Below are 261,236 nucleotides of genomic sequence, written 5' to 3'. Positions count from 1 at the left end.
TGACCTACAAGGGGAGGTGTTTGTGCTCAGCCAGCCCAGGAGCCAGAGCATCATAACTCTTCCCAAGTGCCCTGCCCCGGTCAGACACCCAAGAAGCTTGGTCCTGGGAAGGCTCCTCCCTGGAGCTCCTGTGGCTCCTTTTGTCCCTAAGACACTGTGTCCTGCCAGGTGTCCCCACGCTGTCCGCCCCCCTCAATCTGGCCACATGTTCTTGCAGTCCCACGGGACACCGCGAACAGCCGGCTGCCTGGAGATGGCAGCCCCAGAAGTGGTGACCAGCCCCCCTGGCCCACCAGCCACCCTTGGGGCCTTATAGGGGTGTCCCCTGGAAATGCTGTGACATGGGCCTCAGGCATCTTCAGCTGCATACTCAGGACACTGGTCTGCTGGAAGCCTCTGTGGGATGGGACCACACTGGAGGTCACTGTGGGTGCTACTCTGTGACTGACCAGGCTGGGAGGGGTTGGGGCCCGCATCCTGCCCTGGAGGTCAGAAGAGCCCACCATCAGGGAGGGCCAAGAACGGGGCTACGGGCTGCTGTCCCCGCCGGTGAGCAGAGAGGAGCTGCTGATTCTGGGCAGGAGAGCAGTGGGGGCTGGAGCTCAGGAGGGTCACTGGATAGAAACTCTGCGCCCGCCTCGTGGGGACACCAGCTTCAGGGGGTGTGACATGACACAGGCCGTCATTGGGTCGGGGGGGTTGTGATTGTTTTTGCTTTGGCTGAGAACAGAAGATCGGGCTCAGAAAACCAGCACCAAGCAGACTGAACAGAAGGCATGGGGGGGGGGGGCGTGTGGGTGGGAGCGGGGCGGGAGTGGCACGTTCCTACCCAGCCTCTCCAGGAGGAGCGGGATGGAGAGGGAAAGCCCAGGAGGCTGCCTCTCCATCACGGCTCTGGCAGGTCCCAGCCTTCAGCCTCTGCGACGTCAGCTTCCTCCAGGACCACGCTGCAGCTGCCACCCCCATCGTCCACCCCAGGAGCCCCCACCTCCCTCCCCACCTGCCGCCTTGAGGACCCGGCTTCCTGCAGGAAAGAGGCAGCGGCCACGGCGGAGGGGCCCTCCCTGGGAAGCCCGTCACCGCCTCAGATGAAGCGGTCCCCGCTGAGTGCTTTGCCAGGGTCTACGAGGCAATTCAAGATGAGAAATGGCACGGTGGCTTCGGGAAGGCAAATCATTCCAACAGCACCTTAAAAACATCGACAGCATCAAGCTCTTTGTGTGTGTGTGAAAATGGGGAATATATTGTTTTTCACTGTTTGGAAGACTGTTTTCTCATCTTGAAATCACAAGCTGTTTTCTTCCAGAGAGACTTATAAATACATCCAATTATCGACATTCAATATAGGAAATAAAGTTCTGAAATGGTTTTCTTCCGCACATGCGGAGTGGGCCGGCCGGGTTGCGCAGGTGATAATGACTTTTATTTCTTGCAAGTCGAAGCCGTGCCGAGTGGCTGGTCCCGCCACCTTTTATTGCTTTCACCTTTATTGCATTTCCCGTGTTGTGCTGGGCTATTCATTGGTGTAACTTGATTACCACTTTCAAGATCTTGATAAAAATGAATGAGAGTCCTGATTCCGAAAGTGTGAGTGCCCAGTCCCAGAGCAGGGGGGTTTGGTTGTGTGGCTTGTGTCCTGGGGGCGTCTGGAGTCTCCCTGGCGGGGTGGCTCTCCCTCTGCCAGTTCCAAGTTCCTGGACATCGGCCATTCCTGGGGACACTCACAACTGCCCTTCTCCCCGGTTCCAGTCAGGATGGCTGGTTTTTGTTTTTTTTTTTGTTTTGTTTTTTTTTTAAGATTTTATTTATTTATCTGAGAGAGAAAGCATGAGCAGGCGGAGGGGCAGAGGGAGAAGCAGACTCCCCACGGAGCAGGGAGCCCGACGTGGGGCTCGATCCCAGCACTCTGGGATCACGACCTGAGCGGTAGGCAGACGCTTCACCCACTGAGTCACCCACTCGGTGGCCCGCGTCACCCACAGACCCACTGAGCCACCCAGGCACCTGTCAAGGGTGGCATTTTAAGGAGGACACTTTGGCCCTTCATGAAATCACCCACAGACTGTGTCCCCAGTGGCCACGTAACCTATCCATGCCACCATTAAGACTGGGGTCACCTGTGACTCTGCCTTCTATTGACCTCACACCTGCCAACCCTTCCTCTTTGGGGTCCTGTCCCTCTCCTGCCTCTTCCTCCCAAAGGGCCTTTGTCACCACTCCCCCATGTGACTTCCAAGCCTCCCTGGCTGCCTGCCTGCCTTCAGTCTGTCCCCATTCAAAGTCCCCGTGCTCATCAGGATTCTTTGCAGCAAACAGCCCCAAGTCTATCTCAAACAGAAGAGAGATGTGTTGGAAGGATGTCAGGCAGCACATTTAAAGGAGAGGCAGTTCCAGAAAACAGGCGGATTGGTGGCCCGAAGCACAACCGGGCCACACCACACCATGCTGCCCGGAACCCTCGCCGCTACCTCTGCCCTTGGACGTAACCTTGGACTGACACAGCATCCTGGCCTCACATCCCCCATGGCCAAAACCCTTGGTGGGCAGTGCAGCCCACTGCAAAGTCCAGGCCTCATGCCCACCCTCTGGCTATCTCACCCCTCTGGGCTGTGGGGCAGGGGCAGGAGAGGAGGGTTGGCTACCTGGCATGGCACGGAGTCCCATTCTCCAAACAGGCAAGGGTTAAGATGCTGGTGCATATACACAAAGCCCCATGACACGCGGTGATGGATCAGCTTGGGGTGCTAGCGACTCCCCCCTCCCGTAAATCCTTGAAACACCCAACTTGGACCAACTCGTCCTGAATATTGCGAGCAAAAAGTCGAGAACGCAATTATTTCCATTTCAACACAAGTGTGAGTTTCTTGCTTCGTGGTTTTTATTTTCAGTTTACATGGGAAGCTATATAATTTCCATTTCCTCGGCTCTAAAGATCTTGCCTGGCCCTGCCTGCATTTCACTGACAAATAAATATCCCCAAGCACGAAGTGGCCCATTAGAAATCATGTCATGGGGAAAGAGGCGCGTGGCCGTCCGAGTCACAAGCCCGGTCCTCTGACTTCTCTGGTCCTCACTTCGCCCATTTGGAGAGGGAGACGAGATGCCTCTAACCTCTTTACGGGGCAGCTCCGAGGGTGAAAATGAGGTCTTGGGAGACAGTTTACACGGACGTGGCAATAGTCCGTTTTGTTCTTATCATACTTCTCATTAGAGAACATTTACATGGTGGTGAGGGATGTGGATGTAGGAAACTAGGTCCCATTCCTGGCTTTGCTATTTATTCACTGTGTGGCCCTGGAAAGCTACTCAACCCCTCTAGGCCTCAGCCTCCTTGTTGGTAAAGTGGGGGTGATGGATCTGAGTTTGGAGGATTGTTGTGGAGATGACACAGGGCGGTCCTATGAGGCTCAGCACAGCCCCTGACTCACGGTGGCCACCATCCTCATTTCAAGGGTCCGGCGAGAAGTAGGGACATCAGAAAAGGACCAGGACCCTTGCCCCATGCCCTGTGAAGTCACTCTCATCCCTGTCTACCTGCAGAGCAATTTTGACACGAAGAAGTGAGTCCATAACCCCAAGGCCAGGTGGCCCGTGCTCATACCCTTTGAGAGGACTGGCTGGGTCCTAGGGCTGCCTGGCCACCCTGAACCAGCCCTGGGCTCCCTGCATGTGGGCTGGCCGTGCAGCCAGACACAGGGACGTGACAGGGCACCTTGCTGAGTGAGTGGGGATAGCTGCAGGGAGGGTGTTCCCGCTGCACCCAGGGCCCCTGGGCCAGCCTAGAGCTTTCAGGCTGCAGGGCTCCGCACGTAGGCCTGGATTTGCATGGAGAGAAGAGGGTGGGCCAGGAGGTTCATGAGAGGGGCCAAGGACGTATAATTGAATGCAAAATTGGCCTCCTATTCTTCTTGCTGCGTCCACACTCTTGCTTAGGGACGCTGCAGCCCACCCAGTTTCTGCAGCCCTGGGATCCAGGGGTGACCATGCAACTTACCCCGGATAATAGGACATTAGCAAAAGCAGAGGCCTTGGAAGGCGCTCACTGGCTGGGGCCTACCCTCTCGCCACTCTTGGTCCTGCCACCGTGTGAAGATGCCCTGGCCAGTCCGCTGGAGTGTTAGATGCCTGTTGGACAGCCCGCCAACCAAACCGGCAGACACAGAGGCTACGCTGGCCTGATTATCAGCCTCCGGCCAACCTGATAGCTGAGTGCAGACCCGAGAATGCATCGTCCAGCAGAGACCAGCCGAGCCGGCCCCCGGAATCCGGAGCTTTCTAAATGATTGCTTGGAACCATTACATCGAGTGAGTCACTCGTTATCCCAGTCTATCAGAACTGGAGGAGAGCCTGGGGCTCTGCCCCAGAGCTGAGGCCGAGGGCAGGTGCTGTAGGGGCTGTTTTCATTAGGAACTCCGGGAGATGCAGGGTCCGAGGGACGCTGCCGTGGGGCCCTGGGGAAAAGTGTGACCTTCACCTCACCCCAGCCTGGAGCACAGCTTCAGCCCGGAGAAGGTTGCAGGGACACTGGTTCTGACACAGCACCGTGAGGTTGCACTACTGGGGGGGTGCCCAAGAGGCAGCATCACCCCACAGCTAGGAGGCTGCGTGAGCTGGGCAGCGGTGGTGCAGAGAACCGGTACCATCAGTGGGGCTCCCTGGGCAGCAGCTTTGAGACATAGGAGGTGGGGGGATTCTGTGAGCGTCTATAAACATCCTTCTGGGGACCCCCAGGGATACCTGGAAGAGATTTTCAAGGAGACCGGAGGGCCCGTGTAATAGAGACAGGCTGGAGCCAAGTAAATGGAAATGACTCTGCCGCTGGGACAATGCATGCACCAAAAGCCGGTGACCTTGGCCTGGGGCCTGGCCCACACTGTCACATCCCAAAGCAAGGCTGGCATGGGGTACACACAACACGGGACTGTACCCAGGTGGCCTGGATGGGTAACCGAGACGGTCAGCAGGGAGTTCACCCCGGGTTAGCCTTGCTCGCTCAGACTCAGACCTCACGGGAAGCCAAACATGGGCAAGAGGAAAGAACTGCTCTCCTCAAACCAAAACACTCTCTCACCTACTCAAAGACTGGGGTTCTGCTGCAGAGACACCTGCCCAAGTCCAAGGTTGGGACTGTCCAAGCTGAGCGCTGGCCGTTATCCTCGGAGCATCTTTTACAAAGATCAGTAGACATTCCAGAAGTCCCCACTGCTGTGCTCATTCTCCAGACAGTAGCGTGGTCTCTGCGTCGGATGTCAGGCTCACCAGTGGTGTGAGGAGCCAGCTGGGGTCTCGCTCCTCTCCCCATGTTTTCTGAACGTTCCGTGCAAACCATCTTTGGGAAAATCACAGTTTTATTTCCTAATCTCAGAGATCAATATTGAGGGCTTGAGGGAGAATTTACTAGAAATATCATCTCGCAGTGGAAAGAGACCACAAATTCACCTGCAGGACCAGCTGTCGGCCGAGCACTAGGTGTCTCTGGGCCTCTCTGTGGGGTCCAAGTCCTCTGGGGAAGGTCCACTCAGCTTGGACAAGCTCTAAGCTCCTTCTGTGTGTTTTTTTTGGCGGGGGGCGGGGGGGCGTTGCAGAGAGAAGGTAACATGTAGACCAGCCCTCAGAGATCCTGATTTGCTGGGCTGAGGTGGGGCCCTGCCAGCTGCCTCTCCAGGGAGGAGGCGTAGACACTGGCCATCAGTCCTGAGCTCATCGACCTCCACCACCCGCTGTTCCCTTCCTTCCCCACGGGGAGGACCCTCCATGCCCAAGGCTCTCTGGTCTCTCAACTCTGGCTTCCCTGTGAGGCCCACTCCCACCCTTCCTGCGGCCTAGTGAAGAAAGCTCCCTGGGTGGCCAGGGCACCCATGGTTCCTGTGGGGCCCCGGCCTCCTGGCCAGAGAGCCCGCTCGCCCATCAGTCCCACTCCAAGCCTGACATAGAGTCAAGCTTGCTCAGACAAATGTTAGGAGGCTCTGGGGAAATAAATGGGAACGGCTACTTTGGAGAGCCCTTTAGAAATATCTATTAAAACCAAAAAAATTAAAACTAAGCCTTCTGACCCATAATTGCAACTCTTCATGATCTACCCTGAGGCTCCCCCTCTGCAGGAGCACAAGGAGATAGAAACCAGCGCTCTCACTGCAGGATTATTTGTGATAGTGAAAAATTGAAAGCAATCCATGAGTTCATAACTCTCATCTGCTCGCGTGCTGCGAGAGCAGTTAGGAGGAATGTCCTAGATCTACAGGTATCCGCGCGGCGAAGTCTCAACAGCACTTTGCTGAGTGAAAAGTAGAAGCAGGGCACGTACCGCGTCATGTCATTAATGTTTACAAACCCATAAAACCATAGACTGCACCATGAATTCTCTGTGGGCACATGTTTCTGTTGTAAAAGCACTTACAAGGTCTGGAAAAAGACAAACCGAAGGTTGTCTTCAGGGAGTGGGGGGAGGGTGCTGCGGGGGGAATCAAGAAGGAATGGAACCTTCTTTGGTGGTCTAATTCCTTGGAAAGGAGGAAGGTGAACAGCCATCCGCGTCACCAAAAATAAATAAAACCGCTTTAAAAAAAGAAAATCTCAAAAAAAAAAAAAAAAGGAAAAGAAAATCTCTATCTCAGGAACGTGCCTCAGCCCATTGGGGGTCCCTTGCCAACAGGGGTGGGGGGGCTGGTTTTAATCCAGAATCTGTTGGAGCCTCCTCTCAGGTGTTCCCTGCACCCTCACCCCCCCTCACCCCCACTCTGGTCTGTCTCCACCACTCTGCTTTCCCCAAAACCGGCTCCGGAGTCATAGTCAGACCCAGTCAGGGTTGGTTGGTTTGTGTTTGGAAAGAAAAGGCCTGGTTATGAGTTACAAGGATCTGGGGCAGAGCGTTCCAGGGCAGTGCCAGGATATGAATAAATGTGATGCAGGCAGGCTGGGCCTGAGAACCCAGGGGAGGGTCCCACGAGACCAGCCACAGGACCTTGGCTTCACGCAGAATAGAAATCAAACGTGAGCCAGAGAAAGTCAAAGCAGAGTTTATGGCCTAAGTGTCAGTGACAGGTGGAGAAAGGCAGACGGAGCGTCCGGGAGACCCAGAAAGCAAAGGGAAGGAGAATGATTCTCATCATGATCTTGGGGCTGGGGGTTTATTTTAGAAAAGGGTCTAGGGTGGGGCGCCTGGGTGGCTCAGTTGGTTGAGCGACCAACTCTTAGTCTCCGCTCAGGACGTGGTCTCGGGGTCATGAGATGGAGCCTGGCATCCGGCCCCGGGCCTGTCTCCAGGCTCCGTGCTTGGTGGGGAGTCTGCTTGAGACTCTCTGCCCCTCCCCCTGTTCATGCACCAGGTGCATGTGCTCTCTCTTTCTCTCTCTCTCAAGTAAATAAATAAAATCATTAAGAAAATAAAATAAATAAAATAATAAATAAAATAAAATAATAAATAAAATAAAATAATAAATAAAATAAAATAAAATAATAAAATATAAAATAAAATAAAATAATAAATAAAATAAAATAATAAAATAAAATAAAGTAAAATAAAATAAAATAAAATAAAATAAAATAAAATAAAATAAAATAAAATAAAATAAAATAAATAAAAGGGTCTAGGGTACCTGTTCCTCCAGGGTAGGGTCTGATCGAAGGCAAGTGTCAGGTGAACAGCAGGTGTTAGTGCGTAAAGCAGCGAAGGTAGGAGTGTTGATGCCAGCAGCAGCTGAAGTTTGTTTGAAGCCAACGTCCTGGAACATGTTCAGGATCTGACTCTTCTTAGGTGTTATCAGGTGCGTGGGGCTGAGGACAAAACTCAGAATATGACTGCTTGCTTCCTGCCCCCCCCCCATCCCCTCCCAAAGTGGGAACAGAGCTTCGTTGGCTTATTCAGAGGCAAAATATGGAACGTGAGTAAATGGGGCCTAACAGAGAAAGAGCAGAGACGGAGCCCTCCTAAAATGGAAAGCTCCAGCTTCCCTACTTGGGTTGGGTAGTTGGGGCTGCTGGGGGGTGGGGACTACCCTGGCTCGCAGGAGCCCAGGCCCCAGTGGCCAACCCCACCTTGCCACCCCTGCCCCACCGTGACAGCCCACCTGACTTGCCAAAGTCTGCTCTTCCTAAGGCCGCCATCCCCCAGCCTCCACCTCCACCCAGAGCCTGCCCACCTCCACCACACCGACCACTACCGGAGCCTCAGTCCCCCAACTCCTGTTCCCCATCTCCTCTCCCCACCCCAGGGCCTGCTAGCTCCTCCCGAGGAAAGAATCCTTCTGCTCCTGCTCCTCCAGCCCCTCAGGGAAACAGGGGGTCCATCCGATGGTGGACTTGCTGCCAGTGAAAGAGCCACTGCGGAGCCTTCGGCATTTACCCATCAGGGAAGTGACTCTCCCTCCTCCCCTCCCCAAGATGTGCAAGAGGAGCTCAGCCCCCTCCACCCTTCAGAGTTCCAGCTTCCTCTGTGGTTTCCATGGATTCCGAGATGGCTCCCAGCACCTGAGCCCAGAGAGAGGGGGAAGGGAGGGAGGGAGTGGCCCAGGCGCTGGCCCAGGGCTGGGGAAGCTGCTCCACTGCGGTCCCCCCCAGGCCCTCCTGCCTGACCCCTCCTCCCAGAGATGGGGGTGGCACCTGGGCTCCTGGAGTGGGGGGCCTTGACATGTCTCATCCTCCTTCTGGAAAGCCCAGGGGGCTCCAGGGAACGTGCTCTACCTTGAACTATGACCTCAAAGTCGGCTCCCTGAGGGGCTGTGACCCCCCCACCCAGAAAATGCCGACTGTGACCATAGCCAGAGGGGACAGTGTCCAAAGTAGGCAGGTAAGGATCGCACTATTGGTGAGAAGAGCCGGGCAGCTTAGGGAAGTGGCCAAGGACACCAATGGGTCAGTCTCTGTTCTGCGGGACCAGGGGGACCATGTGTCTGGGGGCTCTAGGCACTAGTTGCCGCATCCGGACCACCAGAGAGAAGGCAAGAAAGTTCTGTGATGGATGGGCACTGACCATCGTCCCCTTGGGAGTGTCCATCCTGCCTGGTGTAGCCCTCCCAGAACAGGCTCAGGACATTCTCCATCCTACTTCCACTCTCCCAGGTCCACTGTCGCTGCGGCACCCCAACAACACCCCAACACCCTTTCTCTCTTGAGGGCTGCTGGGTGTGCAGGCCCGAGGCATGGCCAGGCCACTGTCCTGCCCGGCGTCTGGGGCTTAGCTTCAGCGGGCTACAGGAGCACGGCAGTCCGAGTCAGGGCAGGCGGCCGAGCAGGCTACGGAAGGAGCCAGTACCGGCGGGACCCCCTAGGCAGAGGCTGTCCTCCCTGGGTCCTTCCCCTGGCCTGGTCTCAGCAAATCCTGAGAGCTGCCTCCCACTCTTCCAGCGAGGTCATCTTCACACACGTTTGCTCAAGTCCACTTTGGGGAGCCTGCCTGACACGTTTGCCCCTGGGCGGGTGGTCTTCCCCGGGCAGTTAGACTCTAGGGAATCAGTTGTGATCTCAGGGACCACCCACTACAAGAGGCCTCTGGGTGCTCTGCCTCGACTTCCAGTAGAATCCCCTTCCCCGTGGTGAGTTTTTAAAAGCTAGTGCCTAGCTTCACCCCAGACCAACTGAATCAGAATTCCCAGGAATGGGGACTCCCTGGGTGGCTCAGGGGTTGAGCCCTTGACCCAGGGCGTGATCCTGGAGACCTGGGATCGAGTTCCGCGTCAGGGTCCCTGCATGGAGCCTGCTTCTCCCTCTATGTCTCTGCCTTTGTCTCACTGTGTCTCATGAATAAATAAATAAAATCTTAAAAAAAACAAAAAAAAAAGGAATTCCCAGGAATGGAGCCAGGGCACTGGGATTTTTGAAAACTCCCTGATTGATGCCTACTGAAAGTCAGGACCCAAAGCGCTTTGAGACAGAGTCCTCCCCACATCTGTTGGTGGGGACTGTGGGGTAAGGGTCCCACAGGAGGGATGGCAGGGGTGGTGACCCAGCAGGGTCCCCTCTCTTTTGGCGAGCTAGCTCCCCCCTGGGCCCACATCCCTCCACTCCGCTCCCACCTCCTGAAGGCCACCCACGGGCCCTGCTCCCTCACCACCACCCCAGCCCTTTCCCCCTTACCCCAAATCCTGCCTCCATCTTCACGTTCAGCCTGACCCACGCAACCTGCAAAGGAAGCCATCTCTCTGCAACCTTAAAGCACACGGGCACACGGCTGGCCTGCGCCCCCGGGGGTAGTAAGTGTGAGCGTGTGTCCACCAGCAGACGCAGGCCAGGCTGCTCACCACCGCGCTGCTCAGGGGAGCAGCCGCAGCCTGGAACTACCCAGATGCCTGCCAACGATGGATCGGATAAATAAAGCCGTGTTCTCATACGGTGGAATCCATGCCAGCAAGAGGAAGAGTCTCAGAAGCACAGTGAGGAGTGAGATTTCAGCCAGACCCAGAAGAGCACACCCTGGATGGTTCCACGGCTGCCTTCACGCTCGGAAGAACTGAGCAGTTGCAACAGAGACGGCCGGGCCCGTGGGCCTAAAATATTCACTCCTTGGCCCTTTATTAGAAACATTTGCCAGGGATCCCTGGGTGGCGCAGCAGTTTGGTGCCTGCCTTTGGCCCAGGGCGCGATCCTGGAGACCCGGGATCGAGTCCCACGTCGGGCTCCTGGTGCATGGAGCCTGCTTCTCCCTCTGCCTATGTCTCTGCCTCTCTCTCTCTGTGACTATCATAAAAAAAAAAAAAAAAAGAAAGAAACATTTGCCAACTCCTGACCTATAGGGTGCAGGCGGGGGGCGGAAAGCAAGATTGTTTGATGTGCACCCTCTTTTGTATCACTTTGGCTTTTTGGACTCATGAATGAATGGATGCTCTGTTTATTAAAAAAAAATAGAATAAAAACCAAATCAATGAAAAAAAATTTTTAAAAACCCCATCGAAACTGTTGGAAGCGAGAATAATGGCTCCCCATGGCTGGGAGGGCCTAGAAGGGGGCGCAGGAGGGTCTTTGAGCCCAGGGTTTAGTGAAAGCACAGGGGCTGCATACTCGGGTGTAATCACCTTACCATGTGCGCGCTAAACTTCAGTGAGAGGTCGCGGTGATGGATGGGGCTGCCCTCCAGGAGAAGGATGAGGAAGAGGAGGGAGGCATCTGCAGGCCCTCTTACTAAAGCAGGAAAGGAGAAGAAACCTAAAGTGTCGGGTTCATTTTAAAGTCAATTGGAAAAAAAATAAAGTCAGCTGAATACTTGCATCCTGCTGGGGACCTGTCCGTCTGCGCCTCCCAAGGCACCTTGTACTCCAACACCCAGGTGTTGAGAGGTGCGGACGAGAGGCCAGCCCAGCCCAGCCCAGGCTCCTCGTCCGCCCCACAGACCTGCCAGGTGCCTTCCAGCCTTGTCCTATGTGGCCTGGGCTGGGCTGGACTGAGTCCTGGGGCCCTGGGGCCCCCCTCCCTCCTTCCAGAAACTCTCCCTTGCTTTGTCTCCCACTGCCCCCCCACACCAGGGCCCCCCACGGCTCTGCGGAGGGCCTCCCCGTCCTACCTCGGCCCACGCGCTGGTCACGCAGCAGCTTAATCTCCAGGCTCGAGTCTTCCCTTGGCTGCACTCCCTTCGCCCAAAGGAATCATCAAGCCTCCCAGGAACCAGCGGGCAAGACAAACAGCCTCAAACAGTCCCTCCTCGACCCTGATCGTCACCCTCCATCTCCGTGACCCCGCGGCCAGCTGCACACTCGGAAATCTGGAGTCACCTCACCTGCCTGGACATGTCCCATCTGTCACCAAACGCTGCCAGCTTTCGCCCTAAATATTTCTGGAATCCCTGCCCCTCCCACACGCACTGGCTTGGACCCAGCTCTTCGTCTCTCTCCCCAGGGTTATCGCCAGCAAGGCTCTCCCAGCTTCTGCCCGGTGACCCCCTAAATCAAAGAGGGTCTCATCTTGGCCGTCGCGGCCCGCAGCGCCCCGGGGATGGCGTGTTACCCTTAGGCTGAGCAGGAGGTGCAGGCAGGGCTGCATTTTAGAATCGCCTGGAGAGCTGTTAACAAGGTCCCATGGACTGAGCTGGGCCTCTGGGCCACGGGGCCCCAAACATCGGTACAAGGCCCCCTGCCTCCTGTTGCCAGCTCCAGCCCCATCCTTCTCTGTGCTCCCCCACCCCAGGCCCCCCTTCCCGGTTCTACCACATCCCTGGCACCCTGGCTCTTCGGCTTGCAACCCTCCCACACCGAGTAGTGAGCACACTGTTCCTCCGGCCTCGACACTTGTCCTCCCTGCCTCCGCCACCCTCAGGGACAAGCTGGGCTTTTTCCCTCCCTCTCTCCCTCCCCTGCCTCCTGTGGGCTGGGGTGTCCTGCACCCCCCGTACCCCCTGCCCCTGCCTTTTCCTCCTCCTCCCACGCTGGCCGTGTCCCTGGTAGAATTGCGCCAGGAGGGCACAGCACGCGTCTGCCTCTGTCCTCTTGACACCGATGCCCCAGCCCCGGCCTGTAGGGACCGCAGGCTCAGCACAGACAAGGTCACGGACGCCCTGCCCTTAGAGACTGGAGTGACTCTGCTGGGTTTTTTTTTTTTTTAATTTTTATTTATTTATTTATTTACATTTTTTAAATTTAAATTCAATTTGCCAACATACAGTATAACACCCAGTGGTCATCCCATCACGTTGCCCTCTTCAGTGCCCGTCCCCTAGTCACCCCTCACCCTCCTCCCCTTCTGCAGCCCTTTGTTTCCCAGAGTTAGGGGGCTCTCATGGTCTGTCTCCCTCTCTAATTTTTCCCCACTCAGTTTCCCTTCCTTTCCCTTATAACCCCCTTCACTATTTCTTTTATCTGGGGGGGGTTTCTAACAGCTCGAGGCCTATCCCCACACAGGCCAGCCTCCCTCCGCCTCCCGCCTGGGAAAGCTGGGGGCTGCTCTAGAGCCGTGCCCTTTGTTCCTGCCGATACCCGAGGGTAGGACTCCCACCACCCCGCTGCCCCCCCCAAATCCCAGTTTCTGGAGGAGGATGAGGCCTATTTCCATAAGCTCCAGTTAGCACCCCCCACCTACTTTTTGGCAATTTTCACTTTCCTGACTGCCCCAGCCCTGGTTGGGGGCCCTCCCATGCCCTCCCCGCCCCCCAAACACACCCAGTTACCTCCACATGGAGGAGTCGACCCCCATCATACTCCGACTTCAGCGGCTACTAAGCTCTGTCTTTACTGCCTCTTCCTAGCCTCTGGCTCCTCTGCTCTGGAGCAGCCACTGCTACTTGTTCTTGAGGGAAAGGCAGGCAGGATGATCCCACCTGTCGGATGAGGATCTGAGGCCCCAGGCGCTGCCCTTGGCCCAGCCCGCTGGGGGGGGGGGGGAGTGCCCCTGCCCCCAAGTGGGTGCCCTGGTGCATTGACTTCCTAGGGCTGCTGTAACACATGGCTGCACGCTGGGGGGCTCGCAACTACAGAGTTTATTCTCTTGTGGGTTTTGGAGGCCAGAAGCACCAAATCCAGCTATCTGGAGGGTTCGTTCCTTCCGGAGGCTGCGCTGGAGAATTGTCCCGTGCCTCTTCCCTAGCTTCTTCTGGTGGCTACCGGAAGACCTCGGCCTCCTTGGTTTGGGGGGGCGTGACTCAAGTCTCCTCCCCTGGGCTGTGTCCTCTCCCTTTCTGCCCCTTGCTAAGGACACTCCTCATTGGATTTAGGGCTCACCTGAATCCAGGACGATCTCATTCTGAGACCCTCAACAACAGGGACACTTATTCCAAATCTGGTCACATTCTGAGCTTCCAGGTGGACCATTCCACTTACTCTACCTGGGCTTCGGTGGGCACCCACCCTTCTTGCGGTACCCACACTGGCATCACCAGAGTGATAAGACAGGTCCGTGGGGAAGAGGCCCAGGCATGGAAGATCTCAGGAGTATGGAATGGCCTGGGATGGAGACTCTGAGACCCCCCCCCAACCCCCAACATTCCAGTAGACACAGCCTGTGTCAAATCTTCCCCACAGATGAGCACTTGGCTCAGAGTCAGGAGATCCGGAGGCTGGCTCTGCCCCTCTGCTCACCGAGTAATCTCTGATGAGCAGGTCCCCTCTCTAGGCAAAGAGAAGTCCCCACGCTCCTTGCAGCCCTCGCTCGAGGACTGAGTGCGAACTACACTACCTTCTGCTCACGTCCAAGAGAGCCTGGTGTCCCCAGCACATCCCAGCCTATGACGGGGGAGAAAGAGTGGCTGGGTGTGCCCAGGATAGGATATGCTTGAACTGGGCACGTGGTGTGATTTGGGAGGCCCCTGAACTTCCCAGATGGTCATGTCCCCACCTGGCTTATGCAGCGTCAGTTGAGTCCCCTGCAGCCAGTGGAGGGTGACACATGATGACCAGGCACAGAGCAGGATGTTCTAAGCCAGATACCATGGGGAGTCCTCGGGTAGCAAGGATGGGGGTGTGAGCCCACTCAGCAAGGCCTCCCTGAAAGCCACACATGGGGCGTGATGACCACACCAGGACATCAGGGGACTCGCCCATAGCGGAGCCCAGGGGGGCAGGGAGGACCCAGATGGAGACAAGACATTCATTCCTAAGACACTTGCAGGGACCCCAGACCCATCCTGAGGTGTACAGAGAGAGAGAGAGAGAGAGCGTGCACCTGTCCACCCTCCTCCTAACACCGAGACACGTGACCTTTCCTATGTGGAGTGATGCCCCTCCTAACACTCAGGACTGGGCTCAGACTTGGGCCATCCACATTCTCCTGCTGGAAGACACACGCCATGGACTGCAGCCAGGACCAGGGCTGTGTGGCCATGAGGTGGCTAAGGGAGGGCGACAAGGGGAGGACCAGTACTCGCTCGCTTCCATTTCATTTCGGTCTCACAACGCACTGATGAAATAGGTTCCGTTAGGATTCCCACTTTATAGACGGAGCCACCGAGGCTCAGAGAGGCTAAACAACTAGCCCAGATCACACAGCTCTTCCCCGAGTAGGGTAGGCCTCCAACCTGGTTGGCCTGACTTCAGACTTGCTCTTTACCACCTGAGCCAAGGCCCAGGGCGAGCCAGGGACGCAATAATGAACACATCACGTGGGCTTGTCAACCAGCACCAAAGACTCCGGCACGATGGTCCCCAAATAATATTTTCAACAATGATTATACTAGGGTTGTGGGATCATTAGGGATATTCTCCGTTTTCCAAACGTTTGTTAATGTGCTGATATTATCTTTATCGTTAAAAAGCTCAACAGTGAAAAATCATCTCCCAGGTTCCTTTCGTCAAGAGTGCAGCCGAGATAATTAGCATTGCCAGGAGGCTGCCCAGGGGGACAAGCCAAGAATTCACAGACGGGGACCTGCAAGCCCTGTTCCCCCCGGGGCAGTTCAGATCGCCGGAAGGTCACACGCCAGCAGGGCACTTCTGCACCTTCAGACAGGCCGCTTATCACCGTGCCCTCAGTTCCGCGGAGGATCAATAGACACGAGGCAAACGGTGTAGACGGCCTCTGCATCTTCCATAAAACTGCTCTCACAGACCCCATCTGCTGTGTTGCTCACATCCCTTGCAAAGATCCGATTGGCGAACTCCCGTGAGCGTCCTGGCGGGGAGACACACTCTCTTGATCAACCCCGTGGGCTCCTGAAGCGCTCAACCACGTCTGCGGCGCTCACGTTGTTGCCACACGGCCCGCTGCTGTGCTGGGCACTTACTAACTGCTCAAGTATCAGTTTGAGAATGAAAGAAAAAAAGAACTTCATTGACTCCCACAACTGAGAAGTCCAAAGGTGTGTCTTGCACCAGGTGCAGCTGGATCCGGGAGTCTAAATGATACCGGCAGGAGTCTGGCCTCCCACCCTTGGCTCTGCTCTCTTGTGCTATGTTGCCTTCCTTCTCAGGCAGGCTGATGCCCTGGGACAGCCAAGGCAGCCACGGAAATTTCCAAAGTTACTTCCACATGCCAGCCTGTGATCCCTATAGAGAGTAGCATTTCATTCTGCAAAGTCCTAGGGAGGACTCTGGCCAGCTGACGGCACCCATCCCGGAACCAACTCGGGTGGCTAAAGCAATGAGGTCCTCTCATTGGCCAGCTCTGGGTCACATCCCACCCCTGGAGCAAGGGGGAGAAGCCGGCGGCAGCCAGCTCCCGGGACATGGAGCCTCTTCTGCCCAGGAAGACAAGGCCTGGTACTAGAAGAGGATGTGGAGGGAAACAGGCAGAACCAAGGCCGTCCTGGTGTCTACAATGCCCCAACCCAAACTCCAGATTTTTCCCCTTCTGTCCTGCACTTTCCCATCCTAAAAAATGGTACAACCACCAACTATTCTGTTCCTGGAGCCAGAAAGTTGCAGATTATTCTTTGTTCTTTCTTTCCCTTCCCTTTGGGCTCATGGCACGGGAGCCACGTAGGCCCAGCCACCTGGCAGTCCAGGCTTAGCCTAGCAGTTGCTTGATGCCCAGGCCCTTCACAGGCCTCACTGTATCTCTGAAAACCCAGGAGCCGGGGCGCCTGGGTGGTTCAGTTGGTTAAGCGTCTGCCTTCGGCTCAGGTCATGGTCTTGAAATCCTAGGATCAAGCCCCACATCAGTCTCCCTGCACAGTGGAAAGTCTGCTTCTCCCTCTCCCTCTGCTCCTCCTCCCTGCTTGGTGCTCTCTCTCTCTCTCAAATAAATAAAATCGAAAGAAAGAAAAAAAAGAAAGAAAGAAAGAAAGAAAGAAAGAAAGAAAGAAAGAAAGAAGAGAAAAGAAGAGAAAGAAAAGAAAAGAAAGAAAAGAAAAGAAAAGAAAAGAAAAGAAAAAAAAGAAAAAGAAAAGAAAATCCAGGAGCAGAGAAGGCATTATGCCCATTTATGAATAAGTACACCAAGGTCGGGCCGGGCTAATGATGCCCCTCCTAAGGCTATGCAGGAAGCTGGTGTCAGAACCAGGGCACAGTCCAGGCCTCCTGAGACTTGGTTGAGAAAGACACCCCCTGCTGCACCACACCTTGGCCCGTGACCCCGTCCATAACTGACCACCAGTGCCAACAAGCCTGACGCCTTCATCCAACGGGCCTCTCCAGGCAGCTAGGGCCCAAGGTGTCTGGCTTGGGAGCCCTGGGGTCCCTCAGTGTTGGACAGGACGAGGCAAGGCTCCCATGTGGACAGGGACCGGTGGCCAGGGCTGGGGAGCACTGAGAACATCTTTCCTTGGGAGCTCCTGGGCTTGGGTTCCGAGGCTAGCCGTCCCCGTGACCGGCTGCTGCACACCCAGGCAGCTTCCAGGTGCATTCTGCACACGGGCTGTGCTCCCAGTAAGGCAGGACCCTTCATTGTTGAGGCTCAGGAGGCCTCCAGACAGGGCCAGCTGCTACTGGGGACAAACATGCCTTTGCTCATGGGCTCCTCGGCTTTGGGACATTTTAGTCTCCGATACAGAAGAAAGGATGTGCTTCGATTCAGAGAATCTAACTCAGCTCGCATCACCTGAGCCCCACGGGTGTCTGGCAGGTGCAAGGTGCAGCTCTGGGCAGCGCCGTCCGCTCCATTCCTGTGCACGGTGCCCCCACGAGCTGTGCATCCCAGCCCGACATTCTCCTTTACGTTACCCCATTCCTCCCGCCTGGAGGCTCCGGTTAGCCTTGCCATCTGGGCCACTTGGGTCTCCCAGGAAGTGGATGCTGCAATGCAGTTAGGGGCGCAACAGGTTTCCTGGGGGCAATGTCTGCAAGGGAAGATAGGGGAGGGAGTGATTGGGGGGGAGCACCTCAGATCCCAGTGGAGATGTGACAAGATCTCAGCCATCCTAGCAGGGAGCTCCAGGGCGAAACCTGCCCGCTACAGGAGGCCCATGTGGCCCCAAACAGCCGGGTCCTAGCGCCCCTGCTAAGGGATGCCCAGAGGGGCCTGGTTGTGTCTTGCAAGCTCTTTGCTGCTCGATGGCGATTCCCAGAGGGAACGGGGGGACCTTCGTGGCAGCCATGTGACCATTTCACAGATGCAGACGCCAGTGCCAAGAGGGGTCAGACTCCCAGAGGCACACGGCTGGCATGTGGCAGGCATGTGGCAGAGACAGGCCAGGGAGGGGCAGCCTGGCCCAGACCCCGTGCTCATCAAGGGTGGGCAGTGCCTGGCCCTTGGCTGCTGAGATGCCATCTCCCACCTCAGACGACCAGGACAATGGCCTGCCGGACTGCTGGACCTCGGCCAGAGCTCCTGTCCTCGGGAAATGTGAGTGGGGACAAGGGCAGCAATTCGGTCCTCGTGAATGTCACGAAAGTCTTGCTGTGTAGTGAGAAGCCCCTTGGACGTGGTGGCTCCGGTTCTAATGGGATTCATCAGAAAGCTGGGGCGCTCCCCTACTCCTCCCAGGGCCACTCGGGACCATCTACCTGTCGGCGAAGAGGTGCCTTCCCGTTGCCACCTGCCTGGGACCCTGTGACACAACACGACAGGCGATTCGATGGCTGCTTGTCCTCCCTTCCTCATTGTCAGCTCCCTGATTGTCCAGAAACGCCTCCGGTCTGGGTTTTAAGAACTGGGGAAGGCAAACTTTCGGTCCCAATGTGTCCCTCAAATGGAAAACTGACCCCTCTAGAGAGAAGCTCAGACTCCAGGTGACTTCATTCCCCAGCCCCAGAATTTCTCCCCCCCCCACACCCCCTCTCGTCCCTTGCCCTGTTCAGCAAATGGCTCCATCCTCGGCCCCACGGCTCCATCCGAAACTTCAGAAGTCGGGGCACCTGGGTGGCCCAGTGGTTGAACATCTGCCTTCCTGACCCTGGGATCGGGGATCGAGTCCGGCATCAGGGTCCCTGCATGGAGCCTGCTTCTCCCTCTGCCTATGTCTCTGCCTCTCTCTGTGTGTCTCTCATGAATAAGTAAATAAAATCTTTAAAAAGAAAAAAAAAAAAACCTTCAGAAGTCAGTGCTGCTCCCTCTCTTCAGCTTTCCCTCCCCTGATCCCCAGGAACAAGCCAGCAGTCCCTGCAGTCCTGGGTACCCTGGGCACCCCTCTCTCAGTGCCCCCCCGCCCCCCGCTGGTCTGCCTGCTTCTGCTTCAACACCTGTCTGGGCTGCTCTCTACCCCGAAACTGGCGGGGACGGATCACACCTCTCATCAGAGCGGCCTCCCCCGGTGGCTTTCCCAGCACTCACGGGGACAGCAGACTGGCCCCACGGTCCTCAACCCCGGCTGCACATTTAAAAATTGCGATGCCAGGGTCTCACTCCTGAGGTTGGTCTGGAGTGGGGCCTAGACCTTGAAATCTGTGATGCCAGCCCTCCCGGAAGGGCTTGGGGGGTAATCTCTGAGGCTGATCGTCTTGAAATTCTTAATAGCTTTTTTTTTGAAGATTTTATTTATTTATTCATAAGACACACACACACACACACAGAGAGACAGACAGAGAGAGAGAGAGAGAGAGGCAGAGACACAGGCAGAGGGAGAAGCAGGCTCCATGCAGGAAGCCCGATGTGGGACTCGATCCCGGGTCTCCAGGATCACACCCTGGGCCAAAGGCACGTGCTCGCCCACTGAGCCACCCGGGCTGCCCAAATTCTTAATAGCTTTTATCTTTGAACCTGTGCTTTCCAAGTGAAGTCCAAAGTAGCCATGGAATGTGTACTGAGGGCTTGCAGTCCCCGACCCTATCACGTCCCCACACCCCAGGATGGGTTCCCAGATGCCTATTCCCCACCCCAACCCTGCAATTGCTGTCACCAGGGCTGACTCCCTGGGGGCCTGAGCAAAGGCAAGGGGGCAGGGGGCAGGGCTGGGCACTGAGCTGCAGGATGGGGGCCTGGGGCCCATGGGGTCTGCATTCGCCCCACAAGTATCCCTACACCCAAGGGAGGGAGGCATTAAATAGCAAAACCAACAAAACAAAACAAAACAAAACAAAAAACCCCCACAGAGACAAGTAAAGGCTGGAAGAAAGGAGGAAGGAAGGAGGAAGCTTTTCCTGCTCTTTGAGCCAGAGGCCCTGTGTTTCCTTCCGTGTTTCCTTTTTCTCTTTCTTTCTTTTCTTTTCTTTCTTTTCTTTCTTTTCTTTTCTTTTCTTTCTTTTTTTTTCTTTCTTTCTTTCTTTCTTTCTTTCTTTCTTTCTTTCTTTCTTCTTTCTTTCTTTCTTCTTCTTTCTTTTTCTTTCTTCTTTCTTTCTTCTTTCTCTTTCTCCTTTCCTGTTTGCTTGCTTGCTTACTTGCTTGCTGGGACTGCTCCTTCCAGCCTCTTCCCTGGCTGGCTCCCGGGGCTCCCACTCCTACTGCCATCACCACCACCATCACCCCCCACACCCCATTGCATCTCCTCCACAGCTCATCACTACCTCTAAACTTCAATCTGGATACGTGTCTGTGGGGTCACTGCCTGTCTGCTTCCCCTCCTTACCTCCCGAGGGCAGGACTCTTTCTGTTTCGTTCACCCACATGTTCCCAAAACACCACCAGACACACGGCCAGAGCCCAGTAAACGCTTGGTGAGGGTGCAAGCGAGCAGAGGGCTCACTTGGCATTGCGGGTCTCAGTCTCAGGAATGACTTCGGGGTGCGGGGCCACGACCCAGCTGGACAGACCCTGCTGGGCTGGTCCCCGCAGGCTGCCGTGTGGGGCGGGCCGGACTCACTGCAAAATGCTCAGCCGGTGCCAAAACCCACTGTCGGCGAGGTGGCGGGAACACCAGTGGCCCGGAGGAAATGAATGACGAGGGAGGAGGTGAGGTGTTGGACACACTCAATTATTACCCCAAACTCTATCATCGGTCATAATCTGCCGGAGATAAATCACAGGCAGGTAATTATTATGTCAGGCCAGGTAGCAGAGAGAAGTTTTAAAATAGCAATCAAAGAACTTCCTGGTTAATTCAAATCTAGCCTGACTCCCTCCGGGGGATAAAAGTGCTTTGGCTGTAGAACTGGCCAGGCGTAGAGAAATGCAATTGCTCAATGCAAAATGGAGACTCCTGGACTTAATGTTTCTCTCTGTCAGGTTTTAGAATAGCACACCTGTCAGGAGTCCTAAATCAATGACCACCCATCCAGAGTAAATCATATTGCAGTGACGTTCTGTTTTTTGGGTGGCAAACCCAGACTCCCCAGCCTGCTTGCCAGGCGGCACCTGCCTCGGCTCCAGCCAGGCCTCAGGCCCCAGGCTTCTCCCCTTAGTCCTGCCTTGGGCCTTTGGTCCCCAGGTTTCCCAAACCAGCATCCCTTCCCCCATCCAAACCCCTCCAAGGCTCAGTTCAAGCCACCGAGTCCCTGGGCATCCTGTGTCCCAAGCCCTCCTGAGGCCCGTCCTTGGGATCCATCTCAGGAGCTCCCCACTGCTGTCCCTCCCCTCAAAGGACAAGTGCCAGGTTATCTGTGGTTATCGTGGTCAGAGCCCTGGGCTTTCCTAGAGCTGGGTCTTCCCATTCTTGCTCAGTTGGACAACGTGGCCCTCCAGGCCCAGCTCCACCCAACAGCAGAAACCACTCTGGGTTAACTCAAGCCAGAGACGTGGGGTGGGTTTGCTGGAAGGACGCTGGGCAAGAGGAGGTCTCTTGGGGTGGCAGGACAGGGTCCAAGCGGGCTCTGTCCAGGGCAGGCTGACCTCAGGGCTCTGGTTGACTTTGTTGGTGACATTCCTGGGTTCCGCAGGATGGCACCAGCAAGCGGGAGGTGGGGCCACGTTTCTACAGCTGGGCCCCAGAGCCTGCTGGTCCTTGTTAAGAAATGTCCAGAAAGGTCTTTAAGTCAGGAAACGGGTTCTTCCTCGTGACCAGTGCTGTGGGTTCCCTCAAGAGGAAGCACATGGGGAATTTGGGAGAAAAGCCAGGAGAATCTCCCTCAGACCCTCCCCTGGCACGAGGACCTCTCCATCCTGAGCAGATTGGACAACAGGGGCCCTCAACCCCCCGCTCCCCACCCAGGAAACAGAACAGAAGCAGTGGTGCCGTCGGCGGCCCTGCGGCAAGTCTTGATGGGTGCGCACTCTCTGGGGGTCTCGGGGTCCCCCTCCCTGGGGCCGCACTGAGAAGCTGGAGGTGACCTCTCGACCCACAGGTTTTAAACAAGGGTTCCTGGCCACCCTAAAAAGCCTACAGATAAAGGGAAAGGAAAGCAGCACAGAGATTAGGAAGGGAGAGACAGGAGACAGTATTCCCACTCTTGGCAGAGAGTAGGTTTATGTTTACGGAGAAAATCCAAGCGAGTTAACTGCACCACAATTAGAGCGGGCGAGAGAGCCCGGAAAAGTGGTCCTGACGGCAGAGGCAGGGAGGCAGATCCACGGCTGCCCGCGTCCCCGTGACCCGCTGACAAACACGAAGCGACAAAGGGCCTCCCTCACCCCATCGGCAAAGCCACGCGTTACACACCCGGGTGACCCGGGCAGGACCCAGGTGAAGAGGAGCACTAACAAGCACGCAGGACGCGGCTCGGTCTGCCAGGAGGGAGACTCAGCTCTCTGCAAGCTGATCAGTGTTTTTATTGCAATTCCACTTAAAAAAAAAAAATCCCCAGACTCACTGGAGGTTGAGAGGAAAAGGCACGAACTCATCAGAAAGACCACGAGAGGCCAGGCTGGGGGGCTCTGCTGTCCCCACACACCAGATGTCCAGAGGCCTGCCATCACCACCCCCACCCCAGCCCCGCAGGGACACCGAGACCCGCCCTCCTCGCCCGGCCACGTGTCACCACGGCCACCGGGATACGCTGGCTCTGCGACGATCTCGGGCCTTGGTGCCATCTGTCCCCTGAGCGGTGGCCGGGGACACACGGGGCCACCCACAGGGTGTTCTGAGTCTGCGGTGGGAAGGTGAGAGTCTCCTGAGGGAGAGGGTGGGGGGCCCAGGGGAGGGGGCCCCAGGCGGAGTCTGGACCAGGGAGGCTGGCTGCGTGGTGACGTGTCCCTGGGCTCTCCGGGGTCTCAGCGTCCTGCAGACACCCAGGGAGGACGCAGGCAGGTCAGGGAGCAGAGAAGCGTAAGGGCCTGGCTCCGCCTCTGTGCTGACGCCTCCCGGGGCTTCCTGAGACCGGGACACAGAGCCTCGGATCCCTCGGTCTGCCACTCCTCTCGTTGTGTGTCCCTGGACCACTCTGCCTGGATGTTCCTCAGTTTCCCCTTCTGTCACACGGGGACTGGTCTTTCCAACAGGGCTGCCTTTCTGGGTGGGTGGAAACCGCCCTCTGAGAAAGGGGAACTCCGATGTCCAGCTGGCTTGGGGGGGACTTGGGGGGCCAGACTAGAGCCGAAAGCCCAGGATGGTCCGGGAGAGAAGTCCAGAGCAGGGCCTGGGGATCTCAAGCCGCTCACCCTGCTACAGAGGGACTGACGGACAAACAGGTTGCAGAGAGGGGGCATGGACCAGTGAGTGGGTCCGTGTCCTCAACCCTACATCCGGCCTTCCTGGGACCTGGACACTCCCTCTTCCCAACGGGCCTGGGCCCTGCAGTTGGGAGTTGAGGCCTTGCTTGGGTGACCCAGGGAGCGTCCCTTCTTGCTCCCCCAACCCCAGCCTGCTGCCTCCACCCTGGAATTGGGGACACTTTGCCATGGGATTCCTGATGGGGCTGGGTGGGAGCTGCCTTACAGCTGAGGTTACGCTCAGATTCATGGGAGCCATAAACCCGCGCCCTATTTCTGCTCTAATTGAGGCTATTTGTATTGTGACTAAAATAATCAGAGACAATTTTATTGGTAGATTTAAAAAAATAATTACGTCCCATACATTTTAAGTTGTGTAACCACGGTGACAACCTGACTGGGGACCCCAGGGCCCCAGCTTGGAGGGCCTGTGCTAGAGGAGCCCTGGCCCGGCTCCAGCACCCTGCACCTCCCCAGAATCGAGAGCAGAGGTGACGCCGACAGAAGGGCAGCCCCAAGGCCTGAGGCACAGTCAGGGGCGCCCCGGAAGACAGACGGTAGAGACGAGGATGGGCATGCCAGCCCGGTGACCCCGGGGCGCTGCGGTAAAGCAGAAGGAGGGGTCCTCTGCGTCCTGCCCAGGTCTCGGCTCACATCTGGCCTTCATGGTGGACATCTGTGCTTGGCCACTCAGCAAGGACTCATCTGCCTTCTGGTCACCCCATTTCTCTTTGGGGACCCCCTCTTTGTCGTCCAGCTTCTGCAGCAGCTGGCTGCCCCCCCCCCCCAGCTCTGGGGCAGCCCAATCAGAGCATTCCCCAACCACGGCGACCAGTTCAAGGTTAACTGAGCGCCTTCCCCACTGGGTCGGAAACCCGGAGCCAGGGCTATCCCTGGATTTTCCACATACATGAGCCAGTGCATCCCATGTGGGGCTAAGTCTGTTTGAGCTGGGCTTTGGTCCCTGTGATCAAAAGAGTGGTGGCTGTCACAACCTCCACAAGGGAGAGGACAATAGCTCCTGCCTGGTGGGTTTGGACGAGGACGAGGACCAGGCCGCATGGAGAGGTGCGGCGACAAGCATAGCCCCCACCCCCCCACCCCCCACCGGTGACTGTGGCTGTTGTCAGGGGCATAAGGGAACACTTGTCACCGGTACAAGGAGACAGGGAGAGGCCAGCCCAGGGGGGCCTGGGTCTGGTTGGGAGGCTCTGGGCCCCACGGTCAAGGGAGGAGGGAACACTCCTCCTGCTGGCTTGGCTGTGTCCCCTTGCCCTCACCATCGGGGGCTCCTTCGTGGGCCGAGCACCGCAGATTGTGCTCCGCCCAGGGCCCTGGGTCACTGGAGACCCTCCACGTGGCTCCTTCTCCCCTTGCACCCTCCAATCTGGGCTCTCAGCAGAGCTGTGTACTGGCGGATGCCTCCACCTTCTCGCTGGGCTGTGAAGCCCCCTGGGCCCTGCCTTTGGGGCAGAGCAGGGTCTGGCCTGTGTGCCTGCCAGCCTCACGCCACCGGAAGGGAATCTAAACTCCCAGCTGCTGGGAGCAGGTTCTCTCTCCCACAGCAGCCACCCCCTCGCCCACCCGGGATGGCACGTCTGTGGAAGCTGCTAACGGACTGCGGGGGCCTTGCCACCCTGCCCCAGAAAGCCTCCTCTCTGCTGGGCTCAAGCCATCGTGGTCTTACAGGGATGCAGAGAGAAAGCCCACGGTCTACCTGGTGGGGGCAACACCTTCCACCCCGGGCTTTCTCTGGTGAATCCACTGGCTGGAGGGTGGGGGGCAGGAGAAGTATCAGGGCAGGAACACCCCTTGGGACTCCCAGCCCTCCCACTATTGGTTCAGTGGAGAGGCTCAGGGAGGACCGGGCCCTCGGGGCCTCTGGGAGCCCAGCAGGAGCCTGGGCAGGTGCAGGGTCCCCTCTGCCTCACCACTCAGCCCCGGATCTTTTTTTTTTTTTTTTTAATTAGCTCCTATTTCTCTTTTAAGGTTTTTATTTATTTATGAGAGACACGGGCAGAGGGAGGAGGAGGCTCCCTGCAGGGAGCCCAACGTGGGACTCGATCCCGGGACCCCAGGATCACGCCCTGGGCCGAAGGCAGGCGCTACACCGCTGACCCATTCGGGGATCTCAAATTAGCTCCTATTTCCAACAGCACAGAAAATACAAGGTGGAAGCTGGGAGCGCCTCCCACCCGGGTCTGTCTCCAGGAGGCGCCAGGTGGTGTGCGCAAAGCCGAGCAAACCCTTCTCCAGCTCTCTGAGCCCTTCTGCCTCCTGCGGAATCCAGGAGGACAGTCTGGAGGGGGTGAGCCGGAGACAACCCCCAGGCCCAAGGCCGGCGATCCCACACCCGAGCCAGCCCCTGCCCGCCTGCGCCCGCTCCCCGCGCCGGCCCCTGCGTGCGCCCAGGGACAGGCGCTCATTATCCCATCCTGTCGCCCCGGATGCTGCGAGTGACAGCTGCTCCGCGTTTAATTACTGATGGGCCACGGCTTTGCCAACCCATGAATAACATTACAGTTGTTCTGCAATGCAAATACCCCCGCGCGGAGTCGGGAGGGTCTGCGAGGTGCTCGTTTTGATTGGCTGGCCTTTTTTAATGAGAAAAGTTTCATTACACCTTAAAGAACATTAGTAATGATGAAACTCACGCACCTCAAGATTTATATAGCGCCGCAAACAAGCAGCAAGGAGGAGGGAAGTTATTTATAACTTCAAATATGCTCCTGCTCATCTGATTGCATTGTTTTAGGGAGCAGAGCATTTTGAGCTGATAATTGCTTTAATGATAAATGTGGAAACTGGAGACCAAAATATCCAAAGTGTCTTTAAAAGGCAAAACCTGCAGCTACCATCCGGATGGACGAGCCGACCTAATTTAGGGGAGGGGGCTGGAGAACCGGAGTGTGACCTCAGCAGGGCCCAGGGGAGGGCACGGAGGGGGCGGGGGCGGGGGTGTAAGCATAAATTCCCCGCAGTCTACGCGGTGGAGGCCAGCCGGCTGCAGGTGCACACCCCCTCCCGGCCCCCCCACCCGGTTCAGCCTCTGGAACCGAACCCCCGGATGTGCGCGCCTCTTGGTGAAGCCGCCCCTGCTGGATGGACTGCGGGACACTTTCTCCTCTGTTGTCATTGGGCGTTTCCCTTCTGAGTGATGTCCCCTTGCGTGACCAGAGATTTCATCCGGATGACAATTCAAAGTTGGCAGGCGTGATCTAAAATCCTATAGGTTTGAGGGGCCCCCGGGTGGCTCAGCGGGTTAAGGGTCTGCCTTTGGCTCAGGTCATGATCTCGGGGAGATCGCGGGAGCCCCACTTTGAGTTCCCCACCGAGCAGGGAATCTGCTTCTCCTTCTCCGTCTGCGCCTCCCCCTGCTCCTGCTCTCTCTCCCTCTCTCTCAAATAAATGAATAAAAACTTTAAAAAATAAAATCCATGCAGATCTGAATACAGAACATGTGCTTCGACTTCCCCTTTCACCGAGAACATTGGAGCTTCCCCGGGGAAGGTGGGATTAGTTTGCTGATTAATGGGCCCAGGAGCTGGCATTTCCCCTCCCTCTGGGGACACAGCTGAGCCCAAGAACAGCGACAGGTGAGAGGCTGGCCTGGGTCCGAATCTCCAAGCTGAATAGAGCTGACCAAGTCAGCTCCTTTGGTGCATTTCATTTGTTCCCTCATTCTGACAGCACGTATTTAGGGAGGGTTCACCACGAGCCAGGCTCCGGCCCCTGCAGACCACGAGGACAGGGCCCGGGCCTCCCAAAGTGGCTGAATGGGTGTGGCAGTGACAACCAAGCCCCGTTAAGTGACAGGGTGACAAGGACAGTAGCGGACGTGTGGATTCTCAGCTCAGGGACAGCACGGGGTAAGGACCCAGCTCTGCCTGGCGGGACGAGGAGGGGTCCCCGGGGGAGGGGGTCGTCCACACCCGCCTGAGAGTTCACAGCCGGCACCTGCCACCCCTTTGCGGGCGAGAATGCAGGGTGGTGCCTAGGAGGGGGGCTCTTGGGCCGAGGTGGAGCTCAGGTCAGCCCCCAGGGCTTGCTGCTGAGAGCACCTCTGCAGCTCAGAGCTGGGGTGGGGGGGGCCCTGGGGGCAGCTCCCGTGTTTCCTGCTTCCTTTCTCCGAGGCGGCAGCCAAGCAGGTGTCTCCCTGCCAAGGGCCCCGTGCTGGAGCGGGCGACAGGGAAAACGATGGCAGCAACCCCAAGCCAGCCTTGGCAGGTGTGGCGCGCAGTCTTGCTTCTGGGCTTGTGTTTACCCGTGTGCGTGCCTCTGTGTGTACTCCGTGTGGGCCCCCGTGTGTGTGCGTGACTGCACGTGCTTACGCGTGTCTGTGCAGTGTGTGTGTCTGCGAAGATGTGTGTGGGTGCTCACGTCCGTGTGTCGCATGTGTGAGCGTGCCTGCTGTGTGAGTGTGTGCTCGTGCGTGCATTTGAGGCCGTGTGTGTGTGTGCACACTCGCCAGAGGATCCATGTCTAGACCAGACACTGGTTTGGTTTTTTTTTTTAATACAGTCTGCACCTGGGAATCCACACAGTCGGACACGGCCCTGGAGCTTCTCGAAGGAATCGGGTGCAGCTGGGTGCACAGCTTGTGCCCGAGGGCAGCTGGGTCGCTGGAGTCTCACAGGGGAGGGGAAGCAAATGGAAACTAAACTAATAATGACCAGAGCTGCCTCCTGGGAAGGCCCAGGCCAGGCTCGGGGAATGCGTGGATGTGTGGGGTGAGAGGGCCGCAAAGGACAGCCGGAGGGGTCCCCTCACCTGGGCCCCTGAGGACAGAAAGGTGGCCCCATTGCCTGAGTGTCTGGGTACGTGCACGTGGGGGGGACGGGTGTAACCGCACGTATCTGTGCAGGTGTGTGTGTGAGTGTGTGCATGTGCTCAGATAGGCACATTGGTGCCTGTACATGTGTGTTCACATGACCTGCATTTCCCTGTGATCCAGGGACAATCATCTGTTGACCACAGAGTCGCCCAGCGTCACACCCAAGGACAGCGGGGCTGGGGCATTGCTCTCTGATCCACCCAGTCAGAGCCCCCCGGGGAACAGACCGTGCTAAGGGCTAGAGGGGTTGCCCCCCGGGTGCAGGCAAGCCCCAGGTACCCTGCACCGTGCCACGGGGAAGGGGTGGCGGGAACTCACTGCCTGCACTGGAGGCCTGGTCCCTTCCGACAGGCTTGTTGGGGGTAGGCTGACGGCACAGCCTGCAGTGACCGGGTCATTATTGGCTTTGGGGAATCTTTCTGGGGCAGCCGAGGCACTAGAGCTCTGCTTCCCCTTCCCTCCCCAAGACGGGGACAGACAAGGCTGGAACCCGGGGTGTGGCCAAGGGATTCAGATGGCGATTGAGTGAGAGGAACGTGCTGGTTTTGGTGACGGCAGCGGGCTACAGTTGTGACACAGCACTCTGAGTGGCTGTTTGGGATGCAGTAGACAGAGACGCCAGTGTAGACAGCTTGCCAGGCCGCTGGGCCAGGGGCAGAGGGGAGGAACTGGGTGGGCAGGACAGAGGACAGAGTTGAGCCATCTATGGACTACTTCTCACCCGGGAGCAGTGTCGTGAGCCCATTTCACAGGTGGGAAACCAGAGTTCACAGAGGTTGTGCAGGAGCCTGTGGCTACTCAGCAGGCCTGGTCAGAGCCGTGGCCTGCACCGGGCTCACCGGAGCCCACGGTGCCACCTCCTCCACGCAGCCCTCCTCTCTTGTCACTCCAGCCAGGCAGTAGGGCCAGCAGGGCCTCGAGATGCCAAGACCTCTGCTCTGAGGCTGGAGATGGGGGAACTTCCCCGTGCAGACACTGGGCAGCTGTGATGCCGGAAAATATACAAAGTTGTCCTTTTACCCCAGCCTCAGGCCACAGATCCCCATTTGCTGAATTATCTGCATCTGCTAGTTGTGCTCTGAGAGAGGAGGGAAAAATCCCTTATTTTGAATTTCAGGGAAAGGCACTAGTGAGGTGATGGGTAGAGATCCAGGCTGTGAGGCTGCATTTCAGAGGCCCTGCAGGAAGAAGAGGCTGACTCTGGGTCCTGAAGACGAGCCCAAATTACACTCAATGTTGTAAAGGGATAAAATATTAGGTGTTCATTAGTCCCTCTAAAGTCACTACTCGGGGCACCCAAGTGGCTCAGTGGTTGAGCGTCCGCCTTTGGTTCAGGGAGTGATCCTGGGGTCCCCGGATCGAGTCCCGCATCAGGCTCCCCACAGGGACCCTGCTTCTCCCTCTGCCTGTGTCTCTGCCTCTCTCTGTGTGTCTCTCATGAATCAATAAATAAAATCTTTAAAAAATGAATAAAGTCACTACTCGGTGTGTTTGTCACGTGCATATAATGACGTGTGTATATTTGTGTATGTATATGTGCATACGTGTGTGCATATACATGTATATATAGAAGCTTTTATTGCTAAGTGAGTTTGGGGCAAGATTAGTTCTACAGGATAAACCTAAATAGCACAATGGTGTTTCTTCCCCTTGGAAGTAGTGTGCTTATCCACCAACGCACTTGAGTAAAGGCTCGACTTGGAGGTAAGAGGATAATCCCAACCTCAGGCTTTCTGTATTTTAGACCCTTGCTGCCCGTATCACTGTAAATACAGAAACAGGGAATGTGATTTCACCATAACATAGGCTGGAACCAAGGATGTCGTGTTGCAACAGGAGTAAGAGTGACGACTTTTACTCTGATAAGGAAAGCCTGAGCATCGTTCAGGGATCTCCTCCACGTACCAGGCACCATGGAAGGGCTCTGCAGATATTCACGGGCTTAATGAATCGAAACCGTAGAATTTGAAGTAGGTGCTGTTATTTTGCCCGTCTTTTAAAAATATTTTATTTATTTATTTGAGAGAGAGAAAGTGCGCACAAGCAGAGGGAAAGGCAGAGGCAGGGGGAGAAGCAGACTCCCTGCTGAGCAGGGGTCCCGATGACGACGTGGGACTCAATCCCAGGACCCTGGGATCATGACCTGAGCCGAAGGCAGATGCTTAACCGACTGAGCCTCCCAGGTGCCCCAGGAAAGATATCTTTGCCCCTTGTTGAAGTTTCTCTGGGGGAGCTTACTCCTCAAACTCAAGCCATTGGCATGTGTGGTGAGAAAGTAGTCAGAGGGTTGTAACTGATGGAGCACGTCATCTGACAGGCATGAGCGGTGGGAGTGGAGGTGGACTTGTAAGGAGAAGTCCTCCGATCCCTCCCTGAAACGACAAAAATGCAAAAATGAAACCTGGACGGCCCTGCAGACGTACAAGGAAAGCCACAGCCACTTTGCAGTCTCCCCGAGAGTCTCTTCCAGGTGCTGGGCCGCTGAGCCAGAGGGCAGTGGTTGCTTGCCTGGGTGTGGAAAGAAGTGGGAAAAAAGGGTGGTGTCAGGAAAAGTAAGTCAAGGAGAGGCCGGTGGACATGACACGTGTCTTCCCCCCTCCAGGATGAGGCTTGTGGCGGGTGCAGTGGTGGGAAATGAGCACATCGCTTGCTGCACCAGGAAGCAGCCCTGGGTGCCGGGAGGTTTCTCTGACCGGGCATTAACTGCTATGGAAGAACTCCTTCTAGAATGCTCTAACTTGGAGAGCTGGGCTAGAGAAGGTCACACAGGAGCCCCTTTTGTCCCCAGGGCCACGAGCCATGAGGCAGCTTTGCTGTGCCTGGATAGAGTGTCCACACCATGCAGAATTTTGAGGCTGGGTTCTTGTCCAGCTGTCCCTTCCCCTCTGCAGTGGGCGCAGTCTGCCCTCAGGAACCCCATCCCGGAACAGGAGGGACGCACCTGGCTCACACCTTGGGATGGAGCATGCCCCGAGTTGGAGGCAGAGACCCGGGAGTGAGGGTGAACTCAGCCACCAACAGCTGACGAAAAGGTGGATGGGACAGCCAACCATATCGTGATAGTATCAAGGAAGGAGGAAAACCCAAATCTGGAGAATATTTATTCCAGTGACAGTGGACGATTGACTCAGTGACACAGAGAGTGAGTTCGAGAGGATTTTTCAGAATGCGGCAAAAAAGACCAGGCGATGTAAAGGTAATCGGAGAGGGGATGGCACCTTTGAAGACAATATATTGGAAATCCAATAAGGGTGAGGGGTGTTAATGAAGAATAGAACACAATTAGCAGGAAAGAAAAACATTCAGAAATACAGAAGAGGAAAACTCACTGAATTGAGACAGATCTGACCTCTAAGTCGGAAGGGTTCGCTGTACAGAAACAAGTAAAACAGGCAAAACAAGTAAACATCAAAGAAGAGCTGATGGGATGATCTTATCTCTTGGATTAGTGAATAATAAAGGGCTACAAAGACAAACATGCCAGCTGGCCTTGGTTTGTCTCCCCGCACCCCTCCTGTCCTCCCCTCCCTGGAGTGAGCCTTGCTCTGACCTTTCAGCTTCTCCTTCTCCGTCCTCTTGCTTAGCCTTCTCTGCTCCTGCGCTCAGCCCAGCATCATCAATCCCAATGCAATATACTTGCACTTCCGGCCCTGCCCCTGGGCTGTCCAGATGGCCCAGGTGGTAGGAGAGTCCTCAGGGAGCCAAAGCTGGCAGGGCCCACAGGCGGAGTCTCAGTCGGTCAGGCTCTCCCAGACCAGGACCCCTATCTGCAAGTGGAATCTAGATAGTCTGAGCGGAGAGACCCCTCCTTCTTTAAATCCAGATCAAGCAGTGGATGAGCCCTGAACAGCAGAAGCCACATAACTACTGTACCACATTGGAGACCAAACGAGTGACCTGCTGTCCTAAGTCCGTGGGCCCACTGGGAGTGTGCCCAGGCTAAGCCAGATGCCACCTGGGAGAGCTGCCAAGTCCCTGACCACCCACCTACCCTGTGACCCAGGGAGGGAAATGGCCTGCCAGCCAGTCTCTTCCGCAGCAACTGTCGCCCGGAAGGACGAGAAACATAATTAAAATCTCAGGTGCCTTTTCCCAAGGGTCATTCCAGCTGGAGAGCCTAAATATCATAGAGAGTATGAATGTGCTACATTTATTATTTTCACCATGGAGACGTCCGAGGAAACTGACCTTTTCAGCTTCAATAAAAACGGATTTTCCTGTAGGTTCTTTGACAGCAGCTGTGATCATGAGCCAGGCTGAAACTCAATATTAAACACCAAAGAACAGAGAAAGGAGGTGCCTTCCCTGGGCCTGTGGGGGTTATTGACACCCGTCTGTAGTTACACATGGGAAAGCATGTGGGGGGCCTGGGACCCACTCTGAGGAAAGACTTACCACTGTCCTTGGACCCTGGTGGCTTGGACACCCCTCAGCATCAAAAGTGCCTATTATTCGTGAATTGAGTTCAAAGTGGGTTGCACTTAGAACAGAGTTGTAGTAGCAGACTGCTTTGGAATTCAGAAGGGCCGAGTCAGGCATGCTCAGGACTCAGTGTCCTTGCTTATAACATGCCCAAGAGCCCCCACTTTGACTCATCTTCCCCTAAAATGCAGCCCAGGACTGGCCATCTTGCTGTTGCTTGGCCACACAGGTGGGACAAACCTTGCAGACTTTCTGCCCCACCATGATAGCCAATACATACACAGACGAACAAAATAGCAGTCAAATGGCAATAATGCTGCCCTGCACTGAAACAAGATGTTGAACAGTAGCAAAACCTGGAGTTCCTGTGAAAAACCAGTGGCTTGGTGGGGGATGGCTGGAAGTTCCAGAGTTTCCACAATATAATACTCAAAATGTCTAGATCTCCACAAAAAAGGGGAAGTGGGTGATGCCTGGGTGGCTCCGTGGTTGAGCGTCTGCCTTCAGCTCAGGTCATGATCCCAGAGTCCTGGGATAGAGTCCCACATCAGGCTCCCTGCAGGGAGCCTGCTTCTCCCTCTGCCTGTGTCTCTGCCTCTCTCTCTGTCTTTCATGAATAAATAAATAAAACCTTTAAAAAAAAGGTGAAGGGGGTTAAGAGGTACAACCTTGCAGTTATGAAATAAATAAGACATGGGGATATAAATAAAGTACAGCCTAAGGAATATAGCCAATAATATCATAACAACTTTGTGTGGTGATGGATGGTAACTAGACTTATTGTGGGGACCATTTCACAGTGTATATAAATATCTAATCAATATGTTGTGCACCTGAAAGTAATAAAAAATTGTATGTCAATTGTTCTTCAATTAAAAAAACCAAAACAGTGGCTGGACATCAGGCATTTCCTCCTCCCCCTCCCAACCCTGCCACAATAAAAGTGAAGCAATTTTAAAAGGTAAAAACCAACAAGAACAAAAATAGATTAGGAAGTAAGAGCATTTAAAAAAAAAAAAAGGAAGTAAGAGCAGTGAGGGATTGCAATGAATTCTGGAAGGGAGAAAGAAGAGGAAGAGTGGAATCTGAGAGAGCAGAGCAGAGAAAGTAACATCAGAGGTGCCTTGGAAGGGACACTCATGAGCACAGCTCCAGGAACAGAATTCCCAAGCTCAGTAGTGGGTGAGCTGGGTTCCTGCAATGAGAAATAGGGGACTTAGTGGGGGATTAAAAAGAGGGTGACTGAGTGACATCACAGAGGATGGCAGGATAGGAAGCTATAGGAATCTGTCCCTCCATCCAAGTAACTACTGAGCTGCCAGGAGCTGTCTTAACTGGTAACTTTGGAACTCTGGAATCTAGTTGAAAACTTACAGCGTCCAGGGTAGAGACTGATGAAGAACTTGGTAAATTTTTGTAAATTTTCACATTTCATGGTGGCTACCATTCCCTAGCCACCAGCCCCTTAGCAGGCAGTCATGAGGACAGCAGCCCATGTTCATGTTCCTGGTGTGGCTTACAAGTGCCAGGGTGGGCGATAAGGAACTGGTCCCCCAAACACCAGGGTTGTGGGTTAAGATTGCTGATCGCTGCTGTAGATCATTGAGGGGCTGTCACAGAGGCCACTCATTATTTGAAACCCATGGGCTGAAGCAGCGTTGCCATAATGAGGGATTCTAAAGAGATAGTACTCCAACCCAGACATTTAAGGGAATGACCACAGAGGCAATGGAATAGAAACCTTAGTGACCACACACAATAAGGAATACACACTTTGCAGAAATAGCTTGGGAAAGTCACGAAGAGATGCTTCCAGCCCTCAACAAGCAAACATCAGCAATCTCTGGGGAATTGGGAGAATTAAAATTCCAGAGTTACCACAGCCTAATATTCAAAATTTCCAGTTCTCTACAACAACAACAAACTACAAAACATACAAAGAAACAGGAAAGTATGGCCTATTTACAGGGAAAAAAGGAATATAACAGAAACCATATCCAGAAAGACCTGATATAGGAATTATTAGTCAAAGGCATTAAATTGGCTGTCTTTAATATAGTCAATGAGCTGAAGGAAACATGGAAAAGAACGAAAGGAAACCAGGAAAGATGACATGGAAACCATGAGATTATCAATAAAGAAAAATTATAAAAAGGAACCAAACTGACAGCTCAGAGCTGAAAAATACCATAATTGACATGAAAACTCCCAGGAGGGTTCAGACAGCACATTTGAGTAGGTAGAAGAAGGGATCAGTGAACTTAGACATAATATCATTGAAATTATCCATCCTGGAAGTGGAAAGAAAAAAGAATGAAGGTAAATGAGCAGAGCCTGAGGAATCTGTGGGACACCACCAATATAACAACATATACATCACAGAAATCACAGAAGAGAAAGGGGCAGAAGAGATATTTGAAAAAATAATATTGTAAACTTCCCAAATCTGATGATAGGCCTGATATAAACAATCAAGAAGTTCAACTAACTCCAAGCAAAATAAACTCAAAGAGATCCACACCAAGACATATTACATTCAAACTGCTGAAGCCAAAACCAAGGAAGAAAATGAAAGTGACCATGAGAGAAGCAACTGGTCATGTACAAATGTTGTCCAATAAAGCTAACAGATCATTTAGCAACAGAAATTATGGAGGCCACAGGTCAGTGGGATGATATAGTCAAAGTCCTGAAAGAAAAAAAAAAACTCAATCAAGAATTCTACATCCTTGAAGAATGAGGTAGCTAAGTGACTCAGTCAGTTAAGTGTCCAACTCTTGATTTCAACTCAAGTCATGATCTCAGGGTCATGAGATCGAGCCCTGAATGAAGCTCTGTCTGCACTGGGTGTAGAGCCTGTTTAAGATTCTTGTTCTCCTGTCTCTCTGCCCCTCCCCACCACTCATGTGCATTTGTGCTCTCTCTCTCTAGAAAAAAATAATAATGAGGGATAAATTAAGATACTTATAGATAGATAAAATCTGAGAGAAAATCATTACCAACAGACCTACTTTACAAGACATGCTAAAGGGAGCCCTTCTGACTGAAATAAAAATATATTAGATAGTAACTAGAAGCTATAAGAAGAAATAACACCAGAAATTCATAGGTAAACATAAAATCCAGTATTATTATAGTTTTGATTTGGTTCATAACTTTTCCCTTTTTCCTATATGATTAAAAGGGCAAATGTATAAAATAATAATAGTAAATCTATGTTAATGAACTTTAAATGTATAAAAATATACTCTGTGACAATAATAATGTAAAAGAGAAGGATGGAGATGTATAGGAACAGTGCCCACTTACTATTGAAACTAAGTTGGTATTATTTAGATTCTTATAAATTTAAGATATTAATTATATCCCCAAGGTAACCACAAGGAGAATAACTTAAAAATATACAAAAAAGGAATTAAAATGGGACACTCCAAAAAAATCAACTAAATTTAAAGAAAAAAGACAGTAATGAGAGAATTGAGGAACAAAAACCAGAAAACAAATAGATACAAATTTGTTTCTATGTAAGGAAATGGAAACAATACAGAAAACAGCAGAAGTAAATTCTTCTCTATCATTAAATATAAATGGATTAAACTCTCCCGCCTAAAAACAGAGATAGGCAGACTGAATAAGTAAAACAAGATCCATTTTGTATGGTCTATAAGAACTCACTGTAAATTCAGAGACACAAGAAATTTAAAGTAAAAGGATGGAAAAAGATATTCTAGCAAATAGTAACTAAAAGAGAGCTGAGGTGGCTATATTATTGCAGACAAAATAGATTGGAAATTTAAAAAAAGATTAAAAGAGACAAGGACTAGAGAGAAGATGGATGGATGGATAGATGGATGGGTGATGGATAAATAGATAAAAGGTCTAACACAATAATAAAATATAACAATTATAAACATATATGCACTTAACAACAAAGCACCGCTGTCTCTGAAGCAAACATGGACAGAATCAAAGGGAGAAATAATTCTATAATAATAGTTGGGGACTTCAATACTCCACTTTCAATAATGGATAGGAGAACAAGACAGAAGGTCAATAAGGAAATAGAGGCCTTGAGTGACACTATAAAGCAATTGGGCTCAATAGCCATATACAGAACATTCCATTCAACAGCCGCAGAATACACATTCTTCTGAAATGCACATGGGCTATTCCCTAGGATAAGTCATATGTTAGGCCACAAAACAACTCTTAATAAACTTTAAAAAGTTGAAATCATATAGGGGCATCTGGGTGCCTCAGTCGGTTAAATGTCTGCCTTCAGCTCAGGTTATGATCCTGGGGTCCTGGGATCCAGCCCTGCACAGGGCTCCCTGCTCAGTGGGGAGTCTGCTTCTCTCTCTCCCTCTGCCTGCTGTACCCCCTGCTTGTGCTTTCTCTCTCCCTCTATCAAATAAATAAATAAAATCTTTTAAAAAATTTAAATCATACAAAGTATCTTGTTTTTCTTTTGAGAGAGAGAGAGAGCAGGGGAGGGGCAGCAAAGGGGGAGACAGAATTTCAAGCAGTTTCCATGCTTAGCAGAGACTGATACTGGACTCAATCTCATGACCCTGAGATCATGACCTGAACTGAAATCAAGAGGCAGATGCTCAACAACTGAGCTACCCAGGTGACCCTCACATAAAGTATCTTCTGATCATAGTGGAATGAAACTAGAAATCAATAACAGAAGGAAGAGTGGAAAATTCATGAGTATCTACAAATTAACACCTTATACTCTTCAATTGCCAATGGGTCAAAGAAGAAACTAGAAGGGAAATTAAGAAATACCTCGACGCTGATGCAAACAAAGCCAAACATCTAAAAAACACAGGATACACAAGGAAATGTGAAATTTATATACGTAAACAATACATTGAAAAATAAGAAAGACTCTTGGGAATACAAATTTGTGCAGTCACCATGGAAGACAGTATGGAAGTTCTTCAAAAAAAATAAAAATGGAACTACCCTATGATCCAGCAATTGCACTATTAAGCATTTCTGTAAATAATACGAGAAACACTAATTCAAAGGGATACATGCACCCTTATGTTTATTGCATTATTTACAATAGTCAAACAATGGAAGCAGCCCAAGTGTCCATTGATAGAGGGATAAATAAAGAAGATGTGGTTTATATACACAATGAAATACTATTCAGCTATAAAAAAGAATGAAATCTTGCCATTTGCAACAACATGGATGGAGCCAGAGAGTATAATGCTAAATAGTCAGGGAAAGACAAATACCATATGAGCTCATTCATATGTGGAATTTAAGAAACAAAACAAAGGGAGCAAAGGGGAGGGAGAAAGTGGGGGAGAGAGAGATGCATACCAAGAAACAAACTCTTAATGATAGAAAACAAACTGAGGGTTACCAGGGGAGGTGGAAATGGGTCAAATATATAATGGGGATTAAGAAGGACACTCATCATGATGATAAATAAATAATAAATAATAAATAAATAAATAAATCATCTCAAGCCAATAACCTAACTGCATACCTTAAGTAACTAGAACAAGAGAAGCAACCTGAACCCAAAGCAAGTAGGAGAAATAAAATAGTAAAGGTTACAGGGGAGATAAATAAAATAGAGAATACACAACCAACATCAGTAAAACCAAAAGTTGGTTCTTTGAAAAGACTGACAATTTTGACAAACCTTTAACTAAACTAAGAAAAAAAGTGAGAAGCCTCAAGTTTCTAAAATCAGAACTTAAAGTGGACACATTGCCATAGATTTTACAGAGGTAAAAAAAAATAGTATAAAAGAATACCAACAAATTGGAAAACCTGGATGAAATGGACAAAATCCTAGAGGCACACAGGCTGCCAAAACAGACTCAAAAAGAAATAGAAAATCTCAATAGACCCATAACAGTAAAATTGGATCAGTAATCAAAAATCTCCTAACAAAGAAAAGCCCAGGACCAGATGTCTTCCCTGTTGAGTTCTATCAAACACTTACAGAATTAACACCAATTTTCCCTAAGAAAATTTCTTCTAAGAAATCAAAGGGGAGGGAACACTTCCTAACTCGCTCTAGGAGGCCACATTATACTTACACCAAAGCCAGAAAAGAGACTGTAAGAAAACTGCAGACCGATAGCCCTGATAAATATCATGCCAAATTCTCAATAAAATAGTAGTAAACTAAATGCAGCAGCATATCAAAAGGCTTATACATCATGACTAAGTACAATTTATTCCCAGAATGTAAGGACGGCTCAATACATAAGAAAAAATCAATCAATAGAATACACCATACTAATAGAATGAAGGGAAAAACATATGATCATCTCAATTGATGCAGAAAAAGCATTTTGCAAAATTGAGCACCTTTTCTTGAAAAGACACTCAATAAAACAGGAATAGAAGAGACCTTCCCCCAAATGAGAAAGGCTATGTAAGAAAAACCCACAACTAATGTTATATTCAATGGTGAAATACTGAATGCTTTTCCACTGAGACCAAGAAGAAGCCAAGGATGCCTGCTTTTACCATTTCTATTGAACTGCTACTCACAACTTCTATTCAGTCGTATTGGAGGTTCTAGCCAGAGAAATTATGCAAGAAAAATAAACAAAAGCCATTCAGATTGGAAAGGAAGAAGTAAAATGATTTCTGTACATAGATGACAGGATCTTACAGGTAGAAAACTCTGAAGAATACACACACACACACACACACACACACACACAGAGTAGAGTTAATCCACAAATTTAGAAAAGCTGCAAAATATAAAATCAGCATGCAAAAATCAGTCGTATTTCTGTATCCTTGTAACAAACTATTCAAAAATTAAATTAAGAAAACAATTCCATTTACAATACTAAAAAGAATACAGTGTTTAGAAATAAGATTTGTACACTGAAAACTATAAAACATTGCTGAAAGAAATTAAAGGAGACTGTAATAAATAGAAAGACATCATATGTTCATGGGTTGGAAGACTTCATATTATTAAAATGGCACTACCCAAAGTGAACCACAGATTGAATGAAATCCCTATGAAAAATCCCAATAGTATGTTTTTATTTTTATTTTTTTTATTATTTATTTATTCATGTGCAACAGAGAGAGAGAGAGAGAGAGAGAGGCAGAGACACAGGCAGAGAGAGAAGCAGGCGCCATGCAGGGAGCCCTATGTGGGACTCGATCCTGGGTCTCCAGGATCACACCCTGGGCTGCAGGCGGTGCTAAACTGCTGCGCCACCGGGGCTGCCCTCAATAGTATGTTTTTATAGAAATAGAGAAACCCATACTTCCTCATTTCCAAACTTACTGCAAAGCTACAAGAGTGAAAACAGTGTGGTACCTACATAAGAAAAGACATTGAGTGGGGGGTTGCCTGGGTGGCTCAATCGGTTGAGTCAACTCTTGACCTAAGCTCAGGTCTTGACCTCAGGACTGAGTTCAAACCACGCCCAGCTGGAGCCTACTTTAAAAAAAAAAGAAAGAAAAGACAAGAGGGACGCCTGGGTGGCTCAGCGGTTAAGTGTCTGCCTTTGGCACAGGGTATGATCCTGGAGTCCCAAAATGGAGTCCCAAAATAAAGTCCCGCATCAGGCTCCCTGCATGGAGCCTGCTTCTCCCTCTGCCTGTGTCTCTGCCTCTCTCTCTTTCTGTGTCTCTCATGAACAAATAAATAAAATCTTAAAAAAAGGACAAGATATTGAGATCAATGGAATAGAATAGAGAACCCAGAAATAAACTTATGAATGTATCGTTAATTGATTTTCAGCAAGGGTACCAAGGTGATTCAATGGGGGAATGGACAATGTTTCCAACGATGTCTGCAACAGATGTCACACAAGGAACCGGAAGTGAGAATGGCATCAGACTCATAAAAGAATAAAGAATAGAAAACAAACAAAGAATAAAGAATACAATGGAGCAATGTTTTTAAAATTTTGAGGAAAGATTCCTTTCAGTCTAAGATTCAATACCCAGCCGCACTATCAATCAGGAATGAAAGTGGAATAAAGACATTTTCAGACCTTTGGATAGTAAAAATATTTTCCAAATACTCTTTCTCCGGAAGCTAAAGAACATGGCATTGAGAAACATGCTCTAGCAAAACAAAAGAAAGAACAGAAACAACATCACAGGGTCCAGGACATGGTGGATCGAAGGGAAAAGACTAAGGCCGCTCCTAGTCACAGCTTCACAGTTTGCAGCAAGACACAGAAAGTTCCAGAACAGAAGTTCTCAGGAATAAGACAGAATGAATGTGTTAGAGCAGAGGTTCCCAGATTTTCTTGGTTCGATGGTGCCCTTGTCTTGGTAATTTTTCTTGGTGCCCTTAGGCTAAAAGAAATATCTAATAATTCTGTTTATTAAATATTTAGGTCCACACAACTCAGTTAATATTTATGTCCTAACAACTAAGTAGACGTTTGAAAAACTAATGCACATTTGATTGAAAGAAAAATATTTGAATTCCATTCTTTAATAACCACAATTACTTCCTGGTGAGATGTGTGTGCCTGTTGGATGTTGCACAGCTTCTTGACCCTTTAAATCAGATATATACCTTCACCCTCGTTTTTTTGTTTCACATCGATCTTTGCCTGGTTTTTATTTTCTATTAGAGTAACTGCTAAAAACCCAGCTTGGCAAAAGCATGGCATGACCGTAAGGAATGTAGTTTACACTATCACTGAAACAGTGAACTACGTCGGGCGAGTAGTTTGTGATATCTAACAAATATCAAGTATCACTATGCTGCCCTCAAAAATTTAAACTACCCCACAGTGCTTCTGTGTGTTGACTACAACATCCTGGGGTGTCTTGATGAAATTTGGGAATTGTGATATTAGAATGTATGAAAAATTTTTTTAGGATTTAATTTATTTATTTGAGAGAGAGAGAGAGAGCATGAGCAGGGGGAGGGGCAGAGGGAGATGCTCCATTGAGTGTGGAGCATAGATGCCAGGATCCTGGGATCATGACCTGAGCTGAAGTCAGCCATTTAACTGACTGGGCCACCCAGGTGCCTCCCAAAACTATTTTTAATAGGCATGTGGCAGAGGTTTCAAAATATGGGGGAAAAAAATTAATGATGGTGGTGTTAACACCAGGCAAATAAAAAAAGTGAAGCGATCACTAACTCTAGAGGGAAAGCAAAGGTTGGACAAGAAAGGAGATGGGATGATGTTGTACTTCCTGACTCAGTAATAAATGATATTTGCAAAATCGTCATCACGGTAACACTGACTCTAGTCTTAATCAAAAAGTATGACCAGAAAAAAAATAAAAAATAAATACATATAAATAAAAATAAAAAATAAAGTATGACCAGAGATGGCGGAGGAGAAGAGGGAGAAGGGCCCTAGGGATGCTAGAAACCCATTCCCATGGTGGGATATGAATAGAGAATGATGGACCCCATGCTTGAAGACAGGGCTGGGCTGGTGACCTCGGGTTGGAAACACGGAGGTGAACACTGGGGGGAGTAATAGGTAAAAGCGTTGTCTCTGGGAACAAGATTGGGACGTAGGCAAGCAGAATGCTGTTCCTTATTAGAAATCTTTCAGTAATATTTGACTTTTGAACTATGCGCATGCATTGCTTTGATAACAACACTTAAAAATTAAACAAAACAACATTAAAACCTAACACATGTAACCCAGACGCCCCTTATAATCTAGATAATATTTCACATGCAACGGAAAGTCTAAGAGGCCTCCTGAGATTTGTGCAGATCTGAGCCTGAGAGTTGGGGGGGGGGGCGTGTGTATTATATTCTCACGGTGCTTCGGGCTCTGCTGCTGCCTCTGCTCAGGGTCCCCTGTTGCCATCACGCCTCTGAGGTTTACTCACCACGGCCGCCCTCCCCAGCGTCCCTAGCCTCTCTGAGCCAACAAGGCCAAAGGCTGTGAATGTTTGGACCTCTGAAGAGGGGGTGCTTACTACACTCCCCTTTGTCCACATCGGGGCCCCACCACCACCACTCCGCTCCTGTTGGCCCTCTGACCCCTGCCCCTGTCCCAGCAACAGGCGCCCCAGCTCTCACTCCCACCACTCCAGGCCCACCGAGCTGGGCCACACACACGCACTCGCGCCCGCACCCACGCGCACACGCACGCATGAGGGTGTGCTCAGAGAATAGAACTCCTCAGAAGAACCTAGAACCATCATCTTTCCCTCACCAGGCTCCAACCTCCCAGAAGACAGTGGTGGTTTTAAGCAGCAAAATTTTCCTCCACGACACGTCACTCCCCCGACACTGCCAAGCACAAGAATAACAGTGACTGTGTGCTGTGACTCACAGTGGTCCGACGACGTGGTGATAACCAAGCTCTCCCCCGGCAGCTGGCGGTCCCCCTGCTCGGCGTGTGTGCACGCAGGGAGCCCCGCGGTGCGGCCTGGCCTCCGTCCACCTTCGCCCAACACGAAGATTAATGCTTCATGCGCTGATGCGCCGACTTACATTTCAAGAATCCAGAGATCCGGAATAACTCACCTGCTGGGCTCCTGATAGGAAGCAGGTGGTCGGCTCACCCAGGATAGCCGAGACAGGACTCTGGATCCCCTTGTAGCCCCTGGAGAGAGTCTCCCCCACTCCCGTGGGGGCCAAGGACTCAGTTCTGTGTCTGCAGCATCACCCGAGCTCCTGGGTGCTCCTGCAGCAGCACTCTGCATTTCTCTCCCGCCTCCCCAGCAGCATTAGCGCGGGGCCAGGGGGCATCCCGCGTCGGATCCCTCTTCACGGGGTGCCCAGGGCCCACCTCGGTCCTCCTGGCCTTCCTGAGGACACTGTCCACACCGATGTTCCGGAGACGTGCTGCACTGTTGAAGCTGCAAGTGTCCCCGTGGACCGGGCAGCCTGTGGGAAAGGACTCACTGCCCCCCCGCCCCCCGCTGACCCTCACATCTTCGGGCTCTGCTCTTCCTTGTGACCCATACTGAAGTGATCCTCTCCACTCTGCCCCCTGGGGCCGCAAGGAGAGGGCCGTGGAGGGCTCCAGGGAAACGCTCAGCCTCGACGGTAAAGCCAAACCTGCAGCGTTGGCAATGACGTGAAATCCCGGGCAGAGCGCTGTCCAGGGGCTCCGACCAGCGACCACCGGCCTGGCCACACCAGCCTCCAGTTCAACCCGAGTGTGGACGTGTGGCCTTTCCCTTAGGACTCCAGAGGACAAAGCCCAGGACCATAAAAGAGGACAAAGGCCAGCATGGGCAGGCAGCTTGGACTCCTTGGGCCTGGGGGGCTGCTTTCCTACCAGCTCCTGGCCCAACCCATGGCATCATGGTCTTGAGTCTGTCCTCGGGATGCCACATCTCAGGGCCTTTGCCTTCTTTGGAATCTGCTCCATCCTCCCTCCCCACGCCCTCCTGCCTCCTACCTGGGCAGACACAACCCTCTCTCTCTTGTCCAAGACTCCCTGAATGAGGCCCCGAAGGTCACTGGATACAGGCTTCTCTTCGGCCTGAACCCCCATACTCCCATCTACCCCCACCTTACCGGGAGCCCCTTTCGGAAAAACACTCAGGTGGCCACGAGTCAGAGGAAGGGGAGCCAGGCGTCCCTGAGGATGGAATGCCCGAGTCCCATCTCATCCACCTCTCAAATGTTCTCCCTGGAGCAGGTCGGGCTTGCAGCCATCACTGGAACCCCCGGGGCACGTGGGCTGCTGCGGTGGCCTCCCAGTCCTCCCACTGAGGCAGGCCCCGTGTGACGCGCAGGCCCTGGGCTGGGTCACTAGCTGTCCTGAGCTGGATACAATAGGGTTGTTCCCTCCCTTTCCGGGAACCTCCTGTCCCCATCCCCAAGTCTTCCATGGAACTCCTTTTGCTGGGAGGCAGGCCTTGAACCTCAAACACACCAGCTGTGACTTCCTGAATAGCCACCCCTGTGCCGGGGCTGAAGCACAGGGTCAGGGGGTTGGGGGGAGCCCATCCCTCCATCCTGAGATGTTGTGCGTCTATGGAAACGTTGAGTGCCTGTGAAGCAGGAAACGCTCCCTCCTTCTGCCAGGCGCCTGGTCGTCCCCCTCTCTGTGCCACCAGGGCCAGGATCAATACGGTGGGAGCAGAGCTGCGTCCTGAGTCATTAGTTGTCCTTCTCGGTTTGGAGCATGATCCATACTGCTCGGCTCCCTGCACCGGGCTCCCCACGGGCCCTGGGGGTGCTGAGGAGTGGGGCACCCAACGGGGAGCAGGGGGCTGAGCTGGCTGCCAGTGTCTCCAGCCAGGAGCCTGGCTGCCCCTCCTCTGGGGGGCCCACGTACCCCCGCCCCGCAGCCCTAGGTGGGACCCCTCCCCCGGACCCCCTCATGCAGCTGAGCTGCCCACACGGCCCCGTGTGCCCGATTTGCGAGGTTCCTTAAGAACCGTCTGCTCAGTGCAGTGAGCCTCACCCCCGCTCCGGCCCTGGTTGGGGGTGTTCCAGGGAAACGGGCTCTCCTGGATGCTTAGGCATGGCCGTGCCGTATCCTGGCAACCAGACCCCAAGCCGAGTCCCCCTGAGACCCTGGCTCCAGCCCAGCGCTGGGCAGAGGGGCCCTGGCGGGAGCGGGGCGCACCCGGGCCCAGCACCCACACCCCGCCTGGACCGGCTGGCTTTCCCACCTCCGCCTCCGGGCTCCCAGGGCTGTCCTGGGGGTGACCTCGGTGCAGGGGGCTGGGAAGGCCACCCACGGGCCCTCGGCTCCCTCGCTGCCCACACCCTCTGCCACTCTTCATTCTCTGGACAATTTGCTTAAAAGCCACAGCAGCTGGGGCAACGGGATCAGGGCGCGATGCCCGCGGGTCAGAGACGGGCCCTCCCCGGGCGCAGCCGACCTCCTCTCCGAGCCCGGCCAGGCCGTGGGTCCGGCTCCTGTCCCTGCCCTTTGCACCCGGGAGCCGGGAAGGGAAGCAGCACGCTTGGAGTCACCGACCCTCCCATCATCGGGGGAAGGCGTCCTCGGGCGGGTGACACTACCCACAGCCTGGGTGGGAGCCCAGGGAGGGGCGCCCCAGCCAACCACCTGCCCTCCGGCAACGAAGCTTCGAAGCTTCGGGAAGACAAGGGCCCCGGCTGGAGCCCAACCTTCACTCCAGGGCTTCACCTTTGACCTCTAGGGCTCCCCTTCACCAAGTTCCTGGGCACATGTCCCATCTCTCTGCCCTGGACAGCTCTGCCAAGGAACACAAGCCCCAGAGCCCCGGGGGCCCACCCACCCCACCTCCTCAGGGCTCCAGGGAGGGGAACTCCTTGTGGGGTGGGCTCACCTCACGGCCTCAGATCTGTCGCTCCCTGGGGTCCCCCCACCCAGGCCTTCCCCCTGGACAGTCACAGCAGCCAGGAGCTTTCAGGAGAGAAGATTGCTCCATCCCCCTTGGAGGGGGCACCGTGGGTCTCCACCCAGGCCCCTCTCCTGGGCTGATGCTGCCCACCTCGGCCGTGTACTTCCCCTGGAATCACCCGGCGGCCAGCAAGCACCTGTCCCATGGTGACGCCCCTCAGCCAGGGGCGATCCCACATTCTGGCTGATGTGGAGGTTCAAAGGCCTGTTCCTTGCCTCAATGTTGGGGGGCAACTCTTAAGGGCAGCTCTGGAGCTTTCTATGGGGGCTGGCTGGGGCCTCAGCTGGGACCCCACTTCTCTGCCCACTCCTGCCCTCCTCACACCCTACGGGGGTCCCTCCTGAGAGCCCTAAACTCTCCACCTTTGATCTACTTCTGGGAAACTCAGCCTAAGATGACCCTGGGCTCTGGCGCCAGTGGGCTGTGGGGATGAAGGCCTTGGGCTTCCAACCTGCTGGCATCTCCACCACAAGCTCCAGGTCTTGACCTCCAGCTGACTGAGGCATGGGTCTCACCCCACACACACCATAGGCCTCCCCCTCACCCCCATGGGCCTCCCCTGGCCCACCGCCTCTGCGATGGGCTCCCTCGGTGATGGACACGATTAGCGCTCCTCTCAGACCCTCTGGGAGCCCCTTTGCCACGTCTGGGCGCCTGTGAGCTACACTAACAACTTCTCAAAGGCCTGCCCTAGGGGATGCCCACAGGCCCAGGGCGTTCGCGTCCCTTGGGGAGCCCTTAGGGGTTTGCTGTTGTTGTTGTTCTACAAACACAAGAACAAAAAGCTTTTAATATCTTGTAGCTAAAACATTCCAGAAGGGAAATGAGCTCTGAGTAGCGCCCTAACTGCCGACCTAGAACTGTTAGCCTCAGCCTCACCCAACAGGTGACTTATGATCTGCAGGGGGCAGCCACCCACCCGCCCTTCTGTCATCAGCTGGGGGCTCAGGGAGGTGACGGGAGGAAGGCCCACCAAGGCCCACAGTGACTGGGGCAGGAGTGTGAAAGCCCCGCTTCTTACTCCAAGGTGGGAATGGCTGGGATCTTGCCCAAGACGGCAACCTCGTCTGGCCTCTTCCCTGCCCTGCACCCTTCCCTTCTTGCTCGCCCCTGGGAGCACCCGGGTGCTCATCTGGGGTCTGCTCCTGAGAAGAGGAGAGGTCTACTTCTTCTCTTATGGGAGAGAAAGTAGAGTCTAGAGAGGACCAACACACACACACACACACACACACACACATGCACGCACGCTCAAGCCTGTGGGCCTTGGATTTCCATGTTTATGTCAGGTCAGGAAGACTTTTCTCCCACTCAAGGATCCACCCATGTAAAGATTGCTCACCCACGTTTTCTCCCATTACTTTTGAGAGCTGCAGTTGTTATAATTAAATCTTTAATCCACTCTTTGGAATTTATTTTGGTGCACGGTGTAGGGAAGGAAACCAATTTAATATTTTTCATAAACAGTTAACTAATTATCGCAGCGCCACTTATTTATTTATGTGGCTTTTAAATTAAAAATGAATTAGTACATGAAATGATTGCCAAGATATTAATAAGTAAAAAAACAACAAAAAAAATAAGAAAGCAAAATGCAGAACAGTGCGTATAATAAGCTCTTATTTGTTTAGCAGACTAAATGCAAGTGCTTCTCGATGCAGGGCAGCTCCTGAGAAGGTTTGCAGAGACTGTTTCTAAAAACTGTTTGTGGTGGTTGCCTCCAGAGAGAGGGACAGGGTTCTGGAAGGGAGACCTAACTTTTTCATTGAATACCCTTTGACTTATTTGAATTTTTTATCGTGTTTGGCTATGACCTTTTTCGTAAAAAATAAATTAATTTTAAAAATTCAAGAGTCTGTAAGTTGCAAGTAAGAAAACGCAGCTGAGCTAACTTAACCATAAGGGGACAGATATATTAAAGGATGTAGTGAGGGATCCCTGGATGGCGCAGCGGTTTAGCACCTGCCTTTGGCCCAGGGCGCGATCCTGGAGACCCTGGATCGAATCCCACGTCGGGCTCCCGGTGCATGGAGCCTGCTTCTCCCTCTGCCTGTGTCTCTGCCCCCCTCTCTCTCTCTCTGTGACTATCATAAATAAAAATAAATAAAAAAAGAAAAAACGAAAAAAAAAAAAAAGGATGTAGTGATCACCCACAGAGCCCACGGCCTGGAGGGCCACCAGTGTTGAATCAGGATTGCAAGGCTAATTAGGCAGCCCCTCCTGCCTGTCCCACTGCCCCCCTTCTGGATCAGAGGTTGTCCCTCCCAATGGAAAGTGCCTAAAACCCACCTGTCCTGCCCTCCCTTGTTTTCTGCACACAGGTGGTCACGAGGCTCCTCTTCTCACTCAGAGCGCATCTTCTTTTCATAGGGCACAAGTCATTGGACTCCTCCAAGTGATAGCACATCCCATGGACAGTAGTAAGTCTCATTTAGAAAAGGCGACATGTTAAGAATCTTCTAGAACAGAACTGCACCCCACTCAGTTGCCAGTGTAAAGCAGACGCCATTTCTTCCTGCCCAGGAGGCCTAGGGGAATGACAGGATCAACGGATTCTTGATGATGGCTTGCTTTCCTGGCCAGAAGCCACCCCGTTGGTCATGGGGGGGTGGGGAATTCTCAACCCAGTGCCCTTTGGGCTCATTCCAGAGCACTGGGGAAGATCCCCCTGAGGGGGCTGACTGCCTTGATAGTTCAGTCCCAGCTAGACCCCAAGCTCAGGACTGTGGACTTCCTGAGGGGCTGAGAAGCAGTCACAAACTCCTGTTGGCCAGGCTTTCTCTTCCCTAGCAACACATCTCTTGTGAGATTCTGAGCCATGAAACTGCAAGGGTCGTCTGTGGCTTTACTCTCTGCTGGCCCGTGGCCCTAGACCCCATGGCCAACAAGCATCGCGATGCTTCTCTACCGTATAACCCAGCTGAGGGGCTTCTCAGTGTTAGGTGTGAAGTCCTCACTGTTGACTTCCTCACTCCCGTCCTGCCTCAGTCCAGTCATTGTCTTCCTAGGACATTGTCTTTCTAGACTTATGTGGACTCTATGACTGTCCACAGTGTGGACTGTGACTCTATGTCCGGCACCAAGGTGGATATCGGTCCCTCTTCCTCTGATAACACCAGCCAGCTAGGACAGGCTTAAACAAAAATATGTTTTCTTTAAAAACTGTAGAACTAAAATAATAATAATAATAATAATAATAATAATAATAATAATAGATAAATAAAAACTGTAGAACTGGTGAACAGAGACTCGGCCTTGGGAAGATCCAACCACTCACTTGGAGTCTAGACTCCCATTGCCACATGGTTAAAAACATGGTGCCAACCTTTCCTGGCTGTGTGGGTGACAGGTCTAGCCACAAGAGGGACTTTCTCTCAGCCTGATTCCAAATTCCTAGCCGAAAGTTCTAGCCTGGCCCAGCTTGGGTTAGTGCCCACTCTTGGTTCAACCCCTCAGGACAAGATGGCAGTAAGGTTGAGGGTTGAGGAGGAGATGAGCCCCATTGTACAGATGGCTGCTAGACACCCACCAAATTTGTACAAAATAAGGGGCTAGGACTGGAGACTATTTTGAGCGGAGAAGGTACCTCTTCAAGGCAGACAAAAATCTAACTGTGTGGAAGATGACTTCTTCACTTTGAGAGAAATACACGTAAATTACAGAAAAAGCTTTAAATCCAGGAAACTAGAAACATCCTTGATCTCGTTTACTGAAACAATTATTATTAAGGGCTTAGTGTTCGTCCCCCTCCTCCACTTCATCCTTGGGTGCACATCCTTCCAGTCTTTTTTCTCTATATTTATAATAAATTTTGCATTTATGTGGCAGGGGAATGGGACCGCTCAGCCTGCTGTAGTAGAGAATCCTAAAGTCTTTGATCTTTCCTCTTTTGTCTGTTGCATTAGAGAGACAGAATGCAAATATTTCATTTCTCCTCCAGGAAGGTTTGCATATTAAGCCCTTCCTGCCCTTGAGAAAGGAAAGGGTAACCAGGTTTTTGGCTGCTAAATGATGGGCTTAATGGCTCATCAAATCAGGCCTATTGTGAAAGAATGAGAGAAGATGAGGGGTTTGTTGGCATTTGAGGGGAACAATAAACAATATCCTTCTCTCCCCATCAAGTTTTGAACCAACTGAACAATAAAATTCCGTAATCAGGCAGATGGAGACGAAATTGTCAGCTTCAGTTCTGATGAGGCTGCCGTGAAGTCCCGAGGATCTGCAGCCCCTGTTGGGTTTCCTAATATTACACCCGCCACCAATCCCCTCCCCTCCAGCTGGGACAGCGGTTAGTGACCGGGCCTCACTCCTTGCATATGAGTCTATAAAAATGAATCATACTATATCCACTTTGCTCTGAAATCTGCTTTGACCTTTATCGATACCCTTTGCTTTACAAATCTCCTTTAATTGACATCCGAGTTGTTTTAACACGGGGACTGTTATGAACATCCCTATTTTTATTTTTTTTTTTGACCTGTTTGATGATTTCCTTATGATAAATTCCAAGAAGTGGGTCACATTATGATAAATTCCAAGAAGTGGGATGCATATTGCTACTTTGGTCTCAGAAAGATGATAACAACTCAGTATGCTTAACAGGATATGAAAGTTCCCGCTTTTTCCCATGGGCTCATCAGCATTGGTAACTACCCTTTTTTGTTCTTTACAATATGAAAGACCAGAAACATATTGTTTAAAACATATTAATGATGATCACTAAAGTCGAATGTCTTTTAATGTTTATTGTACATTTGCATTTCTTCTGGAAGGCTGCATTTGTCATTTTTTCTTATTGATTTTTAAGAGCTCTTTATATGTTGAGGGCAACAGCCTTTTACTCATTGTAATGTATTGCAAATCACTTCCCATATACACTCCCTGTCAAGTTTTGTTTTCTGGCTTTTTGGAAATTTTTCTCTATACACATGCTAGGTACATTTACAAAATATTTGCTATGTACCAGGCACTGTTCTAATTGCTTCACATGCATTGAATTATTTAATCCATACAACAATAAATCCGTGACGTATGTACTATTATTGTACTAATATTGTAGATGTGGAGATAGGCACAGGAGGTTAAGTAACTCGCCGAAGGGCACGTGACCAGTAAATAGGACTCAAGCCCATTGCCTGGCTATGAAGTCCTTCCTCTAACCATAAACTAACACTGCATATATTTACTCTAAACCCTAGAGAATCTGAAATGTTTCCTTGGGTTGTGGCTGGCATATGTGTGTTGAAAAGCTCCGCAGGCAGTGTTGTCATACCCCAAGGATGAGCACCAGTGATTAGTGGGGTTTTATTTGTATTTTGCCCTACAGATTATTAAATTTTTATGTAGTCGAATTTGTCCTATTTCTATTTTTCTTTAATGCTACATTACGAAAAAGCCTTCCTCAGCCCAAATGTGTCAGTGGCCTATTGCCGCACAACACTCCACTCCAAAGTATAACGGGTTAAAACAATAAATATCTGTTAATTTTTATAATTCTCCAGATGGCATTTGGGCAAAGCTCTGCAGGATGGTTTCTCACCTCGGATCACTCATGTGGTTAAAACTGGCATTTGGTTCTGGGTCTTGGCTGGGATGCCTTGGTTCTCTGGCAGAGAACCTCTCTTCCTCCAAGAACCCAGGCTGGCCTCCATCATGGCCCCGTGCTCTTCCAGCTATGAGAAGGTTGAGGAGAAGCTGCAAACATCTCTTCAGGCAGGGCCCCCAGACCTGGCCCAGTGTCACTTCCCTGCACTATATTGGCCAAAGCAAGTTATGAGGCTCACCTAGATTCAAGGGGTAGAGAGACAGATGCCACATATCGATGGAAAGAACACCAGAGCCACTTGCAAAGGGCCCCAGACACAGGAAGGTAGATTCACTGGAGGACATTATTGCAACAATAGACCACAAGATGTTAAAATCACTCTTCTGCAGCGTCTTCTGGTACTTTTTTTTTTTTTGAGATCATATTCATATAACATAAAATTAACCATTCACCCTTTCAAAATATACAAGTCATTGAGTATATTTATAGCATTGGGAAACCAACATCTCTATCTAGTTCCAAGGCATCTTCATCACCCCAGAAGGAAAACCTGGACCCATTGATTGAATAGTCGTTCTCGAATCTCCTCCTACTCAGCCCCTGGAAACCACTGCTTCCTATCTCTATAGATTTACCTATTCTGGATATTTCCTATAAACAGCATCATCCAACGTGTGGCCTTTTGCATCTGGCTTCTTTCACTCAGTATCACATTTTCAAGGTTCCTCCATGCTGTGGCCCATCACCAGGGCATCATTCCCTTTTATAGCTGAATAATATTCCGTGGTATGGACCTGCCACACTTCGTGTATTTATTCATCAGTTGATGGACATTTGGGGTGTTTCCAACCTTTTGGCTTTTATGACTAGTGCTGCTATGAGCATCTAGGACACTTGGTTCTTCTTACATTGAAATTTTGCCCACATCTGGGATTCAATTTTATACCATTCGAGGCAGAAAAGAGAACTCCACATTCTTCCTTTTATCCCAATACGTGTGTTTATAGACCATCCTTCTTACACCAACATTATCTGCCACTGTCATCGAGCAATGGCGTGTGCCCTTGGGCAAGTTATGTAACTGCTGTTGTGCTTTAGTTCCCTAATCTATCAGTAATAGTAACCAACCTCACAGGGCTGTTGTCCACATTAAATGAATTCACAGATGTCAAGTGCTTAGAACAAGACCCGACACATGGGAAATATCTGTACCCATTATTATTCTTGGTAACCCCAAAGTTCTATATATACAAGAATCCACTTTGGACTCTTTCCTGTTGTGTTGGTCTCTTTGTCTGTTTCTATTTGTAATGAGCATTGCTTTATATTTTGTTTTAATTTCCTATAAGCCAAGTCTACCTTCATTGTTCTTTTTTTTTTTTTTTAAAGTTCTTAGTTCATATTGGCCATTTGGAATTCTTCCAATTGAATTTTATCAGGTGCTTCTCCCTAAATCCTGCTGGGATTTTTTATTAGAGTTACATTTATAGATTAATTTAGGGAAAATTGAAATATTTTTATTACCAAGTCTTCCCATGCCATAACATGGGTCTTCATTTATTAGACTCTTATTTTATATCTCACAGTACAGTTTTGTAGATTTTTTTTCATGTAAGTATTATAGATTTCATTCGGTTTATCCCTGGATATTTTATATTTTTGTTTCTATGGTAAATGGGATTTTTTTCCATTATATTTAAGTAGTTCCTATTTGTATTTAGGGAAACTATGGATCTCAGTTCTTGTTTTGATGTTGATGTCCTAGTGGTTTTTCATTTTTTTTGAAAAAGCATACCTTCAAATAATTACCTTCTTTTCTCTTTTTTTTTCGCCATTGTACCTATTTTTTTTTCTTGACTTATTGCAGAGACTAAGACTCTCAGAACACTGTCAGATAATGGGCTTTGCGGGCATAAGAGAGTATGGAGGAGTGGCAGTGGGTGGCAGGGGAAGTGTTCCAGTGAAACAACACGAACAGAAGTTTGCAGGAGGAAAGTGGTGATGTGTCTAGAGAATGGTGCAAAGAAGGAGAAGTTGGTATCAAATACCAGGGTGAAGATTGTGGATTTGGCTTGGCTGTGGTGGGCATGAGACTGGTGTGGTCAGGTTGTATTTTGGAAGCTTGGCTCAGACTGTGGTGGAGGGTACACCACTGGGAAGTGAGACCCAGTCAGGAATCATCAGATGAGTGGTAGTAAGACAGGGAGCTGGGTAAGCATGTCTGCAGGTGTCTTTGTGATGAGGGACACCAGGTTGGATTAGATCCTAAAACCCTGGAGCCCTGTATAGTCTGGGGAGCACACCCAGGATGAAGGTTCCTGCTTCTCTGAAAGAGAGTCATTTGTGGTAGAACCAAGCTAATGGCCCCACAGCCCCTCTAGTCTCACCCTCCCGAAGCGTGTCTACACTCTCAGTTGTACATCCAAGAGGCGGTGAGGGTTTGTGGGGTTTGTTTTTATTTCTGTCATTGATTGTTGAATGTAACATAACTAGCAACCATAAAAACTCAAGATTCCAGGCCTCAAAGGGATATGGCTCCAGGCTTTAGGGTAAACTCATCTCACATGTCAATGGTGGTGACTTGTTCCTTTTGTGGTCAAGGCTCAGGTCCCTTCCTCCATTTTCTGACTTTGGTTGGCTCAGCCCCACAAAGGCCTAGGGTCACAGCGGTCATCTCCAGCTTGGGGGGATGGCTGGGGAGCAGGCCTGGGAGACAGTGACCAGGGTGATAGCATCACTTCCCCAGTCCCTCCCCTCCACCCAGGACCCCCAGGGCAGCCCTTCAGACTTCTTCCCTACCCTCCCTATCCAGCCATCATAGAAGAGGAAGAGGTGGCCAGAGGAGGATCCCCCATCTGGAGACTAGAGAGGAGAAGCCAGCTCAACACCCACAGCCGAGGGGTGGGGTGGGGTGGGGTGGGGGCGACCAGGAGCAGCTAATGGGCAGGCAGCTCAAAAGAGAGGAAAGAGAAGGGAGAGTCCTGGGGCAGAAAGGGGAGCACTTTGATGGGGGATGGTGGGGACCTATCAGGTTTGGGCAGTGGGGCATGTGCTTAAAGGTTTGGGCAGTGGGGCATGCGCTTAAAACTGGGGGTTTGAGTCTGGAAAGAGGATCACCTCAAAGTCTTCGAGGGCAATCAATGTGGCAGGCGGCGGACAAGCCCTGGCGGAGGGCCCTTTGCTCCCCTGGCCCCAAACTCCACTGGGGAACCCAAGCCCTGAGGGTGAGGAGCCTACCTGGACTCCATTCCCAAGCCTTGCCTGATTCTGCTGCCTTTGAGTCCTCTTGATTCAATAAGCATGACAGCAATGCAAGTGTCCCTGGCTTCTGGGACACCAAGGCCCAAGAATAACGGTGGGCAAGGGATGCCCTGATTCTCTGTCCCTGCCCAGCCCTGGATTCCCGGTTGGGACTTTGATTTCGTAGTTGGCAAAGGGTGTTTGGTGGTGACGCGGGTGATGGGCGCCGGGATGGGCAGGACTGCTCCACTCACCACTGCCAGTGCTCAACCGCCCCACCTGGTGGTGCCCGGGCCTCACCTGGGCAGGCCAGAAACCCCCCAGGTCTACCCCTGGCAAGAGATAGAAGGGGCAGAGATTTCCGAGTCACCGCAAACACACCCCAGGCTCCAAACAAGGTGGGAGACCACTCAGCCTGCAAGCTGCTCCTCCTGCTTGCAGGGGGGACCCCACGCCCTCCCTCCAGGAGGTCACCAAACTTGCAGCTCCCTCTTTCCATGACACACCCTGGCCGGAGGGCGGTGGCCCCCACCCCACCCCTGCTTGGCTGATCGCTCACCGGTGGACGTGGGGAGCCAATCCAGGCCTGGTGTTGGCTTTATTTTTGCGTGTTCACGTCTGCCGGGAGGAGAGCCTATGGGAAACCAGCACGGACGGAGCATTTTAATTAACAGAGCTGCTCTGAAACCTTAGGCTGACGCAAGTTTGCTCAGTGCTGAGGACGATCACAGTTTAACATCGGGAGAGAAAAGGCAATGAAGGAAATAGATCAGACGAGGCAATATTGGGAGTTTATGAATCCTGTGCATTTTCTTGTGGCTTCACAGCGATGGCTTTGAAACTGGCTGTCACCCAGGCGTGAATTATCGCCTCAGCCTGCGAGGACGGGGAGGCCGACAAGACATACGCCCGCACACAGGACATGGGCACTCGCCTGGCTCATAATTCTTTCTTATGCTGCAAAAGTGGAGAGCACCGTGATAGCAAAGAGAGATGTGACCCTTGTGATGTCTTTGGGGAAAAAAAAGAAAAAGAAAGAAAGAAAGAAAAAAAAAAAACCCAAGCCTGGGGGCAGGGGAGGAAAGAGGAGAGCTAAGAAATAAATAACAAAGCCGGATGCCATTTACATACCCAGGGAAGGCCTCTGAGACTGCGCTCAGTGCTTTGGACGTCAGTAATAACCCGGTGATGGAAATAAAGAGACTCTGCAAACCCACATCGCCGGAGACGGTATCATCACCGTCTTCCCCTTTGTTTCCAGGCAAATTCCAGCACAGCGGGGGGCCAGCGGGGCCTGTCACAGGGAACAGTGGGGTGGGGGTGGGGGTGAGTCCAGTGGTCCCCACGAAGACTCAATTATGTTGGCTGCGAAGAGATTAATTAGAATTGAATTTCCTATTGATGTAAAACTGCCTCTTGCACCTGCCGCTGGCATCCTCATTACTGGTTTTCTATTACGGGGGATTAGATGATGCAGTGAAATAAACTTTATGCTTCCTGAGCGGTACTCTCAAAATGGGTTTACTGTACTTAAACTGACGAAGAAGAGGGTTACCTGAAAGAAATGTGCTTTAACCCATTCTCTTCCTCTAATTTTGTGTTTTTTTTTTGTTTTTGTTTTTGTTTTTTTTACACAAGGAACCTCCATCCACTTGTGGAAATTGTGAAGGCGCAGAGGTTTCAGGGTCCGCTGGCCAGGTGATAAGCTTCCTGAGGGGAGGTCTGGGCTTGTCGTGCTCCCTCTGAGCCCTGAGCTTACTAGGATGCTGCAGTGGAAGGCCCTGCCCTGGGAGGAGTCGCAGGGAGCGATTCTCTGGAAGAGATGGCCCAGAGATCCGACGGTCTGGAATTGGAGTCTCTGAGATTTTTCACACTTGCCCCTTGGAGAGGGGGTGGGGGTGTACGTGGAGGGGTGGGCAGCATCTGGGGTCTGGGGAGCGCTAGCAAACAAACACCAGGTGGCCAAAAACTGCCACCTGTCCCATGAACTACATGCGCCTCCCTTCCAAAGTCAAGTTTGGGAGGCACTGGGCGGGACTGGGACCACCCCTGCCCAGGGCAGGCCCAGTCATTGTCACTCTCAGGAGCCCTTAACCCTCTCCCCCGTGGGATAATAACTAACATTTTGGCCTTGGCTCTCCCAGCTGTTAAATGGCTAGAAACCAGAGAGGAGGAGGCTCCGGGAGGCAAATAATTCTCAGCAATTTTGTGTATAAATCTAAATTTCATCCAAATCCCCCCCAATGATGCTACCTTCCAAACATGCCCTGAATTCGGGTCTCTGAGGATGAAGATGGCACCTCCTGTTCTTACGTGGGTGTCCCTGCCATCCGGTTTTCTTGGGGGCCCCCAGGAGCCTAGATGGGAAGCAGACGCAGCAGAGGGCCTGCAGACACCAGTATGGGGCCCGTGTCGTCTTCCCCTGCTAGTTCTGGGATGAACTCGAGCCCCAGAGCCCGCAGAAGTCCTCGCTTCTGAGCCGCCACCACCACGGTGAATGCTGCTGAGTCATAGTCCTTGCTTCTCTGAAGCATCGCCAAACTGGCTCAAAATTAAGGCGAAATCCGCTCCCTCCCCTGGCCAGGCCAGTCCCTGTCTGGTCTTCTCTGGAAGCACCAAGGCCTCCTTCATAAACGTGGTTCACCATGTCCAAGCAGCGAGAGGGCTGGTATCCAAAGAGGTCGGGCGGTGACCTCAGAGATAAAAATATGAGGGACTCAGAAATAGGGAGAATCCAGACCTTTGTGGGGCAGGATGGTGTGTGGGGGGGATCTCAGGGTCTTTTATATGGCCAATGATACTCTACGTGTTACCCCGACAAAGTGGAACCTCCACCACGCATTCATTCAGGAAGTATTTACTGAGCACCTAGTGTGTGCCCTGCGGGGCTGGGAATACAACGGGGAGCATGGGAGACACAATCTCTGACGTCCCCTTCTATCCTGCTGGGTCGGTGGGTCTCTCTAATTAGACACTCCTTCCTTCCTCTGGAGCTCGAGCCCTAAGGGAAATTAGTCACAGCCACAACCACCGCCTCTGGGCGTGTGGAGCATGAAGAAGAAGCTGGGGGATGAGGACATGCTTTAAAGAAATATCTCTGTTGTAAAATAAAAAACAGGGGAAAAAAATAAGCCAAATAAACGGACAGCTTGAGGAGGGATCCTAAGGACCAGCACCAGATCCAGGATTAGACCTTCCCCACCGTCCCCAGAAGTCCCTCGTGTGCCTCCCATCAATCTCAACTGCCTCCCCCACCCCCACCCCTCCGCCGCAGAAGTGACCCCTCCACTAACTCTGAGTCATCTGTTCTCTGGCTTGCTTTATAGTGTCCCACTCCAGTGCGCCTTCCCAGACATAAGAGGTCGTCTTGCCTGGTTTTTTTTTTTTTTTTTTTTTTTTTAAAGCAGATCTATCTTCTGAGTTTCTTTTCATCTAGAGGTTCCCCCCCTCCAACCCTTTTTTTTCCGTTCATTGATCTGTTGAAGACCCGGAGCCCTTGGACCCAGAGTTTCCCACGGCCGGCTGGCCATAAAGAGATGCCCCCCCCCCCCAGTCTACCGTGCGGCTCCCCCAGTGGTAGAGTTCACGTGGTCAAGGCAGGACAAATGTTCGATTCTTTCCTTTTATTTATCCGATTTTGAGAAAATAAATTTGTTTATTGTCCCCGGAAGGCGGTGATGTTTTAAGAAGCATATGAATGAAAGGCCTACACATATTTGATGGGTTTTCATTCCGTTACAATTATCACCTTCCTTGACGCTCTCACGGTTTCCATATCTTGGCCACTGGGAGCCTCTCGCAGATGGGCTCCCAAGTCCTCCTGACACAATCTTTTATTCTCTGCAATCCTCCTTACTACCTGGTGTGACAAGATGTGCCCGGCTCATCTCAACACATTTCTTCCTCCAGACCTGGGGTGCAATCAGCCGTGGAGAAAGCAGACCTGGAGAAATCAGCCGTTTCTCCAAGAAGTCCTGGTGTCTGTTAGCGGAGAATCGCTTTTAAGACAAAACGAACGAAAAGAAAACAAACGTGGAATGTCAAGGAAAGGAGAGGACCAGCCACAGACTGGGAGGAAATACGGTAAAGACATATCTGTCATCCCAAATACGCAGGCACGTCCCGTGATGCCAAAGATACAATAAATAAAAAAGACACGGAGCCACGGAGCCACCAAAGACATAAAGAAACTTAGATGTATATCGCCAAGTGAAGGAAGCCTATTCGAAAAGGCTAAGTCCCTCTGATTCCAACTATATGACATTCTGGAAAAGGCAGAAATGTGGAGGCAGTAAAAAAAGATCAGTGGCTGCCTGGGGTTAATGCGGAGAGGGTGTAAGGAGGAGGGATGAATAAGTGGAGCACCTATTCTTTTTTCTCACCCAAGACTCACCGTACAGGGGATGACGGCATCAGCGTATCTGGCAATGACTCTGACCTCATCCCGTCTCACACACACAACAGCCTCCGTGTAAAACACTAATACCTCCTCAGTCACCATCATCGTTGAAAACAGGTGACATTTCCCCTCCTATTTATTTATTTTTTATTTTTTTATTTTTTCCCCTCCTATTTATAAATAGCTGTGGTATATCTATACCATCAGAGCATCTGGCCATTACACGCTCTACTCTTTCCTCTTCAATCCTCATTTATTCTTTTTTTTTTTAAAGATTTTTATTTATTTATTCATGAGAGACACAGAGAGAGAGAGGCAGAGACCCAGGCAGAGGGAGAAGCAGGCTCCATGCAAGGAGCCCCATGTGGGACTCGATCCCAGGACTCCAGGATCACACCCTGGGCCAAAGGCAGGTGCTCAACCGCAGAGCCACCCAGGTGTCCCCTCATTTATTCTTAATTCCATAGACAATTTATATTTAATGTTCACCTCCTCACGGCCATGTCCCTCTGGTCACTTTGGCTCTCTACGGCTCATTTTCTAGTAGATTCCTCAAGAAGTTCCCATGGGGACAACATTTCTCGAATTCTTGCCTGTTGGTGTGAATTGGGACCCTCTACACTTGACAGTCAGTTTCCCAGGATATAGAACCCTTGGTTCACATTTTATTTTCTTGAGTGTCTTAAATATAGTACTCTACTTGCTCGTGGCACGTGTTGCCGTCAAGAAGTTGACGATGATCCAATTTTCTGAATCCTGTGCTATTTTCGCTTAGCTACTCAGAGGGCTTTTCTTTTCCTCTAAAGCCTCACATTAAACTAAAACTATGGCTTGGTTTTTGTCACTCTGGGTCAATATTTTCAGGTACCTGATGTGACCTTTCAACATGTAGTTTTGACCCTTCCTTATTTCTGAAAGTTTTTCTTGAAATACGGCTTTTGTGATTCTCTCTGTTCTCTGGTTTCTTCTTCTTCTTCTTCTTCTTCTTCTTCTTCTTCTTCTTCTTCTTCTTCTTCTTTTAAATTCGGGGACTCCTATTCTCTGTGTGTTGGGTGGCTTTTACCTCACTCCAAGATTGGTCACTTTTTCTTACATCCTTTGTATCGTGTTCATTTCTCTTTGATTTCTAAAAACTTCCATGTTTTCCCGTCCTTTATTTCTTCCAAGGCTTTCTCTGTTGTGTTTACCCATCCTTGTATCCTTTCTAATTTTATTTCTCAAAATTATGTCCTTGGACCCAATCCTTTCTTCAGTTTGTCATTTCACTTCTGAGCTTTTCTATCTCTGATTTATGTTGTTTGTTCGTATATCATTTTCTTAATTTATTTTAGCTCTCTTTGAAATAGCAGGCTATAGGTTTTTATTTGTTTGGTTGGCATGTCTTTCTGGTGTGTTTTTCGTTGTCTGTAGAGATGGTGTTCTACTGCTTATTTTCTTTTTCTCTTAAAACAACTTTGTGTGGGATCTGACCTTGATCCCTTTCTGCCGCTCATTTTTGTAAGGGAGAAATTAATTTCCCTGGGCTTTTAAAAGGAGGTTTCGTTGAGATAGCTTTTCTAACTCCCAGCTTTCTAACTTCACAAAGCTCCCTGTTCCGTTTCATGCAGTTAAAAGGTACGTCTCCCCTTTCATGTGGATCTTCTGTTTGCTTCCTCTCTATTCCTGCTCTGTTCAATTTTGATCCCTCTTTCAGCAGTTTCTCCTGGGTGTGGGGCCCTGTCCTGGAAGGAAGACCTGGCTGGTCAGCCTCAGGAGTTCCCAGGGCCTAGGCTGTTCCATCTCCTTTACCTGTTCTTACCTGATGACCTTTGCACTTACACACTATTGGAGTGGGCAAAATGCCTCCCACTTTCATTTTTTTTTTTAAGATTTTATTTGTTTATTCATGAGAGACACAGGTAGAGGGAGAAGCAGGCTCCCTGCAGGGAGCCGGATGCAGAACTCGATCCCAGGAACCCGAGATCACGACCTAAACCGAAGGCAGTCGCTCAACCGCTGAGCCGCCCAGGCATTCCCATGCCTCCCGCTTTCAGCTACTGTTGTAAAATAAAAGCGAGCTCTGTGCTTTCCAGTGAACATCTATTGGCTATGTTGGGGTGCTTCTGTTCTCAAGCATGACAAGCACCCCATTTCTTCCCTTTGCCACCATTTTGATGTTTGGGGGGATTCATTGCCCACTAGTTTTGTTGGGAAGGTTCCCCACAGGTGTTTGGTCTTCCTATCTAGTTGGGCTGTTTTTATTAGGAGATTCGAGAATATTCAAGATTCTACCGTGACACTACCACCATCTTCTGAAAAATGCCCCAGGGAGAACTTTCAACACCTCTAAGGCATGCTCTATTGCAATCAGACCAGAAGAGAGAAACCTGCGTGAACGGTGATTTGCGTGGAGTGTCTGGTGCTGCTGATGACATTGTAGGGGACCCTGTTGATCCCCTCAGCGCATCTGAGCTCAACCCAGGAGGCACTTCCAACCTCTCTCCTCTTCTCTCTCTAGAGCTTTCCCTGGAACCACCAAAGCACATTGGCTTGCCCTGTGCTGCCTGAGATCCCTCCCACGTAAACTACCAGAGCCTGGATGCTTGTCTTGGGTCTGCTTTGGGGCGAACACAACCCAGGACAGATGCAAAGCCTGCGTTCCAGGCTGTTTCAACACCTCTCACATAGTACAACCTGCTCATGATTTTCAAAAACGAGGTGATGTTAGCTTAATATGTTTAATAGTCTTTGGTGAGACACGTTTTTATTCCACACAAATGAAACGCTTGTCTTTCCTTGTCTCTGCACCCCTTTATTCCCTCAAAGGGCCCTGGTTGATTAGCTGTTTCCCCTAAACATTGTGTTTCCTAAATGCTAGTTTTGTTTTCCCAAATTCAGCAATCCTATTTTCTAAATGTAGAGTCTATCCTTTCTCTGGGCATGAAAATGAGAGTCCTTTACCTGTAGGTGCCAGAGTACCCTTGGTGTTTAACCACATATATATTGACTTCTCATCCCTGGCTCCTTGTGACTGGAAGTCTTATGAAAGAGTACAGGGCAGGTGAGATAGGTCAAGTCAAATGCCACCTCTTCCACAAAGCCCCCCATTGATGCCCCAGGGAGGACCACTCAGCTACCTCTCTCATGGCTCCACCATAATCTGTCTTGCATTCTAGTCTGTCTATCTGCCTTATTTCTTGACTGTGAGCTGATCTCCCCCAGGGCTCCCCCCGCAAATCCTGGCCCAAGGAGACCCCCAACAAAAGCTTTACCGGACAGTCTGCCTAAAGGCAGGTGGTCTAGACACCTATAAAAGAGGCTGGGAATTCACCCTGGAGCCTGCCTCTGACTGGTGCATCCTCTCGGCGCACCTCTAACCAGGGCAGAGAGGGGCCCCCGCCCCCCACCGAATCCTAGGACGCGGCACCGAGCCTGGAATAGGCACAAAGGGTGGACTCATTTGAGCCCAAGCCATCACCGCTGAGAGCAAGCAGACAGGAAGCTCTGTCTGAGGACGGGTTTGGGGAACAGAGTGTGACAGGCTCCGTGCTGGGACCTGCGGGGCTGCCTTCATGCCACGCGGCCCTTCGTGTGGTGTCAAAAGAGGAGATTTGGGTTGTCTTGTTTTTTTTTTTTTTTAAACCTAACTTTAAACACTATTGACAGCAAGATGTCTCGGGCACACACGCCACGCCGACAGCGGCTCCGTGTTGCCATAGCTACCGACAGGACGCCACTGGGCCGTGCTCTGAACTCCGGAGCATCTCCGCCTGCAGGATGAAGTTTCCTGGGCTCCGGGGGAACTCAGCAACGCGGTGGCAGTGGCTTAGCTCCGGGTCTGCGGCAGCTGCCTGCTGCTTTCCGTGACAGGGATCCGAGGGTGGCCACTCGGGACACCCCTGCATCCGGAATTCCTGGGACGCTGGAGTTGCCCCTTGCCCCCATGAACCTTCCGCGGGTCGTGACATCGGCTCCCGAAGCCTGGTGACCTGGTGGGGGGGGGGGGATGGCTCGGCGCAGCTGGGAGGGCGGTTGGCTCTCAGGGACAGGTTGGCCGCGGGATGGGAACTGCTGCCAGGACACTCTAGCACTACCTGCCTCCAGTCTGGGAACCCCTCAGGGGGGCTGCAGAACCAAACTGTCACAGGCTTTCACAGTTCCTCCTTCAGAAGGAACCTGCAGGACCAGGGCCCGGGTGCTTCCCTTCAAGGATGACCCACCTGGGTGCATCCTGTGGTGGGGTCTTCCCACCGAGGAGCGGGGGGCTTGGCTGCCAGACGGGGAGAGGCACCCCCGAACCGCTGCCCTCGCGTGCTCCCCCCCGCCCCAGGGACATGCCGCCTGTCTGCCTGATGGGCTCCTCCCGGTCTCGTCTCCTTGGCTGCATCAGCCACCAGCCTTTTGTTTTCAGCCCCGGTGGAGAGATGCCTGCCGCCAGGCGTTGTGTGGGCTCCTGGCACCGCGTGAAAATACCACTTGCTCGGGGCGCCTGGAGAAGCAGGGCGGTACCTGCCGCTGCCTCCCGTCTCTGCTCAGGCCGCCCGCGTGGCGTGGATGGGGGTGCAGCTTGCCCACGCTACAGGGGCCTGGGAAAGCCTGGAAAATAACCGACTGCCTTGGGGGAGATTTTGAGAATGCCTGTCCTGGGGGCAAAGAGCAGTCACTACTGACCTTAGCGACCCCTTTGCTTCCTGGCTCTGGGGACACAGACCTGCGGCTCCTCCAGAATGAGACCCAGGGCCTGGCTGTGACATTGTCACATGCATGACCTCCGTCTCTGTGTCACTTCCGGAGTTCATCCCACTGTGAACCTCCCAGATCGGGGAAGCCTCAGGGTGCACATGCTCACCCAGTGGCGTGCTCCTGGGAACATCTGATAAATGTTTCTGGAGTGTTCCTGTTCAGAGCAGTTTTGCTCTGTTCCAAACAAGCCTTTCTTTCTTTTCGAAATCTTCAAACCCAATTCTTAATACTAAGCATTAGATGTAGAATAGCATTCGCATTTGCATTTAAAAAAATGCTTTTAGCTGGCTCAGGAACTCCGAAGACACTTAAGCCCCACTCTCCTACCGCAGGATGGGAAGGTAGGAATGGATTTATAACCCTTGGTCAGGGCGGAGGAGTTTTGGAAATGCGCTCTGGGCTGAGGATGCTGGAGAGGTGATCCTGCCCTGAGAGGCCCCACTGCCCCTCTCAGACCCCACAGAGCCCTCGGTGACACGGAGAAAGCTGTCCCCGCTGTGCTCTGGGATGCGGCTGGCAGGCCCATGAAAGCAGGCTGACTGGTGCCAATCCCGGCCAAGCCAGCGGGGGTCCTAGAGAATCAGCAAGCTTTCCCAATTAGGCAGCATTTTAAACAGAAGTGCCATTAATTGATTTCATGTAGTGATTTCCTCATTTTAATAGTGACCCCGGTTAATAATGGACAACACAGAGCCAAAAAAGGAGGCTCGGCCATGCCCACTTGATGGACTCGAGAGAATTATGTCCAACGGGCTTGTTTGCATCCGGGGGCAGGAGGATACACAGAAGCACCACAGTGGCAAGAGGAGTCGAACCCTTTACCACCCGAGGCAGAGGGGACTGCGCCCTGCAAGCCTGTTCCCACCACCTTGGACTGACCGTGAAAAAGTCAACTTCAGCCCCGACCTGCATGACATGAATGCTGAGTTGGTTTGGGCCGAATGAAAGAGCATTTACTGACTTGTGACATAAAAATATTCTAGAATTTTTTAAAATTTTTATTTATTATTTATGATAGTTACACACACAGAGAGAGAGAGAGAGAGAGAGAGAGAGAGAGAGAGAGAGGCAGAGACACAGGCAGAGGGAGAAGCAGGTTCCATGCACTGGGAGCCCGATGTGGGATTCGATCCCGGGTCTCCAAGATCGCGCCCTGGGCCAAAGGCAGGCGCTAAACTGCTGCGCCACCCAGGGATCCCAATATTCTAGAATTTTAAATGTTTTACCCCAAAGTCAAAAAAAGAGAAATCTCTACCGCTCATGCTCAGGGTCCATTGGACCCCTTCCTATAGTGACTCCGCCCAACTTAGTGTCCCCCCACTCATTGTGGGGGGGGGCTGCTGGGGGAGGGCAGGGCTCCAGATGTGTGAGAACTGACCACACAATGGGCAGCAGACCATCCCAGTGGTGTTTTGTTTGTATTTTGTATTTTTTTTTTTTTTTAATTAAGAAGCACCAAAATGAACTTGAGCTTGGCAGGACCTCAAGAGCGAAGCCAGGCTGGCTCTGAGCCCAGTTTGCATGGACCGGCTGGACTTGGACTTGGGCCTGGCTCCCTATTGGGCTCTGGGGTCGACGGGGGCGTGTTGGCAGACGCGCTCATCATAGACTGGAGGAGGAGGACATCCCTTCCTGGAGGCCCCAGAGGTCTTCTAGCCTCCTGTCCTGGGGGCCACTGTCCTCCCTCCTGGATACTCGGCTCCTTCTCTCTGCTCTGGGAGATCCCTCCAGTGTCCTTTCCAGAAGCCCTCCCTTTGTGCTCAAGACAGCTACAGGGGTTATTCCATGCTACTCGGAAAACCCTACCTGTTCACCAACTCTCGCTCTTGGGAAGGATGGACGCTGGTGTCACCTTAGCCTGTTTCAGAAACTATGAACTATTTTTAGGATGTGGAAGTTCAGAATTCCCAACATGCTTGGGGGTTGGTGTGGGGTAGCCTGGAACCCCTGGCAGCATGGCTAAAGTAGAGCAGACTCTCACACGGGCATCAGGAGATTTCAGGTGACCCGACAAAGAAGGAAACAAAGAGAACCTTTCCCTCCAGCTTCTCCAAAACCCAAGAAGCAACAGAAAAGAAGAAGGGTCATGGGGGGTGGGAGAAAGGGGGCAGGGAAGGGACAGTCATCCAGTATGGTCTCAGGCAGCCAAGGGAACCTCTCCAGGCCACCTCTCCGGGCCTCCTCTCCGAGTGAGGAGTTTTTAGGAATTGTGGCATCATAGCACAAGCCCGGAGGGGTCTCAAGAGCCTGGGCTACACTCCCCTTACCGCTCAAGTGGGGAGGAAAGACTTGGCCAGAGTCCTGCACGGAGGCCACAGCAGAGGCAGTGGGAGAAGGCAGGTATGTTAGGTATGTTCTTGGGGGGGGAGGGGGAAGGGGCTCCCATCCGGATGACACTGTGCTCAGCATGTCACTGTGTGGGGAGCTCTGGGAAACCCTGTGGTCACAATATTTCAGAGGCCAGTACGGGGCCAGATGCCTGCCACCCAGTTCCCGAGGTGGCTTAGCTGAGTGACCCAGAGCCGGCCAGCCTCGCCACTCCACTTTCCAAAATGTTTTCACACCCTTCACTCACCTGATCTGCAGATCCCTGCTGACAGGAGCAGGCTGGAGTCTACTTTGCAGATAAGGAACCGGGCTGGGACTGCTAGGGACCATGCCTCGGGGAGCTGAAACAGACCCCCTGGTCTACACCATCCTGCTCTTCTTTCTCCCATGGGATGCAGGGAGAGAGGTGTCCCTGGACCTGCCACTCCAGATGGCTCCCTTCCCTTCTCCAGAAAACTGCTCTGGTTCTTCTCACAGAATGGAAAGTTTGAGACTCAGGGCGCAGTCTTGCCACGGGGATGGCGCCCCGTTCTGGAACACGAGGTGCTTCGCCCCTGCGCGGCCTTCAGCTCCCCACCCACAGGTAGGCGAGAATCCGCACTCCACGGGATGGTCCCGGGGCCCAGAGCCGAGGCGAGGGTGGGCGGGTTGCCTGGCACCCCCCTTCCAAACCTGGCCGGGCCCCCTCCTCCTGCCTCCTTGGCAGCAAACAGAGCGGCTTCTGAACTGCTCCGTGACCTCTTCTGGGGCTTGGGTTGCGGACTCACGGGGTGATCTAATGCAAATGTCTTTTTGCCTTCGTTGGGATGCAAAGGGAGAAGTTTGCCACTAATCTTTCAGCAGAGACACACATATCAAAACCTGCAAGCGAGCACACAGGGCTTCATGCCGGGAATTTGCAGCGTTTCTCCGCCTCTCTCGCTGCAGAGGCCCAGCCTGACTTTCAAAAAAGGGCACGCAGCCCTTGGCAAATCCCGAGGAGGAAAACACAGTGCCTCTTGGTGCCACGGGCCTCGAGCCTGCTTTGGGGATTTCCCCGAGGGCCTCTCAAAACAAGAAGGAAGTCTGAGTGAAAAATTGAAAATGTAGCGTATGTCAGAGGAATGCAGCATTGTTGATTCCTAGCACTGTCTGCCTGAATATTAGATGCAAATAAGTGCTAATAAGTACAGTTGGAAACGCTAATGGAAAACCGTCCTTCCCAGGAGGGCCACTGCACACAGATGCACGGGGTACCTGGGAGGGCCAGATCGGCCCCACTCGCTGCTAGCCTGGGTAGACTCGTCCCATGGAACTAGAGCTTGTGTGGACTCATCCAGGGAAGGCACCTGTGGTTCGGATCCTCCTCCTGGCTATGAGGCTGGGCCCAGGGGATGGGAACTCCCCTCTCTCTCCCCACTGCCTCCCCCCTGCCCCGTGAGTGTGTATTCTCCTGCAGGGGTGTGGCTGGTACTGAAGAGGTTCCCTGGACCACCAGGTTTCTTTGGCAGGTGCCCAGCCAAGTAGTGGCCGGGACCCTGGGTGGTGGGAGACGGCTGGAAGTGTGGGGACAAGGGGGTGCAGGGAAGGGGGGGCACAGGCAAGTAGCTTTTCTTTCAGTTCACCCCCTCTCCTCCCCTCTGTTCACCATCTTTCCTCCTGCTTTGCTCCGGTAGCTTTTGGTCATGGGTTGGATAAGGACACCACTGCCCTGTCCCTCCTGGCACTGGAGTCCTGTCCCCAGTATCTGTTCATCCGATCTGCACCTGACTGAGGAGGAGTAGGGCGATTTCAGCCACCCACACGCCCCTCCATATGCAAACACAAGTACCACGAAGCCGGTGGAGCACGGCTAGGCCTAGCACCCTGAGTCTGGAACCGTCTCGGAACTGAGGATCCTAGAGAGGGAGCCCCACTGAACCTACTCTGCTTTGGAATCAGCAGCCCAAGCCTGGCCCTGCTACCCTCGGGATGCGTGGACTCCAGCAACCTGGTGCCATCCTTGTTCCTTGGTTTCCTCACCTGGAAAATGGAAATAACTCTGCCCACTTTGTGGTCGTGAGAATTAAGGAGGAATTAACCAAGATCATGACCGTGCTGGTCTGCTGATTTGTCTTCTCACCTGTCACTTTTGAGAGTGCTCAGCTCAGGTGGGGCTGCCCTGGGCAGTCTGGGTGCCCCCAGGCCTTCTGGAGCCCTCCTGCTGGGGGCTCCGCCAGCCTTCCTCAGGAGCCATTGTGCTCCCTGCCAGGGCGGCAAAGGCCATGAGTCCTCGTCACTTGGAGATCCACCTCACAACCTGAGTGACCAGGGTGGAGCCCTCAGGCCAACCAAAGGCAGATACAATGAGAGGAGGGCGGACAGCCTTTATTTTACTAAAGCTTTTTCCGCAGGCGTTTGAAAATACTGGGGTCCCCTCAAGACGAAGAGGTGACTCATTTACAGCTTCACCAAGTTCCTGTGAGAAGCCAGGCTGCCTGCCCCCCTGCAGGTGGGGGCTGCCTCTTTTCAGGACAAAAACAGGGGACTGGAGTCCGAGGTCCCCCCACCCCCTCTTGCACCCGGCTCGGTCCTGGTGCTCCACCGGGGGTGAGCGCAGGGAGGAGTCTGCTCACCCAGCTGGACCCGGCTCACGAACCCTCTCCGCCAAGGTCTCAGGAGCCCGCCGCCCCCCAACAAGGGCTTCAGGAGGTGGCTCCAGGAAGAGCCCGGGTCAGGGGTCCTTGCAGCAGAATCCAGAGCCCCAGGAACGTGGGAGCGGGTGCAGACACCTGCCCAAGACCTTGAGCAAAGTCCGCCGAGGCCGCAGCCCCGGGACCCCCCCCCCCCGCCCCCAGGGCGCTCCTAGGGATCCATCCCCGCGTCTCACCCGCCCGCGCCCCGCCCCCGCCCCGCCCCGCCGCGTCGGGTCCTGAGCGCGCCCCTGCCCGGCCGCGCTCACCGCCCGCTCCGGGGACGCCCGCGGGTCGGCGCCGGCGTGCGCCCCCCGAGCGGGGGAGCCGGGAGCCGGAGCCGGGAGCCGGGAGCCGGAGCCGGGAGCCGCGCGCTCCGGGAGGCCGCCCCCCGCCCCGCCCCCGCGGCCGCGGACCGCGCCCAGCGGCGGCTCCCCCGGAGCGCGCGGTCCCTGGGGAGGGCCGCCCGGGCCGCAGAGCGCGCGTGGGGGCGGCGCCCGCGAGCTCCCGGGAGGGCCCGAGGATCGCGGGAGTGACCCCCGGGCCCGCCGCCGCCGCCCGCCCCCACCCCCACCCCCACCGCGGGGCGGGGCCCAGGCCGGGGGCGGGGCGCCGGGCGGGCGCGGCGTTATTTGCAGCCTCGCCCGAGGCTCCGCTCGCACTTCGCTGGGAGCCTTCCCGGCGCGCTCGCGGGCTCCGGAGGTGCGGCGCGGAGAGGAGGGCGGCGGGGCGCGGCGCGGGCGGGGGCGGGGGCGGGGGCGGGGGCCGGGCCGGGCCGGGCGGGCCCGCGGAGGCAGCGCCGCCGCACCCTCTCCGCGCCCTCTGCTGCGCGCTCCGGCCGCCGGCCCGCGCCGCCCGCCTCGCCCACCGCACCCGCTGCGCTCGGAGCGGGAGGAGGCCCCGGGCCGGGCCGCCGGGCTCCCGGCAGCGGACGCCTCGCCGTGGAGGACCGAGCCCGGGCTGGAGGCGCCCGCGGCCCCGCGCGCGCCGGCGGCGCCAGGTAAGTGCGCTGCGCCCCCGCCCGCCCCGGCCCCGGCCCCGGCCCGCCCCGCCCGCCCCGCCCCGCCCCCGCCCGGTGCGGGCTCCGGGCCGCGAAGGGCGCCCGAGGGTCCCGGGGGACCCGCGCTGCACTGCGTCCCGGCGCCGAGCTCCTCCCCGCTCGGGCGTCCGAAGCCGCGGCGGAGGGAGGGCGCGCGGGGTTCCGCTGCGGCCGCGCTTTGGGGACCGGCCCCGGGAGCGGGAACTTCAATTAGACTTTGGCTCCTTGGCTCCCCCTCGCCGCCGCGCGTCTGTGCGCCGCCACCCCTCGGGCTCCCCGTCCCCGCGGTGCTCTGCTCCGCGTCCCGGCGGCGGGGGCGGGGGCCGGGCCGGGGGGGAGGAGGCCCGGGGCTCCCCGCCGAGCGCCCCAGGTGCCCCGCGCTCCGGCCGCGTCCCCGCCCCGCGACCCCCCGGGGCACCGGCCTGCTCTGCGCTCGAGGCGAGCCTGCGGGCGTCCGGGAGCGCGGGAGGCGGCGGGGGGGGGGACGGGGACGGAGGGAGGGGGGGCCCCGCCGCGCCTGCCGCGGGCTTGCAGCTGTGCGGGCCAGCGGTGACCCCGCGGAGGCCGGCCCGGCCGGGAGAGGCTGCGTGGCGGCTTTGGGGAGCGCGGTGCTGGCCCCGGGGCGCACGGGGCCCTCTCCCTCCCAGGCGCCGGCCTCCCGCCGCCCTAACGTGCGCGGTGCCTCTGGTCCCCGGCCCCGACCCGGCCCCGACCCGGACCCCGACCCCGACCCCGACCCGGAGCGGCGGCCGCACGACGCCCTCGGCTGGCAACACTCGCTGCCCGGCTGCTGCAACCGAGAAGTAGGGGCCGGTCCCGGGGCTCCCGGCCTTCCGCGGTCTGGGGTGTGGGGTGGGTCCCGGGTCCTCGGGGCGCCTCCGAGTCGGCCCCTGCGCAGTGACGGGCTGGGCTGGGGAGATGCGCGCGGGCGGCGCCGAGCCCGAGCGGGAGGCGGTGGAGTGGAGGGCACCGTGGGAGAGGCGGCGGCAGGGGGCAGGGGGCAGGGGGCACGGGGCACCCCGGCCCTTCCTCATCTCTGGGAGGCTCACCAGCTGCACCACCAAGCCCACTTTCTTTGGGGAACCTCTCACATCCGACTTCACCCTGACCCTGGCCAATGGGTGCAGAACTTTTCTCAGTCCCGCCCTAGAGGAGGCCTCTGGGTGGCTCAGCGGTTGATGGTCTGCCTTCAGCTCCTGGGGCCCAGGATCGAGTCCCGCATCAGCCTCCCCGCATGGAGCCCGCTTCTCCCTCTGCCTGTGTCTCTGCCTCTCTCTCTCTCTCTCTCTCTCTCTCTCTGTGTGTGTCTGTTAGGAATGAATAAAATCTTAAAAAATAAAAATTTCCCATCTGTCATGGTCTCTCCTGCCTGCCCTCTGTCCCTGTCCCAAAAGCAAGGTAGACAGGCTGCAGGAAGAGGTGACATTCTGCTCCCTGTAGGAGACCCTTTTAAAAAATCCAGACAGGCCACCGCATGTGGCAGGACAGGGGGGCTGGGGACCCCTCGCGGGGAGTGGAAACAACACTTCAGAGCCTTCATCTGCCTTGCCTCTGTGAAATGACCCACAGGAGGAACAAAACGCAGACCCTGAGGTTGAGTCTCTTAGGATGATCAATAATTTAATAGCGCTTGAACACAGCCGCCGAGTCAGGCCCCATCCCGTTGCCCAGCCCATTCACCCTGAGACATACCGATGACACAGCTTATTTATTTATTTACTCGGAATCAGACGCCACAGAGTGAATTATGTTCCCCTGGTATTGATTTTTTAAAAAGACCCCAAATTAAAAAGTCAGGGCTTTCTTAAAACAAGGTCAAGGATTAATTATTTATAGAGAGACATCAATCAGCTGATGTGGGGGCTCATTTAGAAGATGCCACGACAGCGGCCCAAAGGAGCACAGGCTGATTTTCACTGGCTCCGGCTGCGCGAGGAGCAGGCTTGTCTGACCTCCTGGGCTTGGCACAGCTTTCCCGGATTGTGACCGGAGGAGGATGCTTTGTAACTCAGCCTGCCGTTGGAGATGCCTTTTTAATCTTGTAGCCAGAATACCACTTGGGAAATTTCATGCATATTTGCTGTGTTTCCATAATGAACATTTACTGATTACAGGGTATCAAGGGAATTTCATTTTTTAAACATTTATTCAAATGTCTGTTTATGTAAGCTAATAAGTCTGGGAAAGTTCGGTAGCTACTTTTTTTTTTCCATATGGTCGTTGGGAAAGCGTGCTGGTGGGCTCCTTGCAGGATTTGCCTTGGATCCACTTAGAAGGTGGACCGGCAGAGTCTCCGGATTGGAAACGCCCTGCAGACTGCGCCTCTGTTCTTCACTCAAGAGTTTGTGCCAGCGGCGACCTGATAGGCTTTTTTGTGGTTTTGCTGATCGAAGTGATGGGCGCTCAAAGCTTTTACGGTGATTTGCTGATGCATCTGGTTGGAGGCACCTGTGGGGGGGGGGGTCGCTGGAGTCTTGTGAAGGTGTGGCCCCCTTCTCGGCCTGCTGCCTGGCTTGGAGTGGGGGATGTCTGCAGTCACCCACCCCTGCTGCATCTCCCTGATTCTCCTGGGTGTGGCAGCCACGTGGGAGACTTGTGGGGCAGGGAGGGAGCGTGTGGGCAGGAAAGTGGACCCAGCATGTGGCCGCGCCTTCGTGAACAACTGTGGCTGTCAGAGCCAGTAAACACTGTGAAACGAGGGCCCGGCCTTCCAGCTAATCAGAAGGTAATGAGTTAGCAACGGAAGATCTATGTCGTGCTGGCCCAGCGAGATCAATGTGGCCCTGCCGTGGGACGGTGAGAAATAAAAAAAAAAAAAAAAAAAAAATCAAGGCTGCTGGTCTGGATGTGAGTGCGGGCGATGGTGTCCTGGAGCTCAGGAAGTTTGCTGGGGGCGGCCAGCCTGTGTGGTGACAGCAGGGGGACATAGGCTCCGTGGCACTATCTGTGGAGTCATGGCCAGGACTGGCCTGACTCCAGAGCGGCTGTGGTCCCTCCCTCCTGGGCAAAGGCTGGCCACGGGCAGAGGGAACCCCTGGGTTCAACCAACCAGGGGACAGGGCTGCGTTAACTCAGGTGGCGGAGCACACGGGAGATGCCATGTCATTTCTTTTATTTTATTTTTTTTTCTTTTTCCATGTCATTTCTTCCCAGCTAGAAGGTGTGTGACTCCGTGGTGGGTGAATCACCGGGGCAGAGGATGAGACTTAACAGATCGGTTGTGGGAAAAACTTGTGGCTTTTACCCTGTACAAAACGACCGGTCATTGGTGATCGGGGGCGGCAGCGTGCACCTGCTGGCCCAGATGCAGCCTCGGCCACGGGCAGAACGGGGAAGCCTGGGTCCAGGTGGGCCGACAGCAAGAAGCAACCCTGATTCCATCTCGAAAGCCACCTTCCGGGAAGTCGGAGGGAAGTCGGAGAGCGTCTGGGTGCCGGCAGGGGCCTGGGTCTCCCCACTGCTGCTCCCCACCTTGGAGGTGGGCCTTGGGTTTCTGGGAAATCAGTGCTTTTTTGCTGCTGGGGACCGCGGACAAGGCTCCCCGTCTCTGCCAGGCCATGGCTGGAGGTGGCCCTGGTGAGCAACACTTATTTGAACTAAATGAAGGTTGTCAACATTGAAACCTGGAGCCAGACGACTCCAGGCCACGTTCCGGTGATCAGACGCGCTGCGGCTGTCCCGCATTCTGCTGTGTGCGTGGATGTTCACGCAGCAGGCACTAGGTGTCTGTCTCTGTGCTGGGCGCTGGGGACAGAAAGTCAACACAACTCAGAATGGCCCCTGCTCCTCGTAGGGAGCAGTTCTCCCGTCACTGCTTTCGCTCTCCCCGATTCCTGCTGTGCCACATGACACCGTCACCAGATACCCAGTGCTGCGCTTTCCTGGGCTGTGATGAGCCCACTAAGGAGAGAGACATCCGGGTGGTTCTGAGATGGATCGCGGAGTCCCCCCGCCTGGACTGAGAGTCAGGAGGGCCTCCCTGAGAAGGTCTGAAGGAAGAGCCCAGGAACCAAGAAGCAAGGAGGGGGGCGGACAGAGGGAGGGGTCGAGCTTGCCTGGCACGGCGTGCCAACGGGTGAGGGAGCGCGGAGGGCCCGTGTGGCCGGCAGAGTGGAGGGACTGCTGCAGTGGAGACACTGCCAGAGCCCGGCCATATAGGGCCTCGAGGGAACACGAGGAGAAGCTTAGGACTTGACCCCACCAGCTGCTGCAGAGGAGGGAGCCCAGTGAGGAGGGGGCTGCGGGAATCCTGCAGGAAGGAGGAGGGGATCCCAAGGAGGGACAGGCCGCTCGGATGCCCACTCTCCTCTGGGGCGGGTTGCTCGCAGGGCTGCTGGCCAGATGTGGCCTTGGCCTGGGTGTCCTCCGCTCAGCTTCCTGGGGCCCTGGGAGGTCCTTCACCTGCCACCACTTTTACCCGACCTGGCAGCTGGCCCGGGCCAGAAAGAACAACTCTCCTATGGCCTTCCCTCACTCCAGCCCCCCGCCCTCCCCCCGTCTGCACCTGCTCCTGCCCTCTGCTGGGGGCTCTGCCCCCCATGCCCCCACCAGCCTCACAGCTCCCCAGTTCCCCGGGATGTCAGTGAGTTCCCTGTGGCCGGCTGCAGCTCAGCTCGGCATCCCCACAGACGTCAACTTGTCTTGCAGAGCTGGGGTGGGGGGGAGCGGGTCTGTGAGTCACCCCGCTTCCCGTTGTGCCCACGCTCCTGGCTGTGGGCCCTGAGCTGAGCGGCCGCTGAGCTGCAAGCAACAGCCCAGGTCGCTGTCACCTTGTCCTCACTCTGCCTGGGCCTGAGCCAGCTGCTTCCTGGCCGGGCCAGACTCGGGGACAGGAGGGATGAGAGCCAAGGAGAGGATGCTTGGAGGTACAGATGACTCCTCTGGCTCCGGGTGTTTCGGGAGCTGATTCCTGCAGCACTTGGACCCTCTGCTTGGAGGGCGGCCTCACCAGACTGGCCCCCCTTTTGTACTCTGGCTGCTGCCTCACCGCCACAGGCCACCAGCCGTGCCCAGGTGCTCACCGGTGGGGAGTTGACACAGGAGAGCCCTCTGCCAGCAGCCCCTAGTCCAGGTTGACTCACACTTGGCAGGCTAGTCATCCCCCCACCGTCAAGGATGCTTCTTTTTGGGGGCTGACTCATCTCCCTGGACAAGACCCATCTGCCCAAGCCTGTGAGCGCCGAGACCCTCCTCCAGGCCTGAGTTGTGGGGGCTTTGCTTCCTGTGCTCCTGAGGGGAGCACCCCAGGCGCCCAGCAATACTGGCTGCCGTCCTTCCGTGCGTGCGCCGCCTGCCAGGCCCAGAGGAGGCCGAGCGAACGTGCAGGCAGATTTCAGTGCTCATGCAGGTAGTGCTCTCTCTCTCTGGCAGTCTGGGTCGTGATGAGCTCGGGAGAAGGACTCCGTGATTGCTGCTGGCAGGCAGGGTGAGCCGAACTTTGCGGTCTGTCTACACTGCTGGAGCCAGTGGGTGATGCAGGCACTCTCCCTACACTAGCTGAGCCAGTGCATGCTGCAGGTGGTCTGTCTATCCTGGCTGAGTCAAGGGTGTGAGCCCTGGACTTCCCATTTAGTCGGGGCCGGCCCCACTCCCCGCGGGACTTGGTACCAGGTTCAGAGCCCTCCAAGTGAACCGGAGGCTTCGGACACCTCTGCTGTGCCTGGGCTCTCCCAAGCCCTGCCCCACGGACCCTGGCCCCCACGGACCCTGGCCCCGGCTCCCAGAGCTGAGGGGGGTGAGCCCGGCGTGCAGTGCCGTCCGTCTGTACCCGCTGAGCTCAGCTGGGGATGCAGGCAGCTTGTTTATCCTGGCTGAGCTCTGCACCCCATTCAGGCAGTCTGTCTACACTGGTCAAGCTTTTGCATTATGCAAACCGCCTGTGTGGTGTGTTGGAGCCAGTGCTCAAAGCAGGTCCTCCGTCTACACTGGTGGAGCAGGAGGGTGATGCAGCCAGCCTGTCTGGGCCCCTTCTCCTTCACCAGGAGCACTGTCTTCAACCCCTTCCCTTGGTATCCTTCTGGGTCCAATCAGAATGCTGCTTCCGAGACCAGTGTCCCTTCCAAGCTCCCTCGGCTTTCCCACACCGCATTCCAACGTCTCCCGCAGAGGCTGGGGCCGGCTCCCTGGGAGCCCTGTGGATGTGGGTGTCCCCTCCCCCGTTGTCACTGCCACCTCGCCGCCCCGCACAGCGCCCGCCTCCTTGCCCCCCGGTGTTATCTCATTTCTTGAGGGTTGGCATTGTCTGCACGTGTAATGTCCATTCATCCCTGTGAAAGCACGGTCTGGGCCTCTTATTTATCTCTTAGCTCCTCGGCCGTGAGTTCAAGTGTCCACGGGCAGCCGTGGCGACCACCTCCGCCCCTCGACCCACCCCACGCAGCTGAATGAAGCCGGCACCTGCGGTCCGACCGCGTGGGTTCAAATCCCAGTGTCACCACTTGGTCACCATGTGGGCCAGAGGCTCAGTTTCCTCATCTGTAAAATGGGGACAAGAGAATCTACGTCACAGTGGCCAGCGGAAGCTTAGCGAGTCCTTTTGTATCTTGGGTGCGAGGAAGCACGTTGATCGGGGCCTTGCCTGGTCATGTGACAAAGGCTTAGGGGGCATGTGGCCCCACTGGCTTGTGCCCCCTTGAGTCTCGCCCTTTCCAGTCAGGTTCCCGTCCATGCCCTTTCCCCATCCTGCGTTCAGTATGTTCGAGAACTTTCTATTCCAAGTACAGTATGCACACCAAGACTGTGTGCGCCGTGCCGTGAAAATCCGCAAGCTGCACACACCTCTGTGCTGGCACCAGACCCGGAATCCGCGCATGACCAGAGTCCCAGAGGACCCTGGGTCCCCTCCCAGGCCCTTCCCCTCCACCACGGGTACCTGCTGCCCTCACTTGGAATGGCACTGATTGGTTGTCCTTATTTTAAGACTTGATGGAACTGGAAGCAAAAGTCTGTACACTTTGGGGTCTGGCTTGCTGTCACATTTGTGAGATTCATCTGTGTCGTTTGTTCATTTTTGCACCTGTGTGGGATTCCACTGTGTGAATATACCCCAAATTATTCACCCATTCTCCAGTTGATCGACATTGGGGGTTGCTCAGAGTTTTGGGTCGTTATGAACAGTGCTGCTGTGATTGTTCCTGCACGTATCTCATGGGCACTGTTTTTAATTTCATTTTTTAAAAAAATTTTGATAGCGATAGCCAACATTTATTGAGTCTCAGTATGTAAGAGCTTTAAGTCTCTTTGACCTAACCCTTATATTAATACCTGTGGTTGGTGTAGGTACGTACTATTGTTATCACCATTATGAGGATGCTGAGCTTTATTTTTCATTTTTATTATTTTTATTATTTTTACAAGTATGTTTGTTTTTATTTAAGTTCGATTTGCCAACATATAGTCTAACACCCAGTGCTCATCTCATCAAGTGTCCTGGACACTTTTTAATGAACATATTCCCCGAAGAGGATTGCTGGGCCTTGGGAGGTGTGCAGAGGGTCACCCTGTGGAGGTGCTGGCCGTTGTCTATTTATTAAGTCCCCCGCACCGACACCAGTTAAACGTGAGTTCCCGTTGCTCTGCATCCGTGTTGATACTTCACGTGGTCGGTGGTTTTCACTTTAGCCCTTCCGGGAGCGTGTAGAGGTAACGCTGTAGTTTTAATTTCATTTCCCAGATGACTAATACAGTTTATTTTATTTTATTTTATTTTTTTGCTGAGGATATGTTGAAGTTGACAACAGTATTCAACAAATTTGAAGATTCACTTCCCACTTCCTGTCTCTGAATTGTGGGTATCTTAAATGTCTGGGAGTGCTGGCGATTCCCTCTACGGCGTGGATTTGAATCTGCCCGTTGGAGTGCCATGGGTGGAGTGGACAGGTGTTTCTCTCGATGAGACTGGGGTCCCAGGCACTGGCCTCAGAATCACCCTGGGAGCTGTCGGAGACGTGGACACGGGGCCCCTGCCCCAGCCGCCAGTCACCGAATGAATCCTTGCCATGCGTCCGTCTCTCTGTGGCTCATCTTTCTTTCCCGTCACACATTCCATGAGCGTGACCGCCCTGTCCATTCTGTTCACTGCTGTGCCCCGGTATCTACGACAGTCCTGGCACAGAGCGGGGCCCCGTGAGTGCCCACCGAACGGAGGAGCAGAAGACCAACCTTCCCCTTTGAGCTCTGCCCTCCCAGCCCAGCTGTCTGGATGGGGATTTGTCAGCAGCCTGGTCTGCTATGGGGAAGGCTCTGGAAGCCGGGCTCTCGGGCCTTGGAGGGTGTCCTGTCCTGGTGCTCTGTCCCTCTGAATGACTTCCTCATCTTTAAAACCAGCTTCTGACCAAGGCCTTTGGGTCCTAGGCCCTAGGCTCCGGGGCTGGTGCCCCCAGAACCATGTTCACCCCCAGAGCTCCAGGCCTTTTAGGAACAATTCCTGGGTGACCTTCTCTCTGATGGGCTTCTCTGTCATCGGGTCCCTCTGGAGAAGCCTGAAGCCCCCCCCGAATGCACTCCATCCCTGCGCTGGGCAGTGTCCTCTGCTTTTCTGTGCCACCGTTTCACGGACGACACGCCCCTGAGTCAAGCGAAGGCAGGAGGGCCATGTCTGGGACGACCTCACCCACTCCTCCCCATCACAGGAGTGGTTCCCATCAGAATGGGATAGGGCCTCCTTTCTTTGGTGTGGCTCTGTTCCCTTTCTCCTCAAATCTGACATATTCTGTGGAAAGCAGCATGGCCCCGGGGGATGAGAGCTCTGGGTCAGACCCTGGGGGTTCAAATCAAGGTTCTGTTCTCAGTGTGGCTTTGAGACCCAGCCATTGCCCCCAGAGAGGCAGATTCACACACAAATCAGGTGCCACCAGCAGAGGATGGCTAGGGTGGCCGAGATCTCTGAGGTTGAAGGGTAAGAACAAGGGATTCTGGCTGGGGCATCTGCCGGGGGGCTGTGTGAAGGGGCTGGCCCTCGAAGATGGGGAGGGAAAGATGACACCTCATGGGCTGTCAGGGTGAGCCCCCCACCCCTGAGGGTCTCAGGGAAGGAAGTTCTCGGGGAAGGAAGTGCGCTGAGCCCCCACTAGAACGTAGTCTAGTTGACCCAACACACAGAGGCACAGAGGGGCGATCAGAGTTCATTGGCGAGTTATGGAAGGCTTCCTGGAGGAGGTGAACTGGGGACTACACCTCAAAGGCCACGAGTGAGAACTTTATCCTGGTGCCAGTAGAAATTCTCTCCAAACAGTGGGCTCACCGGCCACCACGGACCCTGTGGGCCAGCGTAACCATTCGCTTTAAATAGGGCAACAAAGAATCCATGACACACGCACATTGTTTATGTGGTGTGGAGGCGGATGTGCAGAATGGAAGAGCTAAAAGCAGTTTGGGGAAAAAACAACATCTTTTTTTTTTTCCTTTGGTGGAAAGACAGATTAGAAAGGTTTATGCTCTTCTGTGATAACTAATATGAAAGGTTTATCAAAGTTTCCAAAAAAAAAAAAAAAAAAAAAACCCAAACCAGAAACCCTTGACGCTTTCTCCAAAATTGATTTGAAGACTTGGCAGATTTGAAGAATCATTCAGTAGCGTTTTATGGGTCGATGCTAATTTGATGCAGCAGACCCGTGCCTCGCGCCAATTTACTGCCAAACCAACATTAGGCACGGACCTTTGGCGCGAGGCTTATAGGCGGACAGCTCATAAAGATGCGTGCTTGACAAGTGTGCTGCTTCTCGTAGGACGTGCGGTATGAAGTGTTTATCAGAGACTAACTAAATCGCCTTCGCCTTTTACTCATAAACAATCTCCGGGGACTTCAGGCCCGGATCGCAGGCAATAATTCCCAGGCAGTATTTCACCATTGCGGGGACCAGTAGGTGGGGAGCCTTTGTCTCCAAAAGCCACGGGGAGCGAGGGGAGCAAGGGGAGCAAGGGGAGAGATCCCCGAGGAGGAGCCCTTTGGGGTGGAGGCTGCCCTTAGGGATGACTTTGGAAATAACCTGTAACCCAGGCCTTGGGAAGGCTGATGACGTTACGTTCCTCCTCCTGGCGTCTCCTGATGAATCGAAGGTTGCACCTAAATGAGATCTGTGGCCCCAAGGAAATGCATCTCCTGTTTTCATTTTTGTTTCCCGGGGCCGGTGCCGCCCGGCTCTCCTGGTCCACATACGTGTCAGAGCCTCGTCAATAAGGAGATCAGCGAGCTCGGTTTTGCTCGTTGCAAAGTGCTTAACAATACAAAAATTGCCGAAACTCCTGTCTTTCACCCCTGAGAACCACCGCTCGGGTTTTCCACAAAGGAGAAGTGGACGTGGCGGCGTGTGTGTGTGTGGGTGTGTGTGTGTGTGTGTTGGGGGGGGTCCTTGGCCACTGTGCACCCCAGGGCCTCCCAGCCCGGCGCTGATTGCCGGGACTCAGGTTGCGGGGAGGAGGGGGCTGCGTGGTGCGCGCGCCGTCAGCGCAGGGCCTCGTGGGTTTTCGCAAGGGGAAATTTGATCTTGGGCAAATGTCAAGACGTTTTTGAAATCTGTGTTATGATATCAGCTCATTGCCAGTGTAGGGCTTCATCTGGATTTCATAAATATTGTATGGACCTCGGCCAGCTGGAGAGCACAACAGCTACCCCCCAGCACCCGCGCGCGCGCATGCACACGCACACGCACACCCATCGCAACTGCAATCTATTGCTGAGTTGTCGTGAAAAGCCAATTGGTGATATTTCAATCACAATGTTCTTGTAACAAATTCCATTCAAATTCCTTCGGAAAGGGAGCTGAGCCTTCCTCCTGCTGCTGCGAGAATGATATGCTAAATGTAGCTTCCTGGGGCCCTGGCAGCCATCCAGGCTTTGTAATTTATAGTTCTCCTTCGTGGTTCTCCAGGTGACCTTGGAACCTCCACGCTGGTGGATTCCTTAGGTTCCCACATCGCGGTCCACACCCCCCCCCCTCGTGAGACCCGTCCCCAGGGCGCTCCCAGCACCCAGCAGCCTGGAGCTGGAGAGAAAGGATGTGAGCGGGGAGCCCGTGGCAGGTGATTGGAAGATCCCTTGTTTGCTCGTGACCTTTCCTCCGAGATTGATGTCAGCCACCAAACAGGCCAATATTGTGTTTAAAGGCAGCCTGCAGGTGCCAGGAGCCGCTCTCCAGCCCCCGCCCCCAGCAGGTAATCCCGGAAAGGCAGGGGAGGGCCACTCTGCCTCTACAGTCATCAGCTATTTTTGGTTGGGGAATAAACAAAATGGCCCAAAGTGCTGCTGTTACAGATTCTAGCAGAGGAGTGACGTGTAGGAAAGATTAATGCACAATTAAAACCCGTGTACGGGTAAATTACAGGGTGACAGCTATCTAATGCAAACACCGCAGACGTGTAATTAAGAGGAGTTACGGCTCCGGAGGACGGGTGTGCTGGGGAAGGTGCTGGCGAGCTGTCTGGGGAGCCTGCAGGCCCGGGGCAGGAGCTGGGCAGGGAGGGGGCGAGGGGGAGCCCCACTGCCTGGGCCCCCCCGGGCGGCGGATGTGGTGGGCGGCAGCCCCAGCTCCTTCCCAGGCTGCAACCTGCGCAGGCTTGTTCCGAGCTTCCAGCCCTTTCTGGGGCCACCCTGCCCTCCCCGTCCTCACCTTTGGCTCTGTGGCAATGAGCACCCGTGGTTGGTTCTTTTTTTTTTTTTTTTACGTTTTTAATTTCTCCTGCTTTGTCAGCTTTTTAAGGAATATGTTACATTATGTGGAAATTGGATGCTAACAAGATTTGTATGAATAAATTAGACTCTTAACTTTTTATGTTATTACAGAATTGAAATGGACTCTAATGACAGTCAGAATTAATGTTCTGTTTCAAATAAATGCCGGGGATGTGACTGAATTTTCAGTGCACTCTCCTGTCTCGAGTCTCTGGCCCTGTCCTGCGAGGCCTTTGGGGAGAGAGCGGGCCCGTGGGAGACCTCCTGGCCTTTCCTGTGGGGGCAGCCTTCTGCCCTGCCTGACCACCCTGGGGGGTGCTGGGAAAATCTGTCTCTCCCAGCCCTACCCTGGGGGTGGGGGTGGGGGGCTCCTGCCCAGGGTTACATCCCGCACTGTGTCCCCCCAGCTCCAGAGCACCCTGCAGGACCCCTGAGGCCTCGCTGTGCTTCCCTTTGCCCCCTCCTGCCCCCTCACTTCCTCACAGGGGTCTCCCAAGAAGCCCCCCCCCCCCCCCGGGACTCACCACACTGGGCTCTTTGGGATTTCGGATTTCCCACACCAAGTGTCTGCTGGGTGAGTCTCTTCTGCTGGCATCAGAGTCCCCAGGGACCAGGATCGTTCTTTCTGCCCTGTGGCCCCTTCTTGAACCCAGGACTGCATGAGGCGCTGACTGGGCCTTGGTCCTGGTCTTGGTCCCCTGGGGAGGGTTTGAGCAGCAGCCAAAAGGCTCCCCGGGATCTGACTCCCCCAAACCACCTGACTCTGAGCAGGGGGCAGACTTGGAGGGATTTTCCTTGATGTGAAAATCCCATGTCCCAAAAGCGCAGGGTAGTACGGGGGAGGCTGAGGACATGGGTTCCCCCACTCGGTGGGAGGGAGGAGGGGCCTGGTAAGGTGGGCAGAGAGGGGAGGCAGCCCAGACCTGGAGCAGCCCGGATGGAAGATTCAGCCCCCGCTGCGGCCAGGACCCAGGGCAACAAGGAAAAGTGGTCTGGGACACAGGGAGCCTTACCCCTTGTAAGGGAGCCGCAGGACTCAGAACTCGACTCCAGCTGCCCCAGCTGGGAAGGATGGGGGCCCAAGGTGGCCAGATAGTCGAATACTCAAGAACAGGCAAATTTTTGCGTGAAATGTATTCCTTTAGAGTATGGAGGCGAATTCAGAATTTAAAATCAAAGTCTCACACCGACCACATAATCTGCCTGTGAAGTGCATCTGGCCTCTGGGCTGAAATAATCGGGAGCCCAGAGCTTATGGGCGAGGAGGACAGTTTCCTGGCTGGAGGGTGAGGCCGGAGCCCAGGAGAGGGAAGTAACTGCCAAGAGCACAGGCCATGGCTGTAGAGTTGGGCTCTGATCAACGATGGCCTGCCCAAGTGTGACCTCTGACCTGCCCCCACCTGCTGGGTAGGGGGTCCTCCCTGGTGGGGCTTGGGTACCCAGCTGCTGGCCGGGCCCTGAGTAAGCTTGGACCTGCCTGGTCGGGCCACTCGGCTTGGAGCTCTGGATGAGAGGGGAGCACAGGAGACCATGTGGACGCCACCCTACATCTGATGGACCTCACCTCAGCATTCCTGTCTCCACCTTCACAAGTCCTAGAAAACCCCTGCAAAAATGCTTTAGCAGGGGAACAAATAAGGTTTTTTTTTAAAGATTTTATTTATTTATTCGTGAGAGACACACAGAGGCAGAGACAAAGGCAGAGGGAGAAGCAGGCTCCATGCAGGGAGCCTGACATGGGACTCGATCCCAGGACCCCAGGATCAGGCCCTGGGCCGAAGGCAGACGCTCAACCACTGAGCTACCCGGGCTGCCCCTAAAAATAAGATTTTTTTCATTAAAATAAGAAAATAAAAGCCTTACCACCTACTCAGCGCATTTTCTGGGTCTGGGGTTCCTATACATTGTTACAGAGAGGGAATATCTTATATTTATATCTCTTTATATACATAAACTCGTAAGTCATATTCATTTTATAAAAATGCAATAATTTTTATGCCTACTGCACACAACCTGTTTAATCACTTTATATATCATGGAAGCCTTTCCAGGGTAATGGATCTATTTCCATCCTGCTTTTGACACCTGCACAGCATTGCTTCGTATGAATTTATCATAATTTATATAAACAGTTCCCTGTTGGACATTTTGGTGGTTTTCATTTTTGTTTTCCAATTTTAAAGAATGTTGAAGCGAACATTCTTGCTGTATTCCTTTGTGTCACTTCAGGATAAATTTCTAGAAGTGGATTTGTTGGCTCAAAGGGTATGCGTGGTTTTAAGACTTTTAATATTTCTCGACAAATCACCTTCCAGAAAGACCCAGCGGTGCATGAGTGTGCCTTTTTCACACCAGCGAATCTTCATTTTTTAAATCTTTGTCAACTTGATAGGTTAAAGAGAGGCATGCTTATTGCTTTTTTAAAATAACTTGAATTTTCATCAAAGTAATACATATATGTAGTTTAAAAGGCATAGGTAATAAAAGGCTTAGAATAAACCCAGCACTTCCCTGCTTCATCCCTCACCGTTGTCTCCCAGTCCTGCTCCCCGGAGGCAACCACCTAAGACTTTTCGAGCAACTTCGCAGGCGTGTGTTACTACCTCTATATTTCTGCGTAGCATGTATAGTGCAGGTGTAAAATGGCCAACCAACTATCACAGCACCATTTATGGAGCGCTCACCCTTTGCTGACTGCTTTTCAAATGCCATCATCATCATTTGCTTAATTTTTCTATTTACTGGGGCCATTCCTAGACTCTTCTGGTTTAGCCTGCCTGTTCTAGGACCAGAATCCACCATTTTAATTAGTGTATCATATGACCACACTTTTAATATCATAGAGGGCAAGTGTTTTCCCATTATTCGTGTGTGATATCACATTTTTAAAAATTCTTTTAGGTGCCCTAAAGGAACACTGGGTCAAGTTTCCAATAATATCCCATAGAGATTTGTGTTGGGATTGTGTTTCATTTATGGATAAGTTGAGGACAAATTTGTAGACGAGTTAACCTTTTAATGTATGTATTATGTTTTGCTGTATTGGGTCTTGTGATCCATTTATTCAACAAATATTTTTTGAGCGCCAACCGTGTGCCAGACGCTGTTCTAGGCATTGAGGTTATACCAGGAAACAAAGCAGAGGAATATCCCAGCTTACATGAAGCCAATGTGATAGTTACTTGGAAGAGCCAAGCAGGGTTGGGGGATTAGAAGTGTGGGATGAAGTGGGGTAGATGGAAGAATTGAGTAGGGTGGTCAGGGTGAGCACCACTGAGAAGGTGAGACATGAGCAAACATGAGATTTGAGGGGAGTATTGGCATGGGCCCTGCAGATGATCCAGACCAGTGGTTCTCAATCTGGGGCGGTTGTGCCCCAGGGGAACCTGGGGGGTGCTACCGGCATCTGGTGGGAATAGGCCAGGGCTGCTGCTGAACATCCTACAATCACAAGGCAGTCCCCATAACAAAGAATTGTCTGGCCCCAAATGGTGATAGTGCCAAGGTTGAGCAATCTTGATCCAGGTGAACGTCTGCCAGGCAGGGGGATACTTAGTAGAAGATCTTAAGGCAGGAGTAAGGACCAGCAAAGAAGTGAAGAGAGGGAGGGCAAGGTGGCTGGGAATGAGGCCACAGAGGTGGGGTTGGGAGAGAATGGGGAGAGGGCCAATGGTTTGGGCCTTGTAGGGCAGGGTAAGGAATTTGGCTTCACTGCCAGTGAGGTGGGGAACAACTGCGAGGTGTTGAACACAGGAGTGCTATGATTGAATTATGTTCTGAGAGGATCACCCTTCTTGCTACCATGCCGAGGGGCAAAGAACTGAGAGATTCTTACATCATCAGAGATGATGGTCCGAGCCAAGATGGCGGCAGTAACGTGGGTCAGATTCCAGATCAGTTTTGAAGGGCAGAGCCAGTAGGATTTCCTCATGGATTAGATGGGGTGTGAGGAAAGGAAAGCTTTAGTCTGAGCACCTGGAAGGATGGAGTTAGCCCCAACCCAGTTGGGAAAGACAGTGGGCAGAGCAGGTGGTGGAGGGGTTTAGACCAGAAGTTCAGTTAGGGACGTACTGTATATGAGATGTCCAACACGCACACAACTGCAGATGTTGGATATTTGGTTGGATATCCAAGTGTGGAGTTAGGGAGAGAGGTTAGAGCTGGAGATAGAAATTTTGAGAGTCATCAGCACATGGTTTTTGAAGCCGTAAGAAAGTCTGAAGTCAGTAAAAGAGTTGAGTGTAGAAAGAGAGGAAAAGAAGACCAATAGCGGACACCTAGAATATTCCAGCAGGAAGAAGTCAGGGAGATGAGGAGGGACCAAGAACAGAGGCCGAGAGTGACCAGTGAGATAGGAAGAAACCAAGAGAGTCTGGCATCCTCGAGGCTAAGTGAAGAAAGTGCCTCATGGAGTCCATTGGTCACCTGTGTCAGTGCTGGTGGCGACCAGTGATTGACCAGTGGATTCAGCAGTGTGCCCTAGGACGCATGGCTTCGGTAGAGTGGAGGGAACAGTGTTTGATTTAAGTGGGGCTGTGAGACCATGGGAAGAGTTGAGAAAATGGGTAACAAGATGCTTTGCTACAAAGCAGAGCAGAGAAATGCGAAGGCTGGTGCTGAGGGAAGAAGGGTTGAGGGGGTTTCTGTTTCAGCTTTTAGGATGGGAGAAATGGGATGTTTTTATGTTGATGGGAATGATCCAATGGATGGTGGGAAATTCTGTAGGGAGAAGAGGGAATTGCTGGAACGAAGTCCTGGAGGAGGTAAGAGAGAGCACTGAAGTTGGTGGAAGTAGAGGGATTGGCTAAGAAAGCAGAATAGCAGGTGCAAATACGGGGACTGGGATCTGGATGTTCTTTCTATCTCTTTCTCTCTCTCTCTCTCCCCCCCATACCCTGCCCCTCGCCCCCCTTCAGCTTTATTGAGATATAGTCACATACCATTCACCCATTTAAAGTGAATAATTCAGTAGTTTTCACTATGTTCACAGAGTTGTGCAACCATCACCACAAGAAGAAACCCTGTCCATGCTAGCAGTCACTCCCTATTTACCCCCCCCCCAGTCCTAGGCAACCCCTAATCTACGTTGTGTCTCTATAAACGTGTCTATTCTGAACATTTCACGTAGATAAGTCATGTAATAGGTGGTCCTTTTGTTCTGTCTTGTTTTTCACTTACCATAATGGTTTCCGGGTTCTTCATCCCTGTTGCAATAGTTCGTCATTCCTTTTTTAGGGCTGAATAATATTCCGTTGTATGGATATACCATACTTCTTGCATCCCGTCACCCATCGATAGACATTTGGGTTGTTTGTGATTTTTGGCTTTTATTAATAAAGCTGCCAGGTACACATTTGTGTACAGGGTTTTTGTGAACGTATGTTTTCGTTTCTCTTGGATATAAACAGAGGGTCGGAAACCCTGGGTCATATGATGACTCTGGGCTTAACCTTTTGAAGAATTGCCAGATTGTTTTCCAGAACGGCTGCACCATTTTACATGCCCACCAGCAGTGTATGGGTGCTCTAATTTCTTCATCTCTCAGCGATACTCGTTACTGTCTGTTCTTTGGTTCATCGCCATCGTAGAAAGCGCGAAGTAGTCTGTGATTTGCATTTAGTATTTGATTTCATTATAGTTTTGATTTGCATTTTTCTAATGACTCGTGATGTAGAGTGTCTTTTCATGTGCTTATTGGTCATTTGTACATCTTTGGAAAATGCCGATTCAGATCTTTTGCGTGTAAATTAATTTTGTTTTTTAAATTATGGCGTTGTAAGAGTTCTTTATTACATATTCTGGGTATAAGTTCCTGATCAGATACATGATTTGCATGTATTTTATCCTATTTTGCGTATTTTCACTTTCTTGATGGTATCATTTGCAAGGGAAAAGTTTTTAATTCTGATGAAGTCCAACTTACCCTTTTTTTTTCTTTTGTTGTTTGTGTCTTTGGTATTGTGTCCCGAAAAGGCCCTGCCTAACCTAAAAGGTCATGAAGATTTATTCCTTCCTTCCCTTTTTTATTTTAAAAAGATTTATTTATTTTAGAGAGAGAGACAGAGAGAGTGCTCACATGCTTGTGCCCCTGTGAGGAGGGTGAGAGGCAGAGGGAGAGAGAGAATCTCAAACAGACTCCCCCCCCCTCCTCCAGCACAGAGCCCAAAGGGAGGCTTGATCTCAACAACCCTGAGATCCTGACCTGCACTGAAATCAAGAGTCAGACGCTTTACCAACAGAGCCACCCGGGGGCCCCAAGATTTACTCCTTTTTGCTTTTTTATTTATTCATATTTTTTATTCAATTTTCCTTTCTACTTGAATTGGCAAGTGTTCCCAGGATAATATTAAATACCAGCGGGCTTTCCTTGTTCTATTCCTGATATTAATGTTTCACCATTAATCATGATGCTGTCTATGAGATAAGATTTTTAGAACTTAAAAAAACAAAGTATCCCATATACGTTTGTGTTTATAAATAATCAAGGACTTCTTCTCTCCCAATTTAATTAATGAGCAGTTCTGTAATACATTTCTGGATGAATCTTAATTTGTTGGGGGTACATAATTATTTTATTATACTGCTGTTTATAGCTAGAAGTTTTATAATTTCCTTTGTGATTTTTTGATTCATGAATTATTGAGGCTCTTAGACATTTCCAGAGCGTTTCTTTCTTTTCTACTTCTCAGTTTTATTGCACTGTAGTCAGAAATTGTGGTTTGCATGCTATTGATTCTTTAATTTTAACTGAGAACTGCTTTGTGTCCTGGTTGGTATATGGTCTTTTTTCCTCCGTTATATTTGAAATGATATATAAACTCTAATCGTTGGGTGCAGAATTCTATCTATATCATCTATATCTAAAATCTATATACAGTCTTTTTATTTTATTTTTTAAATTTTTTAATTTTTTAAAGATTTTATTTATTTATTCATGAGAGACAGAGAGAGGGAGAGAGAGAGAGAGAGAGAGAGAGAGAGAGAGAGAGAGAGAAGCAGGCTCCATGCAGGGAGCCCGATGTGGGATTTGATCCTGGGACTCCAGGATTACTACCTGGGAGGAAGGCAGGCGCCAAACCGCTAAGCCACCCAAGGATCCCCTATACAGTCTTTTTAGCTCAGTCTTGTTACTTATATTGTTGGTGTATCTTTTATATTCTTAATTTTTTTGGATGCTTAATTTATGAATATCAGAGCCAGATGTGTTAAAGTCTCCCTATATGATTACGAATTTGCTAATTTTTCTTTGTAATCTTATCAACATTTACACTCTATTTTTTTAAAAGGTATATTATTTTGCCTTATACTACTATTATAAAAACAATCTTTGCCTTGTTATTTACGTAATAAAACCTTTTTAGTATCTCTTGACTTACAGCATTTCTGCATCATGCTATGGAAGGGCCTCTTATAGCAAGTTCATCTTTTTTTTGTGGTTATTGGTGTATTTGCATTCTTTCATTTTATTTTGTGTTTTCTACTTTTTTAAATCATTTTTTCTTTTTTATCAAAAAATATTTTTTGAGTAATATTCCACTGTGTATACACATATATATACTACATCATATTTATCCATTCATCAGTCGATGCACATAATATTACTCAGCCGTCTAAAAGAATGAAATCTTGCCATTTGCAATGACGTAGATGGAGCTAGAGAGTTTATGCTAAATGAAATTAAGTCAGAGAAAGACAAATACCATATGATGTCACTCATATGTGGAAGTTAAGAAACAAACAAGCAGGGGATCCCTGGGTGGCTCACCGGTTTGGCGCCTGCCTTTGGCCCAGGGCGCAATCCTGGAGACCCAGGATCGAATCCCACGTCGGGCCCCCGGTGCATGGAGCCTGCTTCTCCCTCTGCCTGTGTCTTTGCCTCTCTCTCTCTCTCTCTCTCTCTCTCTCTGTGTGACTATCATAAATAAAATAAAAATAAAAAAAAATAGAAACAAACAAGCATAGGGAGAAAAAGGCAAACCAAGAAATAGACTCAATTATAGAGAATGAACTGATAGTTTCCAGGGGGGAGACAGGTGGAGGGATGGGTGAAATAGGTGATGGGGATTAAGATGCACCCCGTGATGAGCATCGAGTGATGTTGTATTTAAGTGTTGGATCCTGTACACCTGAAATTACTATTACACTGTATGTTAACTAACTGGAATTCAAATAAAATCTTTAAAAATATTTTCTGCTTGAAAATATGGATTGTGTTTTCTTTTTTTCTTATTTTGCTCCCTCTACTGATTTGGGAGGATTGATTGTTATTTTCTTTTTTTTCCTGTTTTGCTCCCTCTTCTGATTTGGAGGTTCCGCATTTTGTGTTTTATTCTTTCCGAGATTACTTTCACATTTTTAATATTCATAGTTGGCTTAATACAGTATGAATGAAACCAAGATTTCTGCCTTCCTCCAAAACAAACAGTGATGACGGAACACCTGTTCTGATCATATTCCCATCGTGTATATTTTGTTTAATTTTAGCACTAGATTGTTAATAAGCTCCCCAATTTTTTTTATCAGTATTACTGTCAGTATTGTTTACAATTCATGGTTATTTGGATTGATGGCTGTTTGCCAAGTCCTTTGCTCACTCTTGCTTGTTGCATCCTTCTCTCTGGGTCCCATTTCCGACTGCTGCACATACCTACTTTTCTTAGTTCTTTCAGGGAAAGCTTGTGGAAACTCTCCTGGACTTTGTTCATTTACATATGATTTTGCCCTGAATGGTCGATGTAGGTCTAGAACTCCGGGGTGATACGTGTTTTCTTTAGTCCTTTGAAGACCTAGTTCATGGTTTTCTGGTCTCTACTGCTCATCAGAGGAGCCTGGAGTTAGTCTTTCAGTCCTTTGTGGACAGTATCTTTCTCTCTTAGTTGTTTTTGTGATTTTCTCTTTGCTTTGCTATTCCTCAGCTTCACTCGGGTGTGTCTAGGTATATAACTTTATTTTCCCTGCTTGGAGGTCGGACGCTTATGCATTGAATCTTATAGCTGTCTCAAGTTCTGAAAAGTTTTCAGTTATCATATCTTCAAATAGGTCTTTTCCTTATCAGCCTTTGAAATGCCAGCCCCATGTGTGAAGGGCAGTCTGGCACGGGGGTAAGACACGGACTCTGCAGGTAGCTACGTGGATTTGACTGTCCTTCAGTGCTTAATAGTGGAGGACAAGCGATTAAACTCTGTTTCTCAGTTTTTTCATCCATAAATTGGGCATAAATACCTTACCAAACTCGTAGGTTGTTGTGATCATTAAATGAGTTAACATATGTAAAGTGATTAAAATAGCTCCTGGCATATGGTCAGCGCCGTGTGAGTCTTAGTTACCAGTGTTCCCTGAAATGCTCCAGAGACCCTACATGGACACGAACAGGACTGTAAGTTTTTAGATGGATCTGACTTTGTTTCAGTCCCTGGGGATGCATTGCTGCCAGTTTCCATGATTATTAGTATCATTTTGGACCTTCTTATTTTATTCTCTCAGTCTCCTGTTCTCCATGGGTACATGCTGGGTGATTATGTCCAATTTCTGTCCTGGTCACTGCATCTCCCCATTTAACTAATCCGTTATTAAACTCTTGTATTGCATTTTGAATTTCAATCACTCTGTGTTTTACTTCTAGAAATCCTATAGCAATTTTTGAGATCTGTGGGCTTTGCGGTTTAGTAGTTTCCTGTTCTTTCATTGGTTTTAGTCCTTTTACTCACTTAATAATTTAGAACGTAATCATATGATCATTTTCAGGGTTTTCTTTATTGCAGGTTCATAGAGTGCTGGTCCTTCTGTTTGTTTATCAGTTGATTGTTTCCTTCTGGTGAATCATTTCCTTGAGCAGATTATAATTTTTTTTTTTAAGATTTTGTTGATTTATCTGAGGCAGGGGAGGGGCAGAGGCAGAAGCGAATCTTAAGCGGACTCCATGCTGAGTGCAGAGGTGGACACCGGGCTCAATCCCGGGACCCTGAGATCATAACTTGGGCCGAAACCAAGAGTCAGATGCTTAATCGACTGCACCATCCAAGCACCCCTTGATTGTAATTTCTATATGATATTCTAGGGAAGCAAAAATTATCCAAACTGATTTAAGATTGGTGATATATTAAGAAAGGATTTTACGGTAGCTCTGTGCTTCGTGCATTGTAAAAGTGTTGTGTCAGAACATTTCAAAAATTGTTTCTGCTGACAATCCCATGGATGCATCAGTTGGGACCCGTTTTTCCCATTATTTCTGTATGTGGGGAGTCTACACAACGTAACTATTATAAATTTGGACTTGCATGGCCATGGTGCAAGCTTGACTTCCTTTCTTTCTGGAAACTGCCTCCCACAATTCTTTGTATTTTCCCAGATGGGGTGAGTGTTCCAGCCCCCATTTCACTGAGTGGGATGCTTTCTCCAGCCTGAGTTTTGTGCAGGACCTCAGCTCCAGCTCCTTGTCCCAGGAGGGATGAGGGCCCAGGCTGGTTCCCTGCCTCTTGCTGACACCGGCGCCCCTGTCCTGGCCTCTGGGGTCTGCCATCTGTCGCTCAGGGTCTCTGGAGTTACTGGTTGACAGTTTCTGGCTCCAGCTCTCACATCTCTTCATTTTTTGCACCTGAGGATTTCCTTTTCTCTCCTTCAAGCTCAATTATGTATTTAATTATTTTATATTGTGTTCTATCCAACATATTCATGCATTTGGAGCTGGGGGTGGTTGTAGGGGGAGGATGCTGTGCATGTCGGCCATAATCTTTTATTTAGGATTTTACATCTAGAGTGACAAGGAAGATTAGTCTGTGATTTTATTTTGGTTTCATCTTTGGCAGGTTTTGGTACCAAGGTTATGCGTTATTCAGAAAATTAATTAGGAAGTTTTCCTCCTTTCTTTATCCTCTGAAACGTTTTAAATAGCACAGAAAAATTTCTGTTCCTTGAAGGTTTGAAATTTTCCAGTGAAATCTGTCTGAGGACGACACCTCTGGGGGTGGGGATGATTGTTTTCCACACTTATTTTCTGGTCGGCTTTTCTACTTCTTAAATCAGTTTGTATAGCTTCTGCATCCCTAGACTATCATACATTTAATCAAGATTTGAAAATTTATTAGCATAAAGATTCCACGTGGTATTCTTATATTTTAATAATTTTTTTGCATCTCTGGCTACATCTCTTTTTCCTCAATGCTGTTTTTCCTTTTTCTCTTTTTTTTTCTCCATTGGACTTTGCCAGAGACTTATATATTTTATTGACCCTTTCTGAGAAACAGCTGTTGAGTTTATTTATTCACCCTACTATTGAATTCTTAAAAATCTGTACTTCCTCCTGTCATCTTTAATCTCTTTTTAAGGTTTCTTATCCTGCTCTTTTTCTAATTTTTTAAGTTGAATGTCTAGGCCATTTGTTATTTTTTTTTTCTATAAGAATAAAACATTTAAAGCAATAAAATTTCCTTTGAGTACAGTTCTGGCCACATTTCATAAGTTTTGGTGTGCATAAGTTGTCACCATCATAATTTTTCATAGCTGAAATTGCTATTTTTATCTCCTCTTTGAGTATTTCGTCGCTTCTTAGTTTCCCTCTTGTTGTTAATTTCCAGTTAGGTAGTATTGCATTCCATACATTTTATCAAAACTACCATATTTTCGTGAAATCGGAATGATCTTGATTGGAACGCATACCATTATTTTATGTATCATGAAGAAAGAAGAAAAAAATCTGCTACTGCTTAAATTCTAACGTCCCGTCAATTGTAAAACGTATCTTAGTTTCAGAGATGATGTGAAAAAAGTACATCTTAAGATGTCTGAAAGGTGGAATTTATCATTCACTTTTCTTTTTCTTTTCTTTTCTTTTTTTTTTTTTAAAGTAGGCTTCATACCCTGCATGGAGCCCACAGCAGGGCTTAAGCTCATGACCCTGAGATCAAGACCTAAGTTGAGATCAAGAGTCAGACGCTTAACCAACTGAGCTACCCCCGCGACCCTGACTGGTTTTAAATTTAAATACATTGTGGTTTGAGAATGTGACCTGTATTGTATTAGTTCCCTGCAATAGATTTTAACCTGGTATGTGGTCAGCTTCTATAAATGTTTGAATGAATGTAAGTGTGTTTGAAAATAACATATCTTTTCTATTTGCTGGCTATAGGAATACACACACACAAATATATTTCTGTACATTCCATATATACACACATTCACACAAGCGCACATATAAAATCGATCTTGAAACAGTGCTTTTCAAATTTTCCGTATCCTTGCTAGTTTTTCTAGTCACTTGATCTTCTCCATTTCTAAATGAGACCCATTAAAAATCTTCCACTCTGGCTGCAGATGTATTCATTTTCCTCCTGATTGCCACTTTTGGATTTGTAGTTGACCCTTGAGCAATGTAGGAGTTGGGGACACCCACCCCCATGCAGTCGAATATTTCAGTATCACTTTCATCTCCCCCAGAACTTTACTAATAGCCTACTGTTGACCAGTATGACGATAACATAAACAGTTGATAAACATATTTTGTACGTGTATTGTATACCGTATCCTTACAAGGGTACCTAACTTTTCCCTAATGTTTTTGCTATTTCTAGGCTGTGGTTCATCTGTGGGTTTTTTCAAATTGTCACACATTTCTAAACATTTTCTAATATATTACTTGGGAAATATTTGTGTCTAAGAGGCCCGGCATAGGTCAAACCCATGCTGTTCAAGAGTCAACTGTGTATATTTTGAGGTTCTTTAGTTAGATGCCTGCAAGCTCCTGATTAGTATGTCTTCTTTTTTATTTGCTAAAAAAGATTTTATTTATTTGAGAGAGAGAGAGAGAGAGAGAGAGAGAGAGAGAGAGAGAGAGAATGTGAGTACACAAGCACAAGCAGGGGGAGAGGGAGAAGCAGGTTTCCCACTGAGCAGGGAACCCAATGAAGGACTTGATCCCAGGACCCTGGGATCATGACATGAGCCGAAGGCAGATGCTTGACCAACTGAGCCACCCAGGTGCCTCCTTGTCTTCTTTTTTAGATTGTTCTTTTCTTCCTTCTGCCACTCATTAACCACCACTCCCAATTCCTTTTTGCCTTGAATTCAACTTCATCTGGTAATAATAATCACAACATCAGCTTTCCTTTGGTTAGTACTTCCTAGCATTCTTTTTTTTTTTTTTCTTCCTAGCATTCTGCTTAACATGGACTTCTCTCTGTGTTGCTTTTGAAAGGCTTTTTCACCAAGATTGGTGGCCTTCATCCGGCTGGCAGGAGGATCTCTGTGTGTATGAGCACGTGTTTCTGAAGGCAGCAGGGACGTGCACAGACTGGGGAACCCACGTGCCTGAGTGTGGATCCTGGCTCTACCAGGAGTAGGCAATCGCACACATTCCTTCACCTCCCAGGGCCTTAGGGTACCCCATTTATAGAATGTGATCACCTCACTCATGGGATGGTTTTGAGGATTCAGTAGGACAATACATGGTAAAATGCTTAGACCAAAGCTTGACATACAGTGAGCATTACTAAATGGTAGGAGGGCTTAATCCCTTACCATTTATTGTCATCACTGATATTTTGGATTTATTTCCTTTTTCTTTTTTTAAAAGATTTTATTTATTAGAGATAGTGCATGGGCAGAGGGAGGGGTAGAGGGAGAGAGGGAGGAAGAAGCAGACACTCTGCAGAGTGCAGAGCCTGAAGCAGGGCTCTATCCCCAGGACCCTGAGATCATGACTTGAGGCCAAGTCAGGCGCTCAACCAACTGAGCCACCCCCAGGCTCCCCTTTGGGTTTATGTCTATCACCTCATTTGCGGCCTCCTTTTACTACTCTCCTTTCTTGTACCCAGTCTAATCGATAACATTTTTTTTCCTCTGTGGATTTGAAAACGATAGATTTTCTTCCTAACCTTTGCGTACCCTTAAAATCTTGACACACATATTTAACTATAAATTTTGAGCATGTCTAAAGTTATTATCAAAAAAAAGAAAGTTATTATCTCGGTCATCCTTCAAAACAACCACAGATCTTTGCACGCGGGGACTTCACACTGAATAGTCTCTCCTTCCGTCTTCCTTCCTATTATAGTGGAGGATCTCTTTTGATCTTAATACACAGTTGGTATTATCAATATATAGAGTTGATGGTTAATTCAATTTTCTGACAAATTTTTATCAATGGTGGTGTTTTGTAAATCCTGCTCAGTTTCTTTTTGGGTTCATTTTTCTTGCAGGAATGTATCCTTTTGTTGTTGTTGTTGTTGTTGTTTTTTCATTCAAAGACACAAATTTTTTCATTAAAAAAATAGAATGACCCCTCTTTACCTTTAACACTTAGAAAAAAATGTATACTCCTTCACTGTCTTCTGGGCTTCTCTTGAAGTGAAGCAAGACATCTGTTGTTGGTCAAACCATTGGTAGGTAATCTGTCTTCTTTCTGGTAAGCTTTAAGATTTTTCTTTTGAGTTTTATTGTGAAGTTTTACCAAGATGGGTGAATTTTTTTTTGTCTTTATCCTGCTCAGCACTGTGTATACACTTCCAGCATAAGAGAGCATGGGTTTCTTCAGTTCCAGAACATTCTTAGCCATATCTCCTTAGTTTATTGCTTTTTCTACCAGTACCCCATTCTCTTCTTCATAAACTCTGTATTCAGTGAATGGGGTAATTCTTTCCAACGATTGTATAGGATTCCAGAGTTTGAATCGACCAAAACTTAATTAAACTTTCAGCTACTGATGGGAATTTATATTTTTCCACCTTTTTTTTTATTAAAAACAATGCTGTAGCCCACGTTTTAATCTCTTTCTTTTTTCTTAGATTCTATTTTTATTGCATTCTTTTAGATAATGACTTCTATTGAGGTTTTTTTCCCCCGTAGTGTAATATAAGCCCATTTTTCTAAATATTCTGAGTGATTGAGAAAACTGTATTCTATTTGCTGAGTGCAAAGGTGTAAGAGGGAGTACCAGAGTTTTATGAGTCAGATCTTTACTATTCTTATGTAATTTTGCTTGCATAATTTGTTCATTTAAAAACTGTTAAAACCTTTATGACTGGGGATTTGTTAAGTCTCCTTTTGCCCTAATCATTTGCTTTATGGAATGAAGCTATGTTGTATGATATATCAGTGCTTGTCTGGACAGGTCACTCCTTCTGAAGCCGCCGCAGCCACCGCCGCCGTCGTCTTCTTCTTTTTAAGATTTATTGGGGCACCTGGGTGGCTCAATGGTTGAGTGTCTGCCTTTGACTCAGGGTGTGATCCTGGGGTCCTGGAATCGAGTCCTGCATCGGGCTTCCCGCAGGCAGCCTGTTTCTTCCTCTGCCTGTGTCTCTGCCTCTCTCTGTGTGTCTCTCATGAATAAATAAAATACTTTTCTAAAAAATATATATATATATTTATTACTTGGGCAGGGGAGGGACAGAGGGAGAGAATCTCCAGCAGACTCCCTGCTGAGTGTGGTGGAGCCTGGCTTGGGGGCTTGATCTCATGACCCTGAGATCATGACCTGAGCCAAAACCAGGAATTAGATGCTTAACCTACCGAGCCACCCAGGGCTCCCTCTCCTGAAGCCTTCTTGGACCTCCTCCATGGGTGCTCAGGCTCTGCTAGGCACCCTGACCTCCCAGTGACTGCCCAGTCACCCATCCTGTGCCCGCTGCTCTGGGTTTGCAGGATTTCCCGGTTGCACCTGGTTCCCTGCTGTACCCTGAGCATCTTGCCTCCATGCATACAGGCTCCACGCCTCCACCCCCTTTTTGTATCTATGGAATCCTTTTGAAGGAAATTGAGTGGGGAAGGGATCAGGCTATTGGGGCCTACCGCCACCCTTAACACAGAAGTCCCTTTTCTTCTGACAGCTGCTTTGCAAGCATGAAAGCTCTTCCCTTACTCAGCTTGACCTCCTCCCTCAGCTCCAGCCTACCCACGTGTCCACGTGAACGCTGCCCATTGAGGCCCACGTCCATGGCAGGAAGGAAGGTTCCCAGCACCCTGGCTCTTACACGGGGACACAGAAGCTGTGTGGGGCTGGCAGTCTGGGCTTGATTCCAGGAGAGAGGCTTCTCTGCTTCCCGGCTTGGTAACGAGGCCCGGGAACTCGTTCTGCGGCTGCGACGTGAGCACCCGCCAGCAGTGGCATCTGCTGCGTCCCTCCCGTGGGCCCGGCGCTTGGTTGGGCACCGCGCGACCTCACACATTCTTACGGCAAAGCCCCGAGAACTACTGATGGGGAGGAGGAACCCGAGGTTGAGCCCCGGGTGTGTAGTCTTCCAGCCGGTCGGGTGTCCCGGGGGATTTTCACCCAGCTCCTCCATTCCTGGCCCTCTCTTGAATTCCAGCTCAGTACCCCTTGGAGCCCCTCTTTCTTTCCCAAAGACAGGGTGCATGGAGCCCTTTGCACCAGGGGCAGTCTGGCTGCACTGTCTGGGGAGAGGCAGTGCCCACTGCCCAGCTGCACGGTGCCCCGGAGCCTGCACAGCCCCCTGCCCTTTGGTGGGTGTTCACCCAGCGCTATGCGGTCTGCCTTTGGGTGGGTGGGATGGACAGGCGGACAGCTGCCCTCACCTCTCCATATCTCTTCTCCACCACCAGCCAAAGTGGGTCTTTTTTTTTTTTAAGATTTTATTTATTTATTCATGAGAGACACAGAGAGAGGCAGAGACACAGGCAGAGGGAGAAGCAGGCTCCCTACAGGGAGTCCGATGTGGGCCTCGATCCTGGGACCCTGGGATCATGCCCTGAACCAAAGGCAGATGCTCAACCACGAGCTACCCAGGTGCCCCCAGAGTGGGTCTTTTAAACAAGAGGATTTGCACCCATCTGGTGGGAGAGGCTGATGCCCCTGCTACCAGACCTTTGTTTGGGGGTGCCCCCGTCCCTTGCCTGCCACTTCTTCAGTCCCCACCTCACACATCCTAGGCACCGGTGCCTTCATTTGCCCAGATCGGGGCTGTGCACCATGGTGGCCTTGCTTCAGGACTGTCTGCATCCCTGGGAACCCCAGGAGGGTGGGGTGCACGGGCTGGCCCACGGTGGGTGCAGTGCTCAGCGAGGGTGGTGCAACCAAGAGGCGAGGTGAAGGTGGGGGAGCCGATGGAGGCAGAGGGAAGGGGAGGGGATGAAAAGGTGGGGGAGGATGCTCTCGAGCCAAGCTCCAGGCTCTGCGTGTTCCGAACGCCTGCCCGCCTTTGCCGCGCTGTTCCCAGAGGGTGCCAGCTCTGAATGCCTGCTTAAGTCACTCCACGAAGCTCAGCTTCTCAATCTGGTTTTTATTTGCAAGGGCCAGATTCATCTTCCTTTTTTAAAAGTCAAGCTTCTGAGAAAGTCATTTAAATTCACAGTGATTCTCCTTTCAAATAGCTTCTTTGAATGGAGTTTTCAGAGTCATGGATCTTAGGGCCTCTGCCAGGAGAGGCTGAGGGTCATGCAAAGACTCATTGCCAGGACGCTTATTGTGGGCAAGGACCCAGGGGCCCCCAAGGTGGGGGGGTATCTTCCTGTAAATGGGGTGGGGATGATGCGTGTGCCCGCAGGGGCCTGCAGTCCATCCACTGAAGGTCGCTTTCCAAGGTGACCGGTGGTTATTGATTCTCCCAGGAAGGCGAGCTGCTGCTGTCACTCCCGGTGTTTGTGTGCCTCGAGATTAGGGTTTGCAACAACCCACACCTTGGAATATATTCTGGACAGTGAAAAAGCTGTGAGGTAGATCTGTATGAACTGCCTGGGAAACGGTCCAAAAATGTATTGTTAAGTGAGAAAGCCAAGTGTGAACCATGCGCACACATTTGTGGCTCGAAAACACATACCTGTAAAAAAGAAAAAAAAGCCACAGGGATAATATTCGCTATTCCCGTGTTCATAAGTATCCATCTAGAGAGGAGTCTGGAAGAGATTACACCGAATTTCATCGGGGTGGAGTGGCCTGGATTGGGGTGGTTTGCAAAGGGATCGCTAATTGTGCTGTAGAGGGTTTATTCCTCTGTGTGTGTGTGATTTAAAGAGACGTGTGGATTTGGGATTGGGGCTCTTCACGATTTACCCTGAGCTTCTGGGATTTTCGGTTTTACTTCTTCAAATGCTGGTGTTGAACGGCTCACCAAAGTTGATTGGCCGTCCCCAGGGGTTATTGGATGATTGGTAAATAAATCATGTTTGTAGTTAGGTCAGAGGTCAGCAAACTTTTTCCCAACGGGCCAGATAGCAACTATTTCAGGCTTCCTGGTCCGAAAGGTCTCTCCCTGAAGCTGCTCACGTGTGGCACCTTCACGCGAGGCAGCCGTGACGATAGGAGGAGGTTGGATGTGGCTCAGGCCCGATAAAACTATTTAGAGACACCGGAGGCTGGTAGGTTCAGGCCTGTGCACTGACGGTGGTTGAGCCCTATGGGGTTTCATTGAAACTTAAGACACCTTAGAACCTTAAGAACCTTAAGAAGGGTATGAAAATAGAGAAAAATGGCAAGTGGAAATATTTTAGGGGTTTAATCAGAGCTGTCATGTTGAAAGCATTATTCAAGGGGCCACAGGTTAAAAAAAAAAAAAAGCATTGCTTTTCTCAAGTACCGTCCTGCAGCCTCTTCCAGCCTCTTGCAGGGGGCCCTGGATGGGGAGGGGGGCTGCCAGCAGGAGAGGGGCCCCAGTGAGTGCGTTCTCTGTGGCTCTGGGGGGAGCAGGCCCTCCGGAAAGTGCTCCCACAGTTCCCGATCCTGTGCACGTCTGTGAGGTGCCTGGTCTTGCACATGGTTGGCCCTCAGTCAGCTTTGGTCGTGTGAACAGGGCTCCAAGTGGCCCGAGGTGGGGGTCTCCCCCAAGCCCTGGGGAGGCGGTGGACAGGGCCAGGCTTGGGGCAGATGAGCAGCATTGCCAGGGTTGGGGAGACACCACTGGCCTCCCTGAGGCTGGATGCTGAGAACCGGGGCTCTCCCAGGCCAGCCTCCGCCCTCCTGGATGGAGGTCAGAACCCTCCTCCTGCCTCGGTTTTGTGCAGGGTCACAGGGCTGACCCTGTGACTCCCCTTTGTTACCTTAGCGAGCTTTGGGGATAGATTTAATGAGAGGTCGGTTGTGAAATGGGTATTTTTAAATTCAGTTTGTTTAAACTACACAAAAACAGTTCTTGGGGCGACCCAGGTGGATCAGCAGTTTAGCGCTGCCTTCAGCCCAGGGTGTGATCCTGGAGTCCCGGGATCAAGTCCCACATCGGGCTCCCTGAATGGAGCCTGCTTCTCCCTCTGCCTCTCTCTCTCTCTCTCTCTCTCTCTCTCTCTCATGAATAAATAAATAAAATCTTTAAAAGAAAAGAATAAAAAAAAACAGTTCTTTTCTTCCACACCCACCCCACACACACCCCACCTCTGGCAACCACTAATCTGTTCTCTTTGAGTTTCTTTTAAAAAAAATCAATTGATCGATAGTTTCCACGTATAGGAAAGATCACGTGGTATTTATCTTTCTCTGGTTTATTTCCTTCAGCCTTTCCTTATGCCCTTGAGGTCCATACATGTTGTCATGAATAGTAAGATTTCATTCTTTGTCATGGCTGCATAATATTCCACTGTGTGTTTGTGTGTGTGTGTGTGTGTGTGTTGTGGATCACATCATCTTCATCCATGCACCCATCGATGGAATATGGAAATACTCCTTTTTTTTTAAAGATTTTATTTATTTATTCATGAGAGACACAGAAAGATAGAGAGAGGCAGAGACATAGGTGGAGGGAGAAGCAGGCTCCCCCCGATGTAGGAGCCCGATGTGGGACTCGATCCTGGGACTCCAGGATCACACCCTGGGCTGAAGGGAGGCGCTAAACCACTGAGCCACCCAGGTGTCCCAAATATGGAAATATTCCAACACTTATGTTTCCATATCTGATTATTGTAAGTAATGCTGCTATGAACATGGGGTGCAGATATCTTTTCAAGTTAGTGTTTTCATTTTCTTTGGATAAATACCCAGAAGTGGAATTCACTGGATCATAGGGGAGTTCCATTTTTAATTTTTTGAGGAACTTTGTACTGTCTTGCATAGTGGTGACACCAGTTTGCATTCCCACCAGCAGCATATGAGGGTTCCCTTTTTCCCCACATCTTTGCCAATGCTTGTTATTTCTTATCTTTTTGATAATTATCTATTCTAATAGGTGTGAGGTGACATCTCATTCTGGTTTTGATTGACATCTCCCTGATGATGGCCATCTGTATGTCTTTGGAAAAATGTCTATTTGGATCTCCTGCCTGCTTGTTAATTGAATTATTTGGGTTTTGTTTGTTTGTTTGCTATTGAGTTGTAGGAGTTCTTTATATATTTTTGGGCATTAGGCCCTTATCAGATACATGATTTGAAAATATTTTCTCCCATTCAGTGGGTTGCCTTTTCATTTTGTTGATGGTCTCCTTTGTTGTGAAGAAACGTTTTAGTTTGATGTAGTCTTTGTTTTTGCTTTTGGTGTCAGATTCAAAAAGTCATTGCCAAGACCAATGTCAAGAAGCCTACTACCCATGTTTTTTCCTAGGAGTTTCGTGGTTTCAAATCTTTCATTCAAGTCTTCAATCCAGATTGAGTAATTTTTTTGTGCAAGGTGTAAGAAAGTGGTCCTGTTTCATTCTTTTGCATATGGCTGCCCAGTTTTCCCAACACCACTTATTGAAGAGACTATCTTTACCCCATTGTGTGTTCTTGGATCATTTGTCATAAATTAATTGACCATATACATGTGGGTTTAATTCTGGGATGTCCAATGATCTATGTGTCTGTTTTTATGCCAATACCATTATGTTTTAATTACTATAGTTTTGTAATATAGCTTGAAATCAGAGAGCATGATACCTCCAGCTTTATCCTTCTTTCTCTAGATCGCTTTGGTTATGTGGGGTCGTTTTATAATTCAGTACAGATTTTAGGATAGTTTGTTCTATTTCTGTGAAAAATGCCATTGGGATTTTTATAGGGATTGCATTGAATCTGTATACCACTGTGGCCGGTAGGGACATTTTAACAATATTAAATCTTCCAATCCATGAGTATAGACTACCTTTCCATTTATTTGTGTCTTCAGTTTCTTTTCATTATTGTCTCACAGTTTTCCATATACAAGTCTTTAACCTATTAGGTTAATTTATTCCTAGGTATTTCATTCTTTTTGATGTGACTGTAAATGGGATTGTTCTCTTAATTTCTCTTTCTGATAGTTCCTTATTAGAATATAGAAATGCATCAGATTTTTGTGCATTGATTTTGTATCCTGACTTCACTGAATTTATTAGCTCTAACAGTTTTTTGATGAAGTCTTCAGGGTTTTCTGTATATAAAACATTATACCATCCACAAAGAGTGATAGTTTTACTTCTTCCTTTCCAATTTGGGTGTCTTTCATTTCTTTTTCTTGCCTAATTGCTCTGGCTAGGACTTCCTATGTTAAATAAAAGTGGCAAGAGTGGACGTCCTTGTTCCAAATTTTAGAGGAAAGACTTTCAGCATTTCACTGTTGAGTATGATGTTAGCTATGGGTTTGTCATATGTACTCTTTGTTATGTGTAGATACATTCCGTCTACACTTGCTTTCTTGAGAGTCTTTTTTTAAAATCATAAATGGATGTTGAATTGTATCTAATGCTTTTTCTGCATCTATTGAGATGATTGTATGATTTTTCTCCTTTGTTTTTGTAATGTGGCATATTAACTGATTTGTGAATGTTGAATCATCCTTGCATCTCTGGAATAAATTCCCCTTGATCAGAGTATATGATCCTTTTAATGTATATTGAATTCAGTTTGATAATATTTCTTGAGGATTTTTGCATCTATGTTCATCAAAGATATTGGTCTGTAATTCTCTTTCCTCATGCCTTTCTTGTCCATTTTGATATCAGAGTATTACTGGCCTCGTAAAAATAGTTTGAAAGAGTTCTTTCCTCTTATGTTTTTTGGAAGAGTTCTTTCAGGGCTTTTGGAAGAGCCCTGAAAGGGCTAGTATTAGTTCTTCTTTGAATGTTTGGTAGAATTCATCAGTGGAGACATTTGGTTCTGGACTTTTGTTTGTTGGGAGGTTTTCCTTTACTGATTGAATCTCCCTACTAGTAATCAGTCTGTTCAGGCTTTCGATTTTATCATGATTCAGTCTGGGTAGCTCCTATGTTTCTAGGAATTTATCCATTTCTTGTAGGTCATCAAATTTGTTGGCACATAATTGTTCACAGTAGTTTCTTAAGATCCTTTGTATTTCTGTGGTATCAGTTAGAACATCTCCTCTTTCATTTCTGATTTTATTCATTTAAGTCCTCTTTATTTTTTTCTCTTTATTTTTGTTCTTGGTGAGTCTAGTTAAAGGTTCATCAATTTGTTTTTGTTTTATCCTCAGTGAACTGGCTCTTAGTTTCCTTGATCTTTTCCATTCTGTTGTTAGTCTTTTTTTTTAAATTTTTTTTGTTGTTAGTCTTTATTTAATTTTTTTCTGCTCTAATCTTTATTTCCTAACTTCTGCTAACTCTGGGTTTCATTTTTTTTCCTTTTTCTAGTTCCTTGAGGTATAAAGTTAAGTTATTTATTTGAGACTTGTTTCTTGAGATAGGCACTATTTGCTGTTAAGTGCTCTCTTATACCTGCTTTTGCTGCTTTACATTTATTTTTGTATATTTCTGTTTTCATTTATCTCAAGGTATTTTCTAAATTTTCTCCTTTTATTTCTTCTTTGACACATCGGTTGTTCAGTGGCATATTGTATTCCACTTATTTGTGAATTTTCCAGTTTTGTTCCCGTGTAATTTCTAGTTTCCTATGATTGTGGTCAGAAAAGATGTGTAATATGATTTTAGTCCTCTAAAATTTATTATGGCTTGTTTTCTGACCTAACACATCATCTATTCTGGAAAATGTTCCATGTATACTTGGGAAGATTATGTGTATTCTGTTGCTTTTGGGTGGAATGTTCCATAAATATTTAAGTCTATCTGGTTTAATGTGCCACTTAAGGTTGATGTTTCCTTATTGATTTTCTGTCTGGAAAAACCTATCCATTTATGTAAGTAGAGTATTAAAGTCCCCTACTATTATTGTATTGCTGTCTATTTCTCCCTTTAGGTCTGTTAATATTTGCTTTATATATTTAGGTACTTCTAAGTTGGGTGCATAAATATTTGCAAATATTACATCTTCTTATTGGATGGACCTCTTTATCATTATGTAATGTCCTTCTTTGTCTCTTATTACTGCTTTTATTTTAAAGTATATTTTGTCAGATGTAAGTATATAGCTACTCCAGCTTTCTTTTGGTTTCCATAGAATATCTTTTTTTTTTTTAAGATTTTATTTATTTATTCATGAGAGACACAGAGAGAGGCAGAGACATAGGCAAAGGGAGAAGCAGGCCATGCAGGGAGCCTGATGTGGGACTCGATCCCTGAACTGGGATTACACCCTGAGCCAAAGGCAGACGCTCAGCCTCTGAGCTACCCAGGGGTCCCGATAGAATATCTTTTTTCACGCCTTTATCTTCTGTCTATATGTGTCCTTGCATCTGAGGTGAGTTTTTGGAGGCAGCATATAAATGTGTCTTTTTTTAAAAATCCATCCAGTCATTCTATGCCTTTTGATTGGAGAATTTAGTCTATTTACATTTAAAGTCATTATTGACAGGTACATGCTTATTGACATTTTGTTCACTGTTTTCTGTGTCTGGAGTTCTTTGTTCCTTTCTTCTTGCTATCTTCCTTTGTGATTTGATGACTTTCTTAAGTGGTATGCTCTCATATTCCTTTCTCATTATCTTTTGTGTATTTCCCATAGGATTTTGCATTTTGGTTACCATGAGGCTTACATATAACAACCTAAATCTATAATAGGCTATTTTAAGTTAATAACAACTTAAGTTTGATCCCATTGTAAGCTCAACATTATTATTCTCACTCCCCCGTTTTATGTTTTACATCTTTTTTCTTATGTATCCCTTAACTAATTGCTGTAATCATACTTACTTTTTACTACTTTTGTCTTTTTAACTTTCTTTTTTTTTAATATTTTTTATTTATTTATTTTTATTTATTTATGACAATCACACAGATAGAGAGAGAGAGGCAGAGACACAGGCAGAGGGAGAAGCAGGCTCCATGCACCGGGAGCCTGACGTGGGATTCGATCCCGGGTCTCCAGGATCGCGCCCTGGGCCAAAGGCAGGCGCCAAACCGCTGCGCCACCCAGGGATCCCATCTTTTTAACTTTCATACTAGCTTCATGAATGATTAAAATGGATTAAGTGGATCTATTTCTTTTTTTAAAAAAGATTTTATTTATTTATTTGACAGAGAGACAGCATAAGCAGGGGGAGCCATAGGCAGAGGGAGAGGGAGACTCAGGCTCCCTCCCCACTGAGCAAGGAGCCTGTTGTGGGGGCTCGATCCCAGGATCTTGGGATCATGACCTGAGCTACAGGCAGACGGTTAACTGACTGAGCCACCAAGATGCCCTTAAGTGCGTATTTTTCTGAAAGGGACCTCAAGGATGCCAAAGTCAGCCTCACGGACTAAGCCCTGTGTGGTCACAGTTGTACGTGTGTGCATGCATGTGTTTGTGTGTGTGAGTGTCTAGGTTTAGACATACTGACGTTAGCCCAAATGAGTATAGCCAGCATCATTTCACGTTGAAGAATGGTGTTCATAGAAGGAGGATGAAGAGTATGTCCATTTTTTCTGTGTCCTGGCAGGTGATGGCCAGCCTCATGTGGATATTGCCCAGAGCCCTGGGCCTGGACCTGGCTGTGGGAAGGGCAGTGGGAGAAATGACATAGGAGAAAGCCTTAACGCAGCACCCAAACGGAATTTCCTCCCCTGCTAGAAGTTAGATCCAATTCACACCCTCGCGCAGCTTGAAGGCTGGCTCTGGCTCTGTTTGGTAACATCACAGCAAACGACTGCCTCGTCTCTATTTTGGTTCTTGCCAGTGCAGCTTCTTTCTGCACCTTTCAAGAAGTGTTCCTTCCTACTGGAAGGCTGGGGTGCCAAGCTCCCCCAGCTCCTTCCCATTTTGGTAAATTAAGGAACAAATGGTGCCAAATTGTCCTCGTCTCTTTCACAAGATTATTTGTAACCAGCTTATTTTCTTTCCCTCTATTGAGTTGAACGCATTAAAACTAAAATTAAATCATTACCCGAAGCACAGACTACGATCCCTTTCATAATTACATCCTCTTAATTGGCATCTGAGGGCCCAGCTCATTTTCATGCCTGCTGGAAAATGTCTCAGACCCGTTTAATTTTTTTTTTTTAGGTTTAAAGGTCAACAAGAATATCTTACCCTAATTTGACAAGTGTGTAAGAAGTAAGGTAAGACTGGTTTTTGTTCACGCAATGCACAAAGAAATCTATAAATCAAGCTGGGTGAATATTAGATGATGCCATATCGGAACCATCTGCCTTCATTCTCAGAAGAATCAATACCACAGAGAAAGCACCGAAGATGTAGTGATTTATGCCCTTGTGTCAGGGGAGAAATATTGGCCATTTTTAGAGTCACTTCCTAACCATCCTAAACAACAGGGCATGAGGGAAAGAATGAGAGCGACCATGACCCTACACGTGTCGAGGAGCAGATCTGGCTGCTTGGTGTTTGATTATCTCTGCTTGAGAAAGGGTGAGTCTGAGGTCCCTTCATGCCCAGGACTCTGCCCCCCTGCTATTGTGTGTGGGAAGGCTGCCATGAACGCTGAGATGGCGCAGAAGGGAATTCACTGAATTGCATCTGAGTAATTGTTGCCAGGGGATGGAGGCTTGGAGCTCGGGGACCCTGGGTTTTCCAGGCTAGCACGCTGCTTAAAACCCAGCCTTCCTTTGGCCAGCCTTCCTGGCCTCCCTCACCCCGGGCTAGGAGGACCCACAACCTCCAGAAACTCCACCTTCTGTTATATTGGATGTTGGGGCTTGGTCCCAACACCGAGATATCTGCAAGGGAAAGAGGTGCTGTGGCTCTCCGTGGCGGGAAGAAAAGTCTCTGAGCAATTAAGGTTTGGAAAAACAAGTGACGTTGTCTTACCACCTTCCCCAGAGGTGGTGGTCGACAGCAGGATGTCTCCAGGGAGCCGGGGCAGGAGGGACAGATCAGGGGAGCCTCAGGCAGGTGCATCAATCTCTGGGGAGGCAGAGGAGGATTCGTAAGGCCTGAGAAAAGAACACTTCGTAATTGGAGACGTTTTCTTTTTTTTTTTTTTTTTTTTTTATAAATTAATTTTTATTGGTGTTCAATTTACCAACATACAGAATAACACCCAGTGCTCATCCCGTCAAGTGTCCCCCTCAGTGCCCGTCACCCATTCACCCCCACCCCCCGCCCTCCTCCCCCTCCACCACCCCTAGTTCATTTCCCAGAGTTAGAAGTCTTTATGTTCTGTTGGAGACGTTTTCTTGCACAAGGGGTGGTTCAAAGCATAAAGTTGTATTTTCATACTCAAACTAACATGAAACATAGCTTTTCACCATTTTCCTGGTTGGGGGAGGGGGCGCTCTACAGATACCACATACAAGAGATTTCGCGGTTTTGCTCTGTGATGCCTGTGTTAGGTCTGCTGCGGGCTGTCATTGTGTGTTGGTGTCGCCACGTGTCCTCCAGTTCCCATTCTGTGTCATAAACATCATAAGCGCTTCCTGTTCTAAGGTGAGGATGGGCTTTGAGGAAAAGTTTGACTTTTCTATTTACTACGGCGCAGCACAGAAAAGGGACTGTGAGCCTGTTACATCTCCAGTTTTATCCTTTCCAAGAGTCGAAGTTGGTCCTAACACTACAAGCTTGAAATCAAAGTAGGATCATTTCCATCGCCACAGGCGCCAGTACACTGTGCTCATGACTTTTTGTGCTAAACAAACCCACAGACACATTCTGCTTCTCGGAGCCTGGGCATGGCTGGATGCCTGGCCCGGCCACACCACCCTCTGGCTGCTGGCCACGGAGGTCACATTGCCGTCTGCAAACCGAACTCTCGAGCATCAGGGCTCTTGATTTTGCTTTTCTTTGTCTCTTTTGGGGTAGCTGACGGTGCTCGAGGCTCAGATCAAGGGCACTTTATATCTATTGCGAAGACGGGGCACACCTTCCTTGAGGTGTCGGCAAACTCTGGGCGGTGATGCCAAACCGCCCTCATCCCTTAAATAGTGTTGGACTAAGATCACATGAAATTCATTCTAAAACCTGGGAGTTTCATTTTTTTTTTTTCTGCAAAAGATCATTCTCTGCTTCACATGAAAGAAACTAGCAGCAGAAAACACATCATTAGGATCCAAAATGCTTGTCACCTGTGTGTTTTCAAACCCCTTGGCATCCTTAAGGGCGCAGACCCTCGCCTTATTGGAGACCCCCATGAAACGTACACCAAGGGCCGCCAGGGTCTTCCAGACCTTGCCTGGGAGAAGAAGCTGAGAGCACAGCCTGGTGGAGCTCATTGCCAAGGCCAAACTGGAGACTTAGCGAGGGCAGCAGGTTGGAAGTTTTGCAAAAAGTCCTATCTATTATTTGGCTATTAGTTGTCGTGATTGGATGACAAAGGACCCCATGCCCAAGTGCCTGGGTATAGGTGACCCATGGCTATAAAGGCGATCAGAGGAAATGCTGTTTTCTTGAGCCTTGGTGACCACTGGTAGAATTGGTTATTGTCTAAAGTGGAGTCAGACTTCCTTGAAGCAAATAAGCTTAATTGGAAATTAATATTAGACTTCCAGTATAGGTGTTCTTGCAATGCCAAACTCAAGACAAGGACTCTGTGTGTGTGTGTGTGTGTGTGTGTGTGTGTGTCTGTTTCTGTGAATATAGAGGAAAACCTCACAAATATTTTCAGAATATGCTCCATCATTCCTTGGCAAGCTTCAGCTTCTAGAATTTTGCCAATTTTTAAAGAAGATTCCAACCTTGCTTGCAAAGTAATTAATTATGTACAAAAGGAAAAAAGAAAAAGAAACCAACCAAAAAAAAAAAAAAAACAAACAAAACAAAAAACAAAAAACCCACCACCCACCGCAACCCAAGGCATCAGATGCTGTGCTGTTTTCCTAATTCGGCGAAGACCTGACCGCCGTCGAGTGCACAGAATGGACACCCGCAGATCTCCCTTGTCAGAGGGACGGGGCGAGTGTACGGGCCGCAGGTAGAAGCTGCCGTATTTTTTTAATCATCAGGGGAAAGACCAAATGCCTTCAACTTTCAAAACTGATCATTCTGACGTGCTTGGCCTACTCCGCAGACAAGACTGCAACAGTTTAGCAAACACTGAATGTCAAAATAAATACCAACCCCTTCAGCCCAAGGCTGGCGCGGGCGCAGGTGCAGTGCTGAGAAGGGCTGCTCGTTTTCCCTTCTTTTTTTTTTTTTTTTTTTAAGATTTTTATTTATTTATTCATGAGAGACAGAGAGAGAGAGAGGCAGAGACACAGGCAGAGGGAGAAGCAGGCTCCCTGCGGGGAGCCTGATGCTGGACTCGATCCCAGGACCCTGGGGTCACGACCTGGGCCAAAGGCAGACGCCCAGCCACTGAGCCCCCCAAGGGTCCCATCGGTTTCCCTTCTTGATGAAGTGCTCCGGGGCCAGGTTCAGGGGAGGCCTTCCGGGGGTGGCGTGGTTCCTCGTCGGCCCAGGCAGCACCCAAGGGGGGTTGTTGTTGCTCCAGGTGGACAGACCTGCCTGGGAGGGAAACGTCCGGGACCTCTGGTCAGCATGGTGGGGCGCGCCAGCTGGCCCTCATCACCCCATTCTGCAGGCGGGAAGACTGAGGCGCACAGAGCCTGGTGGAGCCAGGACGCTGCGCCCCACGCCCCCGTCATCGCCGTGTGTCTGTGTCCCATGTGCAACCCCCTCACGTGTTCCGAGCTGCCGACCTCCCGGCGCGTCTGGCTCTGGAGGTGAGCAGGGAGGGCCGGGCTTGATGCGAAGAGGGGCTTCCAGAGCTTTCAGGATCCAGAATCCTCACATCGGCAAACCTCGTGGCCAGCAAGCGGGCCCAACACACACGCTGCTAGCAGAGCATCAAAGTCAAAACGTGTAATTTTCAACGTCAAACTAGAGTCTTCCCGTACAGGTGCCAGTTCTCATAAGAGAGGCCGAGCCTCCGGCCCCGCCCCACTTCTTCCCTGGCGCTGCCTGCCTGTGTGTGGCCAGAGGGGTCCCGCTGCAAAGCAAGCCAGACATCGCCCCCATTTTACCCACAGTCAAAGCCAACTTCTTTTCAATGGTGCACCTGACCGGCCCCCCCATTACTTCTCTGACTGTGTTTCCTTTCCCTCTTCTTTACGTCCACTCCTCTCCAGACACACTGGGTCTCAGGAATGTTCCCACCCCAGGGCCTTTGCACAGGCCGATATCCACATGGTTCACATATCACCTTCTCAGTGAGGCCCCCTTCTACACGCTTAGGTCTTTTTTTTTTAAATTTTTATTTACTTATGATAGTCACACAGAGAGAGAGAGAGAGAGAGGCAGAGACACAGGCAGAGGGAGAAGCAGGCTCCATGCAGGGAGCCCATGTGGGACTCGATCCCGGGTCCCCAGGATCGCGCCTTGGGCCAAAGGCAGGTGCCAAACTGCTGCGCCACCCAGGGATCCCAACACGCTTAGGTCTTGAGACCTGTCTCTAGGCTCCAGCTCCCCGCCCAGCCCTCCTCACCCTGCTCCGTTTTTCCTTCTCTCCATAGCATTTATCACCCTGTCATGTTAAAATAAGTTGCTCATTTCTTTTGTTTATGGTACTTAGAATACTCTGTCTCTCTGCTCTTTGGAATTTAATTCTACAAGGGCAAGATCTTTATCTGTTCTGTTGATGATGGATCCCGACTGCTTAGAATAGTGCCAGGCACTTAGTAGGTGCTCTTAACGAGCGTTAAATGTTTACCACACATCTGGTTACCTCTGGGGAGGGGGGATGTAGGGAGTAATAGGAAGGGATGCAAAGGGGACTCCAGATACTGGTGGATGTTTTATTCTTTGACAGTGAGTGCACTGGTGGTTCTTCATATTCTTCTTTTCTTTTCTTTTCCTTTCTCTTTTTTTCTTTTCCTTTCTCTTTTTTTCCTTTTCTTTTTTTCTTTTCTTTTCTTTTTTCTTTTCTTTTCGAGAAAGAATCTGTGCACACACATGTGCAAGCGGGGGGCAGGGGCAGAGGGAGAGAGAATCCCAGGCAGGCTCCACGCCCCAGCACAGAACCTGATGTGGGGCTCAATCTCAACGACTCTGAAATCATGACCTTAGCGGAAATCAAGAGTCCGACGCTCAACCGACTGGGCGCCCCCTTCATATTCTTTATAAAAATATTTTTGTGTATCTGAAATGTGTCATTTTGAAGAATCAAAGAGGGTCAAAGAGTACGATTGTTATATGGCATGTAGCAATCATACTAAGTGGAATAGTCTCCTTCCCCATGCGAACCTATTGCCTTATTTTGGGGTGTTATCCTGTGTCAGTGGCTGAAAGTAGAGCTTCCTGGGCAGATGCATTTGTAACAGGGGAGCTGCAGAGGGAGAGAGAAAAAAGGGTGGGGGGCGGTTCTGGCCATCAGGGCGGCTTGGCTCGGAGGGTGAACAGAAGGAAGGACGCCCCAAGCCAATTTGCAGCAGCGACTGTCAAAGCATATTGGGTGGGACAGATGCCAAATCAGGCGGGTCAGCTAAGATCACGATGGCCTGGGCCCAGCTTCCGAGAGCAGGGTGCCTGGGGGCAGGTGTCTGATGACCCTTGGCGGAGGGCTTGCCAGAGGAGAGCAGGGAAGAGGAACGATGTTACCTGAGCCACCAGGAAGGACAAGGGCAGAATGGGAAAGGGGTTCTGGGTTCAGGGATCTGAACGGAGGACTCCTGGGTCAGGCCTGACTTGAGCAGGACAGAACTCAGAGCTAAGCTTGGTGACATCCGGTGGCCCCAGCAGATCCCCAGAGCCTCCAAGGGAAAGCCGGTTGCTGGATTTGTTCATCGTGCTCAGGTTACGTCCGTGATGCTGAAGGCAAGAGCGTCTGGGCTGCGAGGAAGCTCGGGCGCAGTGCAGGGCCCGGGGCCCACGGATGGGGTGAGCTTGCCGAGGCTCCCAGCCGGTGGACACGTCTCCGCCCCGCCTCAGTGCCCCCGACGAGCACGGTTCCTTCAGAGGAGCACGATTGATCAGGCCAGACGCAAAACAAGTGGCCAGGACTGGGATGAGTGAATATTCATTTGGAAATGTCAATGCGCACGGGGAGATTATGCCTGCCGTGCCCTGCCTGGCAGGATCGATTCAGGGCCTGAGGTGAATCCGACGTCTCCAGGGGCTGAGGGCTGGGGCCGGGGATCCTGGGTAGGATTGGGGGGGAGGCGGGGGGAGGGGCCCTGGGACGTCTGGAGCGGGGGGGTGGGTGGGGGGGTGGGGGGGGGCGGGGTGGTTGGTGTCAGACATTCACAGCTCTCGAGATGCTGATTGAGGCTGGGGCTTGCCTGTGTTTGTGGGGTCTGGGTATCCTGTCCGGGCCTTTGTCTTCAGGGGCCACTCCCTGCACAGGGGCCACCAGGCTGGGGACAGCTGTATGCATGGTAGGGGTTGAGGGACCTCAGGACACCCAGGTGCTGGGGGAGGGGGGCGGGAGGGGGCCTGCCGAGCCCGCCTCAGTCCGAGCGTCCACCCCCCCACCACTGCCCGGGCGCACTGAGGGAAGGGGCTTCACCATGTCCAGCTGGGGCCATCTCTAGTCTCTAGCTGAGCCCCTTCCCCCTGCTTCCATCAGTACATCTCTGCTCTGCACGAATGGGGCCCGGGGCCCCGGGGAGGCTGGGGATTTGGGACCAGGGTCCCGCGTCCTCACCTTGCGGTGGGCGGGTGGATGTTTGGATTCACCCACTGCACCCTGGGAGCCCTGGCCCCTGGCTGGAAGCCTCCTGAGCAGAGGCGGGAGGTCATCACGGCTGGCCTGGGACGCCAGGGCCCCTGCCAGGTGCACGGTCACCTGGGTGTGGCCCGCCCCGCACGCCCCCTCCCCGCCAGCCCCAATTAGCCATCTGCAGGAGCTGCTCTCGGCATGGGGGAGGGCCGCGGTCCCTCTTCTCTGTGCAGACTGCTCGGCTAATGAGGGGGTTTGTGAAATTTTTAATTATGGCTTCCATGCCTGGCTTAATTATTTGCATATGGCTTTTACAAGTGAGAAGAGGACGCCTGCGTGCAGGGCTCCTCCTCAGCCCCACGTTTGACTTTAATTAAAGGCAGAACCTGAGGTCTTTCCATCACTAATGATCGTGGAAAATTAGCTTCCAATTCCCAGGGGTCGCCGGAGTGATGCACCCTGAGGCGGAGAGGGGGGACGGAGGGGGACGTGGAGCGGGAGGCACAGATGGCAGATGGCCTGCCAGGCTGCCACTTCCGAGCCCCTACTCCAGCCCACCCTTCCCACCCCGCGCCCGCCCCACTCCAGGCCCCTGTGGGAAAGGGAGCCTTGTCTCCTCTGCTGATGGGGGGGAGGGATCCTCATGGTCATTGTCCTTGTGGCCACAAGGCAGAGAGGTAGGAACTCCTGAAAGGCCTCTGTGCGTGCGCCTGGACACACGTCCCCTCACACCTGTGCTTGCCCAGATGCACGGACACGTCTGCAGGCCCATGCGTCCGCATGCACACGTGTCGCAGACCCGCTCACAGGTGAGCCCAGGTCCCTCTCGGGAGCCAGCAGGCTAGTGCTGCGGGCAGGATGTGACCATGTGCAGAGGACAGGCTGACAGCGGGCTCGCGGAGGGCTCCCCACAGAGATGGGGGGGCCCGACCCCTCCCCGGTGACAGGGCAGGCCTGTGCTGTCGTGTGCCCGAAGCGCGGCCTCCTTGCCCCGAGGCGGCAGGGTAGACCCTGGGATGCGACACGCGGAACGGCGGACGGCACTGGCTTGGACTTGGACCTGAATCCAAGTGTGTCTCCACCACTTCCTCACAGGGTGGCCTTGAGCAAGTGGCCCAGCCTCTCTGGGCCCTTGTCCTCAGCTGTAAAGTGAGGGTGATAGCTTTTCCCACAGCTTTTGTAGCCGACTCTGAGTCTCCCGTCCCCTTTGTCTCCTAGTCTTTCAGTTTGGAGGTGCCGACCCCACTCCCGGCTCCAGGAAGGGCGGTTTCGTCCCCCTGGTCTCAGGCCTGCGCCCACCAGCATGGGGCCTCCCCCCCGCCCCCGGCCCAGGAACCGGGTCAGGGAGGTGCTATGGGCTCAGAGTCTGGGAGTTTTGTGTCATAGCAAGGGACGGGGTCCCCTTCCTCCGCTCGATGTGGCAAGGATGCCAGTAGGCTGGCCTGTGGCCACAGCCACCAGGCAACCATGCAGAAGCCACCTGAGGATCAAACCCGCCCAAGGGGGCGCCTGGGGGGCTCAGTGGTTGAGCATCTGCCTTCAGCTCAGGTCATCATCTGGGGTCCTGGATCGAGTCCCACGTCGGGCTCCCTGCATGGAGCCTGCTTCTCCCTCTGCCTGTGTCTCTGCCTCTCTGTGTGTCTCTCATGAATAAATAAAAATCTTTTTTAAAAAAAAACCTGCCCAAGGACAGAGGACCCCCAGGAAGGACCCGGGTCCCCATGACACTGTGGGACTACAGGATTCCCACGGAGATAGGTTTTCTGTCGCTCACCTCCCAGCACGTCCTGCTTGTCACAAGTCTCGTGTCAAATGCTGACCTGACACTGTCTACACAGAGTCGATGACAAGCGCTGACACGGGCAAGAGCGGGTCTCCTGGCAGCGGGCCAGTCACGCCCCCCGTCCCCCCACCACCCTCCCCAGGATGCTGCTGTGCGCGCCAGGGCTGAGCCTTCCCCGCAGGGCTGCTGCAGCAGAATCCCACAGACTAGGGGGCCTCGGCAGCCAAACTGCATTGCCTCTCGGTCCCGGAGGCCGGAAGTCTGAGCTCAGGGTGTCAGCGGGGTGGGCTCCCTCTGAGGGTGGTGCAGGGAGACCTGCTCCAGGCCTCTCTCCCAGATTCTGGGGGTGGGGGTAATCCTTGGCATGCTTTGCCTTGTAGCTCTCTGCCTTTACCCTCACGTGGCTTTCTCTCTGTGCGCACGTCTGTCCAGATTTCCCCTCTTTGTAACAACACCTGTCATCTTAGGTTAGGGGCTCAGGCTACTCCAGGGTGACCTCCTTTCAGCTCATTACCTCTGCTGTGATCTTTTCCCAGATTGGGTCAGATTCTGAGGGACTGGGGGTTAGGACCGCAACTTGGTAATTTGGCAGGGGCGACACGGTTCAACCCGTAACTGGTGGGTATGAGTGTGACTGTGTGTGTCACTGCTGGGTGGACCCTGTGCCGCCACAGTGACTGTCCTCCCGGCCGGGGCAGAGGCCCTGTGCTGGAAGCCCGTGTTTCCACGTGAGTGCCTCCAGTTACAGAGCTGTGGGAAGCGGCTCCTGACCAGCGAGGCTGCTACAGCCTCTCCCCACACCAGCTGACTCATAGGCTTTTTCTCCTCTCAGCTGCTTTGGCACAAAATTCCTTGAATCATTTTTACCCAGAGGTCAGGTGCCTTTCCCCAGTCTGGGTGATGCTTTTCATGGCTGCAGTGGCGATGAGTGAACCCCAGGCCAAATCCAGCCTGGATATGAGTTTTGATTGGCCCAAGTAGGTTTTCAAAATGTGTGTTGCTTGCCAATTTGAGAATCAAGAAATTTCAAGTTAAAAAGCCCAGGTTTCCTGGGTGCCGGGGTGGCTCAGTTGGTTAAATGTCCGACTCTTGATTTCGGCTTGGGTCATGACATGGGCTCTCTGCTCAGCAGGGAGTCTGCTTGAAGATTCTCTCCCTCTCCCTCTGCCCCTCCACCCTCATTCTCTCTCTTTTTCTCTAAAATAAATGAATAAAATCTTAAAGAAAAAAATCCAGGTTTCCAAACTGGAAGATCTGAAGGCCTGGATCTGCTATCAAGGGTTATTGGCTATGTCATTCTGAAAATAATTTTTCACTATGAAAGTATCGTGTAGTTAGTATAGGAAATGGCCTGCTTCCAACAAGCGTGTTCACTGAAGACCAGTGATTGGCCACACTGGATCTCATCATGAAAATGTGTATTTCTGCCTGTGTCTTTCTCCTTGCAGCAACCATGCAGGATTTAGGGCTCAAGTGTCCCTTCATTTGACAAGGTGACACAAGGGCATGGGTGGGACTTGCACGGATGCCATTCTGCTGTGGGGTGCTCCCAGCCAGTGAGCGCTGCCTACATCCTTGGCCCAGCAAACATACCATAGGATATCATGTCCAGGGATCGTAAAGAGCACCTTTTCTCTCTGTGTCCTCGAGGCTGAGAGACGAGAAAGTCAGTGACCTAGGACAGCAGAAAAGAGGCAGAAGGCTCAGGGAGAGAAAAAACAGATCCCCTGTGTGTTGTCCAACGTAAGCAAAAAAGTCAGCAAAGCCTTTTGGAGACAAGAGCAAGACCACCCAATGAAGGAGCACGTGCCCTGAAGGGAGAGGACTGGGACCCAGTGGCCCCCTCACCTGTCCTGAGCCACTTCCCTCTACCCAAGGACTGTAGGAAAGAGCCCAGAGCTCTTTCCTCGACATTAGCATCTCACTGATGTTAGAGGAAAGCCCGAGGGGCTCTGGGAACACACAGGAGGGCCCCTCACCTGGCCTGGGGTCCACCAGGGAATGGTGAGAAATGAGACTGAAGGCAGGAGAGCTGCAGACACTGGATACTCAGTGGGCCTTGTGGAATATGCTAAGACATTGAGACTTGGACCACTGGGCAGCTGGGGGCCCTCAGACCCTTTTGAATGAGGGAGTGACAGCAGCCCTCCTATGGGGACGTTGACCGAGGACTTCAGAGCGGTGGGGGAGCTGTCCAGGCACCCGGTGCTGAATCAGCCTCACCGAGAGGCTGGCGGAGAAAAAAGTTGGACAGGAAACACCCAGGAGACTGAGTCTACAGTTGGAGTGGGGAGAGGGGGAGGGAGGGTCAGGGTGAGCCCACATTTCTGGCTTTCCAACACCCTATGGTGAAAGTGGGAGGAGGCATTGAGGGTCAGTAGGGTAGAGGAAACTTGAAGCACTGGATGTCCGCGGGAGGGGGACGGGCGGCAAAGCCTCATGGAGAAGGCAGGCTCCCACCTTAGAACTTCCAGGTTGCTCACAGCTCTGGCCCCCTCCTGGTAGCCTGAGAGAGACCCAGTTCTCCACAGAGCAACCAGAACAGGGCCAGCAGACTTGATAGCTCTGCCGTGTTCTTAGTCTTTGAGTCCTCAGGTCAGATGACACCAGCTGTTCTGAAGAGAGCTCCAGGGAAAATCATGCTGGACTAGTGGGGATCAAGAATGTGATGGTTAGCCACGGAGCCAGCTGAAAGAGGCCGGCCTGCTCCCAAAGGGGATGCACAATGTGCACCGCATGCCGGGCTCCACGTGACCTCAACCCGAAGGATTGAGCTGGTCCTAGTGTGCAAGGAAGGATCCCTTCCTCTCCTCTCCCCCCCCCTTACTAGTTCTCTCTTTGCTCACCACACATTGCCCGAACACCTACTCTGTGCCAGGCATTATTGGCAGCTGGGAACACAAAGGCAAGTCCTCTGGGGCCTCCCTGTGCCAGCCACAAGGAGAGGGATTCCCTGGAAGGAAGCCAAACCTCCTCGCCATTCTCTCTTCTTCTGGAGTCTGTGGATTGCCGTTTGCAGCTTGGAGGCAGCTGCACCCTGCCAGGGGCCAGGGCATTCTAGGTTTACTCATACACTCCTTTCTGTCCATATTATACCCCAACTTTCAATTTTGAGAAGTAAATATGCAATTTTTTCCTCCCTGTAATTTTCCCTGCTGTGGCTGTGGATGTCAGAGCAGCTGGAAAATGTGAATAGCTCAGTGCTTTCTAAAAGTAAAAGGAGGCCGTGCAGCATCATACATCGTCTGCTGCTCTTGGCGAGACCCAGTGGCCCTGGTGGGGGGGGGGGGAGATGCTCTCCAGACTGTACTGTCAGGGGAACTTTTAACCCAAATAATCCATGCCCCTGTCTTCCATTAGCAATGAGATAATTGCCAAGAACAAAGCATGTGTGTGCGCACACGCGTGCGTGTTGCAGGGATGTTAGCAGAGGTGAGGTGAGGGTATCTGCTTACGCAGTCAGACTTTCTGCGTGTTCCTCTGGAGACTTTCAGACCTTCATGTCTCAGTAGCTGAAGGTCAGGACAGTTTGATCTATGCTTCTGTTTGGGAGAAGCAGTGAATAGGATGCAGAGAGACAAGATTTGAGTCGGGCAGATCTGGGGTGGCTTATGTAGAATGTAACCTTGGCTGTGTTTAGTCTCCCTGGATCTTAATTTCATCCTCTGTGAGATGGTGGGAGACCTGGAGATGTGCTGTCCAGCTCCCCCTCCAGGAAGGATTCTCTGAGCACCCACGGGACATGTGGTCAACAGCCATGCCCCAGCTGTCAGCTCCTTCAGGATCTGCTTTGGCTGCAGCAGACTGTCGATCTGGGGTCATGCCTTCCCCTGGGTGTGCCACATCCAGCTACTAAGTAGGGTGAGGCATGAAGATGCAGCCATTTACACCTGCTACAGGACACTCCCATGGGCTACACCTACTTCAGCACTCTCTGCCCAGGCTATGTTGGACCTACCATCCCCTGTCTAACTTCTTCTTCTTGCTTTGACTTCCTCCCTTTTCCCTTCACAGGCATTGATCCCTAATAAATATTTTGTACCCTAGACTCCATCTCTGCATCTCCTTACAGAGAACCAATCCGGTGTCAAACAGGGATAATGATTTTACTTCGAGAGGTTATTGTTCGAAAGCTAAATGGGATGTTTATGTAGTATCCAGCATGGCACCTGGAAGGTTAACAAAGCATGATACACATCTATTCATTCTCCTTGCCCTAAAAACTATGACATTAAATCCCATTCCAGGCCTTGAGCAGTCGTTCATAGCCTGTGCTCTGTAATATCGGCTTGGAGAAAGTGGCCCTGAAAGCCTGTGCCTCCTGCTAGGTTGGAGGGTCTGGCGGAGGACTCTGGAGCCAGTCTTGTCCCTGTGAAGTTCATTATCCATGGATCACATCAGCTCTCTTCAAGGTTCCTCACTGAAAAGAAATTGAGCATGCAAATGCTCTTTTATCATAATCACCACGTATCCGCAGGGTAATTCATAAAAGAGCTGGAAATATATTGAAATTCAATATTGTTTGAGTCCAAATCAATATTAATAATTGTTTGCATTTTTAAAGTGCAATTTGCAATTGAAAAATGCACAAAGATCAACCAGTAGTTGCTAACACAGCAAATTTTTCTATTAAAGGCATAGTCCCTTAACTTTAAAATGTTTCTTATACAACAAAGGATGGCGCTGATCCATGAAAATGGTTATCTATTATTTACGTGCACAACATTAGAATTTGCTTCCATTATGCATGAGTTGAAAGGCCAGTTACTTTTAAGTTCTTGATTTTTAAAAAATTAAACTGTTCATTTTGGGATAATTTCAGATTCACATAACAGTTGTAAGAAACAATACCGGGTGATCTCAGTGTATCCTCTTTCCTGTCAGCCTCCTCCCGTGCACCTTGTAAAACGAGTCACAACGAGGATGTTGACATTGATGTAGTCAAGATAGAGGACATCTCCGTTGCCACAAGGGTCCCTCATGTTTAAATTCTTTAAAAATTGAAGATATTTATTTATTTATTTATTTATTTATTTGTTTGAGAGAGAGCACGCAAGTGGGGGGAGGGGCAGAGAGAGAATCTCAAGGAGACTTCCCTCGGTGCATGGAGCCTGACAAGAAGCTCCATCCCACAAACCATGAGATTGTGACCTGAGCCAAAACCAAGAGTTGGATGCTTAACCGACTGAGCCACCCAGATGCCCCCCCCCCAATTAAAGATTTTTAATCTTAAAAATAGTAGTGGGATCCCCATCACTAGGCCTGTTTAGATTTCTGCCTTAAAATGAATTCTTAAAAAAAAAAATTCTTAAAATGACGCACTATCTCAGCGGGCTCCGTGTAGATGTTCAAACAGAGAGAGCAGTGGTCATCTAGGGAGGGAGTGGCCTCAAGTGGGACTCACCTCAGCCGGGCAGGCCTCAGGGGAGCAAGGTTTTATGGCTCAGAAAGAACCTGAGAGCACAGTTTCCAGTTTAACACCTACATCCGAGGCCTCTGCTTCTTCCACAAGGACTGAGTTGCCTTACAGGGAAAGAGCTTGGCAGCTTCGTCCGTGGAAGCCCAGCAGCGATTCAGATTTGCAGCAAGGGGCGGATGGCAGGTGTGCATAAGGGATGTCCTAGCCAGAAGGCCTCCTGCTCTGCCTGAAAGTGGCCTTGTGCAAATGAAATTCACTAACACCTTTCTGTTTTGACACTTGTCTCGCACCAGCGCTGCAAGGAACTTGGGAACTCATCTACAATGGATATTTTGGGCTCAGGCTGATTTGGAGATTGGGAAATAACAATCGTAAGGGTCCCACAACTTGGAGGGACAGATAGGCTGAGAACCTGGGCTCCCCCCTCTGAGCCTGGTGTCCATCTCGTGGCATCTGGCTGCTTTCTTCAGGCTGCCTCGACCACAAACCCAGCTCCCCTCTGTCCTGGTCGTGTTTCACACGGGCGTGAACTTGACCGTTCTCTCATCATCAGCTCCTGGGCCCATATGTAGTCACCCGTGAGATGAGGGAAGCTAACAGGTAGAGGGTGGTTTCTGCTCAGTTTCAACCTTTAATTTGCTTTTGTTTTTGTTTTTATTTTTGCTTTTTTTTTTTACTGTGGTAAAATACATATATAAAATTTACTGTTTTTTATTTTTTTAAGTATTTTATTTTATTATTTTTTTAAGATTTTATTTACTTATTCATGAGAGACAGAGAGAGAGAGAGGCAGAGACACAGGCAGAGGGCGAAGCAGGCTCCATGCAGGGAGCCCGATGCAGGACTCCATCCTGGGTCTCCAGGATCAAGCCCTGGGCCGAAGGCAGGTGCTAAACCACTGAGCCACCCAGGGATCCCAATTTACTGTTTTTTTTTTAAAGTTTTATTTATTCATATAAGTAATCTGTACACCCAACATGGGGCTCGAATTCATGACCCCAAGGTCAAGAGTCACATGTGCCTCCGACTGAGCCGGACAGGCGCCCCTAAAATATTACTATTTTAATCATTTTTAAGTCCAGAGACATTGAATACATTCACATTGTTGTGCAGCCATCACCACCACCCATCTCCAGAACCTCCTTCAACTTCCCCAACTGAAACTGTACGGATTACTTAACAATTCCCCATTCTTCCTCCCTGGTGACCTTGATTCTACGTTCGGCCTCTGGATTTGACTGCATGGAGTCATACAGTGTTTGTCCCACTGTGCCGGGCTAGTTTCACACAATACAACGTCCTCAGTGCTCCTCGACGTTGCGGCATGTGTGGTGTTTGTCGACTTGTGTGTTCATTGTTTTGTATTTAGATTCCACATGTAAGTAAAATCAGGATATTGCCTTTCTCAGTCTGAATTATTTCACTTAACATAATACCCTCTAGTTCCATCCCTGGTGCAAATGGCAAGATCTCATTCTTTTTTTTTTTTTTATAGATGAATAACAACCCGTTGTGTGCTTGTATGTATGTGTGTATATATACACGGTATCTGTGTCCATTCACCCATCGTTGGACACTTGGGTTACTTCCGTATCTTGGCTATTGCAAAATATGCTGTAGTGAATATAGGGGTGCATGTTATCTTTTTGAATTACTTGTTTTTGTTTTCTTCGGGTGAATACCAAGAAGCTAGGTCATAGAGTATTTCCATTTTTAATTTTTTGAGGAACCTCCATACTGTTTTCCATAGAGGCTGCACCAATTTACATTCCCACCAATAGTGCACCAGGGTTCCTTTTTCTCCACATCCTTGCCAGCATTTGTTGTTTCTTGTATCTTTTAATTTTAGCCATTCTGATAGGTGTGAGATGATATCTCTGACCGATTTTTTAATTGGATTCTTTGTGGCTTTTTGCATTCAGTTGTATGAGATCCTTATATTTTTTGAATATTAATTCCATATCAGATGTATCATTTGCAAATATCTTCTCCCATCCAGTAGGTTGCCTTTTCATTTTGTTGATGGTTTCCTTCACTGGACAAAAGCTTTTTCATTTGATGTAGTCCCAATTGTTTGTTTTTGCTTTTGTTTCTTTTGCCTGGGGAAACCTATCTAGAAAAATACTGCTAAGGGGCACATGGGTGGCTCAGCCAGTTAAGCATCTGTCTTTGGCTCAGGTCATGATCCCAGGGTCCTGGGATCGAGCCCCCATATTGGGCTTCCTGCTCAGTGAGGAGTCTGCTTCTTCCTTTCCCTCTGTCATACTCCTGCTCATGCTTTCTCGCACTCTCTCTCCCTCTCTCGAATAAATCTTAAAAAAAAAAAAGAAAGAAAAGAAAAATATGGGATCCCTGGGTGGCACAGCGGTTTAGCGCCTGCCTTTGGCCCAGGGCGCGATCCTGGAGACTCGGGATCGAATCCCACATCAGGCTCCCGGTGCATGGAGCCTGCTTCTCCCTCTGCCTATGTCTCTGCCTCTCTCTCTCTCTCTCTCTGTCTCTCTCTCTCTCTATCATAAATAAATAAAAAAAATTTTTTAAAAAAAAAGAAAAAAGAAAAATATTGTTGAAGCCAATGCCTAGATATTTACTGCTTAGGTTTTCTTTTAGGATTTTTATGGTTTCAGGTCTTATGTTTAGGTCTTTAACCCATTTTGAGTTTATTTTTGTGTATAGTGAAAGCGGTCTAGTTTCATTCTTTTGCATGTAGCTCTCCAGTTGCCCCAACACCATTTATTGAGGAGACTGTATTTTCCCTGTTGTTTATTTTTGCCTCTTTGGTTGAATATTAATTGACTGTGTAATTGTGGATTTATTTCTGGGCTCTCTATTTTGTTCTGTTGATCTATGTGTCTATTTCTGTGCCAGAACTATACTGTTTTGATTACTATAGTTTTGTAATATAGTTTGAAATCTGGGGTCATGATACCAATGCTTTGTTCTTTCTCAAGATGGCTTTGGCTATTTGGGATCTTTTGTGGTTCCACATAAATGTTAGGATTATTTGTTCTTTGTTCTTTTTTTTTAATTTTTATTTATTTATGATAGTCACACAGAGAGAGACAGGGAGGTAGAGACACAGGCAGAGGGAGAAGCAGGCTCCATGCACCGGGAGCCCGACGTGGGACTCGATCCCGGGTCTCCAGGATCGCGCCCTGGGCCAAAGGCAGGCGCTAAACTGCTGCGCCACCCAGAGATCCCAGGATTATTTGTTCTAATTCTGTAAAAAGTAATGTTGATATTTTGATTGACATTGCATCTGTAGATTGCTTTGGGTAGTATGGACATTTTAACAATTCTTCCAATCCATGAGCATGATTCTATCTTCCTATTAATCATCTTCAGTTTCTTTTATCAATATCTTATACTTTTCAGACTATAGAGCTTTCACCTCCCTGGCTAAATCTATTCCTAGGTATCCTATTCTTTTTGATGTAATTATAAATGGAATTGTTAAAAAAATAAATGGAATTGTTTTCTTAATTTCTCTTTCTGTGGGTTATTAGTGGATAGAAATGCAACAGATTTCTGGATCTTGATTTCATATCCTACAACTGTACTGAATTCCTTTATTAGGTCTAATAGTTTTTCGGTGGAGTCTTTAGGGTTGTATTTGTATATATCTGTATATTGTATCATGTGCATATCATTTGCAGATAGTGACATTTTGCTTCTTCCTCACCAATTTGGATGATTTCTATTTCTTTTTCCTGTTCAATTGCTGTGGCTTGGACTTCTAACACCATGTTGAATAAAAGTGGTAAAAGGGGCATCCTTGTCTTGTTCCTGGTCTGAGAAGAAAGGCTTTTGGCTTTTCATCATTGAGTATGATATTAACTATGGGTTTGTCACATATGACCTTTATTATGCTATACCCACTTTGTTGAGAGTTTATCAAGAATGAATGTTGAATTTTGTCAAATGCTTTTTCTGTGTCTATTGAGATGATCATATGACTTTATCCTTCATTTTGTTAATGTTGGGTATTGTGTTGATTGATTTGTGAATGTGAACAACTGTTCTGCATCCCTGGAATAAATCTCACTTGATATGTTGAATGATCCTTTTAGCGTATTTTCAAATCCAGTCGGTTAACATCTTGAGGATTTTTGCATCTGCGTTCATCAGGGATATCGGCCTGTAATCTTTGTTTTTTTTTGTCATGTCTTTGTCTGGCTTGGGCATCAGGGTGATGCTGGCCTCGTAGAATTAATTTGGAAACATTTCTTCCTCTTCTATTTTTGGGAATAGTTTGAGAAGGATAGGTATTAGCTCTTCCTTAATCATTTGGGAAAATTCACCTGTGAAGCCATCTGGTTCTGGACTTCTGCTTGTTGGGAGTTTTTTGATTACTCATTTAATTTCATTACTAGTAATTAGTTCAAATTTCCTATTCCACCCTGATTGAGGTGAGGAAGATTGTATGTGTCCAGCAATTCATCCATCTGTTGTAGATTGTTCAATTTGTTAGCAGTTTTTGTAGTAGTCTCTTACAGTCCTTCGTATTTCTGTGCTCTCGGTTGTAACTTCTCTTTTCTTATCTGATTTTATTTATGTTACTCTTCTCGTTTTCTTGACTAGTCTAGTTAAAAGTTTATCAATTTTGTTTATCTTTACAAAGAACTGACTAATGGTATCATTGATCTTCTCTATGGCTTATTTGTTTTTCTTGTTTTGGTTTGGTTTTGGTTTTGGGTGGTTTTTTTTTTTTTTTTTTTTTTTGGTCTCTGTTTCATTTATTACTGCCCTGTCTGATCTTTATGATTTCCTTCTTTTTGCCAACATTGGACTTTTTTTTTTTTCCTAGTTCCTTTAGGTAGAAGATTAGATTGAGATTCTTCTCACCTTTTGAAGTAGGCCTATATCACTATAAACTTCCCTCTTGGAACTGCTTTTGCTGTGTCCCAGAGATTTTGAACCATGTGTTTTTGTTTTCATTTGTCTCCATGTATTTTTTTGTTTCCTCTTTGATCCATTGGTTGTTTAGTAGCATATTGTTTAGCCTCCACACATTTGTGTTTTTTCCAGTTTTTTCTTGTAGTTGATATCTAGTTTTACACCATTGTGGTTGGAAAAGATGCTTGATGTGATTTCAATCTTAAATTTATTGAGACTTGTTTTGTGGCCTAACATATGATCTATCTTAGAAAATGTTTTATGTGCACTTGAAAGAAATGTATATTCTGCTGTTTTTAGATGGAATGTTCTGTATATATCTTTTAAGCCCATCTGCTCTAATGTGTCATTCAAAACTGCTGTTTCCTTATTGATTTTCTGTCTAGATAATCTATCCATTGATGTAAGTGGGGTGTTAAAGTCCCCTACTATTGTTGTATTACTGTCAATTTCTCTCTTTATGCCTGTTAATATTTGCTTTATATATTTAGGAGCTCCTACGTTAGGTGCATAGATATTTACAATTATTATATCCTCTTGTTGGAATGATCCTTTTATCATTGTATAATGCCTTTCTTTGTTTCTTGCTGCAGTCTTTGTTTTAAAGACTATTTACTGTGATTGCTGCCTCGCTTTTTTTTTTTTTTGCTTCCATTTGCATGGAATATCTCTTTTTCATCCCCTCAGTTTCAGTCTGTATATGTCATTAGTTCTGAAAGGAGTCTCTTGTAGGCAGCATATAGGTGAGTTTGTTTTTCTGTACATTCAGTCACTCTGTGTCTTTTGATGGCAGCATTTAGCGCAGTGCATTTAAAGTAATTATTTAGGGGATCCCTGGGTGGCGCAGCGGTTTGGCACCTGCCTTTGGCCCAGGGTGCGATCCTGGAGACCCGGGATCGAATCCCACGTCAGGCTCCCGGTGCATGGAGCCTGCTTCTCCCTCTGCCTGTGTCTCTGCCTCTCTCTCTCTCTCTCTCTCTCTCTCTCTGTGACTATCATAAATAAATAAAAATTAAAAAAAAATTTAACAAATGAAAGTAATTACTTTACAGGTATGTATTGTCATTTGTTAATTATTATTTATTTAATTTTTATTTATTTATGATAGTCACAGGAGAGAGAGAGAGAGAGAGAGAGGCAGAGACACAGGCAGAGGGAGAAGCAGGCTCCATGCACCGGAGCCCGACGTGGGATTCGATCCCGGGTCTCCAGGATCGCGCCCTGGGCCAAAGGCAGACGCTAAACCGCTGCGCCACCCAGGGATCCCTGTTAATTATTTTTGCGATTGTTTCTGTAGTTCTCTGTTCTTCTCTTGCTCTCTTCCCTTGTGTTTGATGACTTTTAGTGTTACACTTGGATTCTTTTGTCTTCACTTTTTATATATGTTATAGGTTTTTGGTTTGTGGTTACTATCAAGCAACACATACATAACATCCTATGTATATAGCGGTTTATAATAAGTTGATGGTCATTTAAGTTTGAACACATTCTAAATTTTTTTTAATTAATTAATTTATTTATGATAGTCACACACACAGAGAGAGAGGCGCAGAGACATAGGCAGAGGGAGAAGCAGACTCCATGCACCGGAAGCCCGATGTGGGATTCGATCCCGGGTCTCCAGGATCGCGCCCTGGGCCAAAGGCAGGCGCCAAACCGCTGCGCCACGCAGGGATCCCTTGAACACATTCTAAAAGCACTTTTTTGCTTCCCCCTCCACATTTCATGTATATGGCATCATATTTTGCATCTTTTTATTTTATGTATCCCTTGACTAATTTTTGTAGAAATAATTGATTTTACTATTTTTGTATTTTAACCTTCATACTAGCTTTATAAGTGATTGATCTACTACCTTTACTGTATGCTTGCTTTTGCCAGCAATTTTTTTTTTATCATAATTTTCTTACTTTTAGTCGTGGGTCTTTTCTTTCACCTGAAGAATTCCCTTAAACATGTCTCATGGGCCAGTTTAGTGGTGATGCACTCCCCTAACTTCTGTCTGGGAAACACTTTGCCTCTCTTTCAATTCTAAATTATAACTTCGCAGAGTAGAGTATTCTTGGTTATTGGTTTCTTCCTTTCAACACTGAATATATCATGTTGCTCTCTTCTGCCCTGAAAAGTTTATGCTGAAAAAGCAGCTGATAGCCTTTTGGGGTTTCCCTAATATGTAACTGTTTTTCTCTTGCTGCTTTTAAGATTCCCTTTTTATCGGGACACATGGGTGGCTCAGTGGTTGGGTGTCTGCCTTTGGCTTAGGTCGTGATCCCAGGGGCCTGGGATCGAGTCCCACATCAGGCTCCCCACAGGGACCCTGCTTCTTCCTCTATCTATATCTCTGCCTTTCTCTGTGTGTGTCTCATGAATAAATAAATAAAATCTTTTCAAAAAAGATTATCTTTTATCTTTATGTTTTGCCACGTTATGTATCTTGATGTGGACCTCCTTGGGTTCATCTTGTTTGGGGCTCTCTGTGATTCTTGGACGTGGATGTTTGTTTCCTTCCCTAGGTAGGGAAGTTTTCAGTTATTATTCCTTTGGATACATTTTCTACCCTTTTTTCTATCTCTTCTCCATCTAAGATCCCTGTAATGTGAATGTTTTTATGCTTGATGTTGTCACAGAAATCCCTTAACCTATTTTCATTTCTTTTTTTTCCCAGTGTAGTTGTTTTTTACTACCCTGACTTCCAGGTCACTGGTCTGCTCTGCATCCTCTAATCTGCTGTTAATTCTTCTAGTATATTTTTCATTCCACTTAATTGTATTTAGCTCTGACTAGTTCTTTTTTATACTTCCTATTGAAGTTCTTATTGAGTTCCTCCATTCTTCTCTCAAGTCTGGTGAGTATCTATAATCATTAATTTGAATTCTTTATCAGATAGGTTCCTTATCTGTGTTTTGTTTAGCTTGTTTTCAAGGGTTTTGTCTTGTTCTTGTGTTTGAATCATATACCTGTCTCCTTACTTTGTCTGACTCTGTGATTGTTGCATATGTATATATGTGGTGCTCCCCTACGTGGGCTGTGAGCACCTCCTGTTGGGACTGGGCTGACTGCTGAGGGTGCACTGGTGGGCTGGGCTTGCCTCACAGGCAGTTGGCTCAAAGGGCCAACTAGCTATGGTGTGTGCTGGTTGGTAGGGCTCAGTCCCCCACTCCCTGGGTCAAGATTTGCTCTGGAAGTGTGCCAGTTCTGACCAGAGCTGCTTGTTGGTGTGGCAACTGATGGTCCCTCTAGAAGGGCACGGGTCCTGTCTGGGGCTGCCCAGTGTGGGAGCTGTTTTACAGGGGAGTCTTCTGGTGGGTTGGGTTGGGCGGGGCTCTTCTGCAGGGGAATGCTGAGGCAGGGCAAGGTGCTAACCAGGTAGATGGAGAGCATCAGAACTGGCTCCCACAAGCATCTGGCCAAGGCAGAAGGAGGGCAGGAGAAATAGCACCTGTCAGCACTTCTGTTCCTGGAGAAAACTGCAGAGCCCTGATCCTCCAACACATATCCTAGAATTAGTCAATAAATCCCCTTCATGTATACCCCCAGACACTTTTTTTTTCCCCAGACACTTTTTAAACTGATGCTTCTGTGCTGGGTCTTGGGGCCCAGTGATATAGTGCACTGGTCCTTTAAGACTGGAGAGTAGGATTCCTATAAACCTCCAGCTCTTCTGAAGGTAAATCCCGCTGATTTTCAAAGCCAGACATCATGGGGGCTCATCTTCTCTGTGCAGGTCCTCAGAGCCAGGGATGCCTGGTGTGGGGCTTCCCCTCTCACTCCTCCATGCCTGTGATGTCCCTCCTGCTTGTGGGTTGTCACATCCAGGGTTTGGTTCCCGACTTTGTCTCTGCCCCTCCTGCTCTTCTCAATATGGCCTCTCTTCATGTCTTTAGCTTGAGAAGCTCTGTTTGGCTAGTCTTCAGGTTGTTTTCAGAGTGAGTTGTCGCACATGTAGTTGATGCCTTGGTGTGTCCACAGGTGGAGGTGAACTGAGGATGCTCCGTCTCCGTTATCTTCCCCCTACACTCCTCATTGACTTTTGATCAACACATTCAAATTTTAATTTCAAGTAGCAATTTCCTAGCATAATCCATTTTATGGCATCTAAATGACTTGTCTATTTGTTTGTACATATATTATGTTAACTAATACATGTGTATACGTAGGACTAGAGTCCATTTACCTCCATGAATGTATTAGTCTTCAAGCCTCATGATTTGAAATCTGCCCTACCAAAATGAGGATACAAAAGTGGGGTTCCGCTGGTGAGTGTGTGTTGGGTATGTGGGAGCTGCCAGGTTCCATCAGGCTCTCTAATGGAACTCACTTCATTGCCTCCACTTTTCTCACAGGTTTGGGCTACTCTTTGGGCCTAATTCTAACCCAGACCTGATCAAAACAAACTCACAGCTCCCTAAAACATGCATGGCCTTTTAGAAATTCTAGGTTCGTGGAGTGCCTCTCTGGAGATGGCCCAGACATCCCGATCTGTCAACCCCTGCTCGTGCCACATGCAGTGCAGGTTATTGATCACCTGCCCTGTGCCAGGCACAGTGCTGAGTGCTGGGAATACAAAGATGAGGAGAGGCTGTGACATTGCTCTGGGGCCACATCATGCGGTTGGAGAAGGGCTGTCATAGAGGTACACATGCTCATGGGTTTGGGGGGTGGGTCCCCATCCCACATCCTGCCAGGATGGGACTCAGTTCCTCTACCTGCAGAATTACTGTCCCCTACCCTGCCTCATAAAATGCCCCAAAAATGAAGTCCTGAGCAGAGATGTATCCATGGTGTGGTCCTACCCCCAAGCATTCAAGGGCATCATAGCTTGTGGCACCTTGGCCAGGCTCTCAGGAAGCCCTCGCTGCAGCTGTGTGTTTGCAGGCTTCCTCTCCGCCTCTTTGTGTAAGCCATGATGGGAAGCTGGGCTGTAGCCTGGTGGATCCAGGTAGGGGGACAAGGCTTCGGGGCTCTTTGAGCCTGATTTATGCCTTGGGGCTCCCTTTCCTCCCACCCAGCGGAGAGTATGGGGAATTGGAGGGAATCCCTGCCTTGTAATGGGATGAGTGTGGCGGGGGGATTGCCTCCCCCAGGAGTGGGGTGCACCGTGCGGGCTAGGACACGCGGAGGCTGGGCCATGGGCAATTCAGGACCCTGGCCAGCGCCCTCCCGCGGCAGGTGGGGCTGCAGGTGGGGCTGCAGGTGGGGCTGCAGGTGGGGCGGCAGGTGGGGCTGGCGTCACCCTTGCAGAGCCTTGCAACTTTATGCCTACGCATAAAAACTGGAGGGACTCGTCCCGGAGTTTGCCGCCGCCGCTGCTGGGAGAACGGTTTTAATTAGCTGCAGGATTTTAATGAGCTGAAATCAAGAAGAACCCCATCTCAGAAGCAAGCAGGAGCCGCACACACGGAAGAACTCGTCTGACAAAACAGATGGAGGTGGTGTTCTCGGGGGACGGGCTGTGTGCTCCGATCCGCGAGGAGCGGCTGGGTTACCGGGGCGGGGGGGGGCGCTGGGGGGGCGGGGGTCAGCCTGGCGTGGGAGCCTCGGAGGGGCAGAGGGGGAACCGGGTGCCGGATTCAAGGTGACGCCGGTGGCTGGCTCCATCCTCCTCAAGTTGCCATAGCAGCCTCTCTCCCGATGAGCAGCTCCTCCTGGAGCCCTCAGCCGGGAGGGACGTCATTGTTCGCTCCTGCCCGTGCAAGGAGGAGACTGACTGGACGGAGAACTTTCTGGGGCCCAGGGTCCACACACCAAGTGGGTGCTCCCATGGGCACAGGACCGGGTGCCTCGGGCTGCCTCCAGGGGTCCCCACGGCCACGGGGTCCTCTGGGTGACGGGGGGAAGCATCCAGGCCTCGGAGCAGTCGCAGCCAAGCGTGTCCTTGGAGCCATCCGTCCATCTGCCTGCCGGCCTGTCGCCACTGGAGGTGCGTGCGTTTTGGCTGAATTCCCAAGTCTTTGCTTGTGCCCTAAAGTGAATTTTCCCAAGAGACAAATTTTTAAATCAGATAAATAAGGAAATGGGAGGAATCCTTGGCCCTGACCTGTGTCCCAGGAGGTGTTTACAAGATTAATTGGATTTTTTTTTTTTTTACAGTAAAAATTAGTGATGCCACTCGGTCCTCAGGGAGAGCGAGCCGCTGGGAAAACTAGGGATTGTGAGGACAGGACCTTCTAGAAACTAAGTGGGCTGTTTGTTTTTCTTGCTTCAGTCCTCCTGGCTCTGCCTCAGTTGTTTGAATCTTCTTATTGTCTGTTGGTCTTGGAAGGGAGGCAGGGGGTGGGGGGGCAGTGCAGGGTCTTCCACTTGTCAGTGGAGCTGAGCATGATGCAGCGTGCGGTGAGGATGCGACGGTCCCAGGTGGGAGCGGAGGCCTGTGAGTGTGCTTGTGGGGCCCTGGGCAGCCTGGCCCCAGCCTGGGACGGATCATAGAGTCCACTTCCCCCAGCAGCAGCTCGACTCCCGGGAGACAGAGACAAGCAGCCTTGGACCAGCATCTCTCTGTTACCTTAAAACTAACGTGAGACTTTGAAGACAAGGATCCCCGAGGGAACAATAGGGGAGCAGATAGGCACACTCTCTGGAGTGTCTGCTCATCTCCTGTGCACCCTCCACCTTTAAAGGAAGGAGGTTCCTCTGGTTCTGTGACGGTGGCCCCCTCCAGGGGCAGCGAAGACCCAGCCAGACTGCAGGCCAGTCACCCAGGAGGGGAGGCGTGCTAACCTTCCAATTCCCATTTGCACACAGCAGGGAGTTGGCTGGGTAGGTGGTCTGCGGCAAGAACAGACACAGAGGAGGGACTCAGAGGGGAGGGCTGGGCCCTGATGCTTAGGGGGCGGTCAGGGAAGGCCTCTAGCACCAGCTGCCCTGGGCCCAGAGAGGGGGCCATATGCTCCTGGGGGGTCAACAAGAGGGAAGGTCTCTGAAACCAGACCCTCGAATGGTTGATGCTCCTGCCGTGGTGCAGGTGCAGGTCCCAGGGCTGGTTTCCTCCGCCCACCCCCAGATTGGGGGGCAGGGATGTGGGTCTCCTGCTGACTCCCAGGCACTTGGGCTGCTGGAGCCTGGCTCCACGTGGGGGCTTTGGTTTGGGTAGGTTCAGAATCAAGCGAGGACAGGTCACTGCTGCAGGACAGGAGACAGCTCTCCTGGCTTGTACGGTGACAGCGTGACAGGCTGGGGAGCGGAGGGGACTGGCCAGTTCTTCCAGAGCCATTTCTGCGGCGCCGGCTACTGTAAACAATGCAGTGATGATTGCACATGCTTCTGAGGTCCCCACCCCCTTTTTTTAATCAAATAGAGCCTTTGGGCCAAGACTGGGTGGCACTTTATTAGCTGTTTTACTGGGCAGCCATGTATCCTGGCCTTAAACTTGCCTCTGTCTTTTCCCTCCTTCCTCTCTTTGCCTCACCCGAGCTCAGATTGGCCTCGTGGCCTTGCGTCGGACTCAGGAGGCCCGGGTGGCTGCAGGCGGTCAGGCAGTGTGCCGCCACCACCGCCAGCGTCAACAGGGCCTTGTGGCGCTTTCTTTACAGCGGGGATCTTGCTGGGGACCGTCGATGGTGTGTGTGTGCCTAGGTGTGTTTGCGTGTTAGAGCGTGAGCATCTTCTCCAGAGAGGCCTTGAGTGCCTCCCCGGCTCCCTATCTGAGGGCCTTGCCCCCCCGCCGAGTCCGTGTGTGTGACCCCCTTCTGCTCCCCTGCCTCCTTTCCATGACTGTCAGGGCAGCCCCGGGGTTGAGCCAACTGCTTTGGGGCAGGAGGGCCCAGAGTGAGGACGAGAGAGAGAGAAGAGCTCCATCTCCCCCACCGTCCCCCAGACCTCGAGGCCCGCCCTGGTGGCCCCTGCATGCGGTGCCTGTCATCATGGAGGGAAGGGCTTTGGAGACCCAAGGACACAGGGCATTCTGCAGGCAGTGTTGAGAGTGACCCCGTCCTCCGGTGGGGCCTGCACTGCTGCATCTGTGCCTTTGCAGGATGAGCCAGGCCCCCAGGACAGTCCTGTCCCTGGCAGCCCTGGAGCCAGAAGCCACAGCGCCCCCCACAAGGGACTTCAGGGTCGGAGCCTTTGGGGACCTGGGGCTGCCTACTTTGACCCAATTGGGCCAGACTGTGGGTCGAGATCGGGGCACCCCAGGGCCATCTGCTCATAGGAAGGGTAGTTCCTGCCATGGGGTGAGGCAGGGCTGGAGTGGGACAGGTGGCGAGCCCCATGCAGGGGTGTCCCTGCTGATGGCAGGAAGCAGCCGTCTCTCTCTGGGGCGGGGGCCACAGCAAACCTGAGTCCTGCTCGGCGGCGCTGCCTCCCGAACCTCCCGAACATAAAAGCTGGGAGGTCGTGGGAACTGCCTGCTCGGCAGGGCCCAGAGAGCCCGGCGCTCGGCGCGTTCCCGCGCGTGGAGGCCTGGGGCGGGTTAATTAAAGTTAACTGAGTGAAAACATAATTACAGAGACTGCAGAGGGGAGAAACCCAAACCTGCAATTTAGCACTCTTCAGCCCCAGAGCTTTGCGGAGAACAGTCTAGACCTTGGGAATTTTTGTCTGGGCTGGGGAGGGAACGACTCCTCTTCCCATTCCTGCCTCGTCCCCCCCGCCGCCCCCCCCAGGAGCATGAGGACACAGAGGGACGATAGCTGGGGCTTCCTCCCCCAGCGCCTGGGTGCCTGGGCAGGAATGGGTCCCCAACCAAAGTACCGTGCCCAGGGAGACCCCGGGCAGAGAAATGCCCTTGTGCCAAGCAGCCACATCTGGTTGGGGGGTCCCAGCCACCCACCTGTGATCTCAGAGGCTGCTGGAAGTTGCCCACCTGGGCTCAGCCTCCTTTGGCGCTGCCCTGTATCAAGGTGGGAGAAGCTCCTGCAAGGCTTCTTGGGTGGAGAGGGGGTGGTATCTCTGCGCCCCAAATACTAGGGATGGGTGAAGGCACAGAGCGACCCTCCTCTAAAAGGTGAAGTCCGGGACTCCCTGCCCGTCTAGCATGGCCTCCTGTGCAGATCCCTCTTCACCTGTCCCGCTCCAGCCCTGCCTCACCCCACTGTAGGAACCTACACCCTTCCTATGAGCAGGTGGACCTGGGGTGCCCCCATCTCAACCCACAGCCTGGCCAGTTGGGAGTACTCATTGGTTTTGGGGGTGTTTGGCCTCTATTTCTCTGCCCTTCAGGAGGAACCAGGGTGAGGGGCAAGTCACCTGGGCCTGCTCTCGGACTGCAGTGGCCAGAGCAACAGGTGTTCGTCTGCAGGGACACAAGGGATGTTGTCACCTGCCTCTGAGCCTGGGATCTGTCAAACGCAGGTCTGGCTGCCTCAGTTCCAGGCCTGAGGGCCTCGAAAGTGGGAGTAACTGTGATCTGGCCAGAGCTTCGGTTCCCCCTGGTGCATCTGACTGCCTGGAGGGGTCTCTATTCCTTTAGCCCCCCCCATCTGACGGGGAGACCCAGCTCTGGCTGTTGAGAGGAGCAGTCCGGGGGGGGGAGTCTCTGTCTCTTATAGCCTCTCGGCCTAGAAGGCTTCTTCTCAAAGCATCTTGCTCTGTGGAGACCCTTGTCCCCGGCATCCCGCAGAGAGGAGCCAGGGCAGAGAGATCCAAGAGCTTCTCTGTCCATCAGGCCAGTTACAAGGGACGAGGACCCATATTGCTGGATCTGTACCTAGGCCCCCTCCAGGGAACACACTTGTTCTTCTGGAAGCTCGGAGAGTGCAGGGGCTCGGAGTGCAGGGGCTCTTACTGGCTGTGGGTCTCTGGGCTCCACCCTGGACTCCCCCAGGTAGAGGCCAGAGTGTCCCAGAAAAGCCATGGGGGTGCAGATACAGGAGACCCTGCTAGGAAGCTCATGTCCCAGGTACAGATGGTGATGGACTTCCCTCAGCCTCCTTGGGCTTGAAAAGGTGGAAGTGCCCAGTGGCTTAGTCAACCGGTTAAGCATCCAGCTCTTGGTTTTGGCTCAGGTCATGATCTCAGGGTCCTGGGATGGAGCTCTAGGTCCCTGAGCAGGGAGCCTGCTGCTTGTCCTTCTCCCTCTACTCCTCCCTGAACTCCCCCCACCCCCACCACCAAAAGAAATAAATAGTCTTTTTTAAAAAAAAGTGGAAGGGGGATCCCTGGGTGGCACAGCGGTTTAGCGCCTTCCTTTGGCCCAGGGCGCGATCCTGGAGACCCGGGATCGAATCCCACGTCGGGCTCCCGGTGCATGGAGCCTGCTTCTCCCTCTGCCTGTGTCTCTGCCTCTCTCTCTCTCTCTGTGTGACTATCATAAATAAATAAAATAAATAAATAAATAAATAAAAAAAAGTGGAAGGGGCATACCTGAGTAAGTTCTAAAGGATGGAGGGATCCGGGATTATGCTTGGTCACGCGGTGACTGGGGCCTCACCCGCACGGGGTGTCATGGCCTGGGTGATGGACCGTCTTTCTCTCCATCTGCCCCCATAGACCGTGGCCTGATGGATGCTTGGTGTGGATGATGAGGGAAGAACGCGCCTCCCACACCCGAGAGGTGACCCCGGAGCAAGCCCCGGATGACCCCGCGAGCCGGAACCATGCGGCTGGCCTGCATGTTCTCATCCATCCTGCTGTTCGGAGCCGCAGGCCTCCTCCTCTTCATCAGCCTGCAGGACCCCACGGAGCTCGCCCCTCGGCAGCTGCCAGGTGAGCCCTTGCGATCGCTTACCCCGGCTTTCCTGTGTGGAGCGCAGGCCTCGTGGCTGCCCCGGTGCCGTCTGCGCCGAGACCCCCGGCAGGCAGAGGAGGGGTCCTGGCCTGCTTGTGGCAGGCATCAGCCTCTGGCCTCTGACCCAGCCGTGGCCTCTGGCCTGTGCCCTCCTCTTGAAATGATAGCCAGGCTGCCCGCGTCTCACCCACTTGTTGCCTCTGCACATGGTCCAGGACGTCAGAGGGTGAATGACTCTCCCCATTGGACTCTGCTTCTGGGCCAGCCCAGGGACCCCTCAAACCCAGCTCCTCCGGCCTGGGCCGAGGGAGTTCAAGGTACCTCCTGCCTTTGTGAAGCTGAGATTGCTTCTGCTGGTCCCCACTGCTGCCTGCCTCCTCCTGCCCCGCGGGAGCCGCGGAGGGGCGTCCCCTTCCTGACCTGCAGAGGTCTGCTGGGGACAGGTGGGAGGCAGCAAGGGCAAAGTGGAAAGGATGGTTCTGGAGCCTCAGGTAGGCCAAATATGGAGACGGGGAGCTCGGGCAGGGTGCCTGCTGCTGAGACACAGCCCCCACTCGTCTCCCAGCCGTGGGCCTGGGAGCCTTTAGCAGGGGTGTCTGCGAAGACACCAGTGTGTCTGGGACATGGACAATACGGAGGAGGAGTAGGGGCTGTGGATTTAGGCAGAGAGATTCCCGCACCACTCTTGCCTGCAGCTCATTGTACAGGGGGGGCCCCGGGTACCCGGGCCTGCAGCCCCCTCTCCAGCCCCACCCCCGGCTCTGGGCGGCCCTCCCCTCCCAAGCACAGACTGATGACCAGTAGGCCTCAGGCAGAAAGGAGGAGCACCAGGAGGCTGGAATGGGGCCCCCCAGGGGCCTGGCAGCGGCTACCAGGGCCCTAGGTGGGGAGGCCAACGCCTTCGTTCTTTCATCAAGAGGCAGCAAGAAGCAGCCAGGGCAGTGGGACCCCAGGAGACAGCAGGCGAGTCACTGGTCCTGGCTCACGCCTGGGCCAGACCTCGAGGGCGGTGACTGGGAGAGGTGGGCCTGGCTTCTCCCCTTCTTCTGGAGAAACAAGGACATGTGACTGAGCCGGCTCCTCCGGGAGCTGGTGGGGGACGGTGCAGCCTCACGTGACCTTTAGGACGGCCAGCGGCCCCGTGTTAGCAGAACCCGGCCCTGTAGGGTCGGGCTGTCAGGCGGGCTGAGACCGGCTCCCCACGTGTACATTATCTGTGCAGAAATGAGGTCCTGAACGAGGGCCCTTTATATATGGCTTGGGGTGAATGGTGTGTCCTCAGGGTGACCCGTGGATCTTTGGTGCCTGCTTTGGGGTGTGCATGGTTGTGGCGCATACACAGGGTCCTGCGTGCGGGGTGTGCGCTCTGTGGGACAAGCGTGGGAGAGAAGGCGTGTGTGTGTGTGTGTGTGGCGCCCATCTGGGCAGGTGCCCCCCTCTGTGGTACCCTGGAGGGGCAGGGGCCGTATTCCTGGGGTGAGACGGTCTGGCGGCCAGGATGTGTGCCCGCCACGCCGCAGCCCGCCGGCCAGCCGAGCACTCGCTCCTCGTGTCTTCTCTACCCGCCAGCATTGCCGGGCACCGCTGCCCCTGCCCCTGCACGAGTGGATCCTTTCCATCAGCGGTGGGACTGGGCCCCCCCCAAGACAGCTGGGGGTCCCCCCAAGACGGCTGGGCTTTCCAGGGTGGAGGGGCGAGCAGCTCAGAGCCTCGGGCTGGCGGGGCGCGGAGGGTGACACGGAGCTCAGGCGAGTGTCCCCCCGCGGTGGGGACGGCGTGGGCCGCGCGGACCCGGGGCGCGGGCTGCAAGTGGAGCCGGACCACCTTGGCCACGTGGCCGGGGATGGGCAACCTTGACGCTCGACGTTAAGTCACATCAAACACAGTCATAAAACTTTAAGTAATGCTTATGTTACATTCCCTGAGCAAAGTGTTCCTGACACAGGCTGTTTGTGTTGATTTGTTACTATTCATTTATTCTTTCCCTGTACTTCTCACAGCGGCCTAATTGTGATTCGGTACCAAGAAAGCAATATCAAAGTAATTTTCCACAACATTAGTTACAATTTTCTTCTGATCTTTCAAGTGAAACAATCCCATCCTGTTGGCTTCTCTGAGCATATAAACCTTGATTACATTTATCTGTTGGAAACCAGTGCTTACAAAGTGTATGTATCCAGCTGCACGGGTGGGTGGCCCCGAGGGCCGGGACAAGCCTCTCCCGGTGGCCGTCTGCCCGCGGGAGGTACAGAGTAGGAGGCTGCCCTGCCGTCGGATTGGAGGAGGCCGTTGGGGATGCCGTCCACAGAGGAAGCCCCACACAGGCTCCTGTGGCTTTCACAAGTGCCAGCGAACCCCCCCCCCCCCGGGAACTGGGGAACGCGGTGTCTGGGAAGCCGCCGACCAAGGTGGGAGGGAGAGGATGGGCAGGTGGAGATCTAGAAACAGGCTCGCGAGTGGGAGGAGGAGCCTTTAGTTGCTGCGGTCCCTTGGGTCGGGGGGCTGCTCAGGTTCTCCCCCGTGAAGGTAGTTATCAGGTGTTAACAGCACGCGAACCTCTCCGGGACCACAGCAAACCTCACCTGCCTCGTGCATTAGATGGAACCTTACGGGCTTGCCGACATTTGTAGATCAAGCCATTTATTTTTTATTTTTTTATTTTTTTTAAAGGATTTTCTTTATTTATTCATGAGAGACACAGAGAGAGAGAGAGGAGGCAGAGACACAGGCAGAGGGAGAAGGAGGCTCCATGCAGGGAGCCCGATGCGGGACCCGATCCTGGGACTCTAGGATCATGTCCCAAGCACAAGGCAGACGCCCAACTGCTGAGCCACCCAGGCATCCCAGATCAAGCCATTAAAAAAAAAACAAAAAAAGTTTGCTGTATTTTAAGTCAATTGACCCTTTTGACATGTGAATAGCTGCTGGTTAACCAAGCTTCCACCTAAGATTAGCTTTTGGGGTGTAGTGTGTATCAGAGAATTCACCTGTCCCATGATTTCCCCATCTCCAGAACTGCCAGGCCCTGAGGCCTCAGGAAACTCCCTGCTTGACCCAAGAGATTAGACTTGCCCCCTTCTCTAAGACACTTAGACTTAGACTTGCCTCAGAGAACAGGCCAGAACCAGGAGCAACACATCCTAGCCTGCTGGCCCTGGGGATGCGGAAGACGGACGCCACTCCGCACGCATGGCTGGGCAAACTGTAATTTTGTGAGTGGCCTTTTTCTGTGAACTTTTTATTATATAGGGTTTGGAGCACAGACAGTAGATTGGAATAGTACAGTGACCCCAGGCACCCAGTACCCAGTACCAGCACACGCTCCATCACGGCCAGGCCGGCCCCACTCACAGCCACACACACACACCCCCCCTTCTGAGTTTTTGGAGTATATACCAGGTATCCTATCAATTCAGCCGTGAATATTACAATGTATTGCCGGATTTAAGAAATAAGAACTTTTTTGTTAAACATTCAACAGTTCTTTAATATCATCCAATATCCAGTGTTCAGATTTCTAGTTGAATCACGAATATAATTGATGCCTTTATTTCTACTTTGTTTTATCCAGTATCCAGATAAAAAAGCCCACACATTGCAGTTGGTGGATGAGTCTTTTATGTCTTTTCTGAACCGTAAGATTCTCTCCTCATCTTAATTTTTCTTTTGCTATTTATTGGAGGAAACTGGGTCCCAGGTCCTGCAGAGTTTCCCACCGTTGGGATTTTTGTCGATTGTGCCTGTCGAGAGTAGTTCAGCATTGCCTTCTGCTCTTTGCATTTCCTATAAATTAAGTAAATCTAGCAGCCTGATCAGATAGAGATTTTTTTTCCTCGTTCCTTATTTATTTGAGAGAGAGAGAACACAAGCAGGGTGAGAGGCAGAGGGAGAAGCAGGCTGCCCGCTGAGCAGGGAGCCCGACATGGGGCTCGACCCCGTGGACCCTGGCATCATGACCTGTAGCCAAAGGCAGATGCTTCACCCACTGAGCCACCCAGGTGCCCCCTTTTCTCTTGGGGACAAGAATGCACATGTGTCCTTCCATCAGGAGGTGCACATCTGCCCGGCTCTCTTTCGTGATGCCAGTTAGCCACTGATAATGTTCCCACATCCATTCATTCATTCGTGGCTGCACAATGCCATGTCCTGAATCTCTCATTCCTTCTTCGCTCTTTTAAGTGGGATGGATTTTGTGTTAGTGGGGCGAGGTGAGTCATCATTAGTGACCCATGAAGCCAAAGTGATGGTGAATTGATTGGTTTATTCATTGGGAAATTAAAAAAAAAAAACCATGATCTTATGATACAGATTCTGTTGCTAACACACTATAGATCTTTCTTTCTTTCTTTCTTTCTTTCTTTCTTTCTTTCTTTCTTTCTTTCTTTCTTTCTTTCTTTCATTTTTGGTTTCTAGAGTGAGTTTTCTTAAAGTGGGACCACCCCATGTTTCAAAGAAGTAGCTCTTTGTTCTCCTGAAGCCATGGAGCTTTGGGGTAGGTGGAGCCGGGAACAGGGCTGATGCTGGGGTGTCGAGGAGGGAGGCAGCCACAGTGACAGCGGGAGTTTCTGCCCAGGGTCCCGTAGCGCAGATGAGGTCACCAGCCCATGGTGACTTCCTGGTCTGTAACAATCTGCTCCACTGCACAGGGCATCCAAGGATGGTAGTAATAACAAACACCGATCAGGCTTTTTAACACGTGCCAGGTCTCATGTCAAACACTTTATATGTTTTAATACACATGATTGTTTGTGTTTTGTTGTGTTTTGTTTTGTTTTTTTAAGATTTGCTTATTTGAGGGGGATCCCTGGGTGGCTCAGCGGTTTAGCACCTGTCTTTGGCCCAGGGCGCGATCCTGGGGCCCCAGGATCGAGTCCCACGTCGGGCTCCCGGCATGGAGCCTGTCTCTCCCTCTGCCTGTGTCTTTGCCTCTCTCTCTCTCTCTATCATAAATAAGTAAGATTTTTTAAAAATTAAAAAAAAATTTATTTATTTGAGAGAGACAGAGAGTGTGAGTAGAGGGAGGGGCAGAGGGAGACAGAGAATTAGAGAAACAGACTCTCTGCTGAGTGTGGAGCCCGACCTGGGGCTTGATCTCAGGACTCTGAGATCTTGACCTGAGCCAAAATCAAGAGTTGAAAACTTAGCTGATTGCACCACCCCAGCGCCCCAGTACATGGGATTCTTAAAATAAACTGGTTTATTCCCATTTACGGATGAAGTGCTGAGCCGTCGCCGGGTGGACACACGGCAGCACTGCCCTGAGTGAGTTACTGCCTGTGCCAGGCCCTTTCCAGGTATTGAGCAATCACTGAATATTTTCAAAGCCCCACGAGTTAAGCACTATTACACCAGCTGACAGACGAGGCTACCGAGATGAGAGAGGCTAAGAGCCATGCCTGAGGCCACACAGCTTTGGGTTTCAGAGCCGGGGTTTGTCCTTAGGCAGCAGGCTGTTGCCATGCACCTGCTGCCCCCCTCACAGTTGTGATGCTCCGTATTGCCTGCCCTGGCCCCAGAGCAGAGCCTGGGCAGAGAGAGCGCCCACATCAAGATTTGGAGGCCTGAGGGAATTGGGCCTGGGAGGAACTCCCAGCGGATTAGGAGCCGGAGTGTGATCTGTGTAGATCTAGACTCTTGCTGCAGACACAGCCAGTCCCGGGACCCACAAGCCCTTCCCTGGAGCATCTCGGAGGAGTGAGCCCTCCCTACAGGCCAGGGGGAGCTCCAGGGGTCCTGAGGTGGGGGTGGCCATTAGAAGGCTCATGTCTGGAGCTGTGAGCAGGAGCAGGGGAGGGGACAAGAGGACGAGGAACCCGGCAAGAGTAGGTGCAGAGTGGTGCAGGAGAGAAGGGGGGCTCTGGGGAGGCAGGGACTAGAGAGGGTGGATTCAGGGTGTCGGGGCAGAGTCCCCAACTACACGGTGGGACGACGATGAGGGTGAGGAGGCTGCGGTCTCAGTCCAGGATAACTCTGGCTCTGACAGATTTGGGACAGGGGTACCACTCACTGAGGCCGATGCACCAGATGGGGAGCAGTTTGGGGAGAAGGGCCTGGAGACCACGTGTTTGGTTTTGGGCAGGTGGCATCTGAGTTGCTGGGCAGAGTTGCTCAGTAACTCCTCCACCCGGGACTCCAGCCTCGCAGAGAGAAGCAGAAAGCCCCCAGCCCTCCTCCACCTGCATCTGCTCGCAGAGGCCACACTCTCACCTGGTCCCTCTCATACACCTGACGGCAGAGTCATGGCTGGAGGAGGCAGGGGGGCTGCCTGGAGGAGGGGAGCTGTGGGCTGCCTGCTTGCCCGCCTTAGCACACAGGAGGTGACCAGGTGCTGACCTGCCGCGGAAGCAGTGAAGTAGGTGTGGGTGAGACCGTGGGAGCCTGGGGTCTCTCTCCAGAGCACATGCCACCGAGCATCTTGCCTGGTCTCTCACAGCTAGAAATTGGCAGAGCCGGGATGCCACTGCCCAGGGGCCCCGCCAACCCCAGGGCTCTTGCTTTTGTCCCCTGAGGGTAGGAATGTGTTGGCTGGAGAAAGCGTGGCCCTCACTCTTGGTCCCATGGTTACCAGGGACACACAGCCCTGCCCGTGTCATGCGGAGCCTACACTTGTCTCGTTTGTCCTGTTTCTACAGCAACTCTTTGCCCAGAGATGTCCACTCGGAGCCCTGAGAGCACTCCCAGGCTGGAGGCCCCGGGTGGACCAAGGCCGCGGGAGTAGCTGCCGAGGGGCTCGGAGTGGCTCCCCTGTGGGAGGCTGGCGGAGTCAACAGAGGCAGGTGGCCGTCCCTCCTCGGGCCTCGCCGGCCTCCGGAGCCCGGGTGCGTAAGCTCAGGCTCCTTTGGGGCCAGGGGAGCCAGCACCCCCAGTTTCCGGGGAGCCATCTGCTTTCCTCCGGCAGGTGGGTTTTATTGGAATCCTCTTGAGTCTGTTTCCTGAAACCATTTTCCACCAGCGTCGTGGAGCACCATATATATTTTCTACAAACCTTGCGAGGCTGACACATCCTTGTTGTGACTGTGAATATCAGAAGTGACATGTAATTGCAGTGATCCATCCTGTTAAGTAGCTGGCAATATATCATTGCGGAATCAGCAGGGCTGGGACTCTCAGAACCGGTGTTTCTGAACAATGCACCTGTTACCAGACACCGCCGAGGGCTCGCGAGGGCCGCCTCGCCCTCCCGTGCCTCGCTTTAGCTGTGACCCCAGCACAGGTGAAACCAGCCACCGAGTTTCCTGGTCTTCAGAGCACCCTGTCCTGGCCACAGAATGCACGGCCTCAAAGTCAGGGTCAGGATCCTTGGTGCGTGTGGCCACTGGGGGGCTTCTCGCCCCTCCTCTCCCTTGTAATGTCCAGAGCGGCTCTGGGGGCTTCCGTCTGGGGCCATGGGGTGGGCAGCGAGCCGGGGAGCCCTGTCATCACTGTGGCGGCGGAGGGAAGGAAACCCTGGGCTCAACGATTGCAGGAGTGGGGCGCCTGGGTGGCTCAGCGGTTGAGCCGCTGCTGCCTTGGGCTCAGCGCGTGATCCTGGGGTCCCGGGATCGAGTCCCGCATCGGGCTCCCCGCAGGGAGCCTGCTTTTCCCTCTGCCTGTGTCTCTGCCTCTCTCTTGTGTCTCTGTGAATCAATAAATAAAGTCTTAAAACAAAAACAAAAAACAATTGCAAAATTGGAGACCCAAGTGGCCAGAAGCCCAGGGGCATGACGGCTGAGCCCGCCTTGACAGGATGGGTTCATCGAGGCAGAGTCTGCATATTTCGGGGTCACCGCTCAGTGTGTTCTGTGCTAATTCTGGGGTAGTGCTGACTCCGGCTCTGGGGTGAAGTGTGCCCCCTGGAAGTGCAGAGGGCCATACTGATGGAGGGACAGACACGGGTCCCCCACACGGTAGTCAGACAAAAGCTGCCAGAAAGGGGGGTGGTGATGTCAGGACACGCGGCCCTCAAGTGTGCGCACCTGGAGCCCCTTGGTTTGGCGGGCTTGGGGTGCCGGCTTCGGAGCCTTGTCTGCTTTTGCAGGTGGGCTTCATGAAGCCGTCCCTGGGAGGCCCCGTGGGACCCTGTCCCTACAGCAGGGGTTGCTGTGTCCCCGGACTCTCAATCTCAACCAGGCCATTCCCAGGGGCGCCCCTGGCTCCGCAGCTCCCCAGCAGCATCTGCTTCTCTGATTCGGCCTCCAAATGCGAACGTTCCCCGCCCCCCAATCCCTGCAGAAGATGCCCCCGGGGGGTCTCCAGCCAGAATCTCACTTTCCTTTGGTGCGTTAAAATATGCTAAATGAAAAATAATGAGCGTGTAGGAACTAATAACAGGAATCACCTAATTAAATTAGGAAACAGACATCATATCTCTGTAATCTAAAAATTGATATTAATAGAAAATGGTCCCAGAATTGTTATGCTAAAGGTTCCTAGGGGTGGGGAGATTAAAAAGGAGAGCAGAACCGACCACTGGGGCAACAGATCCCGTAACTTAGGTTTTAAAGGGACTAAAGGGAGACGGTAAAAATAGGAGAGGGGATCACTGTGTGGATCGCACTGGACAGACGTGGCTCGGAAAGCCACGGGGCCCCACCTGCGTGTACGAGGGTGATTCCTTAAATGAGACCATGTAATTAAGCTTCGGGGTGCGTGAAACATGGTGAGAGTCACGATCCTTGGTGCCTGGCACCGACCCCGGGGCCTTCACTTTTTCCGACACCTCGGGAGGCGGCGCGATTGTCCTCAGCTCGGGCTCCGGAGAGGGTAAGTCGGTTGCCCAAAGTCCTGCGGCCAGAGGGGCCCGAGCCAGGATTCAAAGCCGGATTGGCCCGGTTGCAAAGCCCCCCTGGCCCCCCCTGCCCGCCTTGCCCGCTGTGACTGGTCCATGTCACGGTCTCACCCAGCAGCCGGACACCCTGACCCCAGCCCCAGGGCTCGGTGGCGGCTCGGCCACTAAAGCCCACACAAAGCCGCCTTCTGAAATCACTGCCCGGCTGGAAAACTGGGGTCTCCTCTTGTCCCAAATCTGGGCCTGAGCGGGGGCTCAGGTGTGGGGTGACCCCTTTCCCACTCTGCCCGGCCCAGAATGAATTGGGGGTGGGGGGACCCAGGGACGGGCTCGAGATCTGTGCGTGAGAGGCCCCGGAATCACATCCGGTTAGGGATGCTGTTGCCACCCCTGGGCCCGGGCCGAACCCCCAGGAGGACTTGGGCCAGGGTGTCGGGGCGAGCGGTTGCTCCCAGGACGAAACTTCTTTCTCCCTCTCCACTCTCTCCCACTGCTCACCCCTGACCCCTATTCGCCAACCAGGTGGGGGTCACCGGCCCCAGAGCCAAGCCCCCCACTCAACTCAGGAGACCTGCCGGCAGGAGCAGGAGGGCAGAGCAGAGCTCTAGTCTCAAGAGTGTCACGGGGCTCGGGGGGTGGCCTCTCTGCCTCGCTTGTCCCCCCACCCCCACCCCCCAGCCACATCTGGCCTGGAGTCTCTGCCGTGTGGCGGGAGAGGGGGAGCTCAGGACACACAGGGAATCCGAGAGCTGTGCTCACCACCAGCATGGGGAAGAGCCCTGTGGGGTGTGGAGGTCCCCCTAATCTTTCCGAAGGCCTAAGTTGCCGATGCAGGCAGCAGAGAAATGTTCTGTGCCAGGAGAGGGTCCAAGGGCAGGGCTGTTGCTATGGTTGCTGTCCTTCTCCATGGCCACTGGGTGGTTCTTGGTTTTTTAAACCCTGCAAAGGTCATGGTGGTAGTTATGACAACAGAAACCAACGCTGGAGCGTCGGTTCCGAAGGCTGATGCAGGTCCGGGGTGCAGGGAGCCCTGGCGAGGCCCGTGTGCGTTTGGTTCAGGCCTCGGTGGGGCGCTCGTTGAGGCCCCACTCCCTGTCCCCTCCTGGTTATGGTGACACCTTTCTTGTGATTTAAGGGTCGGTGTGGGTCTTCTCCCTCCTGACATATTTGCGGGAAGTTAGGGGTTCAGGAAGACCCCCGTCTAGGCCAGAAGCTCACCATGACCTATCTGCTGGGGTTTTCATCATAGAACTTATTTCTGGGATTTGTGGCTCTGCGGTTTTAATTTGAATCATGGTGCAACTCAGTTCTCTCATTTAGAATGTTTTATTTATATGGAAAAAAATAGCCCAGCTTCCATGGGTTCCATTGACCCCGATAGCTGCTGCTTGGGGACCACCCCCCCTCCCTGCATAGATCCTGGCCCCTAATGGATGGGTAGGAAGCAAAGCAGACAGGCCTGGGCTACTGCTTAGCCCCAGCCAAGAGTTCTGTGCAATGTGGGCCCCCGAGTGCCCAGATTCTCCCGTCTATTTATTTATTGTTCCAAAGAAGCTAGGGACCTGCAACATACTTCTGTGAATTCTCCTGATTTTTAAGTGGCCGCTCAAATTTTTGAAGCCTAGAGGACTGTTCCTGAGTCGGACAACAGTTGACACTTGTACTTCCTATCGGTTGGATGGACAGGAAGGAGAGGGTCTGTCCCGTATCCCAAACCTCCCTGAGGCTGAGCACGGCCCCCTCCTGCCCTCACTGTGCAGCCCCCGCCCCCCAGGACAATTACTCGGGTGCAAATATTTGCACCATTAGCACCAGCAAGCTTTTGTTGCTGTGAGCAAAGGAAGGATCATTTCTGGACCAACCTTCCTGCAAGGGGTGGGCTCTTCCCCCTTTGGGATTGGGCTCTGGGCCCCCTGTGGGGCGGGCTTGGGTTAAAATGGAAATCCCGTTGTTTCCCACAGTGACGGCAGGGTCGGCTACCCTGGTCTTGTCTCTTCCCCGCCTGGAATCTGGCCTGGGGTAGTCACACGTGTTGGGCTCCTAGGAGAGGGAGCCAGCCTGGCCCAGCAAGGGCCGCTGTGCAGTCCTCCTTCCCCACTGCCTCCGTGGCAGGGACGGTGCCACCGGGGCTGGGAATGGGACCAGAGGGTTCCAGAGAACACTCCCGAGAGCCTCCAGGGAGGCAACACCGGGGGAATGTGATCTGAGCAGGGGTGACAGTGTGAGTGCTGAGCGCCTGCTGTATACCAGGCACTGCGCTTTACCAGCACCCCCTCACTGAAGCCTCCTAGCACCAGGTCTCTCTCGTAACAGGTAGGGAAAGAGGCACAGAGAGGCAGAGACATTTGCCTGGGGTTACACAGCCAGGAAGCGGCAGTGTCTAAACTAGATCCCCCAAGACACAGGGTCTCACTAGCGACAGCCACTCGGAGCTGAGACAGCGCTGGAGGGTCGGCCTGGGGGCCTGTGCCACACTGCTGTGCTGGCGTTTGGGGTGTTCTTCATTCCTGGGTGTTGCAGACACGTTCCAGTCGGTGCAAACGTGTATGCTGGTGACGGGATGGGACCCCTGCGAATGCGTGTGCGTGTCTGGCTCCCATCCACAGTTGTGTGTCCAAGTGTGTTTGTGTACAACCATGACGTACAAGTGTGTGTGCTTCGGGCTCACGGCTCAAATGGGACAGTCTGGGGCTGGCTGCACACTGACCCACCTGCCCCGAGCAGGTGCAGGACGCACGCAGTCAGGGCTCCAGGCTGGGGCGGGTGACTTCAGCCCCCACAGGGGGAACTGTCTGGGGGCTGTCAGCCAGGGAAGTGGGTGAGGAATTGCCGTTCCAGTAGGAACCCGGAGAAACCAGTTATTTCAACCCCGTTGCCTGAGACCTGGGTAGACCAAATAATGAAATTACGTCCGTAATATTTCAGGTCGAATGATCGCTGCTCGAATTAGTTCCTCCCCAGAACCAAGCCAGAAGTAGCGGCAGTAATTAAAGGATTTGTGGGCTTAAACCAAAGTCTGCTCGTCAGGCGTGTGCAGTATACGGGGTTTGCAAAGTGAGGGTGGGCCTCACCCCTTTCCCTGGGAGTGCGAGCAGGCGTGAGAAGCCCACAGGCCAGCAGAAGGCGGGTTCTGATGGCTGGGGGCACTTTTCCACTTTTACTCATTTTATTTCAGAAGTACTCACTGGGCCGCAGCCTGGCTGGGCACTGGGATTCTGCAGAGAGCTGGACCACGAGGTCCCTGCCCGCGTGGAACTCACCGTGAGGAGGGTGATGGGGAGCTCCTGGCGTCCGCCCTGTCTCCTTCCCAGGCTGGCCGCTCAGCAGTGTCCCAGGAGCTGAGATCCTGGACCCTCGTTCTACCTCAGGGCTTGCAAATTAAAGTCTGAGCCTGGGACCCAGCTGGGATTCCTGCTCATCAGAGAAAGGGCAAGAAGGGCATTTGTATGGCCCGACCTCCACTTACCCCATCCTGTGTCCTACTAGAGAGAGGGCCAGGGGAGCCAGACCCAACAACAGAATCATACCCAAGGCCAGAACATCCCTCCATCCAACCACTTGTTTTTTATTTTTATTATTTTTTAAATTTCTTCCATTTGCTTCATGGAGGGAAATATACAGCTTTCCTCAGGGGGCACAAAATGCCACAATCCCATGAAAGCAAATACCCAACCGTATGGTCAGCCTCGGCAGTGTGGCTACCCACCCTGGGTAAAATAGGACCTGAAACTTCTTTAAAACCCAAAAAGGAAAGAGAAATCCCAGGAGCCAGGAAAGGGAGGGATTCAGGAGAAGCAGTGAGCTCCAGGGGATGCCTGCCAAGGCACGGGGGGCTACGACTTTCTTTAAAAACAAACAAAACAAAACAAAAAGAAACAGCTTTATTCAGGTATAATTCACGTGCCATAACATTCACCTATTCAAGTGTACACAGCACTGATTTTTAATGAATTTACGGAGCTGTGCAACTTTCCCCACAATCCAGTTTTAGGGTATTTCCATTGCCCCCCTCCCAAGTCTCTCATGCGCATTTATGATCGCCTCCTGTTGCCCCACACAACCACAAATCTGCCTTCTGTCTTTCTAGATTTGCCTTTTCTGACCATTTCACGTAAATGTAACCTTACGATATGTCGTCTTTTACGTCTGGCTTCTCTCACTGAGCATAATGTTTTGGAGACCCATCCACACACTGTAGCATCTATCAGTGGTTCCTTCCTCTTTATCCCTGACTTAATACTCTATCACATGGCTTTGTGGCTTATCTGTTCAGCAGTGGATGGGCATTTGGGTTGTTTATACTTTTTTTTGGCTCTTACGAATAATGCCGCTACGAATGCTCTCATGTCTCCGTGTGAACACGTGTCTTCATTTCTCTTGGGTGGATGCATGAGAGTAAAATTGCTCAGCTGTATAGTAAATTTATGTTGAATTTTTAAAGAAACTGCCAGCCTGTTGCCAAAATGGCACCTTTTCCATTTCCCACCAGCCACGCACGCGGGCTCCAATTTCTTCACATCCTCATCAACACTGGTTATTATCTGTCTTTTTAATTATAGCCATTCTAGTGGGTGTGAAGTGGTATCTCATTGTGGCTATAATTTGCATTCACTAAAGACTAATGATATTGAGCATATTTTCATGTGTTTATTAGCCATTCGAATATCTTCTTTAGAGAAATATCTATTCAAATCTTCACCCATCTTTTAAATTGAGTTATTTGTCTTTTCACCGAGTTGTTATTCTGTATTTTGTAGATCCAAGGACTTATTAAATCTGCAAGTAAGTTCTCCCATCTGCAGCTTGTCTTTTCATTTTCTTGATGGTGTCTTTTGAAGTGAAAAAGTTTTTAAATTTGGAGAAGTTCGTTCCATCAATTTGTTTTCTTTTGGGGATCATGCTTTTGGTGTTGCGTCTAAGAAGTCTTGGCTTAACTCTAAAGTCATAAAGACTTTCTCCTATGATGCCTCTAAAAGTTGTATAGTTTTATTTTTTTTTAAAGTTGTATAGTTTTAATTCTTACATCTAAGTCCGTGAATCATTTTGAGTTAATTTTCATGTTTTGCGGGAGGTGAGGTTCTAACTTTATCTTTTTTGCTATATGAATATCCGGTTGTCCCAGCACCACTTGTTGAAGGCTGTCTTTTCCCCATTGTATTGCCTGGGTGCTTTGGTCAAAAATAAATCGCCCACAATTGTGAGGGCTTATCTCTAGGGTCTCAATTCTATTCTGTGGAGCCATATGTCCATCCTTACACCAGTAGTACAACGTCTTGAATATTGTAACTTTGTAAGTTTTGAAATCCGGAAATATAAGTCCTCCTGCTTTGTACTTCTTTTTTTTTTTTAAACGTGTTTTTCTTTAAAATTTTTTTATTTATTTATGACAGTCACACACACAGAGAGAGAGAGAGAGAGAGAGAGAGAGAGAGAGGCAGAGACACAGGCAGAGGGAGAAGCAGGCTCCATGCACAGGGAGCCCAACGTGGGATTCGATCCCGGGTCTCCAGGATCACGCCCTGGGCCAAAGGCAGGCGCTAAACCATTGCGCCACCCAGGGATCCCCTGTACTTCTTTTTTAAGATCATTTTGGTTACCCTGGGTCTGTGTAAAGACTATGTAAATTTCCGTGTAAATTTTAGGATTTGTCCATTTCCACCAACAAAAAGCCTACTGGGATTTTGATGGGTGTTACATCGATCCAACAATCGACTTCACAATCATGAGTCTTCCAATCCATGAACATGGAATGCCTCTCCATTTATTTAGGCCTTCTTTAGTTCCCGTTAGCAATATCGTTTGCTTTCAGCAAGTCTCATCCTTCTTTTGTTAAATTTATTCCTAACAATTTTATTCTTTTCAGTGTCTTAGTGAATGAAATTGTCTTCTTAGGTTCATTTCTCATATGTTAGGTATTATTGCTAATATATAGAAATGTTCATTGCTAATATGTAGAAATACAATAGACTTTTCTATATTAATCTTATGCCCTGCAACATATTAAATTTAGTAGTTTCATTGTATGTGAATTCCCCAGGATTCTTGAAATACAGGATTCTTGAAATACATGTTGCCTGCAAATTTTACTTCATTTTCTATCTGAATGCCTTTTTCTTCTTGCCTATGTGCTCTGGCTACAACCTGTAGTATAATATGAAATAGAAGTGGTGAGAATAGACTTCCTTTGTCATGTTTTCAATCTTGGAAGGAAAGCTTTCACTCTTTCTCCATTAAGTATAATGGTAGCTATAGGAGTTATGTAGATGACCTTTACCACTTTGAGAAAGTTTTTTTTCTACTGCTAGTTTCTTGAAAAAAAAATTTTTTTTACCCTGAATGCATATTTTGTTAAATGCTTGTTCTATATCTGTTGGGATGCTTATGTAGTTTTATCCTTTACTCTGTAAATATGGTGTATTAGACTAATACATCAACCTTGAATTCTTGAAAATAAATCCCATGGGCTCATGGTATATAATCCATTTTGCATGTTGCTGGATTCAGTTTACTAAGGTTGTGTTGTGGAATTTTTTTTTTTTTTTGTGGAAGAATTGTCGAGTTTTCTTGTGATGGTTTTGTCTGGCTTTGGTATCAGATTAATATAGGTCTCAGCATGAGTTGGGAGGTAGTTCCTCCCCCTCTTCTGTTTTTCTGGAAGACTTTGTGTAGGATTGGCATTATTTCTCCTTTAAATGTTGGGTAGAATTTGCCATGGAAGCCGTTGGAATTGGACTTTTCTTTGTGGGAAGTTTTTTTTTTTTTTTTTTTTTTTTAAGATTTCATCCATTCATTCATGAGAGAGATTGGCAGAGACACAGGCAGAGAGAGAAGCAGGCTCCCTGCAAGGAGCCCAGTGCGGGACTCGATCCCAGGCCCCGGGATCACGCCCTGAGCCAAAGGCAGACGCTCAACCAGTGAGCCACCCACGTGCCCCTGGGGGAAGATTTTTAAATTACTAATTCAATTCCTTTACTATTGGATTATTCAGATTTTCTGCTTCTTAAGTCAGCTTCAGTAATTTGTCTTTTTAAGACTTTAGTCATTTCACTCAAGTTGTTCATTCACGGGCAAAAAGATGTTGATAGCATTCCCCTGTATTTGTTAGTGACGTCCCTTCTTTTGTTCCTAATTTTAGTAATTTGTGTGTTTTCTTTTTCGTTTGCAAGTCAAGCTAAAAATTTATCAACTTTGTCACTCTTTTCAAAGAACCAACTCTTAATTTCATTGCTTTTTGTCTTTTCTGTTTTCTGTTTCCCCGATTTCTATTCTAATATTTATCATTTCCCTCTCTTGGCTTGTTATGAGTTTTTTTTTCTAGTGTCTTTTTTTTTAAATTTTTATTTATTTATGATAGTCACACACAGAGAGAGAGAGAGGGGCAGAGACACAGGCAGAGGGAGAAGCAGGCTCCATGCACCGGGAGCCCGATGTGGGACTCGATCCCGGGTCTCCAGGATCGCGCCCTGGGCTAAAGGCAGGCACCAAACCGCTGCGCCACCCAGGGATCCCTTTTTCTAGTGTCTTAAGGTAGAAGCTTAAGTTATTGACTTGAGATCCTTCTTTTCTAAGAGACGCCGCAACTATAAATTTCCCTCAAGCACCGCTTTATCCATAGTCCACTTTAGTGATCCCCAGTCCAAGAACTCTTTAAATATCTGTCTGGTCTGCTGGTCTCTTGCTCCCCCGACCTTGTATCACAACCTCAGATGGCTGAGATTTTGGAATTCTTATTTTCAACAGCATTCCAGCACATGGGATTTTTCGATCTTCGTGGCCTGCTCTAGGTTGGTAGAACTTCAGTCAACCAGGGAACTGGGTGGGGGTGACGGAAGCAGACCCAGGCTAAAATGCCATAGTCTCACTCTCCTCTTCCTGAGGTTCAGTAGAATTTCTGGACTAAATGCTTCTTCTTATTTTCTATATCTCAATTTCTAGAATGCTTACCTGGTTGGGTTTTTTAAATTTTTATTTATTTTTTCCTGTCCTGTCATTTCTTTTTGGGGAGGGAATTTGCCAGCCTCCTCACTCCCATCATTCCAGAAGTCCTTATGTCATTCCTACATTCAGGACCGGCGTCATGATGTCTACGCAGGCAGGAGATGAGGTCTCTGGCCTAACCAAGGTGCTGAGCTGGAGTGTAGCCACTCTGTAAATAGCACCCTCAGGAGGCATCAAAATCCCTGCCCGGTGGCCCAGTTTGCCAGAGACTGTCCCAGTTTACACCCGTGGCCACGTGTAATTATTACCAGTGTTCCTCCCACTCTTAGAGGTGGCTTAATTTTAATGACAAACTGTCGTGTAGCTGTGATTCTGTAAGATGAAAATTTAACCAGAAGGAGTGGGATGCAGGAAGTAATGGTAAAATAATAAGTTGTCAGCATGTAGATAAATATAAGTAAGTGTTTTCTTTAAAAATAATCATAAGCACTCATTTTGTGGGTGGTTAGGAACTGCAGCGATGTGGAAGTTCAGATGGGGGAAAGTAATTAGGGTTAAGAAATCGAAGGGAGCCTAAGTCTGTCAGGTGGGGCCTGTGCCAGGTGCACTGGGGTGACCTATGGCCATTAGGGGGTGTTGGTGCTGGAAAACGCTGGAATGTTGGGATTGTAATAAACTTTGGACTTTATTTTAAAACGTGTAGTCATGTTTAGTCCATGCTAACCCCTGGAGGTATGATCCCTACCTCCTGAGCCTCTGGGTAGCCCCACTCCTAGGGCTGGTTGCCTGTGTAATCACTTCTTGTTCCCCTGGTGATAGGGGGATCCCCAGCCTGTGGTTATGGGGATGGCCAACGTGTCAGCACCAGACAGATGAGCTCAGCAGCAGTTGGTGAGTCACATGCGCTCACAGCCTGGGGAGGAGGAGGACGTCCCATGCCACGCAGGGTCACAGCGGCGGCTGTCGGAGGCAGGCTAATAATATGAGGAGGGTGGGATGCTCCCCGGTTTTCGCAGGAAGATGTCCCTGGCTTATGTGAATAATTCTGTGGGCTGGCAGGGCTCCGCCACCTGTGCTCAGGTGAGCAGGAACTGTGCTGGGTCCCATGGATGAGGGCGGTTGTTGGGCTCGGGGACCTCAAGTGCAGGAGCAGAGTGGAGAGGGAACTTAGAGTGGCACCTTTGGGGGGTCCTCCCAGTTTTACCTCAAGGCAGCACGTGACACTGGGCCTGAGTAGAAACATGTCATCCCGAGTGGGGGCCACCTTGAGGCAAAGTGAGCTGGAGAAAGAGCTCCCCCTGCCCGGCCCCTGCCCCGCCACACTGCTTCTCTGCTTATCCATCCCTCTCTCCACCTGTGTCCCCATCTGTGTCTCTCTTCATTCACAGGGACGTGCTCTAAACCCATATCCCTAGGGCCTGGATTGCACCTCCTCCAAAAACAGCCTAGGTGGACACTGGCCAACCATGGGACCCGAGCCCAGTGTTGGTGCTTCTGGCACCGACCCCCCCCAACCCGCCATAGGTACCCCAGGGCATCTGGCACAGGCCCCCCCGTCCCTGACCCACGTGGGCGCCTGTCGCCCATGGTCTGTAGCCTAGCAGTGCTTGCTGCCGTTTCCAGAACCACAGGGGTTCAGCGGGTGGGTGAAGTGAGGTCTCCCTGGCCACCGATGGCTCCTCCCAGCCCACGGGCTCTGCAGATGGGCCTCGTCTGGTATCTGCTCCCCCAGTGTAGGAGTGACGATGGGGCACCCCTAGCAGGCACCCGCGCTTGGGAGCTGCCCCACATTCGGGTCAGCAGGAAAGGCCTCGCAGGCTCCTACCCCTGCCGTCTCTGGGGCACTGTCTCACATGCCACCATGTGTGGGCAAAGCACCTGCATCGCCTCCCTCTCCCCCTCCCTGGGGTCTCCGTCCTCAAGGCCTGTAGCGACAGGCAAAACCCAGACAGTTCAGGTTATGACTGCGGGAGAGGCTGGGACTGGGGTTTTGAACCTGCTGAGTAGTTTGAGCCGCTGCATCCTCTCCCCCCTCCTCCGTCCCCCCAGAGCCGGGTGGGGGGTACAGGGCTGGAGGAGGGCATGCGGCCTCCATCTGCCTGGAACCAGGAGGGAATGCTTGTTAATGAGGCCGTCAGAACCCGATGTCCGCGCTGCCCCCTGGACCACGCAGGCCCGAATCGCTGGGAGAGGCCCTCGGGCAACTCCATCGTGCAAGCAAGTGTGAAAGCCATTGGATTCGGAAGAGTGTTTCTCTGGCTCCAGTGTGACTACAGATCGCTTGGAACACCTGTGAAGATGCAGACTCTGATTCTGTAGATCTGGGTGGGGCCCAAGATCCCTGCGATTTTCTTTTCTTTTTTTTATTTTCTAAGTTTTATTTTTTTATTTGAGAGAGAGAGAGAGGGAGGACCCACGAGCGGGGGGTGGAGGGGTCCCAGGGGGAGCAGGAGAGAGACAATCTTAAGCCGACTCCTCGCTGAGCATGGAGCCAGGATGCGGGGCTCGATCTCACCACCCTGAGATCATGACCTGAGCGGAAACCGAGAGTTGGATGCTCAACCGACTGAGCCCCCCCAGGCGCTCCAAGGTCCTACGTTTCTAACACGGAGGGTTTATATTTAGAATCATGCTACTTAATGTCTCCCCGTAGGCCGATAGAATCAGTAACACTTGGGAGCTTCCTAAAAATGCAGATTTTCATGGCCTGACCCCAGATCTACTCAATTAGAATCTGCATTTTAACAAGATCCTGGGTGGTTTGAATGCACTTGAAGGCTGAGAAATTGCTGGTTTAGGAAACGTTAATGGCCTCGCAAGCCTGAGAGAGAGAGAGGATGCTTTCAGCCCCATCAGGGATCACAAGCAAACATGTCTTCGTCACCAGATGACAAAGCCCTGGCTCAGGTCCTTTCAGCTGCTGGCAGCTCTTTCGTCCCAGGACTAGAACGCAGCTGAGTGTGGCTCTCCTTTGTCTTCCAAGCCCCCTGCTCCTGCCCCCCTCCTTACCTATCCCACCCCATGTGGGATCCTGACTCCGGGCTTGCCCCAAGCCTCTGAACTTGGCTCAGCTTCGGAAAAACGGTCCAGCCCACGGGGAGGACTGTGCAGCCTCGTGACCACGCAGCACTCTCCAACACAGCTTCCCCCCTCCAGCCCACCCTGGCAGACGCCTGACCCCAGCACCACCCACTTCTCTTTAAGTGCAACACCCGTCCAGGATGTTTGCTGTGTTTTCATGTTTGCCCAGCTGCCATCTGAGCTGCACCCCACTCCTCCAGCCAGTAAAGAGCTCCAGCCTCGCCCCGAACAAGGTCTCTCGCTGGTCCTTCCCTTCCCCCGCTCACCCAGGGCTGCTGTTTGGTCAAGGCCATGGGTGTGCTATGAATGGCCTGAAGCTCCTAATCCACTGTCTAGCTGTCATCCCCTGCCTTGTCCCCAGTGTGGTCTGAACCCCTACAAGAGCTCAGGGCCAAGCCCCCATTCCCAGAGGTGGGTAACATGGGGCTCTTGGCTGCAACTTCTTCTGGAACTGGGGTCAGAAAGGGAAAGCAGACCCAAAGGGTTGGTTTCTTGACTGATGGGGACAGGCTTTGGGGGAGCACTATTAGGTGTGTGATTTAGGAAACAGAATACAGTAGTTCCTGGGACCGTCAGTTCTGCATCAGCTCGGCAATTTCTCATTGCCTTGGCAATCCAGCAGGTTCAACCTCTTTTCTGGGCATCAGTGTCTACTCCGACAGGAGGTGACAAGATCCCTGGAGCTGTGCAGATCTTCAGAGGGCAGACAGCTTGCCACTCAGGATGACCTTTACCTTCTTGCTGCATTAACTGACCTTTATTGTCGCCCAGCTGCCTGCATATCAAATGATCCTGTCCAACATCCGTCCATCTGTCCATCCATTTGTCCAGCAAGTAGTTGTTGAGCACCTTCTATATATCAAATGATCCTGTCCAACATCCATCCATCTGTCCATCCATTTGTCCAGCAAGCAATTGTTGAGCACCTGCCATGTGGCTGGCCTCATGCTGGCTTCTAGGAGTTCAAGGCCCTCCAGGTCAAACAGCAATGCCTCTGTGGGTCCAGAGGTCTCTAGGGAAGCTTGGAGGTCAGGAAATCCACAGGGATTTTTTACCAACACGAATGTGGGCCCATTCAGAAGATACTCTCAACACGTGTACACTGCAAGCCTGCCTACCACCTCCTGCCAGATTCTTCTTACACAAATGTAATTTGCATTAACACAATCACACTCTGCCTACTATAATCTCTTTGCTTGCACCTATCGCTAGGTGATAGGCCGCGCTTTTCCACACTGATACATGTGGATTGTTTTTATCCTTGCTCGAAGGCAGCTGTACAGAACCCGCTGTAACAGTGTAGCATTGGTTTAATGAGCTCCCTGTTGATTTATGCTTAAGGTATTTGGAGTTTTTGGCTGGTTCCGGAATCATTTCTATTTCCTCTGGAGTCATCTTTTTCTATTTGCTTCTCTTGGTCTCTCTCGTGATGGAGGCTGTCCTCACATGCCTGGTGGTTCTCGTGCTTGGTGGCCCTTAGATATCCATTCATAGTTGAGCATGGGGGACCAAGCACCAGACGGACGTGGACTAGGGGGCAGGGCCTTCCTCCACGGGGTAGGTGAGGAGTCAGCCATCTGGCTGGAGAGTTTCAAGGGGGGATGTGCTCCTTCACTAGGGCTGCCACAAACTGCCGTAGACTGGGGGGCTCAGACAAGAGGTCCTGGAGGCCAGGAATCCAAGACCAAGCTATTTATTGGCAGGATTGCTTTCTTCCGAGGCCTCTCTGCGTGGCCTATAGATGGCGTCTTCTCCCTGTGTCTGAACTTCCTCTTCTGGTGAGGACACCAGTTATATTGGACTAGGACCTACCCCAGCGACCTCAGCTTAGCTTCCTTGCCCCTGTACATTCAGCTCCATGTCCCCTTCACCCTGGGGAATCTGTCACTGCCCACCATCTACTTTCGAACTTCCAAAATTTTGTTGGAATCCGTGCCGCCCCCTTTCCAGCTCTTGCTGTTCCCATGCACTTGTTTTGTTCCCTTGCTGTCATGACACTGGGATCTTGGGAGGAAGATGAGACGAATGGACGTGTTCAGTCCACTGTGTCCCCCCAGAAGCCTCCTGGCTTCTCCCCAAGAAGAGAGACAAGCCCCAGCCTGCCAGGGAGGGCTCTGAAGCAGGATCCCATGGGAAGGGCTGCAGCTGCCTGGGCCTTGGGTGCAGCCTGTGGAGCTGCCCTTGGAAAATCCTGAATCCCTGTTGCTGTGCAGAGAGAGAAGGAGCCTCCCTGGGAGGCTCGGGTTCCCAGGGCCTGGCACCTGCCTTGCCTGCCAGCCTCCTCTCCCCCAGTGATGTCATAGGTGTGACACTGTCGAGCCAGAGACAAGGTGGGTGTCTGACACCTCCAAAATAATACGTGTTTTCCAAACTGTTGCTGAAGCTGCTAAAATGTTTTTTTAAAACCATTTACACTTCCCTTGATATAAGGCAAATACCTTCTGTCAGCCCGGCGTGGGTCGGGTGGGGGCGCCTGAGGCTGGAGAAGCCAGATCAGAGCAGCCCTGGGCCTTGGGGCTCCCCAGGACATAAGGGGGCTCAGGGGGGACCCAGGCCTTGGGGGGGGGTGTCTGCAAGGGAGGGGGACCTATAGGACGGGCAGAGGGCGAGCAGCTATTACCAGGTAATCTGTGTTGACAGTGATCTGTGTTTGGCTCTAGTGAAATTGTCCCTTCCAAGGCCTCTCTGTGTCCTTGCAGGGGAGCGGCTTTGTGGCTGAGGATATACCCCTCCCCCCACCCCCGCTGCACACTTCTGGCTTCTGTTTTGGAAAGTCTGAGCTCATCAAGGGCTTGCTCTAGAGAAAAGGGACAGAGGGGATGTCTTTGAAAGACGTGAGATGGGGCACCTGCGGGGTCAGTCGGTTGGGTGTCTGACTTGGGCTCAGGTCATGATCTCAGGGTCCTGCACAGCGGGGAGGCTGCTTCTCCTGCTCTGTCTCCCTCCCCCCCACTTGTGTGCACTTGCTCTCTCTCTGTCTTAAATAAATAAGATCTTTAAAAGAAAGACAGACAGACATGATATAGATGCAATGACCAAAGCTGAGGGCAACAGGGTTTGCCCAGGGCTAGGAAGAGATGGGTATTTGGAGCTCCCTGGGTGGTGAGTGACAGGCCCAGGGAGGTGACAGGACTGCAGGGCACACCTGGGGAGACTAGCCAATGCCAGAGGGTTTAACCATCCACCTGCTTGCAGTGGCCAAGGAGGACCAAAGCAGGGGGCCCTCCCTGGAGACCCCAGCCTGTCTAGGCCTGGGAGGGGAGCTTCCTGGGACCCTCGAGAGGGGGAGGGGCACACATGGCCTAGCCTCACTCTCCCCTTAGCGGGATGGGCCCTGCAGCAATTTATTTTGGGGTACAAGATACAAAGGAGCTTGTGCAGTAGGACCCAAACCATCACAACAGGCCCGGGCTTTCCACGGTGTGTGACCTTCTCCTGCCAGCAGCTCCCCAGCCAGGAAGGCCAGCCGGCCTGTGATGTAACAGTAGCGCCGATGGCAGCTGCTGCTCACCGTGTGTCACCTCAGGGTGACTGCAGGGAGGCTTAGGGCCACGAGGGGCACTTCCCATCGTGAGAGCTTCGGCACTGTCTGTTCCCTCCGTGAGCAGGGTCTGGGGGGCCAGGGCAGTCCTGCTGGCTGCCTCGGTGGCTCGCGGCTGCAGGGGCTGGGAACTTACCCCTGGAGCCAGGCCCACCCGACCTGAGAACCCAGTCAGAGGACAGAGAAGAACCAGAGGTCCCTGGTACCCTGGGGAGTGGCAGGCAGGGACTGTGTGGGCCCTGTGGTGTCTACAACACACCACACCGTCCCATTGGCATGTGTCCACCAGCCGAACTCCTTCCCAGCTGCAGCTCCTCTGCCGAGCCTGGCATGTGCTCACCGAAGAGGGAGCAGCCCTGTCCCCACCTTCACCCTCTGGGGCTCCCATGGTGGTTGAAGCACCCCGTGCTGATGGGAACTTGGCAACTTCTCCAGCCCAAAACCACGAGGATGCAGGACACAGGGAGCAGCAAAGGAGCGCCGTGTAGGAGCTTCCGAGGGCAGGACCCTGCTCATGTCTCCTGAACGCCACCCCTTGGATCCTTTCCCCCTCAGGGTCCAGCCTCGCCTGGGAGCTGGGGCCACAGGTGGGGGACCCTCACCCCCACCCCCATCAAGGATGACTGTGCACCCATGGTTGCTGAAAGCAGAGGCAGCCAGCACTGAGCTCTGACCTAACCTGGACACGGGGAGGAATGGTGCCTGGACGCAAGCAGACTCAAGCCAGGGCAGCCGGAGCTTGGTCTGACCAGATGCTCTCAGCCAGTCCTTGGCCTGCACCTAAGGCCATCCTCAGGCCCCAGCCCCTTTGTCCCAGATACGCCTGGTCTGTGGCAACAGGAAACCCAGAGCCCTCATATCTGCAAATGAAACCCCTGCGAGAAGTGACAGGGCCTGACAGGAAGCCTGGTGGCCTCTGGAGCCCTTCCTTGGGGTCCCCATGGCCACTCCTTAGAAACCTAGTTCTAAGGTCTCTGGAGCCGGCATTGGCATGAGACGTGTGCACTTGCCTTGCCACCAGCAGAGGGTGCCCTGAGCCAGCTCATGAGGGTCTAGTCCTCTGAGACTGGGCAGCCCCAGGACGGGACTCAGGTCTGTTCCTGTCTCTGTCCTCCAACAGCCACCTTCCCATCTCCCATCACCATAATGGATGCAGGAGCAGCTCACGCTTGGTGCTTAATTGTCTGTTGGGTGGCTGCAGGGATGGATGGATGGACAGATGGATGAAAAGGAAAGGAAGGGAGGGAGAGAAGGACAAATGGTTGGTTGGATGGATGGATGGATGGATGGATGGATGGATGGATGGATGAATGGATGGATGGATAAACAGTTGGGTGGGTGAGTGGATGGATGGGTAGGTAGATGGACAGATGGATGGTGGGTGGTTGGACAGATGGACAGAGTATGGATGGTTGAGTGGGTAGATGGACAGCTGGACAGAGGATGGACAGATGGCTAGGTAGATGGGTGAATAGGATGGTGATGGATGGACAGAAGGCTGGTGGGTAAATGCACCATGAAAAGGAACCTAAAGGGGGATCCCCGGTGGTGCAGCGGTTTAGTGCCTGCCTTTGGCCCAGGGTGTGATCCTGGAGTCCTGGGATCGAGTCCCACATCGGGCTCCCTGCATGGAGTCTGCTTCTCCCTCTGCCTGTGTCTCTGCCTCTCTCTCTCTCTATGTCTCTCATGAATAAATAAATTTAAAATTTTTTTAAAAAAATTTAAAAAAAAAAAGGTCAGTAAAGGTTTATTGGTGCAGCGAAGCCATAGCTCCAGCTGCGGATGAAACTCTCTTAGGAACCAGAAGAAGCTTAACAGCATCTCCAGGCAGAGGGCCCAGGTGTTGCTAAGGTCTTGCAGGCTCCATGCCCAGTGCTCCTGTGGTCTTGTCATCGGATTTCCCTCCGTCCCCCCTGTTCCCTGGTCACCCCCCTTCCCTCTCCAGCCTGGACGGGGCAGTCACGGCAGGGGACACAAACCCGGAAGGCGCCTGACTGCAGAGACGAGGTTTCTGGGCAGCAACAACCGTGCCCCGCCCGAGGGTGACTGGGAGCCCCCACCCGGCGCCTCCCTCCCCTGCTTCCCCTTTAGCGGGGGTGCGGCGGGGGTGCTGGCGGGAGTAGGCTAAGTGGATCAATAGCGTGTCAGCCGCTGTCGGGAGCAGGCGGCATCAGTCCAGGGCTGAGTGACAGCTAATCATTTCTCACCTGGCGCTGCCCTCGCGGACACCTGCAGGCTCTGCTCCGGGCAGCTGGGGCCCCGCAGCTGGCGGACACTGCCCCGCTCCCCTGCAGCCCCTGCTCCCCCGCAGCCCACGCAGCCCCCGCAGCCCCCGCTCGCCTCCAGCCCGTGCAGCCCAAGTCCCTGCAGCCCCCGCTCCCTGCACCCTGCAGCCCCTGCAACCCCCGCAGCCCCCGCAGCCCCTGCAACCCCCGCAGCCCCCGCAGCCCCCGCAGCCCCTGCAGCCTGAGGCCGCATCTCCGCCCCTCGCCTGCCCTCCTGCCAGTGCACCGCTTAGGGGAACGCGTGCCCAGCCAGGGCTTGTGAGCACACGCGTGCCAGGGAGTGTGAGAGACCAGCATGTGCGAGCTTACCTGGAGGGGGAATGCCTGGCCCTTGGGGCACGCCTGAGGGCACATGTGCCAATGTGCACATATGGCTGTGTTGGTTTGACAGTGTGCACATCTCCCAGTGTCTGTGAGAGTGTGTGCACGCCCAGGCATATAGGAACACACATCTATGTGAGTGTGTGTGGTCCCATAATGGTGAGCGCTGGTACCTGTGTGTCGTCAGGCGCTGCCGTACATGTCCTCTGCCCGGGAGGGGACAGTTTGCAGGATGCCGCTCACCGGGCCTCTGCCGTCACTTCCACCCAAGCTGGTGCCTGCAGCGAGGAGGGGTGGCCGGAGCCCTCTGCTCACTCACTGCTCCTTCCCTGCCTGAGAGCAGGTGCCAGAGGGTCAGGGTGGCCTGAAGGGAGGAGGGTCCTGGGTTTACAGGAACATTTTTTTTCTTTCTTTCTTTTTTTTTTTTTTTTGAGTTTCTAAAGTGTCTTTAGTCTTTCTTAAAATTTAAATTTAATTAACATATAAGGTATTATTAGTTGCAGAGTGAGCGTTCAGGGGGATGCGTCGGTTGCGTGTCACACCCACTGCTCATTACATCACGTGCCTCCTTAATGCCCGTCACCCACTTACCCCCCAACCCCGTCCCCTCCAGCGACACTCTGTCTCCTATAATTAAGAGTTTCTTACAGTTGGTCTCCCTCTCTGATTTCATCTTATTTTATTTTCACTCCTTTCCTCCATGATTCTCTATCTTGTTTCTTCAATTCTGCATGTAAGGGAGATCAGATGATAATTGTCTTTCTGTGATGGACTTACTTTGCTTAGCATGATGCCCTCTGGTTCCCTTGACGTCGTTGCAAATGGCAAGATTTCTTTTTCTTTTCTTTTTTGATGGCTGAATAATAGTCCCTTCTGTGTGTGTGTGTGTGTGTGTGTGTGTGTGTGGAGAGAGACACATCACATCTTTATCCATTCATCCAACAGGAACTTTTTTTAAAGATTTTATTTATTCATGAGACCCACAGAGAGAGGCAGAGACACAGGCAGAGGGAGAAGCAGGCTCCTTGCAGGGAGCCCGATGTGGGACTCGATCCCGAGACCCCGGGGTCATGCCCTGAGCCCAAGGCAGATGCTCAACCCCTGAGCCACCCAGGCGTCCCCCTACAGGAACATTTTAATTGAAAGGAATCAAAGGAAGGCATCAGGTAGGGATATATTCAGGTGCTGTCTTGGTGTCTCCATTCCTCCCTCTGCTTCCCCCTATGGGCTTCGCCTCCCGGGCAGCCTTGCCCCCAGGTTGGCCCTCACGTCTGCAAGTTTCCACCATCACCCTTGCTTTGTCACCTGATGCTCCTTGAGCTGATTCCTGTGGTCGGGGGATGGACTGAACGGCCGGATCGCATGCCCCTCCTGGTGTGTATGGTGTCACCCTGTTCAAACTACAGGCTCTGAGAGCAGGTGCAGTGGGGCAGGAATGGGAGATCCAGTGGGTGGAAGCCACGTAGGGATCCTTTTTCTGCTGAGGTCTGTGTCCCAGGTGTGAACAGTTACATCCGAAAGGGCCCTGGGCTGCCTCCTTGGTGCCCCCAGCCCTGCCTGCAGGCTCATAGCCCCTACTACACAGGCCTGGGGGAGGCTCTCAGTGACCCTGGCCTCTGACCACGTGCCCTCAACCAGGCTCCACTGGTGGTTTCCAGCCACCCAGGCCCTGAGCTGGCTCCTGGCCCTGAAACTCAAACCCGAGCCAGGCCCCATTTGTCTGATCCATCATTGCCTCATCCTCCCGACAGACCCCGACCTGCAGGCAGTGCCTCACCCCTGGGTGTGGGACCAGGAGCCCCAAGCAGCCTCTCCCAAGAGGGGGAAGGCGCTGGGCCAGGCCCCCGGCCCTGGGGTTAGGTACAATGAGGGGGACATCTGGCCTTCCCCAGTGGGGCCCCGTCCTAGATGAGGACACCCACGCTTCCTCAGGGTCACAGCCAGAGGAGCCACCAGCAGCCATTCCGCAAAGTGTGGCTGCAGGTTTGCTCGCAGCAGGCAAGCAACTCTTCCAAGTCTCCATGAATAATTGAAAACACCTTAAATGTGCGCCTGCGGCCTGGAGGATGCCCCCTCCCCCGTGGTGTGCAGGAGCCACCCCAGACAATGTTGCCGGGGGCGCCCCATCTGCCAGAGGCGGCACTGGAGTGGGGAAGACCAGGCCCGGGCCTGCCTCTCCCTGGCCTGCCACCTGGCCCTGCCCCCTCTCCTTCCTTACCTCCCTACCCTCAGAGCCCCCCAGGGCAGGAAGGGGTCAGCTGGGGGGGCTTGCTGCTGCTGGCAGGCATGGCAGGCCCACCCAAGGGTTCAGGAGACAGGGTGCACCAAGAGGCTTGCTTTTGGGTGGGGGCAGGGGTGGGACTAGGGAGGACGGACTCCAGGGGACTGACTGGGGCATCCCTGGGCAGCCCCTGCTCTGGGCACCTGATATAGGGAGCCCGGAGGGAGGTGCCATACCCGGGCAGACCCCAGCTAGGGGCCAGGCCAGAGCATAACCTCCCTGCAGGGGCTCCAAGGCATATCCCCGGAGGAGGGACCTAGCCAGTGATGGGTAGAGGGGGTGGGTGGGTAGTGACTGCTGTGAGCTCCAGGGAGCTGAGTGTGTGTGTGTGTGTGTGTGTGCATGAGGGTGCAAGTATGTCACATGGTGTGGGTGCAGTGTGGCTGGGCGTGGGGGACTCAGGGGGAGACCCAGGGAATGTACCTGGGTCCCCACGTCTGTGGCTTTGTGTAATCAGGAGTGACAGGCCCCAGAGGGCATCTCCGTTTGGCTGCAGGCTGACCTCCACCCCCCGCTACTCCAGGGCGCCCTGTGCCTGAGCTCCGTCTCCGCCGCTGCTCTCAGGGGCTCCTCTTGGACCCTCACTCTGAGAGCTGAGCCTGAAGTCCTAATCCCTCCAACCTGGAATTCCTGGCAATGACATTTATGAAAGGTGAGAATTAAAAACCAATATGCTCTGGGCCCCGGGCCAGCCCAGCTCCCTGCCAGGCCCTGCGTGGGGTCTCAGAGGCCACACACGGCTCTTCTCCTGGCTGTTCCACTCACGTGGAGGAGCCTCCTTCCTTGTCAGTAGGAAGGGGTGACTCTGCTTGATTTGTCCCCAATGCCACATGAGCTGGAGACAGGGTCTCCCCGCGGCTCCACCCCATCCTTATCTGGGACTTTGGGAGTCTGCGTAGATGGCCTGCAGAGGGAAGGCTCTGGCATGAGGGGAGCTGAGAAGACCAGACTAGGTGGTCAGCTTCACCTCTGGCCCTGCCATTCCCCATCCCCTGGTGTCCCCTTTTGTCCCATCATCCAGTGATGGTAGATCCTTTGGAGAGACTCAGGCCAGAGTGGCCTGGGTTCTCACCTGGTCCCGTCCCCGTGAGCCCACAGAGAAGCTGCCAGGATGGGTAGGAGTATCATTGGTGGGAGGTGCCCTGGAGAGGGTGGCCCGCTGGACGTGGAACAGTCCAGCTCCACCAGGAGGCCTTCGTGGACTGAGCAGAGGACCCTGAGACCACTGATCTCTTGAGGTGACCGTGCTGCCCGCTGGGAGCAGAAATGGAGCGTTGGGTAGGGCAAGGGATGAAGCCAGTTCCCACCAGATCACACAGAACGAGCCACTGGGAAGGGGCATTGAGCCACTTGAGTGTGGGGCATCAGCCTCGGTTGGGGGCTGGGGATTGGGGTGAGGTGCAGACCCTAGAGCTCCCTTCTGAATGGGAAGCAGGACAGAGCTGGGTCCGCTTCCCTGGAGCATGGAGAGCCGCCCACTAGGTGCCCCTCGATGACAGTACCAAGCACCTGACTTGGCAAGGGAAGGTGTGGCTTTGCTGCTTCGTCCCACATGCCACAAAGAGCAAAGGAGACGTGGCTGAGAGCTGTGGGCAGAGCCAGTGGGAGGGAAATGGGACAGCGGGCCTGGCTCCGGCCCCCCCGCCTGCCCAGCCTCGGGGCCACCACTCCCACCCAACCCCGGCACTCCAGCCTGTCCCCCGTCCCCGTTGGTCCTGACCTGACATCCCCCTTCCAGCGCATGCAGAAGCCGAGATGATGCACTTTGTCCAGAATCACCTGGGGACCATGGATGGCCATGCGTCCTGCTCCCCGGACGTACCCCACAAATCACAATCCCCCCTCCACCTTCCTTTCTTTAGAACCATGTGTTTCCTTACTCCGCGGCTATGTTCCCTGGGAAAAACCTGATCTTGGGCATCGCCACCCCCAGGAAGCCTCTGTCTGCAGAGCTGGACAGCCTCATGCTAACCAAGGAGGCGGGACCAGTTCCCTTAACAGCCCTCCGCGCCATGCAAGGGGTCCCCGCCTGGGGGGAGCCGGGCACGGGGAGTGGGCCTGAGTCTGTGCCTGCACCGTGTGGGCCTGGGCATCTACCAGCCTGTGGGCGTGTGTGTCCACGCCATGAGCGTCTGTGCACGTGTGTGTGCCACATAGGGGAGTGGGCCGTCAGGGGGCCCGGGGTCTGTGGCTGGCCAGCCCCCCGCTGCCAGGCTGCCCCTGGGGGTTGCGCATCCTGTCGCGGCTGACTTCTTTATTAATCCCCTTTGTGAGCAGACTCAGGAGTTCATGTGGCGAATCTGGCCGTTCACTCCCGTTTCCTCCGTGCCCCCCGGGAGGAGGAGCACATGTTAAATATTTGCGGTCTTGCTGCGTTAGGTTTTAAAGTTCAGCAGTAATTACCGTGACCAGGTGCCAAGCGAATCCGCTCCCCGGGGAAGCCTCCTGCCGGAGCGGGCTGGTGACCGTCTTCCAGGCCAGCCTCCGTGTGCTGCTTGCATAAAGCTGTGGGCCTCCCCTCCCGACCCCACTGCCCCCACTGAGCCCTGAGCCCTGACCCCAGCCAGACTGGGGTGCAGACGGGTGCCCCCCAGTGGGTGCCCTTGCCAGAGGGCCACGACCAGGCTGTGGGCAGGCTCCCTCGCCCTCGCAGCCGGCTCACGGCCACACCCGTGACCATCCCATCCATCCCCATCCTGGCGTAGCTGGCAGAGCTGCTTTTGTTTCCAGAATAGATGTTAATTGTTCGGTTCCAGCCCCCCGGCGCCCCTGGTGTTGGACTAGTTAGCGAATCATTCAGGTAAATTCAGTCCGACCCACGATTTCTTGGACACATTCAGGATAATTAGGACACAGCCTTCCCCTTCAGAAATCTCTCCTGGCATTCTCCTCCACCGTGGATATCCTTCGGGGTGGCTGCCAGGTACAAAAAGGGGGAGGGAGGATGTAGTGCCAGCTGGTGCCTGGTGAACAAGAGGGCAGGTTCAAGCCAAGCATGCCCCGCGGGCCTCGTGCAGTCCTGGAGGGAGGTCCGGGCCCATCCCTGACACTTTGGTTCCATAGCCTCTCAGGTGCTCTTCTGGCCATCCCCAGGCCGGCAGCAGGAATCCAGATGCATGCCTGCCCTCGACAGGCTCTCAGCCCACTGGGTGAGACGTGTGGGGGAGCCCAGAGAGGGCATATGGGGAGGGGGGCAGACTCCACCCCGACAGCTCCCTGGGAGGCTGTGACCTGGGGGCAAGAGGAGTTGGGACCCCCTGGGAGAGAATGCACCATGAGTCAGGGTTGCCCCATGGAGGGAGCCTTGGGCCTCTAGGCAGAGACCAGCTTGCACACCACATAGTATTGGCTGCATCGGTTCAACCCCTGGGCTCACCCTCAATGGACCACATCCGAGTCCTTTGGGAGGGGCTGGGAACAGACAAGAATGCATCTCACCAAAGGCCAACAAAGCATTTGGGCCCAGGGGTGGGGGCGGGAGCTGCAGGAATGAGGGGGTGGTGGGCCTGCTTCTGTGCTGTGCCAGGCCGCCCTGACATTTGGGCATCCCCAGAGTGCCAGGGGGAACCTAGAGGGAAGCCAGCGGAAGGCCAGAGGGAAACAGGCTTCAGTGGAGCTGTGCCTGGGGCAGCGGTCTCATCTGAAGGCTCAGCTGAGGGCGGATCTGTTTTTCAGCTCCGCCCAATGGCCACTGGCAGGCTCTGCTCCTATGAGGATTCCCTCAGTTCTTGCTGCGCCAGCTCTCCCCGGAACAGCTCACCCCTCGCTCGGGAGCTGGCCTCCTTCAGAGCGAGTAAGCAGGAGAGGGCAAACCAAAGAGAAGGCCGGGTGTCGACGTAACTCACCCTCAGAAGTGACATGCCAAATAAATAAATAAATAAATAAATAAATAAATAAATAAATAAATAAATAAATAAAATTAAAATTAAATTAAATTAAAATTAAAATTAAAATTAAAATTAAAAAAAAAGTGACATGCCATCACGTTAGCTGTGGCCGGCCCACACTCGCAGGGTGAAGGTGACGGGGACAGGTCACCAGGCAGCTGCCACCCAGGCTGGGATGAGAGTGAGGGGTTTTTGTGGGCAAATGGTGTGTTGTGGTTTACAGTTGCAAAAGGACCGCTGTGGCTGCTCCGTGGAGAAAGCTGAAGGCGGGGGGCCATTTGGGAGAAGCTTCCCCGTCTGTGAGGTGGTGTGAGCCTTCCTCAGAGATCTAAGTAAGATCCAAGGGGCCCTGCTTGGCACGGGGCCAGCTGGCCACGTGGTCCTTACCCACTGGATGTGCTGTTGCTTCCCCTTGGGTCCTTCAGTTCGCTGCAGGTGTCTTTGTGCATCTCCGTGAGTGCACACAGTGACGGAGACAAGGTCCAGGTTCTTTCTGGGGAGCCCCGGGCCTGTGTGGGAGGCTGCAGCCAGGTCCCCCCGTTGCCTGAGAAGTGGGGAGAGGACAGGTGCGAGGACGTGCTGTGCTCCTCAGGGGCTTCCTAAGACCCCGCTCCCCCCCGCCCCGCCGACGCAGCCCACACATCAGGGAAGCACGAGGCCCATCTCAGCACCTCCACTCTGCAGAGACACGGGCGAAGGGGGTCCCTCGTCCACGAGCTGGGACAGCCTCCGCTTCCACCCAGCCGTCCTGGCGGTCGGCCTTGCAAGTTCAGCTGGGGGCCGCGTGGCCCACTGGGATGCCTCCTCTTTCCTGAGCGGGTCTGAGAGCAGCCCCCGAGGCTCCTGACTGCCTTTAGGGTCGCTCACCCATCGTGCCAGGAATCCTCGTCCTCAGTGGCTCTGGGGACGCTCTGCGCGATGGGTGAGCCCCCCCTCTTTCTCTCCGCCTGGGTGTTCCTGGGGCCCAGAGCCAGTGTCAGGCCCGGCAGGTGCATACGGCAGACACCAGCCACAAGTGGGGCCTCCAGGCACCGGCTCCGCTGACCAGCAGGCCACAAATTGAGGGGTTCCCACGACCCCTTCCAGTTGGATGACACACTAGAATGACTCGCAGTCCCGGGCAAGTGCTCTGTTTACAGGACGGCTCTTATTACAAAGGCTGCAGAGGGCCAGGTCTGGGAGGGTCCTCAACAGTGTCCGTGCCCTTCCCCCCTTCCGGATGCGGCTCCCCCAGCACCCCAACGCGCCTGCCTCCCCGGAGCCTCACCTTCCGGAGTTTCTAGGCGGGTTTCAGTAGGTAGGCGTGATCGATTAATCATTGATCCCATAATGGAACTCGGGTCTCCAGCCCCTCACCCCACCCTCCTCTGTCAGGTGCTAAAAGTTCCAGGCGGGTAATCACTAATGGGTAATCAGGTAATCACTAACCGAGTGGTTGACCTTTCTGGTCACCAGCCCCCACCCATCCAGACGCTGGATGCCGTCTGGGGCCCACCACCAGTCACCTCGTTAGCATGACAAAGACACCTGTCACTCAAGAAATTCCAAGGGCTTGGGAGCTCGCTGTTGGGAGTCCCAGGACGGAGACAGGTTATACTCCTTGTTCTACCACAGTCCATTCCCAAGCGAATGTGTCAGGGTGAAAATGCGACTTTCAGCCTTATTTCTGGATCCGTTTACATCCTGTGGTTTTCCTTCTTCCGTCAGCCCCACTCTTAATCTATGCAGTCATTCCTTGGATGCCAGATGGAGCGGAGCTGATAACCATCACTGGTTCTGGCTTCAGCTCCCAAAGAACGTGCGACCTAAGAGCAGAGACTTCCAAGTGTGTGACACGGAATGGCTAGGAGCCCTGGGCCCCGGGGTCCCCCTCGGCCCCTGCAGCAGACCCTTCAGCCGCTGGGCGTGTGCGTCTCCCTGGTCCAGGCTCCTTTCTCTGTGAGCAGACAGCGGCCCTGGGGTGGAGATGGGGGGCCTGGGCGGTGGCTAGCCAGCCAGGCCGGACCCCAGGCTCCCCTGACCGCCGAGGGAATATGCCTTTGGGTTGTCACCCCAACAGCAGGGTCTTGAGGGAACAGGAAGGAGGGAGAGCGGGAACTCAGAGCCCAGGCAAGGAAAGCACCAGCAGTGGAGTCAGCTGGGAGTGGGGACCCACCTCCCTGCACCCAGAGCTGGGCCTGGGCCTGCCCCCTCCTGCCGTGCCCAGAGCACCCCCCCTCCCTGGGAGCTCGGACTTACCTGGAGCAACTTCCTGCCTGAGGGGTGGGCTGCGGGGTGAGGTGGAGGTGAGGTCCTGTTGACAACCATGAATATTCCACAGCTGGTTCTAGAAACATCCCCCAGCCCCAGCATCAAGCCGAGCAGGGGGTGAGCGGGGTCTCTGCCTGAGGGTCCTCCATGCTCTGTCCGGAGCAAGGCCAGGGACAACAGCAGATGCCTGGCAGGGAAGTCCCTGGCCCAGGGGGGCAGGAGGAGGGCGAGGAGGAGGAGGAAGAGGAGCAGGAGGAGGAGGAGGAATCCTTTAAAGGCACGAGCTTGGGCAGCCCCGGTGGCTCAGTGGTTTAGCGCTTCCTTCAGCCCAGGGCGATCCTAGAGTCCCGGGATCGAGTCCCACGTCGGGCTCCCTGCATGAAGCCTGCTTCTCCCTCTGCCTGTGTCTCTGCCTCTCTCTCGCTCTCTCTCTCTGTGTCTCTCCTCCTGAATAAATAAAATGTAAATAAATAAATGAATGAATGAGTAAATGAAAAGGGAAGGCACGAGCTTGCTGGCAGGCAGCAGATCGAGGCCTGGCTTTGGATCAGAAAGTCCCAGCTGTTGGCAGAGGCCGAGACAACCCCTGGAACAGCCTGGGGAGAGGGTGGGGAGGGGCTCCAGACCCCCCTCCCCGGCTGGCACACAGCCTCCCACCCCGGGGACCCACAGCCTCCCACCCAGGGGACCGGCCTTGCTTCTCAGCAGGGAGCGAGGGGCACGTCCAGAGGCTTAAAGCGCCTCAGACGCAGAGCAAGCAGTTGAGCGGGAGGAGAGAAGCCGGGGCCTGATGGGAAAGGCAGCAGGGGTGCCCCTGGCAGCGAGGGAACCTGCGTCCGGGCCGCGCTTCCCCTCCCGACCGCCCAGCCCGCGGGCCTCCCGAGGCTCGGCTCCAGCGCGTTCTCTCCCTCCCCACCCCCCGTGCCCCGAAACATGCGCACACACGCGCACACACGTCGCCTTCTGCAGCAGCCGTAGTAAACCACCCCCTCTGCCTTGGGCCAGAAGGACCCCCCGACACCCATAGGTGCAGTAGCGTGTCCTGTCCACCTGCTTCGACGAGGGCAGCGTGTCCTCCGGTCCCGCCCCACCACCTACACGGAGGACGGAGGACAGCTCCCCGTCGAGGGGCCGCAAGTCGCCTCGGCCCAGTACGGCCAAAAAGGTGTGACCGAGAAAGACCCTGGGAGGTGCTGGGATTGCGGGCCCAGCTCTCCTGTGGGGGGGTGGCTCCTGCCTCGCTCCCCCGCGTGGACCCTCCGCTGGGGACGGTCTCGAAGACGGTCTCGAATCCGTGCCTGAGCGTGAGCGCCCCCAGTCTGGGGAGTCTAGCACCACCCCAGGCCCCGCCCTCGGGCTGCATGCTTTGCTCTCTTGGTTCTTGTCCCCATCATTGCTGCTCCTGGAACTGAGGCCCGGGCCCTGAAGGGCAGGACGGGAGGGTGGAGGACCCGCGAGACAGGTGTATCTTGGAAGGTGGCAGTGAGGAATTAGCCAGGAACTAGGTACTGACCTGGGGTCCCCGGTGCCCTCTGGGGCGCCCCTCCCGGTCTTCCCTACTCTACCTCAACCCCTGAGGGCCCCACCTTTCTTCACAACTGTCAGCATGGATGGGGTGGAGGAGGGGGCGACACCAGGATCACCCGGGGCTGTCCCACAGCCTGCCAATCCGAATGGAGGGCTGGGGCGGGTGGCGCTGTCCCTTCCCTCTGCCCTGCCCACGATGGGCACCTGGCTGCTTCTTTGGCCGGGCATGGCCATCTGCAGAGAGCGAGACCTCACTTTGACAGAGAGGGCCCCTCTGAGGGCCCTTCAGGGGTGCTGTTGGATGTCTGCTTGAGCAGACTGTGCTTGAGACTATGGAGACAGTCTCGGGGCAACTGGGATGACCACTTAGCTGGCAGATGGTGTGTAGGGGCAGCTTTGGGGACGTGGGGCCCTGCAGGGCGTCCCATGTCCTTGGGGGCTGTGAGAATGCCCTGTCCAGACCCCTTCCTGTCCTTCAAGAGACGGGCTAGCCCAGCAGACACACCGGCCACCACCCCGTGCCCCCAGCCCCATTGCATAGGATTTGTGGGCTACAGCCCACCCACCACCCAGTCCCCAGCACGCATGGGTGCTGTGTTGTTGTCGTTCCACACCCACGTGCAGGGCCAGTGGGCTGTGCGTTCTGAGCTGTCCCAGCAGATTGGCTGGGGTAGGATTCGTTGTGGCCGTGATGAGGGCTGCGGCTGAGACGAATGGAGGACACGGTTCTCCTCCCCCTGCTGTCAGCTTTTCAAAAACCCAGAAGAAGCCTCAGGACAGAACTCTGGGGGGCGAATTGTCCCCAGGGAGTGCCTGGGCCAGTCACACTGTCCTCGGAAGTATGGCCATCCTCCCGGGAGCCTTAGCCAACCCTTCCCCTGGGCTCCCCTGGGGTTTCTCCAGTTTGCTCTCTGCCCAGCGAAGCCCCCTCGCCTCATCCTGGGCTTCTCACCCTCCCCGGGACCACTTGTGACGTGGCCTCGGCCTTTGAGAGCCATGCGCCTGGCCCTGGGCTGTGACTCAGTGCCTGTCTCCAAGTCTGGAGAATTTTCTCCTGTCGTCTTCAGCAACAAGTGGTTGCAGTTTTCATTATCATAAGACCCCTCCCCCCAAAAAATGTAGCTAAGAAAATAGATATGTGCCTTCTACCCTACACTGGGAACATCTTGACATTTAAATCCAATTACCCTTTTCCCATTCTTGATGAGGATATGACATGCTTCTAGAGAACATTCTGCTAGATAAATATATCATATTCTGTGACTGCTCCAAATTTCCCAGGGCTGATCTGGGGACCCTGCGCCCCCTCCGCCGCCACCCCTGCCCGTCACCATCAGCCCCCGGGAGAGGGTAAGGTCACGGACCCGCCAAGTGATGAGCCCTGGCCCTGGTAATGTTTGTTTGAAAAATTGGAGCAGCGTTTGACCTCTGCCCTTCCCCAAGCCATTAATTGGGAAAATGGAACAATTACAGATGCAGGAGGACTCTCGTCCACCTTTGTGAAGAGCCTGTGGCTGTTCCGAGCCTCCCCATCCCTGGGTTTCAGCAAAACGCCAGAAACCAGTTAGTTGGTGGGATTAATTAAACGCATTCCCATATTCCTTCAGAACTTCAGTGGTCTCAGAAGCAAAGGGTAATTGACTCCAGATGAATCAGGAAGCCAGCGAGGAGCCCTCGCACAATTATTCTGCTGTAAATACTCGTTCTGTTTGACATCCGGAGAGATGAAGGCCAAGTTCCCGACCGAGCGCACAGGCCCGCCCGCCCTGGCTGGAGAGAGACAGTGGGAGGAGAGGAAATCGCCAGGGTTCATTAAGGCCTGACAGTCCTGCCTCCTCTGCCTTCCAGAAGGGCTCCCTGCGATGGGCTGTGTCCAAGGAGACCAGGCAAAGCTCTCCACGCCAGCCCTGCCTCGCTTCAGAAATCCATTTACCGCTTAAAGTTACAGGGTTTGCCTCGACTCTTCTTGCTCCATTTTCATCTAAGAGAGAGAGAGCGGGCGTGCCCTCGAGCCCAAGGCAGAGATGTAAGTTCATGGAGATTTAGAGACTCAACTTAGTTCCAAACACTTGATCAGTTCCCCAGCTGACTCTTCTAGAAGGCGTAGGATCATCAGGCAGGAGGAAGTTACCCCACCTGACTTCAGCCATCCCCCAGAAGTCTCGGAAGCAGAAACCCTTCCCTCCTTCCCCTTCCATCAGGGCTGGGTGACCGGCTCTTCCTTCCCCAGAGCATCAGATCATCCTCAGGAACCCCCACGCGGTGTGTGTCGCTGCTCATCCCCAATCAACACCGTTGCTTTGGCCTGTGTGCTCGGCTCTGGTTAATAAACAGAGATTAAGTCATTTATTTCCTTTTTGCTGCAAATATCACAGTGTGAGACTCGAGTGGCACTTCTGTTTGTGAATGCATGGGTGTGACACCGGGCATCTGCTCGCGTGCTAAATGGAATTCGAGACCCACTCCATCAGCCCTAAAGCACCATTCCCTGGAGTTTCCGGGCATTTATGGATTTTTACAAAAGCACATTTTTGTCTCTTTTAATGTCCTCTGAGTGCTTAGGTAAGAGATGAAAATGAGATCTCTCTTCTCTGACATCCACACTCTGGGCCCCTCTCGAAAGAGAGGGTCAGAGGATCCGATGAGGTCTTGGCTGACGGACAAGGTGCCGCAGAGAGCCAGACAAGCCCACCGCCTGGCAAGTAGCGCCTCACGTTAAAGGCTTCGGTCTGGTGCAGTCTGGTTAGGGGGGGCCCAACTCTCAGAAGCAGGGGGTGGGCATGGGGACCCTATCATTTTCCTTAGAAGTCCTTACATACTGCTTTTAAAAAGCAAGTGTGTGTTCCAGTGTGTTTTCGAAATCAATTTGCGACAGATGCTTGTAACTTGGCCCCAGTTAGATGCTAATAGGAGGGCGTGCTAGAACCATCCAGCAACTGGAGAAACTCAAACCGGCTCATAGGAGCAAATCTCACACGGCTCCCTCCAAGAGTGCCCCACAATGGGCAATGGGATTCCTTAGTGGATCTCCCCAATCCCTGAGGGTAGGGGACCCCCTCCAGTGACCTGCCCCCCGGGAACCTTTCTCAACCCCATTGGTATCTTTGTAGATTGTCTCACAGAAAGCACGGGCCATACTAAGTTCAAAGTCTGAGCTCCTGCCAGGCTGGGAAGATTTGGGGTTTCCCTGTGGGCTTTCAGCCTGTGTGGCCATGTACCTTGGGAAGTTGGGTCTGGGACAAAGACAAGCTGTTGGACTGGGTCACTTCAGAGAATTAGTGGAATAGTCTTCCCGGGGAGCAGAGAATCGCTGAAACTGATCCAGACTGGTGGTTTAAGACGCACCCCCAGACTCCTACCCGGCCAAAGGTCCAGACCCGTGGATCTTGACATTTTGGGGCCTCCCTCTTTCTCCTCCCCACCCTCTCTCTTGCACACACACACACACAAACACACACACACACTTTGCTCACCATTTGCAGAGATCAAAGACCCTTAAAGGGCACTACCTGTACACGTCCTTGGGCAGCGAACCTCTCTAGAGAGAAATGATTAATTTTGGTTTCAGCTCCCAGACCTGGTATCTTGTACATGTGCAGATCTTGGCTTCTGAGCTCAGATTTGGACCTTGAGGAACTATCGGTGGTGCTAAAACTCGCCCGTGGCCATGCTGATGGCCAGGACCTCACGGAAGGTATCCAGTTATGTGACATTATTGACAGACTTCACATCGTCCATTTCCAGGGACAGGAGAACAGAGTCTGGGGCCAAACCCTCGGAGAGTAACGTTAGGTGCTGCCCACTGTCCTGAAAGCACCTTCCCTTCTTCCAGTTGGCCAGGCTGCCTCCACAGGGTCCCATTCTCGGAGATGTCTGTGGTGCCAGGCCCTAGCCTGGTTTTGATCACCTCATTGCTAATTGCTCTTGTTTCTTGGTCCACCTTAGATCCCAGCCAGAATCTGACCTTTTGCTTCCGTCACACTCCTGGATCTGACATGATCCTGATGGATCTGAATCAGCTCTGCCTGTGACCTCCCCTGAACGAGGAGGGTTGGCCTCTGGCCACAAAATTTATTTCCATTTCAGCCTGTTGCATGTTGGGTTCCTTGGGAAGGCAGACTCCGAGGCAGAGATTTGTGTGCAAGAAATTGATTGGGCTGATATAACAGGAGGTAAATTAGTTTTGGGGCAAACTATAAATGTCTACTGTTACCCATTCCAAGTCAGCGTGAACTGTTTCTGATACTCCTTTCCGACAGGGACCCAACAGAACACATTTGTCAGACCAGTGGTCGCATACCTGAGGCCATGGCAGTCTTCTCTCGCTGAGACACCACACCTGACACAGAGGTTACAGTCAGGGCTGCGGCTTGTTAGAGTTCATGGTCATCGCCTGTCATCCTCCAGGACCCATTCCTCTTTTGTAGGGACAAGGCTGGTGAATTTCATGGCGATTTGTCGATATGACTATCCCTAAGCTTTGAGGTCTTTAAAGGTAGCACTAATCTCTGCCATTCCTCCAGGAACATTACCTTTGATTCAGTATCTTGGTTCAGGTCATACGGCAACTTTCAGAGGCTTCCACTAGGCATTCCTTACCAGGACAGCTCTTGTCCCAGGGGTCAAGGACATGGCGGTTCCACCAACTATATATCCAGAGACTGGGGAAAAATGATCACTGGGGTGGGAGAGTCTACAAACCCAACTTGAACCAGACTTGGGCTGTTTATTACGAGACCTCTGTATGCCCTCACCAGGGAGGCGACAGGGAGTCTTCACATTGCCAAGGATGGAATCTCCATGTGTAAAAGTCAACTCAGACAAAAATCTAGACATGTTTGGGTGTTCTCCTTCGCCCACAGTGTACACTTAACCAAATTAATGGCTCCAGGTCACTTTGGGGAAGGACCCAGGGAGCCTTTACTGTGCACTTGCCATGATGTGATAGAGTTCTACCTCTTGGGGACCTAACATGTCCTTCAGTCATTGAGTTCTGGATCTGAAAACTGGCCAAGGGATTGTGCTCATTTATTAGGATTCCTTTCAGTTGTATGTATTGGTCAACACCTTTGTTGGCCACCCATCCTTTCCGCCCTTAGGAATGTCATGTTCTCGTAACCAGCCTCATAGCTTGCTGCAGGTCCGCTCCTCTTGGCTGCCACACTGACGGTGCTGCTCACTGAGACTCATTTATGATGGCTAAGTGCCGCCACGTGGCTTCTGTTGTTTCCAGATCCTGTTATTCCCCGTCGGTGTCTCAGAATCCAGGTCTATAATGGCATTTCCCACATTCAGCCTTGTCTGAGTTCATTGATGCCGGTGCCCTTCTTACCAGTGAATTCTCTATTGCTTTAGACAAGGGGGTACCTCCAGACCCCCCCCACAAAACATAGTCATGTGATGGGTTCTCCAGCCTTTCGTAGATCACTCTGGCATGATCACGTGTGAGAGCTCTTGGATCTGTTCCTCCAGGGTCTGCCACAGCAACTCCCACTAAGCGTGTGGGCCGTGGCCTTCTCTGTGCTTCTGAGCGCATCCTAGCAGCATGTTAGCATCATCATCTGAGGTCCTTGCCATGCTGTGTAATCCCTGCATCCCCGGAAAATACTCCCTTATAAATTATTCCTCCTTATCCAACTTTAGGTTCTGCTTTCTTAACATCCTCAGAATCAAGTTTGGTGTATACTCCTGGCTCCTGCCAGGACCCGTTTCCTGGGCCCTTCACCTCTTTCTAGGTGTGTTCCTGTTCCTCTTCAAATGCAACGATCCAGATGTTCCCATCCCATCTCTCAGGGTCCCACTCCTTGTCAATCAGGTGCCTGACAGTGCGGAAAAATTAACCTTCCCTGCAGCTCTGCTATTCTTACCATGAAGACCTGGAACTGTCCTCCTGCTGGAAAGACTCGAGTCTCTTGCTAGGCTGCCAAAGAGGCAAGAGCCAACCAACTGCATTGTCTCTAAGTTACTATTCACCCCACCTTTTAATACATTTTGGTACACACCGGTGCACTTGCTTCCGCCGGTATGCCACCCTACTTCACCCCCAGTAAAAATGTTAACAATTGCATTGCTGCGTCTTGCCAGGGGCTATGTGTGCTCCACCTACGGCCGGTTCTGGGCTCCTCATTGGTGGCTGGTTGCCAGGCGATTCAAATCTAACGTTTCATCTTAGCATCTGCTCTCTCGGACCACCGGCACCACCTGTCACATTCCTGGGGGGGTAGACTCCGAGGAGGCGCAGGGGGTGTATGGTGGGGGCGGGAGGAGGTCCTGTAGGATGGACACCTGTGGGGGAAGGGGAGGAAGCATAATAATCGGGCAGGAGGAGAAGACTGTGATGGAGCCCACCACTCCTGCATGGAGCTCTGGAGTGGGGTTCGCCCTCTGCAGAGCTGTCCTGAATTAATGCAAGAGGTCTGAGCCTTTTTTTACCCCACATCAGCCCATCGCTGTTTGCAGGCAGCCCCCCCACCCCCTGGAAGAAGATGCGGCCTTAGGCGAGGTGACCTTCCGTAGCCCAGAGTGATCTCTGGACGGAAACGTGGCTGTTAGTGGTCACTGGGCTTCCACAGCGGCCACGGCACCCCGTCTTCCCCCACCGTTCATCGGATGGCAGCCTTGACCTCTGGCTTCCAGCCCCCACTCGCCCGGCCCCTCCGGCCCCTGTAGGACAAAGATAGCTTGCGGCTTAGTGTGTCAGGGGGACAGTTTTTCCAAATTGCCTTGCTTACTTCAGGATCATTGAAAGTGAACTGTAGCTGATGCTAGTGAATTCAGTTCTTTTTTTCAGCTTTATAAAAGCTTTTTCCTTCCAGGTATTGCCATTTGGTTTTTGAGATACAAGCACGATCTCTGCAAAACTGAAATAGCATTTTTTTTTCCACATGGCACTTTAGAGTTCTAAAATATGTTCACACAATTTTTTTTGCAATTTAATTGAGGTATAATTTATATACAGGAAAACACATTCATGGTGAGCTTTGACAAATGTATACCATCACCCCAGCCGAGATATACAACATTCCCCTCACCCCAGAACGTTCCCTCGTGCCCCTGCTCACTCAACCCCCCCTTGTCCCCGTCCCCCAGGCAACCACCGATCTTATTCTGTCGCTAGAGATTAGTCTCCCCTGTAGTAGAATTTTATAAGTGGGATCCTACGGTGTGTACAGCATGACTTCTTTTGCTGGGCCTGTTTGTGAGCTTCATCCACGTTGTCACATACGTTGGTTGGTTGTTTCTTTGTGGTGGACAGGAGCATTCTGTTGTATGGAAATCCCATAATTTGTTTCTCCATTTGCCTGTTGGTGGGCACGTTCTTAGAGTTTCTTGTCACAGCACAGCTGGACACAGGCAATCTGTCCCTAGTGAAGCGGAGGCAGAGGGAGGACCTGTACGGAGCCGGGCAGCCGGGTACGGCCGGGGCCCCGAGAACCAGGAGGCCAACAGCTGCCCTCCACTCCAGCATCACTTAACAAAAGAACCCTAGAATCACTGGTGCATTTCATAATTTCTTCCAAGGTCTATATTCTTTCTAGAAAATGCCACTTGAGGAAGCATCCTGCCAAGCAGTATTAATTCTCCTTTTTAATTCAGGGTAATCGCAATTGGGCAAGATGGGCAGAGCGATCGTTTTTTGTTGTTGTTGTTTTGTTCTGTTTTGTTTTTTTTTTTTTTTGGCACATGCATGTCAAACGGACAATATATCATGACATCAGACATTTTGAGAAAATTGCTTTTCCTCCCTGAATGCCAAGTCATAAATAATTTCAGGTTGGGAAGAGCTCTGGTAAGTATGTGCTTGACTCCAGGGAGTGGCCTGTAAATAGTGTGAGTCCCAGAATTAAAAAAAAAAAAAAAAAAAAAAGAGGAGTGGACAGATTTGTGGGGTCACTTTTAGTCTGGACCTTGGTATCGGCAGTGGTAGTAGATGCTGTGGGTGCCCCGCCCAGATCTGCTTTCCTGGCAGGTGTGCCCAAACCCGCCGCTGGGCATGCTGCTGGTGGCTCACAGCTGCACCCTTAAATCAGAGACTTGACCTCCAACGGAGGAGGAGCTGCTTCTGGAAGGTGATGCCTTCCTCCTGGAGGTGGTCTCCAACCAGAAACATGGTGCTTTGGAGGCAAGGGACAAGCCGACTGGCAGCGTTTGCTCCTTTCTCTGGTGGAAATGCACCCACCGTGGCCAATTCTGAGCTACGTTGCAAAACTCGATGCTAGGTTGCTCAGGGGGAGAGGCACATGCAAATAATAATGTTTATAAAGGCAAGAGAATGATTAAGACAGAACTCAGTGTCCTGGCTCTCCCCGGTCCTGGTGAGACGAAATGTCTGAGAGGGGCACAGAGGGAGCCTCTGTGATCTCGATAAAGTTCTGCTTGTCAAACTGAACTGTGATGGATACCTGAGCGCTTGTGTTCTTGTTCTTTATACTTTATGTGTATCTTTATATGTATGTTTTATTTTTTATTTTATTTTTTAAAGATTTTATTTATTTATTCATGAGAGAGACAGAGAGAGAGAGAGGCAGAGACACAGGTAGAGGGAGAAGCAGGCTCCATGCGGGGAGCCCGATGCAGGACTCGATCCCGGGTCTCCAGGATCATGCCCTGGGCCGAAGGCAGGCACCAAAGCGCTGAGCCACCCAGGGATCCCTATATGTATGTTTTATATTTCTTTATATTTTATGCATTATGGATTTCCTTTTGCACGAATGAAATGTTTCATGCCAAGAACAACTTGAACTTGATGTCGCCTACACATATGGGCCACGGCTTTTTGGTGAAGACCGCTCTGGGCTTTGCCTGCATCCACCAGCTGGGCCAAGTACCAAGTTCACAGTCCTCGGGTGTTCCGGGGTCGGGGAGAAGTGTGGCCCCCGGGTGGACATCGTCTTCTCGTCGGGATGGGCAGCAGGAGGAAGTGAATGAGGACGAGGTGGCCAGACTGCCCTGCGTGGCGTCCCCTCCCGCCAAGAACCACGGGGACAGCTGCCCTCGGGCCTGAGGCCAGACCTGCGCTCACCCAAAGCAATTCTTCTTTGGACTCGGAGGGGCTGTTAGGTCCAGCCCATCCCGCTGTTCAATACTCCACATTTGGGCCTTGAGGAAAAAAAAAATCGTAGTCTGAATTGCCGCAGGCGCCCCACTTCCCACCTGCTGGGGCGAGCCGTCGGCGCCCTCCTGTCTTCATTCCCGACTCCTCTTCCACCGCGTGATGCACGCGGTTCCGGACCTGGCTCCAGCCCCTCCCTGAGCCCCACAGGCTGCGGAAAGTAGGTCCACGACTTCCAGCCAGACGGCTCGCCCCGCAGCCCACGGTGCCCCTTCTGCAGAACTTTCCTTCCCCGAGGTTCCGGGGGGGGGGTGGGCATTGTGCATCCGGCCCACACCCGGGCACCCAGAGCTCTGACTGTGTGACCACAACCTTCACCAAGCCCGTGGGCCAGTGCAGCTGTCTTTGGGGACAGAGCCACTGGTCTCTCCTTGTTGAGCTGGCGAGGCCGGGGCTGCACACAGGTGACTTGCAGGCTCCCTGGGAGCATCTAAAGAAAGAAGTCAGGCCGGGAGGCGCACGGCCCACGGTCTGCACGGTCACCTGAGGGCAGCGGAGAAGTTCCAGAAGCTGTTTCTGAGAAGTCCTGGCTGAGGGCCACCTGGAAAGCCCCACCCCGAGTGGAGCACCCTGGCGGAGGGGTGCTGAGCACCGAGGAGCACAGCCAAGGGCAGCCCCTGTCCCACACTCAGCAGGTCCCCACAGGACCCCCTGCCTTGCCACCACCTGTGGAGCACCACGCGGAAGCAGCAGGTAGAGAGAACAGACCCTGGGGTGGAGGACAGCTGGGTTCAAATCCTGGCTCAGCCACTTACCAGCTGTGCACCCTCGGGTGGCTTAACGTGTGTGCACCTCGGTTTCTTTGTGGTCCTGTTGGGTCGAAACAGCACTGACCCGTGGGCTTCTGTAAGGGCCTGGTGCTTCCAGGCTGGGTGGGGACCTGGCATCAGTCCCCTCGCTGATGAGGGCGGCTGGGTCAGTTGGAGAGCAGAGCCAGGGGACGTACCCTGGGAGGGGCCCGACATCCCGCCAGCTCACCCCGTCTCTGCTTTGAGGCTCTGGGGGGCTGTGGGTGAGCACACCGCCCTGAGGCCCCAGGCCGCTGAGGCAGGAGGCCCAGGCCTCTAGGTCAGGGTCAGACTCCCGGGAAGGGGAGGCGGAGGGTACTGTGCGGTGGCTCACGCCGTGCCGGGGTCGCAGGAGGGTCGGGGTCATTGCACACATCAGGCAAGGGGCCGTGGCACGCGCTCTGGATCTCCGAGGGGTTGTTGACTGCCATCTGTCCACCAGCTATGTGGCGAGCGTCCTGTAGGGCCTGAGGGCCTCTGTGGAGCCTGGAGCTGGGGCTGGCATCGGTCTCGGGTCCCAGGTTCCCTGACGTGATTGGGGGACCGCGGTGCTCAGAGACGGGCGGGTTGGGGGAGGCCTGGAAGGCCCCAGACTCTGTGTCAGGGTGCTCTGCATGAGAAGTGGGGACCTCCCCGAGAAGGAGAGGCACAGAGGTCTGTAACCTGCAAGAGAAATGCTCAAGAAAGGTGTCCTGAAGCGGTGGTGACACTTAGGAGACCCTCTTGGAGTCCGTGAGTGGGATCACAGGGGTCGGGAGGGGCCCTATCAGCTAAATTCAGTTTCTCCGGCTGCATGCAGAACTAGACGCCCGCACCAGGGGCTCTGGTCCCCACCAAAGGCACAAACGGGGACAGACCCTTTGTCCTCAGAACCTCTTGGTCATTCCCCTCGGGTTACCTGGGCCTGGGGGCCTGTCCCTGAGGAGGAGCCGGGGTTAGTGTCTCCCTGTGTCCTGAGCCACTCCTCTTTCCCCCAGGCCTCCAGCCAGGCCACGGAGGCTACCCAGAGAGGGACCCATGCCCCCACTGCACCTGCAGCCGGCGTCCTGCAGACCCACCTTCTCAGTCTCCCTGTCAGGAGTCCAGAACTATCGATTCTCTTAATTGGCTGCTTGCAGGAGACCAAAGGGGGGAAAAAAAACAGTCAAAGCAGAATAAAACATTCTTTCTGGCTCTCCACAAGTCTGCGCACCAGAGCCTCACGGTTCCCCCAGAGACCCCAGACACCAGGCGCCCAGCACCCCCGGGGAGGGCAGAGGCGGGATGGGCACTGGCCCGAGCCCCGCGGAGCCAGCCTCCCCTCCAGGACGGCACCCCCCGGCCCCTGCGGCGGCCCCAGCATTTCATTATGAGCTCAGATTATTATCAAGTACGAGGGGGAGTGGAGGGGACCTTATAAGCTCTCCTTTTAATAATGAATCCCATTTCCTCTTGCATTCGGTTTTCTTGCAACAGATGCTGTTGCAGAAAATGGAACAAAATGGAAAAGATAAAAAGGCGAGTAATTAACTGGGCCCAAAAGCCTCCCCAGCAGATGTCGGGGATGGCGGGGCAGGGTGCCCAAGGCCCGCCCACTGCACCCCCGCCTGGCACGGCTGCCCAGCGGCTGCTTTGGGGACCCATATGTTCGGATGGTTCTCGGCTTGGCTTGGTGTTGGGGAAGCACGGAGCCGCCTCCCTGCTGTTCAATAACTGATGACCATTTTTCTCCAATTATACTGAAATTGAAGGATCCTCAGACATAGACACCCCAGTAAAATAATTAGTGCTTAAAATGTTAATTGGGCTCAGATGCGCCTCTGCCAGTGGAGGCTGCAAGGGAGCCCGCGGGAGGGTGACCCTCCACAGAGAGAGCTCTGCCTCACGCCTCTGCGGGGGGGGGGGTCCCCAGTCCCCTGCCACCGCCCAACACGCTGCCCCCCTCCCCGACGTGGGCAGCCTGAGGCCAAGAACCTGGTGCCTGTGAGAACGGACGGCTGCGTGGGACCTGCGGTGACTGCCCCCCGGGTGAGGACGGGGCACACAGAGTCGGGTCTGGCCTGGACCCCGGCTCGGCCCTCTCCCCCAAGCCAGCGCTGTGGACCGGGGCAGGCCACCCCACCTCTCTGAGACAGCCTCACGCAAAACAGGGACAGTAAAACCAGCCCTGCTGAAGCGCGGAACAGTCCAGAACATGTCTTTGTCTGGCCCTTCTGTCCTGGGGCACCCACCGGGTCCCAGGTGAGCAGTTACAGAAGCAACGCTTACCCTTCCCCCAGGGCCAGGTGGGTTGGGGTTGGGGCAGAGTTGTCCTGCTGTGAGCAGTCAGGGGCCCGGTTCCTGGTTCTGCAGGAAGGTTCTACAGCCTGCATCCCATGCACAAGGGCTGCACCCACCACCTTCCCACCAAGCTTCTCACCGACTGGGGGACAACCCTCTCCCTGCCTGCATCCCATGCACAAGGGCTGCACCCACCACCGTCCCACCAAGCTTCTCACTGACTGGGGGACAACCGTCTCCCTGCCTGCATCCCATGCACAAGGGCTGCACCCACCACCTTCCCACCAAGCTTCTCACCGACTGGGGGACAACCCTCTCCCCGCCCCTTGGACAGGAATTCACTGTCCCTGCCTGTGACTTGCCCCCCCCGCACCCCAGGTCCGATCTCCGCCGAGACGACACCCCTAAGAGGCGCAGGCGCCTTTAGGCCGCGCGTCCCGAGGAAGTGCACTGGGCTAGTCCCTGTTCCGTGATCCAGCACATAATAAGATTCCTTTATCCCTTGTTGTCATGGGAAGTATATATATTAACTGGTTAATATTAATGTGTTGGCCGATTAATATTAATATCCGAGCCGATTCATACTTCACAAGGCAAGGATGTTGACGAGCCCCGCACAGCCGCGACAGCTGTCGGGTTTGGGCCGTTCCCGGGGGAGGCGGCCTCGTCGATGCTGACCCCCCGTGCGGCGCCTCGTCACGGACCCCGTCGTTAGCCGTGTCTGTCAGGCCTGGCGTGGAAGCGTGTTTGGATTCTGATTGTGGCAATTAAAATCCCTGCCATCCAAGGCAGCATATTTTATCATTTAAATAGCATTTTACATTCTCCTAACATATTTTCCCAGTAACATCGTTAAATTAGGTGATAAAAGGTTATTTCTTTGCTTCTGAAGTTGAAATACGTTACCATTATCCCTTATCTGCCTGGAATTAGAAAGGTTTCGGTATTATACATTCTAAAGGTTTCATTATCAAAATTTGCCAGACTTTAGAAAACAAACAATTCTTTTTTTTTTTCCTTTGTTTAAGATGGACGGAGCTTTCTTTGTCTTCTGGCGTTGGAGATTGCTTCCAGGGTTTGGGGGAAAGGGAAGTTTTCTGCAGCGGCCAGAGATGTACTCTCGGGGCTCAAGGGGGACCACTGGGGACCCTGGCTTACCTTCGGTTGGGAGCTGCCACCTGTGCCACCTCCAGGAAAGCCAAAGACGGTCAGGAAGGCTTGGGCTTCTTGTCCCTCTTGCCCAGAAGGAAGGCACAACTAGAGGTTGCACGTTTAGCCAGTGGGGCTGGACTAGGGCTGCCTGTCTGTGGGGTGTGGCTTCCCCCCAGCTACCCTCTCCAGCTACCCACCTGTCCAGCCCTTGCGCTTGCCTGGCCTCCATTTCAAATTCTTTCCTCTGGACCTCGAACCATCTGCCCACCATCCACCTGTCACTCACTCACCATCTATCCACCAGCCCACAGCCCACCATCCACCTGTCACCCGCCATCCACCTGTCACCCACTCACCATCCATCCACCCGCCCACCATCCGCCTGTCACCTGCCATCCACCTGTCACCCACTCACCATCCATCCACCCGCCTACCATCCACCTGTCACCTGCCATCCACCTGTCACCCACTCACATCCATCTACCTGCCTACCATCCACCTGTCACCTGCCATCCACCTGTCACCCACTCACCATCCATCCACCTGCCTACCATCCACCTGTCACCTGCCATCCACCTGTCACCCACTCACATCCATCCACCCGCCTACCATCCACCTGTCACCTGCCATCCACCTGTCACCCACTCACCATCCACCTGTCACCCACCATCCACCTGTCATCTACTCACCATCCACCCACCCACCATCCACCTGTCACCCACCATCCATCCACCCATCCACCATCCACCCACCAGCCTAGCTGCGGCCAATGTGTCCCCCGGGGGCCATCTCCCCATCACCATCCCTGTGCTCCATCACATCTAACATGGAAGACACCTCTTGCACGACACACGAGCTTCCCTCCACCCTGATTCCCCCCACCCACACCCCCCAGTTAGCCATGCCCTGAGCAGGAGCTGGGGCCACACGCTCTGTGCCCAGCATCCCTGAGTCCCCCTGTATCCTGACTCCTTAGAGGCAGGAATGTCTCTGATGTGGCATTTTAGGCCGTGGGCTCTTGTGTGAACACATCCGTGCCTGACGGGGACAGCACGTGGGCCCGGAGAGCAGCCGTGTCCCCCTGGGGACGAATAGGCCTTCCCTGAAACATGACCCGTCCCACCTCCTCCCATCCTGTGTCCTGGGGCATTTCACCAACGAGGAGGCTCCTGCTCTCATGGACCTCTGGCCCGATGGGAGCTGGAGCTGGTTTGGGGGGACAGTGCTGCTGCCCTGTGGCGGTCCCCCGAGGGTCTTCCCACGCCATCTCCAGCCTCTGCCCTGCTCCCGGGGCCAGCCGGGGCCAGATATTGGGGGCCCGAGTGACAGCGTGTGAGCCGAGGCCGGGCGCCGGGGAAGCAGGGCTGCCAGTTTCTTCCTGAACCTTGAGATCGACCCCAGCGTCCCGGGAGCCCTCTGCGCAGGCGAGATCACCCCCTGGGAGGGTCGGAGTGAGAGAAGCCAGCGGGGGCACCTGCCTGCGGCCAGGTTGGCCCTCGTTCTCCCGAGGAGCTCAGCCCTGCAGAACTGCCCTCGCCCGGCCCGGCAGGCCTCTCCCCACCCAAGACGGGGCGGCAGACTGGAGAAGGGTGGCCTCAGCATGTTCCAGAAGCTGTCCTGAGCGCAGAGGAAAGGCGTAACCCTCGAGAGGATGCCTTGCCCTGACCGCACGCTCCCAGTTAGGGGTGCGCACGGCAGGGCAGACAGTGGCCGAATGCTGGAAATGACGCTCCCAGGGGGTCCCCCCACCCGTGCGCTGCCCCCAGCACCCAGGAGAGTGCCCTTTCGGTACATTTCTAGCTCTTCCAAAATCCCCATCGTCTCCAACCACGAAGTCCCACAAAAGCCTCAGGCGTTCAAAGCCTGCTGCCCCGTCCACACCCCCCCATGCGTCCCATGCCCCCCGCCCCACCTGTGCCATTGCACAGCACCCCTCACTCTGTAACCTCCTCCCTAACAAACACAAAACATGCTCGTTGCCGTGGTAAGCTTCCCCGGTGTGATTTATTGCCATCATCACGATATTTTGTTTGCAGCTGTAAACCTCCAGACATAAATCAAGTCATTAGAAGGAATGACGTTTAATTCTGCAGAAGATGCCTCGGTGGGCTGAGCAGCCCTCACCCAGCTAGCGAATCATTCATTCTAGAGAGGTCGGCCCCGTACATACACGTCCACGGGCAGCCCCTCATCGGCAACCACACACAGGCGCGGCAAGCCAAAGGCACAAGCCCAGCTGCTTTTGTCCCTTGGAATAGGCTCCGCGCGACTGCAAAGACATGCCCCAAACGCACGCCGGGCAATCCGGAGGGACGGGAGCCTTCATTCCGCAGGAGGAGCCCGCAGCAGGTGGGGCCGTCTCCGAGCCTGATGGCTTGCGTCGCCCTGAGAGCTGCCGCCGGTGGCACTTCAAAGGAGGCAGGGGAGCAGCTCGGAACTGTCTTCAGCTCTCCTTGCACAGAGACCCCGCCACCGCGGAGCAGCCGTTACACGGGACCGTATTCTATGTGCAAGACCGGAGCGTCCGATTTCCAGGAGACACCTGCTGAGCTTGAAGGGAAGGTCCAGGGAGCTCAGGACAGGGCTCCCCAGGTCCCGGCAGATGGTGCCTCTCCTAGTTAGGGAGGCATCCCCAAAATGCCCGAGAGGGGAGGGGACTGAGGGTCTCAGCTGAGGGATTGCCTTAAAGACTTTGGCAAATTCTCAGCGCACATGACAATTGTGAAAATCCGGGATGACATTTCCAGGGTTTGGTTCTACTTAATATTCCTGTGCTCAGAGCTAACGAGGGTGCGGCGTTATGTTGGCTGCGCATTTCAAGGATGTTGGAAGTGGGGGGGGGGGATGCCTGGTTTGTGGCCGGACAGTTTTTACCCACACTCCGCACTGTTTTCCAGCTGGGAGCTCCTCGCTGGGAGCCCCTCGTGTCGCGGGGTCCATGTGGCCTAACTCCTCTACTTATCTGTCCCCCTGGACTCCCTCTGACAGCAGGTGGGGGGCAGGTGTTTTTGTGCCCTCCCCCTCACACCCCGACTCCCCAAGCCCTACAGCGCTCCCCCTCTTTCTCATCTCCCTGCACTACCTGAGCTCAGGCACCCCCATCCCTCACCTGCACTAGGGTGCAAGAACCCCACCTGATTTTGCCCCTTCTTTAGGCTTTACCTTTCTCTCCGTTCCCCACTTGCCTCCAGAAGGACCCTTGAAGATACAGCCTGCAGGGCCTCTCTGCCATCCGTCCCCTCGTATCCCAGCCACACAGTCAGTGCCCCTGAACCAGTTACCTTCCGTGAGCCGGGGAGGGGGGGGCAAGGGATCTGTGGGTCTTTGTGGGAGTGTGTGATGCCCCGTGTGGAGCCCAGCCCAGCACGCTGTGGTGGGGCCGTGAGAGGATAGGATGTGTGCTCCCCAGGATGGCCCGGGGTTGCTGGGGTCAGCCCACAGCCAGCCCAGTGTGTCCCCCAGGGCGCCAGGCTGCGCAGAGCCAAGGGCTGGCCAGCCAGAAGGGAGAGGAGGTGGGTGTTGGCTAGATATCCAGGGACGGTGGGTCCCCACAGTCAGCACCCAAGGCCGAGATTAACGCCATAGTCCAGGCCTCGCCCCTGAGAGAAGCCGGCCAGAGGCTTCCTGAGCTGCTGGTGGCCCAGTCCTTGGCCGGACCTGACTTGACGTTCAGGCCTTGCCCTGGGCATCCCCTCCTGTCTCCCACATGGACTGCAGCTACCCAGACCCATGGCAGGGATCACCTGGATTGACTGCCCGGGCCCCCCCAACCCCCGAGCGCTCTGAGCAGCTCCAAGCTTCCTCTTGCAAACTGTGATCACCAGAGGTTCTGTGCTGCACGGGGACACGCGGGATGACCCCTGAAATGCAGTCGCCATTCAGAGATCTCTGTGGCCTGGAGGAGAGCCCGGAGCTGCAGCTGCCCATGCACAATTCTGGCCGGGGACGAGGGCTCGCTGGACGGTCTCGGGGCCCCTCTGGGTATAATCTGCAGATAGTTTTGACTGCGTGTGCACGGCCTCTGGGGCATCTTCCGAGAACCAACCGGAGCATCCATCCCCGAGCCCCTGGGCAGCCCCCTTGCAGCCCCACCTCCCCCAGGGGAGGGGGTCAGGCTCCTCAGCCCCCTTGCGGCCCCACCTCTGGGAGCCTGACCCCCTCTCCCCTGGGGGGAGGGCAGCGGGGGGCCTGGAGTGCCTCCCTGAGGACCAAGCGGCTCTTGCCTCAGGTTCAGGGCTGCTGGGGAGGGGGGTGCTCCAGGGAAGCATCAGCTGGAATAGATTCACTTCTATGGCTCTCGGGGTATCTAAAGCAGCAGCTGTGACGGGTCTGACAGCCACAGGCCAGCTCAGTAATTGACGCCACAGCCGGAGCGACACATCCTGGAGCCAGCTAGAGCTGGACCGATCATTATCTTGTGCCTGGGCCACCACAGTAATGAGGCTGCCCCGCCGGCGGCCTCCGATGGCCTCACCGGGTTCCAGCCAAGGAGCACCTGTCACGGGGCCGGGCCAGTTGATGTTACTGGCACTTTCCCCGCAAACAGGCAGCCCTCTCTGTTTCAGGCTCCAGCGTGACACGCTCCTTTTTATTTCTTGGAAACCCCTGGTAGGAATTCATCAATACTTAAGCCAAATTAGGCTCCTGACAGCCAAATAGGAGGAGTCCCGCTTGATCCAGCAGCCCAGACACTGAGCTGGGGATCCTGGGGGCTCTGGCCTGGGGCCGGGCCTGCTGCTGGGGCCCCGGGTGATGGGCTGCCCCCGGCCTGCTCCCTGTCCTCTGAGAAGTGCCGGCTCTCCGCCCTCAGCAGGCCCTGGGCAGCTACAGGCCTGTGCTCCTGCACACGCTCGTCTGCCCCAGCGCATCGCCCCTGCCCTCTGGACCTCTACACTCGGAGGCCCTCGGGCATCTCAAACCCAATGAGGATCCGCTCCCCCTCCCAGGAAACGGCTCCAGAAACCAGAATGTGCCTTAGTCTGCGACCGGGCAGTCCCCAAGTGGTACTGAGGGCCCGAGGGCCCAGCCCCATTTCACCTCAGTGGCTTGAAATCTGCCGAGGAGGTGTTTACACCGCAGGAAGCAGCAAACGCTACAGACCCGGTCCTCCCGCCATCCGGGGAACCGTCTCCGGCACACCGCCCTGCTTATGCTCCCTGAGGTCGTCTTCACGTCTTCCTCCTCCCTCGACCGTCACCACCGGGGGGGAGCCAGGCCTTGGACGTCTGTCTCTGCCCCGGACAGTGGCAACACCACCGGCCCACCAGCCTTTCTGCTTCTGTCTTCAGCTCTTCATGTCAGAATGGTCCTTAAATTCAAGATAGCTCCCAGCTTAAAGCCTTTGTAGACTTCCCGTGGGCCTTAGAGATAAGATCAGGTGTCCGTGTCAGGACCAGAGGTCCCCTTGCTTGCTGCCCCTACCAGCCACAAAGTCCTACCATTTCCTTCTTTTTTCTTCTATTTTTTTTATTTTTTATTTTTTAAAGATTTTATTTATTCACGACAGACACAGAGAGAAAGAGAGAGAGGCAGAGGCACAGGCAGAGGGAGAAGCAGGCTCCATGCAGGGAGCCCAACGGGGGACTCGATCCCGGGTCTCCAGGACCACACCCCGGGCTGAAGGCAGCGCTAAACCGCTGGCCTCCGGGGCTGCCCTTTTGTCTTCTTTTAAAAGATTTTGTTTATTCACGAGAGACACAGAGACACAGGCAGAGGGAGAAGCAGGCTCCCTGCGGGGAGCGAGATACAGGACTCGATCCCAGGACCCCAGGATCGCACCCTGAGCCAAAGGCAGACGCTCAACCACTGAGCCAGCCAGGTGCCCCAGGCCTGCCATTTCTTGACACCCTTCAGTCTCTGTGTCCCTTCAGGCTCTGTGTCCCTTCAGTTTCCATGTCCCTTCAGTGTCCATGTCCCTTCACCCGTAAGGCCCATTTCTACCAGGAAAGCTCTCATTACACCCAAATGCCAATTAGCTGTCACTACCTTAGGGAGGCGTCCCCCGATGCCCTGGGCTTGCTGACATCCCCTGCCCCCCACTGCCTGCTGCTCGCCCCATTGCTGCCACTGCGTGTGGCATTGCAATGCCTCATTTCCTTGCTAGACCGTAAGCCCCAGGAGGGCAGGGCCATGACTGTCCTGTTGGTGGCCAAGACACTGTCATCAGTGTGTGAGACACTGCCTGGCACATACAGGGGCTCAGTCGGCGTGGAGCGAGTGGACAGACGGTGCTGGCCAGCGTGACTGCTCGGTCACCTGATCTCGCCACCAACACACCGCAGGGGAGGCAGGGACGGCTACCAGAGGGCCCCGCGGCCTTGCCAGCGAGTGTCATGGGCTTGGTTCCTTCTCATCTGCAGCAGCTTCCAGGAGCTCCTGCTAATCCCTCCAGGCTCCTGTGTTGAAAGAACACATGAAGGGAGGAGAGGACGTCCCCCACATGTGCCATGTACGCTCAGCGACTGTATACAGACGTGAACACGCATGCTGCCCACGCAGCACGCCCCGGGATGCATGTGCAGATGGCATGATGTACCCCTCGGTATGCACGTCGGTTCCGTGTGACACGCACACGCGGGGGTCCGGTGCAGTGCACGGCACCTGTTGGGGGGAGCTGTGCACCCCCCAGCTCTGACAGAGGAGGGCTTTGGAGCAGGAGGTGGGGACCCCTCCCTGTGGGCAGGCAGGCGTACGGGCTGGTGGGGGGAGCGCTCAGGGACATCGCACCCCCGAGGATGGGCAGACGGGTGGCTGTGGAGCAGCAGGACAGCTGTTGGGCTTGCAGACCGGCTCGCCGGCTGGCTGGCTGGCTGACAGGCAGCTCCGAGGCCCCACGCTGACGGCTGGAGGGGAATTCGCAGCCACGGCTGGGCTGACGGGGAAATACCCGGTTGAATCGTGGATCCTAATCACGGAGGCCAGGGAGTGGAATCGCTAAACAAAACAAGCAGTGGTCGGAGCCGTCAGGTGCCCATCAGCCCGAGTCGGGAAGATTCGCGCTTCCGTCCTCGGCAGGCGGGCCCCAGAGTCCCCGCTGCGCAGGAGCCGGGCTCAGAGAAGCTCAGCCGCTACCAAGGGGACCAGAGATAGGGACCCCGGGAAGCGGCAGCTTCCCTCCCACGGGCGCTCTCTGTGCCAAGCACCGTGCATGTTGCATTTGCACGTTTAGGGAAATGGTGTTTTTTTATCCCATTTTACAGATGAGGGAACGAAGGTTCACTGAAGCCAAGGGGTTTGTCCAAGGTCACACAGCTGTGCTCTTGCTCTCATTTCTTTTAGAATATAGGACCCCTTGGTACAAGCTGCTACTCAGAGCTGAGTCTCCAGGTGAAGGGAGGGGAAGCCAAGGGTCAGGGGTTACTGTGTCTTGAAGCAACTGGGAGAAGCCCACCCACAGAGGCTGAGGCAAGAGGAGAGGGGCCTGTGGAGGCGCCCACTGCCCTGCCCAGGAGCACCCCCAGCGGCCTCCTGCCACTGCCCTGGGCCTCCTGTCACTGCCCCGGGCCTCCTGCCACTGCCCCGGGCCTCCTGCCATTGCCCCGGGCCTCCTGCCATTGCCCCGGGCCTCCTGCCTCTGCCCAGGGCCTCCTGCCTCTGCCCCGGGCCTCCTGCCTCTGCCCCGGGCCCGCACTCCGACCACAGAGCCTCTGGGAGCCCCGTCTTCCTGCCCTGGGCCCGGGCCAGCAGAGGTGGGCATGGCTGTGGCTGAGGCTGGTCTCCTGGCCAAGCACGGAGGCCGAGCAGAGAATTTAATGAGTTGGATTTTCCTGTGATCACAAGTGAGAATTTAAGACCCTTCGGTGAGGCTCCTTGCATCTGAATTCTGTGCCTTGAGTCCAGGCTGCCCGCTAATTGCTGAGTGTGTTTAAACTTCAGTTTTGCATCTCATCTGCATAAATTAACAACCTGCCCAGAGGAAGGGAGCAGCTCACAATGAGGCATCGAGGCCGATGGGCGGGGGATGCCGCTCCAAAGGGCAGAGTCCGAGCTGTGGGAGAAGAGCCAGAAGAGGTGTGGCTGCCCGCAGGCCACAGGCCCTGTCCCCGTGCCCCCCATTGCCCCACGGGTGGCAATGGGAGGCAGCCAGTTGGGTGCATTGTAGATCTGACCACACTGCCTGGGTGGGGGTGCACAGACCCCTCAGCCTGGGCAGCTCCTGTCTGCATCTTGCCACGTGCTGGCAGCCGCTGTCCAGACTCCCAGACCTTTCCCAGGCTGCCGGGCTGAGGGGAGCAGCTCCTCCAGGGGCTGGCGGGCTCCAGCCGGAACCCTGGGCCACTCCTGCTGGGAGAATCCCAAGCCCATCCTCACCTCCAGGGGTGGCTCTCCATCCAGCCAGCGTCAGCCTTTTCAAGAGCATTTATTGAGCTCCTGCTGTGTGCCAGGCGTGTTACCAGATTGACACACACAGAGGAGACATGGTCCCTGCCCAAGAACATGGAGAGTTTACACAGTCCTTCACCACTGATCAGATCACCCAGCCTAGCTGGGGAAGTATTTTCTTACCTCCCCCGGGCTGTTCCTGGCCCTCCCCCACAGTGCTCTTAAAGCCCTCCGAAGTCACACCCCCAAGTTATGGGTTGAATTGTGTGTCCCCTTCAATTATGTTGAAGTCCCAACTCCTGGGACCAGTGAAGGTGACGTTATAGAGTCTTTGCAGATGTCTTCAGATTCAGATGAGCTCGTTAGGGTGGGTCCTAATTCAAAATGATGTCCTTGGAAGAAGAAGAAGAAAAGGGACGGGCACACAAGGGAAGGGAAGACAGCCGCGTGCGGGTGGGAACAGAGGCTAGACTTCAGTGGCCACCAGCCAGGGAACATCTGGGGCTGCCAGAAGCTAGAAGAGGCTGCGGAGGGAACACGGCCCTGCTGACACTTTCATTTCAGACATAGCCTCCGGAACTGTGAGAGGATGAATGTTTGTTATTTTAATGGCTTAAAATACCAGCCTTGTGGTACTTTGTTACTGCAAGCCTCAAGAAACCAGTGTGATGGTTGATTCTGTGTCGACTCGACGGAGTTATAGTGCCCAGATGTTACCGTGAAGGTGTGTTTTTTTAGATGGGGTTAATATTTAAGTCAGTAGACTCTGAAGCGGATTACCCACATGTGGGTGGGCCTCATCCAATCAGTTGAAGGCCTTAAGAGGAAAGACTGGTCCTCCAAGGAGGAAGGAGTTCACCCTCAGACTCTTCTCTGCGTCTCCAACCTGCTGACCAGTCCTGCAGGCTTCGGACTTGCCAGCCTCTACAACTGCATGAGCCCATTCCTTTAAATAAATGCCCCCCCATATGTATTCTAGTCATGGAGGACTAATTGAGCCCCTCCTTCAGAACCCTTCCAAGCTTCCTGTGGAGTGAGGGGCCTGGCTGTTCCCTAAGGGCTTTCTCCCCTGACCCTGGTGAGCAGCAGACCCACCGGGCTGCAGTTTGTCCTACCAGCATCCCTGCCTCACACCTTGCAGCTCACCACCACCGTGTGAGGACCCGTACACCACCCAGCCATGTGGGCTGCGCCCTGGCACACACACCTTGGATGCAGGAGCTGCTTCTTTCTGAGTAGGACGTGAAAGGGCAGCGCGGGGCAATGCTGCTCATCCACCAGACGCACCTGCCAGGGAATCTGGGTGGGCCCAAAGCTTGGACTCTGTGTCTCACACATGGTGGAAACCCAGATGCAGCGGGGGCCTCGTTTCCAGTGTCTTCCCTGGCTCAGGCCAGCCGAACCCCCTGGAAGCTTCCCGGCCTGAGGGGCATGCGAGTAGCCATCACAGATGGCTGTGGCCACACAGGCTCAGCCACCAGAAGACCCAGGATGTGGAGAAGGTGGCAAGGAAACACAGTTGGGTGTAGGTCTGAGGACCCAAGGACCACAAGCTGAAACTGCACAGAGCAGGGACTGTGGACTCGCACCCGGGTCCTGTGGCCCTGCTGGCCCCTTTGGGACAGCCCTGTCTGCCCCCAAGCTGCAGTGTTCAGAGTGGCAGGACCCTCTCCCCACGATCAGGGCCTGGGGCTTGGGTTTGAGAAGCCAGATTAGCAGTCACACTCCCCAAACATGGTCGAGCAAGGGCTCATGTGACACTTCCAGCCCTTTCTAGGAACTGGGGTCCTGTTTTGACCCATGTCGGTATTGCTGGTCTGCACAGCCTGACCCCCAGTGGGTCCTGGGCATCAGAGATTGGAGCTTTTGAATTGAACGCAGCAGATCTCCCTGCAGTGACTTTGGAGAGAAGTAAGCAGCAGCCCCGTCCCCAACAGCCTGTGAAGCCGCCTCCACAGCTCTGCCCCAGAGCCAGGCTGCGCAGCCTAATAATTATAAGAAACTGGCCACGCAGGGGTGCCTGGGTGGCTCAGTCGGTTAAGCATCCGACTCTTGATTTCAGCTCAGGTCCTGATCTCAGGGTCCTGGGATTGAGCCCCGAGTTAAGCTCCACACTCAGTGGAGTCGGCTTGGGGATTCTCTCTCTCCCTCTGCCTCTCTCCCCACTCACACAGACATACACTTGTGCTCACTTGCTCTCGAATGAATAAATAAATAAATAAAAGAGGGGTGCCTGGGTGGCTCAGTCAGCTGGACGTCTGCCTTCACCTCGGGTCATGGTCCCCGGATCCTGGGACCAAGCCCCATGTCAGGCTCCCCACTCAGTAAGGAGTCTGCATCTCCCTCTGCTGCCCCTTCCCCCCTGCTTGTGTGCTCTCTCTCTCTCTCTCTCTCCAATGGATAGATTAAGAATCTTTAAAAAAAAATAAAGGTTATGCATCCATTTTCCATCTTTATAGAAAGAAAGAAAGAAAGAAAGAAAGAAAGAAAGAAAGAAAGAAAGAAAGAAAGAAAGAAAGAAAGGAAAGAAAGAAAGAAAGAAAGAAAGAAAGAAAGAAAGAAAGAAAGAAAGAGAAAGAAAAGAAAGGCCACAGACACCATCATCAGCCTTTGCCGCCCCTTGGCAGGTAACCCAGTAAGCTCTTCAGTCAAACACGCTGAAGTAAACCCCGAGCCAATGAAGAGTTCACAGTGTGGAGCCCACTTGGCAGTCCCAATGGCTCATGCCTTGTTTATTCTCACCAATGCTCACTCTTATCATACAGCATGTGTTTCCACCGCTCTGCAAATGTCATCTGTCCAGAAAGAGAAAGTGGTTGGTTTGGGGTTTTTTTGTTTTTTGTTTTTCTCCACCGTGCAGGGGATGGAGCTCCCTCACAGATTGTTAACATTATGTTGAAAGGAGAAGACAAGTAGCTCAGACGCTGACATGGAGCATGTACATGACCGGCCTTGGGATTCCCCTGTCGCGGGGTTGGGGGGGTGGGGGCTGTGAGGGAGGCAGCGGAGGCGTGTGGTGGCGTCCGTGACATTGGATGGGACAGGAGGCTAGGGGTGGTGGGTGGCTTAGGTTGCTCAGCAAGCCCACCGTTTCTGCCTGGATTGCGCTTTCATTCGAGGGCTGGGAAGGGGCTGCTGGTGGTTATATTGAAGCCGAGTCCTCCCCACCACGCCATGGCACCGGTTCTGGTGGGTTCTCCACGGGTGTCGCAGCGGCGGGGCCCTTAGGTGCCCTTCCCGGGTCGCCCCCCGGAGCTGTCCAGAGTGCTGAACGCAGCCCCCGCCCTCAAGGCGCCCAAGGCTGCTGGCCTTCGTGGGCTCCGAGCCAGCGGTGGTCTTTGCTTTGGCTTTTATCCAAGACGTGCAGGGAAGAGTAGCTTCCTCTGCAGACAAAGCAGGGACGGGGGCCCCCCGGAAAGGGGAAGAGCCTGTTACGTTTCCTCCCTTAAGTTTCTGTCCTTATTCCAAAATGGCACATGGGATAGGGTCAGCCTTTGCCAGATGAGCTACAGTAAGTTTAAAGGTCGACAAGATACAGCTTGTGGCAAATTCAGGGTCTAGCTAAGATCTGTTGTTGGGTTTCCCACAAGACAATTTTCTTTTCCAAGGGGGCAACAGTGGCCACGTTGGCTAAATTTATTGGATAAAAGTGGCCAAGAGGTCAGGGACACCCCCAGCCCCACGGTCTGTCCAGCAAGGATGTTCCCTCCAGCCTTCAAGTGGGCCAACCCGGAAAGCCCGGAAAGCCCGGGACAGGCCCCACAGCCCACCAGGCCCTCCAGGCTGCGAGGACAGTGCCAGCGGGAGGCCACAGCGGGAGGCCCTGACATCTCCATAAGCACATCCTCATCCAGCTCCACCGGCTGGCAGGGTGCCTTTTGTGAGCGGCTCCGAGTCCCACTCCTGGCCAAATCTGGCATGACTCATTTGCTCCCGAAAAGGAATATAAATAAGCGCCACCGTACCTTGACAAGTTGACAGGATTGACAAGCGGAGTAAATTCCTGTATCTGAGACTCTGAGGAGGAGAGGTGATTTAGCAGAGCCAGCTGCCATCACCAGAAGAAAATAATTAAGGAAACCCAGCAGCGTGGAGGAAAGCTGAGTGTGCCGCGGGTCCCTTCTGCTGAAGGGATCTGTGATCACTGGCTGCAGGAGGAAACCCTCCCATGCCAGAAAGAAATCGGCTCAAGAAGCTCATGCTGGAATGAGGCCAAGCAAGGGGGTGGCCGGCACGAGGGAAGGAGGCTCTGAGCTGAGTGACTCCGGTGAGGGACTCAGTTCTAAAGGCCTCCTGTCTCAGGGTCAAGTACCCACTGCTTGCACCCCATACCCCGAGGAGTGCAGCCAGTCCTACACGGAGCTTCCCCTCAGCCTTCATGGAAGAGTCTGGAAGCCCTGTTTCAGAGCTCCTGCACACGTACACACAAATTGCCGTAAGCTTTGGAACGCCCAGGAAGATACGGACACTCTGTCCTCTGCCCAGGGAAGGGCACGCCCCTGTTCCCAGCCCAAAGGGATCCAAGTATTGCAACAGAAGAAAGATGCACCCTGCCCAAGTTCCACCTTTGTTTCACCTTTGGAACTCGAAGAAGTTCCCAGTAGGCTCAGGAATGCAGGCTTTCCCTCCCAGGGGGACCTCGCGTCCCCACCTCCTCACTAGCTGGTAGATGAAGGGGATGTATAGGCCCAGGGTCTTAGCAACGGCTGAGCCTGTAAAACTGGGCCTCATGGAGAAATTGGCAGAGTCCCTGGGTCAGGGACTGGATGTCCTCTCACCAGCTGGGTTCCAGCCACTGGACCTGTGCCAAGGACACGGAGACAGCAGGGGATGTGCTGGGCCCCCAGAACATCTCTCTCACACAGCCCAGAAGCAGCCAGAACTCGGTCAGGTGTGCCCCATCGTGCCAACCGGAAGTTCAAGCCTCCTTTTCTGTAAAGGTTGGCTGGTTCTAGATTGTGACTGTGGCTTTTGACAAAGTCTCAGAGTCCAAACAGCCACTGACATGGTGCAAAGCTGGAAGGGCCCCGGTGCCTCAATGGCCAGGCAGGGATGAGGGAAGGAGGCCAAGACTCCTAAATAGGTTCCCCAAAGGAAATCTTTGTGCTTTCCTAGGGCCTCCCGCAAAACAAACCGGAGGATGAAGCAGAACCCTCCCCTCTGGCCAAAGGCTCACTTCCCCAGGGCTTATTGTCCTGGGTGACTTCGGTCCCAGCCTAGCTAACGGGCCCCCTTGGTGGGAAGGGGGGACATTGTGGAGTGTGGTCAGCAATGCACTGATCTGTCTCCCTGGCCCTCCAGTGACAGGTGCTTGCTGCACAATCGCTCTGTGCCTGGGCTCTGCTCAGCCCTTTGCAGGAGAGCAGGATGTGACCAGCTCATGCCCGAGTCCCAGCGCCAGCTGAGTCGGCCAAAATCCCAAAGCAGATGCCTAGGTTAGGGGACTGCCCAGTCTGAGGGAAGGAGTGTGTTCCACTCCCCTGCCTGTGTGTGCAAGGGGGTGGATGTGAGTGTGTCGTATTGCAAGTACAGAAAGCCCACATCGACTAGAGCAGGGGCCAAAGGGGCATAGAGAGAGGATGGATAGGACTTTCTGAGGGTCCTTTCCCCATGCCTTAATGACAGTGAGGTTTGCGGGGGTGACGGGGTGGCGCTCCGTGGTTTCCGGCTGTTCCACTGAGCAGGTGGGCACCTCTGGAGACCTTCCAGGTCACGTCGGGAGGTGAGACCCTGCGAAGTCATCACCGCCTGGGAGCCAGTGGGCCCACATCTTGCTGCATCCCCATTTTCCATATGGGTAGGAGCGTGGGGGGGCTCTCACACTGAGCCTTTTCCACCCGGACCTGCCTTTTCCACCCCAAGTGGCCTCCAGCCCTGGGGGCGGGGGTGGGGGGTGCCCAACCGCCAAGAGCACGTGAGCAGGTCTTTGGGAGCCACATGGTCCTTCGGTGCTAATACTGTCCTCTCTGCTTTTCAGGAATAAAGTTCAGCATCCGGCCACAGCAGCCCTACAACGTGAGTTCCGAGAGTCCGATAAATCTCAGCACCAGCAGCCTGGGGACGGATGGGGAGGGCAGGGAAGAAAATCCGGAGCTCGTGTTGAATCTATTCACGGGAAGAAAAATGTGCGCGGTCCTTCCCAGGAGCCTTGGGAACAAAGCCCAGGGCTTTGGACCCATGAATTTCCCCTTCCTGTTAGCTGGGGGCTTTGGACTTGTGCTAATAGAGGCAGTAAATCCGCGCCAGCCTCCTTAGGCCGCCAGCCCCCCCATCCCTGCCCGCACCCCAAGCCAGGCAGGGCTTCCTGGGGGGCCTGCGCCATCTCGTGGCTGGAAAGACACTTGCACCTCTGGCCCGGAGACCGTGGCCAGCTAGGGGTGGGGCCTTTCAGGGACTCCGACCAGAGGGGTCAGTCCTCCTCCGGGTCGGCTGGTGTCTCCCCTCACAGGCCACGGAGGGGGCGGGGACCCCGGCCATAGCGAGGGCCTGACCCGTGTGACCCTCAGTGCCCCGTGCACCCTGATAACCACTTCTCTTCCTGCCCCAGGACCTCCCACCTGCCAGCTCCCAGGCTGGTGACCTGAAGGCGCCTACAGAGAAGGTCCTCCAAGACTTGTCCAGCCAGGCCCCGAGGGGCTTCAGCCTGCTGAGGCCTGGCCGGCCTCAAGCCCCCCTAAACACGGGGGCCCGGCTCCGGCCCCGGCAGCGCCGCCGGCGGCTGCTGATCAAGAAAATGCCAGCCGCCGCCGCCGCCGTCCCAGCCAACGGCTCCTCCTCCGGCGCCCTTGCGCAGTCAGCACCCTGGGCGCCGGGCGGCCCCGGGCTCAGCCTGCAGCAGAGCCAGCAGGAGCGCAAGCGGGTGATGCGGGAGGCGTGCGCCAAGTACCGGGCCAGCAGCAGCCGCAGGGCGGTCACGCCCCGCCACGTGTCCCGCATCTTCGTGGAGGACCGCCACCGCGTGCTGTACTGCGAGGTGCCCAAGGCGGGCTGCTCCAACTGGAAGCGGGTGCTCATGGTGCTGGCGGGCCTGGCCTCCTCCACCGCCGACATCCAGCACAACACCGTGCACTACGGCAGCGCCCTCAAGCGCCTGGACACCTTCGACCGCCAGGGCATCCTGCACCGCCTCAGCACCTACACCAAGATGCTCTTCGTGCGCGAGCCCTTCGAGAGGCTGGTGTCCGCCTTCCGCGACAAGTTCGAGCATCCCAACAGCTACTACCACCCGGTGTTCGGCAAGGCCATCCTGGCCCGCTACCGGGCCAACGCCTCCCGGGAGGCCCTGCGGACGGGCTCGGGCGTGCGCTTCCCGGAGTTCGTCCAGTACCTGCTGGACGTGCACCGGCCCGTGGGCATGGACATCCACTGGGACCACGTCAGCCGCCTCTGCAGCCCCTGCCTCATCGACTACGACTTCGTGGGCAAGTTTGAGAGCATGGAGGACGATGCCAACTTCTTCCTGAGCCTCATCCGGGCGCCGCGGAACCTGACCTTCCCCCGGTTCAAGGACCGGCACTCGCAGGAGGCCCGGACCACGGCGCAGATCGCCCGCCGGTACTTCACGCAGCTCTCGGCCCTGCAGCGCCAGCGCACCTACGACTTCTACTACATGGACTACCTGATGTTCAACTACTCCAAGCCCTTCGCGGACCTGTACTGAGGCGCGGGGCCCGCCGGCCGCAGGGCCGTCCCTCCGTCCGTCCCTCCGTCCGTCCCTCCGTCCGTCCCTGGGCCCTGGCCCGAGCGCCGCGATGGATCCGGGCACGTGGGCCGCGACTGCTCGGTGCCGCGGGCCCTCGGCGGGGAGGGGAGGCCCGGCCCTGAAGGGGGCCCCTGGCCTTTGCCCCATCCCCACTTCCTCACTCTTCAGCCGAGGAGGACGCCGCGGGTCGAGCAGGACCGCAGGAGTCCCGGCCGCGTAGACCCGGCTCGGCTAAGAGTCAGGACGACCAGGGGATTCTGAGGCCCGGAAGCCGAGGGCCCCAGCGGTCAGGGACCTCCTGCAGTCCCTTAGCCATTGCCTTGAACCAAACCACATGGTTTGCAGCTTTTCTATGACCCCGGGGGGTGGGGAGGTTCCCTTGGAATGAGGTTCCAAATAAAGCACATAGTTTCCAGAGTAGCGGTGTCTACACCTCGTGTTGGTCTACACCTTCCCCGGGCTCTGGCGGCTCTTTCTCCCTCCCCAGGACGGCCTGGGCCAGGCGCCTGCAGGTCCCGCCGCAGGGTGGCCCGGGCTGGGAGCGACCTGGGTGAGAGGGGAGCCGAGGACCTGGAGGCCCCCGTTCAGGGCCGGCGACACCCCCTCCCACTCAGGCTCCTGAGGCCAGGACGCGGTCCCCTGGGTCCTCTGGTGTCCGTATCAGCACATTTATATGAAAAGGAGAAGATCGACCCCATCCCTGTGGAGGCCCATGGGGTTCCCCTCTTGGTCACTTTGCGGGGGGCCCTGGGAGGACTGCCCGAGCTCTGTGGGCAAGCTGCCGAGGGGGGCTGCCCCTGGGGTCAACGGGGCACAGCTCGAGGGTCTCAGCGGGTGGGCCATGGCCGTTCCCCTCTCTAAGCACGGCTTTATCTCGAAGCTGTCCTCTGCAGACCCCCAGGTCCCGGCCTTGACCCCTGGCTCCGTTCACCCAACCAGACCACTTAAAGCTTTCGGGACCGCCCACCCTTCTCCACCCTTCTAGAGCTTCCGGTGGGCCTGTCTGCAGATCCCCCCAGGAGATGGCTCTCCATGTGTTCCCACTCATTGGGGGGAGATGCTGCTGGGCCCTAGGAGGAGACCCTGCTGGTCCCAAGACGTGCTGCTGGATCCCAACCAGCTTCCTTCCTGCTCCATCCCCCTTTCTACCTCCACTGTGGGCTCTGGGAACTTAGGGGGACCAAGGAACTGAGGTGGCCTCCAACCTGCTCAGGGCCACATGCATCTGGGAAGCCCGAGCTCGGGGTTGGCCCCCTTCCCCAGGTTCCAGCTGGAGTGGCCTGGCCATCTGGCAGGAGGAGCTCAGAGGGGTGGGAGGGAGGCCGTGGTCGGGGCCGGAGGGGCTCGCAGGTGTGGAGGCGGGGAGACAGATGCCAAGAGGCTCCGAGAGCCAGAGAGGCTGCCCCGTACCTTGGCCAAGGCTGGGTCAGCATGTGTGTGAGGAGGGCACAGGGCCTGGCCCGGGAACAGCTGCCCCTGGGCTGTGGTGCTCACAAAGTGAGATGGAAGTCACCGTGCACAACTGATGTCCCCGGTCCTGGATGCATCTGGGGAAGCCCGAGGCCGGTGTCACTGTGTCATCTCATCAGCCGGGGGACACCTGGAAGCCCAGCTTTGGCAGCCTGCCGGGCACTTCACCCACTGCTGCTGCTTGGAGACAATTAGGATTGCCATGGGGCCGTCCTTCCAGTGTGTGGGGGTGGGGGTGGGGGGTAGAGGAGAGGAATGTATGTGGGGGAGGAACTGAGAGCAGGGACGTCATCCCTCAGAGACAACCCGGCCTGAGTTGGGCGGAGGTACACGCACAACACATCCACCAAACAAGGGCTTTCCTGGGGCACCTGCGGGCTCCGTCGGTTAGGCCTCCAACTCTTGGTTTCGGCTCAGGTCACAGTCATGACCCAGCGCACAGCAGGGAACCTGCTGGAAGATTCTTTCCCTCTGCCCCTCCCGACTTTGGTCTGCCAGAGTGTCCTCTCTCTTACTCTCAAATAAATAAATAAATCCTTTAAAAAAAAAAAAAAAGAAGAAGGGGGCTTTCCTTCTGGGTGATGACCACGTGATGGCCCCCAGCATGACCTCCATCCAAGTGCAGACCAGAGGCCCTGAGACGTCACCCCTGAACCCACGAGGATGCGGAACCCAACTGCAGCCCCCAACCCCAGACTCATCTAGCCTCATCTAGCCCCAGGGCTTGGGGACAGGGGCCTCAGTGCCGACACAGGAATGTGTGTGGGTGTTTGTGGTTTGTGTGTCTGTGTGAGTGTTTGGGTGGGTCAGTGGGGGAGGCAGAGCGGGAGCGTGCGAGCATGCATGTGTGTGTTTGTGTGCGAGTGGTAGGGGTCGGAGTCTGGGGTGAAGGTGGTATGTACAGTGGGGGAGCCTGTGTCCGTGTCGGGGTGGGGAGGTACCGTGGACCGTCCTCCCTCCTCTCTGCGACCATCTTGAGCTCCTCCCCAGCCCCCCCATCTCTGCCCCTCTGTGGGTATAGTCTGGAGGGGGCCACAGGCTCCCCCCAGGGGTCGAGCAGGCCCAGGACCTTGGGGAAATAGTTGCCCAATCCTCAGTGCCCTTCCCCAGCTGGGTCTTCCAGATGGGGGGCCCCTCTGGACAGCCCACAGTGAAGTCCCTGCCAGGCCTTCCCCGACGTGAGCCTCCCTCTCTGAGAGGTGAGGAGCATAGACATCCCCAAAACCTAGGGTTCCCACTGGGGCCTGGGGTCCCCGGGGGAGGTGAGATGTGAAGTCCAGCCAGGTGGTCAGGTGTAAGATCCAGGCACCCCTGGCCCCTGAGACGTGGCCAAGCCCTCCTTCCCCCCTTGTCCCCCAGGCTTGGCGGCACACACAGGGGCCCAGGACAGAGGCGGCCAGGCAGGTGACAGAGACAGCCTTCAGCACTCACCTCCCCTCCCAGGCAGGGCCCGCTTGCCGATCTTAACCTCCAGGTGGAGCCCGCTGCAGGGGTTGGGAGCCCCAGGAGAACCCCAAGGCCAGCTGGTGGCCTGCCCTCACTGTCCCCCCATCTCCTCCTCGGCCTGTCCCTTCTGGGGAACTTCCTGGCTGATCAAGGGGACTTCCTCCTGGTGTCTCCCGACCACCCCACCCCAGAGCTGGGCATGGGGGCGCTCAGGAAGACGATGGGCCCCAGAATGCACCGGGTGGCCTCCAGGAGCCGGGGGCAGGTACAGGGCTGGGGGGCTGAACAGGGCTGACACAAGGCTGTCGCCACCTCTGGGGACCCATGCTGATGGCACGATGATGCTGGATGAAGAATCAACAGGCACCTGGGGTAGACTCAGAGGAGCCTCACCTGGGCGGGGAGAGGCCGCTCCTGCTGCAGGGCTGCAGGGTTGAAGGGAGAGGCAGGAGGAGGGGAGGAGAGCCTGGGCTCTGGTCCATCCTGCAGGCCTGGCCTGGAGGTGAGGCCGTGCCCCGACTTCATGCTGCCCAGGAGGCCTTTCGCACAAGAGTCCCAGCTATGAGGTGGCCGCCCGGGGTCATTGGGAGCAGACGCTCCGGCTCCCAGCCCCTGGCTCCCCCTGGGCCGGCCTCCGGAAGGGAGCAGGGGGGTGGGGGGGTGGGCGGGGAGGCTGCACAGCTGCTCCCCAGGCTCGGGAACCCGGGGCAAGTGGCAGGGGCAGGAGCCAGAGGCCAGAGTGAGTCATTCCACGGGGCGTAGGGTCAGCAGGGGATCCAGGGCCGGGCCTGGCTGCACTGGGCGCTGGGCGCTGAGCGCTGGGTGCTCGGTGCCGGGCCTGACTGTGCTGGATGCTGGGCGCTGGGTGCCGGGGCGGGCCTGGCTGTGCTAGGTGCCGGGCGCTGGGTGCTGGGGTGGGTCTGGCTGCGCTGGGTGCTGGGTGCTGGGCCGGGCCTGGCTGCGCTGGGTGCCGGGCGCTGGGTGCTGGGCTGGGCCTGGCTGCACTGAGTGCTGGGCACTGGGTGCCAGGGCGGGCCTGGCTGCGCTGGGTGCCGGGCGTTGGGTGCCGGGCCGGGCCTGGCTGCGCTGGGTGCTGGGTGATGGGCCGGGCCTGGCTGTGCTGAGTGCTGGGCGCTGGGTGCTGGGTGCCGGGCCAGGCCTGGCTGCGCTGGCCGGGACAGCCCTCAGCCACCCGGGGGCGCCAAGTCCTCGCTCCTGAGCAGCGGCCCAGGCTCCCAGCCGGCCCACAAGGTGGCAGCAACACCCCGGTTCTGCGGCTCCTTGTGGGAGGGTGAAGGGTCCCCCACGGAGGCTGGTCCCCCACCGAGGCCGGTCCCCTGGCCTCTCTCCCTCCGTGGAGCCGTGGGGGCCCTGCCTCTCCAGGTGCCCCGGGGTGACCCAAAGTTCGCCGCAGCCCCGAGGACCCACCTGCTCGGCTCCGTCGCCCCACCCCGCCGCCTCAGCTGGGCCAAGGGGCAGGAGGCCCCAGGATTCTCTCCCAGGTACAGACAGGGGAGGACACAGAGCACCGAAGGGCCACGCGTCACCGGGGTGAGCAGGGAGCTGCCCCCCCCCCCCCGGCAGGCTTGGCCTTGGGGCTGGATCCTGACCCGCCTTAGCACCCGAACCCCGCTGTCTCGTGGCCCCCGCAGACCCCACGCCGGCCAGGCCCCCCCACTGGCCTGCCCAAACGTCAGGGCCATTAAGGGCCTGCTGTGTCTGTCCGAGGGTGGCCTCAGCACGCACATATGTGACACATTCATGCAGACATGCCCCCACCCAGACCCACCCAGACCCTTCCCCACAAACACACGCGCACAGACGCAGGTGCAAACAGACGTGCAGATACACACGCGCACCGGTGAACGCTCGCCTACGGGCACACACAGGCCCACGTGCACCTGGACACAGTCACACAGAAAGGTGCACAGCTAACCGTGTGCCTCTCACTGTGGCGAGACAGGAAGGATGGGAAAGCCCATCGCTGCCTTCCATCATATCTATTTCCGCTCCTTCTATTTTAAGATTGTATTTATTTATTTGGGGGAGAGAGAGAGAGAGAGAGAGAGATAGAGAGAGAGAGAGAGCGCACAGGCAGGGGGAGCAGCAGGCCGAGGGAGAAGGAGAAGCAGGCTCCCCGCTGAGCCGGGGCTGGCTCCCAGGACCCCAGGGGTCATGACCTGAGCTGAGGGCAGGTGCTTAACCGACTGAGCCCCCCAGGAACCCCTCCACTTCTCTGTCCATCTCTCCCCGCCGCCCTTTCGGAGCCAGCCCTCCACTCACTCTGGGACCCCAAGCCCTTGGTGTCCTCCTCAGAGACATGGCTCGCACCCTCACCCCTCCGGCCCTGGGCCACCAGGCTTCCCTGTCCGGACTCGATCTTTGAAAACAAAAAAGCCAAAATCCCACATCCCCTCCAGCTATTGCCCCGTTTCTGTCCCCTCCTGCTCCACGAACTATTTCCTGCTGCCCCTCCCTCCACTGGCCTTGGGCTCTTGAACCCGCTGTGGCCTGCCTTCCCGTCCCGCTGCCCGGAAACAGCTCGCTTCCCGGCCTTCCACGACCCCGGCTTCTGAGCTCCACGGACACTCCGTCTGCACACTCCCTGGATGAGCGTGGCGTCTCACAGCCTTACGATCCCTGACCTGCAGGACCCCCCACCCTGACCTGCAGACCACGCCCCCGCAGCCAAGCCCTCACCTGTCAGCAGGTGCAAGGGTGCAGCCCTCGGAGCCTCGAATTTCTCCCCCGCAGGCTTCCCCTGCCCCGGGCTTCCTGTCTCAGCTCTCCGTCCCTGTCCCTGGATTGGCCTGGACACCCGCTCTCACACTCCTTGTCCCTGCCCCCTGGTCCTGAGGCCCCCATGTTCCCCACCCTCTCCAGCACCCTCGTCTTAACCCGAGCCACCAGCATCTCCTGCCTAATAACCCATCGTGGTAGTCGCTGGTTTCCCGGGGACTGACTGCTCTGAGCATTATACACATTAGCTTAGTTAATCCTCACCACAAACCTGTAAGACACATAGGATCATTAGCCTCTTCATTTTTACAGATGAGGAACCAGACACAGAGAGGTTAAGAATTTGCCCAAGCTCACACAGCTATTAAGAGGATGTCTACGGCTCAGTTAAGCGTCTGCCTTCAACCCAAGTCACGATTCCGGGGTCCTGGGATCGTTGCTGGGCTCCTGGGATGGTCGTCGGGGTTCCCTGTTCAGCAGGGAGCCTGCTTCTTCCCCTCCTCCCCACTTGTGCTCTCTCTAGCTGTCTCTCTCTCTCTCAAATAAATAAAATCTTAAAAATAAATAAATAAATAAACAAACAAACAAATAAAAGGATATTCCAGGCCTCAAACCCTGGCAGTTTGGCCCTGGTGTCCACCAATGTGCCGTCCTGCTTTCCATGCAGCATGGAGATCAGAGCTGGGCTCTCCTAGATGTGTGGTGGATGGAGCAAAGGGGACAGAGAGATGGTGGCCCAAGGGATCCAGAGCAGACAAGGAACAGCTGCTGTGCGCAGGGAGCATGGGAGTTGGGAATCCGTGAGCTTGGGGATGCTGTGGCTTGGGTGGCAGCGAGGGCACACTGTGGCCAGGGTGGGGGCTGGGGGCCGGCCACGATGGGCAGAGAGAAAGGTCACCGACAGAGATGTCCTTGCAGAACTTGTAGACAAGCCATGTCCCACAGCCATACCCTCTTCAGCCTCCTCGGGGGTCTGAAGACAGCATCGTCCTACACCCATGTTGGCTCCCAACCCAGTGAGATGGTGCCTGTTGCCTGGGACAGCCCGTGTCGCCTGCCTGTGCTCTGGGCCTGCCCAGAGCCACCTGAGGGTCTGCGTCCACCTGCCTTCCCTGGTAGGCAGCGGTTACCGGGGCTACACGGCGGGCCTCTCCGTGGGTGCTGCTGACGCCTGGCACCTGCTCGCGGGGAGACCCAGGGGCGCGAAGGGCGACCCCCGACCAGGCCCAGGGAAGGGAACGGGGTGCGGCGGGGCGGGCCGGGCGGACGCACGGGGCCAGGAGAGAACACTGCATTCTTACTCTGCGCGCCCACATGCTGAATTTTACTTTTCCTTTTATTTATTTCTTCTTCTTAAATCCTGTTTCTCTCCCTGAGGCGTCTAATCTATTATTTAACATTGGATTGTACGTTTGAAACTCCCAGGCAAATTGAAAATTATTTGTGTTTGAGGTTTCAGGCATGAGGCCGAGGCAACCATTTCTGGGAGATCCTGGGAACCGGGGTGAAGGAGAGGGGCCCGCAGCCTTGCTCGTCAAGGGGCCAGGGGAGCAGGGGGTGCGCAGGCCCACGGGCCCGGCCGGTCGCTGTTCAGCCCCCGTGCGCCCACGGCCCACGGCTCGGGGTTCATCAATCTCCACGTGGCATTTCACTTGGGAAACGCTGTCGACACCTCCCACTGGCCAAAGTCCTCGCAGGCCAAGCAGGTGCAATCAGTCACCCCAGCCCCGTGCCCACCCCGGGGGAAAGGCCTCGGTCACAAGAGAATTAATGACATAGGGACAAGGGCTCGCCATCATTTCTCAGGGGTTGGGCTCTCCCGGGATGGGCGGCCAGGGCTGCTGGCCCGATGGGGTCCCTAAGGGGAGAACCGAGGTGGGAGGTAACTGATGGGTGGGGCTCAGGGTGGGGCCGAAGGCTAATGAGCTTGGCGAAGGGGAGACAGTGATCACTCTTCCACGGCAGGGGCAACCAGCCGCGCGGCCGAGGCCGTCACACGCATCCAGCCCCCATTTTTTGAGTGGTCACACCTGAGTGTCAGGTGCTGTAAGGCGGGCACATGGTGATGGCACACGTGTCCTCCCGGCCCAGAGCCAGGCCCAGCATCAGGGACAACAGTGAGGCTCAGGGATTGACCCCTGGCCCTTGGCCACTCAGACAGGGCCCTAGAGCCTCCTCCGTTGCCCCCGCCCCCCAGGAACACCAGGAGGGGCAGGGCTCACAAGGGCTCTCCTGGACCAGCCTGCTGCCAGCCCCTCCCACAAACCCCAGATGCTGACAGGACTCCGAAGCTGTGCCCCCTCAGCCCCCCAGCCCCCCAACCCCAGGTCCCTTTGTGCAGCGACACCCACCTCCCACCCTACCCCATCATGTCCACTAACATCTCAGGTCCTGGACACGGTGTTTGGCAGCAGGACTGAGTCACCAGACACACTTACCCAGCTCAGCTCCTGTCCTCCTCCCTGTGACCCAGAGCCAGGCCTGGGGGCCCAGCCTGGTCCCCTCCAGGGCCAACAAGGCTCATGTTGCTTCGCTTCTATTTAGAATGAATATAACTTGCAGCCCACAGAGGATGCACGATCTTCTCAGAGGCCTCTGATATATATGCAAAAGCTTATCACACATCTCTCTCTCTCTGTGTGTGTGTCTCTGTGTGTGTGTGTGTCTCTCTCTCTCACACACACACACACACACACACACACAATCTCAGTTTTCAAGGAAGGAACGTAAAAGCCGCATGTTTAGACAACAATGACAAGAATCAGAACTTGTAACAGCTGGGCGCTTTCAGTAACAGTATAACGCATCAGTAGGACCAACGTCAGGTGAAGGAGGCCCTTACGAGGGCTCCAGTAAGGTGGGGAACGCACACACCTGGACCGCAGGATCTCAGGACCTCAGGACCTCGGGGCCTGGGACCCCCGTGCCACAAAGGCTTTCACTACCAAGCTCATGTCCACTCCCTCTGTGGGGTGTTTCACGCTTCTCAGCCCCCCTGGGGATCCATTTCTTCCACTCTTTCTACGCCCATGGCAAACATCCAGGCAGAGAGCTCGCTGTGGGCCCTGCTGCCCCGGGGAGGAACTGGCGCCTCCATCCCCACTCCCAACCCCAGGAGATTCCGATGGGCCCAGCAGAAACCTGTCCTGCGGAAACTCCCAGCAAGGGGACAGAGCACGCATGGAAAACGTTCACTGAAGCGTGAACTATGGGAGGGTTGTAAACAGCCTAAATGTCCAAGAACAGGGAAATGGTTGGACAAAGTGTGATCTGTTCACGCCACCAAATACAATGTCCCCATTTAATTAAGAAAGCAGCAGTCTCTTCCGTTCATTTATTCCACAGATACCTTCTGCGGGCCCACTATGTGAGACCCACCGGGCTCAGTGACACGCACACCACGGGGAGCAGTAACAAACCCCAACTCCGCCTACCTGGGGAGTCTGATTCTAAAGAAACAGTAAGACCCACGGGTGTGGCATGGTGACCTTCAAAGAGCTATGAAGACAAAGCCCAGAGAAGTCTGGGAAGGCTTCCCAGAGGAAGTGGCAATGGAGCCAAGATCAGGACAAGTGGGAGAGGATGGGAAGAGTACGTGCAAAGGTCATGTGGCAAGAGATTTCATGCCAGGCAAGGGACAGAAGGGGGTTGCTGGGCCTGGAGCAGAGGGGCTGTGGCGGATGCCAAGATGTGCCACCCAGGTCTCCTCCAGGAAGGAGAGACTTCCAGTCGCTGGAGTGCTGCTGGCACGCAGTCCAGCCCTGCCAAGCCTCTTAGGGGAGAGCCCTGGCTAGAGACAAGTGTCTGCCTACGATCGCCTCACACCCAGTGACAAATCAGCGTAAAAGTAGAAAGGCCCCGTGTCCTCACCCAACAATTCCGAAGTGTCTTCCAACTGCAAAGCTGCACATGCATCGACAGGACGGTGGCCTCCCCCAAAGATGTCCCTGTCCTAATCCCCGGAACTGGGGAATGTGTTGACTTACGTGTCCGCTGTAATTAAGGATCGTGACGTGGGGAGATGATCCCAGATTATCCAGGTGGGCACAATGTAATCACGAGGGTCCTTGCAAAAGGGGGGCGGACGGTGGGAGTCAGGAGGGGATGGGACAACAGAAGCTGTCATGGGGAAAAGGAGCCATGAACCGAGAATTCAGGAAGCCTTTTAGAAACTGGAGAAGGCCAGGAAACACGTTCTTCCCAGAACCTCCAGAAGGAAGAGCGCCCCGCTGACCCATTTTAGACTTCTCGACTCCAGAAGTGTCAGAGAATAAAGATGTGTTGTTTTAAGCCACTAAGTTTGGGGCAAAGTGTTAAAGCAGCCCTAGGAATAACGGAGCCTCAGAGCCCCGCTTCTCCCTTTCCTAATCCTGCCTTTTTCCCCTCCACTCCCTGCACTCGTGGGGATCCTGGGAACCCTCCCTAAGAAGCTTCCAGCATGCTAATGACATCTGCTTCCCGGGAGCCCCACCTACAGCAGTGAGTGCCCAGTGGTCTGAGAAGGCCGGTGCGGGCGGGTGGGATTCCAGGCCCGAGTCCCCCTTCTCGCCTGCCTGGCAACGGGAGCAGGTCAGGCACGGTAGCCGCAGCTGCAAGGTAACCAGGCAATTGTCAAAACCTGCAGGACTGGTGAACTGGGATGGTTTACCCATGGAAGGCAACGCAGTGCTACTCGACAAGTATCAGGGGAAAGTTAAATCAGTGGAATGAGGTGGCCGTTGCTAGGTTTGACTAACACTTTGAGAAGAGATAAAGGGCTGAGAGCAGTTAAGAGCTGAGTGTGAGGGGCGCCTGGGGGCTCAGTGGCTGAGTGTCTGCCTTCCGCTCAGGTCACGATCCCGGGGTCCTGGGATGGAGTCCTGCATCGGGCCCCCCGCAGGGAGCCTGCTTCTCCCTCTGCCTGTGTCTCTGTCTCTCTCTCTCTGTGTCTCTCATGAATAAATAAATAAAAATCTTAAAAAAAAAAAAAAAAGCTAAGTGTGAGAGCCAGAAGACAGAAGACCTCTGTAGAACATGAAGTGGTCCTCGGTCTCTTGTAACAAGAGGGTAGAGAAAGCTGAGGACCTTAGAGCAGCCAAGTTCCAAAGAAGATGTAACAACCTAAGTAGGTCTGCTGTGCCAGGGTTGGGAAAGAACGGCACTCTGACATTTCAGAAGAGACATCTGTGCTGATGCACCCCAAGATCTTAAATCCCAAGATTGCCTTGAACCCTCTGAGCCTGCAGAAAGTGGTCCAGTCTTCCCTCTTAAGAGCTAATGCTCCCCTATTCTTTTGAAGAAAATGCAGAGGTCTCTGCTCTGCGAGACAGTGTGCAGCCCCTCCAGGATCTGCCCCCGCCCCTTTCTGGCCATTGGAAGTCAGGGGTCAAGTCACAACATAACTGGGCCAGAGAAGTGCTGGGTTTGATAAGGAAAGAAAGGAACTAGAGCTCAAAGGAGCTCCAGGACCTGTAGCCTGCAGACACCAGTAGGAACCAGAGAGCCCAGGTGGGACAGGATCCTGAAGGGGCTTGGTCCAAGATCACATGGCGGGGAGGGGTGAGGTGCAGGGGGAGGCACACAGATTAAAATAGAGTAGGTGAGCTTATCAATGTAGAATTCAGTTTCCTAGCGAGAGCTACCAGAGGTGGAGCAGAATGCTCCGGGGTGGGTTCTACAAATGGGAACAAAGTAATGGCCCATCGTATTCTTAGAAACGCCCCAACTTCTGCATGAGATGATGGGAAGGGGTATTAACAGGCTCTGCGAAATGGGTGTGCTGGGGGGAATGTAAGGCCCGAAAGACAGTAGAGGACCATGCTCACGGTGAGGGTCCAGTAGAGACACCAAAACCTCGGGGGCACCAGAGTGTCACTAACGGCAGGTGACAGCTCGCCTCTGTAGGCCAGGGCTGCTGGTAGGAGAGGCACTCATGGCAGCAATGCGGGCAAGAGCACCCCAACCATACGGTCTAGTGGTGATATTTCCCCATCAGAACCGGGGTGGCTACAGTTACTGCAGTGAGCGGTCAGGTCAACGGGGCAGCGAAAGTGGCCTGGCCTGGAGAGAGGCAAGGAGCCGGTCAATAGAGCAAGGTGTTCCCTGGGGGCAAAATAGATGGGTAGCCAACAGCGGTGCTACTCAATCGGTACAATCAAAGAAATCAAGAATGGATAATCAGGAGCCTGAGGGTAACCCTCCCAATTAAAAAAAGAAAGTCATGATTCTTTGCCTAGTTTCTGGATGTAAGCCAGCTTTCAGGCCAGGAACCCAGTGACTGAAGGAGATGTCAAGCCCCCAGGATGAGCTTGTAACACTAAAGCAAATATATCTAATAATTATAATCCTAGTTCCTCTCCAAAAGTTACACCGGAGAAATAGGACACTCAAGCAAATCTAGGACCCTGGGACAGGGTGTGACTTGATATCGATATGCTGAGATCTGATGGATTGTGGTAGCCGTCCATTATAGCAGGGATATAGGGCCAGATAATCAATGGAATGCTAGCCCCAATCTGGCTTACAGTGGACCCAACAAACAGATCCATAGATGCACCCAGTGGTCATTTCTCTACTCCCCAAACATGTAATGAGAATAGACATATTTTGTAGTTGTCACATCTCTCTCATTGACTCTTTGGTCTGTAGGGTAAGAGCTTTTGTAGTGGGGCAGGCCCAGAGAAAGCCTCTAAAATGCCCTCCACCCCCTTCCAAGATAGTAAATAAAAAGCCATGTTGCATGCAGGGGGAGGGGCAGGGGCAGCAGATATCAGAGTTACCCTTTAAAACCTAAAGGACCTAAGAGTAATGGTCTTCGGCTTAACTCCATTGAATTGACCAGTTGGGCCCCTGCGAAAACAAGACGGATGCTGGAGGATAGGTCACGGACTCTTGCAAACCCAGCCAACCAGTGGTCAAAATGCCAGGTGCCATGTTGTAACATAAACATGGTATCCTCCCTAGTACAAATGATCATGACCTCAGTACATGGTCTTTAAAGGCCATTGATCTGGAAAATGCATTATTTTCCATCACTATCAGGAATGAGGATCGAGAGGCGCCTGGGTGGCTCAGTCGGTTAAGCGTCTGCCTTTGGCTGAGGTCATGACCTAAGATCCTGGGATCGAGCCCAGGTTTGGCTCCCTGCTCAGCGAGGAGTCTACTTCTCTCTCTTCCCCTGCTCCTGTGCTCTCTCTTTATCAAATAAGTAAAATCTTAAAAAATATAAAAAGAGGATCAAAACCAGTTTGCCAGTAGTTGGAATGGATAAGAGTGTTCATTTATAGCCTTGCCCCAGAAATACAGCTCTCCGGCCCTCTGCCCAAACACAGGCCCGAGAGATCTGGGTTGGCCAGACATCCTGCAGAATGCCACAGCGGTCATCCTAGCAATAACCTGACACCCACCAGAAGGGCAAGAAGCAGCTAGTACACTGTGGTCTGAGGAAGACCATGCACTCCAGCGGGTTGGGGGATAACCCAATTAATTAATTAATTAAGTTTCAGGGGCCTCTCCTATCAGTAAAGATTTTAGGAGCTTCAGTGATCTGGGGCCTTCCAGGGCAACCAAGGTAAAGGATGGAGAGTGACATCTTGCACCTCCAACCTCAAAGAAGGAAGCACAGTGCTTGGTAGGTGGTCTCTTTGGGTTCTGAAAGCATAGTTCGCATGTAGGGATACCCCAAACCATATACCAGGAGACATGAAAAGCTGCCGCTTGAAGTTAGTTCAGAGTAGGAAAGAGCTTTGTAGCAGGTCCGGGCTGTGGGACAAGAGGTGCTGGCTTGGGCTTTATGACCAAGAGGACCCTATGACATCGGAGTTTCAGTATTAGGACAAGGCAAAGGGAGAATTATAGTGCAGACTCTTAAGCTTCTGTCACAGGCCAGACCATGTAGAAAACTACAAATCTTTTGAAAAGAGCTTCCTGGCATGCTAGGGGCTTTCATATAGACAGAGTATGTGAATGGCCATGGGACACGGTGGCAGTGAAGCTGTAACCACCCAGCTTGTGCATTCAGGCTGCTGTAACAAAATTCCATAAACTGGATAGCATATAAGCAAAAAATATTGATTTCCCACAGTTCTGGAGGCTGAGAAGTCTTGTTCAAGATCATGGCACCAGTAGTGTTGATGAGGCCCTCTTTCGGGTTCACAGCTGACACCCTCTCCCTGTATCCCCACGTGGTGGAAAAGGCTAGGAAGTCTCTCCGGAGGCTCTTTTATAAAGCACTTGTCTCTCTAATGAGGGCTTCATCCTTAGGACTGACGCGCCTCCTAAGGGCCCAACCCCCTAATACCATTGTTTAGGGGGTGAGATTTCAATTTATGAAGTTTGAGGAGGGAGACACAAACATCAGGACATAGCGCTGCCCGTCCTTAACTGAGTTCTGTCAGACGCACCAAGTCACAGGGTCAAGGGGACCCAGCAGCATCTGTCATAAGACGGAAGTGGTGCATCCAGGCCCCAGTGTGAACAGGACGAGAAACCACACACAAGATGTGTGCGCGTATAGTTCAGGCTTTCTCGTTACTCACCACTGTTGCACCAGCACCTCTCTTCATCTCACACCTATAGCTACATGGGGGTGGTGTGTGTGTGTGTGGGGGGGTGTATATGATTGGCTAAGAAGAAAAGGAATAGCCAGAGTTTGGTTCACAGGGATATTGGCTTGGTGTGTGGAAGCAAGGAGAACGTGTGTAATATCTGCACTGCAGCCCCACTCAGGGTGGCCTTGAGAGATGGCGGGTGAAGTGAAATCCCCCAGTGGGTAGAGCTCTGGGCAATGTCCCTGATTGTCCCCTTTGGTAGAAAGAGAAGTACTCAATGGTCCCAGAAGGAGTCTGGTTTGAGGAAAGGACAGGGCTGAGGGGGCGGTCACGGGGATGGGACTTGGCTCCGAGTGTGAAGCTTGCTCTCTCACACGCGAACATCCATTGGGGAATGTCCATCATGGAAAGGGCATTAAACAAATAAATCAACAGAACGACTTAGCCAAGTGACGTTAACCAGCTTCTGTCATGGGCCCCTTCACTGGTGACAAGAAGAGTACATGAAAGGAGTAGTCGTGGTGGCAGGGATGGAAGCTTTGGAAGGTCTAACACACGGACTCTCACTCACAAGGCTGATTTAGCTGTTGCTGCCGAGTGCCATCTTCCAGCCACAGAGCCCAATGCTAAGTCCCAAACCACACACCATTCCTTGAGGACGTGAATCTGGTCACCTAGTGGCAGCTTGCCCCCTCTGAATCCCTTTCATCCTGGAAGGAGCAGTGACTCATTTTGTTAGGAACAAACACATACTCTGGGTAGAGGCTTGTTTTTCTTATCCCCGGGGCCTGAGCCTGGCTACCATCCAAGGACTTACAGATGCACCAGCACAGGACCCCACCAAACATGTGTCAGGTAAAGGGTTACAGTAAAGGAGGTGAGAGGGTGGGCACACGGCTGTAGGATATGTCATATCACTTCCAATAGCACCCTGAATCTGCCAATCAGATAGAGCCATGGAGGGGCCTGTCACAAGCGCAGCTAAAGAGCCAGCTCAGATGTGTTCTTTTGCAAAGACATGGTCCCATTCTTGAGGCCAAAGTGTACACTTTAAACCAACACTAGTTTGACGTGGGTCTACTTGGGTGGCATGCAGAATAATGACCCTTTCCCCCAAAGATGTCCATGTCCTGATTTCAAGGACCTGGAAGTGTGTTCCCTTACATGGCAAAAGGGGCTTTGCAGACATGATTAAGTTGACCTTGAGATGAAGAGAGTGTCCTGGATTATCTGGCTGAGCCCAATATCCTTATAAGTGAAAGAGAGAGACAGGAGAGTGTCCGAGTGATAAGTGTGAGGAAGACTCGACCTGCCATTGCTAACTTGGAAGATAGAAGGGAGCCATGAGACAAGGATAGCAACCAGCCTCTAGGAGCTGGGAAAGGCAAAGAAATGGATTCTCCCCTAGAGCTTCCAGAAGAAACCAGAGCAGCCTACAGTTTTTTTTTTTTTTTTTAGCCTAGTGAGGCCTAGTTCCCACATCTGACATCCTGAACTATCCATAAGATGACAAATTTATGTTGTTCTAACTCACCAAGTTCCTGGTAATTTGCTACAGTAGCAATAGGAACTGGAACACTAAATCATAGGTAGGATGGGTCTGGGAGCTGAGGGTGTCCCACTTACCATCCCTCCTGGCCACCTACTTGGGGAATGTGAGCTACCCATCCCCACAACACTGGGTTCTCAGGGTTTAGAGATCCTGGTTCCAATGAAGAATGCTTCTGCCAATACAGCAAGAGGTTCATGAACTCTTGAAGCTATTTCAGGCTCTTGTGTCAAGAGACCACCAAGCAAGAAGAGTTGCCATCTTGGCAGGGATGAAGGACCCTGGTCATCAGAAAGAGGTAGCTATGGGATACACACACACACACACACGCACACACACACACACACACACCCTAGGGGTAGCAAGAAACGTATTTGGCGCCTGGTTAATTGATCCGCTTGTGTGCCTCACGGTACCTTGCCCAGTTTTGACAGTAAATGGACAAGCACAGCAACTCTGGCCGAGGTCATATTGGCCAGGGTCTCAGACCCTTCAGAGTAAACCACTGAGGCCAGGAAAGTCATTAGCTGAGGGTGGGGGGGGAATTCAGAGTAGATAAGCAAGATGAGAGAAAATGAGTATCAGCTGTTGCCTCAGACCAACCCAAGCGGTGGGGGGGATTGTCTTTAATCCCATTAAGCTGCTTCTTCTCTGCCCTAGGGAGAGGCACACCAGAACCCTGGAGGGTCTACTCCCTGAACAACCTGAAGAAGTAGAGCCTGGTCATGCAAGAGACGGACTGTGTTGGGTGCGGTGGTCCACCACCCAGATCCCCCTGCAGTAATGAAGGACTTATCACCCCAGTTTTTGGGGGTGCTATCTGCAGGGAGCCTTCCACCATCGGTTCGCTTCAGAGAAGGCCTCAGGTGAAGAGTGCTGCCCAGCTCAAGGTCACACCCCCATCCATGACGCATCCAGTGATCAATACGGCGACACAGAGGCCCAGCATGCTCGCCCCAAACGAGGGACATTTCTGTGCTCCGTGTGAGGTCAAACGCAGCCACTGTTGAGACTACACGAGAGACTGTTGAGACTGCATGCTCTCACTTTCACAAACATCTCTGCGAGGCCAGGAGACAGCCACTGTGGACATCCAGATGGGAAGCGATGGCAGCTGGACAGGGATGGCAACGTAGGACCGTGGGTGGGTCTGAGGAGTGACTGGTGGGCCCGCGGTGATGGGCCCGAGATGAGAAATAGCAAGAGGGGAAGGAAGGAAGCCAAGATGACTCTAGGCTGCCATTTACAGGTGAGTTCCAGGCTGAGATGGGGACACTGAGGAGGCGGCCAGGCGTGGGGGGGGGCAAGATCATGAGCTGGAGTCAGGACATGTTGAGTGTGAGGAACCCCTGAGACATCCCCGGGGAGGCATGGGCTGGCGGTGGGACCTGAGGGTCATTGACACTGCAGAGCTGCATGACATCAGGCAGGGAGAAAGTGCGAGAAGAGAGGGGGGCCTGGGAATAGGCAGATAGAGGGGGATGAACCAAAAGGCAGTGGGCTGAGTGGGAGGAAAGGGGCCAGGCGTGAGCTCTGCTCTGGAGATGTCAAGTGCAACGGGCAGTGCAGGCGAAGTCACGCTGCGGACACTAATGCCCCCTAAATCTCAAAGGCCTAAAAAGGCAAAAGTTTATTTTTCCCTTGCTGTACGGGTCCTGCGTGGGTCAGCAGGGACTCAGCTCATCGTGGTCAGTTGGGCACCGGCTTGACAGAGGCTCCATCTCCGGGTCAGCTTCCACGATCTTCCAGGGGAAGGCGCGCAGGAGAGGTGCTCTGGCTCCTTGGCTCTCCGTCCGGCCTAAAAGCTGGGAAAGCGAGTGACGTGGCTTTGCCTAACTTCAGAGGAGGCAGGAAGGACAGCGCTGCCCGGGGTCCATAGAGGAAGAGGGTGGCGGCTGAGCAGATGACGCTGAGGCCCAGGCACATGCGGACAGAGAAACGCCCTCTGAATGAGGGGATGTGGGTCCCTGTGACCCAAGAAAGAGGTGGCTTTGGAGACTAGAAGGGACTGAAGGCTGGAAGGCGACTGGGATTGGTGGAGGAGGGACGGGAGGTGTGCAGGAGACATGAGAAGTGCCCCCCACCCTTTCCATCATGTCAGCTGGGATGGGTGGAGGGAGGCAGGGAAGGGGCTGGAAGGGGGTGCCTGGAACAGTTAGTTTTGTTTGTTTGTTTAGTGAAGATAACTTGAAGGGGCGTTAAGGCCGATGGAAAGGATCCATTGTGGGGGGTGGGGGGGTTAACTCTGCAAGAGGACCACCAGGTGAGCACTGAGGGGAGAGGACATACAGGTCTGTGTGTCCCGATGCACCTGAGCCCCTCGAATTTCCTGCCTACAAGGCCCTGAGCTTAGAACTCCAAACGGACCCCAGCCCATCAGATCGTGATACAGATTTGTCTGCATACACTGCTGACCCTCGAGCAATAAAGGGGGTGGGAGTGCTGACCCCCCGACACAGTTAAAAATCCATGTAGAACTTTGCCCCTCCAAAAATAACTACCAATTGGGATCCCTGGGTGGCTCAGCGGTTGAGCAACTGCCTTCGGCCCAGGGCGTGATCCTGGAATCCCAGGATCAAGTCCCGCATCAGGCTCCCTGCATGGAGCCTGCTTCTCCTCCCTCTGCCTGTGTCTCTGCCTCTGTGTGTGTGTGTGTCTCTCGTGAATAAATAAATAAAATCTTAAAAAAAAAAAAACAACTACCAATAACCCACTGCTCACCAGGAGCCTTACCAATGACATGAACAATCAATTAATACATACCGTGTATGTTATATGCATTTATGTACTGGATTCTTACAATAAAGCCAGTTGGCAAAAAAGGGAAAATGTTAAGAAAATACATTTGCTGTACTATCCCGTTAAAAAAAAAAATCTCGGGATCCCTGGGTGGCGCAGCGGTTTGGCGCCTGCCTTTGGCCCGGGGCGTGATCCTGGAGCCTCGGGATCGAATCCCATGACCGGCTCCTGGTGCATGGAGCCTGCTTCTCCCTCTGCCTGTGTCTCTGCCTCTCTCTCTCTCTCATTCTATGTGACTATCATAAATAGATAAAAATTTAAAAAAAATTTAAAAAAAATCTGCTGTAAGTGGACCCACGCAGTTCAAAGGCGTGTTGCTCAAGCTGTATCACAGGGCAGGGAAGTACATCCAAGCGTGGAGCCGTAGCAAGTGCGTAGACGGCTAAAGCTACTACAAGGCAGGGAAAAATTGGAATCAATAGTTTAACCATCATATGCCAAACCGAGGTTCCCAAGGAGGAAGACGAGATTGCTGGAGGGAGGGGGGTAATTCGTAATCAACTCGAAACATAAAAGAATAGATGTTTTAATTTTTTTTAATGACTTACCTGCATCCCCATGTAATAAAGCAAAAATAAGAAGACCTCGATTCTCTCCAATCCCAAGCAAAAATCCTAATACGAAGTTTTTACTAGCTGATTCACCTGGAAGACTGGTGGCTAGCCATTTTTCGGCAACAAATTCTGTTTTAGATCCTGACCTCAAACTGGAAGCAACAGTTAATTATAAAAGGATAAGGGACCTAAATGTAAAAATAGAATTGTAAAACCTCATAGGGAGGTCATATTTTGAAATATAGCAAGCCGCCTTTTTGTTGCACTTCCTTGGGTGACCTTCCAGCGTTTCAGCCACAGGCTTGCATCGCCTGGAGGCTAGGAGGATGGAAGAAGGAAGGGAAGGGAAGGAGGGGGAGGGGAGGGAGGGGGAGAGGATGTAGGAGAAAAGGAGAGAGGGCAGGAAGGAGAGAGAAGGCAGAAGGGAAAAGGAAGAGTGGACATCATCCAGGCAGACACCTGCCAGGCAATGCCCTCTTCCTAAAGCAGCCTGGTGGGAGGTGACAGGTGGGAGGTGACAGGTGGGAGGTGGAGTCTTCCCTCCCCTCCGAGGTGGTCAGAAACCACTGTTTCCAGCAAATGCATCAAAGACCCAATTCCAGCAGGAGAGGACCCCAGGGGCCCTTGGCGTCCCAGACACAGAAGAGCTGTGGAGGGAGGGGGTGCGGAAGGAGGCGGAGGCCTCGTGTGGATCAAAGGAGTGACAAGTGAGGGCACCCGCCATGCCCAGTAGTGTGACAAAAGTGAGTGGGAAAAACAAAACGCAAGATGGTACACGTTGGATGTCATTTATGCAAAAGTTCAAACGGAACACAAATGCTATCATTGTTTATAAACATATTCGTATGTTGCCAAAAGTACAAGAATGTGCTGGGGAATGTTGTCGCTAAGGGCGGGGGAGAAGGAAGGGATGGGGCTGGTCTGTATCATTTCATTTGATTTTCAAAACCGGAATCTGAAGCGAATACTCAAAATGCTAACATTTGTGAAATCTGGGTGGGGGTATACGGGTGTCTGTTAGGTTATTTTCTGTATTTTGAAACACACGGTGGGGGAAAGACGGGCTGTGGGATCACTATGAGTGGTTTGGTGCGGTAGCTTAAAAGCTGTACACATGGGCATGTTTGCACGTGTGACTGTGTGTGCCTTATGTGTGTGTGCTGCGTGTCCCTTTGTGTGCGCCACTTGCGTGTGAGCACGGGTGCATCTGCATATCCACGCGCCTATATCTGTGCGACTGTATGTTTCTGTGACTGTGTGTCTGTGCAATGGTGCCTGTGGCTGTGTTTGTGTGTGTCTTTGTGCATATCTGTGTGAGTTGGTGCAATTGCGTGTGTCTGTGCGTGCTTGTGCATCTTTGTGTGTATGAATGGGAAGCCTGGCTGAGCAAACACCGAATCATGGACACATTTCTCCCTGGGATTTTGGCTTCCCCTTCATACATTTTTCCTCTGTGTGTGTGTGTGTGTGTGTGCACACGCATGAGTGCGCGCGTGCACAGTGGGTTTGTTTTTTGGTGTTTTTTTTTTTTACAATGATCATGTATTCCTTATTAAAATTTCAATACTTTGAAAAGACAGTGAAGACTTCCACAGTTTGAAAAATGAAAAGAATTTGCCAGGAGATCGTTGATGCCCTCCAGGGCTCCACTTTGGTTCCCTGGGCCCCAACCTGGTGGGGTGGATTCCATCTCTCCCCAGGGGCCCTGAGGACAGAAGAGCCTGAGGACACTTCCTAGCTCCACCCCCGGGGGCATGGCCCAAAGCGAGCAGGACATTTCTCTGAAGTCTTGAGCCTTATCTTTAAATGTTAGGCAACTTTTACATTCTCCTCTTTAATGCATACATGTTTATCTTAATTATACAATCACGAGGTTTTAACCCCCAAATCTTGGAGTCAAGGGGCCATGGAAGGGGACTCCCTCTCACTCACCTTCCCCAGATCCTGTGCAGCCCCCGTGGGTGCGCGCCTAGCCAACCGCAACTGTAGTCAGGGTGAGGGTGTCACCACCGTCCACTGGAGGCCCTTGGAGAGGAGGCCCTTGGAGAGGAGGCCCTTGCAGAGTCGACTAGAAGCAGCAGCTAACCACCATCCTCTCAAGAGCCCGGACACTGGCCTGGGCCAAGTTCTCCGCCCCTGCCTTCATGTTCTCCCAGTGACCCGTCAGCTCGTCAGCTCGGTACTACCACTGCCCTCTTGTTACACGGGAGGATACTGAGACTCCGAGAGATTGAGCCCAAGGTCAATCAGCTGGACTCAGACTTCCAAGTTCATGCAGGGCACGGTCTCCCGACCGGATAGGCCCAAAGAGAAGGAATTGCCCGTGACATGAAAGAAGGTGGGTATTCCAAGCTTCTGGGCCCAGCCAGGAGCCCGGGGCAGGGTGTCTGACGGAGCAAAGTCTGCTTTTCCCACCGTCTCCACTCTGGTTTACCCTTGGACCTGTGCAAATACATCTGCAAGGCCCTTTGTGTTGTGAGCCCAGGGCCACTTCAGTGGTCACTCGGACGGAGGCCAAGTGGCAGCCACACAAAGTCATTAAGGGGCAAGATTTGGCATTTAGAACTGTTCCCTCAGGAATACAGACTAGGCTTACATTGATTCGGCGACCTGGGGAATCCTAGAGAGGGCCTCAGTGCCCCCCACCCCCCCGGGGCCGCAAGAGCTTTCTAGAAATCTTTTCCATGTGTTGCAGCCCTGGGGGCTGCTGTTGTGCTTTTCCCCAGTATTGGGTGCCAGGCCTGTGGGGAGACCCACTGCCCTACTGAACCACAGGAGCTGCTCGGGGAACAAGGAATGGCCTCATCCCTCACACCCTAACGGCCTGCTGGGAGGACCTCCGGACGTTACGAACACAGCTGGAAAGAAGAATGAGACCTGGGAGGAGCCCAAAGGTGAGGAGGGCAGAGGGCCTGGGTCCAGCTGCCCGGCCTGGCTGCCTGGAGGTAGCCACGCTCTACTAGGCCGCCTCTGTGTTTGGGTCTGGTCTCCTGGGACCCCAGGAGGACCTGAAGGGGGATGGCTGTTCCAAGCTTCGCTGTAGGTGCCTTTGGGGTTTGGGGCCTCTCCTCATTCTTTAGCTCCTACCTTCCTTCCAGCTCAACGTGGAGTGGGCCCCAGCCCCCAGAACCAAGTCCTTTCTCTCCCCACTGCCTGTGGACTGTGCTCACCATCCGCCTTCCTCCCCAGGGCTCAGGGGAGCAACTCTGGCCCCACGGGGCAAGGGCTAAACCTGATTAGTCCAAGGTAACCCCATTCCCAGGGATTGACTTGTACGTTGGCCAGTGAGATCATTTCCCTGCTCTCCATGCTGCCCAGGCAGGTGTGAAGCTTTGGGCTACAGGAGTCTTGAGACCAGAGAGGAACTGGTGTGAGGACAGGCCAATGTGTGGAGGACCGCAGAGGCAAGTGGAGGGAACCTGGGTCCTCGGATACTATGCAAAAGCTGCTCAGCCTCCACCTGCCATTATGGGAGAGAATCAACTCCCCTCACCTCGAAGGTATGGTTATTTGCACCCACGTTCACACAGATCCTTTGAGAATCGAGTGAAAAAAAAAAAACAAAAAACAAAACAAACCCCCCCCCCACTGAAACTTCCCTTGGACAAAAGGCTCAAATGCAGAGTGTTGAGCAATTTGGGGTGGGATGGGGGGCTCCTGGTCCCCGAGAGGCCATCCACGGGTCACCCCTATGTAAGAATGCCTGATCAAGAGATGTGAGTCTTGTGTCATTACTGTCACCCGGATGCCGCCTCTCGGGGAACGCAGGTTGGTTGGGTTATGAGCAGAACACCAGGGCTACAGGCGGAAGGCGGGATGAGGAGATCTGTAGCACCCAGAGGCTGTCCCCGAATCTGTCCCACCAGAACCGGTCACTGGGTCTGCTGCTGGGGACTGGGCGGAGCTCCATGAGACCTGGCTGGTCTCATTTTATTCGCTTCAAGGACAGGCAGGGGCAATCTGCACCCCCGCCCCCCACTGCCACCCCTCGGACAGGTCCGGTCCTCTGCTCTCCCAGGATGGGTCCCCTGCTGACAGAAGCCCCAGTGTGCAGTGGGGGTATGTGTGTGGCAGCTCTAAGAGTCGCACGTTCCAGCTCTCCAGGTTCTCGAGGTTCCGACCCGGAGGGATTTCTGGGGTGGAGGCCACGTGGATGTCAGACGAGTCTCTGGGGCCAGGCCGGCTGCACCATATCCTGGTCGGGGGCCGTCTCTGAGCCTCGACGTGGGCACAGACCTAGGAGAGCCAGACTTTCGGCCCAGGGGGCCTGGGGCTGGGGGAGGAGACAGCCCTGCTGTAACACCCCAGCATCCCCCCCCTACCCCCACCCCCCGGAGGCAGCAGCTGTGTCTCAGCCTGTTCATCTGACCGCTGTCTGATGGGAGCCTTCCTGAGAAGGCAGTTAGTCCAGCAGATTCTGGGATCTCATTTTGAGCTCATTTTACTACTCGAGGTCCTCATTTCTAACCGCGTTTGTCACCATTGTCTGCAAACAGCGAGGACAAAGTACACCATCACAGCGGAAGCCACTACGAGGCATCTGGAGACCAAGGTCCTGTCGACAGCACCTGTGTGCAGGGCTTGGGACCCACGCCACGCTTCCCGTAAGCACCTGCGGAGGTGCTGTGGCCTCAAAGCCAACACAGGTTTGAACCCACTTTTTCAAATATGAGCCGTAATGGCTTAAGCTCCAGTCAAATCTACTGATAAAGCAAGTTACATTCGCATTAGCCTCACATCCAATTTTGTCTCTCGGACCACAGTTAACGAAACAAGATGTATTTCCCAAGATGTTTCAACATGTTTTCAGTCCTAATTATACATCTGCAATTAAAAAAGAAAAAAAGAACAGCCTCACCATTGCATTATCTACCCCAGATCATTAAATAAATGCCCATCACAATCCATGCCCAAGTCTCTCAATGTAAAAGACGGTTGACATTTAGCCAGGAACTTTTAAAACACTTGAGGATAAATTATGACCCAAACTTACTCTTCTTAATGACACGTATAAAGTTCAGCTCTTTAATAAAAGGATTCAGGAATATGAAAACAAAGTTCCCAGCAATATTAAGGAAATAAAGGTCCTGCAAAATGGTCAGTTCTTGTTTCGATTAAGTTGTGCATTTTTAATGGAGTTGGTATAAAGTGAGACTCATAAAAAAACACGCAGGAATTTAAAATAAAGTGGAATCATCCTATTTTCAGGGTCACCAGTACCACAGTGAGATTTGTCTCTTAAACAATGACACTTAGTATCTCTGTAGTTCCATGAATACTTTTGAAGTGTCATATTAAAACCAATCTCATGGCCTTGAGGCAAAGAGAAGCAATTAGTCTTGGAGTTGTGAATAAATAAAAATCCATTTATACACCCGTCCTTGACATGTACCTTGCAAATCTTAGAAACTTCATCTAGTGGGAAAAGAAATGTTGAATCATGAATACCAATACTAATCACATCACCATGTGGCTTCCTAAAACAGTTTGGTTCATACCAATCTTTTAAGTATGAATTTATATGTATATATTCATCCATGATGAACACAAAACAAAGCCATTCTAGCTGGCGCCTAGGAAGGGGGGGGGTGATGAGGGATGCTAGGGCCACAAGGGCCGTGACAAGCAGGTTTTCGGCGAGCCTGGTGCATTTTTCCTCTCGCTCCCCTTCCCTCAAGCACTCACAGGCCTGGAAATGGGGTAGGTACCCACACCCTGCTCCATCTGTGGGTCCCACCCTGCCAGTATTTAAGGGAGGACTGGGGAGATCAAAGTATTTGGACTCTTGCTTCACTTCCCATCTGGGTCCATTCCTTCGGTGCTGGGTGGGGTGAGTGTAGATGGGGGCTTTGCTGTGCCCGAGCCCGGCGCAGCCCTGGAGCCACTGGGTCAGTCGGCCACCTGGGCCACCTCGCCGAGCACACCTCCCGGGCCCGGGCTGGCTTGGGCTGGCCTGGGCTGGCCTGGCCACAGCGCAGAGAGCAGAGAGTGGTGCTGTGAGGCCAGAGCTGGGAGCCAGAAGCCCGGCGGCGCCAGGGCGTGGGGAGCTGAGTGGGCAGCCCGTGGGCCGCGCTGGAGCCGCCGCGCAGATCCCTGACCTACTTCCAGGCCCCCTTTCAGTTCTAGGAGCCGCCAAAAATCCATAAATTAAGGAAATTAACTGATGGGGCCTGCGGCATCTTTGTAAGCTATTTAAATCTATAAATTTACAACATCTTCTGCATATATCAAGTAATTGAACTAACTGCGGGGATGTGACTTTAATGAGAAAATTTCCCCCTTCCCCTGCAGTTCGAGCTCTAAAATAAATAAATAAATAGAACCTCCCCTTAGGAAGGAAAGTTCCTGCTTTATTCCCGCGTGGAGAAGTTACAGAAGCGCCGGCCGGGCGCCCTCGCCACGCGCGAGGTGGAGGGAAGGGAAGCAGGCCCCGGCCCCGACTCGGTGCTTCTGCCACCAGCGCCCGCGCCCCGGGTCGGCCCCGAGCGCCCCCCCACGCTCCCCCCCCACGAGCGAGGCCGCTAGAGGGCGTCGCGGGCGGGCAGGGGCGCGGGGGGGGGGGCCCGCGCTGCTGCCGAGGGGAGCGCGCCCGCCCCGCAGCGGAGCCTGCCGGGGGCCCGGGCGTCCCCGGAGCCGGACGGGGGCGCAGCGCAGGCCGCGCGCGCTGGAGACTCCGCGCTCGGTTTCCAAGGAGTCGGGAAATGGAGAGGAGGGGGGCGGGCGGGGCGCTCGGGGCGCTCGGGGAGGGGGAGAGAGAGGGAGGGGCAGGCGGGGGGAGGAGGAGGGGGAGGGGGAAGGGGCCGCCGCCCGCGGAGCTGGGAGGGGCGCCCCGGGCAGTGCCGGCCGCCGCCGCGCCGCGCTCGGGAAGGAAATGGCGCGTCTGGCCGTGGGCTGCCGGCCGGGTCCCCCCCCCCGGAGCCGACCGCGTGTCCGCAGACGTCACGGCGGGGGGGCAGCCGGGGCCGAGCCCCGCGGGGGGAGGCCGCGCGGGGGGAGGGGCGGCCCCGGCCCCCGGCCCCGGCCCCGCCGCAGCCCCGGCCCGGCCGCCTCGCCGCCCAGCGGCTCCCCAAGTCCCGCCCCTGCCCCCGGGCGCCGCGGCGGCGGCTGCTCTCCTCTTTGTAACCGAAGAGTCAAGAAATGTGAGAAACGTGCCCTGTGTTACTTATTTGGGAGCCGAAAATTTATGCCCAGCTGAAAGCGCCCGGGGAAATATTACATCAGATGAAATGACAATGATTAGAATCAGCTTCTCCCCCGCCCCCTCCCGAGCCCGGAGCAGGCCCGGGCGCCGCGTGGCCGGCCGGCCGGCGGGGGGCGGGGGGCGCGGGGCGCGGGGCGCGGGGGCGCGGGGGGCGCGGGGGCCCGGGCGCGGCGCTCCCGGGAGGGTCCCGGCGGAGGCCGCGGCGGGCGGGCGGGCTCGCCGGGCGAGAGGAGGGGACGCGGCGCATTCGTGTCGCCGAGCGCGGCGGGCGCGGGCGCGGGCGCGCGGAGCTAATTGCGACTCTAATCCTCTGCCCCGCGGCGCAGCCGAGCCCCGAGCCAGGAGTCGCCGCGCGCTCCCGCTCGCGCCCGCCGCGCCGGCAACTGGAGCCGGTCGCTGCCCTCGCGTCCGGGCTCGGCCGCCGCGGGGCGCGCGCCACGGCCCGGGGCGGGGGGCTGGCTCTCTCGCCAGCAATCCAGGAAGGCCGCTGGAGGGGGAGGGGGAGGGGGAGGGGGAGGGGGAGGAGGAGGAGAGGCGGCGGCAGCGGCGGGAGGGCGGCCGGAGCGCGGCGCGAGGCGGCGGCGGCGGCGGCGGCGGCGGCGGCGAGGAGGGAGGAGGCGAGGGGAGGGCGGGGAGGGGAGGCCCCGGCGCGCCGCGCCGCGCCGCGAGGGGCCGCGCGAAGCGGGGGCCGGGGCGGGAGGGGTGGGTGGGGGGAGGGTTGGGGGCGAGAGAGAAAGTAACTCCGGGACGAGACCGGAGCGACCCGCGCGGCGAGCACAGGCGGCGACGCTGCGCCCGAGACCGGCGGCTGCGGGGGGCGGGGGCTGCGCCCGGGCCCGGGCCCGAGCCCGATCCCGATCCCGATCCCGATCCGCCGCTCCGGCTCCGAGGTAAGCCCCGCGCGGGCCGCCCCCGCCCGGCGCCGCGCACCCCTGTCCCCAAAGTGGCGGCGACGCCGCGAAAGTCGCTCGCCCGGGGGGTTTGCACCTGGGTGGGGGCGGCCGCTTTGTCCGGGGGCCGGGCGGCGGGGGCCGGCGGCGCGGGGGCACCCGGCACAAAGGCCTGGCGCGGGAGGGGGGTTGCCCACGTGGGCTGGCCCCGGCCCCGGCCCCGGGTGGACCCTCCCCACGCGGGCGGGCGCCGAGCTTCCTGCCGCGCGGGGCGGGGTGTGCGGGCGCGCGCGTGTGTGTGTGTGCGCGGGGGGGGGTTGCAGGTCCGGGCACTCGGGCCTCAGCGCAGAGCCGAGCGCCCTGCAGGGCCAGCGAGTTTCCGGGGTCAGAACCGGGCTCACGCAGCTGGGGCTTCGGGGCGCACAGGGCCCGGCTTGGCGCCCAAATCAGAAAAAGTCTCTAACGGGACAGACGTGCGTCCTCGGACGCCCACCCGGCGAGTCCGAGCGGGGCGGGAGGGGCCGGCGAGCTGCTGGTGGCCCCGGGCGCGGGGGGTCGCGGGGGGCGGGGGGGGCGCCCGGCGCTGGGGCTGCCCGCGGGGACCCCCTGACCCGGACGCGCGCGCGGGGCGCACACCGGCGGACGCCCCTCTCCCGTGGCCCAGACGCCTTTCCGCCCTCCCGCCCCCCCGCCTCCCCGCCTCCCCGCCTCGACTGCAGAAAGATAAGCTTCAAGTTTTCACTCCGTGTCTCGGATGTGCACGAAGGAATTTAACTGCACGAGTGAATAACAGCATTAGTTTCAATTAATTTTTTTTTTAAATCCCGGCAACAATAAACTTTGAGAACAAAAGCGCTTTTACGTCCTTAATTAGGCGAGCTTCCCATCTGTGGTCTCTAAGTGTCTGCCTCTTGATTTAACTTTGTCCTCCGCCCCGCCCCCCCCCCGCCGCGCGCACCCCTCCCCGCCCCGCCGGGCACCTCGGGTTCCGCGGCCGCCCCCGCCCCGCGGCGCCGCGGGCCTCGGCCCAGCCGGCTCTGGCCGCCCCGAAGTTCGCACCGGCCGGCGGGCTCCGCGGCGGGGCTGGCGCGCACCAGGTGGCATGCCCGCCCCCGCCCCCGCCCCCGCCCCGCCCCCCCTGCTCCGGGCCACCCTCCCCCTGCACCCCCACCCCGGCCGACGCTGCAGGCCCCTGGCACTCGAGCCCGCAGGCTGGCGCCCAGGGCTCAGAGCTGAAGGGAGCTCGCGAGGCGCCTTCTGTTTACCTTTTATGGTTAAAATAACAGCTTAGCAAAGAAGCGACTTCACGAAGAAGCGATTTAGTGAAATCGTCTCAAGCTGCCGCAGCTCAGCCAGTTTAATCACCCCCAGAGAGCTGAACAACTGCGAGCACAATGGGACACAAAATCATTTTGTGTGTAAATGAGCGTGGCATTCTGCTCGCTTCCCTCTGCTCGGGCGGGCGGGGCTCGGCGGCGGCGGCGGCGGCGGCCACGGCCACGGGACCGGGGCTCCCACCGCAGCCCAGAGAAGCAGGTCAATCCCCAGCCAGCGTGGACGCCCGCAGGCCCCGGAGCACGCTGCGCCGCCCAGGGCCCTGCAACAGGCGGTTTGGGCGAGCCCGGGGAGGGCCGAGGCGCGCCGGGGCTGGGTCGTGGGGTCGTGGGGTCGTGGGTTTGCTGGTGGCGGTGAAGGAATGAACTTGTGCCTCTGACTGCACCCACTTTTGTGCTTCTGACCTCAGCAGTGGTGTCGGGGGAAAGGTGCGTTGTCCAGCACAGATGCGTTGGCCGGAGACTGCGCTGGAGGTTCTGGTGGAGGCGTAAAGCCTGGGGCTTCCAATGGTGAGTTCCTGGTTTGCCATGAACATCAGGTCGTGCTTGTGATGGAAACGGGCTGGATGAGAACGGGACGGGACCGAAGAGCTTTTGTGATGGGTACTTGGTGTTAAATGTCACTCGAGTGGTGTCCTGGTAGGTGTCCTGGTAGTTGGGAAAACATTGCGCAGTCCGCCTTGATAGAATTTCCATCGGAATTCCTTGGAGCAGTTGTATCCTGCGTGTGGCTTTCCCTCTGGCTCCTCCCCCAGTGGAGCCTCCCAGGGCAGGAAAACCCATCCTGAGATCTGTTTTGGTTTCTCAGAACTTCCTCGAGATAAGTGACCTGCTTTGCTTTTCTGAGCTGGCCAGAAGTCAGGGATGCCGCAAGCGGCAGACCCTGAGTAGCCCCCCAGTGAGGGTATAAGTGAACCGTCACTGTCTCATGGCACCCCACCCCCACCCCCACCCCAGGTTCATGTCAGGGAACTTGCCAGGACACAGAAGGCAGAGCAAAGCCAAGGAGAGTAACCTTACTTAAACTGGCAGGATCGATGCTCATTGGACCTTGGTCCATGTTTTAAAACTGGATGTTGAATTTCAAGGCACAAAGTCAAACCCGAGAGAGAGAGAAGTCCAGCTGAGGCCGGTGGGAGTCAGCGTGTGTGGGGGTATGGGTGTGAGGGTGGGGGTGCCCACTGTGCCCCAGGAGACAGCCTCCAGTCAATGCAAGGGGCTGCACGGACCCCCACCCCTCCTGCAGGGTCCTAGGGTGGCTTCTAGCGACTGAGGGACAGTCTTATTTCAGTTGGTGGTCGTGGCATAGAGCAAAGTCGCAAGCGCCTGGGGAGGAGCAGGAGAGGGTCCATTTGCCGAGCTGCTGTCTTGTTTCCTTCTGGCCAGCTCTCCAATGCCTTGGGCCGTGCGATCCTGAGGGGATCTGGAATTCATTAGGCGCAGATAAGACCATTCTGCGGGGCTGGGGAGAAACTGCAGAGGTGTGGGCTAGGCAAACAAAGACAAGTTTCCTCTCTTAGGCACCCTAGGGAAGAGGTGGCCTCCTAAATGACTTCCCCTCTTCTGCCAAAAGAGGCTTCTCCGTGTCTGGCCAGTCACAGACTGCATCTTAACACGGTGGAGATGGTGTTCAGAGAGGTTCCCGGGCTCCCCAGCCCATGGAGGGTGGGGGATCCCTGAGCTGTGGTCCACGGGGCTCTCTGCTGATGCAAGAGGAGACACGCTTGGTAACGTGGCTCTGAACCAAAATACCAGGGAAATCAGATTTGTTCTGAAACATTTTGGGGCAATAATGGTGAGCATATGCTTCAGCACTGTCATTAACCGAATTAGCAGACATGGAGCTGCCCAGAAAACACGTGTGTGAGCGTGTGTGTGTGTGTGTGTGTGTGCGTGCGCGCGTGTGCACGCACAAACTGCTCCGGCTTTGGAGCGTGGGGACAGGGTGGTGGCGGGTGGAATCCGGAGAGGGCTGTGTGCTGTGGGGTCCCAGAGAGCGTAGGCGGGAAGGATGCTTGCAAGCATCTCCGACGCTGGGAGACCCAGCACGCAGGACTGCTGAGGAGTAAAAGGCCTGTGGTTTTGTCGGTGCTCCCCACAGATACTCTGGGCAGCGATGGAAGCCTAGATGCCTCACCGCAAGGAGCGGCCGAGCGGGTCCTCGCTTCACGCCCACGGCAGCGCCGGCACCGCGGTGAGAGCCAGCAGGGTGGGCTGGGCAGCGGCCGGGGGCCCCCTCCTGGTCCTCTTCCCCAGCGCCTGCCTGCCCACCGGCCGCCCTTGCTCACAGCCTCCGCATCCAAGGGATGGCTGTTGACTGGCTGTGCGGATTATGTATTTTTTTTGAAACAAAAATGCTCTTAATTTGATGTGAAATTTACTACATGTATAAAACTCAACGCCTTAGGTGCTGAGGAAGTCACTAATTTAGAGGTGTCTCGTTACTGAGACAAACTTGCAAAAAACCCCTGAATCCCAATTCACAAATTGGTGATTCGTTTGTCAGGGGATATTTCACATCTAACACATAAGCCCGCGACCTTTAATTAGAATTTTGCAGTTTGTTTTATGCCCCCGGAGGCTGACACCTTGAAATTTTTTTTTTCCTGATTTCTTATTGCTAATAAGCATCTTTCTTTTCCCCCTCTGGTACTTTGAAGAAAATGATGCAAATACACTTAATTACAGTGGTGGCCATAATTTGTCAGCTGAATATGTGATCAGGCCCCAGCAGAAGTGATCTGATTAGATCTGTGATCACGCTGGCAATAAAGGGGAGTGAGTGCACAGCTCCGTCGTGGAGAAACTCTTGTTTTCGCCTTGTTTCCGTCTCCAGGAGGGAGGAAGCATGTCCCGGTTGTCTCTTACCCGGTCGCCTGTGTCTCCCCTGGCCGCCCAGGGCATCCCACTGCCAGCCCAGCTCACCAAGTCCAATGCGCCCGTGCATATCGATGTGGGTGGCCACATGTACACCAGCAGCCTGGCCACGCTCACCAAGTACCCCGACTCCAGGTAAGAGCCAAGCCCCTGGTAGCACCAGGCGTGCAGCGGTTCCCGGCAGCATCGCCAGCCTGCTGCCGCCAGTGGGGTCCGTGCCCTCCGCCAGCCTGCGTGCGGGCTCTCCAGGGCCCACCTGCTCCCCCAGACTGGGGGCACTGGGGTTCGGGAGGACCGAGTCTGCCCCTCGGAAGATGCTTTAGACAGGAACTTGCGACCCTGGGTTGGTGGCGCTGAAAGTGCTAGGTGGAGCTCCTGACCCGCCGGCCGAAGCCCCCTATTCAGAGCCAGCCCCACCTGGCCAGCAGCCGGCTGGGAAGCCCAAGGACCTTCAGGTTCCTCTGGACTGAGACCCAGGCCTGGCCTTTGCAGGGGATCGTTTGTGAGCCATGCTGCATACTCCTTGGGATCGTGTTAGAGAGAAGTACTTAATCCTATTTCCTACTCTAACCCTCGGTTAAGGACACAAGGAGAGGGAGGAGTGGGAGTTGCAATTTGCCATCTTTGTCTGTTGGAGTGGCCCCTGCTAGATCCTGCAGGGTAGAAGCAAGCTCCCTTCTGCCCGGGGAGGCAGGCGGGGTGGCGGGGAGGGCTGGCGGTGGGGAGGGGGAGAGCTGCAGTGACTAGCTAGGAATGTCAGGGTGTTCAGGCTGTGGATAAGCATGAGCCTCAGACCCCCCTCAGCAGATGAAGTGTCTCTGACCAGGAGCCTCCCAATAGGGCACCTTGCTCTCTGCCCAGCTCCCCGGAGCTCCTGGCTCCTGAGCCCTTTTGCGGGAAGTGCCAGGCGCGGCCGGCTCCCCTGCTCCTGCTGCTTGGGCATGGCCCTCCCAGGGGCAGACCCGGTTTCCTGTTGGCATAGCAGCAGGGCTGCCCAGAGGTGGGATGGCCTCCGAGCATCTCCTGGAGGTGACGCAGTGTGCTGCTCGCAGAGCCCACGACCGCTTGCTCCTGGCACAGCGAGGCAGCCACCACCCGGGGCTGAGCAGCAGGAGGGCCGGGGCTGCGGGGTCTCGCCCTTGTTCTATACATTTAAAAAAACAAGAGGAGTTAATTAATCCCCCAGACACCGAGGGATCATCTCTGGGAAGCTTTCTTGTCAGTCTGCCTTGTCGCTGGGGTGGTGGCTCAGTGCAGAGCATCCGCAGCGCATGGTACCTTGTTGAGAGCCGGGGCGGAGCTGGGAGCAAGTGCTGGAGGTGGATAGAGCGTCCAGATCGGAATCTGGGGAGCCTGGGGTACAGATGGCAGCTGGGACTTCATCCCTCAGCCCCACAGAGGCGAGGCCTGGGGCACTTGTGAACTTGGGGGGGCTTTGCGGGGCCGGCAGCCGTGAGGCCACAGCAGCAGGGCCGGCCTGTGCGCTCGCAGAGCTCTGTCTAGGATGGGAGATGGATTCTGCTTATTTAATTTCAATTTTGCCTTCTGCGGCATTCCCGAGTTGTTTGAGATAGATCATCCCTTAATCGGTTGACGACGTTTGTGAGTGAAATTCATAAAACCCTTGCCCACAACCTCTCTGAAGAGTGTTTCTTGAAATCAGACACTTGCCTTTCTAGAATAATCACAGCTCAGGCCTGCGGGGAGTGGCTGCCTCATTCTTGTCTTTGGGCTGCCGCCTGGGATGGGCAAGGACAGGGGCAGCCCTCCCCTCTCATACCTGCAGTGCAGCTCATCTTTGCCCATCATCCTGCTCTGTGGCGGGGCAGGCCCTCTGACTGGGGAGCCGAGCGCCCTGTGGCCCCATGATGGGGCATGTGGGACCCTCGGGGGGCAGGATATGCCCAGAGGGGGCGGCCGTCTGGGGCTCTGAGATGAATCTGTCATGCTTGCCTGGATGGCTTCTGACTCAGAGGAGAGCTGCTCCCTAGGCCTAAAGCTTTGGCCCAGAGACCAAGGGGTGGTGGGACCTGTAGGACAGTCAGGGGACAGTGGGCCAGGCCGGGCCTGGGAAGTGGGTTGGACAGCTGTGCTGGCAAGAGCCCCACAGCTCTCTCTCATCCTTCTTTAATTGAATCATTAATATTTTTTTTTAAAGTCTTTTCACCAATTCTGGAAACCAAGATCAATCCCTTACCCATGGCACTGATGTTTGAGTCACCAAGAGATGAACGAATAAGAGTGCTAAGGCCACCCCAGGGGACTTCGGGATTTCAGGAAAGTCCCGCCCTGGGCAGTGCCGTGAGGCCAGGGGGCTGGCTGGTGCCCCACAGCCTTGGGACCCTGCACCCGCAGGACTATGCCCGGGCTTCTGGTTCTTGGCTCATCGGGGTGACTCCAACACCGGGAGCAGGTGCGGCCACCAGCTGGCTCAGGCACAGCCATCAGCCTGTGCCCAGAAAGAGCAGAGCACGGCTGCCCCAGGGCTGGAAGTGGACGCCCCAGGGCTGCTACCTCGCCTGACCCTGCCGGACATCCATTAGCTGCTGCCATCACGGCCCCAAGCTGGTGTCCACACTGGCTGTGGGAAGCAGCAAATTAAGCCAGGAGCTTCAGAACTAATAAAACCTTCCATTGAACCATCCAGGAAATTGGAGCCAAAGCTTTTTTTTTTTTTTTTTTTTTTTAAAAAGGAGACCCCTGTCAGCTGGGATCAGAACTGGCTGGATTATTCTGAGAAGGACTTCTAGAAGTTGCTACCCCACACCCTGCAGCCTCTCTCAGAGGGTGGCCCAGGGAAGGAGCTGACTCTCGAGCCCCTGCAAGTAGGGAGGGGAAGGATGAGGAGAGTCCTTTTTGCGGCAGTTGTCCTAACCTGCCCTCAATTTACCTCCTCCGTAGCCTCAGACCCTGAGGGTGGGAAAGGCCTTTGTCCTTCGAACGGATACTGATGGTAATATCTAGAACCCGTCTTAAAATAAGGCAGGTTGAGAACCTTCTAGCATCTGACCAATAAAACAACCTAGAACCCAGCCAGCCCTGGAATGTGGGTGGCCCCAGGGGTCCCCTAGACCAACGGGATGGTGTGGAGCTCCAGCCAGCCCTGGCATCAGAGACATCTGCAAGGTACCCAGGCCTAGAACGTTGCTTGCCGCACAGAGTGTTTGAGCTCAGCCAGGAAGGGGGGACAAGGTTCCACAGGGAGGCTGAGGCTTCGGACCAGCTAGCTTGCCTACGAATGTGGCTTTTCCTTCCTCCTGCTGGTGTGACATGCAGGGCTTCGGCCAAGGATGGCCTGTGGGACCCGGCAGCCTTGCTTAGTCCCATCTGCGCCTGGGGCCCTGGATGGCCCTCATTCTGCATGTCCCAAGCTCCGCAGAGGCCAGGTCTTAGGGGTTCCGGCAGCTGGAAGAGGCCTTGGAGCCCACTAGGCTTTCCAGCAGGAGCTACGGTCCCTAGGCCTAGGAGGGTGACAGGGCTCAGGGGCCTTCGGAGTCCGGAGATGAGTTGTATCTGGGTGACTGCAGTACTGGTTCCACGGGTCCGGGCCTCTCCACACCTCATCCTGGACTCTGAGCTGCTCACGCCCATCCATGAGGCAGCCTTGCCCTTTACATGGCCCCTCTGAGACAGGGGCTCAGCCGTGGCCCCAGAGTGAGAAGAGGTGGCTGCATAGCTACCGCAGGCCAGGGCAGGCCCTTGTGGCCGGTGCCTTGAGTGTGCCAGGCCACCAGACCGGAGGACAGTATAGACGGGAGGAGCTGAGAGGCTTTGGGGACTCTCACCCCTCAGTATCTACCCAACTCATGTGCTCTGAGGACCAGTGACTTGGAGCGGACGGAGGACCGGGCTGTTGGTGGAGAGGGGAGCATCCCTGGAGGGTCCTTGTGGGTGCAGACACAAGGGTGTCAGTCCCAGACAGGGCCACCCCTCTCCCAGGCGGTGCACATAAGCTGTCGCCGTGCCAGGTGTTGCTGGTGTGTGGCTGTGCCTGCTGAAGGGTATCTGGAGGTGCTGTCACTCACGGGACCCCGCCAACCTCCCACCTGTTCCTGAATCAAGCTCTTGGCCGTCCCCGCCCCTCCTTGGGGCTCCTCACTGTCCACAGCTGAGCCAAAAGGGGCCGGCTGCTCTGGCCCTGGGGCCAGGGGTCCTCCTCCCTGGAATGGACAGGGACAGGCATCGGGGGCTCCCCACGAGCTTCCTGCAGGTCCTGTGTTTCTGTCAGAACCACTGCCCTTCAGAGGACAGGGTGCTGGGACGGGACGTCTCTCCCCTGCCAGGTGTGAGCACCTGCTTCACGTGAATACACCGGCGTCTGGGGACACACCGGGTGCGTGTATGTGCATAGGCTGTGGTGCATGTGTACATGCTCACACCGCAGCTTGTGTGCAGGCACACTGTAGAGTGCGTGTGCGTGTGTGTGCACACATGCTATCCCTCCTGCCTGCCTCTCTTCCTCCCCTAGGGCTCCCTGAGTGAGTGGCTCTGCGTGGTCCGTCTGTGAGTTTGTCAGCCTACATAGCTGTGTCTCGGGTGGTTCTCATTGGCTGGCATGTCCTTTGCCTGGGTGTGTCTGGGTCTGCCATTCGATTCGTGTGTGGCAGGGGAGGGGACCGTGTGATCTTGCGCCTGTTGCCCAAGTGTGTCGCCTCTGATGCTCATTCATGTGGGTTGGGTGAGGTGGATGTGTGTGACCCGAGACTGACGTGCCCGGTTTACGAGCGTTCACTGGGCGTGAGGCTGTGGGCTGGGGTATCTGCTGGTCGGTAGGAGTTTTCTGGGCGGGTCTGCCTGGCAAGGGTTTGTGTGTGCGGGGCGAGGAGGCTGTGTCTGCGTGTCACTCTAGTTTTCCGGGCCGGTAGTGTGTCGGCGGGCAGGTGCACGCGGCCAGGTGTGTGTGTCTCTCTGGCTGTGGCTTGTGAGTGTAGGCCGGGTGTGCAGCATGTGCCAGTGTCCTCTTGTGACTGGGACCTGACCGCCCTGGGTGTATGCAGACACCCGCGGGGCCTGGCAGGGGCCCAGTTACCCAGGGAAGGCCCCCTTGCCCCTCCGGTGGGGCAGGTGGACTGGCCCTTCCATCACCCCCGCTCCCCCCTCTCCCAGAATAAGCCGCCTCTTCAATGGCACTGAGCCCATCGTCCTGGACAGTCTGAAGCAACATTACTTCATCGACCGGGACGGGGAGATTTTCCGCTATGTCCTGAGCTTCTTGCGGACGTCAAAACTGCTGCTCCCGGATGACTTCAAGGTAAGTCGGCCGCCAGCCGCTCCCCTGCGCTGCCTGTGCGGTGGCATTACACAGGGGACGCTGTGACTTAATAAATGGACCCACGGTCGTCATGGCAACCATAAAAAGTTAAACGATGAAGCCGAGGGCTAAATCAGTTTTTCTAAACTAATTTTGTTTTCTCACATTTTTAGCTTATTTATCAGGGTGTAACAACAATTAAGCGGCCGCGCGTACCCCATCTCGTTTGCCGTGTTGAGGGACGGTTGTGGGCCAGAGTTACACACAGAGTTACAGAGTTCCTACATCTGTTGCTTGTGGGCACTTGGCAGGGGAAACCCTGACCCAAACCAAATACCCTTTAAACAAAAGGCTGCCCCCAGGTCTGGGGGGCGGGGGGGGGGCGCCTGTCCAGGGTGGCCGACCTGGTTCCGAGAGGCCTGCCTCCTCGTGGGGCCCGGCCACGGCATGGGGAGTGGGGGGTCCCGGGGGAACGAAGCTCAGGCCTGGCTCAAGCCGGCAGATGTCCTTCCTTCCTGCACCCGGAGGACCCGTGGCGCTGGTGCTGTTTTGTCCTCCATCCAACTGATACCGGGTGCCAACAACCAGAGTCAGGCTAGAGATACAGTGAAATACAGGGCAGACGTGGGTCCTGTCCCCATAGCGCTTACAATCTAGTGAGATGACAGGTTTTGAACAAAGAAAAGGAAATAGAAATGCACGAATTCCCGGGGTGGGGGGCAAATGTTTCATAGACGTAGAGAGCGAGGTGAAGGGGAACCATGGGGACCTGCCCCCGGGGGGTTTGGGGGGAATGATGATGCTTATCTGGGTGGTGAAAGAGGAGCAGGGGAAACAGGCTTGAAGGCCAAGAAGCTTGGTACCTTCCAGAACCAGACAGAAGCTGTCGGCCTGGGGCAGTGTGTATAGGGGGAGGGAGGAGGGAGCTGCTGGTCGAGGTGGGACCTAGGTGGCCTGCGTGGCATTCGGCGTTTTACCCTGAACACAGTGCAACGGTTGTGAGCAGGGAGTGACATCGGGTTTGCAAGTCAGAAGGACAGCGCTGGCTGCTGTGTGGGCAAGGGTGCAGTTGGGGTGAGGGGTGGGAGCGGGAGGCCGAGGGAGGTTTCCTGAGGCCTTGGTCCAGGTGGGAGACCATGAAGATAGAGCAAAGCGGCAGATTAGATTTATGTTTAGGAGCTGGCCACAGAAGGCCACGGTGTGGACCAGTCGGAGGTGGGGGGACTCTCAAGGCTGCCTCCTGGCCTTTGGCTTTGGTCCTGAGTGGGTGCATGGAGGCCCAGGCGTGGAACAGGCTCGGGGGAGCGTTGCACCTCACTCCTGCAGGGATTTGGTGTTGGGGGCATCACGTGGGGATGTTCTGGGCTGTACAGAAAAACGTGTGCAAATAACATTTAAAGCCTTGGGAGTGGATGAGAGTGGACGCCCAGGATGGAGCCCTGAAGAACCCCATCAGAGGGACAGGGTGGGTCCCGACAGATGACAGGTCCAGGTAGGGGCTAGAGCTTAGGCTTCCCTCAGAGCAGTTCCAGAGGCTGGGGCCAACAGATGGAAGGGACCGAGGGCCTGTGGGGCTGGGCCCTGTGTGGGGGTTGGCCTCCCCTGCCTCCCCCCAGGGGTCCTCAGGCTCACCAGCCAGCCTTGAGGTGAGCCCCAGTGAGTGCCCCAAGCCCTGGGGCCTAAGCTACTCAGGGCCAGGGCAAGTATGGGTATGCATGTGTTTAGGGGACAGTTGGTGGGAACGTGCCAGCCTGGGAGTGGGCTGCCTGGAGGTGGCCTCCCCACCCCCCTGATACCTCACTCGGCCTGCTAGGGCAGGGTGGGCCTGGCGCTTGGCACATTTTGTCATCCCTTAGACCTCACCCTCCTCTCTGAGCTGGGTGTTTATGTCTATTTTATAGACAGGGAAACTGAGGCTCTGAGAAGGTCAGTAACTGACGATCAGAGGCCTCAGGGCTGCTAGATAGGGTGCCAAAGATCCCACCCAGGCAGGTCTGCTTTGCCGCCCTGCTGGGCCCTGAGCTCCTCGGGGGCAGATGGCGATGCTGTGGCCCTGTGCCTGGCCCAGCCTCGTGTCTGGGCTTCTAAGAAGGCGTAGGCACGGCCTCGGGCTCTCCTAGCCCAGCCCCCTGGTCTTTCCAGAGGCCTCTCGCTGCTCCAGGGACTCGAGCCCAGATGGATGAGCGCAAGGTATCTGGCACAGGTGCACACCAGCTGCTGCCTTGGGGTGAAGGCTAGACTCCCAGGGCTCGCACACAGTCACCTGAGCTCGTTGCCCCGTCTGTGCCAGGGGCACGGCCATCCGGGTTGCACCGAGCCCCGGGGGCCGCACGGAACTGCCCGGGCAGGCGGGGTGCGTGGGGGGCCGGGGTCGGCAGGCGCAGCCCCCAGCCGCTGCCCTGCCCTGTGCGCCCCCGCAGGACTTCAGCCTGCTGTACGAGGAGGCCCGCTACTACCAGCTGCAGCCCATGGTGCGGGAGCTGGAGCGCTGGCAGCAGGAGCAGGAGCAGCGCCGCCGCAGCCGCGCCTGTGACTGCCTGGTGGTGCGGGTCACGCCGGACTTGGGGGAGCGGATTGCGCTCAGCGGCGAGAAGGCCCTCATCGAGGAGGTCTTCCCCGAGACCGGCGACGTCATGTGCAACTCCGTCAACGCCGGCTGGAACCAGGACCCCACGCACGTCATCCGCTTCCCGCTCAACGGCTACTGCAGGCTCAACTCGGTGCAGGTGAGGGCTGCGCAGGTGAGGGCTGCGCCCGCCGCGCCCCTGCCTCCCCGCCCGCGGCCCTGGGGCAGCAGGGATAGGTGGACGGAGGCGTGGCCCCCGAAACGGTGAAGCCCTCCGTGCCATCTTACAGGAAAGGCAACAATGTGTCGATGCATAATTTATGTCCCGCTCATAATTAAATGATGGCGCCTGGGGGATGGACTTAAAAAAATTGATCTGTGCTTTTTTTTTTTTTTTTTTTAACCAAAAGGATGTTCTATGAAAATGGCCCAGAGTATTTTCAACAAACTGTGCTTCGCTTGGCACCCAGAGTCTGCCTTTCGAGTCAGATTAAACCCGGGCCATAGGAGCGGAGGGTCAGGCGCTGAGCGAAGGCGGCCCGGAGCCCCCTTGCCCACCCCGCCGACCCGCAGCCGCAGGCACCCGGGCCGCCGCCCAGAGCAGGCCTTCCTCAGACGGGGCTCAGAGCTGGGGGGCCCCAGAGGGATGGGGCCTATGCTGCACCAGAGCTTGCAGACCCAGGAGCAGACTCCTCCTGATTCAGGCTTAGGGGCGGAGTGGACACTGGGGCGCAAAGGCCTCCCCCCTCCCCACCCACGCACACGTGCCATAGGCTGTCAGAACTTGCGAGGCGTGGGACACTGGTGTCAGCCATGGTGACGGGACCCCCCTCGCCCCCACAGAGGCACAAACCCACGTGGACATGGAGGCCTGTAGAGACTCAGAAGCCGAGGGGCCTCCTCCTCCTCCCCACCCCAAGTTCCCTTGAGCTGATGGGCCCCCAGGCCTCAAACCATCTGGGACTCACAGCTCAGGGAAGCAGGTGGCTGCCCAGAGGCTGCAGGCAGGGTCTCTATTATTGAGTCGGGCCTCAGTGAGGCGGGGGAGGGAGGCAGGTTATGCCCTGGAGAAGAGAGAAGTCTCTTTCTGCCTCTGGATCAAGGCTGTGGACTCCTGAGAATGGGGAGGGCAGCGGGGGCGAGGTCGCCTTCCCAGGTTTGGTCACCCAGGGGGACCCGGAGCCTGGCTGCACCTGTCCTTCCTGTGGTTGCCCACCCGGTGGTTCTGCACGGTGGTCACTGTCATGAGGTCTTAACAGGACATCTCACGGCCCACGAGGCCACGACCCTTGCAGCTGCACGTGGCTGACCCTTCTTTCTCCCCCGGCAGGTCCTGGAGAGGCTGTTCCAGAGGGGCTTCAGCGTGGCCGCGTCCTGTGGGGGTGGCGTGGACTCCTCCCAGTTCAGCGAGTACGTGCTCTGCCGGGAGGAGCGGCGGCCGCAGCCCACCCCCACCGCGGTCCGGATAAAGCAGGAGCCCTTGGACTAGGCCCTGCCTCAGTGCCCACCCGAGGCCGTGTGGCCCTGGGGACGCCCCAGGGACCTGGAGACAGTGCCGGGGAGTTGTGCCTCGGCCTGCTTAGCAGTGGGCGTGAGACCGAGGGTGGGGCTGGAGGGCCCGGAGCCAGCCCAGGAGCCCCAGGTACCGCGGCCGCAGAGCGCAGGGTGCCGGAGGTGTGCCCGCTGAAGGACTGTGGATGTGACCCAAAGATGCCGTGGTGGGGACAGCGCCCCAGACCCTTGGGCTCGCCAGCCCGGCGCAGCGGAGGCCCCTGGGCCCACTCCAGAGGAGCCGATCGTCCTCCACGCGTGGCAGACTGGCGGGGCTCCTTGCGTCACAGATGGCTTATTTTTCTACAGTATTTAAGATGGAAGTAACTAACTGCACAAGCCAGAGAGGCCGACAGGGACCAACGCTTCTTCATCTGGTGCTCAGTTCTCCGCTGGCCATGCAGCACACCCCTGTGGCGGGGGAGCTCCGGGGCGCGGGGGCCCAGGCGCCCGCACTGTGGGGCTTGGAGACCTCCGGCCCCTGCGCCAGAGACAGATGCAAGAATGGAGATGCTGTAGGAGCTGAAGCAGGGCCCCCCCGGGGACGGGGCTGCCAGGAGGAGGGCTCTGGGGGTGTGGGGGATGGATGGCTCTGGAACCATCTGAGACCCTCACCTTTGCTGCCACCCAGGGTGCCGGCCACACTTGGTGAGCCACCTGACCTACTAATGCCCAGGGGCTTCCAGTCCTGTCTGAGTGTCCTCACACCTGCGCTTCTGCAGAAGTCTGTCCCCGTCCGGACCAGCCACGGGGCCACACCGCATCCTTACCTCAGGAATGGGCCCCCTGGTGAAGGGGCCCATGTGTCAGCAGCATCCTCTGGGTACCCAGCTCAGGAAGCCGTCCCCAGCTCCGATTTTCCCACACTAATATGCACACTGAATTTGAATGAAACTGTTACACGAGCCTGCCTGCCGCTGAGACGGGGACGCAAGGCGTACCTGGGGCTCCAGGCTCCGGATTCCAACAAGGACTGGCCCCGAGGGGTCCCCCCAGACCCACTCCCTCCCAGACGACAGGCGCAAAGACGCCCCCCCCACCCCCCGTCCCGGCCTTGTCACCCCGCACGCTGGCTCCACCCGGGGGTGGGGGGGAATCTTGGAGGGGCGCCCCAGCCGGCCCCGTGCTGTGTACGATGCCTGTAGACTTGTATATGACTCCTTTAATATTGTAAAGATGCTGATGTACAATTGTCGTGTGTTTGTGTAAACACATTACGTTCCTAGTTCCTGCCATAAATGATGCTATAAAGCGAACGACTCAGGCTCCGTCCTGTGCAGAAGCGGCAGCCGGATCCCACACGCCACGCAGTGCAGAGGTGGGGGGGGTGGAGTTTGGGGGCTGGGATCCCTGATCACGAAGAACGAGGCGACTTCCCAACCCCCTGCAGCCGTAGCTGGGGAGGAGGCAGGGGCAGGGTCCTGAGCGGGCCATTATTTATTGCATTTGGGTGCGCTGTGCCCTGTCCACTCTGGGCAGCACAGGTTCTGAATTCTGATTCACATCCCCTAACCAGATGCCATATGGGGGGAAGCAGACAGGTGTCTGGGACCTTTGAACCAGTCTTGAAGTGTTTGAGATTTTTCCCTCCTTGGCTCTGGGTTGAGGTTGGCATCATCTTAGAGCCCCACAAAGTGGTACAAGGGGGCCATCCATGGCTCGGGCCAGCCAGGGGTACTTGCAGGCCCCAGCATGAGACCCGCAGGTCACCAGTGCACCTCTTTCCAGGGGTAGGCTTCCCGTCTTAATGAGTCTTTGTGTTTTTCCTCAAAGCCCTTATGGTTCTAACCCACGAGGCCCCTTTTACATGCCCAGTAAGGGGCACCAGCTTCAACCTGCCTGCAGGACGGGAGCACAGAACGGCCTCATCCCGTCGGAGGCCACAAAGCAGATGCCATCCGCCCTACAATCTAATTTGCCGGCCGGACTTGCTAGCCGCCTCTGCTTAGCAACGCGCCTACGGTTGGCACATCTGCATTTTGGCATCAGAGGTTCACGTCTGAGAGGGGGAGAAAGCGTTGTGTTTATTAGAAAGGAAGTCTTGTGAAAACAGCTCAGTGCTGCGAGCATTTTTGGATTTTTCTGGTATGATAGCCAGAATGGTTACTGGAGATTCCCTAACATTTTCAGGCAAGTGATCTTTTTTGCAAACTAAACCATTGTGCTGGAAAAGAAAAACAAAAAGAGTAACCACCTTAACTGAATGTTACTCCTATTTAGTAATTAAGTAAAAAAAAAAAGGGGGGGGGAAGTAGATGTTACATAAATTGGGAAATCTCTGAATCTGTAGAGATAAATTGTGCTCCCATAGTAATGCTAAAATTCTAATATATATAGTCCCCATGAACGGCACAAATTATCGATTCCTTTAAGACATTTTTATACTTCCGGAATGAATATATTGTAAGGACGCTTTTGATCAAATACCAGCAGCATGAATGTTTCTTCTGTTCTTCATGCGCCTCAAAACTGATTATTTATGATAAGCAACTGGATAGAGAGCTGCCAGTGCTGACCAACCTCTGCCACGGCGGGGGAGAACCGGACAAGCCACAGCAGGTGGCTTCTGCCCCTGTCCTGCTCACACAGGGCTCAGAGCCAGGTCACAACACTATCTTCTAAAAAGTGTTTTTTTTTTTTTTTTAACTACCACTTGACTGTGTTCCTTAGAATAAATAAAGGCTATTTTATAAATTACACACACAGCTCTAGCGCTTTGTTTCTAACCCACTGAGGCAGCCACAAGAAGGTACTCTGGTTTAGATGATTCTGAAACCACCACTCCTCACATTTGGGACTTGGCTTGGCCAATCAATCAGACCCTGAGCGGCCCGAGTCTCAAATACTGACCTGACCCGAGGAGCTGCCGTGGAGGGCTGGGTGCTAAGCAGCTGCACGGTCCCCGGGCAACCTAGCATGCACCATGCTGGTAGACCTGGGAATGAGGGCAGAGAAGGCATGGGCTTCCCTCACCTCCCCCAAACCCCCAGCCCTGATCCCTGTGTTCCGGGGGTCCTGAGTCTTTTGCACTATATTGATTTTGTGTGCGTGTATGTGTGAACCAAACCAGCATATTTGGAAAATGGGCAGAGAAGCACAGATGTGAGCAGTGGGGGAACAGGATCTCCATTGAGCCCCTGACCAAGGGAAGCCTAATTTGGCTGAGCCCAGCAGAACCTAATGAGCATAGGGTTGCATCGGGGGGGGGGGGGGGGGGCTACCCTTTATCCCACTCAGGAGGCAAGACCTGTGTTCTCCGGAAAGGTGGGCTACCTGCTCGGATGGCCCCATTCCATTGGGTCCTGTCCTCCCTCTTGACTCTCCAAAGACAGGAAAACAGCTACAGTGGCCCTGGAGGACACTAAGACACACAAGATTGGAGTTTCTCCTAAGTAGGTGAAAGGTGGAACACACAAAAATGGGAGAACCAGAGGATCTTCAGTTTGAGGCCAGACCCTTGGTTCAACCCGAGGGAGATCTAGATAGTTAGAGGGACAACAGTTGCCCAGACAGGGCATCTGCTGGCCTTGAGCCTGACATCTGGGCTAATGTGGGGTGTTGTAGAAACTAATGTCCAGCTTGATGGCCATAACTTCCATTGGCTTTAAGGTGGGTGGGCCCCAAATTCAGGACAGCTACACAAGGCTGGTCATTGCTCAAATGTGATGAGAACACAGCTGACCCTCTTTCTGCTTGCCCAACCCCATCCAAAGGAGGCAGCTCCATGTCGTGAGAAGCCTTGCCCTGCCTAGAGACCCACACCCATGAGTTAAGCCTTTCTGGACCAAGAGAAAGAAAAAACATTGGTGTCAGTTAAGGGCAGCTTCCTGCCAGGAGCAAGAGTAGCAGTGACAAGAGTTCTAAGGTGACACGAGTGAAACCCAACCCCAGTGAGGGTGACAGTCCAAAAAGGAAGGCTAATGAGGGACTCTCCCTGGACCTCACCGACTCCACTTCAGTCTCTGCCCTCAAAGCCCTGTAAGTCCAAGGGCATTTCTCTGTGAGCTTTCAGGGGAAGGGAGACCCCGTGGCCCCTGGGAAGCCCCTACAACACCACCCCAGCCCCAGGCTGATCTTATTGGGAACACTGAATGGCAGCTCTCTTCCCCGAAACCCCAGAGCCAGACAAACCAGGTACCTGGCTGAGCCATGGGGAGTTCTTCAAACCTCAGAGCTGCAGAGTGGGGAGCCACCGTGGGGCCGTGTAGCCAGGCATGACTGCCTGTCGGTAGCTGTTTATTCACAGGGACAGAGGCCACTTGTGTTTCTAGTTCCACCCTCCTACCCCCAGTGGAAGCATGTCTTGGACAGTATTTGTGCTATTTTAGGGTCATATGACTTTGACTTCAAGAGTGGCCTGCTGAGGCTGCTGAGGCTTCGGACATCAGCCAGCAAAAGGGTCCCTGCTTGCTGCAAAGATCCTTATCTTCCCAGCCACCCGATGGGTGCCACTGATTGATGGCCAGCCTGTGCCAGCCGCTGTGGGGGCTTGGGGACAAGACAACCCATGAGACAGAGGGAAGACATTTGTTTTTCCACAAGGCTTGTTCACTTCAGGCCTTGGAGAGTGACCTGGAAGAGAATTTTCCATATCATAGTTTTCAAGTTGATGGTGACATCAAGCATAGATCACCCCCAAACTCCTTGCTTTGCACATCAAGCCAACAGCCTCTCTGGCTTCCACCAAACAACCCTTCTCTGAAATTCTAATGCGTGACCCAGGGACAGAGGCAGGCTGACTCCCCTCTCCCAGAGGAAACACAAAGGACGGGGCTGGAGGTCAGCCGCATTTGGATTTTTGTCTTTATTTCCATTGCATAGAACAGCCGCCCCGACAGCCAGCTCTGGGCCTGGTGGCCCAGCTGGACAATGTTCTCCCTTGACCCTGAGCCATGGCCCCGGGGATGGTAACAGCCGGGTGGCCCAGGGCCTGACTCCTAGGACCTCCTGGCACAGGCTCAAAGATCCTGGGAGGCCGCGTGCCCTGCCCCTCGCCCCCCCACCTGCCTCCCTCCGTCCAGGGGAGCAGAGGCCCCCGGAGGTGCGCCACCTGCCAACCGCTCGAGCTGCTCCAGGCCAAGCCTGCTGCTCCAAGCCTGTGTCTACAATGTCACCAGAGCTTCCTCCTCCGTGTCCTGGACGCGGCCCAGGGCTCCCGAGGAAGCTGCGGTTTGGGGCGAGCAGTCTACACCGGCAGGGCGGGGTGGCGGCTCCCACTCCGGACGCGGGCCACGCCCTCTTGGACGCGAACACACCCCCATTTCCCGGGGCCCACAGAGACACGCCTCGCCCTGCAGCCAAACAGCAGGAAGGCGGATTTGTACGAGTATATACAAGGTCCTGGAATTCTCGCCCGGTTGCCACACAGCCTCCGAAGCATAATTGGGGGAGGTTGTGCAACTGCCCGAGAAGCCGGGGCTCTCCGGGTTCTCATCACAGGTGTCCGGTGAGCCGTGGGGCAGGGCCAGACGCCAACATCGCCACCTTTGGGTGGCCCTGATGGCCTTGCTTCGGCAGGCTCTGCCAAGAGTTGGGGAGCCCGGGTCTCTAGGAGCTGGGCCAATGGGAGGCTGAGCTGGGGAGAGGGGATCGTGCCTGCACCCCCAACCCACCCCGAAGCTGGAGCGGTGGTGGTGGTGGTGGCAAAAGCCCTGCCTGGCGGGCCAGCAAGCACAGGGTGGCCCCCAAGGCCCCCAGGCAGGTCCCACACTAGGTGCCTCCGTAGGGGAGGCCCCACCCAACTCAGGCGGAGACTGACATCCCCTTCCCCACCCCATGGGGCCTGTGCCCAGCAGCTGGGCTCTTTCTCAGTCTCTAGGAAGCCCATGGGTGGGTCCTTCCCCGGGGCCCAGTGACTCACTTCCCCAAGCCCCCGAGGCCTTAGTTGAAGGTGCCTCCCTCTCCAGCAAAGCCTTCTTTGTTCTCTCGCTGGCTTCACTTCACAACCCTCTCCTCCCCTCCCGCTTGCAGACTCAGGTCCTGCGGGTTTTAGGGGCACCCGCTGTGAGCGGCGCAGAGAGGTAGACAAGTGGATGCCACCTGGAAAGTGGCCTGGCACTGCAGAAGCATGGAGCCTGCTTTCTCCCTTCCTGCGTCCCTGCCCTCTCTGGGTTGGGTCTCTCTTGCTGCCCCAGACAGCTGGGGAGGCCCCTGCGTCCCTGCATAGGTGGTGCAGTCTACGCAGCACCATTACTGGATGTGGGCCAGGAGGGAAGGTGGTTTGGATGCACTCACCCTGGTCAGCACCACCTGGAGCTGCTGAACTGGCCCCTGGCACTTCCCTGGCATCAGGGAGAGGCTTCCTTGGCTCAGATGATGGCGGTACCATCTCTCACTCTCTCGGTTCCCCCTTGCCTTGGCCTCTCCTAGGCCCCCTGCGCTGGTGGAGGAGCCAGGTGGAAGCCCAGCCCAGCAAGGGAATTCAGCAAAGTGCCTTTAGACACAACTTCTAGGCTGCCTCCTCTCCCCTCCCCACCTTCTGGCCCCAGCCAGGCAGGCCACATGGTGGGCTCACTGTCCTAGTTGGTGCCCAGCTGCTGGGTGAGCTGCGCCCCCTTGCACTGAAGGCAGCTGTTTGCAGCACATCTCGTGTGTATGTGTGAGCACCAGCCTTGCAGCCAACTGGAGCTCTTGCTTTGAAGAACTAGAAGAATTTTTTTTTAAAAGGCTGTATGCACAAAGATTCTCAAATTTTATTTACTATAGTAAAAAAAAAAAAAAAGAACATGGGGGAGAAACCCCAGTGTCCTAAAAACAGAGGGATGATGAAGTCTATTATGGAACATCACTTCATGAAATGAATTTATCCTTCCACAAATATATGTTGTCTCCAGTCTGCCAGACACTCGCCGGGCCTCTGGTCAAGAAGAGGGATTACAGGAGACTAGGCTCTGAGCCATGTGCATTTCATGCATCAGCTCACCAAATCCTTAAACCACACCCATGATGAAGGAGCAATCAATAGCTTTATTTGAACAGAAAAAGAAAAGTGTAAGGTCCCTCAGCTAACAAGGACCAGAAAAGCAGCCCCAGCAGGCTCCAGAGCCTGTGTTCCTGCCATTAAAAACAAGGGCTAGTGCATTAGTTTCCTATAGCTGCTGTGACATAGTACCACAAACTTAGTGGCTTAGAACAACACAAATGTATCATCATACAGTCCTGGAGATCAGAAGTCTGAAATGGGTCTCACCAGGCTAAAATCAAGGTGTCAGCAGAGCTGCATTCCTTTCTGGTGACTCTACAAGAGAAAGAGAATGTGTTTCCTTGACTTTTCCACCTTCTAGAGGCTGCCACATTCTTTGACTCATGGCCCCTTCCTCCATCTTCAAAGCCAGCAGTGTAACATCTTAAAAATCTTTTTGATCCTGACTCTTCTGGACTCATTATTACATTGGGCCCACCCAGATAATCTGGGATAATCTCCCTGTTTTAAGGTCAACCAATTAACCTGAATTCCATTTGCAACCTTAATTCCCCCTTGCTATGTAACCTAACATATCCACAGATTCCTAGGTTTAGGATGTAGACATATTTGGGGCCTTATCCCGCCTACCACAGCGAAGTAGTTTTTATCCACTCAAAGGCTATTTGTTGAGCACAAGCTATGTGCTGGGCCCTAGTTTAGGTTCTGCTGAGGATACAGCAGTGAATGAGGAAGACAAGAATTCCTGACCTTGGGGAGTTTACCCCCCAGTGCAGGGAGATAGATAATAAATGAAATAAATAGGTAAATGTATCATAAGTTAGATGGTGCTAACTGCTAAGTGGGAAAAATAAAGCGGGGAAGGGGATCAGCAATGTGTGTGTATTAGTATTTTGATCCGTGTGCTGGACATCTGTAATTTGCTGTCTCCGTGCCCTATGCCTTGCAGCTGATATTGGTAAACAACATGAAGGGTAACTCTGGCTTCCTGTTGGACGTGGCTGATGGGAAAGACCTTCAGGAAGGATTCGAGTGAGGTCAGCATCCCTCATCCCTCCTCCAAAGGCTTCAGCCCCTATTAGGGAGCTTTTCCCACATAGCCCACCCAGCTCCAAGAACACCTTCCTTTCCTTGCTCCTTCACACCTAGAGATGGTAACTGTGGCTACCCTTACTATGGGGATTTACTACCTCTTCTAGTTTCCTCATCCCCTGTCCAAACCTATGTAAATAGTACTTTATTATTAAACTCTCCGCAGATAGTCCTAACTGGAGGCTGCCGTTTGTTTCCCTAGGAAGGATTTGCTGAGCTGGCAACATTTAGCTAAAGCCCCAGAGAAGATAAGGTGGGAGACGTGCAGATACCTGGTAGAGGAGCACTTTGGGCAAGGTAGCTGGAAGTGCAAAGGCCCTGTGGTAAAAGCGTGCATGGTGTGTTTGAGAAACAGCATGGAGGTTTGTGTGGCTGGAGTGGGTAAGAGAGTGTAGAGTGGCAGCTGAGGCCACTGGGATGCCCAGGATAGGATAGAAGCCAGATCATGTAGGGCCTTTGAGGGAGGTGCTGTGAGTGGTTTTCTTATATCCCCTCAGTACTCCCCATTAGATGCACACAGATTCTATGGCTTCCTACTGCCCCTGCAGCTCTCTGTCGGAGGGCCCTTGCTGACCACAGGTATACAGTAGGCCCTTGTGCATGGGGGCAGGCCAGGGAGTTAATGCTCCTGGGAGTAGCCCCCAACCTATGTGGAGTTGGTGAAGTGCCTCTTGGACTTGACAGTCGTGAGGCATGCTGTAGGCGGACTCTCAGAGATCCCCAGGGGGATTGAGCTCTGGTTACCCACAGCATTAAGTCACTTATTAATACACCCTGTATTACATCCTTTTCTCTGCCTCACATCCCTGCTTATATCCCCATGCTCCCAGATGTCACCTCTCAAGTGACATCTACTCAAGCCCTTGTCTCAGCCCCTGTGGGCCATTATTAGGACTTGGACCTCCAGGAGAGTGAGGTGAACAGCCACTGCAGAGCAGTGAGCAGAGGAGTGACGTGGGCTGAAGGGGGCAAGGGAGAAGCAGGGGGACCAGCTAGATGCCACTGTGATAGTTCAGAGTGGTGATGAAGGTGGCTTGGAGCCAGGGGGAAGCTGTACAGGTGGTCAGAAGTGAGTAGATTTGGATACTCTTTGAAGAGCTCCCTGGTCACCTGTGGGATATGAGAAACAGTAAGGTGAGTGTCTAGGGTGATTTCAAGGTTTTTGGCCTAAGTAAAGGAAGACTGGAGTTGCCTTTTACTGGGATAAGGAAGATTGTTTGGTGGAGAGCAAAACAAAGAGGGCTGGGAGCTCAGTTTTGGATACGCTGAGCTGAGATGCTTGTCAGACACATGAGTGGAGTGGAGATCCCAGGCCCGCAGGTGGTCAGGGGCATGAGTAGGGAACCCAGGAAGGAGTCCAGCTGCAGGCAGAAGTTGAGAGTCGTCAGTAGATATAAGGCATGTACAGTCGAGTCGGGGTTGGATGGGGTCTTCAAGGGAAGGAGTGTGGAAAGGAAAGGGCAGAGACTCCAGAACTGAGTCCCAAGCCTCCCCCCCCATTCAGAAGTCAGAAGAGAGAAAAGGCAACCCGCAGAGGCATCCAGAAGGAGCAGCAGCGATGAAGGAGGAGGGCCAGGAGGCTGAGTGTGGAGGAAGGGATGAACCTGCCAGGTCCAATAAGGCAGGTAAGAGGCGGCCTGGGGCTGCCGGGTCCAGCAGCGTGGAGCTCATCAGTGACTGTAATACCAGCTCTATCAAGTGGAATGAGGAGGCAAGAACATAAAGGGAGATTATTCAAAAGAGAACAGGAGGAAAGTCAAAACAAACATGGACAGCTCTCGAGGGAAAAGTCATCAAGTATTTTAAATTAAGTTTGTTTCATCTTGAAATAATTCCAAATCTGCAAAAACAAGTTGTCGGTACCAAGTACAAGTATTTTTCGGATGAACCATTTCAGAGTAACTTGCTGGCATGATGCTCCATCCCCCGCCCCCCCCCCCCCCCGCCCAAATACTTCAGTGTGTGTTTTCTACAAACAAGGACATCCTCCTACATAACCATTACAGTCACTAACACCAGGAAAGTACACTGATACTCCTCTGACTCATTCAGGTTTTACCAATTGTTCTGGTAGCATCTTTATTGGCAAGGCATCCAGTTCAGGGTCATGTGTGTACTTAGCACTCATGTCTCTTTCATTCCTCCACCTGGAAATGTTCTTTCCTTACCTTTCACACCCTTAACATTTTTGATGATGACAAGCCAGTTGGTTTGTAGAATGTCCCTCAACTTGGGCTCATCTGATATTTTTTTCAGGATAAGAGTGAGTCATGTGACCTAGCAATTCTTAACAACTCTCAGAAATACACCCCAAAGAACTGAGAACAGATAACGAAACAAACACTTGTATGGCCCTATTCACCATAGTCAGTAGGTGGAAAGAACCCAAAATTCTATCAATGGGTGAGAAGACAAACAGTCCGCCTACAATAATATTCAGCCACAAAAAGGAACTGATAGATGGGTACTGATAGATGCTGTGATATGGATGAACTTCATAAGCAATATGTATAAGAAAAGGTGTCAGTCACAGAAGGCCACGTACCGTGTGAGTCCATTTATAGGAAATATGCAGAATCAATAAATCCATAGAGATAGAAAGCAGGTTAGTGGTTATGGGTGAGGGAGGGTGGGCCATGAGGAATAACCAACTGCTTAATGAGTAGGGGGGTTTTATTTTGGAGTGATGAAAATATTTTGGAACTACATGGAGGCGGTAGTTGTACAACATTGTGAATATACCGAGCGGCACAGAATTGTTCGCCTTAGAATGGTTACATTTATGTGATATAAATTTCACCTCGATTTTCAAAAAAGATTCATATCATGCATCTTTGGCAAGAATATACAAGGAGGGTGTTCCTGTTCTTCTCGTGATGTCCTATCGGGCGACACGCGCTTTCTATTTGTTGTCACGTCACTGATGGTGCTACCTGAGATCACTAGATTAAGGCGGTGTCTACTAGGCTTCTCCATAAAAGTCGAGCTCCTTTTCTGTTTGTAGTCTTTAGCACTTTGTGGGGAGCTACTTTGAAACTGTATAATACCTGCCCCTCATAGAATTTTCCATCTGCTCATGTATCAGTTTAGGTCAGTGACTACCTAGACATTTATTTCTATTCTGTTCAAGGGGTAATAATCTGTTACATTCATTACTTATTTTGGTGCCCCAACTGCCCCAGATTTGGCCAGTGGGAGCCCCTTTATTTTGGTTTTGGACATTCTTTGGCCACGTCCCATCATTTTTCGAGTACTTCCTTTTTACTCGAAGGCACAAACCAGCTCATCTTGTATTTTCTCTGCTCCAGTCCTGCAGTTAGTCCTCCTGGCAAAGAAAATTGGCTCATTCTAATGGAAAATAGTATTTAGAAACCAAGCTATAGGGTTAGGTGTATTAATTACTATTGGGGTGTTGGTTTTCCCAGACCTTCTCAGTACCCAGTGCTAGGGAATATATGTGCATGTGTACACACATATATACTCATGCTTTTATGCATATTATTTCTATATATATATATATAGAAAAAACCATGAGTTCTTACCAATATTTCCAATTCTAATCCAACACCACATGTCTCAGTCTAGTGTTCTCCTGTTCATATCTGAAACTCTCTTTTCTAGCAGTGAGAAACAACATTCCCATAGCCTTAAAATATCCAGTCACTGCCCTCCCCGCAAATCCTGAGATGCTTTCTTCATCCTGTTTGGGCTCTGACACGTGCTAGGTCACACCCCTGCACAGATGCTCCGGTCACCCAGTGTGGGTTCACACACCCCCACCCTGCACTGGGCTACCCCTCTGTACATCTACATCTCTTACAGATGTCCTTCTCAGTTCTCAGAGTGCAAGCGCTACTTTGGACCACCGCAGCTTCCTCCCTTGCTCTGCTCTACCTAATAAATTTTAGCCTGAATTGTTCAGGAAAGAAAGAGAGGAAGGAAGAGCTCTGGTAAAACATCAAGCATAGAAAGCAGATGTACAGACCTTATACATTCTATATCTACAGCTTTAAATTTTGCATGGAAAAAAAGACTGTAGAAATTATACTAAAATTATAATTGGTATGGTTGTGGGTTAAAATTATGAAGGCTTTTTTTTTCTTTTCCATACTTCCCAAATTATCTGTAATATGGTTACATTACTTTTCAATTAAAATATTTCAAGGAAAACATAATTTAAGTTGCACTTTCTAAATCATCTCAGGCTGCCTACGACATGCTCAGGATCCATGCTAATGTCCAAGAAGATGCCCACATTTTTAATGGCAGATCTGGAGAAGAGCAGTTTTACATCAAAACAAACTGGGATCAGAATACAAAGTTCTCATGAATTTAAAAAATAAGACCTGAGTTCCAGTTTGGGGGGGAAACAATACCTTTCCCTTTTTTTCTTGTGTTGTAAGGCTCAATATCCTGTGCTGCCTTGACATCAGGAAGACCTCAACTGGCCTAACAGCAAGTGTCATCCTCTCCCTGCTCCCATAAATAAAGTTCCTCAGCCAGATAAGCCTCCTTATCCAAGTGACCCAGCACAATCCTTCTTCATCTCTGGTTTCAGTGCCCTACCAGCTCATGGAATTATTCAAACAAGCTAATCACATCCTCCTGCAGGAACCAGGGGCTACCTCACTCTCTTGATACTATATAGCCTTCCTCCCACAGTCCCTGCTTGTTCATTCTGTTCCCAAGTGCAACTCCCATGTGACCCTGTGTGGCATGTTGTGTCCTCCAGGCTATGAGTATATGTGACTATTAAAATGCTATTGATCTCACTTGCCCAGTCTCAGCGGTTGTGTACTCAACCATCCCCACAACCCTAGGGCAGGAAGCCCTCCCTCACCAGGGGGGTAAGGAAGAGGTGATCAAAACACTGCCCTCTAATTACAACTAAATATCCTGGAAATGACTGAACAGACAATGATTAGAAGACTCTTAAAGTCGGAAAGCAGAAGGTGGACTACTGAGGGACCTCAGGACCTAAGGGACAACAACGTAGTTAGTTCCCCGAGGATTGGGTGCTGAAGGTTTCTACAACCTAGATCCACTATAGGTATATAAAAAAAAAAAAAAAAAAAAACAAGGAAAACCTGCTTTCACTGGGCAAAGGACAAGGAAAGGAAAAGCCCAAAAAAGACATGGTGGGAGCCTCTGTGGCTGCTCCATGACAGAGGCACTGACAGGCAGTCTCATCTACCTGCAGCAGTTGTACAGAATACAGGTTGGCCCAACTGCAGCACAGCTGGTCCAGCTGCAGGAGCAACATGAGCTGAGTCCTGTGTCTACTTACCCTCCACCTAGTGGCATAAAAAGACTCAGGCCCAGCAGCTTCTATCCCCCATCTCCAACTCTCCAACTGAAGAGGATGGCTCAGCAACACCAGGTAACTCTGGGAAAGACACCAACAGATGACACCAATAGAGATTGAGCAGTAGCCCCAGCAGTTCTAGAAGAGCAAAGAATAAAGCTAGAAGACAAGAATCACAATGAAAGATTTGTTATAACCAAACCATCATAAATATATGTATACCACCTACATACTAAATCTAAACAGAGTGACTGCCCACTACTATAGATTTAAATAGGTCAAGAGTGCCCTAACATAATAACCAAAATGCCCAGGATACAACTGAATATCAATCATTTTTCCAAGAATCACAATTTGAGTGACAGAAGACAACTGACTCCAATAGCTAAATGAATCAGTGTTGGAACTATTTAACAAGAATTTTAAAGCATTATCATAAAAATGCTTCAACAAGCATTTGCAAATTCTCTTGAAACAAATGAAAAAAAAAACTCAGCAAAAAGTAGCAGTAATTAAAGAGAACCAAGTGGAAATTATAAAACTGGAATATACAACTGAAAAGAAAAATCCACTAGGCAGACCCAATAGTAGAATGGAGATGATAGAGAATAGAAACAATAAACTTGAAGACAGATCAATAGAATTTATTCAGTCTAAACAGCAGACAGAAAACAGACTGGAAAAGAAAATGACAGAGCCTCAGAGTTCTGTGGGACAACAGCAAAAGATGTAACATTCATACAATCAGAGACCCAGAAGAGAAGAGAAAGAGTGTGGCACTGAAAAAATATTTGAAGAAATACTATAAAAATAAAAATAAAAAATAAAAATAAGAGTGCCTAGGTGGCTTCGGTGATTGGGCGTCTGCCTTCAGCTCGGGTAATGATCCCGGGGTCCTAGGATCTAGCCCCATATCTGGCTCCCTGCTCAGTGCGGAGTCTGCTTCCCTCTATCCCTCTGACTATAACCCCTGCTCATGCTCTCACACTCTCTCTCCAAAATGAATAAATAAAAAATATTTTAAAAATAATAAATAAATAAATAAATAAATAAACAAACAAACAAACTCCACACTAAGGTGTAACATAATCAAATTTCTAAAAACTAAAAACAAAGAAAAAGGCTTTAACAAAGCCGGAAAGAAATGACACATTGCCTGTCAAAGAACATCAATTAGAATGAGAACAGTTTTCTTTTCATCTGAAACCATGGGGGCCAGAAGTTAAGTGGCATAATATTTTTCAAGCACTGGAAGAAAAGAACCATTAACTGTAAATTCTTCGATCCAGTAAACTACCCTTCAGAAATAATGAGAAAACAAACTCATTCTTAGGGAAGCTTAGATAACTTCTTGCTTGCAGATCTATCCTTGGAGGAAGCTCTCCAAACAGAAAGAAAATGGTAACAGGAAAAGGCTGAGACATTCAAAAAGAAAGAAAAACAATGGAATGGGTAAAAATTAAAGGTAAATACAATAAACTCTTCATTGCCTCATGAGTTTCTTTAATCATATTTTGTGGTTAAAGCACAAGTTATAATACTATCTGATGTGGTGTTCAATATATAGAAAGGAAATGCTTAACATCATTATGTTTAAAAAGCAGGGATAGTAAAACAGATGGTTTTTACACTTCACTTGAAGTGGTCAAACATCGACACCAGTAGACTGTAATATGTTGTGTATGTATACAGTAATACCTACAGCAACCACAAAGAAAACTATACAAAGCAATATACTCAAAAAATCATAAAGAAATCAAAATGAAAAAAAAGGAAAGGAAATCAAAATGAAGCTAAAAATGCTCAAATAGCCCACAGGAAGGTAAGAACAAAGAAACCGAAAGATGAGAATCAGAGGCAACAAACAGAAAACAAATAATAAAATGACAGACTTAAACTCTAACATATCAATAAATACTTTAAAAATAAATGCTCTAAATTCACAAATTAAAAGACAGTGATTTACAGAGTATGTTAATACACACACACACACATACACAACCACAATCCAAGAATATGCTGTCTACAAGAAACTTACTTCAAACATAATGACATAGGGAGGTTAAGTATAAATGGAGGAAAAATATAAATCATGCAAACACTATTTTTTAAAAATTGGCAATGGTTTTTTGGATTTAATACCAAAAGCAAAGGCAACAAAACCAAAAATAAGCAAGTGAGAATGCATCAAACTAAAAAGCTTCTGCACAGCAAAAGAAACCACCAACAAAAATGAAAACATAACCTAAAGAATTGGAAGAAAATATTTGCAAATTACATATCTGATAAGGGGTTAATATCCACAATACATAAAGAACTCATAGAACTAAAGAAACAAAACCACAAGAACAAAAAAACCACAAACAATCCAATTGAAAAATGGGCAGAGGATCTGAATACACATTTTCTAAAGAAATGTGACATATGACATACAAATGGCCAACAGGTACATGAAAAGCTGATCAGCATCAGGGAAATGCAAATCAAAACCACAATGAGATCACTTCAAACCTGTTAGAATGGCTACCATCAAAAAGATAAGAGAAAACAAATGCTGGTGAGGATGTGAAGAAAAGGGAATCTGTGTAAAATCCATCTGTTGGTGGGATTGTAAAAAGGTACAGCCACTGTGGAAAAACAGTATGGAAGATCCTCAAACAATTCAAAATAGAACTACCGTATGATCCAGAAATTTGGCTTCTGAGAAATCATCTGCAGAAAATGAAAACATAAACTCAAAGAGATGTATACACCCTCATGTTCACTGAAGCATTGTTTACACTAGCCAAGACATGGAAGAAACCCAAGTGTACACTAATGGATAGATGGACAAAGAAAATATAGTTTGGGTATCCAAGGGAATATTATTCTGCCATAAAAAGGAATGGAATCTTGTCATTTGTGACAACATGGATGGCACCTTGAGGGCATTATGCTAAGCAAAATAAGTCAAACAGAGAAAACAAATACAGTATGACCTCACATATATGGGATCTAAACAAGTAAGCTAAGAAAATACACCAAACTCTAGATTCAAAGAACGGATTGGTAGCTGTCAGAGGCAGGAGGTGGGGGTGGGGGAAATGGGAGAAGGTGGTCCTTCTAGTTATAAACTTCTTATAAAGTAAGTCCTGAGGATGTAACGTAGAGAACAGTGAACATATTTAGTAATACTATATTGTATATTTGAAAGTAGCTTAAAGAGTAGCTATTAAAAGTTCTCATCATAAGAAAAAATGTGTGACTGTGTGTGGTAATGGATGTTAATTAGACTTTTTCTGGGGAACATTTTGCAACATATACGAATATCAAATTATTATGTTATACATCTGAAACTAATATAATGTTAAATGCCAACTATATCTCAAAAAAAATGATGGAAGAGATATATCATGAAAAGTTAACTTAAAAAAAAACGGGAGTGGGGCACCCCGGTGGCGCAGCAGTTTAGTGCCACCTGCAGCCTGGGGCGTGATCCTGGAGACCTGGGATCAAGTCCCACATCGGGCTCCCTGCATGGAGCCTGCTTCTCCCTCTGCCTGTGTCTCTGCCTCTCTCTGTGTGTGTGTCTCTTGTTAATAAATAAATAAAATCTTAAAAAAAAAGACTTGAGTCTTAAAAAAACAGGAGTGGCTATATTAATCCTAGACAAAGTATATTTCAGAGTAAATAAAGTCACTAAGCACAAAGAGGGACACTGCGTAATCCACCAGGAAGATCTAGCTGTCCTTAATGTATATGCACCAAACAACAGAGCTTCAAAATACATGAAGCAAAACCTGACAGATCTAAAAGAAAAAATAGACAAATTCGCAATTACTTTCCAAATTCGCAAAGACTTTAACACCCCACTCTTAGCAAATGATTGACATTCCAGAGAGAAAATTGGCAAGGATAACTATGAACCAGTAGGATCTAATTACAATGTATAGAATATTCCACCCAACAACAGCAGAACACATTATTTGTAAATACCCATTAATCATTCACCAAGATAGACCATGTCTCAGATCATAAAACAAACTTTAACAAATTTAAAAGAATTGAAATCATACAGAGTATGTTCTCTGACCATAATGGAATCAAGCCAGCAATCAATAACAGAAAGTCCAACAAGAAAATCTCCAAACACTTTGAAATTAAACAACATACTTCTGAATAATCCATGGACCGAAAAGAAACTCCCACATGAAATAAAAAAAAATATATATGTGAAAATGAAAACACAACATTTCAAACTTTGTGAGATGCAGCTAGAGAAGTGATAAGAATATTTATAGCACTAAATGCTTACATTTAAAAAGGAAAGATTCTCAAACCAATTATCTAAGTTCCCATCTCAAGAACCTAGAAAAAGAAATTTAAAGTTTACAAATTGGAATGGCAGAAATAAGACATTCTCTATTTGCAGGTGACATGTTGTCTGTAGGTAAAATCTTGAAGAATTTACAAAACAACAACAACAACAACAACACACATGCATGAACTTTTAGAACTAATCAGTAAATTCAGTAAGGTTGCAGGAAATAAGATCAACATGTAAAAATCGCATTTCTGTATACTAACAATGAACAAGTGGAAACCAAAATTTAAAAATGCAATGCTCCAAAAAATTAAATACTTAAATATAAATCTGGCAAAACACGTACAAAATCTGTATGATGAAATTATAAGGTGCCAAAAAAAAAACTACAAAATGCCAATGAAAGAAATCAAAAGATGTAAATATGTGGAGAGACATACAATGTTCATTGATTGGAAGACTCAACATAGTAAAGTGTCTGGTCTCCTTAAAATGATTTATAGGTTTAATGCAACTCCTATCAAGTTCTCAGCAAGGTTTTTTGGAGACATGGACAAAATGATTTGAAAATTTATACACAGACCCTAGCTTTGCCAAAACTATTTGAAAAAGAATACAGTGGGAGAAAACATTCTCCTTGATGGTAAGGTCCACTACACAGCTACAGTAATTAAGATAGTGTGGCTCTTGGCAGAGGGATAGACAAATAGCAAAACAGAATAGAGAACACAAAAATAGACCCACACAAATACGCCTAAGTCATTTTTGGCAAAGGAGAAAAAGCAATTCAATGGAGGGTTGCCTTTTCAATAAATGATGCTGGAGCAATTGAACATTCATAGGCAAGAGAGAGAGAGAGAAATAAATAAACCTTGAGTTAAATTTCATTTCTTAGACAAAAATTAACTCAAAATGGATCATGAACTTAAACGTTCAGGACCCAGCATGAAGCAAAAAAGTCTTGGAATGACATTAAAAGCATGACCCGTAAAAGGAAAATTTGATAAAGAAGACCTCATCGAAATTAAAATGAAAAATCTTTGTTCTGCATAAAACTCAGGAAGAAAAAGGCAAACTATGGACTGGAAGGAAATATTTGCAAATTACTTCTCGACAAAGGACTACTATCTAGGATATAAAAAGAACCCTCAAAACTCGTTTAAGAACTCAAAGCAATGCAATTAAAAAATGGAGGAAAAATCTATACAGACATTTCACTGAAAAGGACATACAGACAGCAAATAAAGACATGAAAGAAAGCTCAACACCGGATGATGAATGGAATTGTTGAATCACTCTACTCTACACCTAAAACTACTATAACACTGTATGTTAACTATACTGGAATTAAAATTCAAACTTTAAAAATTGCTCAACACCATTAGCTGCTAGAGAAATGCAAATTTAAAGCACACTGAGATATTACTATACACCTAAAGTATATAAATAGCTAAAATAAAAATGCTGGTGAGTATGTTGCAAAACTGAATGACTCGTACAATTGCTGCTGGTGAGAAAATATGAAATGGTCAGTCACTTTGAAAATTAGTTTGGCCAGTTCCTTTTAAAACTAGAAGTGGGTTTACCATGCAACCCAGCAATTGCACTCCTGGGCATTTAGCCCAGAAAAATGAAAATTTATTTTTATGTATAAAGAAATTTGTACATAAGTGTTCATAAAAGCTTTATTCATAATAGCTCCAGCTGGGAACCTATCCACATGTCCTTCATGGGTA

General features: G+C 53.0%; 2 protein-coding genes and 1 long non-coding RNA gene across 7 annotated transcripts; 2 read left to right on the top strand and 1 right to left on the bottom strand.

Annotated features, from left to right (window-relative positions):
- Nucleotides 1–2,860: 2,860 nt before the first annotated feature.
- LOC129500608 (uncharacterized) lies at nucleotides 2,861–7,745 on the bottom strand. The gene is made up of 2 exons (XR_008662573.1): nucleotides 7,597–7,745; nucleotides 2,861–5,330 (listed from the first exon to the last, which is right to left on the bottom strand). It is a non-coding gene; the product is annotated as an uncharacterized LOC129500608 (long non-coding RNA).
- Nucleotides 7,746–69,515: 61,770 nt separating this feature from the next.
- On the top strand, nucleotides 69,516–201,543 carry CHST8 (carbohydrate sulfotransferase 8). Of its 3 annotated transcripts, none has more exons than XM_055309982.1 (4): nucleotides 69,516–69,685; nucleotides 135,673–135,888; nucleotides 199,399–199,436; nucleotides 199,969–201,543. In XM_055309982.1, exons 2-4 carry the CDS (start codon nucleotides 135,759–135,761, stop codon nucleotides 201,079–201,081), a joined length of 1,281 nt encoding a protein of 426 aa, XP_055165957.1. In that variant the 5' UTR covers nucleotides 69,516–69,685; nucleotides 135,673–135,758; the 3' UTR covers nucleotides 201,082–201,543. The 3 variants fall into 3 exon arrangements, with proteins under 3 accessions (XP_055165957.1, XP_055165959.1, XP_055165958.1); XM_055309984.1 differs by lacking the exon at nucleotides 69,516–69,685 and adding an exon at nucleotides 130,563–130,676; XM_055309983.1 differs by lacking the exon at nucleotides 69,516–69,685 and adding an exon at nucleotides 130,811–131,167.
- A 26,583-nt stretch (nucleotides 201,544–228,126) lies between these two features.
- On the top strand, nucleotides 228,127–243,134 carry KCTD15 (potassium channel tetramerization domain containing 15). 3 transcript variants are annotated; one of them, XM_055310562.1, is made up of 7 exons: nucleotides 228,127–228,299; nucleotides 230,047–230,143; nucleotides 231,735–231,827; nucleotides 232,470–232,645; nucleotides 237,617–237,761; nucleotides 240,182–240,487; nucleotides 241,658–243,134. In XM_055310562.1, the coding sequence occupies exons 3-7, from the start codon at nucleotides 231,762–231,764 to the stop codon at nucleotides 241,814–241,816; spliced, it is 852 nt and encodes a 283-aa protein (XP_055166537.1). In that variant the 5' UTR covers nucleotides 228,127–228,299; nucleotides 230,047–230,143; nucleotides 231,735–231,761; the 3' UTR covers nucleotides 241,817–243,134. The 3 variants fall into 3 exon arrangements, with proteins under 3 accessions (XP_055166537.1, XP_055166536.1, XP_055166538.1); XM_055310561.1 differs by having other exon boundaries at nucleotides 230,044–230,143; XM_055310563.1 differs by lacking the exon at nucleotides 231,735–231,827 and having other exon boundaries at nucleotides 230,044–230,143.
- The last annotated feature ends 18,102 nt before the right edge of the window (nucleotides 243,135–261,236 follow it).

The sequence above is a fragment of the Nyctereutes procyonoides genome, unplaced genomic scaffold, assembly GCF_905146905.1.
Source record: "Nyctereutes procyonoides isolate TBG_1078 unplaced genomic scaffold, NYPRO_anot_genome, whole genome shotgun sequence".
Taxonomy (NCBI): Eukaryota; Metazoa; Chordata; class Mammalia; order Carnivora; family Canidae; genus Nyctereutes; species Nyctereutes procyonoides.
Note: the sequence above shows the minus strand (reverse complement) of the source record. Positions and strands in the feature narration are given on the sequence as shown.

Excerpts from the sequence above, each read along its gene's own strand:
- CHST8 (XM_055309982.1), top strand. The coding sequence starts at position 135,759 with ATGACCCCGCGAGCCGGAACCATGCGGCTGGCCTGCATGTTCTCATCC. Across the intron at positions 135,889-199,398 it reads CGCCCCTCGGCAGCTGCCAG|GAATAAAGTTCAGCATCCGG; the intron begins GTGAGCCCTTGC and ends TCTGCTTTTCAG. Across the intron at positions 199,437-199,968 it reads GGCCACAGCAGCCCTACAAC|GACCTCCCACCTGCCAGCTC; the intron begins GTGAGTTCCGAG and ends TTCCTGCCCCAG.
- KCTD15 (XM_055310562.1), top strand. The coding sequence starts at position 231,762 with ATGCCTCACCGCAAGGAGCGGCCGAGCGGGTCCTCGCTTCACGCCCAC. Across the intron at positions 232,646-237,616 it reads ACCAAGTACCCCGACTCCAG|AATAAGCCGCCTCTTCAATG; the intron begins GTAAGAGCCAAG and ends CCCCTCTCCCAG. Across the intron at positions 237,762-240,181 it reads TGCTCCCGGATGACTTCAAG|GACTTCAGCCTGCTGTACGA; the intron begins GTAAGTCGGCCG and ends GCGCCCCCGCAG.